Source organism: Balaenoptera ricei, chromosome 14 (genome assembly GCF_028023285.1).
Source record: "Balaenoptera ricei isolate mBalRic1 chromosome 14, mBalRic1.hap2, whole genome shotgun sequence".
In the NCBI taxonomy this organism is placed as follows: domain Eukaryota; kingdom Metazoa; phylum Chordata; class Mammalia; order Artiodactyla; family Balaenopteridae; genus Balaenoptera; species Balaenoptera ricei.
The window spans coordinates 91,812,112-92,100,469 of NC_082652.1; the positions used below are offsets into that span (position 1 = coordinate 91,812,112).

The 288,358-nt window shown below is 47.5% G+C and overlaps 2 protein-coding genes, 1 long non-coding RNA gene and 1 pseudogene across 14 annotated transcripts; 3 read left to right on the top strand and 1 right to left on the bottom strand.

Annotated features, from left to right (window-relative positions):
- Positions 1 to 3,713: 3,713 nt before the first annotated feature.
- Positions 3,714 to 3,813, top strand: LOC132348314 (U6 spliceosomal RNA; annotated as a pseudogene).
- Positions 3,814 to 10,652: 6,839 nt separating this feature from the next.
- ZNF236 (zinc finger protein 236) lies at positions 10,653 to 109,628 on the top strand. Of its 9 annotated transcripts, none has more exons than XM_059895609.1 (33): positions 10,655 to 10,810; positions 12,495 to 12,557; positions 26,998 to 27,140; positions 28,381 to 28,545; positions 37,836 to 38,014; positions 40,584 to 40,708; positions 41,011 to 41,183; positions 43,809 to 43,952; positions 46,698 to 46,901; positions 47,864 to 48,092; positions 55,164 to 55,436; positions 56,745 to 56,948; positions 66,189 to 66,330; positions 66,966 to 67,226; positions 69,839 to 70,083; positions 70,793 to 70,894; positions 71,405 to 71,556; positions 73,238 to 73,341; positions 74,735 to 74,886; positions 75,649 to 75,861; positions 77,489 to 77,771; positions 79,990 to 80,093; positions 81,856 to 82,221; positions 82,988 to 83,133; positions 83,225 to 83,465; positions 83,852 to 84,031; positions 86,791 to 86,946; positions 96,122 to 96,309; positions 100,531 to 100,659; positions 101,444 to 101,641; positions 103,786 to 103,915; positions 106,094 to 106,270; positions 107,085 to 109,628. In XM_059895609.1, exons 1-33 carry the CDS (start codon positions 10,756 to 10,758, stop codon positions 107,207 to 107,209), a joined length of 5,751 nt encoding a protein of 1,916 aa, XP_059751592.1. In that variant the 5' UTR covers positions 10,655 to 10,755; the 3' UTR covers positions 107,210 to 109,628. The 9 variants fall into 9 exon arrangements, with proteins under 9 accessions (XP_059751601.1, XP_059751592.1, XP_059751593.1 ...); XM_059895610.1 differs by having other exon boundaries at positions 101,474 to 101,641; XM_059895613.1 differs by having other exon boundaries at positions 27,094 to 27,140.
- Positions 109,629 to 115,108: 5,480 nt separating this feature from the next.
- LOC132348039 (uncharacterized) lies at positions 115,109 to 117,661 on the top strand. The gene is made up of 3 exons (XR_009497344.1): positions 115,109 to 115,685; positions 116,899 to 117,055; positions 117,149 to 117,661. It is a non-coding gene; the product is annotated as an uncharacterized LOC132348039 (long non-coding RNA).
- MBP (myelin basic protein) lies at positions 115,968 to 231,807 on the bottom strand. 4 transcript variants are annotated; one of them, XM_059895188.1, is made up of 10 exons: positions 204,156 to 204,232; positions 190,766 to 190,868; positions 176,637 to 176,724; positions 149,667 to 150,088; positions 142,969 to 143,046; positions 126,612 to 126,719; positions 125,305 to 125,340; positions 124,869 to 124,901; positions 121,571 to 121,690; positions 115,968 to 116,104 (listed from the first exon to the last, which is right to left on the bottom strand). In XM_059895188.1, exons 2-10 carry the CDS (start codon positions 190,835 to 190,837, stop codon positions 116,060 to 116,062), a joined length of 1,002 nt encoding a protein of 333 aa, XP_059751171.1. In that variant the 5' UTR covers positions 190,838 to 190,868; positions 204,156 to 204,232; the 3' UTR covers positions 115,968 to 116,059. The 4 variants fall into 4 exon arrangements, with proteins under 4 accessions (XP_059751171.1, XP_059751169.1, XP_059751168.1 ...); XM_059895186.1 differs by lacking the exons at positions 142,969 to 143,046; positions 190,766 to 190,868 and adding an exon at positions 231,674 to 231,807 and having other exon boundaries at positions 204,156 to 204,231; XM_059895185.1 differs by lacking the exon at positions 142,969 to 143,046.
- Between the last annotated feature and the right edge of the window lie 56,551 nt (positions 231,808 to 288,358).

Genomic DNA, 288,358 nt, shown 5'->3' on the forward strand with positions numbered 1-288,358 from the left:
TCATAGGCACTGGGGCTGGCTGTGTTTAGGGCTCAGGGCAAATGGGGTGGGATGTGCCCTCCCTTTAAACATGGCTGGTTCTGTGGGCCCGGCCTCCCAGGGAGGGGCGGCCACTGAGCCTCAGCGTGAAGCTGGGGTCTGAGTCTGCTAGTGAATCACGAGTACATTTTCGTTTTTCTTACAGCCCACAGTAACGCTCACACCTGTGATCAGCGGGCAAACAGGACACCCCGACCCCTGACCCCTGGAAGTGTCCTGCTCAAGGGCCACCGACTTTTAACTGTTATCCAACAGACTCTCCCTGGAAAAAAAAAAAAAGTGTTTGATGGTGTTTGGTTGAAATACAGAGCAGTCACAGAGTTAAAACTGCTCGGGACCTCAGAGAGACACTAGTTCAGCTTTCTCATTTTACGGTCTGAGACCTGGAACGGTAAGGCGATTTTCCTGGGCTCACACAGCCTGTCACCTCTGTTTTCTGTCAGCAACTCTGAGGAATCTCTGGGAGAAAATGTGTGGGAAGTTTTTAAGCCATAGTTCTTTCTTCCGGTGTCTTAGTCTCCTCACTGATGGCAAACCTGATTTTCCCGCTGTGCCAGCCCATCACTGCTGCTCATCAGGAACCACAGCCGCTTTCCTTATTGTCCAGGACACTCTCCCCCTGCACTCATCGTCTGCTTCCTTGCTTGAGTGGTGTTTGAATAACGTCGTTCCTTACTTCACGTCAGCTGACTGTGCTTTTTGAAATCATGCTCTTGGTAGCTCCCTAGTTTACCCCTAACCCACCCCCGGTCGCTTCCTTGCCTGCGCTCACACCATCCCGTCCGTGTGGGCCTGTGCCTGTTTTCTTGGGCTACTGAGTGCTTCTTGAGAAAGTCGTGAGACAGGCTGATCGGTGTTACTACGGTTCTAGCTTATACCTAGTAACCATTTTATTTATCTACTTATAAGTTATTATTTCTATTATCATGTTATTTCAATTATCTTAGGGGCCAAACTATACACCTAGTAACCAATTTATTTACTTATCATAAGTTATTATTTCTATTATATTATTTCAATTTTCTTAGGTGCCGAACTATACACCTAGTAACCATTTTATCTACTTATCATAAGTTATTATTATTTCTATTATCATAATATTTCGATTTTCTTAGGTGCCAAACTGAGTCGGTTTATTTCTGAAAGTACTCCAGGCAGTTTCAGCTTCAGGCAGATTTCAGAGTCTAGTTCAGTTTGGAATCTGTGAATTCAAGCAACTCTGGAGTGAACTCAGATTCCCACCCCCCAATCTCAGCTTCTCGAACGGCGAGGTATGTACTTAACTTGCTCATCTGGTGTGGGAAGGAGCACAGGGCTCTGGATACCTAGAGACCTGCTTTCCGATCTGAACTCCAAGACCTACTGTGTGACCTTAGGCAAGTTATTTAACCTCTTTCGACGGACTTTTGTAAAATGGGAGTCTACACTTCTATTCCTGGGACAACTGAAAGAGATTAAACGTGTAAATGTGCCTGGTGGCAAATTAACACCCAAATGTTTTGCTTCCATCTTCATTTTAACTTGAAAACTGGCTGCTGGTATTTAATTCTTGACAGATGAGAAACAAACAACAACAAATCAAAAAACCTAAACATTATTTCTATGACTTGAAAACTGTGCTAATGCTAAACTCTTCCATAAAATTCAAGAGGAAGGAATACCTCACAATTCAGTCTATGAGACCAGTATTACTCTGATAGTAAGACCAGAAAAACACATTACAAGGAAAACTACAGACTAATAACCCTCATGAACATAGATGTGAAAGTTCTTAACAAAATTTTAGCAAATCAAACATTCATTCATGATAGAAACTCTCACCATCTAGGGAAAGAAGGGAATGTCCTCAACTATAAAAAACCTATAGCAAAAATATAATTAATGGGGAAAGACTGAATTCTTTCTAATATGAAAGAGGAAAAAAAATTGCTATTATCGTGTCTATCCATTAGTACTAGAACTATTATTAGAGGTTCTAGCCAGTGCAACAAAGCAAGAAAAAGAAAAAAAGGTTCCATATTGGAAAATAAGTAAAATACTTAATTTGTAGAAATCATAATCATTTATTTTAAAAACCCTTGGGAATCTACAGAAAAAGCTAGACTGACTTATAAATAAGTTTAACAAGGTTTCTGGATAAAGAGACAATATTGAAAAATCAATTGAACAATCAAGTTGAAGCTAGATAAACAATATATTTAATAAAACCTCAAAAATACGAAATGGGAGGAATACATTTGACAAAAGATGGGCAAGGCTTGATCACTGGAAACTACAAATTGTAGCAAAGAGAAATTAATGAAGACTTGAACAAATAAAGATACCGTGGTCATAGATTGGAGGACTTAATATTGTTAAGGTGTGAATTTACTCCAAATCAATCTAAGGATTCAAAGTAATTCTACTCAAAAACTCAGATTTTTTAAAAAAAGAAATTAACAAGCTGATTTTAAAATTCAGGAAATGTCAAAATGACTTAGAATAGGCAAAACAGCTTTGCAAAAGAACAAATTTAGAGAACTTAACACTACTTGGTTTCAAGACTTATTATAAAGCTACAGTATTAAAGACAGTGTAGCGCTGGAGAAAAAATAAGCAAAAAAGTAATAGAACAGAGTTTAAAATAGACCAATACATATATGATCATTTAATTTTAAACAGTGTTGGCATGGCATTTCAATGGAGAAATGATAATCTTTTAAATAAAAGGTGCTGGAACAACTGGATAGTATATTGAAAAAAATAAAACTCAACCCTTACCTCATACCATATACAAAAATTAACTCAAGATGGAGAAAGACCTAAAAATAAGAGCTAAAACTTCCAGAAGAAAACATAGAAAATCTTAGTGACTTTGGCAAAGTTTCTTAAAAAGGATAAAAGTCATGGAACAATTGGTAGTTTGGACTTCAAAAAAATAAAAACTTATGCTATTCAAAAAACACTGTTAAATGGAAATAAAAAGGCAAGCCACATACTAGGAGAAAATATTGCAAAACATGTATCTGACAAATAAATTATATTTGGAATATTTAAAAAACTCTACAATTTAATAATAAGATGACAGTCCAATTAAACACGGGCAAAAGATTTGGACAGACAGTACCTCGAGGACAATACACGGACGGCAAGGAAGCAGATGACAACGCTCAACACCCTTGGTTATTAACAGAAAGGCAAGTCAACACCACAATGAGATACCGGTACACACCCAGCGGGAAGACTAAAAGTCAAAAGGCTGACCATTCCAGGTGGTGGGGAGGAAGTGACCCAACTGGAAGGTCATGCATTGTGGGTAGAAATGTAAGACAGTACAACCACTTTGGAAAACAGTTCAGTAGCTTCTAGAAAAAGATACTACCATATCACCCTGCCATGCCACTCCTAGGTATCTACCCAACAGAAAGGAAAGTATATGTCCATGCCGAGACTTGACACAAATGTTCATAGCAGTTTTATCTGCAATCAGGGCTGGTATGAGGGCAAGGCAAGTGGGCCATTTGCACAAACCTGACAGTGAGCACCTCCTTAAGTTTGCACACAAGGTGCCCTGCTTCTCTCACCCTAGTCCGGATCCTGTTTATAACAGTCAAAACCTGCAAACAATCTAAACCTCCATCTCAGGTGGGTGGTTAGAGAAGCCGTGGTCCCTCCACACACCGAAACACTATTCCGTGCTTATTTCAACAGCGCAAAAAATGGGACAATACAGAGAAGATGAGCATGGTCCCTACACGGGGACGACTGCAATTTTGTGAAGCATTCTGTATTTTTATAAAATAAATAAGTCCTAGGAATGTAACGTAACCATAGTTACTAACGGTAACTATAGTTAGTAATACTGTATTGTATATCTGAAAGTTGCTAAGAGAACAGATCTTAAAAGTTCTCAGCATGAGGAAAAAACTGTAACTGTGTGTGGTGACGGATGTTAACTAGACTTACTGTGATCATTTCACAATATTTACAATTATCAAATCATTATGTCGTACACCTGAAACTAATACAATGTTATATGTCAATCATATCTCAGAACAAAAGGAAAAGAAATAATATTCAGCAATAAAAATTAATCAATTATTGATTCATGCAACAACATGGATAAATTTCAAAACAATTATTCTGAGTGAAAAAAGTTAGACAAAAAGAATACATATTGTATGAATTCCATTTATACAAAATTTTAGAAAATGCAATTAATCTATAGTGACAAAAAGAAGATTAGTGGGTGCCAGGGAAATGAGGAGTAGGAAGTAGGGAGAAGGAAGGAATACAAAGGGGAATAAGGAAGTTTCAGGGGTGATGGGATATATTCACACCTTGTTTGTGCTGATGGTTTCACATCTGTATGTGTCAAACTTATTAAACTTCACTCTTTAGTATGTGCAGTTTATTCTATGTAAATTACATCTAAATAAAGCTGTAAAAAATAAAATGAGGCACAATAAAAACTTAAAGACATTAATCCTTATTGGATCCTGATTGGGAAAACAAATTTCAGGGACAATTGGGAGCATGTGAATATGGACTAGGTATTAACCATATTAGGAGATTATTGGTAATTTTTGTAGGTATAATAATGGTATTGTGGATATGTAAGAAAATTCCAGTATTCTTAGGAGATTCATGCTGAACTATTTAGGGGTAAAATGGGATGTCTACAACTTATTTAAAATAGTTTGGAAAAAAAGAAAGAAAAAAATAAATAGATAAAGCAAATATGGCAAAAATAGTAAAACGCTTGAATCTAGGTGTCAGTATACAGGTGTTCATTTGACTATTCTTTCAACTTTTTGAAAGGTTTGTTTGATAATTTTCTCATTAAAAAGTTGGAAAAATTTACCAAATGGATTTGAAAAAGAATCAAATTACAAGAGATACAACACAATATAACTGAATTATCAAACTCAATGAATAGGTTTAACTGAAGACATGGCAGAAGATAAAATTGGTGAACTGCAAAATAAATCTTAAAAAAGTATCCATAATGCACTACAGAGAGAAAAAAAGGCAGAAAATATGAAAGAAAAGTTAAGAAACATGGCAAATAAAATGAGAAGGCCTATCATAAATCTGGTTGGGATTCCAGGAGAAAGAGAAATTTCACTTATACTTTTCAATGAATTCTTGAAAGTGTAAATAAAAAGGATCCATACTTAGGCATACCATGATGAATCTGCAAGACACGAATGGCTGAGAGAGGCCTTAAAAACTTCCAGTGAAGATGATAACCTCCAAAGAAGAAAGACTGATAAGACTCTTCATCACCCATGACAGAAGCCAAGCTAAAAAAGGAACACTTTCAGTGGATTGAAAGAAAATGATTGTCAACCTAGAATTATTTAACCATAAAAAGTACTTTTAAGAATGAGGGCAAAATAAAGTAATTTTCAGGTGAACAAAAAATGAGAGTGTTTGGCACTAGTCATGCTTACTAAGTGAAGTTGTACAGTACGTGTATGAGACAGAGGGAAAGAAATAGCAGATGAAGGTCAGAGATCCAAGGAATGTGGAGGACAAAAAAATTGGAACATGTAGGTATATTTAGACAAATTAGACTAAATAAAATGATATAATAATATCTTCTGAAGCTTAAAAGTAGAATGAAAACACAGAACTACATGGTATATAAATTAGGAGAAGGGTAAAGATATTTATTAACATTCAACTTCTATAAGTATCATCTTGAAGTTTCTAGGGTTCCCTTACAGAATACAGCATATAACTTTCAAATTAGAAAGGGGAAAAAGTAGAACGAGAAAAAAATGTCAATCCAAAAGAAGGCAAGAAAGTAGAGAAAAGTAAACTTAGATGACGGAACAAATTGAAAGCATAAAATAAAATAATAGGCACAAATATTTTTCATACTGTATTTAAAAAATCAACACCAGAAGGCAAGTACAAGACTACTCATAGCAGCATGTTCATTTAAAAACAAAACCATATGACCCAGCAGTGCCACTCCTGGGCATATACCTGGAGAAAACCATAATTCAAAAAGACACATGCACCCCAATGTTCACTGCAGCACTATTTACAATAGCCAGGACATGGAAGCAACCTAAATGTCCATCGACCGAGGAATGGATAAAGAAGATGTGGTATATATATATATATACAATGGAATATTACTCAGCCATAAAAAAGAGCAAAATAATGCCATTTGCAGCAACATGGATGGACCTAGAGATTGCCATACTGAGTGAAGTAAGTCAGACACAGGAAGACAAATATCATGTTATATCAGTTACATGTGGAATCTAAAAAAAGGGCACAAATGAACTTATTTACAAAGCAGAAGTAGAGTCACAGATGTAGATAACAAACTTATGGTTACCAGGGGATGGGGGGGAGGGATAAATTGGGAGATTGGGACTGACATATACACACTACTATATAGATATAAAATAGATAACTAATAAGAACCTGCTGTATAGCACAGGGAACTCTACTCAATACTCTGTAATGGCCTATATGGGAAAAGAATCTAAAAAAGAGTGGATATATGTATAACTGATTCACTTTGCTGTACACCTGAAACTAACACAACATTGTAAATCAACTCTACTCCAGTAAGAATTAAAAACAAAACAGAACTTGACATAACCCAAAAGTCCACCATGGACTGAATGAATACCCTATGGCATAGTCTTACAATGAAACAGAACTTGACATAACCCAACAGTCCACCGTGGACTGAATGAATACCCTATGGCATAGTCTTACAATGAAACAGAACTTGACATAAACCAACAGTCCACCGTGGACTGAATGAATACCCTATGGCATAGTCTTACAATGAAACAGAACTTGACATAAACCAACAGTCCACCGTGGACTGAATGAATACCCTATGGCATAGTCTTACAATGAAACAGAACCTGACATAACCCAACAGTCCACCGTGGACTGAATGAATACCCTATGGCATAGTCTTACAATGAAACAGAACCTGACATAACCCAACAGTCCACCGTGGACTGAATGAATACCCTATGGCACAGTCTTACAATGAAATAGAACTTGACATAACCCAACAGTCCACCGTGGACTGAATGAATACCCTATGGCACAGTCTTACAATGAAATAGAACTTGACATAACCCAACAGTCCACCGTGGACTGAATGAATACCCTATGGCACAGTCTTACAATGAAACAGAACCTGACATAACCCAACAGTCCACCGTGGACTGAATGAATACCCTATGGCATAGTCTTACAATGAAATAGAACTTGACATAACCCAACAGTCCACCGTGGACTGAATGAATACCCTATGGCATAGTCTTACAATGAAATAGAACTTGACATAACCCAACAGTCCACCGTGGACTGAATGAATACCCTATGGCATAGTCTTACAATGAAATAGAACTTGACATAACCCAACAGTCCACCGTGGACTGAATGAATACCCTATGGCATAGTCTTACAATGAAATAGAACCTGACATAACCCAACAGTCCACCGTGGACTGAATGAATACCCTATGGCATAGTCTTACAATGAAACACAACAGTGGAAATAAATGAGCTGCAGCTACATGCATCAGCATCATTGAATCTCACAAACACAATACTGAGCAAAGAAGCAAGCAGCAGAATTTGGAAGAACTTTAAGAAAAAGTTCCAAAGCTGGGCCAACTGACGGAATACTTCATTTATTTAAAGACATCTAAATAGACTGTACAACCATAAAGGCAAGGGGATGATTATTATAGTATCAGGAGAGCAGGTATCTCTAGGGGGAGGACATTCTCAGTCAGGGTCACATACGGAGCTTCCGCGGTGTTGGTCCTGTTTTCTAGCCGTGCCCTGTGTGGTGATTCTGGGGAGGATATGTTTTATGCCCCCTTTTTAAATGTCTGATATAGTCATCAACTTCAAAATGAAAAGGAGGAAAAGAGCAGTCCTCCATGGAACCCCCTAACACACCCAGGAGGGTGAGTAGAGAAAACCAACCTCTATACAACCTACCAAGGCTGAATCATGAAGAAACAGAAAATTTGGATAAACCAATAACGAGTAAGGAGATTGAAACAGTAATCAAAAACCTCCCACCAAAGAAAAGCCCAAGACTAGATGGTTTCACCAGTAAATTCTACCAAACATTTAAAGAAGAATTAACACCAATCCTTCTCAAACCCTTTCAAAAACTGAAGAGAGGAACACTCCCAAACTCATTTTACAAGGCCAGAATTATCCTGATACCGAAGCCAGATAAAGACACAGCAAAAAAAGAAAACTGTAGGCCAATACCTCTCACGAACATGGATGCAAACATTTTCAACAAAATATCAGCAAACTGATTTCAACAGCACATTAAGAGGCTCATACACCATGATCAAGTAGAATTATTCCTGGGAAGCAATGAAAAACAATAAACGTGATATACCACATTAATAGAAAGATAGAAATCATATGTTCATTTCAACAGATGCACAAAATGCACTTCACAAAATTCAACATCCTTTCGTGATAGAAACTCTCAACAAATCGTGTAGAGAAAGAATGTACCTCAACATAATAAAGTCCATATATGACAAAACCACAGCTAACATCTTACTCATGGTGAAATGTTCAAAGCTTTCCCACTATGATTAGGTACAAGACAAGGGTGCCCACTCTCACCACTTCTATTCAGCATTGCACTGAAAAGTCCTAGAGAGAACAATTAGGCAAGAAAAAGAAATAAAAGTCATCCAAATCAGAAGGGAAGAAGTAAAAATGTCTCTGCAGATATGTGTAGGTATGCATGTATGGTGAAAAAATAATCCTATGGGGGTACAGTGGTAGAGGTGCAGCTCTCTTTCATGGATAAAGTGAGAATCTTGTAACTAGTCATGTCTACTTTTCTGCTTGGGCTAAGAAACCTGGAGTTTGATTTTCTATTTGCCTTTTATAAGGATTTTATTAGTTTGGATGCTTACTCACTTTTTCTATTTTTTCCATTGTCCTGATTTCCTCATGTATTTATTTTACCCTGATATAAATTGCTTCAAATCCTTTTCAGAAATAGGGTATACATTCACAAACACATCACCATCATCGAAACTGATTTATAAATGACCAAGGATTCTTATTATCTGCCTCCAATCTATTTTCTCAGCCTTACAAGGTACTCCAGCCCTAACATGCATATGGTAGTACTGTCATATTTTGTCTAAACTTAATGTAGACTTCTGCTTTGATGCAACTAGGAGCATGGGATTAACAGGTAAGCAGATTTGGTTTGGGTCTTGGATTTGCTTACAGGCTATGTAGCCTTAAGCAAATTACTTAACCTCTCTGAATCTCATTTGTAAAAGAGTACCTTGAAGGAATGTTGTACGGATTAGAAGTATTTTATGTAAGGCACTAAAACATACTAAGAAGTTAAAGAACAGGAAATGTTAACTGCTAAATCCCATTTGCCATTCACTGGCTGCCTGAGCTTGTTTAGTTTTTTCAGGAATTGGATGTATATAAAGCCCCTAACAGATAAGACTCTTCATTTTAGTTTTTCCTTCTTTACCCTGTTGCCTCCACGTAGAAAACCCTTTACCATCTGTTAGCACCCAACCACTTACTAAGTTTCAGTTAAGAGAGGGGTCTTTCGTATTTATTTTTCTAACTATAATTAATCTTGTCCTTCTCAAGGTTCTCTGTGGATTTTTTACTAGTTTTGTGTTTCTTGCCCCATGGTTCCAAGTTTTTCGGGGAGACAGATTGTCTAGTTAACCTTTGTATTCCCTCATAATACCCTGCGTGTAGTTGGTGGTCATTATTTATGGCTTTGCATTAATTTTTCTGAGGATACTAAGACGATGTTAGACTACTTGCTACTGGCTTTGCTTGACCTCACCTAACACTCTGCCGTCATGTTCCTGTTCGGGTTTTGGGCTAAGTCAGTATGGGCAACAACAACAAAAATAACAGACGGACACATGTGAAATTGTAAATTTTAATGCATTACATCAGAGGATAGGAACATAAGTGACTTCTGGGTGGGTCCTCCTCAGTCCAAGGTCGATGTTTTGGGTAAATTTAGGCTCCCAGTCTTTTTGCCCCTGTGGTTTTCACAGGGATGCTCTCAAAGGCCTTCCGGAAGCAACCCGGGGAGATGGAGCGCTCAGTTTTCCTGGAATTACACGAGCACATACACACACAGGACGCAGACTACGCAGGCGGCACAGGAAGGACCCGTGGCTGGGTTGTTTCTTTTACCTGCCTCCACCTAGAAAGCTCCTTCTCACCACCTCTGCCCGTTACAAGGACACCTTTCCTACTTACTCTCCCGACGGCCTTACCGGCTGCGTTGACTTCGGCTGCCCAACACCTCGGGAGGCCCCGCCGCTAGGTGACCGCGGCCGCTCGCTCTCCGTCCGCCCAGGCCCGAACGGCCGACCGCGCATGCGCACGGCGCCGCTCCCCGCCCCCACCGCGCGCCCGCGCCCAACGCCCCTAACACGGCCCGCCGGGCCATGGAACCCGCCGAAGTTGGCGCGGTTCGAGCTCTCCCGTTCGCTCGCTTGGGCGCCTTCCCCCCGTGAGGCCCGCGGGCGCTCGGCCGGGGCTCGGCGGCCGCCCGAGCCGCTCCGCCCGCCTCCGCCGCTCGGCCGGGTGCGCGCCGCGCCCCCGCGCCCGGTCCCCGCGCGTGCGCGCTCCGCCGAGTGTATGTGTGTGAGTGTGTGTGCGGCCGAGGGGTGGGCCGCCGCCGCCGCCGCCGCCGACGATGCCGCGGGGCCGCCCCCCGAAGCCCAAGGAGAGCAAGGCGCGCGGCGACACCGGTAAGCGGCCCCGGGCCGGCCGCGCTGTGCCGCTCCGCGCGAATATAGTCCCCTGATGCGGCGCGGGGGGGAGCCGGGAGCGGGCCGGGCCGGGGGCGGCGGAGCGGGCCTGGGTCGGGGGCCGGGGGCCAGGCCCGGGCCGGGGTGGGTGCCCCGCCGCCGCCACCGTCGCCGCCGCCCGACTGCCGGGTCTCAGGGTGCGGGCGGAATGATACCGGCGCGGCGCGGCCGGCCCCTCCGCCGGGCTGGGCCTACTTTCCTGGGCCGCGCGGGCGGGCGGCGGGGCCGGGGGCGAGGCGCGCGCCGCCGCCCTCCTCTCCTCTCTCCTCACTTCTCTCTTCTCCTCCCCCCCGTTCCTCCTCCCCCCTCCCCACCCCGTCCTCCTCCCCCGTCCTCGGCGTCTTCCTCCCGCTCCCCCGCCCGCCGCCCTCCCGGCCCGGCTGCCTCAGGTCGTGGGAGGCCTTTCTGACGAGAAGGCGCCGGCCCGGTGTGCGTCCCCGGGGGTGGCCCGCGGGGGGCTCGGGAGTGGGTCCCCCCGCGGTGACACGTGGGCCGAGACCGTGCGGGGCTCGCGTCCAGGTGCACCGTCTTCCGGGCCCGGGCTCGGTGGCCTAGCGTCACCCTCCCCTGAGGCTTGGGACCCAGGCGGGCGGGCGCCCCGGGTTTCGGAAGAGAAAGAGGTCGTGTCTGGAAAGGAAGGCCGTTGCGTCCGTTCCATTCTGCCGCTGCGGCGTTTGGGAAGAGAGGGGGAGAGACTAGGTGTCAGCTTAGCGGCGTTGTCAGTGCTCTGACTGCAGTTGCTGAAGTTCACGGGCATGGGAGCCGGGGTGCAGCGCCCGTGAGGTTCCGCGGAAGAGGTGTCGCTGGAGAAGAGTCCAGGTGTGCACGTTTGTAGTTGGCTCGTGGCTGCTCAGACTTCTCGTTGGTGGCTGATGGTGTCTGGAAGGAGGTCTTAAAGGCCTCGCTCCCTGATCGGGCCTTATTTTGGTCAGCGTTAATTTTTTTTTCGTCAGTATGATTTACGCAAAAAATAACGTAAAGTGCAGTGTCCCCCAGTTCTTAGTTACTTGGAAGAGGCTTAGGGTAGAGGAAGAACGTGAACTTTACATTGGACTACGGCTGGGACCTCTTCTTCCCCCCGTCTTTCCCGTCTGACCAAACGGCATCACCGTTCACCTGCTTTTTCAGGTCCCCAACTGAAAAATAATTCTTTCCCTTACTCCCCAAGGCGTTTCATAATTTTGTAGCTTCTCCCTCAGAGGCGTGTTTTCAGTCGGCCCTACTCCCTCCCCCTCCAGTGTGACTGCGAGGCGGGCCTCAGTGGGAGCCTGCCGACTGGTCTCCATCACCTGTCAGCCGGAGGCCTCTCTCAAATGTAAATAAGATGGCCACACCCCGGTCCGAACTGTCCGAAGGATCCTTCATCCCTTTAACTTACAGCCCCACTGCTTGCGGGATCCTGATTGATCTGGCCTTCGTCTGCCTCCTTTCTGTTTCCTGGCCCCCAGTCCTTTGTTCCTGGACGAGGCCACATTTGTTTCTGCCTCAGGGCCTTTGCTGTTCTCTATTCTGAGAATCCACCCCTCGCTCGTTCTGGGCTTCAGCTTCCTGAGAGAGGCCTCCTTGCTCTAGACCTTTCTGAACGTTGCCTTCCCTGCCTTACCCCAGTCATTCTCTACCACAGTGGTTCTCAGAGTTGGTTCATGGACCCCTGGGAGTTCTGGAGACAGTTTCAGGCATCTGCAAGGTAAATACTCTTGTAGTGATAGTAAGTCCGTTGGGCTTTTTCACTTGGTTCACAATTGCACTGATCATACACAGGCCATTAGGGGTGGAACTGCTGACTCTTCAGCAGGAGCCATGGTGGCGACGCCCAACCCTGTGGGGCTGCGCTGTGTTCGTGTATTTCACTCAAAACAACATATTGCAACAGAGAGAAAGCAGAAGCAGATACGAGCATCCACCTGTCTTCTGTTCAAGGAGACCTTGAACAGATGTACAAAAGTGAAAACTCCTCTTACTATTTTTTTGGAGAGTATGTTTTTCACAAAAATATGTATTTATGTTAACATGTAATAGATTTATTTCTCAGTGAATAAGTGTTTTGAAAGTTGCTCAGTTTTAATTTCTAACAGGGCAGTTGTCAGTAGGTCTAACCTGTAGAAAGTTAAGGTCTTGGGGTCCTCAGTGATGTTTAAGAATATAAAGGGGTTCTGAAACCAAAAGGTTTGGGGACTGTTGCTCTAACAGTTTACGATTTTGATGTTTCTCATAATCTGAAATTATTTTGTTTGTTTTTCTGTGTCACTCATTATGAATTTTATTCTAAGAAAAACGTGGAAGGTAGGAGGTGGGGATTTTTACACAACAGCTATATTTCCCCTGTATTTTTATAGGGGAAATGAGGCTCAGAGAGGTTAAGTGATAGGGAAGGTCTACCCAGCTAGTAAGTGTCAGAGTTGGATTTGAATCTACCTTTGAGTCCAAAGGGTCCATTGCGTTGCTCTGCCTTCATAACTATAAAGCCCTACATGTGGGTTAATTCATTTATTCAGCTAGCATTTTGAAGCACTTCTTGTCATAGGTGGGCACGGTGCTAGGGGCTGAGGGTGCAGGGTTTAAGAAGAGAGACGAGGTCTCTGCCTTGGGTCTCAGGACAGTGTGTGTCCTCTGACGGCAGGAACACTGTTTATGGCAGCAGATAACAGGCACTGGTGGTCTAGGCTTCCCAAGGAAAATGATGTCAAAACTGGAACCCCCAGAAATGAGGAGGAGGCCTGCTCAAAAACATTTCCTTTTTTGTTTTTAATGCAACTTAGCAAAGTGATTGTTATACATATACATATATTCTTTTCCATATTCTTTTCCATTATAGGTTATTATAAGATATCGAGTGGAGTTCCCTGTGCTATACAGTTAGGTCCTTGTTGTTTATCTGTTTTGTATATAGTAGTGTGAATATGTTAATCTCAAACTCCTAGTTTATCTCTCCCCCTCACCCCCAATCCCCTTTGGTAACCATAAGTTTGTTTTGTATGTATGTGAGTCTATTTCTGTTTTGTAAATGAGTTCATTTGCATCATTTTTTTTTTTAGATTCTACATATAGATGATATCATGTGATATTTGTCTTTCTCTAACTTAACTTCACTTAGTATGATAATCTCTTGGTGCATCCACGTTGCTGCAGATGGCATTCTTTCATTCTTTTTGTGTGTGTGTGTGTGGCTGAGTAATATTCCGTTGTATATATGCACTACATCTTCTTTATCCGTTCCTCTGTCGATGGACATTTAGGTTGCTTCCATGTCCTGGCTATCGTAAATAGAACTGCTGTGAACATTGGGGTGCATGTATCTTTTCGAATTAGAGTTTCTCTGGATACATGCCCAGAAGTGGGATTGCAGGATCATATAGCAACTCTATTTTTAGTTTTCTAAGAAACCTCCATACTGTTCTCCATAGGGGCTGTATCAATTTACATTCCCACCAGCAGTGCAGGAGGGTTCCCTTCTCTCCACACCCTCTCCAGCATCTGTTATTTGTAGACTTTTTGATGATGGCCGTTCTGACTGGTGTGAGGTGATACCTCATTGTAGTTTCGATTTGCATTTCTCTGATCATTAGCGATATTGAGCATCTTTTCATGTGCCTGTTGGCTGTCTCTGGGTCTTCTTTGGAGAAATGTCTATTTAGGTCTTCTGACCATTTTTTGATTGGGTTGTATGTTTTTTTGATATTAAGCTGTATGAGCTGTTTGTATATTTTGGAGATTAATCCCTTGTCAGTAGCATAAAAACGTTTCTTAAAGTAATAATTAGCTTTAGGACATAAGTAAAGAAGTAAGCCTCATCTATTACATAAATTGATGGGGGAATGTTTGTTGAGCACTTGCCTTTGTGCCTGGCACTGTCCTGGGAATATAAAGATGAGTGAGATAGGATTTTTTTTATCATTGTTATTTTAGTTTACTCTTAATAAGCCATAATGTGATCTTGCATGGAAACTACATTTTGGGATCTTGTATGGCTTCCGTTTTTCCAATAGAATGGTGCAAACCTTTTCTCCCTAGCTTGAACCTTTAGTTGGCCTCCTGCTAAGTTTCTGTTTTCTGTTGAAGGGATATTTGTAATACCTCATTTCCAGAGAGCTGAGACAGGCAGACCTTGAGCCAAACGAATAAACAATTCCTTTCTTGCTCAGATTACCAATTCAGGCCATTTTAGATTTTCTCCCATGAATTCAGGAGCTCTGTAATCTTCCTTCAAGGGGAGGAGACTGCTGGCATAGCTAACAGACGTGGAGCTTGAACTTCTTACAGGCCAGCAGGGGAAGTGCTCTGAGGCTTTAAGGGGACTCTGCTTCCCTGGTAAAACTAGGTGTCATTGGTGGGTAACGGTTAAGGAGAGATAAGATTCTGCTTAAAATAATTACTTTCTATCAATATCAGGTATTGAAGGATGAAAAGATTTCTTCAGAAAGGAGCAACCTGTACTCTCCATAATCGAACTTTTTAGGTAGACAGAAACTTGGAGTATTTAGTATTTTGAAGAAAGTGTGATTAGATAAGACACAAAATCTAAAGATTTTATGATCCTGGCATCAAGTAGTGAGTTAACATGGGTTCAAAATCTTGGTCTTTGACACAAACCTAGCCTGGGAAAACCATAGTAAACCTAATTCTTCGTTAGGTAGAGTCAATTCAGCAGTTTTAAAATGCTTAATGTATATTAGCGTTTTTACATTGTCTCCATACGCAAAGACAGTGCTCAAGGAATTAGCAATATTTTTCAAACTTCTTTTTTGTGGTAGAACTCTCTCACGTGAAATACCGCAGCAAGGCCTCGGGTGGTGGCGTTCACCCTTGGAGCGCGTTATGGGGTCATGTGGGGAGCTTTTAAAGCTCTCGATGACCGGGCCTCATCCAGTGACATCCGAGCCTCTGGGTGCATCACGGCTCTTAAAGCTCACAGGAGACTCCACTGTGTGGTCAAGGCTGAGGCCACTCTGCTCGGAAGGAGGGAGGGAGGGAGGCTGGGTGCCTTCCCTAGCACTTCTCTCAGCGAACGTGAAACCTGTTGCTTTTCTGGGTTAAGATGAAAAATGTATGTAATCTAATAAACTGCAGAAACAGACTGTGCTCTCTTAATACCTCAATTCTTTAACTGAATTCAAAACCTCAGACACTAATGCAAGCTAGCGAGGCGGTTAAAGGTAGTGGGTGATAGCAGTTAATAGCTGGCTCTGGGGTTTCGCAGAATTAGAGTCCCTGTTTCTTCCACAGGGGCAGGCTCCTACTTTGCTCCATTTAATTGTTGCCATAGCTAATGATTTTTTTTCAGGAGAAGCCAGAAATGTGTTTTTTGAAACCCCTTTATTATTGTATTTGGGTGCCTAATTTAATTGAATAGAACATCTATGTAGAAAAGTGTGTAGATTTTAAGTGAAAAGCTTCATGAATTTCCATATGTAGCCAGAACATTAGCAGTACCTTAAAAGTTCCCATCGTTCTATTACCTGCTCACCCCCACTGTCCTCTTTTGATACCGTAGGTTAGGTTTAGCTGTTTTTGAACTAAATTGAGTTCATAGTATGTACCCTTTTGTTTCTGGCTTCATTCATTCAGTATTTGTTTTTATGAGATTATCCTTGTTATTATATAGCAGAAATTTGTTCATTTTTCGTAGTTATATAGTATTCTGTTATATGAACATACTATCATTTAATTTATCCGTTCTACTATAGATATTTGGGTTGTTTCCAGTTTTGGGTTATTACAAATAAGTGCTGCTAGGAACTTTTATGCATTTCTGGGTCATGGTGGGCAATGGTGAGTGATTGTACCAGTTGACTCTCCCACCAGCAGGGGATTAACCTTCCATTTGCTCTGTAGTCTTTGTCTTTGCACTTGGCATTGTCTGTCCTTTTAATATCTTAGCCCTCCTGGTATGTGTAGTGTTATCTCATTTTGATTTTTAATTTGCAGTTCTGTGCTAATAAGGTTTTTATGTTTATTAACCATTTGTTCTCTTTCGTGAAGCTCTTGTTTAAGTCTTTTCCCATTTTCCTACTGAGTTGAATGTTTGTTTGTCTTTAGTTAGTAGACTTTTTAGAGCAGTTTTTAGGCTTGCTCAGAGTTCAGCCGGTAGTTTGGAGTTCCTGTATACTATGCTCCTTATTTTTCTCCTCACAGCCTCCCGTTATTAACATCTTGTTTTGGTGAATGAACCAATCTTGATTCATTATTATAAATAAAGTCTATAGTTTACATTAGGATTCACTGTCTTCATAGTTTTGCCTGCTCCAGAACGGCGTATAGTTGGAATCATATAGTATGTAGCCTTTTCAGACTGGCTTTTACTAAGCAGTGTGCATTTTAGATTTCTCCATGTCTCTTGATGCCTTGATATAGCTCATTTCTTTTTATTGCTGAATAATATTCATTATATGGACGTACCACAGTATATTTGTTTACATTTTGAAGGACATCTTGGTTGCTTCCAGTCTTTGGTAATTATGAATAAAATTGGTGTAAACATTCATGTGCAGGTTTTTGTGAGGGCATAAGATTTTAGCTCATTTGAGTAAATGCCAAGAAGCATGATTGCTAGATCAAATGGTAAGACTATAAACAGCTTTGTGAGAAATTGCCAAACTTCTCCACAGTGGCTGCACCATTTTGTGTTCTCACAAGCAATGAATGGGAGTTCCTGTTGTTCTACATCCTTGTCAGCATTTGGTATTGTTGATTATTTTGGATTTTTAGCCCTTCTAATAGGTGTGTGTTATTGGGTATCTCATTGTTTTAATTTGCATTTCCCTTATGACTTATGATATTGAGCATCTTTTCATATGCTTGTCATCTATATATTTTTGGTGAAGAGTTAACATGTATTTTTATTATTGATCCATAGGAGTTCTTTATGTATACTGCATATGAGTTCTTTGTACTTTCGTGTTCACTCTTTCAAGGCTAATCTTTTCATGAAAGAAGTTTTTAACCTTAATGTTGTCCAATTTATCAGTCCTTTCCTTTACGCATAGTACTTTTGGGACCTGTTTAAGGAATTTTTGACAATTATAATCATGAAGACATTTTCCTATGTTTTCATCTAGAAGCTTTATTGTTTTACTTCTCACCTTTAGATTGATACACCAACCGAAGTTGATTTTTGTTTATGGTGGAAAGGTCAAGACTTTTTACATGTGGATGTCTAATTAATCTGCCCTATTTATTGAAAAGATCATTCTTTGTTGTACTGTAGTATCACCTTTCTTGTAAATCAGGTGACTATGGAGGTGAAGAATTGTTTTTGCATTCAGTTCTCTTCCATTGTTTTTTGGTTTCTGCCTATTCAATTTCTTACTGTCTTAATTACTTTTAGTCCAAGTTTTGGTATCTGGTAGTGTAAATGTAAGTCCTCTACTTTGGTTTTCATTTTCATGGTTATCCTGATAATTTTTGGTATTTCTCAGTTTCATCTAGATTTTATTTTTTTAATTTTTTTAAATATGATTTGAGAGGTTTTAAAAAATATTTATTTATTTATTTAGGCTGTGCCGGGTCTTAGCTGCAGCATGCGGGATCTTTTAATTGCAGCATGCGGGCTTCTTAGTTGTGGCATGTGAACTCTTAGTTGCAGCATGCATGTGGGATCTAGTTCCCCGAGCAGCAATCGAACAAGGGCCCCCTGCGTTGGGAGCACGGAGTCTTACACACTGGACCACCTGGGAAGTCCCTCATCTAGATTTTAGAATCAGCTTGTCAGTTCCGTAATGATTAATGACACTGAGCATCTCTTCATGTACTTGTTGGCCATTTGTGTATCTTTGGAGAAATGTCTGTTCAAATCCTTTGTTCATTTTTTAATTGGGTTGTTTGTTTTTTGTGGCTTTTGTAAGAATTCTTTATATATTCTGGATACTAGGCCCTTATCAGATATATGACTTACAAATATTTTATCCCATTCTGTAGCTTGTCTTTTTACTTTCTTGATAGCATCCTTTGATGCACAAAGGTTTTAAATTTTGATGAAGTCCAATTTATCTACTTTTTCTTTGGTGTCATATTTAAGAAACTATCGCCACTCCACAGTCATTAAGCTTTTTCCTTTTGTCTTCTTCTGAGAGTTTTATAGCTTTAGTTCTTAAATTGATGTCTTTGATCCACTGTGAGCTATTTTTTGTGTGTGATGTGGAGTGAGGGTCCACCTTCATTCTTTTGCACGTGGATATCCACTTGTCCCCGAACCATTCGCTGAAGAGACTGCTCTTTCAGTGAATGGTCTTGGCCCCCTTGTTGAAAAATCAGTTCGCGATGGAAGTATGGGTTTGTTTCTGGACTCTCAGTTCTATTCCATTGGTCTGTATGTCTATCCATGTGCTAGTACCTCATACTAAATTTCACGTATACTTTATACTAAGACATTTTAAAATAAATACATAGCCAGTAAAATTGTGAGTTCTTCTTGTGCTGCCTAAAATCACCTCACAGACTGCTGGTGGTACACTTGTCACGCTTAGAAAACACTATCTCTGCACATTTTTAGGAAATATGTAATTGCTAATCATTGTGTAGCAAACCAAGGCCCTGATGCTCATTGTTGCATTTATTGAAAGTGCTTGGCAGAAAGCCTTTAGTGGGTGGGGTAAGAAGACGTGGAGTGAAGTACATAGGTATTGGGCAGAATGGTGAAATACAGAGATAGCTGCCTTTATTGTATTAATTTTCTGAAAATTATTATTTAGGGGAATGTCCAGTCTTTCTATCCCATGACTAAGACAGAGGTCTTAGTTTTAAGGAGATTATGCCTAAGTAAATATTAAGGCTATTTATTGTAGAAGGTAAAGCATGGTGTATGTCAGCCCTTTATGCCTTTATCACTCCGGGACGTCCCTGGGGTGCCACGGAGCTTGGAGGGTAACAGACATTGCAGGGATTGCAGTAGTGCTGGCTGGCTGGTATGGAACCCCGGTTTACCCTCTGGGGCAGGGGTAGCAGGCTTCTTCTGTAGGGCCAGATGGTAAATGTTTTAGACTTTGTGGGTGTTAAGGTCTCTGCTGTAACTCTGAATTGCTGTCGCAGCCCCAAAACTGCCACAGTAATACGTAAGCCAGAGAGCGTGGCTGTGTTCCATGAGACTCTGCTTACCAGAAAGGCTAGACCCTAGTTAGTTGACCCCAGTCTGGAAGAAAAAACAGGAATAAAAAGGAAAGCTGCATATTATAGCACTTTACTTTGGGGTAAGCCTTCTATTGATATATAACATACAGAGAAGAATAGAAATTATGTTCAGTTCAGTGAATTTTCACAGCAAGAACTTTCTCATATAATCAGCACCCAGCTTATATGAGTTATATTAATAATTCATATAAGTATTTATATAGTTTCTTAGATTAAGAAATGGGACGTTAACAGCACCCTAGAAATCCCCATTATGCTCCATCCAATCAGTACCCTCGTGAGACTAACCACTGTCCTGATATCTCACAGCCTAGATTAGTTTTGCCCATTTATTGAACTTTATAAGGTGAAATCATATGGAATGTTTTCTCATGTCTGACTTCTTTGGGTCAGTTTTCACTCTTTCTAGCAGTATATGAAACTTCCAGTCGCTCCATATCCTCATAAATCCTTGGTTTTGTCTGTCTTTAATTTTAACCATCCTCTTGGGTGTGCATTTTACCTCTTTAAAAAGTATTTTTCCTTTGGATCTTCACAACAACCCTGTTGAGTAGGCAACACGGAAATCACGCTCATCTTTGAACTGAGCGGTCATCTGGGTTGCAGAGACCCCCTCGCTAACCGTCGGCAGGACTGAGACCGCTCTTGAGACTTCACTGTCTCCCTGGTCTGTGACCTGTGACCCATATTTTAATCTGTAGATACCTCTGTATTCAGATACATACATTAATAATAGCATGTAAGGCGCATGCATATTTTATTGGAAATTGGGACTGCTTCTCGGAATGAACTCTCCACAGTTCTCCATGGCACTGTCTAGCTCTGCTTATCGCTGTTGCGGTGCCGCCATAAATTGTATGTTTGTGGAGATGAAAAACAGAATAGTGACAGCAAACAGATCAACAAGAAATTATCCTACATATGTATAGAAAATTAATTTTTTGCAGTGTCAAAAGAAGCATTATACTCAGCAATGCACTGCTGGATCATTCTCAGAAAAGCTCTGTTATGTTCAGACCTTGAGCCTAGAATTCTGTGTTTTAGCCAGAAGGTGAGGCTATAGATAACTAGGGTTTTACTTTGTTATAATTTTAACGTACTTAGTTTTGTTAAATTTGGATAATGTATGTGTAAGTCTGAATGTACATCTACATGAGTTTAAAGTCTTTCTTTAAAAATAAAAATTTATAGGTGATAAAAGCAAATATGTGAAAGAGGGTTGATATTCCTTTTAAAAATAATAAGAGAAAATACAGTCAACTGAGGCATGAAAAGAAGACGTCACACATACAGATACTGCCAGAACAGGCATTGAAAGCACATCTGAGTAAAGCTGGACTTGTTCCTGGGAAGCCTTGGCTGTAAGAATAGGAGCAACCTGGCCCTATTAGGGACTGTTCATGAGTTTCTGACCAACTATTTATCTTTAACTGTCACGGATATATTTCATATCGTTTACCATGGCACCAGTACCAGTGTTTTGTCTCATTGAAACTACTCATGGTTTTGACAACTAGGGACTGTGGCTTGGCTCTCAGTTGAATATATTTTACACTGAAAGAACATAAACAGGCTTAGGCTTACAATTGGTATGAGATGCTGTTGATAAAATCCAAGTTCATCTGCTGTTTTTGCACTAGGCACAAGGTAGAAAGTGGGGTCTCATCTCAGACACCATGACCTTAAGAGTCGTGGAAGCATGCTTAATTACAAGCTGAAAATTACTCCTAGTTCTGTCACTGGCTAATTGTGTGAGTTTTGACCAAGCAGCTTAACTTCTCTGGGGTCTTGTTTTCCTTAGCTATAAAACAAGGGTATGGACTATATAACTCACCTTTTCCCCCAAGTAAATTTTATTTCTTACTTTTTAATTTAAATCTTTTTGAATAGCTAATACATTATAATGTTTCAGAATTTAAAAATAAGGAAGTTCCATTTCCCAGCTCCATTCCCTAGTCAGATAGTTGCCTTTTATATGGGCAACTGATGCTATATTTTTTTTTCTGTAGTTTTACAGGGATATTTTATGCACATGTAAGCAAATGCACGGTATATCTCTGCCCCTTCCTTTCTTTTTTAAAGAAATGGTAGCATCTAGAACATACTGCTTTTTCCGTGGTCTGTATTTTGAGGATCACTTTTCCATATGAGTATATTTCATTTCCAAATGAGTACCTACTTAATGGTATAAATAAACGCATTTGAATAGATAACAGGTAAAATTCAAAAAGTACAAGGGTCTTTCCTGACACTACCCACCTCTCTCGGTGCAGCCACTTTTGAGTTGACATATGTTTGTTCTTTCCTAGAAGAAAGCAGATGCTTATGGCTGGTGCTGTTAACCCAGAGTATTTGGTTTTCTGAGAGAGATTCTACAAAGAAAATAACGTAGGTGCATTTCACCTGGCTCTTAGGAGCCACCAAATGGCTAAAGTATACAGTTGGCCCTTGAACAACACGGGTCTGAACCGCATGGGTCCACTTACACGTGGATTGTCTTCTGTAGTGAATACTACAGTACCACACATTTGTGGTGCGTTGGATCTGTAGATTCGGAGGAACTGTGGAGATGGACGGCCAACTGTAAGTTTCTTGGATTTTTGCCTGTTGGAGGATCTGTGCCCAACCCCTGCGGTGTTCAGGGGTCAACAGTATATGTACAAAATAAGAACAGTTAGTGCATATATAACAAGCTGGAAGAATATTAAAGCAAAGTTAGGTAATTTCGAGGTGGAGCGCATGAGTCAGTGAGGCTAAAAGTAGAAGTAGACATTCTGGTCTTGGAGCCTCAAACAGCTGGGAAGAGACCCAAAAAGTCATTAGCTTGTGTCTTATCTCCACATGTTTAGCAAATATTTGTTAGGCACACATTCTATGCCAGGCCTCATATGATGCTTTGGAGATACAGGGACAAAGCAGACATACAACATACAGAGAAGAATAGAAATTATGTTCAGTTCGGTGAATTTTCACAACGAGAACTTTCTCATATAATCATCACCCAGATTATATGGGTTATATTAATAATTCATATAATTATTTATATAATTTCTTAGATTAAGAAATGGGACGTTAACAGCAGCCTAGAAATCCCCATCATGCTCCATCCAATCAGCACCCTCGTGAGACTACCCACTGTCCTGATATCTAACAGCCTACATTAGTTTTGCCCATTTCACTTCAGAGTTTTACCTAAAAAAGCTCAGCTGTGCTAAAACCTGAATGTTGACAAGTGTGGGAGGAGCAGTAGAAAATGGGAGAAAAGAAAGTAGAAAGGAATTTAAAAAAAAGTAGAAATGAGGGGAAAGAATGGTGGAGATGAGGCAAGGTGGTACCGATTTGAAGTAGGGGGGATGACTGTCAGACTTCCCAGAGGCCTGCTTGGTGACTTCAGAGAGCATTGTGGTGTCAGAGGGTGACAGAGTGGGAGCAGGTGGTTGATGGTTACAGAGCTGGGTTCTTGGAGGAATGTAGGGAATGATGGACAGAGGGAAGTGAGGCTAGTGCCTGTTAAGGGCAGAGGATGGGGAGCGCAACTCTATTTTGGAACGATTTTTATTCAAAACAAAATAAAAACAGGTTAAAAGTTTGGGGTTTAGTTACTTTAGAAATTGAAAATGCCTCATCAGGATTTATGGGTAGCTGAGATCTTAAACGCACAGTGCTTAAGAGTTTCAGTCAAGAGATGCGAATTTGAGTTAAATCCCCGAATGCTATAAATTCAGTAGGTTTTGCTGGAACTTGGTGTCATATCGTAGGTATTTTGCGCAGAAGAAATGCACCTAGGTTCTTCCGACCTAGGGGATGTGGACAACCTTTGCCGTGCAGATAAGCTGGCCGGCCTGACCTGCTGGGCCCGTCTGGGAAGAGCAGTTTGAAAGCCAGCTCATCTGGTCCCCGCCGTTACATGCCAGGCCTGCCTGCGGGTAGTTCCCATGGGAGAGCGCGGTCTGGAGTGATGGGTAGGGTACTGAGTAGCAAGGACGAGCATTAAAGAGGTGGCCGTGCTCCGAGACGGTTGATAGGCTTTTGTCCCCATAGCACCAGGAAGCGTCATCTTGTTTGATCTGCACAACTCTGTGATAGGCTTTATCATTTTGGGGTGGTAGAGACACAACTATTATTGTATACTGTTTAGAATCTCTACGTAAAGAGTTAAACTGATTTTGAAACTGGTCTTCAAGTTTTTCTCAAGGAAGCAAAGGTGCTCAATTTCTGATCTTCGTAAACCGGTTATTGTTTAATTTTGATAGTGAAGTGGAGTTCCTGGTGGCAGGAAGGGTGAGCAGTTGCGGAGAGCGGTGGGCCCGTCTGTGTGAGGGGACGTGTGTATGGGGACAGTCTGGGTCCTGCCTGGGGTCCTACCTCCTGAGGCTTCCTTGCACCAGTGAGATCTCCTGACGATTCCTCCCCGTCCTCTCGGAGGGCAGAAGCACATAGGTGAAAAGTACTGTTCTGGATGAGCTGTTAGATTTGAGCCCTGCCAGATGCAGTGGCTCTGTGCTTACTCCCATTCTGTCTGGGGAAGCAGTAGGAATATGTGCGGCCCAGCGTCTCGTGTGACGTTGTAGCTGCCTCTTAAAAAGGCAGCCATACTCAGGAGGACTGATGTGAATTGATCACACCTTAACTTAGGTCCCTAGCCCCTTAGAGATCCGGGGGCCCTGTGGCTGCAGAGACCGCTCACCCCCGACAGTGGACACGTGCACACGCGTGTATGTTGACGTGTAGTTTTCTTGGCGTTGGTGGATCTCCTGAAGCCCATCCTAAAGATACGTGAATTTCATAGACCTCTTTCTGAACAAGTACTCTGGGGACCAGACATGAGAACGAACTTGAAGAGCTGGTGCATAATAGGGGTTGTTTTGAGGCCTAGGACTCTCCCAGAAAGGGTCAACTCTGAGCAGAAAGAAAGCCGAGTGTGGGGATAGCACCCCCCAGCCCTGGAGAAAGGCTTTGCTCTCTCAGTGCCGAGAGAAACAGCCGCGAAGCAAAGTGAAAGTCTAGAGATGCTGTGGACTTTAAAATTAGACTCAACGTGGAAACTAAAACATGTTTTGTTTTGTTTTTTTCCTTCCCAGTTACGCTGTAATTTGAATTGTTGTTGTTTTAAGTTTGTCATTGAACCAAATTAATATTACGTTATCAACAGCGGGAAGGGACCTACTGAAAAAGTCATTTTATTACATTTGGAGCTTTGTTAAAGAGCGAAGTCTTGCTGCTTAGGATAAAACTATTTTCTAGAAAAGTCTTAATTCATAAGCAAAATGACATCATTTTTCAGTTTTAAATGTACAATTTTTTATCTCAGGGGTTTATCTATCAATTGCAGTTAATTAAATCAAATTAATTCTCATTTTTAGGTAACATATTAAGTAGTTTCAACATAGAGGCTATGAAAACTGTTTCATCCTACATCCTGAAATAGCATTTTAATATTGCATTTTAGAAATTAAGTTGAGGGCCTCTTTTCTTATTGTATTCCGGCTTTAGGTTAAAACACTTACTACTGAGTTCTTAAAACACAGTTGTCAACAGATATTTTACTTGTGCCTTTAGTGTTTCTTCCCATAGTACAGACTTTTCCAAAGGGAATAATATATCAATTAATGTGGTCCCAGCAATCATTTTATTTGGCCCTGGGGAGTCATACAACATTTTGTTATTAGTTTGGTGTAGAGATTTTGAATGTATAGGCTTTGAATGTGGATAGAGTTAAGAATAAATAGAATAAAAATTATGTATATCTTTCCCTTAGTAGATCCACTTTGTTTCTGAATGAAGTTACAGTCTTTTGAATTACATCAGTATTTATCAAAACTGAAATTGCTTCACTGGAGGATCTGCCGGGAGGATTTTTTGGAGCTCTTGTCGGCTTTCTCCATCCCCTTCTGCTCTGTCTACAGCATGGTTTCACCCCACCTCCCATCGTTGGAATTTCACAGCTCTTGCTTTTAAGCAGATTCTGCTGTAGACCAGGAGGACTGTTAGCCAAATAGGGGACTGCAGGCCATTTGCTCAGAACAGGCATGTAAAGGTCTAGAGAAAATGCTGGAATGCTGTGTTCACCACATGGACGTTTGAGAAATAGAAGACATTCCTGAGTTTTATTGAGTCTTAAAATTAACCCCTCACCCTACTTCCAAATTTCTAATATTTTGGGGTCAAGCTGGATACAAAGAGTTGCACGTGACATATTTCTGTCTTTGTCTAGTTAATATGGATTGTATATTTGTGCCGAAATTTTAAGACTTAGAGTATTATTTTCAAGAGTTGAAGACGTTTAGGACGTCTTTATTTTATGACGTTCTTGGTAAATTTTTGTGATTATTGCATATTCTTGTTTGAAAATACTTTTAAGTTTATAGCCATTTACCTAAATGTAAGCACACTGTACACTAGAAAGCACACTGTAAAACTTGAGGATTGTTCAAAGCACTGCAATCCTTTACCTTCCTAAAACCATAACTGTGTGAGAGAACAAAAGTTTTTGCCTTTTTGACTTTATCTTGCTTTGCAGCAGTTTTCAGAGGTAGATTGAATTTGTGAATCAGCTTTTATATTTCTACTAGAGTTTTGTGTACTGAGTGATTTAAGAAACTGGGTTATTGATGAACGCTCAAAGTGACTTAGAGGAGAAGTGCCTCTGTGATTTGTTGTGGCTTAGAAATAGTACTGAGCAGGCAGGCAAGGTTAAGAAACACGATGGCTTTTGTGTGTCGTTGAGTGGGTATTAAGCCTCAGGAGTTTAGTTCCAGGTTTCTAACAGTCCTGTTCACAGGGGTTAGAACCCTGTAGCCCCATGTCTCAGTCATCTCAACGTTTCTCATTTCTAACTTAAAAACAGGTCCATTAAAAAAATTTAAGGTACCATTCATTTCATCTGAAATCTCTTATAAATCTGACATAATTTGGTTTCGAAACAATAACCAAATAATTTAGTTTCATTTATGTGCTGAGAATAACAACTGGTATTTATTGTTTATACTTATGCGATTTTATAGATGGAGTTTTAACATTGAATGCGGAGAACACTAATTATGCCTATCAAGTTCCAAACTTCCATAAATGTGAAATCTGTCTGCTATCTTTTCCAAAAGAGTCCCAGTTTCAACGCCACATGAGGGATCACGAGCGAAATGACAAGGTATGTATTCTAAAAAGGGATGTCAGAAATGTGAGCGTTGAAACTGGAGGAATTGTGAAAATCAACATGTAAACATTTTTCTTGTTCCTAAATTGTGGAACATTCCATATTATATAAATAAATATTTTGATGTTTTGTTTTTAGTTGTAGTTGTATTTCTACCCATCATTAGATAATGAGAGAAAGTGAGAACTAGTCTGGTGAATCTAATGAAGTTATTTATGAATGGACAAAGAAATAATCTTAAAATGTGACTTTGTTCAGTAGTTTCAATTTCCCTTATCTTGATGTGTTTTTCTCCAGCAGGGAGTGGTACCTTTAAGTGGTCTTGCATTTTAAGAAGGTATTTGAGATGTTTTAGATCTTATTTCCGCAGGGAGCAGCACCCCCTTAAATAGGTATTTGAACTCCCTTGCGGTGCCCCTGGTGGGGTATGTCAAGAGTGTTAGTGTCCTAACGGAATGAGCTGCCTGTTGGTTGGAAAGTGGCAGTTAAAACTACAGTGAAAAGAGTGATTGCCGACTTTTCTCTAGGTTAGGAGGATGTAAGCTAGTGAGCCATCTGAGACCAGAAAAACACCAGGGATCTCTTTTCTGGAGGACGGGATCTGACCAACTCCAGCCTTACTTTCGGCATGAATGATGCTGCTGTAACTATGATAACGTGGTACTGACACCAGTACCCACGGGCGTTACTCTCCCAAGCTGAAGAATCTGAAAACACTGACCCATTAGGGTCCTGATATTTACAAGAGAAATACCAGTGATTACTTTATCTTTCTACTAGTAAGTGGCAGAATACCTTCCATTTGGGGGAAATTTTAGATGGGGATAAGCAACTCTGTTAAAATCTAGTGAAAGTTTTCACAATTACTTAGTTTACTTGAAGTGATTTTGTTTACAGCAGTGGAGTTGTCATAAAAGAAGGGAAAAAATCCCACCCAGTGAGTTGAAGTGTCTCACTTTTATTTTCATAGCGGCTACATTCTGATACATTTATATGCAGCATTTCTAATTAGAAATATTTTCTATATAGATGTGGTGTCTCCTCATACTCCTTTGAGAAATTCTGTAAGGAGTTATACTGTGTGCGTTTTGGATTTATTGACTTCAGGTCCAGAAAGACTTCAGAAGTTCCTTAGAAAGCTTATCTGTGGATTATGGTGCTTGTTAATATTTGAATGACATTGATTGTGGAAAGATTGTGTTTCAGTGGCTTCTCGACTTTTTTCTCCACCTAGCCACATCGATGTGACCAGTGCCCCCAAACCTTTAATGTTGAGTTCAACTTGACACTTCACAAATGTACCCACAATGGGGAGGATCCCACCTGTCCCGTGTGTAACAAGAAATTCTCCAGAGTGGCTAGTCTCAAAGCACATGTTATGCTGCATGAGAAGGAAGAGGTAATTATTTCAGCCTATACTTTGTTCACTGATTTTTAAAATGCATCTGATCCTTAGTCAGGAGGATGTTAGGGTTAAACTAGTTTTAAAAAGCCTTTCGTATAGGTTTCAAGGAGTCAGTTATCATTAAATTTGCCTTGGCTAGTCTCCAGGTCACTGGTAAAGTGTTTATTTCGGGGTCATGTCAGCACCTTGGGGCAGAGACATTTTAGTGTGTAGTATATTTGGGGGATCAAAGTATGTCCACAGTGGCTGGCAGAGGTGCCCCCCACTCTTTTTTTCTTAATGAAAATTAACTTTTTTAGGATTCTGAGTGGCCAAGAGTAAATTTTCTGCCTCTGAAGATGGTAGAATCTCCTTGCTTGGCTCCTGGATTGTCTGACACGTGGGAATTTGGGAGAAGAGAGGAAATTCTTGATGACCCAAAACAGTTTATGCACCACAGTGAATAGTCCTGAAAGGGCCACAGGCCCAGTCTTGGGACAGAGTGAAGGATGACAGGGTCGCGCCGCTGGTGTGCACCAGAGAGGCCTGCCTGCTCTTGGGACGGGCGGGCCCACTGTGACGTATACACGGCTGTTGCTTAAAGTATTACCCCCCATTGTTACCATAGAAAGCTAGGGAAATGCAAAGGTAAAAAGCAGTCACCCAGGGATAATTACAGATAACTACTTGGTGTAGTTTCCTCCTGAGACAGAAAAACATACAGCATTTAAATTGCATATATAAAATTTGCATCCTGAAAATTGAGTTTATTATACTTTGTATATTGGTTTGTGTCCTCTTTTTATGTCTTTAATTTTTTATATAAAATAATTTATTTTTATCTTTTAAAATCTTATTGTATAAGTAATACATGTTTATTTTGGAAAAAGTTAGAAACTAAAGATTAACAAAAGTAACATAAAAGAACCAATAATCACACCAGTGGGAGAGAACGCATATGCAGTTGACCTTTGAACAACGCGGGTCTGAACTGTGCGGGTCCACTTAAACGTGGAGTTTTTCAGTCAGTATGTATGACAGTACTACATGGTGGGAAGTTGGCTGACTCCAGGGATGGGGAACCGTGGACGTGGAGGGCCACCCTGAAGTTATGCTCGGATTTTCAACTGCGCGGGGTCGGCGCTCTAGACCCTTGTGTTGTTCAAGGGTCAGCTGTGTAGTCTTTCAGGCTTTTTTTTTGGCTATACATATACTTTCCATAATAGTTTATATACCTAAGGATAGTTTTTTTAGTGCAAATACATACTGTTTTGTAACCCACTCTTTTCCTTTAATACATTGTGAATACATCTTTTCCTCTTTCACTTACTGAATCATGAGTGTTTTCCCCATGTCACTATTTTAAATTGCTTTGTTAAAGTCTTCAGCATCTGGATATAGCATCATGATACTTTTACCATTTCCTTTATTATTTAACCTTTAAGTTGTTTATACTTTTTCAGTATTATAAATAATACATCTTTGCATGTATCTTTAATTGTTTCATTAGGATAGATTCCTAGAGTTGGATTTACTGAATTAACAAGGCTTTTTCAAGTTCTTTATAGAATGCCATGCTATGTTTTCGAGAGCGCAAGCTGCTTTATACCTTCTCCTGCAGACTGCAGGCCTGCCTGTCTCACTCAGCTGTAGCGCTGTCCAGAAATGGCCATTGTTTTCGTATTAAAAGGCAGAAAGTGTCTAATTTTGGAATAAGTTCACACAGTGAGACTCAGACAGCAGAGAAGGGGTTAGAGTGAGACTTAAGTCTCCCTCAGGCCCGACTTTCAGTCCTCCTCCCGGGAGCTGCCTGCACAGCGGTCTCTTCTGCACCCCCCAGGGGCTTTCAGTGCGCGTACACATCTCTGCACCCCCAGTGATACCACCCAGTAGCAGTATTCTGTGCTTTTTCTTCAGTTGACTCTGTCTTAGTATGGTTCCAGCAGCCGCATGGTGTTACGCTGTATGCATTGTGTACACCTGTGTCATACTCGCCAGGTCTCTGTGTGGGTTGTTTCTGCCCTTTGTGTGTAGCCGCAGTGAGCAGTCTATTCATTGACAGGTTCTGGGTCTTGTGATTTGCTTAGAAATGCTTCCCAAGTGTACAATCACTATCTTTTAAAATCCCACCGTGTCTTCTAATGCAGGTCCACAAGGTGTAGGGTGCACCTGTATTTCAGAAATCCTGAGTTCACACTCATTCCTCCACCCCAGTCCCTCTGCACAGGGCGCCCACCTGCCCTGCAGTTCCTGGCTGTGTGTCCCTTCCTCCACGACGGGACGCGGCTCCCAGCAGCGCACACGTCCCTCCCCTCACGCGCTCGGTGGTCCTGTGTTAACACTGGAAGTTGTTTCACAGTTGCTTGGCCCAAACCACTGTATGTGAAGCGCGTTTTGGATTTGAAGTCAGTACAGGGTTATTGCATTCGTTTGCTTTCTCTTTTAGGCCCCCTTGCCATTCTTAAGATCTGCGGCCCTCAGATTACTGCCCTCAATTAGGGTCGGGCTCTACGACCAGCGACAGCCCCATGCAGGCAGAGTAGGGATTGAGGGCCGGGGAGTTAGTCTTTGAACATTAGGGTGGTAAGTAGTAGCTGTCAAAAAGATGCAAACAAGGGGCACTCAGGAGACTGGCTCCTTTCTGTAACCCCACCCCATTCCTGGGACCGCGTTCTTGGTTTCCAGTTTGACTTTGCTGTATTTCTCTTTGTAATGATAAACAAATGTTTGTATGTTTCTTATTTTACTTTTCTGGTTTATTATTAATGTGGACTTGAGAATTTTGCCTAATTAAAAATTAATTGGTATTTTAATTTTGATTGCATTAAATTTTCCGATTGTTAAAGGGGAGAATTGAACATGTTTAAAATATTGAATCTTTATTGTCAAAACATTCAGTAATGTTTTGTTCAGATGGGTTCAGCACATTATTTAAAGTTGTTCTTAAATGTTCTAACATTTTTTAAAAATATCATTTAACGGGTCTTTCAAATATGTATTATTTGTTATCTGTCTATAGGAAAGCAGTGCATTTTTGTATATTAGTTTTGTAGCCTGCTATTCTACCAGATTCTCTGAGTTTTCAGGTGTACAACCTCATCTACAAGTAATAATTAGGTGATGAGATTTTTGGTTTTGTTTTGTTTTCATCTAGTACATGGGGGGTTTTAAAGTAAACCAGATCTCACCCCTCGAATTTTCGAACAATTTTGAAATAGTTGCAGGCATCACGTTACTACTGCACCTCTAGATACTTCAGTTGTATCCCCTAAAAACAAAGACACTTTTCCTCATTATCACAAAACAGTTACCACACTCAAGAATTTAACATTGCTCTAATAATCCATCTTCAGACGTCTGCATTGGGAGGGGCAAGGACTGACTTCCTATGAGAGTAGGTGGAGAAGGGAGTTGTGAGCAGAAGAGATACCTCTGCCTTTGACCCTAGAAGAAAAGCATGAGGACAGGTTCAGGTGGACAGGGGACGCAGGTGTGACAGTGGGAGTCCAGGCCCTGCCTGCTGGCTTAGGGCAGCTTTCCCTTTCTTGGTTTGCAGCTTCCTTAGTCTCTGTGTCTCAGCAAGTTTTTCACTGAGCCAAACACTAAGAGTTCTTTTTCTGAAGTAGTTAAATCTAAGAGGTCCAATAAGTATTTATGTCTTAAGTAACTTAGTAGCCATTTGAAAAACTACCGTATGTAAATTAGGTACTGCGTAGCTTTTTAAACCCTGAAATTTCCTGTTTCACATTGATTTTCACTCATTCCCTGCTTTTTAACCACAGCAACTACTGCAAGCCAGCTTCACAACGTTACGATGTCATTGAAACTGAACGGTATTGAGCCAGTCGTCCATGGGACGGTTGTCGAGGGTCGTGTTTCTTCCCTTGAGGGCGTCTGCTGTCCCTTGGCCCCGGCGAGTTTGTCATGGTCACTGCCTCCTCCCTCTCGGGCTGGATTGGGGCTGCACAGCCTCATTTTTCTCTGTGAAATGGAGACGTTGCCTTGTCTTCACAGAAGAATGAGGTGGTTGGAGAGAGGCATGGGTATGGGAAGCCTGCTTTTGGGAAGTGGGAACAGAGCCTGACCAGGGACAGATATGTGGGTTGTGTTACGTGGGTTGTGTTACACGTACTACAGGGATCGTGGCTGCGAACGGATCTGTGTGTGTTGGGTGGGAGGGGAGCATGTGGCTTCCGCACAGCGCCCTTCAGCCCGGTAGGAGGTCAGATGGTTGTTTGCATCAAGGTTCTGGTTTACGAAGCGTGTGTGACGGGATAGTGAATGGGTCAGGTGTTGGCAGAGGGTTGAAATGATGTAACATGCGGTCTAGGCTGGATCAGCAAGGGGGTGAAGCCTGGTGTGTGTGTGTGTGTGTGTGTGTGTGTGTGTGTGTGTGTGTGTGTGTGTGTGAATCCTCTAGGGGGCTCACGGCGGCGGGTGGGGTGGGGGGAGGTGATTGAAGCGGTTCCACCTGTGCCGGCGCCCCGAGTGGACCCAGCCCTGGGGGTGATGGTATAGGGCGGGTGTGGAGCCGAGGCCCCGCACCTCTGCCAGCCTCACACCACCGATGCAGGCCACCGAAACTGCTGTGCTCCATCCTAATGCTTCTTCAGATACACCTTTAAAATTTTTCTCTACCTCCTCCATAACTGGAAAGAGAAATAATGGTAATTCATCATCTCCAGACGCTCTTAGGTTTTTATACATTATTTTCAAAACCTTCCCTTCATTCTATTTTCTCTTCCACACCCTTTGTCCAGATTCTTTTCCAGACTGTCCCCCCAGTGGAGCTCACAGTCTCTGATGTCTGCTTTTACCCCGTGTGCTTGTGTCGGTTTCTCGTTGCTGTGACGTCGTCTCCTGAGGTGGCAGCCCCGCCACACGCAGCAGCTGTGACGGCAGCTTGTGCAGCCTGGTCTCATCCGAATCCTCGTTGCGTTGGTGAAGCTCCAGCTGTCTTTGTCTTTCACTGTTGTAGGAACGTAAACAGTTCATAGTTTCTGATTCCAGATTTTTTTTTTTTCCCAAAAGGCCTTTGAGGAACGTAAACGGTTCATAGTTTCTGACGTCCAATTTTTTTTCCCCAAAAGGCCTTTGAGAAGCGTGTATTTTCTGAAACCAGTTGACTTTCATTTCTATTACTACTAACCTCTCTTCTATTTTCTCTCTTGGAATATAACAGATTCTCTCTTAGATCAATAAATAATCACAGGAGAGGAAAAGGGTTGGAATCGTCAGAAGAGAGGCTTTTGTGTAACTGTGGTTTGAAGCTGGGAATGGAAACTGTGAAAATGCTTTATCTTCTTGCCCTTGCGCCACTGTGCTGCCGGGGAGAAGGCTCTGGAAGTTGAGAAGTGATATTCAGTAACTTGACCTTAGTAACCCCATGCTGAACAGGAATTCAGGACTAGTGATTTCTCATGAGCAGAACAACAACAACAGAAAAGGTTTGCAGTGCTTATTTGTGATGTGAAAATGTGTTGGCAATATGTAAAAAATAGGGTGCTCTTTTTAAGAAAAAGGGTTGTGTTCGGGTACAGGTTCGGAGTTTTCCTCTCTCACCTAACAGTCTGGTGTTGTACAGTACAGAGCTGGTGGGGTGGCCGAGGTAGTCCAGGACCCCACATGCTCTGCTCTCTTTGAGTGTTTCTTGTACCATGTGGCTTACAGTGGAGGGAGGGAGGGAGGGAGGTGGCACGCCTGCTGTGGGAAGGCCAGGTCCAGAGGCGGAGGGTAACAAGTCAGGGTTTATCTCGTGATTGTAAGTCATTAGTGAAAGCCTGCTGCCATCCCGTCGAGTGGAAGGAGCATGGTCGCCACACAGGTGGTTAGCGTTAGGAAAGTCGGCACCCAGCCGCGTGCTCAGCTAAGAAACCCATTATTGTACAGAAGAAGAACAGATACCGGAACACAATTATCAGTCTTTTCCGTGTATGTTAAATAATGCATTTTAGCTACCTTTGCCTGTTTTGGATGTTTTTATTTCTTAGTTAATTGATTTGAATGTGGTATATTAGTATCGACTACAGGAATAATTCCTTGCATTTTAGCTACCTTTGCCTGTTTTGGATGTTTTTATTTCTTAGTTAATTGATTTGAATGTGGTATATTAGTATCGACTACAGGAATAATTCCTTACCTTTAGTTGCACTTAAAATGAACCGATAAGAATCCAGCTAAGATGAAGTAGACCCTTTGTGCCCCTCTTACAACTGAAAATACCTAGAGATCACACAGCCAAGAGATCTAGAGGCTCCTGAGGGTGGGAAGAAGGAGGCGGGCAGCTGAGGGCTTTCAGGACTTGAGGAACGTGTGGCAGTGAGCCCCCTGAGCTGCTGTTTTGCCTGCTGTCCATGTGGACAGGGCGCTGGAAGAGCCTGTAGCCTTCTGCCAGCAGGCATAGACGGAAACACGCCAGAAGGTTGGTTGCCAACAGCCCAAACTGGGAAGGGGTGGTCTCGCAAGAGAAAATCCTGTTGACGCTGCCAACCCTATTCCAGCCAAATACCCACTGACGAACTCGGCAGGGCTGAGGGGAGAGCGATCGTCCACCCCATCCGGCTCCCTGTCCCCTGGAAGCAGACGGCCCTCTGCTCCCCTGACCCCCGGGATTCAGTCGGGAGCTAATCTTGCATCCGTCTCCTGGCGGAAGGAGGGGGCACCCAGACCCCCCCTCCGATGGTGTTAGAGAGCCCGGCTGGACGCTGGCCTTCCGTCCTCTGCCGGGCAGAAGCAGGGCGTGTTCTGGTTCCCCGCCTGTGTAGTCTCTCCACCGGCAGCACCGAGACTCAGCCAGGTGATGCAGGATGGACCGGTCTGCACGGTGCTTCCCGCCCCCGTCACAGGGCAGAGGGGCCCTGTGAGGTGGCCCTCCACTCCCCAGCCCGTCCTGCCTCTGAACAGGGTGGCACCTGCCAAGAGAGGAGCCCAGTGGACTGTGGTGGAAACCAGTGCTGCCGGGGCTCAGAGGGGGGCGGTGTCCTGTGGGGTGGGCTAAGGTTTCTCTCCTGCACTGAGCGCCATTTTGAGGCAGGCTCCTGTAGGAAGGGAAGGATGGCTGCTGAGAAAAAGCCCAGGCAGGAGCAAGGACAGCACTTGGGCACTGGAGCCTGGGGGCTCTGAGAGAAGGAAGGGGGGTGCGGAGAAAGGTCGTGGGTGGCCCCGGGGGAGGGGAGGCAGGAAGGGCAAGTGTTACGGGCTGAGCAGCCTAAAGGCGGTTAGTATTTATCGTATTTTATCCTCTGTTTGACTTAAAAAAATTATTATGTCTTCAGCCTGATGGGGGCTGATAAGAATGCCATATGTTTCCCTGGATGATCTGCTGGCCACTTAGCGATCACTGGAATTCCCCCAGGACCGCCTGCTTCTGGGGCAGGCACTAGCCACTGCCTCTGCCTAGAGGGCCTGCCGGGAGCTCCGAGTGCGGGGAACGCAGTAAAGCGGACGCCCGCCAGCTGCCCACAGGCCTCGCAGTCCCCACTAAGACTTGCTCGAGGTGCCAGGTCCTGGGCAGGGAGGGAGGCCCATCCTGGCTCCTGGGTCTGGCTGGGTGTAACACAGCGGCAGCACGAAGCCTTCCATCATGAGGCCTGTTTCGGTTGTGGCCCAGCATGTACTTGATCCTGCTTTCGCCGTATGAGCAAATTGTACATAAACCAGAGTTTCCACTCAGAAAATTCTGATCAATTTCTGAGTAATATCCATGTAGATGTCTCCTGAAATATACTAATCTGCTCATTTGGTGAAAAAGTACCTGAAAAGAGGATGGGTCTGAGCCAAAGCAATGAGAGAATCACGGTGCGGGTGGGAGGGTAACAAGTCAGGGTTTATCTCGTGTGTAAGTCATTAGTGAAAGGAGAATACTTTGCTGTACAGATTCAGGGTGTGGATGTCCCCAGTGCCACACTCAAGACAGGCAGCAAATTTTGTTAGGTGGTTTTTAAATTTTTGACAGTTCCCAAGAAAGAGATCTCTTTATTATCAGCAAGACACTAACAAGATAGTAGTTCATTATTTCCTTAAATTATTATATAGTAACACTGATTTAAAGTTACTTCAGTTGACGTCACGATTGGATTGCTCAGAGTGTTCCATTCATCCTTGTCTTTTCTGCAAAGGGTGCTCTGAGTAGTATCCGTGAACAACCTCATGTCGATGCTCTTTCTGTGCATTTACGAGACTGCCAGGGGCAGTAATTAGAAGACAGTCTGATGGGAAGAAATAGCTATCTATTTTGTTGTTTGGAAAAATAGTTTATGCTCATTGACAGGTTACACTCATTCTTTTCCATGTTTGGATCATTTAAATAAATAATTGTATTATAGAAGGTCACATGAGTAAACTCATTGAACTTTGTACTGAGTCAGCAGTTCATTACTGAGTACTTCCTCTGTGCCAGGCACCGTTCAGCATCTTACATGCATCATTGTACTTAACTTTATAACAACCCTGTGAGGGCAGGCATTGCCGTCACCACTGTTTCACAGACTTTGAGCAGTCAGCACCCCCAGATACACACAGCTGGTGACTGGCAGCCTTCACGTGAACCAAGACCCAACTCCAGAACATCTGGACCCGTGCTATCCTAATTGAAATTTGAGTAATTTAAAATTTATAGTGGCTATATTTCCAAAAGTTAAAAGAAAACAGATGAAATACATTTTATTTTAATATATTTATGAAAATATATCCAAAATATTCTAATTCAAATGTTAACAGTTGAGCTATTTTATATTCTTCCTTTTTTTTTTTCAGTAAGTCTTTGAAATCCTGTGTGTATTTTATACTTATTCCATAGCTCTGTTCAGGTGCTCAGCCAGGCACTTCTGGACAGAGTCGCGGACTTTTCGTAATCGACTACCCATAAACCAGATTGAAAGAATGATAGGTGTTTCCATTTAAAAATTTACCAGCCGTCATTTTGTTTTAAGGTAGTCTATTAAACTGTCATCTTAATTTAAATTCTTTCCTGACCCTTTTGTGGTATTGAAGTCATTCTGCTTCTCTTTAAAGTTTTCACAGCATAGATGGACAAAATGCCGTTTACCCAGCAGCCAATTTGAAACAATTCGCTTTGCTCAGAAATTGTATTGTTCTCTCATCCTTTTCCCTATGTTTCTATCAGGAAAGAGATCATTTTTGTATGTTCATACGTGGACATGATGGTATATTTGTTGAGAGGTGAAATAGTGTTTGTTCCAGAGGAAAGCATACTTTGTGTATCAGCCATTTACAGCGTGAGTTCTTTCAAGAGGCGATGGCTCTGAAGTGTTGGCTGTGCTCATGGGCGGTCTTTCCCTTTGCAGAACCTCATCTGCTCTGAGTGTGGGGATGAGTTCACCCTGCAGAGCCAGCTGGCCGTCCACATGGAGGAGCACCGCCAGGAGCTGGCTGCGAGCCGGACTCACGCCTGCAAGGCCTGCGGGGAGGGGTTCGAGACGCCACCACAGCTGAAGGAGCACATGAAGACTCACTATAAAGTTAGGTGTGAGCCTTTGCTTGGGCTAGAAACAATTATACAGCACATTAAAAATGGGCCTGCTTTGCTATGATTGGTTGATCGGTTACATGTCTTGGCTGCTTTAGAAACAAGAACAGGGCAACTCATCTCACGTGGTGTCGGGATGTCTTTCATAGCATGTGTTATGTGTCGGGTCTACAGTAGGACAGGAAAGGTCGAAAATTTAAATGTCATACTGTGTGGGTAGACGTTTTTAGCTATATTAAAATGTTAAAAGGTGTAGAACAAAGTATTATTGGCAATACATTTTTATGGGCAGGTAACAAGGTGTGTAGAGTGGATTCACAAAGGCCACATTAGCACCCTTTTTACTGAATTGGTTTATTTATACTACCTATTTAGAACGCACATGTTTAAATAGTTACTGTGCTTAGTGTGTATATAAATATATAAGTAAAACTTCATTTAATCATTACAAACAACCCTTCAGGCCTGATACTTTTATGTCCCCATTTTGCAGATGAGAAAAGGTAGGCTAGAGAGACCAAGTAACTTTCCCAAGGTTTTACAGCCATAAGTCAAGTGTTAGGGATTTAATCCCTAATAGTCTGGCTTTAGTGCTCATAATATTAGCAACCACACCTATATTTACATACATATATACATTTATTCCTAGTAAAACTTAACATGGCTTCGAAATTTTGTATTTGACCTATTCCTGATTATATATTTTTTACTGCTATTTCCTTTTCTTAATGATATGAAATGCAGAGTTGTTCCTGGCCCTTTGTGCTAAGTTAGCTAATGGTGATGATCAGTGGTCACACTCGTTGAGCTGATCTCTACGACAAACTATAAAAGCCCGTATTGATTAACTTTTTAATGACAGTATCATCAGTTTAACTTGCCACCCTTCCAAGCTCCAATATTTAGGAGCTATCTGTGCTGTTTAACAACCAGCACCACCACAGCAAAAGGTCCCACACCAGTTAACAAAGCTTGTAAAGTGCCTGAATGCTTTGTAGTAGTTTTATGTATTCTCTTCGGCACTGTGTTTTGGAAGCGTGGACTGAACTTCTCCATATGATCAAAGTTCTCCTGTCTTTCCCACTCCCTTCATATTACTGGTTGTTGACTAATGTGGTTCCCCCCTGATGCTTCGTTATTTCGGAGATTTTTAAACTCCCAAAATATAATGCGTGTGTCCTATCACACTAGATTTTTATTTTGGTGACGTTCTAGCACAGGCACTGTTGATTGTCCCCAGAGGTCTTGGAGAGGCGACTGAAGGTACTTATGTGGCCACCGTGCGCTAGAGCGCGCTGGCTCCTGGGCCTGCCGGGGGCCAGGCCGGCCGCCTCCGTCTCGCGGAGCTGCCGTTTAGCAGGGGAGACAGACGGTGACCAAGCAAGCGGATTAGCCAGTGCGGGTTTCAGACAGCGGGCGTGTTGAGGAGGAAGTAAATTGGATTCACCTGGGGTGATGCTCCAGGGCTGGGGCAGTCGCTGAGGCGCCTGTCTGATGTAGGCCTTTCTGAGGAGGGCCGTCTGGAGTGGGACCCAGGTGAGGAGGAGGGGCAGGCGGGCCTGCAGGTCTGGGGAGGGGCGTTCCGGGCCTGGTGGGCGGGGTGGGGGGCACTTGCCACAGTCTGAGCCGCAGGGGGAGGCCGGTGTGATGGGAGCCGGCTGCGGGGTGGAGTGGAGCTCACGGGGCTGAGTGCGAGGCGGCAGGGTCTTGGAGCTGGAGGGCGCTGAGCCCATCCGGGAACGCGGGTGTTACCGCGAGGGCAGTGGGAAAGCTTGGGAGGGTTCTGCACACGGATCGGCTGCCCAGCCTTCGGGCCGCGGCCTGGCTGCCGTGTGGGTGAGGCTGGAGCAGGGAGACCCGCGGACCAGGGCCACGGACTGAGGGCGCCGCTCGAAGGCCACGCTGCTGGCTGCAGGGCGGAGAGGCGGGAGCTTCTCTGGAGGGGTGTTGGGGTGAGAGCGGCAGCTTTTGGAGACGGACTTGAAGTCGGGGTGAGGGAGAAGGAAGAATCCAGTGTAACTTCTAAGGTTTAAGCTTCACAGCTGGGAGCTGCCGCCTCCTGTTGTGGAAAGGAGCAGGCTGAGAATAAACAGGGTTTCATTTGGGACTTGCTAGGTTTGAGGCGCCAGGGAGCCTTCAGGAGATGTCAAGTAGAGAGTTAGGTGCCCAGGGCTGGTGCTCAGAGGAGGGATCTGAGTTGTTGGAGATGGAACTTTGGAGATCATCAGCATCCAGGAGGAGCCTGGAGCAGGCAGCACACACTCGTGTCGACGTAGAAATCACACCTGCACAGGTCTTTGTGTTTGATCATCACGGGGAAAGCTTTATCTAGAAGAGACATTCCGACTTGCCTCCTCCCCAACCAAAAAAATGAGTTTTATGATATTGATACACAAAACTAATACATGTATGTGTGTGTGTGTGTCCTACACACTTATATGTGATTGATTTCTCATTAAAGCACGTTCTGATGGCCAGTCGGCCACCGTTTCCCATAGGATTTTGATTTAGAAGTGGTGACACAAGGGGTTTGACTTACTGAGTATTTTCCCTCTATGCACACTAGGGTGTCAAGTACAAGGTCTTATAGTCGGAACATCGACAGGAGTGGATTCACGTATTCATGCCCACACTGTGGAAAGACGTTCCAAAAGCCAAGTCAGTTAACTCGGCATATTAGGATACACACAGGTACGAGATGCATTTACTTTTGGGTGATTTCCCGTGGGACCTTAAGGGAAGAAAAGGTGCTTTAGAGCCAGCTAGACCTGAAATTTAATCTTGCCTTTTCCGTAGTTTGCTGATAACCTTGGTGTTACTTGTGAGATTTTGAGTAGGTAGTGGGATGTGTGAGTCTGCAGCCACAGGGTAACGTTCTGCCTGGAGGGGTAGGTTTGGGGTCTTGAGTGTGGGTAACTTAAGTATTTTCTTTTAATCCATCAGATGCTCGCACGGTATGGAATGATATTTTGATCATTTTTCTCCCTCTCCAGGTGAAAGACCATTTAAATGTAGCGAATGTGGAAAAGCTTTTAACCAGAAGGGGGCGCTGCAAACTCACATGATTAAGCATACAGGTGAAAAACCCCACGCCTGTGCCTTTTGTCCTGCCGCTTTTTCTCAGAAAGGGAATCTCCAGTCACACGTGCAGAGAGTTCACTCAGAGGTAAGCGTCACACTTGGGGGTGTGGTCCTCACAGGTGTGCAGTACGTCACAGGCTGCACGGATGGCTCTTGAGTTAAGAGTGAACCTGAGAAATTCTCCATTTTAAATGTAGACGAAGAGTTTGTGCAGAGCAGACCCTGTTTAAAAAAATACATATATATGTATATGTACACATACGCACACAGACATACACACACATATACACATACACACAAGACATACACACACAGATATACACACACATATATACTCACAGATATACGCACATATATATACACACATACACGCACACACATATACGCATACACACACAGACATACACGCACACACATACACATACGCACACAGACATACACACATACGCACACACACATATACACGTACGCACACAGACATACACACATACACGCACACATATACACATGCGCACACAGACATACATACACGCACACACATATACACATACGCACACAGACATGCACACATACACATACGCACACAGACATACACACACACACATACACACGAGACATACACACATAGGCACACACAGATATACACACACATATACACACGTATACTCACAGATATACACACATATATATACACACATACACACACATATATGCACACACACATATATATACACACGTTTGAACCTTTCTGGCTTATTATACATGGGAGAAATATAAAATACTATTTTTGTCTTTTTACCAACAGTATTATAGCTCTGATGAGTAAATGTGTGGAAATAATCCTAATACCATTCTTATGGTCCATCAATCTGAGTGCTAGCCTGTGTTATCCCTTTAGTGAACCTGAAACACAGACACTTCCAAGTGTAAGAAATTGAAAGACAAGAAAGGAAATTGAGGAGAAAGTATTTTTCTGGCGCTAGTATTGCTGACCTTGCATATGGGCCCTTTCACATTTTCTATCGAGCAGAGTCCTGGTCAGTGTACTTCCCTCCACGCTGCATGTTAGCTAGCTATTTCAGCCAAACTGATGCTCCTAAGTTTTTTGTTGTCTCCAGGTAATACTGATTTGCAAACTCTGGAAGTATTTCTCTTAAACTGGTTCAGCTTTGCTCTTATTATTATTTTTTAAAATATTTATTTATTTATTTATTTTTGGCTGCGTCGGGCTCTTTGTTGCGGCGTGCAGGCTTCTCTCTGGTGGCCTGTGGGCCTCTCTCTAGTTGCGGCGTGTGGGCTCAGTAGCCCTGCGGCATGTGGAATCTTAGTTCCCTGACCAGGGATCGAACCCATGTCCCATGCATTGGAAGGCGGATTCTTAGCCACTGGACCACCAGGGAAGTCCCCACCTTTGCTCTTATTAATTGTCATGATTTGGTGTCTTATTTAGTCTAATTGTAGATTATGAAGAAATACTTAAGCAACACAAATACTTTTATCATGGATCATTTATTTTATATAACTACAATACTTTGGAGGATGAAAAGTATCACATTCCTAAAAGCATATGTATATCTTTTAATTTTTTCCTCGGAGTAAATCCTTAAGTAACGCTAAAATGAAGAAAACCCTACATACTTCATATAGTTTGTAAAGAGACTGAGAATTTCATATGCAATGAAGTTGCTTTTAAAGACTAAGTTTTATTATCTAAGACCCAGAGACACTAGGAAGAGCGTATACATATTCGTGAGGTTACCTTTCGATCTGAGAAGAATAAATTTGGGCCGTGTAAGTGACTCTTATGGAGCTCCCTCTGTGTAGGTGATTGCTGAGGAATAACAGTGTGTTTAAATGCACAGCACCTGGAAAATGGCACCTTAGAACAGTCCCAGGGCGTGCTCGTTGCTGCTCCCGGCTTTAGGAAACCCTTTCAGGGAAGGCCGGGGACTCGCCTGCCCCCAGCCTGGGGACACCCTGGGACCTGCGGTGGGACAGGAACAACCTCTAAAGAGTGTTTGTAACATTATCTAATCCTGTGATGAGTCTAAAGCTGTAAAGTTCATTGTTAACAAGGTGCTAGGTGGAATGGGAGGTCTTAGCCAAGTTCAGAGCCGGCTGGGCTTGTTGAGTAGTGCAGAGAGGATATTGCAGGTGCTTCCTCTGTGCCTGGGTGGCCCTGTCCGTGTTACTGCTCTGTAGTCCACTCTTGGCTCTGTCACGGTGTTAAAAAGTAGTCACTATAAAAAAAAAAAAAAAAAAGTAGTCCCTGCCGTGGACTATTGGAATTGGTGATGGAAAATGTATACATTGCGTGGCCATCCATCCTGACTTGTATGTTCAAGGCTCAGAGTAAAATTATATCTAACTGTCTGGCCTTCGTTATTGAACACTGTGCTTAACCGTTTAAGAAGTTGAGAACATGTCAGACATTTTTTTACTAGAGCACAATAACTGAAAACTATGATTTTTCACTTGAACCAGTTCTGATTTATAGAAAAGACTGAAATTTCAATTAATCTCATACTGGCAATATTGTTTAAAGAGTTGGGTCATTGATTCTAGACCTATCTAACTTATAAGAAAAGGTATGATAAAGGGTTAGATTATTTCTGTTATTTTAATTGAATGGTAAATTATGATTTGCCATAATTTAAATATTTTAATCTAACAATTGTAAAAACTTATTTTCTCTTTTTTCTTTTTTAAGGTCAAGAGTGGCCCTACCTATAATTGTACAGAATGTAGTTGTGTATTTAAAAGTTTAGGTAGCTTGAACACTCATATCAGCAAGATGCATATGGGTGGGCCACAGAATTCAACAAGTGCTGCAGAGACTGCTCACGTTTTAACGGTAAGCTTAGTATGCTGGTTGATAGAAGGTATTCTTTTACCAAAATCTGTCATCTTAATTGTGACCTTGAAAATTGAATATTATTTAGAATAGTATTTAGTACCGTAAAGGTGCTATGAAAGTTTCCTATATGGAAGTATGGTGCTACTTTTATTTGTTTGCTTAATGAGTGAAAGGAAATCAAATTTTTAAAAACTTTAGAATAATATTACGTGATTCAGATTTATGGACTGTCATCTGAACCGGTTAGAAATAAGACAATGTAATCATGTAATCATTAATTTATGAAATTGTAATTCCTACAGTGTTATTGATGATGATTATTGAATATTCTTTATCCTTATGTTATATTTTAAGAATCACTTCTCTCTTTAAAGTAATATTTCTCCAGGTCTAATGTGACAGTGATACTTTTTCCTGAGATCTTGGACTTTTGGGAAACTCAATTGTATTTTTCAGTACATGTATTTAAAATTGTATGACCCCCCAAACACACCCCCTTTTACTCCTTTTTTGTAGACTTTCATAGCTCAGCCTTGATCTGCTACTTCTACTACCCTCTCAATTGATCATAAATGGCAGCATCTAAGCATAGAGTTTGGTGTCCTAACCAACAGCAGAGACTTTGGACGTACAAGTCTCAGGAGTGTTGAAGTAGCTAATGAATGCCGTCTGCCGATAGTCTGTGTTAAGTCAGCAGCTGCCTCCTACCAAACTAGAAAATAGGCCTAGTTTGTATTTAGTTCCCAAGCATGAAGTTCACATTTAGTGTTTACTTTTTCTTTTCTTTTCTCACAATATTTGCAGCTTAAGATGATTCCTCAACTTACTCTTGATCAGGGAGGATGTTGTAAAGAAGTTCTAAAACTGGAGAAATAATTAGAGTCTAATAATTATGTCTTAAATTCTAGTTTGGACTGAGTATTTTTTAAATAAAATTTTCAATGTATAAATCAAGCAAATATTCATTTCCTTTGGCAGTATGCAAATCAAATATGTAGATGTAGTGAATTACTTGGAATGATAATGCAAATCATTTTTTAAATTTATAGTCTCAGTAAAAAAACTGAAAATGTAGTATAGGGGTTTGGAAACCTGGGATCCACGCCACCTTTTACCCTCATCTGCGTGTGTAAGAGCGCTCTGTGTCAGGTTACACGTACCATTTTTCAGGACTGTCTAGGGATCAGTGTTCAGCCTCCTGAACACTGTCTCTTATTTTTCCTCTCCCATTTTCTAAATCTTGACCTTTTTGCTTTACTTTGGAGGGTTTTTTTCAACTTTGTCTTATAATTCTTTCCTTGAATTTTTTTTAAGCTAGTAAGGTTTTTTAATTTCTGAGATCTTTCCATGTGATCTGATTGTTTCTTTTTCAAGATACTCTTTTCTGGTTTGATGTACTTTCCTTTGAAATCTAATCAGCATTTTCTTTTAAAAGTTCTCTTCTAGTCATTGAATTGTCTGTCTTGTGCATCTCCCCACTCCTCCTTCTTTCAGATGTCTTATAGTTCTTGATTGCCTGTATTTAAGAAGGGGGCATCAGGAAACCTGCCTCTGAACTTTTTATGCGTGAACAGAGCTGGTTGAACTCCAGGGTTACTTATAATTGGCCAGGGAACCAGCTCTTAAGATTGGGGTCCCTGGTGGCAGAATGTAAAAGATTTTTTGTTTAATCTACGGAACTAAGGGCCACAAAAGGTGCCCTAGCTCTCCCCAAATAGTTTTTTCATTTTTATCTCTTTTAGAGGCAATCCCCCATTTTTTTGCCTGAAGGTAAGTGCCTAATTGCCATCTGTTCTATGGAGGAAGACAGGGGATTCATTGTCAGTGTTAAGTATTTTAATTAATAGACTTTATTTTTTGGAGCAGTTTTAGGTTAATAGTAAAAGTGAGCGGAAAGTACAGAAAACTCCTGTAGACTCCTCTCCAGCAACTCACATAAGTTATTATCCCCATTATTGCACCTTGCATTGGTGTGGTGCATTTGTTACAACTGAGGGATGGGCACTGGTGCGTTATTATTAACTAAAGCCCGCAGTTTATGTCAGGGCTCACTCTCGGTGGGGCGTGTCCCGTCGGTTGGGCCGGTGTAGAACGCCCTGTTACCCACCATTACAGCATGGCACAGGGTAGTTCTCTGCCCCTGCCCTCTTCTGTGTATGCGTTTCACGTTCCTGGGTTTCTGAGGAATCAGATCAGCTCTCTCTTCACATGTTCTTGGCTGTAGCTTTACAGAGCATTTATTCCTCCAATGCCCCTGTTTTTCGGGAATTAAAAAAATTTTTTTAAACCACAGTGATTTCTTGCTTGTTTTCTATATTTTGCAACTCTTTTACTCCTTCATTTTAATGGACTAAGAGGGAGATGAGGTCTGTGCGCCTCACCCCATCTGGAAGGAATGGTCTCTGCCACCACTTACAGGACGTGAATTGTGCTAGAAACATTCATTGAGTATATTTTCTTAAGGGCCAGTTTTGTGTCTAACTTAAAAATCAGTGAGGCATTTTATTTAAAATTTATGTTTGGATATGTATCGCTGACTCACTCTGTTATACAGCAGAAACTAACACACCATTGTAAAGCAATTATACTCCAATAAAGATGTTAAAAAAAAATTTGGGATACTAATTTTGGGATTTTAATGCTCATAAGGGAGATATGCCTGTTTCTTTCCTTTTTTAAAAAAACTGGTGTACAAATTAACGTAATTGTTTATATTTTTAACGAAATGTTGCTGTGTTTCAGGCCACGCTGTTTCAGACTTTACCTCTTCAGCAGACGGAAGCCCAGGTCGCGTCTGCTCCGAGTCAGCAGAGTTCCCAGGCGGTGGCCGATGTCATCCAGCAGCTGCTGGAGCTGTCGGAGCCGGGGCCTGCGGGGCCCAGCCAGCCGCCTCAGGCAACCCAGCAGCTGAGCATCACGGTGGGGGTCAGCCAGGACATCCTGCAGGTGAGGCACACTTACCTGCTCCGGTCTGTGTTTCTCAGCGACTGGGTGTCATCACTGAACGCGACATATTCAGGTCTTGTCAAAGGAAAGCGATCTTCCTTAAAAATGTGTCGTAATTGAAAAAATTACATTGAAACAAAATATGCTTGTTTGATTACTTATGGACAGTGCAGTATTTGAAATGATTTATTACTCGCTAAATAAAAAGTTTAGCACTCTAATTTCTTCTCTGTAAGTGAATTTTCTTGAAAAGTGTAGGCTTTTCAGAACTTCCTTGTATCTATCCGTGTTGACAGAGGGTAAGGAATATTTCATCCTTTCCCGCCGCGCTCCTTGGAGATAGCACTGCCTGTCTTGACAGTGTGTGAGCGTCCCTGCTCGTGTGGCGCTGGAGCGCGCGGAGGGCAGAGGGCTCTTCTGAGTCTTCTTCCCAGCCCAGCTCCGTAGTCACCGCCTTCATTCCCAAGCAGAGACGGCCTTCTCTCTCCTCTCCCTCTGTTTACTTACTGACGTGAACCCTAACCTCTCCCCTCTACCTTTGTGGTGACAAGTTGGCCGGGGTGTGAAGAATCTCAGGTTGTCATGACGGCTGATGTCGTGAGGGTGACCCCGCTGTAGTTTCAACCAGTGATTCCTAAATGTGTTACAGACAACTAGAGTTGTCTGAGAGAAAATTGCTAAAAGGCAAGTGAATTAATTTCAGTGCCCTTGAATTTAGAACTGTAAATGCTTGCCACACCAGATTTTGGGTGGAGGTGAGATGTCAGATATCAGGAGGGGTGTTTCAGCCTCCAGGGGCTGGGCGTTTCGCTCAGAGATGGCTGCTTGGCGATGTAGCTCTTACGCCCAGTGGGGTGGAGTCAGAGTTCCGTAGGTCAAGCTTGGTCGCGTCTTTGTAATTGACTTTGGCGGGCAGGTGTGGGCATCGTGCCTCCTAACCTCCTAGTTCTGTTCTGTCTCAGCAAGCCTTAGAAAACAGTGGGCTGTCTTCAATTCCAGTTGCAGCGCATCCCAGCGACCCCAGCCACGCCAAGGCCGCGGCTGCTCAGGGCCAGGCTCCAGACGCTCCCAACGTTTCAAGGGAGCCAGCTGAGCCTACGGCCGCAGAGCGAGAAGAAGGACAGGAGACCACAGAGAAGCTGGATAAAAAGGAAAAAAAGATGATAAAGAAGAAATCGCCGTTCCTACCTGGTAATTTTAGTATGCTTTAAGGTTTAGACACTTTGGGTGGCCTATTGCTGCTTTTTAAGAAACACGCCCTCCTTTTTCCTTCTGAAGGTGGTATGTTTGTTGAAGGCTCTGATAGCGTCTACCTAATAGCATTTGTTTATCGTAAACTTCGTTAAACTTACCGACGTCCCTGTGTTTAGGGCCCCTCCTGACTCGTCCCGCCGCTGTCAGGCCCCTCGTCCCCTCCAGCCCTTCCCGCCAGTCTCTGCCCCTTCGTCCCCCAGTGCCGCCGCCTGATGCTTCTAAAGCCCCTCTGCTCGAAACCCTTGGCCCTTTCCTGCCACACCTGCTCCAGCACCTGCTCTGTTTCTCGGCCCACAAGCCCTCCGCAGCGTGCCCCAGCGTGCATTTCGGTCTTCCCTCCCGGGTGACCTGGGTGCAAGCTTCTGTTACGGTAAACTTGGATTCCTGCTGTTCTCTCAACGTTCTCACGTCTTCTGAATGGCACGGGTTTCCCCAGGCTTTTCTGCATCATGAATGTCTTCTTCCTCACCCTCCTCTCCTGTGCTCTGTGCAGACTCCGGGTGGTCATTTGAGGCCAGATCATGCCGCCTCCTCGTAGGAGCACAAGTCTCCCTCGTCTCAGTCCTACAGACTGGAATGTTTAGGACCCCCGCGGTCCCTCGTGTCACTTGTGGACAGCTAGAATACATTCCCTTCATTTCCGAACACCCCACGGTGCTCAGTATGGCCCATCGCACGGGAGCAGGCATTACTGCATCTTTCTTGAAGAAAATAGATTCCTGCCTTTTGGGAAGAGCATTCCTTTGAAAATATTTTCTCAGTGAATATAACTACTCTGCCCCTCCCAGATGTCTTGGGAGCAAGTGCTTTCTTTCTGGAGAGCATGGGGTAACCCTGTCATCTCTGTTAACACTTCTTTCTGAAAATGTATTTTCTCATTGTTAACGTACGCTTGTGAGATCCTCGTTTCTCAACCCACAGAACGTTGTGGCCCTACTCTCCTTTTTCTTTTGATCTGGCCCCTCCTCCCCAAGTGAAAAATAGGACGATGGAATCTAAGCAGTTTATTGTCTGGGTTTTCCTGGGCTCTAGAGAGGCAAGAAGGAAATAAAGGGCCATTGCCACATATTTTTAATAGCTATATGATAGCCTTGTAGGTTACACGTTAGCTGTGCATTCTTGAACGTCTCCTTTACGTGCCCCTGATAAACTGATGGAAACCCATAGTCCTTGCAAAACGTTTCGTACGAGTTAACTGCTAGTCGTCACGCTGAGCCTATGAACATGCTCTGATGTGGCTGCAGGCAACATACACGTCTTCAGGTGAAAGGCCAGACCTGGCTTCCTGAAAGTACCGAGGAAGGGAGACTTCATCCTGGGCCGTCCCGTATCTGTAGGTGTTAGAAACAGCTTTCTCTTTTGCACTGAGCAGTATTAGATGGAGATTTCAAAATGGAACTGCAGTTAACCTTATTGTACGTTGTTTTAATGTGGAGTGTTGTGTTCATCGAGTTTGTAAAGATTATGCAAATTAATTTTTGAAATACTTGAATAAATGAAGTACTTAGAGCACTTAGCAAGTTTATGTAGTTCTAGTAAATTTTAGATTAAATGTGATCCTTACTACAGGTTGGAGCCAGCTTTTTTTGTTTTAACCATCTCTCTGATATTGTGATGAGAAAATTATTATGGGGACATGTTTCTATATAAAGATATTCCTCTTGATTAAAACTTTATAGGGACCAGTATACGTTTAATGTAATGATTGTTTCTGAAAATACCTCTTCAGGGGTAGTTGATACCATCTGATACCCTAAGAAGACCCTGAGCAAACTATTCTTGTCTCGTAAGTCATAACATTTTCTTAACAGCTTAAAATTAACCTTAATTACATTTCCAAATTGAACTCTGCCATCTATAGCTATCACTATTTGATTTATTCAGTTTTGTGAGAGTGAATATTTTTAGTAGAATTTGCTTTGTTATTTTAAGAGGTATTTTGTGTATCAGTTAAACGTTTAGCAGATGCTTTTCTATTTATCATAAAACTTGTGACATATAAATCATTATGAAGCTGTAATAAAGTCAGTTAACCTTTAAAATGTCAGCTTCCTCATCTGTAAAAGGGGTAGATGAAAGGGATAGAATAAATGGAAGAGAACTGAATAGCGCCTGACACATACCAAGTGCGTAATGAATACGTATGTTTTTAAGTTATTTTAAAAGCAGGTGAAACTTGCTCATGCCCCACAATTCAAAAGGTACATGATGGGGTACAGTGGAAAGCGGGGAGTCCCCTCCCTGCTCATCTTGGTCCTCCATGCGCCCCTCCCTCAGGCAGCTGCCGTCACTGGGGTCTTCTGTGTCTTTTAAACGAGCTTAGGCATATTATTATACATTATATATTATTGTTTTTTAGCAGGATGTATGGCATACTGTACATATTATTTTGTGGTTCACTTTTTTCCACCTGATAGCTTGTTTTACAAGATGCCTGAATGGTATTCCCTTTTATGGGTAAATAATATTTAGGTATTTGCCAGTACCAATAATGCTGTCGTGGATACGTGTATATCTGTAGGGTGCATTTCTGGAAGTGTCAGAGCTCCCAGAGGGTAAGTTCTGTAAAGATTGTTTTAAAGTACTGATGTTGAAATAATTGCAGGCTTACCAGAAATGTTGTGGGAACAGTGAATACAGAGAATTGCCTTTTGCCTTCACCTAGATCCTCCAAGTGCTAAATGTTCTGCTGCATTCGTTTTCTCTTTACCTAGTAGTGTTTTGTGAGCTGTGTCTACGGCACGTATTCTTTTCTAATTTGTTTGGCTTTTGAGTTAAAAGGGAGAGGTATTTTCTTTTTTATAGCAGAAGGGGGAGAAATGTTTTGTTTTTATGTAGCCAAATTTGTCAGTGTTTTATGACTTTTGGACTCATGTAATACTTAGAATTCAACACTGACATTATGGAAAAAGTGCCTCTTTTATCTAACACTTATACTTCCGTTTTTTTATACATCATTACAAAACGATCACCATGATATGTCCAGTTACTATCTGTTTACTCTCATATTTTAAACCAAATCTTTGACTCAGTTTTATTTTTTGTTTCCAGATGGGCACCCAGCTGCCTAGACACCATTTATTGAATAAGTCACATATTCCCCGCTGGAAAGCAATGCTGCTTTTATCATATATTATACTCTCAAACCTGTATGGGTCTTTTCTGGACTTTATTCCAGTAATCTGTCTTTTTATTCATGTGTTGTGATACCAAATGGTTTTAGCTTTATCGTGTGTTTTGTAACTAAGATGCCTAGTCCTCTCTCACTACACTTTTCTTTAAAGTGTATTTTTTACTGTTTTCACATATTTGTTTTTTCATATGTACTTTAAAAGCGACTGCTAAACTTCCAAAACTAGTTCTAAAAGAATTCCTATTGGTATTTGTATATGAGTGATTTAATCAGAGAGAATTGATGCCTTTATAAATTTTTGTCTTTATACCAAAGAATAGGGTTAATAGGGTATTACATGAAATCATGTGTGTGAAACTTTTGAAAATTGTAAAGCGCTATAGAACTTAAAGAATCTTTCATTCAGTAAAAAGAATAACTTAAGAAAAAAGAATAGGGTATGCATTTCCATTTACTCAGATCTTTTCTTTTTTTTTCCCATATTTTAGTAGTATTTTAAAATCTTCTTCCGGATTTTGTTGGTAGGTATGAAGGATGTTGATTTTCACTTATTAAAATGTGGGCCTCTTTCTGAGTTTTAGTTTTTTAGGTGTATAATCATATCACTTGTAAACAATGATTTTACCTTTTCCTTTATAGTTATTACTGTGTATTTCTTTATCTTATCTAGTTACATTGGCTAGTATCACTCAGACATGATAAATTAATGGCAGTGTGGTAGTGGACATTTTCCTCACCTTAATAGGATTGCTTTTAGTATTTTCCTGTCAAGTCAAATGTTGTATTGATATGTTTTATTCACCTCCTCCTGTTTTTAGGCAGTTTTTTAAAACTTAAAACTAGACGTTGAATTTTAGTAAATGCCTTTTCGTCTTGAAGATGATTATGCATGTTTTTTCTTTTAAAATTTATTAATGTGTTTGAAGAGAAAAGCTGTTGCCCAGCACCAGGAAAGATTGCCATGTGGGAATGCAGAACTGGTTTTCCAGATCATTCAGTTTGTCAAAGGGTCAGAAATCTGGATTCAGTTTTCTTTTTCTAACACTGCCTGGGCCAAACAAAATATATGCAGGCCAGATTTAGAGACAGCTTCAGGTTGAAGCTTCCGCTTCAACTGCCCGTTTATATCTCTCTTCCAGTTCATTCCCAGAAATAATTAGAACCTGGTGACAGTTTTATGTCATCTTATGTAATTAAAGACATATTTTCATTTTTGTTTGAAAAACAAATCTGATTTGGGGAGATGATTTCCAAATTTTAGCTGATAGATATTATGGTTCTGTCGTATCTTTTTGTACATTGTTTTTCTGATTTGTCATGATAAGACCTTTAGGTAATTATTGCACTTTTTCTAAATTAATTTTTACCTATTAGTTTTAAGTAATCTTAAGTTTTAGACTTCCTTAGTATAAGCAATATCACCTAAAATAAATATCTTTCTCTCACTTTAAAAACCATTTCCTTTGTTTTCTACTCTTTTCCCCCCACCCACTGTGGTGTGTGTATGTTCCTCTCTTTGTTCTTGTTTTTAGAAAAATATTACTTTTCATTCTTTTACCTAACCTCTTTCTCTATGTTAATTAGTCCTATAAAGAGTGTTATATTCAGGAAAATACATTTTCTCTCCTTATGGATTCACTGGCACATAAGGAAAATTCCTTGTATTTACTGATAACAAAGAGAAGGAAACAAGAGCTTTTCTTTTCCCTAATAAAACTATGTCTGTAACGACACAGTTAAATAAAGAGTGAAATTTTTCTGATGAATTTCATCAGCATGGCCCAAATCTCTTTGATTTCAAGTGGATTCCTTACCTTATTTTAGGTGTCTGTTTAATTTCTGGTGAATACATCTAATTGAAGTTTAAAAAGCTGATTCTGCCACATTAGAAATTTGCCAATTTACATATTATTTTCCTAATTACATTTCCATAAATTCCACTTGCGACTTTTCTTCTGAGAGGAATAGCTTCAAACCTGGATCAAGGTTGAATAACAGTATTGGGATGGCCAAAAGTTTCATTTGGTTTTTTCCGTACGATGGCTCTAGTAGCACTTAGTTGTCTTTAACTTCATTCGAAACAATTTTGTTAGATTGTATGTGACAGCTGTCGTATCAGCGTGCATTTAAAAAAAGACTTAACCAAAACTGGTGAATTTTTGTGTAGCCATTTTAATATTGAAGAGAAGAAAAAAAAAGCAACGTTTTCAGCATATTACGCTTTATTATTTCAAGAAAGGTAAAGACGCAACCGAAACGCAAAATAAGATTTGTGCAGTGTATGGAGAAGGTGCTGTGACTGATCGAACATGTCAAAAGTGGTCTGTGAAGTTTCGTGCTGGAGATTTCTCGCTGGACGATGCTCCACGGTCGGGTAGACCACTTGAAGTCGATAGCGATCAAATCGAGACATTAATTGAGAGCAGTCAATGTTATACCACGCGGGAGATAGCCGACATACTCCAGATATCCAAATCAAGCGCTGAAAATCATTTGCACCAGGTTATGTTAATCGCTTTGATGTTTGGGTTCTATATGAGTTAAGTGAAAAAAACCTTGACCATGTTTCCGCATGCGATTCTCTACTTAAACGTAATGAAGAGAAAACGTTCCGTTTTTAAAACAAATTGTGACGGGCGATGAAAGGTGGATACTGTACAATAATGTGGAACGGAAGAGATCGTGGGGCAAGGGAAATGAACCACCACCAGCCACACCAAAGGGCGGTCTTCATCCAAAGAAGGTGATGTTGTGTATATGATGGGATTGGAAGGGAGTCCTCTATTACGAGCTCCTTCCGGAAAACCAAACAATTCCAACAAGTACTGCTCCCATTTAGACCAACTGAAAGGAGCACTCGACAAAAAGCATCCAGAACTAGTCAACGGAGAACGCATAGTCTTGCACCAGGGTAACGCAAGACCGCATGTTCCTTTGATGACCAGGCAAAAACTGTCACAGCTTGGCTGGGAAGTTCTGATTCATCCGCCATATTCACCAGCCGTTGCACCTTCAGGTTTCCATTTATTTTGGTCTTTACAAAATTCTTGTAATGGAAAATATTTCAATTCCCTGGAAGATTGTAAAAGGCACCTGCAACAGTTCTTTGCTCAAAAAGATAAAAAGTTTTAGGAAGATGGAATTATGAAGTTGCCTGAAAAATGGCAGAAGGTAGTGGAACAAAAGGGTGAATACGTTGTTCAATAAAGTTCTTGGTGAAAATGAAAAACGCATCTTTTATTTTTACTTAAAAACCAAAGGCACTTCTTGGCCAAACGCAATATTTAGCGTTGCAAAAGAATCTTCTGTATTTGATCATAAATCATGAACTCATTCATGATCAAATATGCTATTTCTTTGTTTTAACTATTTATCAGTTCCTTTCTATAGCATAAGAATTTACCATTTCCTCATTATTTTTATTTGCGTTTTTTTATTAGTGATAACAGATCAGCTCAGACAATACTTATTGTAACTTCATTCCTTCTTTTCATGTTCTTTGAGTTAATTTTGGAGTCATTTGATCACACCTACTGTTACTTACACTTATAGCAGACTAAGTCTGCCCTGCTAATTCTTGATTTATATCATAGTACCTGTCTAGTTAGCGTTCTTGTCTCTCTTAGGCTATGATTTGTGTTCATATGGGACTGTTAGGATTTTCTGCAAGATTCAATCATAGCCATCAGTCATTTCAGTTATGGAAATTTCAGCTTTTTCCACAGTTGATCATATAGCCTCTGCTGTGGCAAAAGGTCTATAGCTTTTTATAGGTATGGTGTGCTGTCTAAATTGAAGCCTAGAAGGACATTAATATTTGGTACAATGCGGTTTCGAGGCCAAGCTGGACCGTTCTTGTTGTAATCTTCCTCCAGGGTCGATCCGCGAGGAAAACGGTGTGCGATGGCACGTGTGTCCCTACTGCACCAAGGAGTTCCGCAAGCCCAGCGACCTGGTGCGCCACATCCGCATCCACACCCACGAGAAGCCCTTCAAGTGCCCACAGTGCTTCCGGGCCTTCGCCGTGAAGAGCACGCTGACGGCCCACGTCAAAACGCACACGGGCATCAAGGCGTTCAAGTGCCAGTGCTGCATGAAGAGCTTCTCCACCTCGGGAAGCCTCAAGGTGCACATTCGCCTGCACACAGGTACGGGGGGCCCTCCCGCCGCAGGTGGTTCACAGCGGGGTCTGCGGTCACGGCTGAGCCTGTGGAGCACTCGTTGCTCTTTATTTTAACGAGCGTGACAGTGACCTTCTGTGGACTGGGCACACGGTACACGCTGTTGAACAAGATCCACGTGACCTTGGTCCTCATGGCGCCGATGGCCTAAAGAGGGAGCGTTAAACTGTACCACTTACGAGTGAGGGCAGGAGTGCAGGGAGTGAGGAGGGAGACCGCTGTGGGTGACGGGATTCAGATGCAGCCCGGGAGGGCCTTCCCGAGGAGGAGGCCGGCATCGCCCCCGTGGGGCCTCTGGGTTTTAGCTGGCACACTTCAGGCTGGGAGTGTCTGTGCTGAGACCTTAATATCAATACCCACTCTACCTTTCAGATATTTTGTCATCAGTATTAAGGCACAAGAACTTTCATATTCAGGCTCCAGTTCTGTTTATAGCAGTTTTATTGAGATATAATTCACAAATCATAAAATTCACTCTTTCAAAGTGTGCAGTTCAGAATTGTGCAACCCATGCCACTATCTAATTTTCGAACATTTTTATCACCCCCAAAAGAAACCCTGCACCCATTAGCAGGAACTTCTCCTAACCCTTTGAGGTTCCTGGGCTGAGCTGAGCATGTGGATGAGTATTTGAAAAAGCTGAAATGAGACTTTTGATATATGCCTTTCTTTGGAATCTGCATTTTCATTTGCCAGTAAAATTGCAAGAAAAGGAAGTTTCCTTCAGAAAAGGGAAGTCATAGCAGAGGATTGTTAAGAGGATGTTATTACTGTCAGCAGCAGCAGCAGTGACATTATTATTTACAATCAAACAGCCACCATTTACTGCTCATTTACCAAATGCTGGGCACTGCTAAGTGCTATTCAAACACAAGTGTATAGAATCCCAGCAGCAAGCCTGGGGCCCCGTCGTTATTCCAGTTACAGACAGGATGATTTCAGAGAGGAGAGCAGCCTTACTCATGTTAGTGTCTTAAGGACTACTAGTTGTTTGAACATCGGTTTTACAATTTTAGGCTTTCTCCTGAAAATAGTAGATGCTCTTTTTTTTTACTTAAAATGCTCTTATTACCTGCCTTAACATCTGTAATGTGCACTGTATGCAAGCAAGGGAAAATAACTGTTAATTTATAATGTCCATGAAGTTATAAACATATGGCATGAAACAACAAATTGAGAATTCAGATCAGTATTAAAATACTAGAATTTTATGTTGACGTTAACTGAGATGTATTTCTTTGGAATACTTTTACAGTCTATTTTGTTTTTTATCAGGAGTCAGACCTTTTGCTTGTCCTCACTGTGACAAGAAATTTCGAACCTCAGGCCACAGGAAGACTCACATTGCTTCTCACTTTAAACACACGGAGTTAAGAAAGATGAGGCACCAGCGTAAACCTGCAAAGGTTCGTGTTGGCAAGGCGAACGTTCCAGTCCCCGATATTCCTTTGCAGGAGCCGATCCTCATAACAGACGTAGGTAAGATTGTCCTCCCTTGGTACTTCGCAAAGGGTGTATGAACATTATGGTTTGCGTAGTTAGATAGTTGTATGTGTGGTGCCAGTGGAGTTGTTGTTAAGCATTGTTTTGCTTTATGGGCCAGCAAGTTTCACAGTTAAATTAAGATCCTAGTTCTGGCTCAGCTGCTGCTCAGATTATGTTCTCGGCAAGAGGGAAGTGCTGTGTAAGTGAAGATGTTCATATGTGAGTCCTCACCGAGGAAGACTGTACCTCAGTGGACCTGTGGGGTGGGCGGGTGTCCTGAGTGGGGCACACAGTATGCTATGTCACTTACATGTTAGAAGCCCCGCGTGCTGTGTAACAGATCATTATCTGGGCTGCTTTAACCTTTGGATTAAAAGGTAAATCTGCCAGCTTTCAAGTTCTTTTTAGGCTTGGTGTTGTTATGATCAAGGTAAATTATGATTTTGTTAGCTAACTAAAAAGAAAACACTGTTTATGAGAATCTTCAGAAAAATGATTTTTGTAGGTCCTAAAATAAGATTAAAGGAAACTCATTAAGTTCTGTGCCAGAATTTACATTTTTATGCAGTTCTCCTGTACTTCATCGTCTTAGGCGAGATAATATAGTCTGTGAATGAAATTAATATCAAACAAAACATAATTTAATGTAAATAAAGCTTAAATGGTAAAAAAGAGAGATACTGTAGACTAATGTCAGCTAGAGTCCCCTAATAAGGTGATCAGTAGTCACGAGCTTTTATGTATCTAGGAGCGTAGCATCAAAATATATAAACCAAACACAGAAGAAAGGAGAAATATTCAAATTCTGAACCATAGTGAGAGACCCTCAATTAGATTGGTGTAAACACAGCGAGACTGAGGAGGGTTTGAAGCACACATATAAAAAGGGTGATTGAATGGCTTTAAAGCCTTGTACTCCAAAGTACACACTCTTTTAAATATGCATGAAATAGAAGTTGATCACATTCGAGGGTATAGAGAAATTTCAGATTTTCAAAAATAGGTACTGTGAAGAATACAGTCTTTGATTACAGTTCAATGAAAACATAAATTAATAGAAAATAGCTATCTAAAGTTTCATTATATGGAAAAGTAAGGCTCAAAACTGCAATTACATCCTAGAAATGGGAACATTTTTATAAACAGTTGGATGGACCAAAGCTATTACCAGAAAAGACTGATAACAGCTTTTAAGAAGTATTTCTTACTAAAAAATAAGAATGAAAAGAAATAAAATATATAACTAAAAAAGGTAGAAAAATAAAAAAGCAAGTAGCAAAAAGTAATAAGTATAATAATTTAAGATAGAAGACAAAATTCTAGTGAACATAATTTTACAATTTTTAAAAAGTTATCAGGGGCTTCCCTGGTGGCACAGTGGTTGAGAGTCTGCCTGCTAATGCAGGGGACACGGGCTCGAGCCCTGGTCTGGGAGGATCCCACATGCCTCGGAGCAACTAGGCCCGTGAGCCACAACTACTGAGCCTGCGCTTCTGGAGCCTGTGCTCCGCAGCAGGAGGGGCCGCGATGGTGGGAGGCCCGCGCACCGCGATGAAGAGTGGCCCCCGCTCGCCGCAACTAGAGAAAGCCCTCGCACGGAAACGAAGACCAAACATAGCCATAAATAAATAAATAAACTTATTAAAAAAAAAAAGTTAACAGTAAAATAGATAGCTTGACACATCTCTAGTAAACTAAAGACCGAGAAAATATCTGTAATATTAGGAATGAGAGTCAAGCTGTAAGCATAGATACAGATGAGATAAAAATTGTTTGCAGATACTCTACAACTTTTTGCTCATACACTTGCAAATTTAGATGAAATGGATTTTTTCTAGAAAAATGTACTTATCAGACTTAACTCTAGAAGAAACGGGAAAACCCCCAAAGACAACAAGTTCAAGAGCATACTCCCCAAATACCAGCCTGCAGTGATTTTACGCATGATTTCTGCTAAGCTTCCTAGGAGCTGTGATTCTTAGGGTGTTTAATTGTTTAGGGTATAGACACTGATCGGAACTCCCATGGTAGGTTAGAACACTCTGATGTCCTTGTGCCATTGTGGCAGCTCACAAAACAAAACAACAGACCAATTTCACTTAATGTCTCTAGGTTCTCAGTGATTTGTGTTATTCTTGAAATGCAAAAAAATCTCTGTAAGTTAGGACAGGCTAAAAACTTACTTAGCAGCCCTAGAATTATCCTTCATGCTTGAGGGTAACCCTCAAATTACCAGTTTTTTCAGGTTGCCATGACTCAGGTTACACGCCTGTGGGTTTCTTGCCCTTAAGTTTACAAATCCTTAGTTGAGTTGAACTGGAGCCCTGATTCTCCAGACTTTTTCCGAGGTTAAAATGGAGAACATTGTGCTTTTAGCTTCACAGACACCTGTATCTTAGACTAAATTAGTGGAAGCAGAATTCTCCTTTGTTCTAGGCTGAGTGGGACACATGGGGGAAGTGATTCATAGAGCTGGCTTCACATTGTAAAATGTAAAATATTTAAATATTTATTTTACACTTCGTCGTTATTTGTATTTGTGTCTGTCTCTTCTCTCAGAATCTGAGCTCCTTGGGGGCTATGTAGAAAAAATGTGACTGTAATTATGTTTGGGGGACAGATCTTGATAAAAACATGCCAGAGAGGGTTTAGCATAGATTGGTTACAATTATTTGACTTAACTGGGAGATGAGATGTTCCAGTCCAGTCTGGTTACTTGAAGCTCAGTACCTTTTACACTAATTACTGTCACTTAGGAAAGTATTGGAATGCATCAGAAAATACTACAGCAAGTAACTTAATCTCTGCGTATTAAGGGAGCATTGTTGGATGGAATAGTCCCATATAGTTGTGCAATTCTAAAAACTTCCAGAGCTGCGTGGGAACTTAAAAATAGTCTTTCCCAAACTTGCCTACATTCCTCACTCTTCATTTTTACAGATGTAAAAAGTGGGCCCTAGAGAGGGTTCTAACATTGCTTTTAGGTTCTACAACTAGAGCTCATGGTAGAACTAGAACCTGGGTCTTCAGACGTCTGGGTCAGGGTGTGGTCAGTAAAGTTCACTTCTCCCACACCCGTCAGCCTTGCGCCCCCGGCGCAGGAGTGTGGAGGAGCCACCAGGGGCCCAGGTGGCCACTGGATCTTGGCATCGAGCACCACTAGTCTTTACTGAACACAGATACCGTGTAGTAGTTCATTGCACTTGCAGCTGTTTTCACTAGACATGCGGTATACTGTACTCTAAATGCTTTCTCTTCTAAATTCAAGAACTAAGTTTAAATAAAACAGTGTGCAGACTGGGGAAGTATTGGAGTCAGGGTGATCGTAATATTTTGATCTGTAGCTGCTTCTGGATTTTCAAATCATATGTGTATATGACATATCTATGTTTTTAAAAAAGAAATCACTGTGTTTTCTATATATGACTGTGCATATGTGTGAGTGTGTGTAATGGTGTATGCTGCCACCATTTTTGCGGAGCATAGATGTTTGGAAAATATTTTCTTCGAAGTGAGCCAGGCTTTGGTTATCTATTATTTTTTTAATTTATTTATTTTAAATTAAAAGTGGGCTTTTGTTTTGTTTTTAATTAATTAATTAATTAGTTAATTATTTACTTACTTATTTGGTTGCACCGGGTCTTAGTTGCAGCAGGCGGGCTCCTTAGCTGTGGCTCATGGGCTCCTTAGTTGCAGCTCGCCAGCTCCTTAGTTGCAGCATGCAAACTCTTAGTTGCGGCATGCAGGATCTAGTTCCCTGACCAGGGATTGAACCCCGGGCCCCCTGCGTTGGGAGCGCAGAGCCTCGACCACTGCACCACCAGGGAAGTCCCTGGTTATCTATTATTTTAAACCTCAGCGCTGTAATGATTGATCTTCCAAGTTTATATTCATGTTTTAATCATATTGATATTAGTGCATTTATCTTGCTTTTTCTTTCACATATTTGTCTAACCTAGTATACCAAATTTATTTTATATGTTATGTGTGATATATAATATGTGTTATGTTTGTCATCATTTTGTTCTTTTGTGGTTTATGGTAGCTCTTGTAAGACTAAGTTGTATTTTCCCCAAGCACCATAACAAGATAAAACTTTTTCTTCTGTTAGTATAGAAGGAATTTTAGGAAGTTTTAAGGACATCTCTAGTTTGTTTTTGAGGCATATTAGCTGAAATTTATCCATGCCTTTCTTTAAGATTAGTAGTTTCCTTAAAATAAAATACACACATATATATATATATATATAAAGGGACTGATGGTCTAGTAGAAATGACATAATGAGGCCAAGACCTTAGGGGTTTTATGTATGTTTAATTCACCTTTAATTTTTTTCTTCAAAGATTACGACCTTATAATTAGCCTAGCTTTTTAACAGAACTTTGTAAAATTATTAGACGTGAAAAATAAAGCATCGGAAAAATGAAGCCTGTTATTTCACTTTCTGAGGAGCTCAAGGTGGGACCCCTACCCTCACCCCCAAAGATCGCAGAATCATCTGGGGTTCTGTTTAAAAATAACTATGCCTGGATGCTGCCCAGAGGCTGTACTTCTGTGTCTAGTGGGGAGACACTAAGGGAACAGCTGTATGTACTAGATTGTACTTCTGTGTCTAGCGGGGAGACACTAAGGGAACAGCTGTATGTACTAGGTTGTAATTCTGTGTCTAGCGGGGAGACACTAAGGGAACAGCTGTATGTACTAGATTGTACTTCTGTGTGTAGCGGGGAGACACTAAGGGAACAGCTGTATGTACTAGGTTGTAATTCTGTGTCTAGCGGGGAGACACTGAGGGAACAGCTGTATGTACTAGATTGTACTTCTGTGTCTAGCGGGGAGACACTGAGGGAACAGCTGTATGTACTAGATTGTAATTCTGTGTCTAGCGGGGAGACACTGAGGGAACAGCTGTATGTACTAGGTTGTAATTCTGTGTGTAGCGGGGAGACACTAAGGGAACAGCTGTATGTACTAGATTGCACTTCTGTGTCTAGCGGGGAGACACTAAGGGAACAGCTGTATGTACTAGGTTGTAATTCTGTGTCTAGCGGGGAGACACTAAGGGAACAGCTGTATGTACTAGGTTGTACTTCTGTGTCTAGCGGGGAGACACTAAGGGAACAGCTGTATGTACTAGGTTGTTTATTGCAGCCCTGCAGTAGTGTACAGTTAGCAACAGGCAGAATGTCCGCCAGAAGTGCATTAAGGGAACTGGGTATACTGGTACAGTGGAGTTCCTTGCCGGCATCCAAAGGGTGATGGGAATGATGTCATATATAATGACTTGGAGAGTTAAGTATATGTATGAAGTATGAACAGATAGTTCCAGAACAGTGTGTATGGTTGATCCCACTTATGTTTTCACATTACAGACTCTTTTGTTAGAGTGGATACTAAACTGTTCATTATGGTTGTCTCTGAGGGGTGTTACTGGGCACGTTCTTTTGTTTTTCTTTTTATGATCTTGTGAATTATTTGAGAAAGGGCCAGAGGACTTGCACAAGTGCATATTGGCAAGGGATTGGATAAAGGGATTCGGTTCGTGGAGGGCAGGTGGGACTGGGGAGGAAGCGAAGACAGACTGGGAGACAGAGATGGGCCGGGACAGGAGGCTAGAGCTCCTCAGATTCAGAATGGTCCTGAGGAGCCAGAGCTTCAAGGCAAGCCGTTCGACCACAGACCTGCTGTTTCGGAAAAGAAAGGAGTAACTAAACATTCTGTTTATGGGACCTGTTTATGATGGAGAACTTGTTTGCTGTGGAACATAGGTTCCAGAAGCCACAGGAGAAAGAGCTGGAAGAACAGTGAGGCTGGAGGGGGGACCCTGCACCAGAATGGGGGTGACTTGGAGAGGAGGGACGTCTGTGGGCCTGACAGGGCTCACAGCTTCAAGGCCTGGCACGGACAGTCAGTCTGAAGTCTCCCGGTAGATTCTGGCGTCAGGCTGCTTCAGCGCAGGCTGGAAGTCAGGGCCTGTTGTGGCAGACGGGCGGGGAGCTCTCCGAAGGTGCTAAATCGGGTGCAGCCTGGAGCCTTAGGGGTGCAGCCCGGAGCCTTAGGGGTGCAGCCCGGAGCCTTAGGGGTGCGGCCCGGAGCCTTAGGGGTGCGGCCCGGAGCCGTAGGGGTGCAGCCCGGCTCTGCCGTCTGACAAGCTTGGCGTCTGTGCTGCAGGCTAGGGAGGTGCTCACCCGGAGCCCCGCTTGCTAGCTGACCTCAGGCTGACCGGGAGGCAGTGAAGCCCTGCACAGCCGTGCCCCCAGCACCCAGCATGGCTTTTTTTTTTTTTTTGATGTGGGAAATGGCAAAAGCAATACTTTTGTTTTCTTATTTGTGAATATCTTATTTTTTTCCCTATGAAACAGATACAAGACAACTATAGGAGGGCTTTTTACTTTTTAAAAATTACCTTGTGAATTTCATTTACTTTACCTACTTTCACGAATTTATACAATTTATATAAATAATTTATATAACTAATTGCTTAAAATTATTTCACTTTCCTGTGTTGCTTTTTAATGTATATCTTGTCTGATGAAGTCTATAAAATTAATTTCTCACGTTTGTATATTTGTACAGTTCATTTTAATTGTGGGAGGAGAGTTTTAAATTTTTTTATTGGTGTTTTTCTTAGAAATCACTCATTCCGTTAAGTTCAGCAATGAACAAGAAAATGGCTTATCAGATATTACTTGGAGCTTACAGTTTTAATTAAGTGGTACTTTATGCTAATAGTTACTGAACCTGTTTGCATAAGATACCGGGGAACTGTGCCTAACAGTTGCTGTTATGTGTTGCCTGTGGACCTTCCTTGCAGCGCATTTGAGGTTCACAGTTTCACAAGCTTCACAGTGACCAGAGGCGCCACCCTTTTTGGCTGCCAGTTTGGAAAATACTCACTTGAGTTTTCTGTTCTCTTCATAGAATCTAGCATGATTCCCTGAAAGTAGATGTCCAATAAAGGTTGACCGTCAGACCGTGAATCAACGATCTTGGTTGGAATTTGTGCGTGCTTCTTTCCTTCCCTTCTTTCTCTGATTTTGTAAACACTGAGAACAGGATCATTAATATATTCGATCGTATCTACGTGTCCTACTTGGCCAGTGCTCCTTGGCTCAGGGGTACATCCGTGACCATGGGGCAGGCCCCAGGCTCCAGAAGCTCTAGCCCAGGGAGTGGGGAAAGAGAAAAGAGAACCAGCAGTGACAAGTGCTGGGACAGAAATGAGTCAGCGTGGAGGTGGGAAAGTGAGGCTCGTTAAGGATCACATCACGAAGCTGCCTGGGTAGGAGTTGGCGGTGGGTGTGGAGGGAGGTGGGGACCCGTGCCAGGAGGCCGAGCCGGGTGGTCGCAGTGGCCCCGTTCTCGGTGACAGACCACGGGAGGCGGTTGAGCAGATTGCCGTTAGGGTCCCAGCTCACTGTGGCAGGGACCTTCTTCTGTTGGTGATACGAGAAGGCAGAGCAGAACATTCAGGAGGCTGGTCTAGGTGCGTGTCTGACACAGAGCCACGCAGAAGAGTGAACGTGCGTCTGGGTTCGGGAATCAGCCCTTGTACGGCCATCTTGCCTCTGAGCACCAGGCGTGTCAGCCTGTCTGCAGCAGACTTAGCACGTGTGTCCTGGGGAAGGTGGTGGGGTGGACTGAAGGACTGAAGTTTTCTCTTCTTGAGCGCGAGAGAGGAGTTGTTGGGAAAAAGCAGGGCGATGCCGTGATGGGTAGAGCGATGCTGGAGCGCCCGGAGGGAAGATCTTTGCGTGGTTCCCACGCAGCTCCCCAGTCCTGAATCCTCGTGAAATGGGAGAAGGTTTGGCAGCTCATCGAGTGTGTGCCCTGTGGATTGTACACACATCACAAGGGAGGTTCTGTTATTTTTTTTAATTTTTTTATTTTTTGGCCGTGTCACACAACGTGTGGGATCTTAGCTCCCCAACCAGGATCAAACCTGTGCCCCCTGCCTTGGGAGGGCAGAGTCTTAACCACTGGACCGCCAGGGAAGTCCCACAAGGGAGGTTCTGAATTCTCTTTGAAAAGTAAATGAGCTTCTCATGCAGCATCGGGAAGTGCGGGTCCGTTCAGTTACGTCTCACGTGCGAGTGAAGCAATTTCTATTTCTATGTCGAATCCTCTCCAGCTTTGCCGTCTTTCCCCCCGTTGTTCGAGAATGGTAGCAGTGGAAATAGAAACGAGGAAACAAGTTTAAGAACACTGGAGAAGTGGGATCTCCAGGACTGGCAAATGGCAAACGTAACGAGCGGCTCCAAGAGTCTGAAATCCCTGGCCCCCGCATGACTAGGAGGATGGGGTTCCTTACGTACAGCTAGGAGAGTTGGGAGGAACAAGCAGGTTTTAGGGGACAGGATTGAGCCGTAACCCGCACTGTTAGGGACAGTCTGGACAGCAGTGTGTGAGGAGGTGCCTGTTGGTGATCATCGCAGGGAAGTGAATGGCACAGCCCAGGGAGCAGGGAGCATGGGCAGTCCAGAGTCTTGGCTGACAGCTGCGTTGTCTGGGAGAGAGAGGAGCAGCCCAGGTAGAACTGACAATGTGCATCTTCCTCTTGTTGTTCCAGGTGAACATTAAGTAATTCAGAGGGTTCAACTGTATGTTTGTCCTGAATTTCATAAATAATTCAATTGCTTGATCAAGACATACTTATTACACGGTCAACGTAAGGGCATTCTTTATTCATTGAAAGTATGTAAAACCTGAAATATTTAAGGTTGTAATTTTGCTGTTTACAGATTTTCTTTTAATAAAATTTCTATGAAAACCCTGACTTTCTTAGAACAAAAAATCATGTTGGAATCATTTCTGTCTTGAATTTGTTATAGTACCTAGGGTACAGTCTTCATACTGAACAAATAAGGGACTTAAAAACTCTGATTAACCTAAATGTTGATGTAGCTGTATAAATTGCATGCCAACAGATGCTCATATAGAAAGTTAAATGTAGAAATCCATGAAAAATTGGCTCTAGAACAAAGAGAAGTAATTGTGACAGTATAAATGTTCCTTATGTCGAAAAGAGTATCTATCTTATATTAACTCTATTAAGTGTTTCCTGATAGGTGTTCTTTAAATAGCGAGTTCCTAACACAAATTAAAATAGCAATTAGTCGCAACATTGGAATCTAGCTCTTCAGGATTTTTTATCTTCTGGGTAAAGCAGATGCCGTTTGACATTTATTAGTAGCATTGACAGTGAATTATTCCTGATTTTCTTTTGGTTTGTAGGTCTTATCCAGCCCATTCCAAGAAACCAGCTTTTTCAAAGTTATTTTAATAATAATTTTGTAAATGAAGCAGATAGACCATACAAGTGTTTTTACTGTCATCGTGCCTATAAAAAATCTTGCCATCTTAAACAACACATCAGGTAAGGTAACATAGATTCAGAGATGGAAATTTATAGTTACAGTGATTTAGTGATCTGGTGACTTGTGGAAATACTAAGAATGGTAGTGTTAGCTTTTGTTATTTAAAATGTCACTCTTGACCCCAGAATATTTACTGATAATTGATATTTTCATTCTTCAGTGTCTTGACCAAAATGTTTTACCCACAAACCGGCACTGAATTTTATTTACACTCCTATTATATTTCAGTATTTGCAATCTCTGGGACATGTCAGAGAAGTATGGGGTTTGTTTCATTAGGATTATGCTCTTTCACAGTTTTTCGGCTGTATTCATCAGGTGCTAGCAACAGTGAAAAGGAAGTATTGATAGAAACCTGATCACGAGAGACAGTGAGGGGTCATGAGAAGAGGACAGAACGTAGAAGAGGATGTGGGGTCTGGTTTTGTGTCGGTTGTATGCGAGCCCCAGGACTTCAGATGAGTCACCTGAGCGCTGAGTCTCAGGTCCCGTTGTGGGGACGTGAGAGCTGAGTCTCTGCTGCTGAGCTCAGCAAAGGGGTGGCCAAGGGAGAGAATTACTAGAGTGCGTGCTAAATTAGGAAGCAGTGTGAAAGCGTAAGACGCTTATTCATTACCATTTTTATTCTTTTTAGATCACATACAGGTGAAAAGCCTTTTAAATGTTCTCAGTGTGGAAGAGGCTTTGTTTCTGCAGGAGTGCTCAAAGCACACGTCCGAACGCACACTGGACTTAAATCTTTCAAGTGTCTGATATGTAATGGAGCTTTCACTACTGGTGGTAGCTTACGGCGACATATGGGCATCCATAACGACCTTCGTCCCTATATGTGTCCCTATTGCCAGAAAACATTTAAGACCTCACTAAATTGCAAAAAGCACATGAAAACCCATAGGTAGGTATAATTCTGATGGTCACTTTTTAACAATCCTTATAATTCCCAGATGATGGTGGGGAGCATTTTGAAGAAATAGTTGTCTTTGTTTCCTTTATTATTACTTCTAGCGGGAGGTGTATGAGCTAAAGAAACTTCTGTATCAGTGTTTAATGACCTATTGAGAGCCATAGACTAAAGCACATCATTTGTATTTTTAATGTAGTGTTGAAGTAGTCAGTGTTGGCCTAAATGCTTTCTAAACTCTCTTAAAACTGCTAATCAGTAGTAGATAAAATGCTAGATAGACAGTGTCTACTATAATGAGGTAATGAAGATTTCAAAAAAGAAAATCTTGGTCAACTCTGTGATCTCTAGGCATATCATTAGTGTTATCTGAATGGTAATTATTGTAGGTTGTTGACAGAAAGAAAATATGTTTTAGCTAACACATAAATCCATCATTAAAGCTAACTTAGATTTTTGCTTGCTTAGAGGGCTGCCTCATCTGTAAATGGAGGTGACCCAAAGAGCCCTTACAGAGACACATTTCTGACTGTGTCTGGAGCTTATTCAGTGGTGCTTCTGTGAAGCCACAGAATTCTGTATTGTAACGGAAAGCCTGGACAAGGTGACCATGACCACCTCCTAGGAGACTTTGAAAACAAGAGTTACCAGGCTTACCAGGAAAGAATATTAGCCTTCTGCCCTAGAATGTTTACTTTTGAGCCGTATTTTAACCCGGATGTCTGTGTCCAGGTATTACCTACCAAACAAAACTCCCAACTGTTAGAATAAGGTAACTCTGAGAAAGAGTGTTTTGGTTTTATCCCTCTGGATGCCAAAGCACACTTGACAGAATGGGCTGTCCTCGATTTTGGCATGGTTGATTGTGTAGCCGAGGAGTTTAAGTGCTTCTCGAGACCATCTAGGGAATATGAGATTGGTGGTGTCAGTTGGGGGACGCTTGCCAATCATATATCCAGTTATACTTGGCTGCATTTTATGGAGGAAGTTCTATGCTTCACACGCATTCAGGAACTGGGGAGTTCATGGGGGTGGAGACGCTCAGAGTGCATGCTCCTGCTCCCCGTAGCAGGATCGCCTAAGAGCGGTGCCCTGCTAAGAGAAGTGGGGCGTGGTCACGGCTTGCCCAGAGCATGGTGAATAGTGCCTCTTTCTGCAAGGCGCCTGGCTTTCACGGTGTACTTTTGTGGTAGTGTTGGGAGTACAGCTCACAGGCTCAGAGGCCAGTGGTGTGATTTCTGGGAGGAGGGTCAGCTGCTTTCAGCCAGGTCATCTCTGTCAGTGGGGTGTTGCCTTGGCCACTGCTTGTCCAGGGTTCCGCTGAGGGACGCGAGCCACGCTTACGCCAGGGGAGAGTGTGCGTGACTTTCAGGTGGCAGCGTAAGGACGGGTAGGTCTGTCATTGCAGAGTTGGGGGTTTATCTTACAGATGGCGTGTACTTTGAACCTGCCTGCAAGCAGGCAGCAGCTCCAGTCGTTTGATCCCTTTGTTTGAAGTCTTGGAAATTCCTAAAAGGCTATATACACTTACATTAAAAATAAAAAGTCTCTGTAGTAAGAGTTGTGAAAACACCCAGGCAAACGAACAGAAAACAAGGCTCCACCACTCACGACAGAGGGCACATTTCCTCTCCTTCGGGGTGGTGGAGGGGACCCCGTGAACCCATGGCACCACTGTACAGTCACCCTGTGGTGGAGGTGTGACAGTGCGTGTTCTTTCCTTTGCTGCTTTTCAGTACATTTTTGTTACCGCCCTCCTCAGTAAAAGTAGTTGAGAAGTGACTGTTTTTGATATCAGAAAATGAAGAGGAAAGGCTTTTGGAGCTCAGAATGGAATCCTGAATCGGCAGATTCACGTGATTCTGGCATCCAGCGTCGGGTAGAGCTTGTGTGAGTCTGACTGGAGTAGCCCCTTCATGGCTGAGATACTGCACAGCCTGTTAATCAGATCATTGTTTGACCTGGGGTTTTTTGTTTGTTTTTCCCCCAGTTTTTTTGATTCATTCACTGAATTCATTGTTCATTTTTCTCTTTGAAAGAGAAATTGTTGGCCTTGATGAACATATGCCGGGTATGTTTTGTACACGTGAAAGTAATATTAACAGGACTAATGATCTTGCAGAAAACCATCGCGGCCACATGCCTCGTGGTCCAGGTCCTGCAGCCTGTGGCCCACTGGCCAGTGAGCCGCGCACGGCCTGGCAGGCTGCAGGAGGGCCCCGTCTCTCCCGCGCGTGTGTGTAGCGCTGAAGGCAGCCTGTCAGGGCGCTGCCGCATCTCGTGCACTTCTTGTTTTGAACACCTCAGCTCATCGCAGAATTTGAATTGGGAGAGTTGAGCTTTGAAACGTGGCATCTTTTGTATCGTTCAGACTTTGAAAAATCCTTGTTGCCTTCAGGCCCCTATAGTCTGTGAAAGCGCTTAGCGATAAGGGCACGTGGGTTTTCTTTCAGATTATTTGTAGTATTTAGCTCTCAACTGGATTGCCGCCGCGACTTCAAAGTGAAACAGTTTAAAATGAAAACTGTCACTGAACAAATCGCACGTCGCGTGCCCGCGGTGTTTGACAGCAGCTGACGCTGCGGACTGTTGTCCATTTTTTGAAGATTTGAGCTTGCCCAGCAGCTCCGGCAGCACCAGCAGGCCTGCCCGCTAGACGACGGCGCCGTGGACCAGCAGGGCATGCACGTGCCCGCCCAGCTGCAGGTGGGGATTGAGAACGCCGCGCTGCAGCCGACCGCTGAGGCCGTGGCCGACAACCCCGGGGCCGTGCTGGACCTGGGGCCGCCTGCCGGCGTGGAGGCGGGGCTCGGCCAGCAGATGGCGGGTCAGCCTTTGGAAGCAGATGAAGGTGAGCGGTTCAGGGCTTTTAACTCTCAGGAGTTTTGCAGCCCTTCGTACTCCAGTCCCCGCTGGCCCTCTCGTCTCTGACCTTTTAAAGCGCAGTTTGTGCCGTGTGTCTGAGCGTGAGAGAGTCTGCGGTGCCTTTAGAATGGTAGAAACGGGACCTTTCGATACGCGCTGCTTGTCACCCACTTTCACCCCTGAGCCTACCGCGAGAGAGTCTTTGGTTTTCACTGAGCGCCCATCTGCGTGATCACGCGTGTCCTGGTGCGCGGCTCCCGGACTTGCCAGCGTGAGGCCGTGGGCTGGGTGCTGCTGGCTGCGGGAGCTGAGGCCCCTCGGCCAGCGCGCTGCCTCCTGCGGGGAGGCCTCGCTGCAGAAAGACGCCGGCTCACCGGGGGGACGGTGAGCTCAGTGACAGAGTCGGCTCAGGCTTCCGGCCTCCTGCGGGCCTGACAGACGGTTGGCTGGTCAGCTTGCTGTTTGCTTTATGGGCGTCCCAAGAAGTATTTGGTCTGTGAGCAGGGTTTTGTACTTTTTAACCCAACATATGTAAGTTTGTACCCTCTGTATGAATTGTCTTCCTACTGTCTTTTCCAAACAAGGAGGCTGCTTTTTGGAAACTCACCGAAGCATCCTTTTGGACAGGTTGGTAGATGTGGAGCGGCTTCCGGGTTTACGAATCTCCCGCCCTCGTCTGTGCTTCTTGTCTTCAGACAGGCTTGTGGTCCAGCAGCGCACCCTGGAGGGGCACGTGGGCCAGTACGAGCAGCAGGCCCCCCCGCCGCAGCCCTTCGAGCCAGCGGGCCTGTCACAGGGTCAGTGGCGGACTTCCCTGCGGCTCTCCAGTGAGCTGCGCCTGGTTGGGTTTAACCTCACAGCAACCTTGAGTGTTTGTTTTAGTGCTCTGCTCAAATTTATGACCAGTTATCGAACCAGATAACCTCTTGCGTGGGTAGCGTGTGTGTGTGTGTGTACACATGCACGCACACGCTATTTTGTAGTCTGTTCAGATTTTCCAGAAAGGGACTTTAATGACCATTCTACGCCTGGTTTCTAGCCAAGGAAAGGTAATTGAGTAGAAACTGGGACTTGTTTGTGGCTGGTGTGTCAGCCTGCCCTGCAAGGATGGGAGCTGAGCGTAGCCTCTTGCCTGTGAGCAGGTCACTTTAGAGCCTGCTGATAAAAACTAATAATCCTGATTCCCGTTCAGAAAGTAGACATGTTCCTTTAAATACCTTTATTTGTAAAACCAACCTTTTTTGGTTTTGTGTGTGTGTGCAACTTTAGTATTTTTTGTAGAACTCATGTCTTCTAATTTATTTCAGGTTTTACAGTGACTGATGCATACAATCAACAGACTCAGTTTCCACCCGTCCAACAGTTACAAGATTCTAGCACACTGGAGTCTCAAGCCCTGTCCACGAGCTTCCATCAGCAGAACTTACTTCCGGTTCCTAGCTCTGATACCATTAATGTAGTGAGTATTGCAGAAGTCTCATCATTGAGCAGATTCTATCTTATTCTTCACTGTAATTATTTAAAATTTGCTTACTTAAGAGGGCATGTTAACTTGTTGCAACTTTAAGATTGCTGCATCACCTGTGAAAACCTCAATGTTTATCAGATAGGGCTTCTGTTCCCTTAAAACATTTTCGTTTTAAGATTCCATTCCCATGATGTGGCTTTACCTTTTTGGTTAAATGTCAGGAAAGTCAGGAGAGTGTAACTGACTTCAGTAACATCTGAAGGATATCACATTGCTTTAGCGAGAAAACCTAAGCATTTTAATTTGTGGAATCTTAAAAGGAACGTGTTAGAATGAAAATATAATGAAGGCTGACATACTAAAGATACATATTTAAATGCATCATTTAAAATTTTCATCTCTCATTCAAGTTGGAGGCATTTAAGTTTTTGTTTTGGTATTGATTTTGCCATTTTTGGAAATCTTTCAGTAGTGGTGAAAATGATTGGCAAATCAATTGTTTTCTTTCTCTCTTTTTTTCAATATTTACTTTTTAAATTTTTTTTGGGCTGTGTTGGGTCCTCGTTGCTGCGTGTGGCCTTTCTCTGGTTGCGGCGAGAGGGGGCTACTCTTGGTTGAGGTGCACGGGCTTCTCATTGTGGTGGCTTCTCTTGTTGCGGAGCACGGGCTCTAGGCACGCGGGCTTCAGTAGTTGTGGCTCGCGGGCTCTAGGGCGCAGGCTCAGTAGTTGTGGCACACGGGGCTTAGTTGCTCCGCGGCATGTGCGATCCTCCTGGACCAGGGCTCGAACCCGTGTCCCCTGCGTTGGCAGGCAGAATTTTTAACCACTGCGCCACCAGGAAGTCCTTGTTTTCTCTCTTTAAAAGCCCCTGTGGGTAACTTTTGCCAAGTGGAGGACCTGGACCCTCCAGTGAAATTTTCAGAGCATGTTTTCCCAGCTCGAAGCTGCGTAATTGACAGTAGGCGCTGAATCTGGGTGGTGGGGGGCATGCCCCTCTGTGGCTTGCCTTCACTCGGCCCTCTGAGCAAGACTGCACACCCGCTCACTCGTGGCTTTTCGGGGCGGGTCCCGGAAGCCAGGGGAAACGCACGCACGCAGACAGGTTCTCCACTGTTCTGGCCCCTCCTGCGCCTGTCCCCCACGTCCTGAAGGTCAGCCTGCGCTCTGTCCGCTGAACATGGGTGTTTCCTGCAGATCTTTGCCCAGTCCCTGGGCTGCACCACCTGTGGCCGGAAAGTGTCGGGTTAAGGGGCTGCTGTCCCCAGGCCTGCTGCTCCTGGGCTGGGAACATGCTTTCTCCCCCCGTGATTTTGTGACAAGCGAGGGGACTTAGTATTTTAAGAAAGCAGGCCGTTTTGTTCACTCTCAGTAAGAGTAGAGCAGATGAAAGAGTAGTCTCTTAATATACATAAAAAATATGGAAAGATCAGTTTCATGCTTGGTTAAACTTCGTATTAAAGCAAGTTAATGGAAAATAAAATAAGTATTTCTTCAATAAAATTGGTATAGATGATTTTTGTTATTAATTTGGCCCAAATGATTGCAACGACCTAATTGAGGTTTCTCCCTTTTAAATCCACATTTATGAGTGTTCTTATCCTTAGTTGTTAGGTGTTTGTATTCATTCATAGATGTTCAAGCAGTCCGCTCTGTGCTTCTGCTACGTTTTAGGCAAGTCGTTTGATTCAGGAGTCATCCCAGCAGGAGCTGGAGCTGCAGGCGCCACGTCCCCCGTTCCTGGAGGACAGCGAGGAGCAGAGCCGGCGCTCCTACAGGTACGCACGCTCCTCCGGGTACGCACGCTCCTACAGATACACATGCTCCTCCAGGTACGCACGCTCCTACAGATAAACACGCTCCTCCAGGTACGCACGCTCCTACAGGTATGTGCGCTCCTCCGGGTACGCGCGCTCCTCCGGGTACGCACGCTCAGACCGCAGCCCGTCCTGCTGCTCCCAGCGCCCACCTGCACCATTCCTGCAGCTTCACAAAAGCTCTGGGAAACAGGGTCTATTGTCACCCCCGTTTTATAAAGAAAGTATCTGAGACCAAAGAGACTCACTTGCTAAAGCTTCTACAGCTGGTCAGTGACATGGGCGGGGTTTGGATGCAGCAGCCTGTGCCCGTAAACTACTCTGCTGTAGCTTTCTGTCCCCACTCTAGGCCACTGTTACCGTGTCTTCAGAGATAACTTGGATTTATATCGTGCCTTTTTGTCCAAGGCTCTTTGTGTGTTTCATATATAACCTCCTGTTACTTTAGTCACACTTCCATTTATTCACTTCCATTTATTCCATTATTCATACTTGTTGAATAATGTTTAACTTGGGATTTTGCATCGGTATTTTTAAGTGAGATTAGTATGATATTTTCTCATGATTCCTTTGTGACATCTGCTTGGGCGTTCCTGGACTTCTGGCCATTCATTCATTCATTCCCCATTCGTTCATTCAACATTTATTAAGAACTTGCTGCTGTGTGCTGAGCTGTGTGCTCTGTGTACCTTCCTGTCACAGATTAAAACCTAGAAATGGAAAAAATAGGGAAATAAAATGGAATAAGCTTTCAGAATTTTAAAAAATTTTTTAATAATATGTGAATAGGAATTTTGAAATTTATAATTGTTTCATCCTTAATTTTAATATATTTCATAGCAACTGAGAGGAAAATAACACTACATATTTATATATTATTCAAAATAGCTCTAGTAACATCTGTTTGGTAAAGTATTTTATCAACTAAAGAGTATACGAACTGACATTTCCAAGTGTCTAGACTCAGAGGTGATTCTGACCCTAATGCAGCGGAAGGGTTCGCAGCGTCTTATGACTTGGTAAAGAAAATAGCACATGATAAATTCCCTGTTATGTTTAAAGGAATAGTTCGTAGTTAATCAAATTTTATTTCTCCTGGAGGATTGCTATAGGTTTTACTAACTTTGAAATAATAAAATATGTTTAAGGGTACAGTCTGAGCAGAATTTGATCTAACAAGTTTTTCTTCCTAGTATTTCAGAGTTTTAAATGTTGGAGAGCATACCTGGTTTCTGTAACAGTTATGCCTGATTGTTTACTGATTGTTGGTGAAGAGTGTTTGCTTTTCTTCCCTTCTCAGGTGTTGCATTTGTGATCATGCTGTGAATTAACATGGTCTGTGTTGTGTGTATAGATGTGACTATTGCAACAAAGGCTTTAAGAAGTCCAGCCACTTGAAGCAGCACGTGCGGTCACACACCGGGGAGAAGCCCTACAAGTGCAAGCTCTGTGGACGTGGCTTCGTTTCCTCTGGGGTCCTCAAGTCCCACGAGAAGACACACACAGGTCATTGTCTGCCTCGCACTGGATGTAAACACAAGGAAAACCATACGTGATTCTAGAGCATATGAATTCTAGCGCATTTTCGTCACACCCCTCAGGGCCCCCAGCCCCAGGCAACCACTGACCTGTCTCCTGTCCATGTGGATTTGCCTGTTCCGGGCTCTTCCTGTAAACGGAACCATATGACACGGTGCCCTTTGTCACTGGCTTCCCTCACTCAGCAAGCACGTGTTCAGGGTCCACCCGCGTTGTGGCACGGGTCCCACTTATTTGTATAGCCGACTGGTAGTCCACTGTGTGGAGAGGCCGCGTTCTGCTTGTCCGCTGCTCAGCTGTTGGACAGCTGTGGTGTTGCCGTTTTTCGGCCGTCAGGAGTAATCTTGGCCATGAACGTTTTGTGCGTCTCTGTGTGGATGCAAGTTTTCGCTTCTCTGTTTAGGAGTGGACTTGCTTGGTCATACGCTAGCTGTTTAAACCTTGGGGTTTACCAAACCAGAGTGGCCTTTCCAGAGTGGCTGCACCATTTTCCTTGTCCACCAGCAGTGATTTCACATCTTGTCAGGGCTTAGTATGGTCTGTCTGCTTCATTATGACCGTCCGTCTTCTTAAAATAACCTCTTCTTGAAAGACCCTCAATTCCTAAAAATTGGGGACCACAGCAAGTACATGCTCTTCGGTTTTGCAGCTTGTTGAGCGCATCTTTGCTTTGATTGCGTACGGTTTTCAGGTAATGAACGTGTTCTGACCCCGTCTCTGCTGTCGCAGGAGAAAAGGCGTTCAGCTGCAGCGTCTGCAACGCTTCCTTCACAACCAACGGCAGCCTCACCAGGCACACGGCCACGCACATGAGCATGAAGCCCTACAAGTGTCCGTTTTGCGAGCAGGGTTTCCGAACCACAGTTCATTGTAAAAAGCACATGAAGAGGCACCAGACAGTCCCCTCGGCTGGGTCAGCACCGGGAGAGGCGGAAGGAGGAGGTGTGGTCCCTTTGTTGATTCAGGTTTATCATCAGCCGATGCTGAAACTTAGTGATTAACTCATTTCAGAGGTGATTTGTACCAGTATATTAACTTATTTCATTTTCTGATTATGAAAGCAATCATAATTTGCTCTTTGAAAGAAAGATTCAGGGAGGCACGAAGAGGAAAACTTCTTACCTCACTGGTCACCAGGCACCAAAATACCAGCATCCCCGCACAGGGCAGGCTGTCGCCCACGCACGCACGTACGCACGCGTAGGTGGACCTGAATTCCCTATTAGGAAATCACGTTAAATGCAGTGTTGTCGTCTATGGGTGTTTATTACAGGCGAATTTGAGATTAGTGAGCACGGATGTACATCAGTTCTAACAACTGCACGGAATTCCATTGTGTTTCATTACACAGTTTCCTGTTGCTGGACGCACAGTGGCTGCCCCGTGCTGCAGTGTAACAGGAAGAGCTGGCGGTCAGGGGGCTTTAACCCTCGACGCTGTGCTTATTCACCACGCACATTCTCATCTGATCGACACGAGATACCGTGAAGCTAACTTAAACGGTAGACGAGCTGATGGCCCCAGTTCCCACACCAAGTATAGTAATCCCAGGAGGATTATTTTGTGCTTATGCTTTTTGTACCTATGAGATGATTTCTTTTTAGCAAGTTCCAGAGTGAAATTACAGTGACAGAACGTGCACCTTGCATATTCTGACACATGGCGCCAGTGCACACACAGCGTTTTAAATTTTTTAAACGACCTTGTTCCATACGCAGCGTGAGTTATGCTGTTGATAGTTTACACGGTGTCCCGGGGCCTGGGCTCCTGTCTGTGCTGCGGCCAGCACTGTGCGCCTCAGGCCCTTGGCACTTGATGGTGGCAGAGTGAGCGTGCTGAGATGGGGGCGCGACTTGGAGGGCCATCCGTCACTTTTTAGTTCACTGTTTTGGTTCTGACCGCCGTCCATTTTGCTGTTTAGTGTTTCTGCTGTTTTTTAAAAAAATTTTTTAGCCATCTGTGGAATAATAAAGTCCCCCTGTCCCCCGTCCCCTGTCCCCAGCCAAACCTTTTTTTCCTTCTCAGTTACATTTTAACAGCAGCTTATTCTTTTTTTTAATGGATGTAAATATATCCTTACATTTCACTGAGAGAACACTTAAACATACGTTTTTTTAAGTGTTTTTTTTCCCTTTCAGTAAGTCTTTTTAATTGGTGGCTGTTGGCTAATTATCAGTTTGGTCTCTTCCTTTGGGCTGCTCATCTTCTTACGCTAATTCACTTTGCGCCCGTGTTGATAAGTGAACGTCTGTGTGTATGAGCACTGTTGACTCGTGCGGACACTGACCCTGTCGGAGCCCGCTGCCGGCCTGCTGGCAAGGCTGGCAGGAGACGGGCAGCCACGGCGTCTGCCCTTGTCGGTGACCCCTCCCTCGAGGCATGGCCTTTCCGCCCTGACCAGCTTCTCAACAGACAGTGGTGGGGAAAGACCCTTTACCATCCCAAATATAGCCTCACTGAGTTGCTAATTTTAACCTTACATATTTAAGTTAAATGTTTAGTTTTAGTTGTTCTGTTACAACTTAGTTTTTTTATTAGGATTTGATCCTTTTTCCTACATTTTGTTTAGAGATGGGTCTGGAGGAAGAGGAAGACAGTTCTGAAAGAAATGTGTCCAGAAAGGCTCGTCCCGAGGTCATCACCTTCACAGAGGAGGAGACGGCGCAGCTGGCCAAGATCCGGCCGCAGGAGAGTGCCACCGTGTCAGAGCAGGTGCTGGTGCAGTCGGCCGCCGAGAAGGACCGCATCAGCGAGATGAAGGACAGGCAGGCAGAGCTGGAGGCCGAGCCCAAGCACGCCAACTGCTGCTCCTACTGCCCCAAGAGCTTCAAGAAGCCCAGCGACCTGGTCAGGTGCGGTGCAGGCCCCGCGGCCCGGGTGGACGTGCGGGCTGGGCGCTCCTCTGCAGCCCCTGCTGCGCTGTCTGAACCTGGTGCCTCTAGAGCGGCTGCTGCCTTTCCTCAGTTCTGGTTTCAGGCCCGTGTGCGCTTTGAGGCTTCCTTGCGAGCTCATTCAGCACGTTAGCTAGAGGTTTGCTTGCTCTGTGGGTTGCTTGCGCTTATTTCTGTGTGACGGTGGTAGCAGTAGAAGAGAATTAAAGATCATTTCCTGAGGCAGACGCGGCGCTGAGCCCAGCCTGGCAGGCGCACAGAACAGCAGCGGGTGCCTGCCCGCCCCGCTGGGCGACCGGTCCGTATGGCGCGAGGCTCGCTCGCACGGGGCGGTGGCCCGAGCGCTGGGGGTCGAGGCCACGTCAGCCGCGAGGCGGTGATTGGCGTGCGGTCTGGCGGAGCGGCGGAGGGCAGCCGGCAGCCGGGCCCCAGGAAGGAAGGCCGCAGTGCAGCGCTCTCTTCAAGCGTTTGGAGGCTTCTCGTTCACGGTGCGGGGGGGCCGGGGCGGCGCTCGTCTTTAGCCTCAGGAGGTGGAGCTGCTGGGTGAGGGGTACAGGGTGACTGAAGGGAGGAGCCGTCGGGATTTCAGGGCGGGTAGTGATAGAGCCGGCGGCTTCGGAAAGCCAAACGGGCGTCTTCCTGCCCCTCTGTCGCACAGAGCCCTGCACGTGACGGGAGGGCAGGCGGGCCGCCGAGAAGCTGCTAGGCTGGAAGTGCCCGTCGCGTGAGCGCAGCCAGCATCCCCTGCCCTGTGTTCCTGCCGGCCGGGAAGGGACGTGTGCCAGCGAGAGAGGGACGGCTAGACGGGCGAGGGGCCGTGGGCACGGCAGGCCGAGCTGGGTCGCGGGGCCGAGACGGCGTCGTGTCCCGGTGGGTGGGGAGGAGGAACGAGCTACGAAGATGACGGCGTGACTCCGAGGCCGAGAGTGAGACGCTGGAACCTTCCGCTACGGAGAGGACCGGGCGGGGGCCACAGGGGAGCAGCGCGCTGGCTGTGGGGAGGGGCAGGGCCCCAGCGGGAGGCAGGGGTGCGAATCGTGGATGGGGGCGTCCTCTCGCCGCTGTGAAGGCCTGCAGCGCGTGGCCGGCGGGCGGTGCTGACGAGCAGCCAGCCGGGCCAGCAGGTGAGCCCCGGAGGCGGGACTGCTGGCGCCTGCACCCCCGTGAGGGGGCGAGGCGGCAGGTGCTCCTGGAAACCAGAAGCCTGCTGCGGCTGGCAGCCCACCTGCCTTCTCCTTCTGTCCTTCATTTAACAATCCTTCGAGGCTCAGCTGCCCCCACTGTGTGCTGGACAGGTGTCCTGGTGAAGCGAACCAGGCCCGAAAACAGCGGAGGAGGCAATGAAGGGAGAACTTTCCCCTCCCCAGAGACAAGCGCTATCAGCAGTTTCTTCTGTGTGTTTTTTCAGAAATGTCTACACATACGTCAGCATTAACTTCTGCAGTTCTGGTCTTGGTTTAATTTTTACATATCGTGGGGTCTCAGACAACTTTGTCAGTACCTGCCCACCTCTTTCATCCTTCATCGCGACGTCTTGTTCTGTCGTGTGGGCATCCCAGACCCCTGTTGATGACTGCCTAGTTTTCAGTGTGGAAGCACTAGGCCAGCCCCACTGTCCTGTGCTCTGTGTGCACCTGTGTGGGCGCCCGGGGTCAGTGCTGATGGACACACCCACTGGCCTCGAGGGCTGTGCCGCTTACATCCCCCAGCCTCTGAGCACCTGCTCCCAGGCCACCCAGCCGACGGTGGGTCATCATCAGACTGATAGGAAAGGGGTGGCTTGTCATTTTAACGTGCTCCTTTTAAATTCTGAGTCTAGGGAATACCTTTTCATGTGGCATTTGGGTGCGTGTGTTTCTTCTCTACGCTGCCTGTGTGTTGCCTGTTTTTCTACTGTGATATTTCTTGTCTTACTGCTGATTTGTAAGATTCTCTTTGGTTTTCAAGAAAGTTAGCCTTGTTTTCATTGGTCTTGCAGATTACTTTGTTGTCTTGTGGATTTGTTTATGGTATTATTTATATAGAGTGAAGCTTAAAAGTTTTGCTAAATTTATTCAGTACATAGTCACGCATAATTTTTATTTATATGGATAGCTATAAATTTTAAATCATGAAGTTGTTTGTAAATGCGTATAAAGTTAAAAAGAAAGACACTTAATTGCAAATGCTTTCTGGCTAGGCATGTTCGAATCCACACTGGAGAAAAGCCATATAAATGCGATGAATGTGGGAAGAGTTTCACTGTTAAATCTACCCTAGACTGCCACGTGAAGACTCACACAGGTAAGAACAAACACCTGCACTGTTGGTAGATGCCTTCCGACAGCACTTTATACTTGTTCCTCTGTATTTTGCACACATACTTTCAAGATGATAGGAAGCTTAAAAATCAGGAGCCACGAAGAAATGAATATAGAAGATTTGTGATTCCCAACATGGAGAAAGTGATCTCTGACACCAAAGGAAAGGATCTAGGTCTCAGATGTGGCGTTATAAGTTGTCTCACTCAGAGTTAAATACCTGTGTTAGAAAGATTAACTTTTAGTCTCATTCAGGCCAAAGATTCAGTTTGTTGAAATTTTGTGAAAACTGGGGATTTCCCAAATCTGATTACACTTACCGGGTAGCAATTCTGTTTCTGTGGGGGGAAAATCTGATAAAGGAGAACAATTAACGTCCAAATTTCATGGCCATTTTCTTCATCTAATGTGAGGAACTGAAGGTTAATCATCCTAAGTAAAACGTACTCAACCTTTGCTTCTTGATTCTGCACGGTGTGCCCTCGTGGGTGAGAAGGCGGGCCCTGGGCCTCTGCCCGGTTGGAGTCTGTCCTCACTTGTGAGCCACTTCTCTGACCCGCCCATCCCTCGTGTGGAAAATGGGGCTAACACGAGTACCCCCCCACCCCACTCCCCCCGCTGGGAGTTTAAATCGCCTAGAAAAGTAAAAGTAGCACCTGGTAAACACGGAGTAAATGTTAGCGTTGTTAGGACGTGTAGGATTATGATTATCAAACCAATTTACACTCTGAAGTTTTGGCCGTAAGCAGAATTGACCAAGGGAGTACAAGTGGAATTTCACACATAGGCGTAAAGCCCTGTGATTCTTTTCTGATGGGTTCGTGTGTGGAATTCAGTAAACAGATACACGAAGTCCTTCAGCTGCCTATTCTATGGACGGTTCTTCTGTTGTTTCCTTAGGATCTGTGCTTGACCCTCCCTGCAGCCCTGGGCGCTGCCGAGGGTCGGGAGGGACCCGCTTAGCAGCTTTGCGTCCCGGGTCTCGCGTGGTAGCTCACGTGGCAGGTGCCGGCGACACTCAGGACGCCTCCTGCGCACCAAGCCTCCGTGTCGGCTCCCGGGTGTCAGGACTAGGAAGAAAGTCTCTGGGAAGACACCTTCCAGGGCTCCCTCTCAGGTGACTTCTGAGGCCCCGAGCAGTGTGAGGGGAGCAGGCGCCGCCAGTCCCAGGGCGAGTCGCTGAGCCCGGCCCTGGGCACAGTCCGTGTTGGTTTCCGGGAGCAGGAGAGGGAGACAGGGACGGGCGGGCTCTCTCCTTGCAGAGGCTCCAGGGCAGGGTAGGGGTTCTGACGCCGCGCCCAGTCCCGCCTGCCTGGCCTTCTTCCCCCCGCGGCCCGTGTGTGTTAGAGGACTTGGCGCCCCAGGAGCTGGGCACGTGCGCCCAGAGCGCAGTCTGCCAGGCGGCGTCCACCTGTGCCGGCAGCTCGGGCTCCCCTTTGTCAGAGGAGAAGACCTGTGAGGCGTGAGCTCACGCTTCGTAAAATCAGGGAGGGAGCGGAGCCCGAGATGCAGGGCGGGCCCCCGCTTCCGGCAGGGCTCGCCGTGCCTCTGTGTCGTGGAAAGACTGAATTCGGATCCTCGACAGTGAACTTCGCTTACTTTTAAGTTTTCCAGCCACCGGCCCTCCGGAGCGAGGGGCCCCGGGGAGCGCGGGGGTCGGTGGACGCAGCGCGGTGGCAGCCAGGCCGATGGCCGACGGGGGCGAGCGCTCGGCCGGCCCGCTGACGCTCGGCTCCTTCTCCCAGGTCAGAAGCTCTTCAGCTGCCACGTCTGCAGCAACGCCTTCTCCACCAAGGGGAGCCTGAAGGTCCACATGCGTTTGCACACAGGAGCAAAGCCGTTCAAGTGTCCCCACTGTGAGCTGCGTTTCCGCACGTCTGGGCGGAGGAAGACTCACATGCAGTTTCACTACAAACCGGACCCCAAGAAAGCCAGGAAGCCCGGGCCCCGGGGGCCGCCGGAAGGGCCGCAGCCCGTGAGCGCGCCCCCTCCGCCCTCCTCCGACCCCAGCGTGTTCATCATGAACAGCCCCGTGCTGGCGGGGCAGCTGGACCAGAGTCTGCTGCAGCAGGGCCTGCTGGGCCAGGCCGTCCTTCCCGCCTCCGTGTCCGGTGAGTAGGGCTGACAGGCACCAGGGCTGTCGACGCCGGGATTTGGGGGGGGGGGGGGCGGGGGCGGCGCGACCTTCAGCCTCAGGACACTGCCCTTCCTGAGGGTTTCCCGCGGGGCCGCGGGAGGTTGAAGTCCTGACTTCCAGACGCAGCTGCCTTTCCGTTTCCCATTCTTTCTAACGTCACTTCTGCATTTCACGCTTCAGCTCTTTGTGTAGTTTGATGGGCTTAAACCTGTTTCCTTTTTAGTATTCTCACAAACTTAATAGCGAGACGTAATTTATAGCTACCCGTGAACCTTGTTTTTCATATACGAGAGTTATCCAATTGCTCTTGGGTCACACAGTATTTGAAAAGCATTAAATTTTAGTCAGTTGGGTTTTTTGTGCACTCACAAATAACGTAGCAACTGTTAATAGCTACTGGACATCTTAAGTGGCTTTCTTTCAGTTTCGTGACCCATGGCGCCATTAAAGCATAATAAGACAAAATAATAGCGTTGTTTTAAATCTTGGGCTACTCAGTGTGATCTCTTTGAGCCTAGTTTCCTGATGTGTTTAAAATGGATAATATTATTTTCTATTTCACAAGGTTTGTTTTGTGACGATTAAATTAGATATGTACGTGCCTGTGTAAAGTAAATATTAGTATTTGTTAGCTAGGTCATGTCGATATGTATTTAGAACTTCTGTATTTAGAAACCCAGTGCGTTTTTCCTGTTTGAGAAAGTGTCTGGTACGCAGTCATTCCTGTTCTTCCTCTGCAGCTGGTGGCGACTGGACAGTGTCTTTGACAGATGGAAGCCTGGCCACCCTCGAGGGCATACAGTTACAGCTGGCTGCTAACTTGGTTGCACCCAGCGTTCAAATCTCTGGGATCGACGCTTCCAGCATTAATAATATCACGCTACAGGTGCGACGCCCGCCAGGCTTTTCTGTGCTTTCAGGTGGTGTGAGTCACACTCAGCGTGACATTTCCATCACAACAATCTCTGTGCTTTCAGATTGACCCAAGCGTCCTGCAGCAGACGCTACAGCAGGGTAACCTGCTTGCTCCGCAGCCGACCTCGGAGCCCGGCCTGGCCCCGCAGCACAGCTCCCTTCAGACACCAGACAGTACGGTCCCGGCCAGTGTGGTCCTCCAGCCCATCTCAGGCCTGTCCTTGCAGCCCACGGTGACGTCTGCCAACCTGACCATAGGCCCGCTCTCGGAGCAGGATTCCGTGCTGACCACCAGCAGCAGTGGTAAGAGCTGCCGCTTCGGTTGAGTGTGACAGCTGGAGTTTTGGCTCGCTGCTGACAGTCACAGATTTGGTTTGGGGACACTGGGATGCTGTTTTTTTCTCTTCATAAAGCTTAACGAATAAATGTCCTAAGAATAAGCTTTTCTGATGATAAGTGATGTTTAGTCAGTATATGCACAGAGATTATTGCATTCATGGAACCGCATAAGGCTTTTTGTTTGTTTGTTTGTTTTTAAATCATTTTAGTTGAAGGAATTAGAGATGACACTGTATTTTAAATCCTTCTCTTTTTAAAGTAACAGTTGCACTAAAATATTTTAATATGAAAAAGGAGGAAATGATTATTTTTTTAAGCCCAGCTTTGTTCTGTTTTATAACGATGACCAGGGACGCAAGACCTCTCTCAGGTGATGACATCACAAGGCCTGGTGTCCACCTCCAGTGGCCCCCACGAGATCACCCTGACCATTAACAACTCGAGCCTGAGCCAGGTGCTGGCGCAGGCTGCTGGGCCCACCGCTGCGTCGTCCTCGGGGTCGCCGCAGGAAATTACCCTGACCATCTCCGGTTAGTCTTAAAATTTTTTAAATCCTTTCACCTGCAGTTTAGGTAACTCTTTTTTGTATCTTTTTCCTGCAAGACTGAGCTTTGCCTAAATCCAGTGCCTCAGGAAGTGTTTGTAATTTATGTGAGAAACTCCAGTTTAGTGAGAATGATATCCTGCAGTTCCCATCTGATACCAGGGATTAAACATGGTGGTTCCTCATGGCACGTCCAGTTTGAGCCAGTTAGCTTTGTCAAATATATTTTGTTTAGCCAAGAGTAGAAAACCATGGCTTCATAATTCTTACCATGCTCCTTTGAGCTAAAGGAGTTGAATTGGTATAAGTGGTTACACTAGGAGATTACAGATACCTACCCCCCTGACCTTTTCAGAATTCTTCTCAGATTATGTAGAAAATTATGGTAGAACATCGACAACTAGATAAGTGGGTGGAAGACACCCTTTGGCAGCCCAGGCCACCGAGGTTGGCGAGCTGATCCTCCGCGTGAGTCACCAGCTAATGTGTTCCCTGGTCCAGGCCTGTGATGCTCACGTCACTTCTTCCCCTTACAGAGCATTAATTCTCACAGTATGTTCTCATCTGAGTGAGCTTGGAGCATATTTCACAGGTGCGTTTTGCCCACGCGGCTCTTAGCTGTGAGCTCTTCATGTTAACTGAGTGGTTCTGAAATTCAGCGACAGTCTTTCTGACCCTGGCAGTGCACCAGGTCCTATTCTAGTGACTGACAAATAGTAACTCATTTAAGTCTCACAACAACCTTATGAGACTGTTGGTTTTTTAAAAAAAAAAAGAAAAGAAAAGAAAAACGTTTTGCTGGGGTCAAAATAACCTCCCTGGAGACACAGTATGGCGGCGGCTGGAACACTGGGCCGACAGCCGTGTGAGTGGTCAGTGTAGTTATTACCTCTGTTGCCTGAGATTTCTGCAAAAACCATGATTGGAAAAGAAAGAGGAGTTATTGAGAAGAAAACCAAAAGCTTTCTTTCTTAAGGGGTGTCTTTATTCCTTTCAATTTATGTGAGAAGTTTGAGGAACTATTCCTGGATGGAGCTTTGCTTCTCGATGACACGCAGTGGTTTTTAGATGCTAACAGGCAGCAGAAATTAACTTTGAATTTTATCTAATTCACTAACTTTCTTCTTTTTTATTTAATATATGTGTATTTATATATATATATACATATATATTTGAATTTTAATGTTGGAAACATGGAAGAGTTATTTTCAGAAAGCTGTTTTGTTGATCGAATTAACTTTTTTTGCATAATCTCAATATTTGAGGGGTTGTGCTAGTCCTATACAAAAAGCACATAATGTGGGATTCTTGTTTATAGTTCGGCAAATGTGTTTTTGTGTTTGTGGCTTGTACTTCTGTTTCTCCCATGTTTTCCTATTATCGGTCATTTAGTTATTTTATTGTTAATTTTTAGTGTATTAGGTGAATATAACTGCAATTAAAAAAAAAATAGCTTAAAAGGGTTATCCTAGGAGAAATCTTTGTCAGTTGATGAAATAAGGGTTGCCCAAACTCTGGGCTTAAGATTTCTTATTCCTTTACTTCTCATTATTGTGTGTAATGAGAATTGGCTGTGGGGACTCCTAACTCAACATTTTCTTATCCCATTCTGAGAAGTCTAGAAAAACTTTTAATTTGTGGTCACCTGTGGAAAGCATCTAGCTATGCTATAGAAATTTTCGGTTATTTTGTAGAATGCTCTTTTTTCCATGAATGCACAGAATTATAAATGCTTATGAATGCTAGAATGCAAATATTACTTCAATTAAGGTGTACAGACCTTTAGCAATTCATAAGCTGTTTGGGAAAAAAGTTAGACATTGGGTAAAAGGTGAGGAGAGTCCTCAGTCTCCCCCAGTTATCTTGTACAGTAAAAGTCCTCTTACCTGATGTCTTTAGTTATTAATAAAAAGCCACATCAAGCAGAGAGTCAGAAAAATGATGCCTACACGATTTTGAGCATTTATCCGCAGGTCTTTGAAAATGGGTCTGCTCTGCTGGTAGGAGTTCTGCACGTTTTATTTTGCCCACATTTCCACCCCTGTTGCACAGCCTCATTCCCCAGTTCTGTTTCTCTAGCGTGGCATGAGGGTGTTGGTGATTATGAAGCTGAGTGCAGCATCCTTTTGCCTTTTGGTTTTCATTGAAACAGCTCGGGTTTTTAATTTTCATGTTCCTCTGTTTCCATACTATCTGATTACATTGTACAATTATGCTGTAATGTAAAGGTTACAAGCTAATGAAGCTGACAGAAGCCCATGTCTCTCGGTGGGAGTACAGACATCACGGCGTGTTTGAGCCTGCTGTGCGCGTCCAGAGCGCCGTGGGGCAGTGACCCTCCCTCAGGAGACCTGTAGTGGCCACCGCTGCCGCAAGGGAGGCCTTGGTACCCTCCCTCGTGCCCCTCGATGCTGCAGCTGGGGGTCCACCATGTTTGGAAGTATTTCCAATTCGGTTTAAATTTAATTCAACAAAGTGTGTAGCTCTAAGTGCCTAAATGCTGGGTTAAAGTAGAACTCTTAAGAAGCACTTAAAAACTATTTTATAGCTTAAAAAGTGTGAACAAATAGTTTCCTTTTGGGAAATGTATTTCTTGGTCTTATTTTCATTTTTTTTTCTCTTTAAATAGTATTAAAAATGAAATAGCTTTCACTTTTAAAAGGATGTTATTATATGTTTAACATACTTGCCAGTATGTGAATTAACGTGTTACTTTCAGATATCACAGTATTAATTTCTGTTTAGGTCAAGATCTTATACAGCACAGTTCTAATGGAAGTAGTGAACTGAACGGAAGCATAAGATTATCAGCACCTGCAATCAATAATCAATCTACGGGTGCCACCTTGACCATAAGCAATGATCAACTTCTCTCACAGAGTGCAACATTAAACGCTTCAGGTATGCAGCTAATGATTGAGCCACGAGAGGCTTCATAACGTTTCATAGTTATAGGGCTCTGCACCTGGTCAGCGGAGAGAAGTCACCTGTCTTCTCGCGTGACGAGTGTGTCAACTGCATGTTCTAATACGTTTGATGTGATTCTGTGATGATTAGTGGCTTATGTATAATTCTAGGACACAGAGCTGTCTCGAGTGTTATTAACCTTTTAAGGTTGTTTCCACCTTCTAAAGAACAAAGGTAAATAATCTTATTCAAATATGCAAGGCATTGTGTATGTCTGCAAGTCACAAAGCTGTCCCCGTGTCACCCAGGCTGAAAGTGCCTCTGGCTCGTTACTTTGTGCCCTGCGGTGGGAATGTTTGGGCGCCAGCTGAATGTAGGATGGCAGAATTAAAAGAAGGCATCTTACTAAGGTTTTGAAATATAGGCTTTAATAAAAAATAAAAGTAAAAGAGCTCCAGTAAAATAAGTCACAGCTTCATAAGTAAACATTAACAGTTGAGCATGACATATCTGTTTTCCTTACCTTGTAGAGATTTCATTACTTTCTTAGCCCTTTTTATTTTCCAACTCTGTATATCATTTTTTGAGAAAAAGAATTTAATCTTTAGATAATGTTTGTACCCCCAGCTAGACTTTTTTTCGTGCTTAATTGAAATACTTTCTTATCCAGTAATTCTTCTATTCACAAAAGATTGTGGTGCATACTGTATGGTAAGAAGTATACTAAATCTGGGTGTGCAATGTTGAACAAGGCAACTACGGTCCCCTTGCATTTTGGATCCTAGAAGCGAATAGAGCAGACGTTTATTGAAGAACCCGTAAGTCAGTGTAGAATCATGGCAGTAGCGATACATAAAGGGGAGAAGGGCGTCCAGGGAGCACGTCTGCGGGGGGTGGGGGGGCTGACCCGGTGGGGGCGGCCTCCCGAGGCGGGAGCTCTGGCCGTGGGGGGTCGTTTCTCCCCCGCGAGCGCGGGCCCGATGGAGCTGCCGGTGCTGCAGGGTGGGGACTTGCTGAACTGGAGCAGGCGCTGAGCTGAGGCAGCGGCACACAGTCAGATTCCGCTCAGGGCCCTGAGGGACTTCCTGTCCGCCCCCTCCTCTGCTGAAGGGTACGCTGACACTCAGGTGGCCAAGAGCCTTGTTGGAATCTCGTGCTGGCGGATCTGGGCAGATCCACAATCTGGAGTTCTGGCCGATGATCGTTTCCACTGTACCACTGCTCTCCGTGTTTTCCTGTCTCTACTTTGGTCTTAACTCTGTCCCTCCTGCGTCGGTTTGCTTGTTTAATTTTGGGGCTCTAAGAAAATTGTATCCCAGAACTGAATTCTTTTACTTATTAATTTGAAATGAGAGTCTTTTTGTTTTGTTTGCAATTAAGGGGAACTTTGTTTTATATTCTAATTGGCTGTGAAAGCTAGTACTTTCAGATTATAATTTAGCCTGTAATAGGTAAGACATCTACAGTATATCATGTACTACTCAAGTTACATAGCAAACTTGTTTCTGCAGCTGTTTCCTGAAAGTCTTAGTTTGTATCTTTTTGTAAAGGACTAGACACTGCGTTCTTTCTTATCACCTCTAGGGTTCTGATCACCTCTGCCACCCTGCGTGGTGCGCGGTGCGTGGTGCGTGTTGCGACATGAAGATGTGTCTCTTGTGTTTGGCCCGAATGAGTGGTGTCACGCTCTGGTGGGGATCTCTGTCCTGGAATGTTGAGAGGTCAGGCTCTCCCCGCCTCCTGCTTCCCTGAGGAGTAAACTGGCTGTAGGTGGTGGAATCTTATGTCTCCTTGGAAGCCCTGCTTCATGTCTGTAGTGAGTCCTGGGCAAATTGATGGAAAGACAAGGAGAGTTTTAGGTGTTTCCCTTTAAATGGAGGGGTGTTTTGCACTACTTGGTGACCCTGGACGTTCGCTGGTACAGCAGATTACTTAAAGTTGATGATGTTCTGATCAGAATGGAGAAGGGGATGGAGGGAGAGCCCAGGAACGCAGAGGGCTCTGTTCTGGCCACCTGCATTTTGTAAAACCTCTCTCTTCTGTGAGTCAGACATTAGGTGTTCCACCTTGTACATCTGCCTCCACAGATACAGAGTGACGGTCTCACAGGCAGGGGAAGAGCGGTCAGTTGTGTACAGGGCTCCTGTATGCCATGCACTGATGTTTCTTTAAAAACAACACGCATGCCCCTTTCTTCTGATATAATTTTTTTTTCTCTTTAGACTTACTGTTGTAGAGCCAGCTGAGAACTTTTCTCTTCTTTTCTTTTTTGATGCCACTTTAGCTTAATTTGGTACCTTATTAAAAAAATTTTTTTTCAGGAGTTTGATGATATTAGAAAATAAAAGATGTGCTCAAGAACATTAAAGAACATGTGTTTAATAATGTAGTATCAGTTATTATAAATACAGGATTAATTTTATATAAGCAACTCAGTTGTATTACAATCTCAGACACCTTTGGGGTCTTTGAATAACCCTGAATATAGGAAACCGTTCTTCATACACTGAACCACTCAGTCCTTGACTCTAGGCAGATGTTTTTAGAGAGGTTTGCGTATTCCACTAGTGCTAGTTATAATTAAGTAGCTGATTTCATCTATATCCTATTGTCAAGAGATTGCATCTTAATGGGCAACATTTATCTTAGAATCAGTCAGCCCCAGGCTGAGCTTCAGGCCACACCAATAAGAACTGAAATTGAAATGACTTTGAGATTGAACATGACTCTTCTAAGATGAGCACCAAAATACAAACTTTCAGTGTCACCCGGTAAAAGCCATGTTGCAGGCCCTTGATCAGAGCATGGTGACTGTGCGCGTGGTTGTCGTCGTTAACTCTCTGTGTGAGCAGGATGTGGGGGGCTGCAGCTTCTAGGGCAGCTTTTGCGCTCTTTGCGCCTTAGTTGGAGGTAGGCTGTTACCATTTAGGGATTTACAAATAAATCGATGTGCCCCGATGAGTCAGAATTTCACATCCAGAACGAAAGCATGTGCTTTTGTTCAGGTGTGTGATATGGGTTTGAAGGCCATTTCCAGATCCGATCCAGGTAACACCCATGACAAAGGGCTTTCCTAGAAAATGGGCAAGTATGCTGTAAGTACCCTTTCAGAGGCAGAAAGTTATTATTAGTAGAGGCTTGAAATTTAGCACAGCTTTTTAAGGAATTTAACATTGTCTTTTTGTTCTTACCTGAGTCCCTCTGTTTTTTTGATTTTGGAATACTTTATTTATTTATTTATTTATTTATTTATTTATTTATTTATTTATTTTTAAACATCTTTATTGGAGTATAATTGCTTTACAATGGTGTGTTAGTTTCTGCTGTATAACAGAGTGAGTCAGCTATACATATACATACATCCCCATACCTCCTCCCTCTTGCGTCTCCCTCCCACCCTCCCTATCCCACCCCTCTAGGTGGTCACAAAGCACCAAGCTGATCTCCCTGTGCTATGCGGCTGCTTCCCACTAGCTATCTGTTTTACATTTGGTAGTGTGTATATGTCCATGCCACTCTCTCACTTCGTCCCAGCTTACCCTTCCCTCCTCCCCGTGTCCTCAGGTCCATTCTCTACATCTGCATCTTTATTCCTGTCCTGACCCTAGGTTCTTCAGAACCTTTTTTTTTTTTTTTTTAAGATTCCATATATATGTATTAGCATACGGTATTTTTTCTCTTTCTGACTTACTTCACTCTCTGTGACAGACAGAGGTCTGTCTGTGGATGTCTGGGTCCATCCACCTCACTACAAATAACTCAATTTCGTTTCTTTTTATGGCTGAGTAATATTCCATTATATATATGTGCCACATCTTCTTTATCCATTCATCTGTCGATGGACACTTAGGTTGCTTCCATGTCCTGGCTGTTGTAAATAGAGCTGCAGTGAACATTGTGGTACATGACTTTTTTTGAATTATGGTTTTCTCAGGGTATATGCCCAGTAGTGGGATTGCTGGGTCATGTGGTAGTTCTATTTTTATTTTTTTAAGGAACCTCCATACTGTTTGTAGATTTTTTCATGATGGCCATTCTGACTGGTGTAAGGTGATACCTCATTATAGTTTTGATTTGCATTTCTCTAATGATTAGTGATGTTGAGCATTCTTTCATGTGTTTGATAGCTGTCTGTATATCTTTGAAGAAATGTCTATTTAGGTCTTCTGCCCATTTTTTGGATTGGGTTGTTTGTTTTTTTGATATTGAGCTGCATGAGCTGCTTGTAAATTTTGGAGATTAGTCCTTTGTCAGTTGCTTCATTTGCAAATATTTTCTCCCATTCTGAGGGTTGTCTTTTCGTCTTGTTTATGGTTTCCTTTGCTGTGCAAAAGCTTTGAAGTTTCATTAGGTCCCATTTGTTTATTTTTGTTTTTATTTCCATTTCTCTAGGAGGTGGGTCAATAAGGATCTTGCTGTGATTTATGTCATAGAGTGTTCTGCCTAGGTTTTCCTCTAAGAGTTTTATAGTGTCTGGCCTTATGTTTAGGTCTTTAATCCATTTTGAGTTTATTTTTGTGTATGGTGTTAGGGAGTGTTCTAATTTCACTCTTTTACATGTAGCTGTCCAGTTTTCCCAGCACCACTTATTGAAGAGGCTGTCTTTTCTCCATTGTATATTCTTGCCTCCTTTATCAAAGGTAAAGTGACCATATGTGCGTGGGTTTATCTCTGGGCTTCCTATCCTGTTCCACTGATCTGTATTTCTGTTTTTGTGCCAGTGCCATACTGTCTTGATTACTGTAGCTTTGTAGTATATTCTGAAGTCAGGGAGCCTGATTCCTCTAGCTCCGTTTTTCTTTCTCAAGATTGCTTTGGCTCTTCGGGGTCTTTTGTGTTTCCATACAAATTGTGCAGTTTTTTGTTCTAGTTCTGTGAAAAATGCCATCGGTAGTTTGATAGGGATTGCGCTGAATCTGTAGATTGCTTTGGGTAGTATAGTCATTTTCACAATGTTGATTCTTCCCATCCAAGAACATGGTATATCTCTCCATCTGTTTGTATCATCCTTAATTTCTTTCATCAGTGTCTTATAGTTTTCTGCATACAGGTCTTTTGTCTCCTTGGGTAGGTTTATTCCTAGGTGTTTTATTCTTTTTGTGGCAGTGGTAAATGGGAGTGTTTCCTTAATTTCTCTTTCAGATTTTTCATCATTGGTGTGTAGGAATGCAAGAGATTTCTGTGCATTAAGTTTGCATCCTGCTACTTTACCAGATTCATTGATTAGCTCTAGGAGTTTTCTGGTAGCATCTTTAGGATTCTCTGTGTATAGTATCATGTCATCTGCAAACAGTGACAGCTTTACTTCTTCTTTTCCGATTTGGATTCTTTTTATTTCTTTTTCATCTCTGATGGCTGTGGCTAAAACTTCCAAAACTATGTTGAATAATAGTGGTGAGGGTGGACAACCTTGTCTTTTTCCTGATCTCAGTGGAGATGGTTTCAGTTTTTCACCATTAATAATGATGTTGGCTGTGGGTTTGTCATATACGGCCTTTATTATGTTGAGGTAAGTTCCCTCTATGCCTACTTTCTGGAGAGGTTTTATCATAAATGGGTGTTGAATTTTGTCGAAAGTTTTTTCTGCATCTATTGAGATGATCATATGGTTTTTCTCCTTCAATTTGTTAATATGGTGTATCACATTGATTGATTTGCGTATATTGAAGAATCCTTGCATTGCTGGGATGAACCCCACTTGATCATGGTGTATGATCCTTTTAGTGTGCTGTTGGATTCTGTTTGCTAGTATTTTATGGAGTATTTTTGCATCTATGTTCATCAGTGATATTGGCCTGTAGTTTTCTTTCTTTGTGACATCTTTGTCTGGTTTTGGTATCAGGGTGATGGTGGCCTCGTAGAATGAGTTTGGGAGTGTTCCTCCCTCTGCTATATTTTGGAAGAGTTTGAGAAGGATAGGTGTTAACTCTTCTCTAAATGTTTGGTAGAATTCGCCTGTGAAGCCATCTGGTCCTGGGCTTTTGTTTGCTGGAAGATTTTTAATCACAGTCTCAATTTCAATGCTTGTGATTGGTCTGTTTATATTTTCTATTTCTTCCTGGTTCAGTCTCGGAAGGTTGTGCTTTTCTAAGAATGTGTGCATTTCTTCCAGGTTGTCCATTTTATTGGCATAGAGTTGCTTGTAGTAATCTCTCATGATCCTTTGTTTTTCTGCAGTGTCAGTTGTTACTTCTCCTTTTTCTTTTCTAATTCTGTTGATTTGAGTCTTCTCCCTTTTTTTCTTGATGAGTCTGCCTAATGGTTTATCAATTTTGTTTATCTTCTCAAAGAATCAGCTTTTAGTTTTATTGATCTTTGCTATTGTTTCCTTGATTTCTTTTTCGTTTATTTCTGATCTAATCTTTATGATTTCTTTCCTTCTGCTAACTTTGGGGTTTTTTTGTTCGCCTTTCTCTAATTGCTTTAGGTGTAAGGTTAGGTTGTTTGTTTGAGATGTTTCTTGTTTCTTGAGGTAGGATTGTATTGCTACAGACTTCCCTCTTAGAACTGCTTTTGCTGCATCCCATAGGTTTTGGGTCGCCGTGTTTTCATTGTCATCTGAGTCCCTTTTTAAGATAATTTTGATGAATAAATTGAGTTCTGCTTTCAGTGAGAGAAAAGATCAATTTTTTGTTTGCTAGTTCTTTGTGAGGTTATTTTGGCCTCCATTTCTCCTAGATTTAAGTACAATCAATTACTTATTTCCCAACAGCTCAGAAATGTTAACGGTCCCCGCCTGTGGATGCACTTTAAAATCAGACGCTCTTCCCACTCTGCCTGGGGGTGAGGCCAGTGAGGGCATGTTTCCCGTTCCCGACTCCCTGCCTCCTCTCACCACTTTTTTGTTAATCTCAAGAAAAAAATGATCTCGCACCTTGTCAACTTGTTATGAAACCCTCCAAAATTATCATTAAGTTTTCTTAGAGGCTATGAAAACTTATCCCAACAAAGACTGAAAAAAGAGTGGGTTTGATGAAAGTACAGAACTTGTTAATCCTTTAAAGGTTACTCTTTTTGAGTTAGAGTCATGAAGTGAAGTAGGGCTTAGATGGCTGTGATGTGTCCTAGGGGAATAGAAGAAATAAGAAAAAATAAGTGGGAACTAAAAGTAAGAGTCTACAGTCTTTACTTCAGTATTGAATCTTAATTTTCCTGTTAAGAGTAGTTAATTTGAATTTTAAATTATGGTTTCTAGAGCTTTAAGCAAATACTTTCATATGGCTAAGAGCTCTATATTAAATATAATTACAGTTTTTAATTATTTTAATCATTTAATTGCATGCGTAAGAAAATTTTTAAACACAGGTTCTTTTCAACCATGTTGAGACTAGTTCTGCCTGAACTAGGATCATCCTTCTTGTGGGAAGTCTCTTGAATTAAGAACAGTATTAAAGGTTGCCTCACCACACTGTTTGAGTTGAAATATGAGCTCTGGCCTTCCGTGAAGTTGTTCAATCTTTTCTCTGAACTTTGTGTCAGGGTTCCCCTTAGTTAGTGAACTCGCAGGCTTCTGTTTTCTCTGCATTTCGTGTGCTGCACGTCCTGGAACCTTCCACTACCTTAACCATCCTCAGAACGTTGGACGTAGTTCACTGGTTGGAAGGGGAGAAGATCTGCGGCTCCTTAGTTGCAGGAGTTGTGCTGAGGTCTGGAGTCCTGGTGGCTACTCTGGGGTGAGCCCTGCCGGCTTGTGGCTGTGCTCTTTGCCAGCGTGGCCCTCACACCACCGTGCTTCTCTCAGCCCGGCGCCCTGCCGGCCGACCCCATCCTCTCCTTAGGGATTCTGATTGGACGGCAGCTCGTGTAGCTGCTCCTCGCCAGGTCCTGCAGGGTCCTTCTTGTTCATCTTCACACCTCCCGATAGAGTCACACCTGCATGCGTTTGCGAGAGTTCGGGTGTGTGGAGGGGATGCCTGGTGAGGAGGTGGCCCGGGTACCTCCGCAGATCCACACTCCCCTCCCGTCCTGGCGGCCGGGCACGCGCGCTGTGCAGACGCGAGCGAGGGGGGGCTGGCGAGGTTCTCGGGAGCCGCGTGGCTGCTTCAGAGCGGAGACTCCCAGCCTCCTAATGGTTGTACTGCTTTTGAAGGTTCCAGGTGTGTGCAGCACAGTGTGGGACTCCGGGAGTGTGGATCTGTGGAGGACGCCAGTTACAAGTAAGTAGCCTGGTTCCCTGTGCCCGACTCGGGCAGACCCAGGTCTCAGCAGAGGACCGCGGGAGTCTCGTGGTGTTTTGTGTTCAGACCTACTTAGGGACTAGTGTTCGGAATTTCTGCTTCAGGTGTCATCTTGGGGTCGCTAGCACCTGGCACGGTGGCTGACGCAAGTGGGTGATAAGTCACGTTTGCTAGATGAATGGAAGGACAGCTTGTGAGGATTGTGTGTGTGTGTGTGTGTGTGTGTGTGTGTACACGTGCATGTGCATGTGTGTTATGCTTACAAGTAAAAACTTAAAAAAATTGTGTTTTGTTGGTGCCCGCCACAGGACTTTGATAATACCATGCTAAGCCCATTTCGTTTGCCAGTAGGTGCATGAGTTTCAGTTTTGTGGAAGAGAAGGCCTTCCTTTCTTTGCCCAATCTGTCCCAGATGTCTTCCTTTCTGTTATATCATTAGCTACAAGGGGAAAATATTATAGTGTTTTGTTTTGTTCTCCAAAGAAAATTAAGGTGTCCTGCAGGATAAATTAGTATTTAAAGGATTGCATGAGGTTGATTTTGATTGCCTGTGTTTCAGAATAGGTGAGTGTAAGCAGAGTTGTCAGATGTTACGCTGTGGAGCTGGTCGTCGCTCAGTGGGTCCCGTTTCATTCCTCTCTCCAGGCTGGTCTCTGGTCCTGGATGAGGACAGTGTCCTGGAAATTCTTGTCTGAGTCTCCTTCTGCACTGGCAGCGGTGACTGGGCCTTAGGGTCACTTATTCACTCTCTTTTACGGCTTTTTCTCTGTTTACACTTCAGAAGCAGAGTACATTTACGTGTAAGGACATGTAGATATTTAAAAAGCCTTGCCATAACGTTGGAATCAAAGATACTGTGATTTCCTTGATGCACTTTCACAAGCTTAGGCAATGTGAATGCCGATTATGACAGATTTGTTCCTTTATGAAAACTGTCTTCCCATGCGAATAACATTGGACTTACCTACTTTCCCGTTTTGCCTTTTCTGTAGAACTTAATGCCACAGCTGGAAGCCTGCCTTTGACAACACCCATGTCCCCGTCTGCCACATCTGCCCAGAACCTGGTCATGTCCTCATCGGGAGTCGGGGGAGAGGCCAGCGTCACGCTGACCCTGGCTGACACTCAGGGTTTGCTCTCCGGGGGGCTGGACACGGTCACGCTCAACATCGCTTCTCAGGTGGGTTCCTGTGTTCCCCCTGCCCCACGGGGTCGTCCCGGGGAACTTTACTTATCACTTTCCTGAGTGTGTGTTCTGAATACGCTCTTTCAAAGCTGAAGTGTTTTTTTTTTTTGATTAAATTGAAAAAGTAATTGGTTAAATGCAAAGTGGGGAGTACAAGAAAATGCAGACAATACAGAAAAGCATTTTAAAAAAATCCACTACCCATACGGAACTCCACTTAACGTTTCTGAGTGTGTGTACCCTCCTAAACCTTTCTGTGTACAGATGCGTATTTTCTAACTTTTACAGAAATGAGCTCACGTGTATCTAGTGTAGTGTAAACTTTTCCCCCTCTCGTTAATTATATTGTGAATATCTTCCCATCAATGATTTTAGCAGTGCAGACATTTATAATGACTGTACCACCGTTCGTCTTATAGATGAGTTTACTGAGGGGCACTACGTTGCATCCAGGGTTTTGTTATTAGTAGGGTGGAAATTCGTATGCTCTTTATCACTTATGTCCTTAGATGAATCCCTGCAGTGGATGTGCTGGATAGAAGGGTGTACATTTTAGATAACGCTTTGAGCTTAAGATGCCGAAAAACCTTTCAGAGCTTAATTAGAAAACTCATGAGAAAGGATGATTAATTACAGTGACGAATCCGTCTAGTAAAGTGCTGTCAGAGTTTCGACAGCGGACCTGTCTGCTGATCCCTGTCTGTGCGTGTGCCCGGCTGTGCATGTGCCTGGCTGTGCGTGTCACCGGCTGTGCGTGTCTCGCTGTGCATGTCGCTGGCTGGGTGTGTGCCCGGCTGTGCGTGTCCCTGGCTGTGCATGTGCCCGGCTGTGCGTGTCGCTGGCTGTGCGTGTGCCTGGCTGTGCGTGTGTCTGGCTGTGCGTGTGCCCAGCTGTGCGTGTCCCTGGCTGTGCGTGTGCCCGGCTGTGCGTGTGTCTGGCTGTGCGTGTGCCCGGCTGTGCGTGTGTCTGGCTGTGCGTGTGCCCGGCTGTGCGTGTCACTGGCTGTGCCTGTGTCTGGCTGTGCGTGTGTCTGGCTGTGCGTGTGCCCAGCTGTGCGTGTGTCTGGCTGTGCGTGTGCCCGGCTGTGCGTGTCCCTGGCTGTGCATGTCACCGGCTGTGCGTGTGCCCAGCTGTGCGTGTCCCTGGCTGTGCATGTCGCCGGCTGTGCGTGTGCCCGGCTGTGCGTGTCCCTGGCTGTGCATGTCACCGGCTATGCGTGTGCCCGGCTGTGCGTGCCCCTGGCTGTGCCTGTGTCTGGCTGTGCGTGTCGCTGGCTGTGCCTGTGTCTCGCTGTGCGTGTCCCTGGCTGTGCGTGTCGCTGGCTGTGCGTGTGTCTCGCTGTGCGTGCCCCTGGCTGTGAAGAGGCAGGCTGGGCAGCGGAGTAGACGCTCACCTGCTCTCCTGGCTGGAGCTTCGTCTCCACTCTGGGCTCTCACTGTGCAGGGAAACGCTGACGGCTGTGGCATCCAGAGCAGGGTCTCTTCTGATCCTGCCACAGGTGCGTGCTGGCTGTTTTGACTGCGGGAAGATGGGTTAGCTCTTCTAGGTCCTCACTCTTTCCCTTTGTAGAACAGTGATGTGTCCTCTGCTTGCTCTGGGCTCACGCCCTGTGAGGTCCCCTGCAAGCATGCCCGGCCCTTTCCCCAGGGAACACGTGGGACACTGCACATGAGGGGCTTCTGTCCCGGCCGACCAGAACGCTCCCTCCCAGGCGATTTTGACTCTGCAGCCTGGGCCCCCTGAGCAGTTGAGGGGGAACCCTGCTCCTCTCAGCCAGTGCTCAGGGGTCTACAAAATTCTTGTGCACTTAGGGAATGAGAATTATTACAATTTCCACCTCAGTGTAAATGAAATATAGCGAAGAAACAGACTGCAAGTAATAATGCAAACCAAAAATAAGTGACTTCTAGATGATGCCATTTTAGCGGATTCAGGTCATCATTTCTGTAAGTATAGCTAATTGTTGAGCATTTATTTTATTAGGCACTTGATTTTTGAATCAGGGCATTTGCATTAAGAATACTTAATATTAGCCTTTGAAACACCAACCGTAAGCTAGTAAATCACATCGTATTCAGGATTTTTTTTAAATTAAGCTTTTTTATTTTGAGATAATTGTGGATTCTCAGGCAATGATAAGAAATGATACAGATCCCATGGACCCCCTACCCAGTTTCCCCAGTGGTAGCATCTTGTAAGACCAGGGCACCGCACCCTCCAGGTGTTGTCGTTGGCAGAGTCAGGACGCAGAACACGCCCATCCCCACAAGGATCCCTCGGGCTGCCCTTTTAGCCACATCTGCTTCCCCTTCCCCCGACAACTGCTGATCTCTTCTACAGTGTTGTCGTTTCAAAACAAAAAGGAATTGTAATTTCCCCTTGATAAACCTGTATGAGCTAAGAGTCTCAAATGTCTTAGCTTTAGTTGGGAATATATGAATTTATTGAGCCAGCACTGATTCAGTTGTATCAGAATTTCTGGCCAGCAGTTGTATTTGTTCTTGATTAATAAAATAAGGAAATGTGAATTTGTTAATTTTGATTGACAAATTTGATTAATTTTTCAAAATTGGGTACCAGTACTGGGTACCAACTGTCTAATCAGAGTGGGGGCCAAAGCCAGCCACAGACACATAAAAGTGCAACAGTAACTGCTATTTGAAGGTAGCAATATTCAACTAACTCCCCTATGTAAGGGGGGTAGTGGACATGATGCTTTATTAGGGTACATAGGAACTTTTCAATCCATCCCACGTTTGTGTAAGAAAATTGGACTGATGGATGGAGATACCTAAAATATTATTTCACTTTTTAAAAAATTGCCTGTGGAAAGTAAAGAATCTTAATTTAAGCTCTCTTTTTTCTAGACTCTAGATGACTTTGTAAATTTATTTTCTGCCCCATATACCCCATATTCTACGCTGTTGCCTTTGTTTCCCCATCTGCCTTGGGTAGTGTCTTTCCAGTCAGAAGCGCACCTGAAGTTCTCTGATGGAGGGAGTGTTCACAGTGCCATCTTGCCCTGTTTTTCATCTCCCCGCCTGCTCCTCAGCTCTTTGTCTTCCCTGTTGGAGCTCAGCTTGTGTCAGCCCCGTGAGGACATTAGGCCGCAGCCTTCACCTTCAGCTGCAGGGTCCCAACGGCATGGGCCATGTTCTTCATGGTCGTGTGACCCCTTACCCCTTTAGCATTGTGCATTGATGGGGAGTCTTCATGGTTTCGAGTGAGTGTTTTGATGATGTGTGAAATACGCTTAGAATCAGCTTCAAGTGTAGCAGTTCAAGTTGTATTCTTAGTACGGAGCCAGCATTTGCAGTACAGTGTTGGTTCCTTTAGGTTGAACCTGGTCTCTGCACTCACCCCCTGCATCACCCTCACCACATCCATTCTCTCTCTCTGTCTCAGATTCACAGTCAGTTGATAAAGGTGTGCTGGCGTGGCAATAAGACTCAAAGTAGTTTTGTATGGTATAGCAAAATTGTATGTCTGTTTTTAAACAAATGTTCTTTATATATATATTTTTTTACAAGGTTACTGAGATATAATTTATATATCGTAAAGTTCACCCATGTATTTAAAGTGTGCAATTTAATGGTCTTCAGTATATTTGCAGAGCTGTACAACCATCACCATATCTAATTTTAGAACAGTTCATCACCTGAGAAGAACCCTTGTCCCATTAGCAGTTAGCAGTCACTCCCCAAGTCCCTCCCTCGACCCCAGATCCACCCCAGCCCTGCAGGTCTCCCCCAGCCCCTGGCAACCCCTGATCCACTCTCTGTCTGTAGATTTGCCTATTCTGGGCGCTTCCCATAAATGGAGTCGTAAGACTCTGGTCCTTGCGACTGGCCTCCTGCACTGGCTTGCACACACTGTAGCCGTGTCGTCCTCATTCTGTTTTACTGATGAATACGCTTCCACTGTATAGCTGTACCACATTTTGTCTGTCCGTTCATCAGTTCATGGATATCGGGGTTCTCTGCCCGTTTGGGCTGTTGTGAATAGTGCTGCTGTGGACATTCCTGTACAAGGTTTCAAGTGGATGTAGGTTTTCGTTTCTCTGAGCGGAATTGCTGAGTCATATGGTGATTCTGTGGTTAGCGTTTGAGGACCAGCCAGCTTGTTTTCCGAAGTTACTGCACCATAAGAGATCTTTTAAATTACGACTGGATTTGATCATGTTACAACTTCTAAAGCAGTAATCACCTCTGCCAGGGTCAGCAGTTCCCAGCCTTGCTCACGGACCCCGCTCTCTCGGGCCCTGGGGGTGCGGGCTCGCCCCAGGTCATTCTGGTGAGCCCCACTCCACAGCCGTCGGCAGCCTGTGAAGAAATCACCTATCAGGTACTGCACACGTTTTACCCACAATCTCTCATAGTTTTCAAAAAACGTAGCTTCAGAAGGGATGGGTGGGGGGTCCTGGGGAGTCCTGCGTGGCCGGGCTCGGGGCCAGCCTGAGGAGGTGTGTCTCCCGAGGGAGACAGGTGCTGAGCAGGGAGGACCCGGGGGTGGGGGGCTAACACTGGCTCTCGTTTGTTCCATGATTTTCCAATAATGCGGAAATCTAGTTCTAAATTTATCACTATCTTCTTTATTTGCCCACTGATCAGATTGCACGTGGCCACTTACTTGCCTTTGTTCTTTTTGTAGGATTTCCTGTAATACCTTTGCTGATTCTTTCAAGTCTTGCTATACTGTTTCATAGTATACACATTCACGTGTGTGTACGTGACCTATTTGTCCTTTGACTAGTCCTTTTTCTTAAACACAGTTTGGCAGCGGGGGTGAGGGTGGACAGAACACTTAGTAAATGATAGAGTTCCACATACAAAGGCCTAAAAACTCCTGGAAGCTTTCAGAGCAGTGAAGATGCGGGGTGAGGACCTCGCCCACAGTGGCCACGGCAGTGACCTGGCGGCCGGGTCTGCGGCTGGGCTCCCAGCCTGGAACCTGCCCGGGCCGTGTGCTTGAGGCGCGCCTGAGCCGCCCGGTGCAGTGGCTCCCGCGGGAGGCCGAGAGGCCGGCCGCCTCCCACAGATGACAGCCGAGCTCGGGGGCTGGGTTCGGGGCGGGGTGCCTGTTCCCCTCGCGCCGGTCCCGTCAAGCCGGGATTTCTGACCCGCTCCAGGTGACGGACGTGTCTCCTAACCTGGTCCAGGGTGGGCAGCCCGAGAAGGAGGGCCGGCTGCACCAGTGCCTGGAGTGTGGCCGCACCTTCGCCTCGGCCGCCCTGCTGCTGCACCACAGCAAGGAGCTGCACGGCCGGGAGCGCATCCACGTCTGCCCCGTGTGCAGGAAGGCCTTCAAGCGCGCCACGCACCTCAAGGTACGCCGCCGCCGCCCTCCCGCCAGCGTCGCTGCTCTTCGCTTAAGGTCAGAGGCGCTGCACGGGCTTAGGACTCAGTGGGGTCAGGACTCTTCCTAGTGAGCGACACGGTTCCCATCTCTTTTCGAGGAAAGGCCCGTGGAGGTGAACATATTTACAGATCACCTTGAGATGCCGTTTCTCCCATCGCGGGGACACGTATGAGAGCTCTGTCGGCACCTATGAGCAGGGCTCTGCGGAAGCAGGAACTTCCGTGATGGCTGGCAAGGCTGCAGAATTGGTCTGGCGTCCTACAGGGGAATTAGGCGATACCTAACCAAGCGATAGCGGCTCCCACCGCGAGAGCCGGCACAAAGGCATATATGCCCGCCCAAGCTCAGGGTTAGGTCAGCGTTGTTCGTAGCTGCCAGTCATTGGAGGCAACCTGAGGGTCCCACTCTGGGACGTCCACACGGTAGAGGAAAGAATGAGGAAGGGTACTGTGATGTGACTTCCAGGACCACTGGTCAGGGGGAGTGTCCCGGCCTGTGACTTCTGGGCCAGAACCCCTCCTCTGCTGCTGCTTAGTTACCAAAAGCATGAGAATCCTGTGACGCCTGATTGCACAGTGAATCCCGCACTTGCTTTTTCAGGGCCTTTAGAGGAGGCAGGCAGTCAGTAAACTGAGTTTCTGTTCTCTAGGCTTACATCTGCCTGCACCTCTCACCTCTTTTTCTACTGTTTTCTGAGATGAGAAACCCCAGTATTAATGTGTTCTGAAAAGAGGACTCCGTGTTCGTTTTTAAAAGCAAAACACTGACTGTCAATTGGAGTCTTCTTGCAGAGGCTGCAGCCCGAGGTTGGCGAGGTTGGCGAGTGCTACTTATGACTGAGGGACCCCCAACCCCGTCCGACCTCTGTGTGAATTTGACTCTGTCGCTTAGAACCTCTGTGCTCCTGGTCAGGTCATGTAACATCTACAGCTTCAGTTTCCTACTTTATAAAATAAGGATGTTAATACTTAACATTTTATGGTTATTTTGAGGAATATAAAGTACTTAAGCACTGCACTTAGCTCTTAGTAGACAGTACAGAAATTATAACTATACTAATGTTACAACCTGATAGAGAATAAATCCTTTTAAAGAGGGAAAAGAATAAAAATGGTTAAAGAAAATTTAAGATGTTTAAAATCATATATGTTACTATATATGACGTAACTTTTCCATAAACATCTAAAGTGGTGTGTTATACAGTTTGAAATACTAAATCTGGCATTTTAATACCTATAAGTTACTTCATCTTGATGACCTTCAGAAATCTGGAATTTTTTAAAAATTACATTGTGCCAGAAAATAAGGAAGTCCCCATCACACCCACACGCAGTATATGACGGGATCGTGTCAGGGGGACACGGGGGCAACTGAAAGAGTTCCTAGGGGCCAAAGCTGGAACAGCCGGGGCGAGAAAACAAAGTAGACTTGGATTATAGCCCACAGTGCGAAACCTCCACGGGTCGTTACTGGTGGGAACGTGACCGACGGAGCACGCTAGTCTCCCGTGCGGAAGAATCCCGAGTAGCCCCTGTGGACGCTGCCCCCAAGAGGGGACGGCCCCGCTCCTTAGGGGCGAGCGGCAGCAAGGGCACGTGATGGGAGGGGGTAAAAATGGCCGCCCTTCCCTGGAGGAACCTGACAGACGCTAGCTGCGTGATCAGAGTCGGTGCCAGCAGTGATGGTATTGTGGGATGGAAACGGCACGGTACTCCCCATGGCCCACGGCCCACAGCCCTGGTCTGGTGATGAGGAAAACGTCAGACACCTCTCAGTTGAGGGACATCCTGCAGAATACCCACCCGGTCCTCTAACAAGTGTCATGGTGGCCGACAGGGAGGGAGGCCGAGACACCGCCCCGCCCAGATGCAGCCCAGGGGCTCGGGGGGAGCCTGGGTCTCCCTGGCAAGCCGCAGGCCCGGCCTCCCATCCACTGGGTACCACCTCCGACTCTGCTCCGGGAACGCCCACGAGGGTCCTGATTGGAGGCGAGCCTGTGGTCCTCCTCCCACTGACGGGCCTTTCTGCACTGGTTTTCCCTCTCCTGTTTCCAGTCTGTACGGTTCTGTCATGATCTTCAGTATTCTTCACGTGTGTGTTTGTCTTTACCAGGAGCACATGCAGACACATCAAGCCGGTCCTTCCTTGAGCTCTCAGAAGCCGAGGGTGTTCAGATGTGACACTTGTGAGAAGGCCTTTGCCAAACCAAGCCAGCTGGAGCGACACAGCCGCATCCACACAGGTGACCACGCAGCGGGACCCCGGTTTAGCGATCTTTGCCGCAAGCCGCTGGTTGGTGAGACGATGAGATGCAGTGCGTAGATATTCATTTATGACGCGGCACGTTACTTGTGAAGCAGGGGCTGCTTGTTCAGTTTTTTCCTAATCATGCGTCAGTTTATCACGCAGCCAACTTCTTCAGGCACAAGCTGTTGTGTTGGCGTGGCGAGCGCAGGAAAGAGAGGCTCTCGGGCCAGCGCACCTTCCCGGCCCGTCTCCCTCGCGTATCTTCAGAGCCTTCTCTCCTGGCTTTTCTGTCACCGCCTGTCTGTCAAGTTCGCCTTAGGGAAGACGACAACACGAAGGGGCAGGCCCCGCCCCTCTCTGCCTCCTGGCCCGCCTCGGACAGCCCGCCTCTGTGCCCTCTGACGTGCGCGCACCGCCTCTCGTGGCCTCGGCTGCTCCCGCGGGGACCGTGGCACCCGCGCCCCGCCTCGGGGTCCCCCGCGGCCCCCGGGCTTCCTCCTCCCTCTGCCCCTCCGTCTCCTTGGGACCACGGGCTCGGCCTCCCACCCTCGCTGGGCTTCCCTGCGCCCCTCCAGGCCTCTGTTCACCCTGCAGCCGGGCCAGAGCCCTCGGAGGCTCCCCCTGAGCACCCCCGGCAGAGCCCGCCAGGCCTCCCTGAGCCCCCGAGGTCCCCCGGCCACGGGCAGGTCTCTCCCCCCATCCAGCTCTCTGTCTGGCGCCCACCCTTTTCCCGGTGCTCCCTGGCGGGTCATCGTCTTCCCAGCCCTTCTGTCCCTTTGCCGGCCGTCTCTGACCCACCTTCACACGGACGCCTCCTCCCGAGAGGCCCTGCCCCGCTGGTGCCCCGGCTGGCGTGAGGGCCTCCTGTGTGGTCAGCAGGTGCCCAGCAGCCCTTCCCGGCCCGCGGGCCGTGCGTGCTCAGGGATGCCCCTTGCCTGTCAGTGCAGACCCGGTGCCCACCGGGTGTCCAGCAAGTAGCTCTTGAGTGAAAAACAGCCGTGCTGTTCCTTCATAATGCATTCATTCAGAAGCATAATTAAGAGAAATGACTGTTTGCCGTTTTTAATAGCATAGATGCACGTGAAGGGTTTGGCATGTGTGTAAAGTGGGCACCTTGTGGCTGTCACTGGGGCCACGTCCCTGCTCACGTGGGTGCCCCATCCTCACTCCGGCTCCTGATGTCTTCAGCTTCCCTTTCTGTCTCCAGAGAATCCCAGCTTCTAAGGGCGATGTGATTAGAGTGGGCCCGCAGGGTAATCTCCCTTTTGGTCACCCCCAGTCATCTGACTAGCGACCTGGTTCCTCTGTGGCCGTTCTTTTTTCTCAGGCATGACGTCATCATAGTCCCAGCCCCAGGGTTCAGGGCAGGAGACCTTGGGGGGCCATTTTTAGGACTCTGCCTGCCCTAGGCGAGCTGCAGGAAGACCTCCTTTGTCGTCGGCTGTGGAGGGACACCTGGGGGCTGAGGACCAGGTGCTCCCGGGGCAGCCCTGGGGGTGCTGGCACATGACCCCAAGAGGCAGCCAGGCAGAGCAGTGGGAAAGAACCTTCTAGGCCAAGGGGAGAGGCTGCGCCAGGCCCTGGGGCAGGAAGGGACCCGGTCCCTGGGACTTGGAAGTGGGTGCGTGACAGCGAGGGGTGGCAGGACTGCCAGGGCCGCAGGGGGTGGCAGCAGAGAGAGACGCCGCGTGGGGAGGGCCGGGCTCGCAGCGTGGCCGTAGGGCGGGCACTCACCTGGGCAGGCTCCCGGCAGAAGCCACGCTTGGCAACTTTTCCCTCCATTTGTCAGTTTCCACATCAGCTTGAAAGCAGTTCAGTACCATTTGAAACATACTGTGTAAATCATGCTTTTAGTCAATTGGATTTGATCTTCCCGTGTCCTTAATGTGTTTTTGCTTTTCTGCTCAAAATGGATTAGAAACGTTTTGTTTGAGCCACATGTGCTCTACCTTTATTTCTGGGTGCTTCTAGGACTTTCCGTAGCTTTTGATCACGGTGCCTTTCGTGGCTCCCCATGGAGTGGCCTTGCTGGAACCCTGCGCGTTAGCATCCTGAGCGAGGAACGTCCTCAGCCTGTTGTTGAACTCGCCTCCCTTCTCCGGAGTTACTGTGTGCTGTGTGTGCTCGTCGAGCGCCGTCTGTCAGGGACGCTGACCGTGCTGTCTGTCCCCAGGGGAGCGGCCGTTCCACTGCACCCTCTGCGAGAAGGCCTTCAACCAGAAGAGCGCGCTGCAGGTGCACATGAAGAAGCACACGGGGGAGCGGCCCTACCGGTGCAACTACTGCGTCATGGGCTTCACGCAGAAGAGCAACATGAAGCTGCACATGAAGCGGGCCCACAGCTACGCGGGTGAGGTGTCCTGGGCGCCCGGCGCGCGGCGCTCTGTGTGCTGCGCCCCGCGGGGTTTACCCCGCGTCCCCGCCTCAGGCTCAGGCTCAGGGTCCGGGCCGGGCGAGTCTGTGCCCTCTGGCTCCGCAGCCGGGCCTCCGTGTCCCCGAGCTGAGTCCCCGGCATTGGTGCCGGCAGGGCGGGGTCGTCCCCTGTCCGCCTTGTGTCCCGTGTTGTCCAGGAATGCCCGCGCCCTTTAGGGAGACAGGCAGGGGCGGGGGGCTTGGCGGGGGGCAGGGAACGCAGCCCGCGGAGTGTCTCCGACAAGTCAGGGAGGGTTACAGCCTGCGTCTCGGGCTCACTCTGCTGCTCTAGGTGCTGTGACCACGAGGGGAGTTGGACGGCCTGAGCGTGGCGGGAGTGGTACCCAGGGCTTTACGGGAGCCACGGGGGTAGGACCCTTCGTGTTGCGCAGTTTTTGAGGAAGAGGAAGTTCTAACATCTACACGCTAGTGCTTTGTGCTTTACTTTCTGTTAGAAAAATTGTGCCTGTCGTTATCACTAGTATTAATTAGTAATCGCTCATCAAGGATGTCATATTAACATAGCCTTTATGAGCACAGGGAACAAGCGCTGTGTGCGTTCATATTCAAGTAACAGTAATTGTCGTCACCGACGGAATTATGAAACCTGCAGCTCAGATGGCTCTTTTTTCACCAGGAAGGAAAACAAATCAACTTAGGAATTTCTTGTCTCCGTTTAAGTTGTCCTTATTTAAATGTGAATCATTTTGTGCGAGTGAATGTCTGGGACTCTTTCTTTATCACCATGGCAGGAAACTTGCAGGAGCCCGGCGGCGCCCAGGAGCACGGAGGGGAGGTGCTGAGCCGTGTTCTCCACCTGGACGAGGTGGTGCCTGAACCCGCGAGCGAGTGGCAGACCCTGGCCAACGTGTTCTGACGCAGCCCGACCCTGAGGACGTTTCCAGAGCGAAGTGTGGAGAAGAACAAAGCACTTGGGATTTCTGTTTTGAAGCCTCAAGTGTTAAAAATGTTACCACAGTAGCTATAAAATTTTTAGCTATAAAATTATCTAAAGAATCATTGACTTTCAGAGACTTCAGGAAGAAAGCTGGGAAAGATGGAAGCACGTTGCTGTCGTTTCATCTGCAAATCACTGAACTCAGGTACTACATCAGCAGTCTCACCTACTCCGTGGCCAGTGCGTCTAGTTAAAAAGAAATTAACTGGATCTTACTCTCATTGTAGTGTGATTTCTTTGTATTAGCAAAGACACAAGTTAACGTGGAAAAACCCAGATAGGTTTTCCTTCATGCTTTCTGTTATAAGAAGCATAGCTCATGAAGCAAACATAAGATAGGTGCATGAAGTTCGGAAAAAATGTTACAACACGCAGGGAAGTTTTTTCCATCTTCTTCTCTGTGAATTTTGAAATTAGTAGAAATTGACTCTAACTTTTAGTCTACCATAAGTTAATATAACTAGTACCTTGAGAGATGGCTGGACCAGTTCTCTCTCCATTACAAATATCTAATCATTAGTGACAGGAATGCAGCGTCGGGGGCGTACACCCGGGGAGTAGAGCAAGCCTGACACACGGGTGAGGATCCAGCTGTCCGCGCGGGCTGATGCCACTCGCGCTGCCCGAGCTGATAACTCGGGTACACGGGTCGGCTACCACAGAAAGCACAAGCCATGCGCTGCAGGTCAGAAATCACAGAATGGTCTCCTGGGAACAAAGGGACTGCAGCCCTGTCCGCCTCAGTAATTAAGAGCGTATTTGTACTTTGAGGGTAAGAACCTGTACGAGCCCCATGGTTTTCTCTTCGTGCATAAGCAGGTGTATTTTTTATTTCAGGGAATTCTTTAGTATCATCAATGGTGCCACGTTGAACATGTCCCAAACCAAATCCTTCCCCGCCCTGGGGCAGAGTGTGTGTCGTTCCCACAGCATTCCAAAGATGGAAACTTCTTTACTTCATGTGAATCTCTCCTTTGAAATTATTTATATGTTCTATATATAAATACATATGTACATATACAGATATATGGGCCTCTGTGTGGCCGAACAGTATATTTTGTAAATAAGCACTAGTCCCAGTTAGAGAGAGAGCAACAGAGTTTTTACCTCCCAACGAGCACTTCAGATCAGTATTGTATTCGTTTTATTAATAAATGGATATCCTTGTCATTGTGACATAAAGCTGGGGTTGGTTTTTTGTTTTTGTTTTTCCTGAAAAATAATCGCCTTTATTTTCTCTCTCATTGCCTCGCTGGTTTCAGAAGAGAGCAGTTTTATTATATAAATATTGTGTGGACTTTGTATATTAAGAGAGGAGCTCATTTCAGATTCCTGAAGAAAGAGACATTTCACTGTTATTTTTTGAAGGGGCATCTTTTGATTTTTTGTTGTTGTTCACGCTTCTGGCATATGTATATAAGTAATATTGATAGTGATATAAAACCTTTTGTTATGTGAAAATATTTAAGTCAGAAAACTGTTAAATAATATTACTTTTTTTTTTTCAAACTGCTTTATGTATTGTATATTTTTTTAAGGGAGGAAAAAAAAAAAAAAAAGCCTTATTTGACTTATTCTTGTGATGCTGGACTTGTATATCCTGAGGTTTTTCTTGGATGTCAGTGTGTATACCTGGCTGCAGTCTGTTATTCAGAATAATTGTAATTGCGCCAGAGTTTAAAGGTTCTGCTTTTAATGCACTTTTCTTTTATAATTTTGTATTAAACTATTTTAGAAATGTTGATTAATTTTGGTGAACAAATATCTCCAAAGTTGAAATGATTGAAATCTTAAAAATTTTGTTCTTGCTAGGTTATTTATTTTGGTTTCAGCATTAAATGTCATCTCAGGTCAGTCTCTAAAAGGGGTTTGTTTAATTCCTAATTGTATAGAAAGCATAGTTCAGTGAATTGTATTGGTGCACTGCCCAAGTAAGGCCTTACCAGGTGAATCTAAAGCCTACTTTTATTTTGGTTAAAGAAAAAAAAAAAAATCTATCAATAATTCGTTTTGTGAGTTTTCTCAGTTTATTATCAGGCAAACACAAGACATTAATGTATTCTTTTGATTTACTTCCTAATTATAAAAGCTGCTTCTTTGCAAGACATTCCTTGAAAAATAAGGTTTTGTAAAGACATAATATCACTTGAACTTTTTGGTGGAGTGGAGTACAGGTTGATCTTTATACTTTACTGGTTGATAAAAAGTCTTCTGACAAGAGATTTCTAGTCTCCTGCATAACCAGGGTTTTGAGGATAGATAATTGTATTTTTTAAAATATCTCATCATAGCGTATCTGCTTTGGAAATAACAATAAATAAAAAATGAAGTTAGGAAATGTGATTAATTTTTTTTCTTTTAAAATATTTAATATAAAATAGTTTGGCACATGAATTCCTTTCAAGCTCAGGTAGGTACGTTTTTACAGAAAAGAACTTTAATGATATTTTCCTGTACCTCTGCACTTGATGAACGCTACCCTTGCAAGGTTTATTTGCAGATCTTCAAACTAAAAATCAGGATATGGTGTGATGACAGGCAGGCCGTCCGTGTTAGGTAGCAGTGTCTGTTGTTTTCACTGTTGCCCATATTCAGCGGTATCCTGGTCATTTAAGCGCCTTTAGAAAGGGCATGACTGTCTTTAACTGTCTTCTGTGGTAAAGTAACGGTGAAGCTCTTAAGTAAGCGGAAGGAATGTGTTCCCTTCCCACCGATGATACTGAACTGGAAACTGGGATGTGGCTCTCAGGGCGCTGGGGAGCAGGAGGGAGCTGCACAAGTGGCCGAGTCTGCGTAAGATCGGCGGTAGGTGCAAATGGAAACACCTTTGCAGAAATGTGCACTCCCACGCCCTGCCCCAGGCTCTCCTTGTCCCTCTTAAAGGCAGGCGTGTGGTTGGAGGGTCCTGCAAGAATGGGGCTCAGCCTGTCAGTTCATCAGGAAGTCCCTCAAACGTCTCCTTGTCCTCTGACAGCACGCTACTGACAGAACGAGGAGAATCGGTCCTCAAGTGAGTAGTTCCCATCCTTCCGTCAAGTTTCCATCTCATCCAGTGTCAGCATTGAACTAGCGAGTGTTTCTCCAGAACAGTATTCTGTAATTCCTGCCCATTGCCGTTTGTGAGCTTGAGTTTTACAAGAACACCAGTATTTATGCGTAAGAGGTGCGTGCATTAGTACAGGGGCGGAACTCGGAAAAGGAGGTGGGTTTTTGTTCTTCCCACGGAGTTTCCTCTTTGCAGAAGAATATTGATAACTCATGAAGATGCACATTTTTAACATTAAAAGATCCTCACTCAGATTTATCTAAATATGAAATAGCTAAGGTGATTTTTATTTTTTCCTGGGCTTTGCTCAGAGAATGGTAAGAAGTTTGCAGTTCTTATTGCTTGTTTGTAGGAAGAATATTGCTCTATTAATATTTAGAATACGGCAGGTGGGGGGAAGGAGGCTGTTCTTTCAGAAATGATCAGATTGTGGCCCATTTGTTTCCTCTGCTGTGGATTGCAACTATTTAAAATGGCCCAGCCGAGTTTTTCCAGAATGCGTGGCTTTTTGGTGGTGTAAGATTGCTGCTGATATTTAAACACAGTCAAGGGCATGAGTTTACGGTGCGTCTTGGGCTTGGGCAGAGCTGGGGAGTCAGGCCTTGGGGCCTCAGGTCAGATCAGCCAGGGCGCTGACGGGCCGCCTGTCTTTGGGCAGCTCGGTTCACTTCTCTGGTCTGTAAAATTAGTTGATTAGATGTCTTCCGTCCCAGCTCGAGGACCTATTCTTAGCCAGTGTGCTGTGGTGTATCGGGAGGTAGTTCTCCAGGGGTCTGTCTCATTTCTGCAAGTCTTAGGGGTAAAGCACTGGCCACTTCTGCCCCACGATCTCTTCAAGGCAGTTTGAAGAGAATACGACCTCGGGAGAGAGGACGTCTTCCTCCAGAGCCAAACGATGCTTTTCTTACTGACCCGTGTAATCAAGGTATGTCTCACCGAGGCAAAGGTCAGGCCGGCTTGCTGTGTGTTTATTGGAGACTCGGGTTCCCAAAGCCCTGCTTCCTCTCCCAGGACACGACACCCTGCGTGCAGGCATCACCTGGCCCGCTTTGGGCTGCGTGTGGAGGTCGGGGCCTGGGGTGTCCACACAGACGCCGGAACTCTGGTGCCTCCTCCTGCTGTGAGTTGCCAACCCCTGCTCTCTGGCCCGGGAGCCTCGGTCTCCTGCCGGCGCCCGGGAAGCTGGCGGGTCTTCTTCTAAGCCGGCAGGTGGGGAGAACTTCCCACGTTTCGCAGTTGGCAGTGTGTTCCCGGCTCAGCGTACTCTATGAATGGAAAATTTTTCTTACACGTGTCAATGATTAATTTATTCTGCATCATCCACAGTGTTGTCCCTGTCACTGAGGATGCGTTACTGTCACACAGCGCCTTTAAAGTGCTAAACCCCTCTGCTCTCTAAGGAAGAAGTAGAAAACGGGGCAGCACACGGCCCCACCGTCTCCTTTCTGCCAGTAAGCAGGGGCTTCCCTGATTTTTAAATTCTTGACCGACCAGAAGAGATGGTTCTGTGCCACTAGTTCAGTATCAGAACAGAGAAATTGCAGGTCACCCTGCTAACTGGCTTCAGGGGAAGAAGTTCTTACGGGTTCACGCGAAGTAGCTCATCTTGATGTTATCTCGGCCAGAGGCGGACAGCAGCTGGCCCTCTGCCCCCTCGTCACCACGCAGTTTTCTAGGTTCTCTCTGAATTCTCTTTCTCAGGTTTAGTAGTCCGAAATCTTTATCCTTCTTGTGTAAACTCTTCGAAGCAGTTTCAGATTTACAGAAAAGTTGCGAGAGTGGCACAAAGAAACCTTCATATACTCTTCGCCAAAGACCCCTTTCCAGTGCTGCCGAACGTGGGAAGGATAAGATCTTTACGCAGCAGACCCGGCGCAGGGTCGTGCCGGCACCTCCACCCTCTTCACCCGGGACGCCCCTCCCCATGTCCCCGTGGCTCCCGTTACCCTGGCGTCTGGGAGCCGGTTCAGCAGCCGCCCCCGCCCTGGCCCCGCCCTGCCGTGCCTTCCGGTGGTTCTTTCACGGTGGGGGGGGGGGGAAGTCGAGCTGAGAAGAGGCTGTGAGAGGAGGACCTGTCACCCTTCCCCCTGGGGACAAAGTCAAGATTGTCTGGGAGGCAAGCAAGAGCCCGACTGAAATCAGCATGTTTCTCGAAAGTTAGGTGGTTGATTCTGCTTCCAGGGCAAATGCCGTCAAAGGACGTTGCTCCAGGGTCGTGCACTGGAGTGAACACCCCGCAGTGGTTACCCGTCCCTCGGCTTCACCGGGCTGTGATTGCTCACCTCCTCCTTACGCCGCTTTGCTTAGGATTCCCTGACTATTTGCTATTTACAAGAGAAAAATCGCCACAGAAAATGCACTGAGATGCTTCACTTCGTGTTACGTTTTGGGGGAAAGAAGGAAGCATACTCACTGCAGAGTCCTGTGGTTTAATTAAAACTCTTGCCACGTGGGGGTCTAGGACATATTTGTCGCTGCACGAGAAACACACACCTGCTGTGGATTGACTGGTGTCCCTTCCTACACAAATCCATCTGTTGGAGCCTTCACTCCCAACGCGACAGGACTCCTAGGAGCTAATTGGGGTTTAAGGGCGGTCATGAGGGTGAGGACTGGTGCCCTCGTAAGGAGAGACACCAGCACAGTGTGTCACGTGCCCAGAGGAGAGGCCGCGGGGACCCAGCAGGCAGGCGGCATCTGGAGGGTGGCCCAAGGAGAGCGGCCTCCCCAGAATCCCCCTGCCAGCACCTTGGCCGTGGGCTTCCAGCCTCCAGAACCCCGAGCAAAGAAAATATCTATTGTTTCAGCCCCCCAGCCGGTGGTATAGTGTTACGACAGCCCTAATAGACTTAATTAAAGGCTTGGCTCTCTCGTTTTCAGTTGCTACAAGAAGGCTTTTCTTTCCCTATTTCAGTGTTTTCCTCAGGCCCCAGTTCTCTTTCCTCCCAAAATCCCAATTCCAATTTACAGCCTGCACACGAGTTATAAAGCCAGCCCCATGGATTGAGCCGATATCCTCTCCGCTAACCTCTGACCTGCTCCCGACCTCGACCCTCCCTCCAGAGGTTGTTCCCGCCGGGCTGGGCACCCTGGACCAGCTCCTCGGACCATCCTCCGCCCGGATGGACAGCAGGCCACATACGGTTCTCGGTCTGGACTGAGTGGCATGGAGGCGGCTGTGCAGATTGATACGATATCTTGGAAAGCGTGATCACTGTGGTTTCCTGTCCTGGTGGGAAGAGCCTTTCTTGGTTCAGTAGACCCTCCCGATACCTCTAGACCCTGCGAGCGATGGTCCTCGGGGTGAGCACAGTGAGATGAGGAAGAGTGTCCCGGCTGGGGTTCCAGCACCCCCTTCTCTTGGAGCTCCGCCTGGTAAACTAATTTCCTTCAACTTGAGGGGGGGGTAATGCAGACCGGTTTGGATAAATGCTCAGTGAGAACACCCCTTCCGTGGTTCATTTCCTATTTTGCGTCGTTTTATTTTAGTATCACATTATCATGGTAAACGCTGTGTTATTCTAGGACACCCCTTGGTTTACCATTTAATGCATTTTCTATATATGTAACACTAAAATAGACTTGCCAACTGGAAGAGCAGAATTGAAAAGATGTGATGTCTTTGCATGCTTTTCCAAATTCCTCGGTCTGAAGGGGTTTGGGGGTTGGCATGGCTTGGAGTCTATCTACCCCGTGGATGGGGCCTCAGGCTACCGGGCGGGGGGGGGGGGCTTTTATTGTCGGATTGGAAGTGCGTGGCACGCTTGAGCCTGGGTGCTCCCCGAGGATGGCCGGTGTCACCCCACAATCGACGGGGAGGGCGCTTCCCTTGCTGGGATTTGTGAGTTTCTCAGGGCTGCTCCTGAGACGGAAGGGAACCAGTGGTTTGTTAAAAGCAAAACAAAAGATTTCCATTTACCTTTTTGAAAGATGATTCTTGTAACCAAAAGCAACTATACATAAAATTTCCAGTATCACTTAATCTTTGTCATCGTCTCTGCGTGGCAAAAAGTCATTTTTCAAAGATTCTTCAGTTCAAGTTAACGGGGACTGGTATGCTGGTAAGATAGTGAAATGTAAATATACTCTAAAGGATTGTTTAAAGGTAAATTAAAAATTATTTTCCTTGTGAGTCAGAGACTCAGTGCCCTAACAGCGGCCTCTACTCCACTTTCTCTTATTGATACACAAACCATCTGATGGTAACTCACCTCCTCAAACAGGTGCCGAGAGGCAGCTCTGTCCTGTGACAGTAAGACGCCTACTCCCATCAGCTCTGAGTTTTGCTCTACGTGGGCTCGCATTCCACAGACCAGAATAAAAGCCAAAGAAGACGGCCATGCAAGTATCATTGAAAGTGTATTATTTTATTTCAATGTTCAAGAACAGTGCTTACTTTCCACGAGACCCGGGGTCACAGCTCTTGCTGTTGGGTGTAGCCACGAATGGAGGTCACTCAGTCAACAGCTCAAAGATGCAGTGTGTGTGTGTGTGTGTGTGTGTGTGTGTGTGTGTGTGTGTCGAGCAGTTTGGAGGTTTTGTTTCGGAAATTTTCTTTCTTTTTTTTTTTTCTTATCCTCTCATCATTGAGGCTATATATTAATAGACATTATATTAAACCCACACGAAACATTCAGAATTAGAAGCGGATTAAAGAATCGCGTTTGGGCGTTACGCTGACTAGTCCTCATCTCCGTCCTAGGGGGGCTGACGCCAGTGTGCGGGGCTCCTTGGAGGGCTTGTGGGAGAGATGCTCAACTCAAAAGGCGGGAATCAGTAGGTTACGGGGGGCGGGGGGAGCGCAGGAGATGTCAGCTCGCGTTAGGAAAGAGCGGGATTGGAGGACCTCTGCCCATCCCCACGTGCTCGGCCGGCGATTCCGGAAAGGCCAGCGTACTCGTCGTCAGTGGGTTTCCGGGAGGAAGCGGGCGGGACGGTTACGTTTCCGCCGGGGGTGGGGTGGGGGGGTTAGTGTTTGCCGTGTGCACCGCCGTGCTGAGCTAAGCCACCTGTCACCTTCGCGCTCACGGTGACCAGCCTGCCACCGCGAGGCTCCCCGGAAACTCCTGCCACCGCTCCGAGCTGCGCCACCTCCCGGCCGGCCGCCGGGCTCGGGTGGAAACAGGTCGTGGCGAGGCCGCTCTGCTGCCCGCCGAGCGTGTGCCGTCGCCGCCCGGTTTCCCAGAAGAGCCCGGCCCGACTCTGCCCCCGCGCGCCCTCTCCGCCCGCGCCGATCCGGCTCATCCGGGTGTGTGAGCCGCGGCCACCACGCGGGACAGTCCCCGCTGCCCGCCCACCTGTCACGTACCAAAGCGCCCGCCGCCAAGCCGCTCCGCGCCCAGCCGATCGGTTAGAAGGGGAAGGGCTTCGGGGGGCGAGCAGCGGAGGCCGGGAAAGAAACCAAAGGAAGCTCGGAGCCGCACGGTCTGCGCGCCCCGCGCGGTGGTCCCCAGGGCCGCGCCCCGGGCCATCGCGGGACGGGGGGCGGCGACGGGGTAGGGTCGCCGGCCCCGGCGCTCGGGGGACGTCACTGATCTCCAAGGGCGAGGGGACAGCGGGGCGGCCGGCCAGAAGCCGGCGGGCCGCGCGCGGGGCCTGCTGTGCGCTGTCGCCAGGGTTAGGGGGCAGTGGCTACGCTCGGGATCTGCGGCTCGCGGTTAACTTCCAGGCAGTTGTGTTAAGAAGCTGGGGACGGACGGGATTCCGGGACACGGGGCAGGGCTTCAGCGTCTCGCCATTGGGGACCCCGAACGGCCGTCTCGTCCTCCCTGAGAAAAGGAAACAGAGGGTTAGGAGGGCCGGCGCCGCCCGGCCGCCCCGCTTCCTTGCGGTCACCGGGTCGCCAGCCACGGGGCCTCTTTCCTCTGGGTCTGTTTCTGGAGATGATGTCGCACGGGGCAAGTCTTTGACCCCATGCCTCCAGCATCCTTTAGCCCGTCGGACCTCCGAGTGCCACAGGGCAAATAGGACGCAGAGAGTTGGGGTCTCGTCTGAGAACGTTGCATTTTCTGGGCGTGAAAATCTCAGCTGATATAGTCCCAGCTTCCGAAGGAGCTCGTTTCCTCGGCTGCGATCCCGGGGACCGGGGGCAGCGGCCCGTGAACGGCGACAGGGACAAGCCCCTCTGTGGGAGCTGAGGTGCTGCCGTGACGGGCGCACGCTTGCTTGAGCCGCCAGGGAGGGGCCGCTGCTCAGCTGGTCTCCCCAGGGACAGTCCCCTCCCATGAGCCCTCTTCTGCGTCACCAAGAAACCCAGCCTCCCGGAGGGGCCGGCCACTAACTCCGACCTCAGGGTCTTAAAACATGTGAATTGACATGTTTTCTGGACAAATACAATTTGCAATAAAAAACAAAAAAACAAGAGTTGGCAGTCGTGGAGGTGGAGACGGCTGGGCGGGGACAACTGCGTCCAGGGAGCGTGGCCGGGCATCGGCTCTGAGAAGGTGGCACTTGTCACCCCAGATGTCACTTAGATTAACTCGGAAAAGGGCGCTTTTTTTTTTTTTTCGCCTTTGAATTTTCATTCAAATTTTAGTCTCTTTGGATTTCCCTTTTCTCTTAGGTTATGGATGAAAAATTGATCTCTCAAAGATTCCCTTGAGACTGTGAGCCCCCAGAGAGCAAGATGGACATGAAATACCCTGTTGACCAGATGACAGACGGGCACCGATTGACCTGACCTCGTCCACGCCTCCGTCCCTCACGTTACCAGAAATAAGGTGACGGAAGCACGAGGGCCCCAGATCCTTATAATTAACGCAGTCAGCCAGAGAGATGGTAGTTCTGATTTCTTGGGGTTTTGCTTTTTCCAGAAACATCCCTATGTTGCTGAACAACTCACCGGAGGAATTTTATTTTCACAAGCGAGAAGGTTTGTGGAATTCTAGCCTCTGAAGGTATGAGGAATCACCCAGAGACGCTCCCTCCCAGGGAAGGGGCTTTGTCACCTCTGCCTCAGGGCCACCCTCCTCAGCAGGGACTCGGGTGCGGTCCCGTGTGAGCCCGGCTCAGCTTTGCGTGCTCGGTCCTCAGAGCCGCTGCCAGAGAAGCCCTGATCCAGTCTGCCCTGGCCCACCTTGCCCTGAATTTCCCACAGATTAACCTGTTAGGGCTCCCTCGAAAGTGTGAATTATTCCTGCGCAGGAGCAGAACCACGGCCCCATCTGACAAAGTACACCTGTGCTGAGACGGATTCAGTTCCCCACACCCTGGGCCAGACAGTTCACGGGAGACGCCACTGAATGTCCTCAGGGCTCCTTGTGAAATGAAAAATGGCAAATTTGGGGGTTTTATTTTCTATCATTGTGCCTACAATTTATTGAGCGTCTCCCGCGAGCTAAATCCGTGACATCTGCTTCCTCTTGTGAACAAGCAAGCCAGCCTGGAGGAAGGCGGCGTTAGCATCCCCCTTGCCTGGTCGAAGGAGCCGAAGCTCAGAGAGGTTGCATGATTTCCCCAAAGTCAGCCAGCCAAAGGCGTTAGAACCCCTGATGAGGAGGGAAATCGTCCTAACTGCAGACGTCTGGGTTCAGCCCTGGGACATTCTTGTTCAGAAGACTGGGGGGACCCAGACATGGTCTGGGCATTGCAGGCAACCTCCCGGCCAGGCTTGGGTCACTGGTGGAAATCCTGCAGTTCCGGGTTTAGACCCAGAGCTCCTCCGAGGTCTGCATCCTTGCCATCTCGCTGCTACGTTTCAGAATCGAGACACGTATATCGTGATGGTCTCTGTTGCTTGGACGTTTGAGGTAGAATTTATTTCCTTATCAGATTTGCCTCAGAATTGACATTTTGAAGAGTGGGTCCTGCCTATGTTTTTTTTGTTTGTTTGTTTGTTTTTGTGTTTGTGTTTTTTGGCTGCGTTGGGTCTTCATTGCTCCGTGGGCTTTCTCTAGTTGCGGTGAGCGGGGGCTACTCTTCGTTGTGGTGCGCGGGCTTCTCGCTGCGGTGGCTTCTCTTGTTGCGGAGCACGGGCTCTAGGCGCGAGGGCTTCAGTAGTTGTGGCTCGTGGGCTCTAGAACACAGGCTTAGTAGTTGTGGCGCACGGGCTTAGTTGCTCCATGGCATATGGGATCTTCCCGGACCGGGAATCGAATCCGTGTCCCCTGCATTGGCAGGCGGATTCTTAACCACTGCGCCACCAGGGAAGTCCCTGCATTTTATCTGACATTAACCAACTTAGCCATGGTTTACTCACCACTCACGTCACGTATTTAAGGTTTTTCTTGAGGAGACTAAGGCTCCTCAAAGCTGAGTCCTGCTTCACATCACCCACAAGTGTCCAGCATCTTCCAGAATCTGGGTCATGGGGTCCATCTGTGCCGTGTGTATATCCCGACCGCCAGATACACCACACATGGGACTCGATATTGAATCTTTAAAGATTAGGTGACCAATCAATGAGTCTTTGGGTTCCTGACCAAATCTTTCCACCATAAATTGTAGAATCTCGACGTTTTAATGAACCAAGTTGGAAGCCCACTTCTGCAGGTCAGAGGTCAGAGGTGATTCAGGTTGAGGAGCCGTTGTGCTTTGCTGGTGGTGACTGAGCCCTTGAGACGGGGCACACGGGGCTGTCAGATCTCCTGGTGACACGACCACGCCACGTACCGCGGGACCTTCTCATGTTAAATCACATTGTGACCTGCTGTGACCCCAGCAGGTGTTCCCCAGGAGATGCTCCCATTCTCATCCGAGCCCACGAACACCTGGGACAGGAGTCCGAGGAAACTCCCGCCTCCCCCAGGTGGCTGCCGGACTGAGGACACGCAGGGAGGAAGCCGCCACACGGGATGAGAATCGGGCTGCGTTTGCCTGCGATGCTGACACCATGATGCTCGAGGACGCAGGACGGTCCAAGTCCGGGGACCGAGCATCTGGCTCCCCTCCTGCGGCCGGATCACGGCTTTCCTTTACCCGCAGCGAGCATCCGGCGGTGCTGAGCGCATCGTGGGTGTCATGTGCTTACAACGCCGCGCCTGTCATAACAGATGGGCTCTGCCTTTTCCTCACTGGCGTCCGTCTTCCGTATGACGTTTCTTCCAGCTGGAAGAGGAGTTGACTGGACCCTCTTAGCGGTCAGGGCTTTGGTCGTAGTTGGATGTCGGCAGGGAAGTGATGGCCTGTTTGGATGAAGAGTCAGCGGAAGTGGCGGCTGGGCTGTTACTCTGACGAGAAAACACGGGACCCGAACACGGTGATGTTTGTCCCTGCCCAGCTGCCCTGTGAACACGGTTCTGTGCCAGGGATGGCAGGTGCCCTCCTGGAGCTTCAAATCTGTGTGGACACGGCCCCAGCGGCACGGTAGGCTCGCCGTGGCTCCACGGGGTCATCCCAACTCCCGAACCCCTTCCAGCTCTAAGCCTGAAAAGCTGACACGTGGCTGGAACCTGGGCTCAGCCGTCAAAGCCCTGGATGGGCAGCCGCGGAAATGCACACGGTCTTCCTTGCTCTCCGGTCCAGGAAGTGCAAAATCCGGTCCCGTTTTTGCTAGTTTCTGCCAGATGGTCTTTCAACATTAGAACACGAGTCACACCATGTCACTAGATCCCGGGGACCTCCCCATTCAGGGCCAAGGTAAGAGCGCTCAGGAGGGTCCCAGGACCCTCTGTGGGGGGAACCCCTTACCCCTCCGACCATTTACTCGGTGCCGCGGCCGCGGCCGCCTCCCTCCTCCGGGACCCGGCCAGGCCTCCCCGTGCTCCGTCAGCGGTCTGCCGGGAGCCCTGTCCCCGCGCCAGGCCAGCCCCTCCGCCCCTTCGCGTCCCTGCGCCCGCCACCCGCTCCGCCGGGCCGTGTCTGGCGCCCCGCCTGGAATCCCGGTGGCCTGGAGGACACAGAGGGGCACGTTCGCGCTCAGCCCATCCCGCCTCCCCCCCAGCAGGCACCGTGCGTTTTCTGTCGCCCGCCCGTCAGGACGACACGGCTCCTTCACGAGGCGGCGGCCTGCGCGTAAGGCTTCGCCCGCACGTGACACCGCACGGAGCGGGCGCTCAGCAAAGCCGGGGGCAGAACCCGCGGGACCACAGGGCTGCCGCCCGAGGGCCCCCGGCGCCCCCCCGGAGCAAGCCCGTCACTGTGTCAGTCCCGAGACCTCCGCCACCGCCGCGAAGCCCCTTCCCGCGGCTCTCGGGGCCCCAAGCCTCAGGCGGTGGCGGCACGTTTCCGAGGATGCGCCCCGTGCCCCGGGGTCTGTGACCTTCCTGCGAGGAGCCGTCAGCGGGCCCGGGACGCTTCTGCGACCGGCAGAGAGCGAGCGATCGGGGGCCACACGCGCCCCTCCTGCCACCTGGAAGTCGCCTCGGGCTTAGTCATGGCCTGGGAGGGGCAGAAGCGGGTCGCTCCGAACGGCGGCCCGAGGAGGGGACCCCGCGGAGCCCGCTGCCCTCAGCCCCTCTCTCGAGGCCCTTCCGGCTCCGGGCTGCCCGGCTTCCTCACGGGTGAGCTTGGGCTCGGTCAGAAGGCAGCCCTGCACGTGGGCGCCCCGACCTCCCCCGGGAGGGAGCTGCGGCCTCGCGTCTCCGAGGGGGAGGCTCTGAGAGGCCTGGGGGGAAGGGCCACTGCCGGCCCCCCTCCGAGTCCAGAACCTTCCCTTCCCTCTTCCGTGCGGCTCCGGCCCGGGGTGATGGCACCCGTCCCCTGTCAGAGCCCCTCCTGAGATGTCGGGCGCTCCGAGCGAGGCCGTCTTGTCACCAGCGGGGGGGCCGGGCAGAGGGCGTTGTACCCGCCCCACCGTCACAGCGGCTCCGGCCACGTGTCCATCACCCCGTCGTCCGGAGGACAAGCCGAGCCTCAGGGAGCCCGGGGGCCCAGGTCACTCACTGACGGACGGGGACCTGGGTCCGTGTTAACCGCTGGGACGGGTGTCCGTGGTCCCCGGGGCCTCTCGCCCATCCAGCCGTCGTCCCCTCGTGTCCCCTTGGCTGCTGCCAGCTCCCTCAGGGACGGAGGTGCTGCTGTCTGGCCAGGACGCCGCCTGACCCTCCAGGCCCCGTGCCTCCCGGGCCCGGCTGTAACCACGGCGACCCCGTCTTCCGCAAGCTCCCCGAGGGGCCCCGGCCTGGCGCCCAGCGCCGCACCTGTCCAGGCGGGCCCTGGAGAAGCGCCTGCCCGGGCAGGGATGGCACGTGGGGCGCTGACTGTGGAGAAGCGGTGCGGCGACGGGCCAGAGGCCGGCAGTCCCAGCCCTGTCCCCGAACCCGCCCCGCGCCGCCCGCCTTGAGAAGGTACCTTACCAGCTTGAAGATTCTGGAAAGCGTGCCCTGGGTGTCGTGCCCCTTGAGGCCCTTGTGAGCCGATTTGTAGTCGGAAGCTCTGCCCCCGTAACCGAATCCCGGCTTCTGGCCCTCGGCTCCCTGCAAGAGAGGACGGCCGCTCTCAGTCCGTCCGTCCGGCCTGGGCGGCACAGACCCTTCCCGTCTGCTTCCCTGGAGGCGTCGGCAGCCTTCAGACTTTGTGAAATTTGGGGGCTCCTACCTTTCTAACGTGCAAAGGCAAAATTCCCAATTCTCCAGCCTGGAGGAGCCTCTCCAGGACGACCAGGACCAGCTCCCCTGGCCGCGGCCTGGGTGCCCTGAGTGTGGATGGTGAACTGGGACCAGGGTCCTTCCCGGGGCTCTGGGCTGGGAGCTGGTCACCGTAGAGGGGAGAGGGCGGGTCCCGGCTGGGAAGCCCTGTCCCCCAGGCCGTGCACCTGGGCACAACCCCAGAGCCAGCCACCTGGACGGGTCTCAGCAACCCCACGCCCTGGCTGTGTGACCTTGGGCAAGTGTCGGAACCTCTCTGAGCTTCGGTTTTCTCTTCTATAAAATGGGGATAATGGATGCTCTGCTCTGAGAATGGAGCCTGCGGCTCTGAACTTTCGAGCTTGCTGTTGTTATGGGAAGGGGGCTTCCCCCGGCAGCCCCCAGCCCAGTCTCCAGCTGCCCCGGGAGCCCCTCTCACTTCAGGGAAGATGGAGAAAGTTGTCTTCGTGACACGTAGCAATGACAAGTGATTACTGAAAGGCAAGGATATGTGTGTCTCTAGGACCAGTCTGCATTCTAATACGCTTTAGCTTCAAAGGGAAACTTCCACTGTGAACACAAGAAAGGAGTGGGGGAAACTCTGGTGCTCAGACACAAGGAATGTTAGCCTTTGGGGGTAACGGGTGTCCAGCCAGGGGTGCGACATTCCTCGGGGGGCGAACCACACATCGTGTCTGCGTCACGGATCTTATGCAACGGACAGGCTCTGAGGTCTCACTTCACGTTTCGCCAACAAGAAGTAGGAAGCTCTCTGTCTGGCCTCTCCTGAGAATCCTATACACAAAATAAAACCGTCTCCTGATCCAGACGCCAGAACCCTTTGCCTCAGGCTGCAGCGCTTTCCAGTTTCATGAGAGTGCCTTAGGGCTGGAAGGAGCTTGGGAAACCATGGGATCTCTCCCTCTGCTTTAGGCTCCAGAAGCTTCCAGAAGCTTCCACATTCCTCCAGTCCACCGCTCTCATGTCTGGACTGAAGCTGGACCAGGGCCATCTGTCCAGGCACACTCCCTGCCCTGCACCCCCAAGCTACTTCTCTTCAGCCCAGGTTTGGGAACAGACATTGGCCACTCAGCTACTTTCATGTGAAGGTTTGGTGTCAAGGGTTATCAAGTGTGCAAGGGACAGGGGCAGTGAAGATCCAAGACCATATATGAGAGGAGCCCAGAACTGCCCTTGAATCCCAGAGGTTTCCATGGACACGCTTGCTCCATCGTGGTCCAGGGTCGGGGGATGGTTAAAGAGGACTGAGCCAAAGGACAGACACAAGAGTTGTAGAGATCCACGCTTTCCCATGCAAGTGCTAAATCATTCTCTTACTCTGTTGTTTTCTCCAAAAATAAAGAGCTTCTGAGAATTAAATTCAAGGATTGGTTTTCAGATTAATAATCTGCTTAAATTTTCTCCTTTCAAACTCTTGGTCACTTATATCTTTGGACAACCTAGAATTTACCAAAAAACATGCAACATAGTTTAGAAAAATGGTGGGACTTTCAGGAACTCCAAACGGGAAGACAGTTGTGTGGCTCTAGGAAACCGACAAACCAGCTCACGGAATACGGAGCAGGATTTTACTTTGGAAAAAAAGAGAAAATTGACAGACATTAGTGGGACCAAAAACAGAGACGTGAGAGGCATGCAAAGGCCGTGCTGTTAGCTGCCGGGCTGAAGTGGCCTTTAAACGACTGGAAGAAACATGGTCTTTTCCCCTCCCATCACTCCACGTTCGCCGATGGCTTCACCCTGGTTCACACCTAGAAGGTTAGGAGGCAGCTCAAGAGGTTACTAAAATCAGATTTCTGGGTCAAAAATGGATCTCATTCTTCAACATCATCTTTGTCTCCTGCTGGCACAGAAAGTCAATCATTAATTGTCCCTGAGGGCTGGCCCGTGTCGATTCCCTACGTTATTGTCACCTTTCGGCAAATTCATTAGATCAGGAAAACGCTCACGCGTATTTGTATAAAATGTTCCAGCAAATATCTCAGTTCATACTTCAACGTAATGACGTGTTGGGGCAGTTTATGGAAGCCTTCCCTGCCTTTTCTCTGAGGGTGGCTCCCCCCCTCCTTCCTCCCTCCCTCCCTTCCTTCCTTCCTTCCTTCCTTTCTAAAGTCATTCATTCATTTCTATGATGCTTATTAATTGGGTATCAAGGATATGTATGCTCTGCCCTAGAGATATATTGTGTCTCCAAGAATATTGGAGGATGTGTTTCTAAGGATACTGTGTCTCCAAAACAGACACAATTCCTGGCCTATAGGTTAGTGGTTCTCTTTTTATTCTGGAAATTTTATAAAGTAAGAACTCTATCTAATATTTGCTAGTAAGTATGGTCGATAGATTTAGTTAAAATACAGATAGGCATTTAAAGTTGGCTCAGACACCAAATTTTACTAGGAAGTGAACAAATCAGCCATTTAAAATCTTCATGGGTTAAACGAAGATTTTAATCTTCTTTAAAATCTTCTCAGAAACTCCTAAAAAGGTTTTCCTGGATGGCTTGATATCCAAGCTTTAGTTATGACTAAATCAAAACCCAAGCCAAATTCTTTTGGATCACTTAGGTTATAAACTGAATGACTGAATTTAGCATCTTTTTGTCTCGTTAGCAGAATCATTTTTTCTCCACAAAATGTCAACATCTGGCAGGGGAGGGAGTGCTGGCTATTTGGACAGGTCCACACGCGGACTGCAGGGACCCATTTTTCCTCATCTGCCGTTTTGGAAGGAAATCAGGAATTTTCTCATACATGGAGTCGCTCCTTCCCTGGGGAGGAGCCCAGGGGAGTCTCCTAGGAGCCCTTTGGTGCCTGGGCCCTGGGTCATGGAAACAGGAGCGTGAACCCAGCTGGAAGGAAGGACCGGCTGCGGCGGAAGCAGCGGGGGACAAGCTGGGTGGGATGGGAAGGAAGGTGGGCCCAGAGAGCAACTGAAACAGAGCAGAACAGAACAGCTGAGTGGCCGTGAGGAAGGAGAGGCAACGGGTGGACGTGCATTTGTCACCTACCCAGCTAAATCTGCTGAGGGACAGTCCTCGCCCCTGTGTGAGGAAAAGAAAAAGAGGGACATGGTGATCAGTGTGGGAAAAACGTTCTCTCCACCAAACAGGAAACACAGTCAGGACAACACAGTGCTGAGATGGCAAACAGACTTCGGCACACGCGCCCTATCCTGTGGTTGGCCGTGGCCCCCGGGAGCTGCCCAGGGAGGATTTCAGATTGGGGTTGAGAGGGAAGGGAGCTGGGATGGCGAGCGCTGTCTGCGCGGCAGCAGGCGGGAAGGGGTGTCACGCACGTCTCAGCCTGTCCTACGTGGGCTCCACGCGGCAAGACATTTTGGGATGAAGTCAGGGAGCTCTGAGTCCAGCCCTCTTTTTGATCCGTTTGGGGATTTCAGGGAAGGGCTGTAAAGTGATGATGACTCAACACATTCGCAGGTCTTACCTTTCCTTGTGATGGAGGAGGTGTGCGAGGCGTCACCTGCAAAGACACAGGAGAATGGTGAGCGGCGTGGGGTCCCTCCGTCACAGCAGCCCTGACCCTCCTCATGAGAGCCTCCTGGTGTCACCATGTCACCTCCTGTTGTCACCGAGCTTGTTGCTAGTTCCCCGCTAGCTCCTGCTTGCTGGGAGGGTCTAGTATCTATTGGTATAAGAAGCCACCCACTCAGTCTCTGCCCGGCGTCCCCGTTCTGTTTTAGTTGAGAGAGGAATATACGATTTGAGAATTTGAAAGTATCCAGTGCTACCTAGATCTTCCAGAGCACACAGAAAGTGTTTGAGAGGATGGGAAACACACCAAAGGCTCTGCAGCCGCAGAGGCGATTCCTCTTGGCGTGTGCTCCCGTGACACACCCCCTGTCGCAGGTGATGGAGACGGTGAATGTCACCACCATCCTTTCTGGGGTGGGCAGTCAAGGGCCCCTGGTATTCGAGCCTCAGAAGGGACACCCTCAGGTGTGCGACTCCTAAAGCTCCCTAATCAACATGAAAATACCATCTTAGATGTCTGCTGCACAGAAAGTTTATAATTAGAGCCTGTGGTTTTGCTTTTGTTTTTAAGATTTTATTTTTTAGAGCAGTTTTAGGCTTCTAGAAAAATTGCACAGCAATTGCAGGGAGTTCTCACGACCCCTCTGCCCTGAGCCCAGCACCCCAGGCTTTCGTGTGGTCCACTTGTGACAACTGAGCCAATGTCAATACATTAACCAAAGTGTGTGGACTCCGTGTTGTACATTCCGTGGATTTTGACAGATGTGTGAGGTGTCTCCGCCGTCACGGGATCATTCGGAGGAGACTCGCTGCCCCCGAATCCCGGGCACTCCTAGTCTATTCATCCCTCCTGCCCCCACACCCCTGATCTTCTTACCGTCTCCAGAGTTTTGCAAAGCTTGTATTCTTGAACTAAGCATCTCCTACTAGCTTAGTCTCAAAAGGAGTGAGTTCTTTGGTAGAACACAAAGTTTTAACACAAAGTTAAGCTGCAGATGCAGCTCAGACCTTGGGACCCGGTGCTGGCCCTGGGCTCCCGAGGCCAACCTCACCCTGAGGAAGTGGGAGGCGTCACCTGGGGATATACTCAGACCCCCCCCATCATGGATTACAGCTGTGTCACATGGAGATATACTCAGACCCCTTGCGGATCAGAGCTCAGAGTCACCTGGGGACACACTCGGGCCCGCGTGGACTGGGGCAGGGCCGGGCGCCCCTCACCCCTCTAATCCCCCCCCCCCACCCGTGGCTGCCACTCACGATGTTCTTGAAGAAGTGCACTACGGGGTTTTCGTCTTGGGGCCGGCCGTGCTGCGCCTTCGGGGGCAGGGAGCCGTAGTGGGTGGCTCTGGCCGCGTGGTGTCCGTCCTGAAAGACAGGGCGCGTGGTCTCAGGGCAGGCCGGACCCTCTGCCGTCTGGGAGGCTGCCTCCCTCTGCTCGTCTGTGGATCCGGACGCTTTTGGAGACCTCATGCTAGGAAGCGCTGACGTCACAGGAGGCCGCCCGGCGGGTGGGGTCTGGGCGGTGCTGTCCCCACAGGTCCCTCCTCGGCTGACCTCCTGGCCACTGCAGACGCCCCCTCGGGAGCCCTCCCGACGGGAAGGCCAAGCTCCGGAGGGAGCACCGCCAGCCCCCCGGACGCGGCTCCACCTTCAGAAGCGCCGACAGAGCCTGCGAGCCGGTGGCCCCAGGAGGAGGGGGCCTCGCCCGGAGCCCTGGCAGAGAGGACGGTGCTCGTGCACAGCCCCTGCTACGGGAGTGTGGGAGGTCGTGAGCATGAGGGGGTCGGGAAACGTCTGGAGGGTCAGCGGAATCTCCTGAAAGCCCGTCAGGTAAATGCGCCAAGCCTCGTGCACACCTCCCCCATCACCGGCTCGGTGCTTGTGGTTTGGAAGGACCCTTCCCGTTCAGAAGACACTGTTGCCACCGAAAAGTCTAAATTGGGCTTCTCGGGAATTTAATGCATTTAATGGGCTTAGTTTCACTGGTGATACCTGCACCCCTGACTGGTTGTCACTGGAGTAACAAGTGCATCGTCCCCGGCACTAGTTATAGATACATTGCACCTGGTTCTAGTTATAGGTACATTGTCCTTGGTACTAGTTACAGGTGCATGGTCCCCGGTACTAGTTACAGGTGCATTGTCCCCGGCACTAGTTATAGGTACATTGTACCTGGTATTAATTATAGGTGCATTCTCCTTGGTACTAGGGACAGCTACATTGTCCTTGGTACTAGTTACAGGTGCATTGTCCCCAGCAGCAGTTATAGGTGCATTGTCCCTGGCACTAGTTATAGGTACATTGTACCTGGTATTAATTATAGGTGCATTCTCCTCGGTACTAGGGACAGGTGCGTGGTCCCCGGTACTAGTTACAGGTGCATTGTCCCCAGTAGTAATTACAGGTGCATTATCTCTGGTACTAGTTACAGGTGCATTATCTCTGGTACTAGTTACAGGTGCATTGTCCCCAGTACTAGTTACAGGTGCATTGTCCTTGGTATTAGTTACAGGTGCATTGTCCCCAGTAGTAGTTACAGGTGCATTATCTCTGGTACTAGTTACTGTTAATGTCTATGACTGTCCCCAGCTGACAGGTCCTCCTACCCCCATCCACCAGGGCTGAAGCCCTGCAGTCACCCTGGCCTCTTTCTCTGCTCTATTTCCCCCACTGACTCGGTTCACAAACCTTGTAGGTTTTTCTTTAAAATATTCCTTGCATTTGTCCTCTCCCCACATTGACATTAAGGCCAAGGCTGGGGTAGCCCTGTTCGGGCCCCTCCCTTTCCAGCCCAGACGGGTTTGCAAAGGATGCTCTCCTCCTCTCCTTCCCCACAGCCGTTCCCTGCGCCTGCTTCACAAACTGAACATCTTTTCTCCAGCCGGGGGGCCCCCGAGACCTGGCACCATACGGCATGGCCAGGTTTTCTCCACTTGCTGAGACCTCGTCTTGGCTCTGAGTAGACCAGCCACCTCGATGTCCTTTGACATCCTCCAGGCCTCCTGCTTCCCTGTGACTTTTCATGCCCTGCTCAGCCTTCGAGCTCGAAGTCCATCCTTCTGTGGGTCCTGACTGGAGCCAAGGCCCCCTCCCACTTCCCTGTGGCTCCCTGCCCCTCCCAGGCTTCCCCCCGCTGCCCGACACCCACCCTCTCGATGCCCCGGCCGCGCGTTCTGCTGTCTGCAGTGCCCTTCCTGCGGCCTCTGCTGGACACGGCTTTCTCAGCTCACCTGGGCCGGCTCGGCACGTGATCTGTTTTCCGTGTGGCACGGTCACAGCCTCCCTCTCCTGCGCCGGGCCGGGGACCTCACAGGATTCTGGCTCCCCACAGAGGAAGCCCGGGGGACTGAGTTATGATGTGGGCACGATGGCGTGGGCAGAAGCGGACGCCATGCGCACTTGAACTTGAAGATGTCACCCTCAAGGGGAAGCGCTGGAGTGTTTCCGGAACTGGTGACCCCCCCCCTCCCCCATCCTTCTTACTCTTATTCCCTCTGCTGGGGTTGCCAGAACATAAATAATCTGGTTCTCCTTGTGCTATGTTGTCTCTCAGCCAGCGCCTTTCTGAGCTCACAGACCAATCAGATTCGGTCACTGCTGGCCCACCTTACACATTCTTCTCCAATAAAAGAGAGTATAAAATTAAGAATGATAAAAGAAAACAGATGAGCTAGGAAACTGTTTAAATTACTTATTTTAAGAAAAATATCGTTGTGTCTAATGTATCTGCCAAGTGAAGTTATTTATTAGATACCACCCTAATGGCCAAAAATAATTAAAGCAGCTCAGAACTTAGTACAATTTGCCCTGACTTTGGTTTGTTTTTGTTTTTGTTTTTTGGCCGCGCTGCACGGCATGTGGGATCTTAGTTCTCTGACCAGGGATTGAACCCACGCCCCCTGCAGGGGAAGCGCAGAGTCTTAACCACTGGACCACTGGAGAAGTCCCTTTACTTTTGTTTTTATACACCATTTTTCTGCAGGCTGTGTTGGATTTTGAGTCACAGAAACATCGTGCACTTTGATTCACCCATTCTGTGATTAAACTAGAAAGGTTTCTTAAACTTTACAAAAAGGTTTTTAAATAAATGAACGTTCAGTCCTATATGCAGGTCTGATATTATTAAAACTTATTTATGCTGTGACATAGTTAATGAAGTATTGTGTAGATAATAATAACGTTTCACATGTTTATCATGTGTACCAGCTTTGAACGCTAAACGAAAGAGCATATATTTTGGTGATTTTTATAATGAATACATTGGTCGCCAATCTTTTGAGGGAAGAGTAATTTAAATCTTTTAAGGAACACATGAAGTTGGTAAGTTGTGTTCTACCTCTCAGAATCTGGGGTCAGAACGGTTCATGAAAAAGTCAATTAGTGTCTTTATGGCGCTTGGCACAGAACTAAGCATGCAATGAGCATTAACTGTTGAATTAACGCATCGACAGTTTAGATCACTTTTAATACAGAGCCCAACACATGCAATAGATCTTAAGTAAATAGAACAATCATCATGGAATCCTTTTGTAACATACGCATTGAAGAGTGACTGAACTAGGACCCTGACTTGGAATTTTGGCTATAAGTTGTCACAGATAATTTAATGTAGAGTTATAGCTATATTGTTATAGTTGTAATGGTCTGTTGCTGGAAGAACATTTAGTCAATCATATTTCTATATATTAGCAATGAACAGTTAAAAAAACCCAAATTTAAAAGCACTACCATATATAATAGCATCAGAGAAACAAAATATTAGTTATAAACTTAGCAAAGCGTGTATAGGATCTTTATGCTAAAAACTAGAAAATGCTGGTGGAAGAAAATCGAAGAAGACTTAAGTGGAGAGACATACTATCTTCATGTGTCAGAAGACCATGAATAGTAAAGATGGCAATTCTTCCCAAACTGATCTACAGATGTAATGCTCCGCCACTCAGAATCCTAGCAGGATTTTGTTTAGATATAGAAAAACTAACCTTGAAACTATATGTAACCAAAATAGCCAAACAACTGTGAAAAAGAAGAATAAAATCAGAGGAACCGCATCACTTGATTTAAAGATTTCCTACGTAGCTATAGGCAGTGTCGTACTGGAGGAGGGGTAGACACATAGCTCGATGGAACACAGTAGAGTCAAAAAATAGACCCACACAAATAGGACCAGGTGATTTTTGACAAAGGTGCAAAGACAATTCAATGGAGAAAGCATAGCCTTTTCAACATATGGAAGTGGAACCACTGGACATCCATATCCAAAAACATGAACCTCAATCCAAAGTCACACCCTATACAAAAATTAACCCCAAATGGATCATGGATCTCTATCTACACTGTAAAAGTATAGCGTTTTAGAAGAAAACAGGAGAAAATAGAAGAAAACGTTCATGACGTGAGGGTAGCCAATAAGTTTATAGACCTGACACCAAAAGCATGATCCATAAAAGAAAGAAAATTGATAAAATGAACCTGATCAATATTTAACACTTTTGTTTTGCAAAAGACACTTGAAGAGAATGAAAAGACAAACTACAGATGGAGAAAATATTTCCAATCATATATATGACAAAAGACTTGAAACCACAAGTCCTTCTTGTAAAGAACTCTCAAAAATCAATGGTAAGAAAACAAACAACCAGGTTAAAAAATTGGACAAAACACTTGACTAAACACTTCACTGCAGAGGATGAGCAGAACGCAAATAAGCCCATGAAAAGACGCCCAGCATCATTAGCTCTTAGTAAGATGCAAATCAAAGCATCAGGAGACACCACTACAGCCCTATTAGAATGGCTAAAATAAAGGATACTGACAACACTAAGTGCTGACTAGGACGCAATGCAACTGGAACTCTCACGCTTTGCTGCTGGGGATGCAAAATGGTACCCTCACTCTGGAAAACAATTTGACAGTTATTATAAAGCTAACCATGTATCAATACTTACCACATGACCCAGCAATCCCACTTCCTGCTTTGAATGATAAAAGAAAAACGACATAGTTTTGGAAGTGATTTTTGTAATGAATATATTGGTCTCCAGTCTTTTGATGGAAATAATTTGAATCTTAAATGAAAGCTTATGATCACACAAAAACCTGTACGTGGATGTTTATAGCAGCTCAATTCGTAACCACCAACTCTGCAAACAACCCAAATGTTCGTCACTGAGTGAAAGGGATAAACAGACTGTGGTACGTCCGTGCAACAGAATACTATGCAGTAGTAAAAAGGAGCAACAACTCAGAGCCATCTCCCAGGCATTGTACTGAGTGAAAGAAGCCATTCCAAAAAGATTTCATACAGTATGATCTCATACACGTGACTTTCTTCAAAAGAGTACACTACAGGGAGGGTGACCAGAGCAGTGGTTGTCAGGGGTCAGGAATGGGGGAGGGAAGGGTGTGGTGTGAAGTGGGAGGGAGGTTTTGGGGTGATGTACCCTCATTGTGGTGGCAGCCACATGAAACTACACGTGTGTTAAAATTCACAGACGTGTACACCAGAAACAACCCAATTTTACTGTATGTTAATTTATAAAATAAAATAAGTCCGTTTAACACGGTCTGTCATTATTTGGCCCAAAGTTGGTGATGGCAACATTATGTCGTTCTGTGAATTTCCCGGTTGGAGTTCTCCGCGTAGGGGAGTCTGGCCTTCTCCCTACATCCATCTTACGTCTCCAGGTCTCCAGCTAGATTTTAAGTTTTTGGAGGAAAAAAGAAAAACTTCTACTTGATTCCCCAAAGCTTCTGGCAGTTTGGCTCAGCAAATAGAAGTGGACAAAGGAACAAAGAAACCCTCTTTCTACTGGGACCTCCTGGAAAGAGCAAGCCTCTGGGGGCTGGAGGGCTCTGGTCCTGACACAAAATCCCCTGCGAACCGAGCACGCCAAGCGCTGGGGCTTCTGTTTCCTCACATGTGAAAGCACGGGGTTGAAACAAGAGACTCGCTGAGAGAATTTTTAGCTCTCAACTTTTACTAAGAGGCCACCTCTGAGTAGCAGCCAAGGAAAGAAAAATAATTCTCCAGCGAGGTTTACGTATTAGGGCGTTTCCTAAGACTCTAGGGCTGCTGCTTAATCTGTTTGTTTATGCATCACTGAAAAGTTCTGTGGTGAGCACAGGAAGAAGAGCTGAGAAACGCGCCTCGGTTGCCATGGTGATGACGCCTTTACACAGTGGCAGGGGAGGGGAGTGCTGCATCTGTCACCCTTAATTTTTTTTTATTGTGGTAAAACATACGTAACGTGAAATCTACCATCTTGCCGTCGTTCAGTGCGCAGTTCAGTGGCCTTAAGTACATTCACAATGTTGTGTATCCATTACACCATCCACCTCCAGAACTTTTCCATCTTCCCAAACTGAGACTTGTACCCAGTAGACACAAGCTCCCCATCCTCTGCCGCGGCCCCTGGAAAGCCCCATCCTACTCTCTCTATGAATGTGACGGCTCAGGGGACCCCATACAAGTGGAATCACACAGTGTTTGTCCGGTGGCAACCGGCTTCTTTCACTGGTGTAACGTCCTCAGGGTTCAGCCAGGCTGTCGCTTGGGTGAGAGTTTCCTTCCTGTTAAGGCCGGCTCACACCCCATTGCCTGTGGAAGCCACGTTTTGTTCACCCATGCATCCACGGATGGACACTTGGGTCGTTTCCACCCTTTGGCGCTTGTGCTGAGTCACGTGCTCTGACTCGGACCCTGTGATGCTGATGTGGTCCGGCCTCCGACAGGTGGCTGCGGGGATGCCGGCTCCCAGCTTCCTCCCCCACAGCCTGAAGAGCATCCTTTATGCTTTGAAGGAGCCTGGTTGGGGTGGGGGTGGGGGGGTGTCGTGACTCTGAGGCCATATCGAAGGCCGGCCTGCGCTGAGGAAAGGGGTCCACGCCCACCTCGAGGGGCGCCGGGCGGGCGGGGAGGCTCCGGCCGCGCAGGGCACCTCTGCTGTCGCCGCTCAGTTCACGGGCGGAGCAGGGCCAGCCTTTGCCTCCCGGGCAGCGGTGGGAGCCCCTGGCAGGAGCGGCAGGGTACTTAAAAACAGTGCGTTTTGGCTTATTTGTTATATTTCACAATTTGTAGGCAGTGGGTACTTACTTCCATGCCTCACTGTAAACAAGGGGGTCCGTTTCTGTCCTGGAGGAAACAGTCTGGGGAGGGAAGGGGCCGCAGGGGATGGGGGATGACGGCGGGGTCGTCTGGGTGCGAAGGTGACCCCAGTGGGGGGAGGACAGGGGCGCGGGTGAGGCTGCCGACACCCCCGGAGCCGCGGCCAGTCCCCTGCCTGCATCTCCTCCCTCCACCCCTGGGTCCCCGGCCTCTGCCCCCGGAACCTGGGACACACAAGTTTCCCTTTAAGGAGCCCCCTGGACTCGGCTCCCGAACTCAGGAAGGTCAGTGATTCTCCGATGCAGCCTTTCTTGTCTGTGTCCAGAAAGGATAGAAGAGCCAGAACTGTTCACATCTTACAGTTATTTGCCAGGAATGGTGTCTCTTTGTCCGTGTCTATCCTGATCCAAGTAGCTCATCTATTTGTAAGTGATTAAAAGGCGAAGGAGGAATTCGAAGGTCAGTCCTACCGGAAAATCCGAACCCGACACCCCAAAGCCGGGGCGGGGCGGGTAGCGGCCACCCCTCTGAGCGTGAGCAATCAGAAAAGGAAACGGGGCCGCAGACAGGGCCCCCGCCCCACGTGCCGGTCTACACCTGAGGTTAGGACGTCAACACGCTCTCTCCAAAATACGTGGAGCTGAATATTTGGGACAAGTGAAATTAGAAAATTAGTCCAGTTTTTAAAAAATGAAAACTCAGGTTGTTTGGAAAAATAGTGCTTATTACATAGGGATTTCAAATAACAAGAAGTTTGTAGAAGAAATCCTACCTCTTAGGGGTGACTTGGTTCACACTCTGATGAACCACATGGAGACCTCATTGTCTGCACACGTGAACACGTGAGTCGTGTAGGGGCCTCGGCACGTGATCACAGCACGCACAGGGTTACGTGGCACTGACGTGTTACTCTTTTTTGGCATCATGATTAACAAAACAACAATAAACTTCTTGGTGGCAAATAAAATAACATTATGCTAAAAAATTTAAACACTGCGGGAGGAAAGCCATGGGATAAAGGACAACCATTTCATGAATTTTTAACATAAACTGCTTTTCTCCATTAGCCTGTTTCATTGTACTGGTTTTGAAAAATTAATTTTCCCTCCACTTGTGATAATGTCCTTCACCAGTAGGGGGGGCTCGTGCACTTGGCTTCCCGGCTGCTTTCCAGTCCCGTCTCCAGATAGCGGGAAGGGTTTTTTAACTGTTTTTCCAATTTGCTGAAGAGCTGGGAGTCCTTAAACTTGCAAGTAATAGCAGGGGATTAGTTTTCGCCTGACACATCTGAAGATCAGTGGTCATCAGATTGGGTAAAGATTCATTCCCTTGACTCCAGCGGCTGTCTTCTGAAAATAGGGATGAGATATATGCCAGCATCATCATTTGCATTTGCATTTGATTAGAAACAAATGGATACAGTCAGTCCCTCTCAGAAGAAAACGCTGCCTCTTGAAAAAATTAGTATTCACTGTGTCTAGGGTTTTGTGCTTAGGGGGAAAAAAAAAAGGAGTTCTAGCGTTTATTTCTTGTCTGTGAGAGGAATTTAAACTCTTTCCTGAATCCACCATCAGAATGCCAGTGATGGAAATCAGAGCGAATCCATGGCTCTGGGACGCTTCCCCCCCTCTGCGTCCACCCCTCCCGGGCTCTGCACCTGAGAGGCACCGGTGTGCTGCCTGTTGGACCCTACGAGCCCAGGCGGTCTCCCCTCTCTCTGCCCAGGCTTTAGTTTGCTTGCCTCTCTCCTCCGGATGAATGACATCGGATGAGTGCAAAGGAGGGACCAGGAGAATAACATCATTAGATACACAAGCGTAAGGAAAAGCATCTGAGGACCGCCCAGGTGTAGACTCATGGCTTATAGTAGCTACACAGGAGACGACGAGCCTGTTATAGGACCAGCTCTCTCCCTGGTACTTTAAAACCCGGTGTGACGATTTGAGGTTCGTTACAAGATGAGAACGTCTTTTAAATATCGTAACTGTGTTCTGGCTTCCCTCAGATCGCAAGCATTAACAGGAAGCATGTTCTCTTCCTGCGCTCTTACTCTGTCTTATTGTGTGCTAGTCTGGGAGAAACTGGTCCTTTAAAGACAATGTGTGTCTGATAACTAGTGTTGGTAATATCTGCTCCATCTTTCCTATGTGATGTGAGCAGACACGAGCTCTGCGTGGAGCTGCTATTTGGAAACTGCTGCCCTTTTTAAACTTGAAATCGAGCATTTTCACGGAGGTGACTGACGCAGGTGCCCTCATGCCAGGGCACCTCAACCCACCATCCGTCGGGGTCTGTGGCTACGGGTACCTCCGAGGTGCCCCGGGTCTGGCCCATCAGCAAACTCCTAACCCTGTGAAGGGAAACCTGAGGCGGCCAAGGCCCTGTGCAGCCCGCCTCACTCAGTGAGAGGTCCTGGTGCCGTGTCAGAATGACACAGCCGCAGTGGCCTCTCTGTGGATCTGTCTCAAATATGTCCAGATGGTCATCCACTGGCTAAAAGCAGTGACCATTTTCTTACTGGCACTTTCTTAGTCAAGTCAATCATACAAGTTCCAGGAACGCACGTTTCTCCCTGTGTCCCTAGAAGGATCCAATATAAAAAAAGGAGCAAAGAAATTGGTTCTACCTGCTTTGAAAACACGGGGCGGACGCATTATTATTTTCACCCCGGCTGGTCATAGACCAAAAATGTTGCTCTGTGTGGCCACCTTATTTTGCAGATGTGGAAGTGGATACTCAAAGGGGTTAAGTGAAGGGCCTGCGGTCTCCTTTCAGCCCCAGCTCCATGTTTTAATCTGCTGCGCCATCCGAGATCCCTGTGGATTCCACGTGCACGAGAAGCAATGTCCCAAACCGAACAGTAGCAGCAGGTGGAGAAATCACGGGCCAGCCACGTGACCAAAGGGAAGGGAGAGGAACTTTTCCAAGTTTGCAGACTTACCTCCTGTTAAGCTGTGAAGGTGTGGTGCGCTAGAAACAAAAATGTGCTCAGATATAAGAAAAACAAATTAGTGTCTCTCGGTGGCATCAATCAGAGATGTCGGTTAATATCTAGAGAACTGGGAAAGCTGTAATCACTGCTCTACTAGAAAACGAGTTCCTACTTATGTTGGTAAATACTGGTAACGGGATACGACAAATGCGCGGCACATCTAGTGAGAGAGATGAGATTTTTCAGGTTCATTGTTATTTGGAAGGATGCAGTTCTACGTAATTAAAACTGGGGCTCGATCAGCTCCCTCTTTCAATGGAAAAGTTATGCCTCAATCCAAGTGGACTGTACTGTCTGCAACGTTCTATTTTGTTCGTGTGGTTAAAAGCATCCAACTAACCAGCCATCCAACGAACAAACATCTTTGATACTTAATCCTTCAATTTACAGGTTGAACACGACAGAATTGTGCACATATCCACCAAGTGGCATTAAGGATACACGCCTTTAGTAGATGGTTTCACCAGTGGTCCAGAGACACGGGGAGCAGAGGAACTTGCATTCTCCTTTCTTCCGCCGGAGAAATCTTTGATTTTGTGGCACCCTCAAGAAACCCAGATCCAGGCAGCTAAGCGGTTCATCTCTTTAACCTGTTTGGAACCACAGACTATAACGGTGTCACTGTTTTTCTGAACTGCCGACAATAAGGGAGAACAACAGAGTAAGACTTGGGATCAATAAAATGATTTTTTTTCTTGTGAAAGTGCTAAGAAAACCAAATATGCTTCTTCCGTACTGTTTTCTTTATATTTAAGAACCACGACACGTAGTTCACTATGAAACGGATATACTTTTTCTGCCTTTTCCCTCTTGCTTCACACTTCTTTCGATGGTTTATAAAACTCCTTCACCGCCCTCAGAAATCTTGTTTCGGTGATTTGTCCTCCTTAAGGACTTCCTGAAGGAGGCAGCAGCATATCTTGTGCTGAATGACTCTTGTCCGTGGCTGCCCTGTTTGTCTGCCCTTCTACCTCTCTGTAGCCCTTTGGAAGGACGGGCTGTGGCAGCTTTATGCCCCTGTGGCGACTGGCCCAGGTGCTGAGCTAGTTGCCAGTAAAATAAGTACTCTGGACTAGAGCATGTGACCCAAAGGTCACAGGCCTGTAGAAGACGTGACACATCTGGCTGGAAACTCTTCAAGCTATGAGTTTCCCCCTTTCAGAGCTGGTCTTGATGAACATGGCGTGTTTTAATCCCCACACCCTGACCGCACGATGCTCTCTGGCCGTTCCCAGAAATCACTGGATCACGAGGTTATCTTGGGCCTTTTGGGCGCGCTCCTAGTTTTGTGGATACATGTTTTTCAGAGGAAGCAATTGCTCCATTTCTGGTCAAACAGCTTCTAATACGCCTCAAGAGAGAGCATTAGATTTTTTCTGGCAAGGTCAAGGCATTTAGATTTTGCAGTCGGGAGAGAATTCTTTGCCGTCTGAATGACCTACGCAGTTTTGCCCTACGTTTTTGCCCTTGGCAAGTTTAAGAATATGTTTGTTCCTGAATCATTGACTCGAAGGAGTTTAATTAAAGCCGTGGGCTTTTTCTTTCTTTAGAGAAAGCCGTGCAGTATCAGCAGCGGGCTTTTCTCAGTTACGGGAGAGATTCACAGGCAGACCTTCGATGAGGTGGAGATGTTCGGTGGCCTGCTGCCTGTTCTGGTGACACGTTTCTTCTCAGATACTGGCAAGTGAGAAGGCCGGCGGGGCGCGGTCTGTGCGGAGGTGTGGGTCGTCCCTGGTCCTCCGCTCAGCTGGGGCTGTTGCCTGGCCCGTGATTAGAGGGGCCGGTTTCCAAGCTGGAGAGTTTACCCTCTTAGCAGCCTGTGAAGCCGAAGGCGGCGGGCTGCGGGAAGCACGGCAGCTTCTGGTTTCCTCTGTGATGTTTCACCGGAAACGAGGACACCGAAGCCCCCGCCGCCTCTGCGCCGATGGCTTTGCCTCCACGGGACGGCCGTCCACAGACCGGGCTCAGAGGCCTCCTGGCAAGGACAGAACGAAAGCTGGGATGTGGTCATGAGGTCACCCTGGACACCGGCACACAGGAAGTCGGGGTCACGTGTCACAGCCGGCGCGTCCGCTCGTTCAGGGAGCGTGTGGTGGCTGCGTGGCCCGAGGGGGGCGCACCTCGGGCGGGGCTCCGAGGCCCGGCCTCCGCTCGCGGGCCAGGATGGTGGAGGAGGAGGCGGCGCGGTGACAGGGGCCCGGCCAGAGCTGGCAGCTGCCGCCACGTCGGCGAGGACGCCGCCGACCGTTGTGTTTTCCACCCACAGCTCCGTCTTCTCGTCCAGACGGGATGCGCGGCCGCCCCGGGCCGTCCGCCAGGGACGTGAGGCTCCCTCTGCGGTGCCCCGACCACCCGCGCTTGTCCCATGGGCAGCTCCTCCCTCCTCGTCTCGGGCAGCCCGGGAGAGCTCACAGCCGGAGGCCTGGGCTCGTCGTCCCCGCAGGGCAGGCTCACCGCCGTTTCCCGAACTCAGGCCGGCCGGGCTGGCGCTGAGAGCGACGCTCTTGAACGTGGGCGTGGACGCCTCCCGTGTCTCCTTCCACAACGGCGGGAGGACAGGCTAGATGTCGGCCTTAACCGCTCCGGCTCTTTTCCTTGCGCCCAGGCACCCATGTTTAAAGACCTCAATGTGTGGAAAGTACGCAGAAGACTTCCCAGCATAAACATCGAACTATCAGCTCAGCAGAGGCGTAAACCAAACGATCGCCCGGAAGCCTTTGCTTGGCTTAGAATTCAGTAGTCTCCTTGCGCAGAATGACAGCCAGTGGTTTAAGGGATGCAGAGTCTGGAAGATTATTTTGGAAGAAAAGCCAAGTTGCAACAGGCTTTCCTGCAAGTGAAGGCCGCGGGCCCGGGCGCAGCTGCACTGGGGGGCAGCCCGTCGCGGGGGTGGTGGGGGGAGTAGACCACAGTCCCCCAGGAGAGGCCCGGCCCCAGGACGACCAGTCGGCCTCCGCCCAGGTGGGCAGGGCCCCACTTGCTGTGCTCTGGGTCCCCATGGCCAGACCTCCAGGGCCCATCAAATCCATCCAGCTCTGGTCAGAGCCATTTGCTTGGGCATCGTGAAGAAATCGATTGAGAAAACCTGACGGCTAAATACGAGGGAAGCCTCTGGAAGGCTTTCCATGTGAGTGATGCCTGGGGTCTGGGGGCCGTGCTTCCCGGGAGCAGAACAAGAGCCCATAAGCCTAAGGCACGGAGTCACCCCGAGCACCTCGGGGCTGGCGGGGCTGGGCTTACGAGAGGCCCCTGGAGACCTGAGGAAATAACCATGGAGTCTTAGTCTTCAGAAAGATGTTTCCAGTCACCGACTCTGACCCCTTTGCCTTCTGGGTGAGGAAACTGAGGCCTGAGAGCAGGAACCCAGGAGGTGACAGCCAGAGCTGGGGCGGCCTCTCAGGGTCCCTGCGGGAAGCGGGCCTGACGCGCCCTCGATGCGCCGGCGGCTTCCGGATGTTTCTCTCCCTCAGCACGGGGGCCCGGGGTGTCGGCAGGGCAGGCGGTTATTTCTGCTGTCGTGTGCTTTTCAGGCCAGGAAAGGAGGCTCAGAGCAGACACACGGAGGCTGAGCAGTGAATGAGACCTACCACGCGGGCTTCCGTCCTTACCCTGTGCTCCTCCAGGGGCTAGGAGTCCGACTCCTTAACCCCCAAGCATCCTGGGGACGGTTGGTTGGGGGGGTCACAGCGGGCAGGCGGCTCTGGGCGAACCTCTGGGCACCTCCCGGGCCGGGCGTCCAGGCAGTGTCCTCTCCAGGCCGCGAGGACCGGTTCCCGGGGTCTGTGGGACGCAGGCAGAGGGGCTTAAGGAAGCCAGTGAGAGCAGCTGACGGCCGTGGGGACAAGGGCTTCCCCCTCTGTTCTTCCTGCATCTCCAGGGCCCAGATGTGCAGGTGGGGTTACTCGGGTGAGGCACTTGCTCCGCGCTCCCCGCCCTGGGCACCTCTTCAGCTCCTTCCGTCGCAGGTGCCAGGCGCTCTGGGTCACGCAGCTTCCAGAGGCCCAGCCGTGCGGAGCCAGGGTGACACGGTGGAGAAACCAGAGGAAAGGCTCTGCCTGTCTCCCCACGGAGCTGTCTTCCCTGTTGTATATTTGCTCCTTGATTCTGCCTTGGAATTCGTGCTTTCCCAACTTGCTTTTGGGTCCTCAAATATTATTTCATGCGTGGCCTTGGGCTTCCCACCTTCCATGGTCCTCTTCCAGCCCTCAAGGTCAGCCCTGTGTCAGAATCAAGAGAAGTGTTCAGGCTCCTGGAATCAAGGGACTCCTCGCAGGGGACCCAGTCCTGGAAGCGCAGCCACAGTGCTGAGCCCACTCGTTCCTTGGCGTGTAGTAGGTGGGGCTTTCTCACTCTTCCTGGTGTGTTTGTTCAGAGACAGACAGACAGAGAGAAGGAGGTCCGGGTGCAGGACGCCAGCCTGACATTACTCACCGACTTTAGGTTTCTGAACCGCAGGGGAAGGAGGAAGCTTTCGGTCCCGAGCCGCCCGGTGGTCCCGCACCGCCATCCCCAGCCCCTGCGCCATCCCTTCGGCCGTGGCCTCACGCCACAGCTCCTGTCCCCTCCGCAAGCCTACTCCACGTGCCCTTTGTCGTATTTTGAAACCACTTCGTGCCACCTGGCCCTTCAGTGCTTTCCCGTGTCCGGGGCCGTTAACGCTCCGAGAAACCTAAGCTCTTTCTTGAAATACTGAAGAATCCAGCGCGCTGGAGGAAGACAGAGTGAACAAACGGCAAAGGCAAAGGCCCGTAACTGGAGGCCGCAGACGCCCGGCCCCCATGCTGCGTCCCTGGGGCTGCTGTGTGGGACTCGTGCATTTCTGGCCAGGTTTGTACACGTGGGCACAGAGGTCGGTCTGGGATGAAGCTGTGGAGGGCAGGGCTGCTGCTCTTTTTCCGCCAACGGAGGAAAATCATTCTGCTGTAAGTTTCTTAGCATCCCCAAATGCCACAGCCCTGGCCCCGGCCCTCCCCGCTCTGCACCGCATCTGGGATTTCTGGCAATGTCTCTGCCTCTCGGTGGAGCGGGCCTGCTTTCTGATGGCGATGTGTCCCGTGGAGGAGAGGACGGGGGTCCCGGTGGCTTCAGGGCGCAGGGAGCATGTGGGTCCCCGTCGGGGCCTCTGCCCTCCCCGCCTGCCCGCCCGCATCCCCGCTGCCAGGAAACAGCGAGCGTCCGCCCCGGCTCTCCGCACTCGGCCTGGGAGCCCAGGGCCCCCCAGAAGGCCTCTGGGGCCCAGCCCTGGCTTCCTCGAGGCTGAGTCTGGACCAGGCCAAGGCCCAAGGGCCCCAGAGGTTATGCGCCTCCAGGGAGACGGGGACCTCTCGACCTTCCCGGGGTGGGGTGGTGTTTGCTTTGAGAAGGAGCCACCGAGGGGCCCTCTGCACCGGTGAGCACGACGGTCACAACTGAAACACGATTCCGGCGGCAGCACCCCTCCAGCCCCCCTGCAGCTGTCACCTGGAGATGCGCCCCTGCCCACCCCAGGGGGCTTGACGGCAAGTCCCTCCCGGCAGCCAGCGGCCCGGGCACCGCTCCCGTGGCCGGGTCCTACGGCGGGGTCAGGCCCTGGGCTCTGCGGCCGCTCTGCCAGCCTCCCCGGACCGACGTGCGGGAGCCGACCCTTTACGTCGTATGGATCCACTCCTCCCCTGGGACCAGCCGGTCCCGCGGCCCCCTGCGGTCACACCGTCCCGTGCGGGGCGGAGGGCTCCGCGGCGGGTCTCAGCTGCGGGCACAGCTCCCGGCTGCCTGGGTCCTGCTCCCCCGGCCCCCTCTGCTTCGTTTGAAGAGGAAGATCCAAAGCGAGACTCCTGGGGCCCCATCCTCACCCTCGGGGCTCAGTCGGAACTAGCTTTCCTGTCGCGTGCCACGTGGTTTCAACCTCCTGCGCTTTCCCAGGTTGGAAAGGCCGGTCGATGCCCGGGCACAGCGCCGGCTGGGGTCCGAGAGCACAAGTCTAGGCGGGGCCGTGCCCCCCGCGAGCTGAGTCTGACCCGGGCCGATCGCGCGCCTCCCCCGGGGGGGGGGGGGGGGGGGCCCAGCCCGCCGTCCACGTGGTCGTCCCTACGGTCCCTACGAGCTCCGAGGGGCAGCCGGGAAGGAGGTCCTGCCCCGGGGAGCTCAGCTGGGCTGGCGCCTGGACGAGCTCACTCACCTCGTACTCGGCGAGCGCTCCGTGTCCCGTAGGCGCCGGTCCTCCGAGGAGCCGGGACCACAGGCGGGCCAAGGCCATGGCTGCCGGCCACCTCGGGGGCCGGGCTCGCTCCGGGAGCTTGTCCTCACCCTGGGCCCACCTCCGTCTGGGCGGGGCCCCCAGTCGTGGCCGCACATCCCTCGCGAGGACCCCCCCCCTTCCGTCTTTGCACGTTTTCCTTTGCTCGCTTCCCCTCAGGAGCTGCCCTGGTCAGTCCGACAAACGTGACCTTCCAAGGCTGCCGGGCTGGGGGCGAGGCCCCGGCAGCGCCTGCGCCGTCCCCGCCGTCTGGCCTGGCCGCCGGGGGGCGCCGTCTTACCTGGCACACGTTGCACAGCCCGGGCGGGCTGCGGGCATGACGGGGCAGGGGGTTCCTGCTCTGCCTGAGCCACGCGACCTGCCAGAGGGACAGAGCGGCCACTGAGTCCACGTCCTCCAGCGGCCGAGCTCCTGGCGCCGGGGACGAGGGGCGGGCGAGCGGAGGGGGAGGATTAGAGGATGCGGCACGTGAGGGGGACGGAGGATGGACCAGCCGATGGCCGGGGCTGGGCGACACGGGGAGGGAAGATGGCAGGGGACAGCCCCTGAGGGCCTGGGGGCAGAAGGAAGGACGACAGAGAGAAAGGAACAAGCAGAAAGGTTTAGGGAACAGTTATTTCCCGGAGTCTATTCTGGGGGCCTGTAGCTCATCATGTGACCAAATTTCCTTAAAAATGTCGCCGGCACCAGACATGTAAGATTTCCAAGACAGCTTCACGTGACGAGCTGACAGGGCTTTTCCGACTCTGTAATGGAATAGATTTTATTTTATTTTTCTTTTAGAGCAAGCGTGTTCGCTTCCGCTCTGGATTTACAAGTAGGAGTCTTTCCTGCTCTGTGGGGTTAACTGTGGCTCTCACAGTTGGGTCCTCTCAGTTTGCTCCAGGGTGAAAGGGAATCAATTCAGGAGCAACGGAGCGTTCAGAAGTCATGCTAGCCGACCACTTGGAGTTATACGTTCTCACGGCTATTCTTCTTTGCTGTTGGTGACATTTAGGAGCGTAATATTAATAGGGACTTGAAACTCCTTCATGAGCTGCGAATGAACCTGAACTCTATTGTTATAAGTCTTCCTAAACAGTATTTGATCCTAACTGAGCGCGCTTTCCCTGTTCTATCGGCTACGAGACAGTTTCTGCCGAATCAACCAACGTTGAGGGATGTGGTGGAGAGAATATTATTACAGGACCAAGGTAAGGGGCCTGCAAGAAGTTCCTCTCTTTTGACCTGCCATAGCAAAATGGCAAGAGAGAAAGAGAGAAAGAGGGGGAGGGAGAGACAGAGAGCCTCGTAGGGGTCAAGAGATGAAATCAGTGTAATAGGTTTCAAGAGATGTCTTATATTGGCTACAGATGAAATGGATTTTTAAAAACCAGGTTAACAGTTGGTTATGCACGGAAATAGGCAGTAGTTATGACACAGGAAAATATCAACGCATTCTAGAAATATTACTGCAAAGTGAACACACTAGGGTTTCCAGAGGCAGGTCCGTGGCGAGCGTGTACTTAGCTGTGCACCTCACAATCACTTTTCTCCGCGTGGGAGAGGCTATTTCTATACTAGCAAGAAGTACTGGCGACTTTAATGCATGGTATTGGGTACTTAAATAAGACCCCTGAGTACTTATTTAGAAGCACACCTCAGTGGATAAGCCTGTGGATTCTCTGCCTTGATGAGGCCAGGCTGTCCCCGCTGAGGGTGAAAACCCTCAAAAATGGCCTGTGGTCCATGCCTACACTTGGTCCAAAGGCAAAGAAGAATTTTCTAGTCCTCTATTTAAGACCACATCCCTTCTTCATGAAGAGGTCAATCTCTCTGCGACATTTTCAGGCGGCTCTGGGGGCTGCTGTTAAGGCCCCTCTATGGCCACCCCGCTTCCTGGGCGCTGGCCACGCAGCCTGGGGCAGGGATGGCCCACGGCTCTGAGATGGGGTGGCCCCCTGGGCGACAGACTGGCCCACGGATGCCTCCCTGACGGCTTGCCCCTCCTGCGGCGGCAGGAGGAGGGAAGACAGCTCTCTCCGTCTGTGTGAGAGCAGAGGAAGGTTCTCCACCTCGCGTCCAGACGTGCTCAGGATCTAAAGGGAGAGCGTCTCCAGCAGCAGGAGTGGGGCACCAGCAGGGCGGGAGGAGAAAAGGCAGGAAGGCCTCTTCCGGAAGTCGTGTGTCACCCTCTCCGCCTTTAACTGTTTCTCATGGAGCAGGATGACTTCCGAGTGCTTAAGAGTGTGGTGATGTCCATAATGGAAAAACTCTAAGATAACCTATCAAACCAGAGTGTGAGAAGAGATTTCTCCAGTTCTGGAATGCTAAATCCATACTTAGTGATTTCCACGAGAGATCGAGGGAGTGTTTTTTCCCCCTAATGATGAGATATTCCCTCAGATGTCAAGCTAAGCTCTCCATCAACCGGTAAGAACGGCCTGTTCCTTCTACCAAAAGGAACATTAACAATGATGGAAAGCAACAACATAAAATGGAGGTGAGTTTAACAGGAGATGAGTTAGGACAGGGTCTGATGGCAGGATATGGGCACAGACGAATGCAAGACAGATCAAAATTAATTCCATGCCTTTGCGCTTATTTCTAGTTTACCAGCGACCCCAAACTTACCCTCAATTTCACAAACTAACTGTCATCCTTAAAAGAGCCAGCCTCCCTCTACGTTCAGGTTCTCCGCTGTTTCTTCTGCCCCCTGGTATGTACCCTCCCAGGGAGCCCAGGCGGGGGCCGTCTTTCCTGTGCTCAATCACTCGGTAAATGCTATTGAGGGTCCCGTGTCCCAGACACAGGGGAGAATACAGTCATTTCCCCCAACGTGTACAGGACGGTGCTTTGAGAGAAACACTAAAAACCTGAGGCAGAACGAGAACAGTCCTAACAGAAAGACCGGGATACTGAACTGCCAGTGGAGAGAAAAGAACAGAACGTCTGTGTGTAAAGCAGAGGCGTGAAAACTGTGTGCAGAAGGGGGGTGCTTGGGCCCCCAGACTCACCTGTTGGTTGGTTGCTGTGTCAGAAGGTCATGAAAATACCAGTTACACCGTGTGCCTAGTAAAGGGAGGGTCACCAAAAAAGACAACTTAAAAAAATCACATGCAATTAGTCTGTTAAAATGTTTAATAGGTGCATAAAAAGGAAGAAATATATAAAAAGCAAAAGGTCATCACAAAATCAAATCAGAATACAATCACCAGAAGGCAATCGGCATTAAATACATCAACATAATCTACAAACGTTTCACTCAGAGGACGCAGCAGAATCGCTGCCAACACAGGGGCATACCATTCTGATTTATCTCTCGCCTGGTTAAAGACAGCGGAGGAGTGAGACCTCAGGAGGACACAGCACAGCGCTGGGAGCCGATCAATAATTGATCCACAATTGATCAGGGGAATGATACTTCAGAAGGAATTCCTGTAGGAAGTCTCAAAAAGTGTTTGTTTGGGTGCAGAAACACATGTGCTCAGCATACAGGGATTTTTCTCTAGAAAGATGTCTGGCCAAATCTCTTGGCAAACTGATGTACTGAGCGGCTGGGGCGTGGCCACGTAGACTCACGTTAGCTGAGATCCATGTTACGTGCATCGCTGCATCGTGAGCGGACACACTCTCGGCTGAAATGAGCGAGTGCAGCTCCACCGGCCCCCGACTTCAGGGCTAGACTCACACGGGGTGGGGTACCCTGCTCAGACACTGCCTGCCGTGTCCTTCATGTCACCTCCAACTGTCACCCTCCCCAGGGGATTACAGAATACATCTCTAACATTAGGGTGCCATGTTAACGGTGAGGAGTTAAATTACTGTAGAACTAAAACGTGTTAAATGAAATTGAAATGCAGTGGAAAAAAAGGCAGGAAACAGAACATTGTGATTAATTTGCAAGACTGCTTATACCCCAGGGCACTGAATGACAGCAAGCGTTCTTATCCCACACAATCAAGACTAGCGGCAGGGAAGTCATGCTGGATGCTGAGGACAGATGGACGCTGAGAGCAGCATGTTGTAAATGCAGCTCTGACTGTAGTCAACAGAGGAAAACAGGTACAACCACCAGTACAGAAACTTGCTCTGAAACACCTGTAGGAAAGTAGACTGATGCGGAGGACGGTGAGACAGGCCTGTCCCCTTGCGTCCCTACTGGGGGTTGTCTGGGTGTCACATCACTGTGGCCACCCTGGCTATTGTCCAAGCTAACAGGTCACGATGTTGTGGTTAAGCCTGAGGGTACAGCGCTGGCCCTGGAGCGGCGGGTCTGACGGGTGGGTAGGTGGGGCAGCTTAGGGGACCCCCTCCACCTGCTAAAACTGACCAAACGCAGTGGCATCTCCGTCCTGACCACCCGCCCATTCCTCACAGGGCCCCAGGTTCCAGGGACTTGGAAACCTGCTTCTTAAAGGCAACAACTCCGCCTGTCTTTCTTCCTGCCACAAAGGCGCGTGGTCTCGTGAATGCACTTTTCATTTATGGCTCTCGAAAGAATATGCCGCCTCAAGGAATTTGTGTGCCCTTTGCTCGAATGTCAACTCCCGGCCGCACAGAGGGTGGGTGTGTTGGTGCATTCCCAGGGCAGCGGGCACGCGCTGCTCACCCAGGGGCCACCCCACGTGCCCTCGGAGGAGGGGGGCAGGCGACAAACAGCCCCTTTTCTGGGAGCCAAGGGCTCCCATCAGTTTCACACGCTTCACCCCACAGGACCTGTCTAGCACCTAATACAATGAGGGCTCTCCTGATTTATAAACAGAGCAAAGCGAAAATAAGATCAAAAGCAAAAAATAAGCCCACGCCAATAAACACCCCAGGCTTCTAGGCCATTGCGGTGTGTCACTGGGTGTAGAGTGTATTATGCTTACACCTCCAGAGTTTAAAAGTGAACAAAGAATCCACAGTAAGATAGGTGAGCTGAGCAAGATTGCCAGTAAGGCCCGCTGCATATTCTCAGCAAAGATACTCGACAGGAATGTATCCCTAGCCTGTGTCTGTAATAAGCAACTACGGATATGATTTTGCATTCGAACTCTAATGGATTTCTTTGGCATCAAAGGGCAAGGCTGCTCATTCGAAAATCTTCTTTACTCAACATCCAGTAGTGAACAGAATTGATACTTCAGAAGTTCTAAATCAATTATTTAAACATTGTTTTTATGTTTAAAAATCCTGTGAAAATGTTTTGATTTCTCTGAATCCTTGATAACCTAGCAAGACTAGTTTGTGAAGTGGATGGCTACTTCTGAGGCTGGAATCTTTTCTTTGAAAATGCTGAAGAATATCAGACTTGATGCAATCAAGGCTGTACTTTTACATAAAGGAAGAAAAACATGTATGTCTAATATATATTCATTTTGAGATGAGGTCACAACAATTGACATAAACGCTTTCACGATTTTATTTTAACTTAACCCATTACCACCGAAATGAAGCTTGTTTTGTAATATATGCTATGCAGCTGCTTAATCTCTTCTGCACAGTTTAAATATATTTTTTCCTGTTCTTTGGGTTAAGCAGAATAGTTTAAGGTTTCAAAACTGTCGACGCTGCATGCATACGGGGTGCTTTGCATAATAGCAAGACTCGATTAGTCAGTCAAGGTCTGGTGTGGTTTGATAGCTGTGCTTGATAAAGCATCTCGGATTGAAATCAGCATTAGAAATAGGTCAGAAGACCCACATCTCAGGGTGAGGGAAGACTGCCCCAAAGTACAGGACACTGAAGAAACCAATCAGAAAATGAATTCTATAAGCACAAAAGGTACATGGAGTTTATTCACAGGAAGTCCTGCCAAGTGTCACGTGACAGATCTCAGCTCCCAGCAGGTCCCCGAAAGCTCAACGCTCCTTAACACCACACAAAAGGCGCAGCTGACACCTGTGTTTATCTCCAACAATTTCAGGATCGTCAATAATTTTAAGAACTGTAGTTAGAGACTAAAGCAAATTCGAGAAACTCCTGAACTCCCAGTGCCCCGGTGTTGATGACGCTATAGGACCACGATGGCAAGGGCCTCAGCTCCACACTCGACTCAGAGCCCCTTACAACTTCCCAAAGGCCTTTCAGGATAAGCACAGGGCACAGCCAGAAGCAAGGCTGCATCTTAGGTGTTTTGTGAGCACACCCAATAAACCAGGGGCTTTTCTGAAAAACCTCAGTCCTTCCAAAATCACCCGGCTATCCAACGCTCTAAAAATCAGGCGCCGCGCATGCGATGTATTTGCTATCGGAATGCCACTTGGGGGTTAGCTTTTCAATGAAGCATCAGCACAGATGATCTATTCACAATCTAGTCCAGAAGCCACTTTCACAAACCGGACCACAATAGGAGCAATTTTCTCCTGTGATACATTTTTATCCACAGAACATTTAAATAATGAAACTTCACAAATTCTACATTCAAATGAATGGAGTAACAAACGAATACAGTCTTGATTCACAGACACACTCATTTAATCCCTCACACTCATTTATTTCCCTAAACAACTCAGACAAAAGAGAACGTCTGCTCGAGGCGAATTTAAATTTCGAGTTTGTTCAAAAGTCCTCAATCACATCCTTGTTGCAAAGCAACACGAAGCTAGCGGCGCTGAGTCCGGGAAAACGTTGGCAACAGCCCAGCGTGGAGCCCCGAAGCGTGGGCGGCAGAAGCCACGTCAGCCCTAAAGCCCCCAAGCATAAGACACAAAAGACCACAGTGCCCACATCCACACCACCCAGGAGATGTGAACTCGGAACGTTCTCCGTTCCTGGACCACATCCTGACCGCATCCCTGGTGAGCAGGGGAGAGAGCGTGAAGTATCGAAAGCAGTGACCCAGGCCCCTCCCAGGAGCCCGTAAGCGTCTCCAGCAAGGACAACACGTCTCCCCAGACAGCACAGAGGCTGTACTCCCTCTAACGGCTGAGTTCACCTGCGGATTCCCTTCCTTTTCCGCTTACACCACCTGGGAGGCACGACCTGCACGCGCCTCTACTCCTCAGAGCTCACCTTGCCCGAGCCCCGCTTGGGTGCACCCCTGTCCGCGCCAAAGAAGCGGCCGAGGGAGTCGAGGATGCCCGTGTCCCTGTGTCTGGGGAGGAAGCCGTGCCTGGCGTGGTCCATGGTGCTCGCCGAGGCCAGGTACTTGGATCTCTGGGAGGGTCTCTTCTGAGCCGCCATCACATCCAGGCCCTCGGGAGCAGCCGCGCTGTCTTCTTGGATGGTCTGGAGCTCGTCTGACTCTGAGGGCCGGTCTTTGAAGGTGTTGTCCTCCCTCCCTGGGGCATCTCGGGAAAAGAGGCGGATCAAATGGGGGCGGCCCCCGGGGTCAGCTGGGCTGGCATCCGGCCAGGCATTCTTCGGGCCCGCTGTGCACTTGGAGTCTGTCACCGCTGTGTCCTGCAAGGGGGTCCCATTGTTCCGGTCCACATCTGCAAACAACAGTGAGATATGAATACGGCTGTGCAAAGCGGGGTGGGGACAATGCCGCTTTCTTCCCGGGCTGGGCGACCCGCCGTCTCCCAGCAAATCCACAGGGTGCGCAGGCGCCAGGGAGCTCCATGCGGCCCCGGACTGCCTTGGGCAGGACCCATCCGGCCTGAGCACCCTGGCGGCGGCTCTGTGTCTCAGAGGCCCGGGGAATTGTCTCAGGTGCTCCAGATCCGGCACGGGGCCTTCCCGAGCAAACAGGGCCGCCGGGCACACAACCTCCCCTCGGTGCTGCCACTCCTGCCCTGGGGGGGGGGCTCCAGGGTTGCAGGTGCCTCGATGGCATGTTTATCATCTAAGAGGCTACTGGTGCCTAAGCAAAGCGTGTTGGGAGCACTTATTTGACAAAAGGTACTTTTAGCATTCTTGGTAAAAGTGGAACTGCCCACACCTTTTGCAATTCATGCCTTACAGACATGGGACACTTAGAATTCTTTAGTCCCCAGCGTCCACAAGAGGCCTCTTGCATGAGAGAGAGCTGCTTGTTCACGACATTTTGGTTTGGCTTCTCCTCTGTAAGCAGCAACAATCAGAAAGTTTAAGTGGAAACGGGGTAGTTCATGTGGCACACCATCCTCCCTTAGCTTTTTACAAAAATACACAGTATTTCTCTCGAGAATGACAATACCTCCATCTTGCTCTCAGTTACCACAGGTGGGTATAAATGAATGTCATGTAGTTAGGTTCTTCTCCAAAGTTTATTACTTTTCTACGGCAAATGTGGCTTTACTCACACTATCCATCCATCAAACTGCCTAGAAATCTATTTACTAGCATTTACCAACAGCATCCGACCACCCATCCACCCATCCATCTATCCACTGTCCAACCATCCATCCATTATCCACCCGTCCATTCACCATCCACCCATCCATCCACTTATCCACCCGTCCATCCACTATCCAACCATCCATCCACTTATCCACCCGTCCATCTACGTATCCACCCATCCATCCACAATCCAACCATCCATCCACTTATCCACCCGTCCGTCCGCCCACCCAGCCACCCATCCTTACCAAGCACCTAGCAAGCGTAATGTCCCCTGCACTAGGCGAACAAGATGTGGTCCTTGTCGCCTGAACACAGATGAAAATGAACGTTACGGGTTGAATAATGTCCCCGCAGATGGTGTGTCCACATCCTAATCCCCAGTACCTGTGGATGTGAACTTATTTGAGGGTTAGGTCTTTCGCAGATGTAATCCAGTTAAGATGAGGTCTCACTAGAGTAGAGTGGGCCCCGACCCAATGACCAGTGTCCCTGTGAGAAGAGGGGGATTTGGATGCAGACACACACACACAGAGGCCACGTGGCATGGAAGCAGACCGTGGCCTGGTTTGTCTACAAGACAGCGTTGCCGGGAACACGGGGAGGCGGGTGACCCGGGGCAGACCCTCCCCCCGAGTCTTGGGGAGCGCGCTGCCCTGCCCACACCTGGGTGCCCACAGCTGGGTGTAGATTCCTGGCCTCCGGACCCGAGAGGGTAGACATCCCTATTGTTTTCGGCCACCCCGTTTGTGGTAATTCGTGCGGCTGCTGCAGGAAACAGATGCAATGTGTAATTTCATGTTGAGTAACGACATGAAAGGAAACAGCAGGATAAGGGGCGTCAGGAAGGCCCCCTGAGGGGACCCCTGGATGACACGGGAGTGTGGGCCGAGGGCGGGGTGGCCGGGGTGGGGGGACGTACTTCTGCAGAGAAGGACGCCCAGGACAGCGTCCTCGGGAAGGAGCTTGGCTTGTTCACCGGGGAGAAGCAGGAAGGCCTGGAGCCCGAGGGTGCAAGGCTTAAGGTGCTGGCCGGTGAGCGGGAGGAGGGGGTTGATGGGGAAGGGGGGGGAGGGGATGATGGAGGAAAGGGGAGGGGGGAGGGTGGAGGGAAGAGGTGAGAGGAGGATGATTCAGGCCAGCCAGAGACAGGCCAGCCAGGCTGCGCAGGGTTTCAAGGGCTGAGGCAAAGGGTTTTCTTCGCGGAAAGTGCCCAGAGACAGCCAAGGAATGGGGTGCGGGTGGGACCAGACTTCAAGGGAGGAGAAGGCTCAGCCTGCAGGTGAGCACAGGTGCGGGTGAGCACAGGTGGGAGGGGCTATGGTCAAGGGAGAGATAGGGTGCAGGACCAAGGTCATGTCCTTGGGGTGCCAGGAAGGAACGGCACATGGCTGGGGGATGACTGCAAGGAGGGTCTTTCCTTTTGTTATATGTACGCGGGGGAGTTTTTACATCTACAACCCCTACTTCCACAAATATATAAATAACAAAAACCGAGTGATTCCACACTCCTTGAACAAAATCACAGGGGTCAAGAGACTGTCCCATGGGTGACACTCATTGTGCAGTCAGTATACTGACTTATGTTTCCAAAGCTGTAGATTTTTGCAGGGATGCAATCCTAATTTATAGGTTGCAACAGAAAGAGTCTGATTTTCAAGCTGTGCTTTAGATTCTGTGGCTGATATAAATTAACGCAAATGTAAAGGGGAAACAGGCACTATATTGTACATGATTAAATGCATTAACGAAACACAAGCGCCTCTGAATACTAATATTTTTACAACAGTTGGCTTTTGTGTCTCTGAATATGGGTATTTGTGAGGCACAGAGAAGGGCGTTTGTGTCCTGAAAGTAGCTTCTCCCAGGACGCAAGGAGCACAGGGAGAAGCTAAAATCTGTGGCTCTGCAGCATTTTGGGTAAGGACAAGGGCAGTTTCAATTTGTCAATTAATAACAGCTTTAATCGAATTAAAGCCCAGGGCAGAGTTCTTCTTTAGACTCTGTCTGGAGCAAAGCCTCTAGTGCACAATGTGAGGGGCACACGTCTGGCTCTACCCAAACATGCACTTATAATTCTCTCTCTATTATTGTACCAATTCTACAGGAAATTGCACAAAAATGTCTTAAAAAACCCCACCTCCATCTAATGGCTAAAATGACCCCAGGAAACTTAGGGAAACGCACTGGACTTCTGGGGGTGGTGATATTAAAATCACGAATTGCTCCCGGGACCGTCTCTGAGAAGCAGAGGACGTCACCGGCTGGAGGGTGGCTTCTGGGGTACAGAGACCCCCCCCCCCCCCCCGCAGAGCAGGATGGCGACCTTGGGGCAGTGTTTACTCTTTAGAGCAACTCACAGGTGTCACCACCCGAGGGAGGCTCCAGCCCAAGGTCTCGGCAGCACCACCTGGGCCTGTGGGTCCTCAGCGTCCCACCTGCCCAGAGTCAGGGCCTGCAGGGCGTCCCCGAGAAGGGCCCTGGAGGCTGAGCTTGACCCCCGTGCTCCGCAGCAAGGGCCCCGAGCCGCCTTTGGTATCTGCGGTCCTCAGTGGGGAGGGGGGGCCATGCGCTGGCCTCCGGCACCTCGAGCCCGCTTCAGCAGCACACGCAGGGATCAGGCGTGCTGGGTGCCCCCCAGGGCCACCCCTCCGGTAAACGCAGTGTCCGGTCACAGCCCGGGGGCAAAGCCGAGCGCTCGCTGGATGCTCTGTGCGTTACCAGCAACCCCGCGAGGCAGGTCGTTTTACGAGCCCTTTTACTCATGTGAGGCAGAGAAAAGTGAAACAGGATTCGACGGAGGCGGTGATGTTCATTCTGGGTCCCCAGCTGCCGTCTACGTTCTGCCGACTGCAGACCATCCCCAGCTATGGGCGCCCCGCAAGCCTGCGCCAGCCCCCGCTGGCTTGAACTGGCACTAGGTTTTGCCTCTCAGGGTCACATTGAACTGCAGATGACCGATGGCTAAAACGTTTCTGTTTAACAGAGAGGGACTGACCGGGAAAGATGGAGGGACATCCTAGAGCGCTGCCGTCCTGAGCCAGGAGCCCAGCCTGGGCCCCACCTGCAAGACACAAGGCTCTGCAGGCCCCCAGCGCTCTGCAGGGCCCTGATCGCCCACCTCCCACGACCTGCACGCATTAAGCATCTGCTCACAGTTGACCACATCCGCTGTCCTTGGCAGAATATGTTAATGACTGTTAAACACCCAAAAAGGCTGAGTTGAGGAATCCTGAAAATCATTATTTTCTATGATTCCATATCATTTTCGCTATAACCAGAAAACGACACACATCACATATTCATATAAGATCATCTCAAAGAAATTGTGATGATGAAGTGAATCTTGTTCTATATTTAAATATGACTGTTTTTACCTAGACTGTCTTATGCTTTTTTCCATCACAGCCATGGAAATCATATTCCATCACCAACTTTCATCAAAACCTCATGTGTGAGTGCCTGCGTGTGTGTGTGCAAACATGAGAACACACACAGATGCCAAGGCACACCCCAGACCCAAATAGTCAGAAACCAGAGGATGGCCCCCCTTTCTGCATTTTTTTTTTTAAACAGGCCGGGGTGGAGTGGGCAGTGAGTTATTCATTCTCCCAGTAACTTGGCTTTTGCCCTTTAACCGAGCATTGTACGCGGTCAGTGACACCTCCTGTTCACCCAAGCTCAGAGCACGTGATTATCAGGGAAGTTCAGTGTCAAAGATGCTGATGACCTGGAGCCCGTGGTGGTGTCGGGTGTTTCCCACCCTCGGTGTCCTGTGGGCCTGAGTGCTCTTGTCAGGAGGCCGCGCCCGCGGGGAGAGGACTTGTCCCGCTGGAACTCAGGGCTTTTCCCGGCTTTGAGCTGACCCGGGCGGGCAGCTCTGTTCCCACCACCATGGGAACATCCTGAGTCTATCAGGTGAGGTCAGCGTGAGCACGGGCTGCGGCTTCACCTTCTGAGTTTGCCCGTTTCTCCAAATGCCACAGGCTCTCAGGTCAACAGGAATAGAAAGGATGTACTCAGTTTCTCAGAGCAGGACCGTATCGCTCATCAAACCAGAATAACACATAATACAGAAATCCCCTCTGTGAGTGCGTCAGCCTATTAAAGTTAACGACAAAATGAAAACCTTCTATCGGTAAGATATAAGTCATAGTGTTCTTCCTTTCACTACAATTAATTTAATGTTTCTTCCTATGATTAGAGAGGGATCGATCATAAAGGATCATCCTTCCATAACGGTTCATCCAACTGTAATTCCATCAGGGAAGTTTAATAAGATTTCATCTTCACGGCTGATCAGATTGGAAACAATAAAAATGATCATCACTCACCACCCAGTCAGAGGTTTTGCCAATAACAAACTTTAAAAATGTGTGGTAGAGGCTTAGCCCACTGCAAATCATAACTGTTGGTTTGTTTTATTTACAAGCATCATTCCCATCTCAACAGGAGGTTCCCAGACTTCACAGACCAGTAAAATAGCAAAAATTAGGGATGAGGTCTTCATACTGGCATATCCAGAACTTCGAGAAGCTTCTATTTTATTTACAGCTAAGCTATAAAGAGAAAACAAGTAACTACCATGTACTAGCCTATATTTCACTAAAGAAAGAAAGGGAATTTGGGTATTAAAAGAACAGGAAAGGCATCATCTCAGAATAAAGGGCCGTGCCACGTCTTCTGGTCACTTTTTGACCCAAGAGGCTGCATCTGTCCACACACGCCTCACAGGCCCACCTCGAGTGGAGGCTCTGGGTCCAGCGCTGCTGGTGGCCTCCTGGGCGGGGCAGGGCTGGGACACACCAGGAAGTCCCAGGGTTCCAACAGACTCTCCCTGACCCGTGCAAAAGTCACAAAACCCGAACACCATGTTGCCTTCACTGAACCCCTCAGAGCTTCTCACTCTGCCACCAACCTCTAACAGCCTCCCACAGGGGGGCTTTTAGTATATACTGTACATATATACTTCTCTTTTCCCCCGCATGACATCCATTCAGATATTTTGATAGAAAATAAAATCTGTTTCTTCATTTTGAGGGATCAGACTCACTGGTTGTACCTACATTTTTTTTTTGCTTGGTTTTAAAAACAATTGTTTTTGGTGGCCTATCTAATTAGGTTTGTAGCCCAGACTATAATTTTAGTTGACTATTTTAAATTACAGAAAAAAAAAAAACACCCAGAAACTAAAGTCACAATTGAACTGATTTGCTAGGTCTGTCCCCCATCACAGGGATTTTTCCTGGCTCAAAACCATGGATTTCCAGTTTACTGTCTCTGCCACTTCTTCCTGGTGGGTGTGACATACACAGTGTACCCGGCTACAATCTCCTATGGATGCCCCATGGAAGCCCACCCCAAGCGCTTCCTGGTTACCTTTTATAGGGCCTGAAGTAGAGACGATTGTCTAAGGAACTGCTGGGCTTCGTAAAGTTCACGTCCAGGCTGCTGGCACCAGGGCTCCTAGAAGCTCAGGCGGTGCTCCGGAGGCCCATCGAGGTCACCGGGACCCCGCCGTCCCAGTTCTTTCCCTGCCGTAACGTCGTGTGGTACCCGAGGCAGAAACTACCCGGAGCCTGAGCATCCCAGCGACCTCGCATGGAATGGGGTGGTCACCTTCCTGGGTGGGGAGGGCACTGAGCCACGGTGGGGACGGGGCTCTGGGGCACTTGCGCACTTTCCGCTAGACGCACAGGGGCAGAAGTCAGAGCGGCTGTGAGCCCCGCACAGTTTCCTCCTAAAGTGATTCGCAACCTGGTTTCCCAGCTTATAGTCGCTTGAGGAAGTATTATCCAAAAAGAAATCCATAAGCCCGAAAGCACCAAAGGTGCTACTTTCATAACTGTTCATAGGAATCCTTAGTTTCTAAGGGACAGATGGAAGGAACTATCGCTGTGGAATCCACAAAATGGAGGAAATCTTCAGTTTTTTGGTCTTCGATTTGCTGTTTTTAAACTCATGCTTTATAACTTATATTGTTCTTCCATATTTTTTCCATCAGATGTCATCTTAAAGATCATTGAGACCATTGACACCATTGTAAAATGTAGATTAGCACGACTGACACTATTGCAGGCCCTCTCTCACTGGGACAAGTTGACCTGGCAAATGTGTGACCCCAAGGTCAAGCCCTTCAGGGCGGGTGACCTGAATCAGAAGGGGAGAGGAAATCTGAAGTCACACGGCCTTCTTTAGAGTCAAGAAGAACTTAAGGGATACAGAGATGGTTGTAAGAACTAAAGAAAAGTTATCCAATACTTCAGCCCTTTGCAGAAGAGGTCTTATTTCCCAAAAACCAAGAGAAGGTGATTGGGTTTACTACAGCTCAGGAAAAATGAGGCAGAAGCTCAGAACTCGAAACTGAAATAGACAACACAACTGTCCTCAAGTGGCCTTTGTAAATTTCGATTCTCAGTTGGCTTCTGTGGTGGGGAGATGGTTTGGATCTGCTGTTGCAGGATTCTTCCCCGAGGCAGCTTTGCGGACAAGCAGTAACTCCGCAGAGCCTCCTGCTGACCCTCGCCTGCCCTGGCCGTCCCCTCCTGGCCCATCAGTGACCACGCAGAACCTTGGCCTCCTTCTGCAGAAACAGGCTCCAGCTCCACCCACCCCCGCCCGACCGCCCGCCAAGCAGAGATTCTGCAGCAGGGAAGCTACAGAAAAAGGAGGTAAGACATCGTTTCATCTGGTAGCCCTGAGTCCTGGCCGGGATTCTCATTTTTGGGTGATGGTATGAAATAGGTCGAGTTTCCACGTTACTTTTCTCTGGGCCTGCTGATACATGTTACCTGACAGAAGAACATCTTGTGCCATCTCACGTGACCATCCACATAAGAAAGCACCGTGCCTGTCCCGTCTGTGGACCGTCAGCCCCTCTCCATCCTGGGGGTGGAGGCGCCGCACCGGCCGCCGGGCACGGGGTCTGCTGGGCTCGGATTGAACACGCATCCAGCGCCCTTCTTCCTGAAGCAGCGTGCCCGGAAAGGCCAGGCTTCGGCCGCGGGGAGCAGCCCGCAGGCTCTGCAGCGCCTGTGCTTCACGGGGCTGCCTCACACAGACGGCCACAAACCGGGCTGTGAGCTCAGGGCCTTGCACAGAACCTCACGTTAAAGCGATGGGGACAAGCGTGCGGTCCGGGGCGGGGGGGGGGGGGGGGGCAGGAGGGAGCCGCTCCTTACAAGCACCCGCTGCCCCTGGCCGGCCGACCCTCTGCGCAGGAGGGGCGCCGGGTGGGGTACGTGCGCGTCTCTGATGTGACCGGGCCCCTCTCTGCAGAGGAGCTGGCCACGCCCCTGGGCCCGTGGAGCCCTGGAATTTGCCAGTGTGGGCCAGGGGGAAGAGGACCCTCCTTGTTTGTGGAATACTTCTGTTCCTGGCACGCTGCACTCAGGGTCACCAGGGAGGGCGAAGGAACAAAAAGGCCCATGGTTGTGGCCTGTGGATTTGCTCCGGCAGAAATTCTGCATCTATGAGAGGTATGCGGCCGCCCGCAGGCTGCCTGCAGAGATTTCTTTAAAACTTCGCCACAAACGAATCTTACCAACCCACCCATCTCACACGAATGCCTCCTTTGTGGACCCAGAACATATAGTTTTTATTTGCTCTAAATAGCTGGCCCCTCAAACCCTCCCACAGCGGGGATGGGGTCACGGGCAAGGCAGCCCCGCGCGGAGCTGGAGCAGGACGGGGGGCTCCCCCCTGAGTCTGCACCTTCTCCATCGCACGACAGTGGTGACAGGCCGAACGCCCGGCTTCCCAAACCCAGCTGGTGTCAAGATGGTGAGACTCCAAAGAGCCCGGTATTCACACGGTTCTGTTCCCTGGGCAGCCTCTGGGATTCTCACAGTAACTCTGCAGAGACTCGTGGAGGCTGCAGGATGCCCCGAGAAGGTGGCACCACAGGCGCCACTACCAACTGCTTTCCAGTGGGGAGCAAGTAAGCTAAAACAGGTACTCCTACCTCTAGGCCAATTTTACACAGTGGTGTAACGTTAAACTGAATTTGGATGACAGGACCAGAGTGTGCTGTAGTCAAACCCAGCAGACCTTGATTTGGTCCTACCACCTACTATGTGACCTTGACCACATGATCTAATCTCTCAATGCCTTGGGTGCCTCATGGGCAAGACTGAACGAATATGTGGAGCTCCCTCAGGTCACCGTTCTGACGAGCACTTGAGGTGCACGTAATAAAATGTTCTTAGCACCGGTGCACAGTGAACACTCAGTGGGGGCTTTTGTTATTGTTGCTATTATTATGATATTTATAAAACTAGTTTGGGAATACCTTGTGTAAGAACCCATACATTTTTCGTCCACCCATCCAACCACCTACCCACCCATCCATCCATCAGCCCACCCATCAGCCCTTCCATCCATCCATCCACCCATCCATCCACCCACCCACCCATCCAGCCATCCACCTGTCAATCCAACCAACCATCCATCCATCTATCCACCCGTCCATCTATCCATCCACTCACCCATCAGCCCACCCATCCATCCATCCACCTGTCCATCCATCCATCCATCCACCCGTCCATCTATCCATCCACTCCCCCATCAGCCCACCCATCCATCCATCCACCTGTCCATCCATCCATCCATCCATCCATCCATCCATCCATCCATCCATCCATCCATTCAATATTCATTTCATGCCTGTGTAGGCAGAACTGTAAGAATGGGTCCCAATAACCCTCACCCCTTGTACAATTCCTGCTTCTCTCAGTGTGTGGAACCTGTGAATATGATGAGGTATCACTTGTGATCATGTTATGTCTTATGGCAAAAGGGAGACTCTCTGGGACTGTCTCATCAACCACAGGAGCCTCTGGAAGGCACAGTTTTCTCCAGCTGGTAGCAGAAGCCGAGGTCAGGGAGACTGTCACCCAGGTATGAGACGGATGGGGAGCGAGCTGCTGGCTGTAGAAACGGAAGGACCACGCGCAGGGTCTGGAGACGGGCCTCCAGGAGCTGAGGGGACGGCACGGTCCATGGCTCACAATGCAAAAACTAATCGATACATTTGCTATCGGGCGTTTTAGTAAATGAGAACGTTATTTTTAGATCTTTTCTTGGGCACAGTTGCAGATCTGTCCTGCAGCGCTGTCTGTCCCTGGAAGCCGCAGGAACAATGGTGTCAAATGTCTAGCGGCAGAGATGGGGGCGCTTCACACAATGTCTGCTTTTCACCAGCGGCCTCCCAGCACTGAGAAAGTGCCCACGCAGTGCCAGTACCAGCTAGTGTCAGCTACTGCTCTTTCTTAAGGATAAAAATAACTTGAAAACTCTGCAAGTGAAGAAATATTCAGTGAAATACTTTAAAAAAAACCTCAGGCAGTAAAACATGATTTTTCAGCTTAAGAAAAGGTGATGTAACAATTAGATAAATGGAAATAAGGGAAACATTCCAAGATATCAACTATAAAAATGTTCTCAGGTAAACTCTCTTTATCTGCTGTTTTGACTGTTCCCAGATATATATGGCTTTAGTCAAGCGCATGCTAATATTTTCATGCTTTTTTTGGTTTGTTTATTTTCTTTTTTAGAAATAGTTTTGAGACCATTTATCATGATCATAAATCAGACACCATTTACATTTTATAAGGTATCCGACTGAAGAAATGGAAAATATTCCCTATCTTCTCATGCAGTAGAGGCAGACACCTTAAAAGACTGATTTATGAAAATTCTAACTTAAACACAATGGGTGCCTCCCTCTAATAATCTATTTTTATGTTTTGCTGCATGAACCTTGAATAATTAGATAATTTCATAAGGAAACTATCAAACGTAGAAAGTCAGCATTTCCACATCATGAAAATAAATCCATACACACATGCATGGATGTGTGAGTATTACAAAGTTCTCCAAAGCTGAAGAAAATTTGATCTCCTTGAGTCTCACTGTAACATTTTACATTTTTATCCCAGAGACAATTTGGCATCGTTTGCTACAAGTCCTGGTTTACTTCCGAGGGACCCTGGTTTGAGGAATCTGAAGGATGCGATTGCGCAGCGTAACCTGCCAGGTGCTGGAGCAGGTCCTGGGCCCTGAGGCGGTGTCGCTGCCTTGCTCACCTGTGATCACTCGAGACCAGCATCGCTCACAGCAGGGCTGGAGCAGGTGGCAAAGTCCCTTCTGGCCTGAAGGTCTACACATGTCGAAATGCAGGGCGTGAAATGTCGTCCTTAGAAAGTGGTTGCTCGGGGACAAAGCTTTTAATCCCTGCGAATGCTCTGTGCATTGTGGTGCGCCGAGCTATCGCTCAGCTCAGTGCCGTGGTGTGAGGGGTATTAGTTCATCCCAGGGCTTTCCAAGAGCACCCAGAGCAGAGTGAGAAGGGATGTCGGTCCCGCGGAGGCTGATCTGTCCACATGTGTCTAAACCCTGTGTTAACGTGTGCCACCCTGATGCCCAGGCATTTGGGGCGGGAATCTCCCAGGTCAGCCAGCCCAGCTTCCAAGGGCTCCCAGGTCCGGATCCGGATCTCAGTCACTCTACCTGACCTTTCCTGACCCCAACTCCTGCTACCGTCGTGGCAGCCCGCTCGCATCAGGTGCATCCGTATTTCTGAATCTTTGACTCTGCTGTTCTTCCCCTCTGCCCTCCTGGCCAGGCAAACCCCCCCTCCTTCAGGATGTGAATCCCCTCCCTGGACGCTGGCAGCCGGGGCTGATCTTTAGATGCCCCCTGTACTTGCTATTCCACCCAGTTTCAAGTCGAGGTGACGGAAGGGTTTCAGGGTCTTAACGTTGATGACCCGCCCGTGACCTCCTCGGGACAAGGTGCCTCCCCCCGGGCCCTGTGGACGCTGAGCTGGACCAGCACCTCGCTGAGCTGGGCCGACGCCCACGCAGACCAGCAGGAGGGCAGCTGAACGAGGCAGGGAGGGAGGGAGGGAAGGTCCCGGACGGTGGTTCTGTGTGGCCTGAGAGCACGGGGGCTTGGCCACGACCCGGGGAAACGTCTGGAGAGGCAAGTGTGGGAGCCGGGGCTGACCCTGCCATCCCAGCTCCTCCACGCCTGCGAGCCCCGTCTCGGACCTGCTGCATCCCGAGGGCCGTCCTCTCAGAGCCTCGAGGACAGAGGCTCCGTCCGCCGTGCTCAGGACCCTCGGTGCCTGCCCGCTGCTGACGGGCCGAGGGCGAAACTCGCACTGCGGGCAAACTCCCCTTTGACTGCTTTCCAAGTGTCGGCTCCGCCCGCTCTCCTGCAGCCCTGCCGCTCAGCGCCCAGCCCTCCGGCCCAGGGACCCCGCACGGCCGCACGGCCTCCCGGCCCCAGGCAGCCCCGCGGGGACACGCGGTAACGGCCGCGCTGGTCTGACATTCTAGGGGCGGCTCAGCGGCCACGTGCCCCAGGCCCCCTGGAGCCTCCGTAGAGGCCGGGCCCTGCTCAGGACTGTCCCTGGCCAGTGGCCTCCGCACCGCCGGGCTGTGCTCACCTTCCCACCCAGTCTGCAGCAGACTGTCCCCAGTCTGTCCCCACCGAGGGGGTCCTTGTTCATTTACACCTTAGGGCACCCAGGGATTATGTGCTGTGTGAACAGACAAAACCAGATCTGTAACGCTAAAATCAAGTTAAAAAGGAGAAGAAGAACATTTGTTAAAAACAATTGTGATTTTTTTCTTTTTCAATAAATTTACTTCTAGGAAATGGAAATGTCTGTTTCCTTAACCACGATGGTTAGGATGGTTGTAAGCCTTTTTGGTTGTTGTCATCTTTGTGTGTGTGTGTGTGTGCGTGCGTGTGTGTGTGTGTGTGTGTGTGTGTGCAGGCACTCCCATGGTTAAAGACTGCCCTTGGTAACAAGATACCTCCGGATAGATGGATCAGTGGATGAATATGATCTTGATATATTATGATTGAGGTTTGCTTTCTAAGTAGTCAGGTCATGCGTCTGGAGTTAATCTGCTTATTCTTTCCCATTAGAAAAGGAACATTGCGTTGGCTGGAGAAGGCGGATGACAGATAGTAACAAAGCAGCCTTTGAGAACGGCAAATGGACAGAGGGCACTGCCCTGGCCTCCCTAATCTCGACGTAAATATCACAGACCACGGATAATGCCACAGTGATTACGAATCAGCACCATCGCTTGAGGACAGACGCCCAGCAGAGACATTTAAATGACAGGTTTCCTAACAGAAAGCGCCTGCACCATCACCGCCGACCTCCGGTCCGGGGTCAGTTCTGCAAACCACCGCAGGTTAGAATGTTACCCACAAGGGCTGGGATCATTGGTGATAAACAATCACAAAATCCCACAGTTTTCAGAACGTTCCATCTCCTGTAGCAAAGACATTTCCAAAGTTAAAAAATTACTATTATGAATCTAACCTCTTTTTCTTTCTATAAGAAAAAGTGCTACTTAGTAGTGAGATTGCTTGAATAATGACAAGTAGGCGACACACAGGAAGAAGAACCACGCCTCCCACACGACTGTGAGACATGAAATCGACCACACATTGGTTCTGAGGCAGCATTTCTCAGGACACACGGGGCAGGAAGGCACCATTTGAAAAATTCAGCTGCGGAGTTGAAGCACGGGTCAGTGGCCAGCCTGTGACTAGATGTGACGTCTGTGTCAGGGACACACAGGAGGGAGGGCATTTCACTGACGTAAGCTATTAACTGAATGTACGAAATACTTAATGATCTACACATTCAAATTGCTGGACCACATTGCAGGTTAACTACAGATAACAGTGTGTGTGTGTATCTGTTAAATATCACACTTCTATTTAGTGGTAACGTGGAAACCCAGGGTCCCTTCGTGTCTTAGGAGCATCAGAGATGTCTGCTAGTGAGGCTGGCATGACGGCTCTCCGGGGACATTCGCAGAGATGGACACGTACTTCCGCACAAGCAAAAACAGCCGACTCTGCCAGAGCACTTCAGATCACCGCCCCCCTTTCTCCGCAACTTTGAGCGCGTCCTGCTCTGCAAACGTCCCACATCCTGAGGAAAAGGCTCAGGATGGAACACGTGTTCAGAGGAACACGTGCTGGGCCTGGAGGGTCATCCCGTCAAACCCTGGCCTCTGAGCTCTCCCTACAAGCCACGGTCCCCCGGGTACCAGGAGGCCGGGCAGAGCGGCTGGGGCAGGCCGACCCTCCACACGTTCCCCCGAGACTTTCCATGACCATCGGTTTTGTTCTGTGGCTCATCCCAGTCTCGGGGCCTCTCTTTAGAATTCCCACCTTTCCTTCAGCTTAGGGAGAGGCAGCTTCTGGAAGATGGGAGTCGGGGGAGGGTTGCTTCAGTGCAGGTTAAGTACGGGCTTGGGGACATGAACTCTCAAGGTGGGTCAGTGGACTCCGGTTTGATTGCTAATCCAGACCATAACGGTCTGCAGAGGCAGGAAAAGAAATCTCCGACGCAGCGAAAGGCCAAGGGTCTCGCGTGCCTCAGCCACCAGCAAGGCTGACTGCGTCGTGGATTAAGTGAATCAGGCACTAGGATGGATTTCAGCTCCGGGGGGTGATGTTTACTAAACACCCAACTGCAAAGGACAGACATAAAAATGAAGGTCTAAGCAAACAGCCCTGCCCTCTGGAGCTCAACGTAACAGACAAAATAATGCCAGCCTGGCAGGCGTCTGCCCCCCGAAGCCCTGAGCACCAGCCTCCTGGTGGCACCACTCGCAGTGGCCAGGACGCGGAAGCAACGCAAACGGCCAACAGTCGTTGGGTGGACAAGCAAAAGGCGGGCCACCTTAGGAAGGAATGAAGCACTGACACACGCACACCACACAACTTGGATGGACCTCGAAAATGCGGTGCTCGGTGAAAGAAGCCAGCCACCAAAGGCCACCTGTCACGTGTGGAGTCAGCAAATCCACAGGCAGAGCATGGGTTCGTGGTCGCCGGGGGCGGAGGGGGGTGGGCTGGAGGGCAGAGAAGGACCACTAACGGGACAAGTTTTCTTCTTAGGGTGAAAAAATGTTCTAAAGTTAGATTACAGTGAGGGTCGCACAACTCTATGAAAATACTAAAAATCATTCATCTGTACACTTAAAACGGGGGGAACTTGATGGTATGTAAATTATACCTCAAAAAAGGTGTTAAAAATAAAAGCAATTAAGGAAGCCTTCATTTTACTCATTTGTTGCTTCAACAGAGCTTTTCAACCAAACAGAAATCAGAAGATGCGAGGGGATGCATTCAATCATATTTTTAAGGCAACTGGGAGAAGCAAAGAGACGTTTAATATTTAATGCCAAGTGCCAGAGAATTAATGTATCTATGATGATTACATATCTATCAGAACATCTCAGTGAATAATGTATATACGATGCCATAAAGGAATTAGGTCTATCACTCTTCAGAGGAAAATTCTGTGCAAAAACTGCAATTATAGTGCTGATGAAAACAATGAACTGAAAAAGGTGCCTCTTCTCTCTTTAAGCCCCTTTGACTCTGCACGTGGACCAGTGGCCCTTCCACGCATGTCAACTCCCCTGGGGGGACATGCTACTTGCCTAAGAAGCTGATGCAAGGTTCCCTCGACGCTCTCTGGTTTCACAGTGTCGCTCACCTGGAAGGGTCCCTTGTGCGTCCTGCCTCCACAGTCGGGGGCTGACACATCAGTAAAGGAAAGACAGGGACAGAACCCTCAGAAGCTTTGATTCCTGGTTAAGGAAGTCGGGGTGCGACACAGAGGCTCCACGCCAAGCGGAAGAAGACGGAAAGGAGGAAAAGTGAGCTTCATCCTTACAGACTCTTGTGTGAGGTCTTTTACTGGTACTTGTCTCTACTGGACCTCCTGCGCCCGCCCCCCGCCCCGGCCCCCCATCGCTGCATCACAGGTATCACAATCCCCATTTTACAGCTGTAAATACCGAGGGTCAGCGAGGTCAAAACAAGACCCACACATTTACTAAGCAGTAGATTCAGGATGCGAACCCAGGTCAAGAGTCATGTCCGCGAGGGCAGGGTTTTCTGCTTTGCTCACTGCTGCACCCCTGCACTGAGACCACGCCTGGCGCATAGAAATGGCTCAGTAAATATTTGTGGAATGAGTAATTCTTATTTCAAAATAAGAAAACAATCCCTGTGCCATGCATTACGGAGATTGAGGGTTTAAGAGTCTGGTGTCTGTTCAAACCCTAACAAAGCAAAGGCTGGTTTTATTTTCTGTCTCTTGACGTTCCTACAAGTTTAGAGGAAAAACCACCTGAGGTGGCTCAGTGGGGCCTGGGATGTGCTAGAGTTACTGTCACTGGTTAACTAGCGACCAAAGGACGCTCTCTTGTGTAGCCATGGAAATGAGTGCTGTTTTGCCCTCTTGCTAAGTGCAGGGTTTGTCCTTGTTGACGTTCTTTAGTGGAGTGACAGCAGCAACGACACAAGTGACAGACTTTGATAAGCAGTGTCTCCATCTTCCAGCTCCTCTCTTGGCCTCCAGAAGTTACACATCCCCAAGGCACTCCTGTCCCAGGGAGATACTTCCAAACTTGGGAGTTACTCACTGCCATGGATCTGGGACAGAAGATTCGTCTCCTGCCTCAAGCATTGCGCTGAAGAGAGAAGCAGTCGCAAAAATATAAGAGATTTGAAAACTGTAGATGATATTTTATAATTTTGAAGACACTGGCTTTCTGAAGCACAACGATGGCATTCTCTTTATTTTTTATTACATGTCAGCTTGCACACTATCCCCTCTCTGAGCTTTGCTGAGTATTAGTCTCTGTTCAGAGGCAGCTGTCTGGGTCCTGGAACCCGGCTGCACATACACCTCCCGGCTACTTCTGAATAAATGCTCCTATTTGAATGGCTTAGAAGTTCCAGCGCAGGAAGAACTTATGCCAGTTCTGCACCGTATTTCAAGGGATGTCTCTGTGAGTGTGTCAGAGTGCAGCTGGTCACCCCAGGCGCCTAATCCTTTAAAGGGAAAGTATGGAACCCAAAGTGCTCCCGGGGTCGGGTCACACCCTTCACTGCCCAGGGGCCTGGGGCCACCTTTGACCCCGAGGCTCAGAGTCAGACCCACGCATCCCTCCCTCCCCGAACTGGTTTTGAAACTTTCCTTTTTGTTCTCCCGCTGCCCCCAGCCTGGCGTCCCACCCCTCATCATCTCAGGGGTTCACTTCTTTAATTCAATGTCACCGAAGGTGAGTGAGAACGACGTTGAGGACTGGACAGCAGCCCCGAAACCGCGAGGCAGACCCCTGGGGACCAGAGGAGCCAGGACCGGAAACTGCGGCCCAAGAGAGACACACTGGCAGGATCTCCAAGTCCCCCCGGAAGGCGCCGCCCCGTCCTTTACAGGCATCTCAGCAAGCACAGTAATGCTACACTCCCCGCTCCCTGAAGTCCACCCTCGGGAGACGGCTCCCGGGATCTTCCTGAAGGTACCCAGCCCTCCCATCTTTAGTTACAAACAAACAACTGCCCGCGAGGAAACTGCCAGGAAGATTCTGCCAACAACACCCAGCCGGGCGCAGCTGCCCCGACCTTCCTCACGCGCAAGTGAAGATGTGTGGTCCCCACGGTCCCCACGGTCCCCACCCGGCGAGCCTGCAGCCGAGCAGCGCGCCCACCCCGGGGCCCGGACGTGGGGCCGCCCCTCCCTCCCTCCGGCCCTACCTTCCCCTGTGTGCGTGTGTGAGAGTGTGCCTGACCGAGTGTGTGAGTGTGTGCGTTAGCATGAGCGTGAGACAGGGAGAGTGTTTATGGGAATGAGTGTGAGTGGACGTGCATGTGAGTCAAACTCCGTTTCTCTGTGGCTGGAACTGCACTTGCTTCCCAGAAAGACAGACCGTCCACGAGGCCTACCCTAGAGGCCGTACGGCACCGGGGCAGCTGCTGTGCCAGCGCGCCATCACAGGTTATCCATCACCTGGAGGCAAGGCTCCTGTCGCCCTGTCCCCCCACCTGCGGCAAATCAGATGCTGGTACACAGTTGCCTTCCAGTTACGGGACCTCCGCTTATAACCCTGGGCCACAGCGTCTTTGGTTCTTATCAAAGATTCCAGAGAGAGAAAGGAAACATTAAGACACGATTTTTTGAAGCAACTTAAATACAAAATTTCAGCTAGAGGCAATTTTCAAGTTAATTAAGATAGTGTATAAAATACAACTATCCGGGTAGGGCCCTGGCTGTTAGAGAGACAGGAAAGAAGGCAGAAGGAGTACCTTCTTAATGTAAATTTCATATAACTTGGAAAATGATTATATTGTAGCCGTGAAATAAAAACGGCCTGGATGCAAAAAGTCTACTAACAAAACATTCCAATATTCATGTGCCTAAATCACAGCAATTTACCTAGAGCTCACTTGCTGGGGAATGACAGGAACACCTCTGACTGCCTGTCACCTCTCTAATGACAACATGAAAGCTGCCAAGCTGAGTCATATCCAGGGTCTACGGTACAAGCCCACCTGCCACTGTCGCCGCAGCTCAGGTACGGCTAGGTCACCTGCAGGAACAGGTGTGGGGCTGCATCTCCATCCCTGGATCTGGACTCATACAGGGAGGGTGACCCAGGACAAGGAGCCTGGGCCGAACCCAGGGCCGATTTCCCCTTAACCCTTCAGGTGCCGAGGCACAGGGCGGCCACCACGGTCCCCTCACCCCTGGGAGACAGAGGTGAGCAGTGACGGCCAGTGACAGCCCTCCCGATCTGTCACACCTAACATCCCCGGGGCAGACCGCACGTGGCCAGCAGGACTCAGTCATGCGGGTGTGGACGGGGCAGGGCCAGTTTTGGTTCGATGGGTAAGGGCTGGGGGAGGTGAGGGAGCGGCTTGCGTTTGGCCTGCGGCGCCCGTAGGACCAGAGCGCGGCAAGATGCCTCACGCGCCTTTCGGAAGACGTTCTTTCTTCAGTTAGACAGTGTTCATAGTAATGGCCTTGGTGGGAACGAGGGAAGGTGAGGCTCACCCATCAAAGCTTCGTGAAGGACGCAGGCGCCCCTCTCCCATTGAAGTAAGTACAAGCAAGGCCACGGCCATCTCCTGAACTGGCCAAAGGCGGAGGAGGAGGGTCCGGCTGGGAAAGGTGCCCTCGACCTGCTCTGCCCTCGAGGCGGACTGTCCTCGGGTTTGCCGGGGCCACTGGCCGGGGACTCGGAGGTGACAGCGCCCCGGCCACACGCCAGCTCCTAGGGCCACGTTACAAATTCAGGCTGGCTTGAGGTGGAAATTGGAAACAGTCACTTTTCCTGATGGAAGCCAATATGGGTGCTTTCAAGCTGGGGACCCAAGACCCAGCAGGCTCGCCTGTGGCAGTGGGTGAGGGCAAGGGTCCACGGGCAGGGCCACGGTGGTTCCGAGTCCCCGGGTCCCGGCTGGGACACGGTGCCTTCTGCTGGCCAAGCCCATCACAGCTGCAGTTTGTGCCATCCTACGGCCTGTATTCCCCTTTTGTTCTGGAAATGGTTCTGTTGCCCTATTGTGACTCTGCTGGCCTCAAGTGACTCTCGGCAGCACATTCTATTTTGAAGGCCAGGACCAGTGGGGGAAGCGCCTGGACGGCCAGCTGTGGCCTCTGCGACTCCGATCGCCGGCGCCGGCTGATGCCCTCCCAGCTCGCCGTGCACTGGGAGCCTCACTCCCTTGCGAACCACAGCCCTCATCCCGGTCTTGGCGCTGCGGGTGCCCAGGGGACATGCTCAGCCATGCCAGGAGACACCAGGCAGCAACTGGACCCCGGGCTCCTCCCACCCGCCTGGCCCTCTTCCGTACACCTCTCGCTCAGCAGCGGCCCAGAGGCAGAACTTCTCAGGAAGAAAGAGCTCAGGCCTGAGGTCACACGATCTGGGGGGCACTTCTGGTGAAAATCAGCAGTTTGCAAAGGTGTCTTAGTGAGAGGAGGGGACGGGCTGCAGGTGGAGGTGGCGTCCCACCCAACCCGCCGTCATCGGCAGATGTTGACAAGCTCCTACGAGGGCCTTGGCTCGGGGCAGTCGGGGGGCAGACAACACACAAGCTGCAGACACCCGTTCGAGAGCCGCAGCAGGTGCTGGAGCTGAGGCCGCCTCCACTCCCCTCCTCTCGGTCCCTGGCAGCCAGACTGGGTCATGCGATGGGGTCCCGTGACTACTTCTGGCCCATGGAACCTCAGCGGATGTGATGGACGCTGTCCCCCTCAGGGGACGTGCCTCTGGCTCCCCGCCCCACAGATGGAAGCAGCCCGGGCCTCCGAGTCACTGCCGACAGGGGGCCTCCTGCCTGTCCTTGCTGGGCCGGGACGCGGGTGAAGTTACGACATGGAGCTCCGAGGCCTGGGAGCTCGTTTGGGAGGTCGGCACAGCCTAACTGTCCTAATGCAGCTCTCTTCTAAGTGGGCTGGTCATGCGGGTGCAGCATCCCAGGAGGAGGGTGCAGCCCGTGCAAAGGCCCTGCGCTCCAGGAACAGCAAGCAGGCGGGGGAGGAGACAAGGGAGGGTGCGAGGTGCCGTCGGAGGGGTGCCGGCCCGCAGGGCCCTACAGACCGCGGGGAGGGCGGGAGGGCTCTGAGCAGGGGCGTTGAGAACAGACGGTGGGCGTGCGCGCGGCAGGATGGAAGCCAGGGCTCCTGAGGGAATCCAGGTGAGCCCTGATGGTGGCTTGGACCACATGACGTGGAAGGTGCCGGGTCAGTGTCCGCTCAGTGAGGTGGGCTTGTTCAGGTGCTGGGACACGAGGGACCAGAGCACCGCACTGGCAACACACCCCATCGCGGGAAAGGGCCAGGAGACGTTAGCGCTCAGATTCCTGAGACGTCGGTGAGTTTTCACTGGGCCCTTCCCTTCTGCCGTTTCCCTCTGATGATCTATTTCATCTTCAGGAAAATGAGGCTCAGAGCTGAAAACCCAGAGAAAGAGGAAACCAGCGCGCAGGTACGCACATTTAATCTAAACATTGTACGTACCATCGAATACCACATATGTACGTGGACTATTAACGGTCACCGGGGGCTTCACTTGAGAGGCCGGGCCCTTGGGAGAAGGCAGCAATCCGGGCAGGCACCCCCCGCCCCCGGCCGCGATGGAGGGGCTGAGGGCCACGCCGCCTGCCCGCGCTCTGCACCTGCCCTGCTCACCCGCACCGCCGCCCCCTGCACGGTGCAACTCCGATGCTCCCTCACGACAGCCCGGAGCTCAGCGGTACTGGGATCCCCATCCACACAGGGGAACCGGAAGCGCAGAGAGAAAGGCTGAGGACCCGGCCCGGAGGTCTGGGTCCACGCTCCCAGCTACTAGATGGTACGGCCTCACTCGAGAAACAAGATAATCCTGGACGCCAAGACATCTGTCCGGCAGCTCCTGCCGCCGCAGAGGCTGCCGAGTAGAGCCGACGTTCCGCTGGCCGTGGACACGCCTCGGCGCACCGCGGGAGCATCACCTGAGCACCGCTGGGAGCAGGGGGGCTTCGGCCGGAAATACACACACTGAGAGCGGGAAGAGTGCGCCCCCGGAGGGCTGCGCGGGAACTACAACCAGGCAGCGCAGATAGGCAAACGCGTACTTGAAAGACACAAAGCGTCGTTCATTTTCACTCAAATGCGCAGAGAGATAATAACGTGTTACGATGTTCCACTGTTTTAACCTATCTGTCAAATGAGAGGCGTCTCTGTTCCCCAAGGGCCATCCAGGACAAGCCACTGTTTTCCTGGTGGGGCTCAGAGCAGGGCCAGGGACCCTGGGCGGCAACCTTGCCTTTGTGTCCCCAGGCCTCTGTCTTCACTGTCCTGGCGGTCAGACCCTCATCGACACAATGACCAGGCGGATAAGATGGATTCTAATATTCCTTCAAGTTCTCAACTTCTGGTTTTGATTCTATGATTTTTATCCACCCCAAAGACGCCCTTATACAGTATCGATTCTATCACTTGTCTAGATAAGAATAGAAGACCTCAGGCAACAGCTGAATCACAATTAGCAATACATTAAGGCTACCATCAAATATTCTCAGGAAAAAGGCTGTGCAATGATCATTTCTGAAGGGCATTGATTATATCTGGGGAGGGACAGTTAAACAGGAGTTTGCAGGGCAGGACAGAGTGGGTCCCTCGCCTACGTTCGTTACTGAGTTGAGATAGAATTTTACATCAGTAATGACTGCTACTTACTGATTTTGTAACTTAATCCAATAATCAGAATATATTAAATAAAATATTACCTAAAATAGCATCTCAAAAAGATTTCCTTGTGGAAGGTTCTTGGAAACAAGCAAACAAAAAATGCAACTTTCTTTCTTTTTAAACGCTACGTGAAAATTCTCAGGGAAAAGATCTGTCTGTGGCAGAGTATCTTCCAAACTTGGCCGAGCATTATCTCAGGCCACACACGTTCTCACAGGTCCTCCCCATCATGAGGGGCACCCACTTCTCCTCCCTGGAGGCTGAGCTGCCTCGGGGTGTGGCGGGAATGATACACCAGGTCACAGGTAGAGACACGAGCCTTGAATGGGCTCCAAGCTGCAAGGAAGCTCATTCAGTTTATTTCCATTTGCATATGAAACGAATCACCAATATGCCCTAAAAACACCTTGAGGTCCTTGACGACCACGTGATCATCTGTGATAAAAATTTAAACAAGAAAACATTCTGACAGTGTGTTAACTACAGCTTTGCTTCCTTTGAGGAGCACATGCGGGCAGCTGTCTGATAACAACAGCTGTCACCGTGGCAGACGGGAGTGACACACAGGTGTCAGCTTGTTTATTTCTCACCGGCAGCTCTGTTATCACCCCTACGTGCTGGTGAGGAAACCAAGACACAGAAAGATGAGGGAGTACATTGCCCCAAACCACAGAGCTAAATCATGGGGGTAGGGGGAGGCTACGTCCTGCGTAAGAGGAAAAGCTGACAAGGTCTCACTTTCCATCGGGCAGCTGGGAAACTACAGGTTAAATAAGTTCAACACAGCAACTGCTGTACAGTCAACAAATGTACGTGCGGCCTTACTTCATCTCCGCTTTACGTGTTTTTGTATTTTGTTTCTTTTTCTTATTGCAAGTTAACTCAAGCCTCGTGAAATAAAGACACACACATATGCATTCATATATATATACTTCTATCCACTTAAAAATATAATAATATAATCATTAATAATATATAATATTATATACTTTATAATTATATAGTTAGACATACACGCAAATGTTTCTAATATGAATGCTTTCCCCCTAAACATTAAACATCGACAATTCTCCCTCCATTATCTGAGCAGTGAACTAGTGACTTTCACAGGATTTTGCCCTTCCCTGCGACGCGCACGTGGCTTAGCTGTGTAAAGTGCTCTGACCCGACGCGCGGCCGCTTCTCACAATCCTATGACCCTGTGGAGCTGCACCAGCGTTCACCCAACGTGACAGGCACTCAGCCCTCCGCTCTGACTTCTGAGATGAGGGTCGCATCTGGAAGGATCCACAGCTGCTCTGGAAAGAGCAGGGGTGCCCTCTCTTGGAGACCTCGCTCCTTCGTGGGTACAGTTAGGGAGACCTAGGGCTTTTGCTCCCCTCGGCTGAATTACCTGCCCCTGCTTTAGCCCCCTGCTTTAGCTCTGGGGGAGGGGGAGGGGGCTGGCGGTGAAGGCCCACCTTCCTTCCTACCTGGGTTTCAAATGGCAGGGCTAGCTTGTGCCATGTGTGTGGCTGTGAGGTTCCAGAAAAAGCTCAGCAACTGTCCCACCGCAAAACACCCTGGTTCCCCGAAGCCCAGACAGCACGCGGTTCTTGTAGGGCTCCCGAGCCCTAAGATGTTTCCTTCCTCTTTGGGTGACCAGGCAAAACTCCCCAAGTGTAACGCCCCAGAGTCAGAGGAGAAATTACAGGAGGAGATTTACAAGTGCGCTCCAATGAGTTATTACTTAGATCTAAATCCTTCAGTGAAACTTTCCCAGAGAACGAAAAAGTAAATAGAACTCTTAAGCGCGTTGCCAAGTCAGTCCTAAGGCGTTCACCACACACGGAGGAAGCTCCCCTGGTTTAAGTTATGCAACTCATGCATCAGGCACGTGAGCCAGTGACTCAGGCACCTGTGCGGGGCTCAGCGCCGCCCACAGAGCCTCTGGACTCTCCAGAACAGTCCCCAGTCGGGACGCCTTGCAGGACTCTCGCAAAGCTGGCCTTCCCCACCTCCACCGAGACCCTGAGTACGAGTGTCCTGAAGACGTGGGTTAGGGGAAGGCTAATGGCCCTCCCCACATCCCTCACCTGCCCCCAATTCTGCTGACACATGGACAGAATGATGACCAGGAGCCTGACGAGTATCGTTAAGTGCCTGCTGGTGACTCGTGGTTCATGGAACATCGCGAAAGCGTCGTTTCCTCTTAGATTCGGGGAATTTCTGTCTAGTCAGGGAAAGACCTTTTTGTAAAGTGGGAGGGAGCCGCTGATTTCACGTCGAGTGACATTTGTACAACACTTCAGGATTTAAAAGGAAATCGTACATATTTCCTCCGAAAGTAGATTGTCAAGATGGAGAGCCAAGATTATTTCAGCCTCTTTTCCCCTCATCACTCTGCACCTTTAGACTGGGGTGGCGTTGGACCCCAGGAAAGCGTTAGGAGTGGGAGACTATGAAGTTCAAAAGCAGACGCCTGACGGCTCTGCAGGGCCCAGGTCCGTGTGACTCAGGACGGCAGAGCACAGAGCAGTGGAGCCCAGGAGGTGTCCCGGGTCACCCTCACTCGTGGTCACGCTTCCCCCTGCTGTGACTCAGCGGCACCAGCTGCAATGCCCTGAAGGTGACGATTAGGGAACCACTCCCTAATCGCGCTGATGGGCTGAGAGCTTGGCCTGGGAGCGGTACCGCCAATCAGCAGATATTCCAGCCTGTCTTAGCGTCCAAGGCACCGCAAAGTCACAGTAGACAAGACAGGCAGAAGCTGGCTTGTGGCATTATTCTTCCCAGTAAAAGGCAAATCTAACTTTGTGACAGGACTGAAACATCTGCATTTCCATTGGCTTTCACATTCAACTCCAGATAATACAAAAATTCTCCAAATTGAGTATGCATTTGAGAAGGTTAAAGAGGGCTGCCTTTAAAAGTTCTTCAGGAATTACACCATGTTTATAACTTAAGGAAAAGGCTTATTATAGATCTTTTTCATGCTATGTCATACAGGTACTATATACATGCAATATAATCGTGTTGTGTGTGTGTGTGTGTGTGTGTGTGTGTGTATCTGACAGTAAAAGACTGGCTGACGTTGTTTCGAATAATCCTAAAAGTGGTAGACCTGGGTAATGATAAATATGATGCTTGCTTTAAAAATAAGTAAGCTTAGCCAAAAAAAAATTCTAAAACTTACTCTTATTCATATATAGAACCTAACTATGGACATTTCTACTTTGTCATTCTCTTTTATGTGTTTATACACATATGTAGTTGGAATACAGGGCTAAAGACACCTTTATCTTAGAGGTTTACAGGCAGATTTAGCGTTAAAGTCACTGACAGACGTGCCTCCCTCTATAGTCCAAAGGCCACACGCTACTCTCCAAGCCAGGATGCCATCCTCTACTCCTTCCTCTGCCCCTAAGGAGTGGAAACCCCACTACCTAGAGGCGTTGGACTGTGTTCAGGTCCAAAAAATCCCTATGGAAATCATCGTGAAGCAGGTAGAATCCGGGAGAGAGTAACTGATTTCCTGTCTGATTTCCATCTAACTAATCCTCAGTGTTTTGTCTTTGGGCCTTGGGGTTACGTTGATTTTCATGGAAGCTTATGACACTGAAAAAGTGGGCAGCGGTACTTCTGTAATTATGTGTTCTGCTCAAGAAGGAAGGAATTATAGAGAAGGAAAGCATTTTTCAAAAAGAGCAGGTAAATCAGGAACAAAGAAAATTGGGATGGATTTTCCTGTCTGGCAAGGGAAGCGTAAAGAAACCCTTTCCAGAAATAAGCAGAGACCAGGCCAGGAATACGGTGGGGAGGCCTTGTTCCTTGAGTGTCAGACCTGCAGGCTGGGCTGACTGTGGCCAAGGCTTATCTTAGCAGCGAGAAAACCGGGCCCTCTAGTTTTGATAAATGAGACCTCAGGGTCTGGCGTTCGGTCCTCACACTCCAGGAATACGAATACGTGGAGAAAAGAGCGATGCCCACGGGCAGGTCTGCTCATGTTCCAGTTTGGCCTGTGACGCTGGGCAAGTAATCCAGGGTCACTGTCACGCGGCAGAGGTGGACCCAACAGCGTTAATACAGGAATGGGTGGGCACCTGCCCGTTCACTCCTGGGGTGAGAGGCAACCTCTATCTCTAGGATGATGAAAAAGTAAACTTTTACAGAAAACACATTTCCCAACACCTCCTGAGTCACTCTTCGTAGTTAAAATAAACACCACCGTATCCAGGCTCTGGGACTATTTCCCGTCCTTGTTAGCTATTTTTTTTACCAGAACTGCTTGGCCTCCCAATGCCCACACCCAATTGATCAAGTAGATGATTAGAGACATAGCATATAGCAAGGGAAAATCTGGGAAATGTCTGGTGTCTGTGGGTACAAAAAGGCATGCGAAACAAAACCAAAAGCAAAAACAAGATGAGGACGGCTACCATGGGCGGCCAGGGCGGTCCCATCGGGGAGAACGAATGGACGTTCCCAGAAGGCCGATGGAGCGGGCTTGGCCTCCAGGTTTCTACAGAGGCTGCATTTCTAATAATGAGAACAGATTCACGGATACTCACGTAATTAAAAAAATTAAGACCTTCTCCAAATGAGAATGTGTTTGCGCACGATTCTCATACGAAAGCACATCTTCTAATTTTTATATTACGTACCAAACACGTCATTGTCTTCTGAGGTCTCCCGGGAAAGGTCACGAAGGTTTCTCTTTTTTTCAGATTCTCCTCTGTTAGTTTCACCATCCTGGAAAAAACAACACAAAACAACCCTTCCTTAAGATATAGTGTTTTATCAACAGGAAGCTTTAATGCGTTCTTCTCTTGATACATTTTGGAGCCAATAAACACATTTTCATGTCTGTCTTCAAGGTATGAGATGGAATCTCAATTCAAGGTGTGTGTTCTGTGGAGGATTCTGAATTCTGGCTCGTTTTCTCTGCCTGAGCACGCAAGCATTCTCTTGCTCCAGTGGATATACTTTCATACAAAAGAAATTGAAGTTATTAAACTAAACGAGCTAAACATCATCCCATGTATTTCAGGAGCCTGTCCACTTGGTCGCTGTTTCGGGCTGTGAGTTTAAAGCGCGGGATGAAACTGACACCAAACCTGACTCCCCTGAATTCCAACTTTGCTCAGTGGCAGCCGGGCAGGACAGCCCTGGGGGAGAGCCCCTTGCAGGGGCAGGAATGATGCAAACGTCCTCGGCCCAGCTGGCCAGCTGAGGGAAGTGGCAGGCGCCACGTGGGCTGGGCCGGGCCACAGGCCTGGGCTTGGGCACCCACCTCCGCCCTCGTTCCTCTGGGAATCTGCACCCTCAGAGGTGAGCTTTCTTCACTCCCCTCCCACCCGACTCCCTTCTGCTTTTTTATGGAACCCCAGGGTGCTATTTGAGTTTAAAATTTTAAGTGCACAGAGTAGATACGGTTCAGTTTCTACTCGAAATCAAGTTTATTTAATTATTTTCATACGGAACGCTTGCACTTGACATCAAATTCAGAGGGCGCTGCGAGGGTCATGGTGACAAGGGCAGGATCCTCGGGTACCTCCCGGCCGCCCACCTCCCCTGTGGATGTGCTTCCAGCTTCTGTCTTCCTCCAAAACAGTCTGGGCACAGTTAAGCCATGGCACAAGTTCACTCCCTTCTTCCTCCTTTTTACCTTTACGTAAATGCCATCACACTCTGGACGCTGCTCTGCTTCTTGCTTTGTCACTTAAGCAGGAGTCCTGGAGATCGTGTCCCCCAGGACACGCAGCACTGCCCACGCTGCCCTGGTCGGCAGGGACCTGGCACCTCTCTCCATCTCTCTTGCCGGGTGACCAGCCTCTCTCTGGGGACACTGCACCCTGCTGCGTCGTCTTCAGTTATGCCCAATGCTGCCTTAAGCCTTGCTCGCCTACCCAACGTTGTACAAGATACATTTCTGGAGGTTGAACGAGTCACACCATAATCTTTTAAAGACAGTGCCTAACTTGGCCAGATGCACAAGAGGGTCCGCCGCTTCGTACTCTGGTCTCCACGCTTACTTCGCATCACTTTTTTCCAGACCAATCTCTCTGTCTGGACCACACCCTACCTCCTGACCTTGTGGGGGGGTGGTCCAGGCAGAGAGGTCAGAGCCTCTGGGAACTTTGACCTCACCCAGCCCCCACCCCCACCTCAGTGGCTTCCCTGCCCCCAGCCCCCTTCCTGTCCCCCCAGCCATAGATCTGAGCTGGTCTCTACTGCAGACACCATCACAAACGCCCCGTCTGTTTATTTCTCTGTCTCTCCACCACACTGTAAACTTCTTGAGAACGGGGGCCTTGCCTGATAAATCTTTCTAGCCCCAAACCGGGCACAGTGCCTGGTATCTAGCAAGTGCTGGAGAGAAAACTTCAATTTTATGGTGTTTAAGAATAGTTTAAAATAGATAACTTCTGTTTCAGCAGAGGGAGCCAAAGGTGGTGTAGTATGTATTTTTTCATGTCTACCTATTTATTTTTAGAGGAGAGTAAAACTTGGAAGAGAAGGAATTTCTTGGTAGATTCTTTCATCATCATAAATTCCTTATCATATGTGTTTGTTTCACATCTCCCTTCTAGGCTGGTGTCAGTAGCATATCCTTCACTAACTACAAAATAATAAGCTTTATTGGAGAAGTAATTAATTAAATACAATTTAGCTGCCATTGTAAATCGTTGTGGATATGTTTTTCCACATTTTAAAATCAGGATGCTCCTTACAAATCATCAGCATCTTCCAACTAGAACTGACAGTGTTTTCTCTCTCGGTGGTTAGTGAAACAGCGTGGAGTGTCAGGGATGATGGTGCTTCAGGTTCAGAGGAAAAGCTAGGTCTTTAAAGCAAATCGCTTTGCTTTCATGAGTGGAGGCACACAGCGTGGTCACACAACCTCCCCATCTCCACTGCTGAGGCTGGAATGGCATCACGGCGAAGAGACATCCTGCGTCTCACATCGCCGTGGCACTGGGACGTAGGAAAGTGCAACAGGTGATCGAGAGCCACATCCTTAAACTCTTCCAGAGCAACCTGGTGCCCGCCAGCCCCGAGTGAACGCCGTCTGCCAGGGACTCAGATGCTCGGGGAACAAAATGGTCGACCCAGAGCTGGGGGAACCCAGAACCGGCTTCAAAGGCAGCTCCTGGACAGACGGTGGGAGGGGGCCCTTTCCAAGAGGAACCAATAAACCTTCTGTGAAGAACTTGAAAAAGAAAAACAAAGGCTGGAATGGCATCGTGGCGAAGAGGCATCTTGCGTCTTACGCCCACGCCTTACACAGCCTTCTGGGCTGAGGCAACAGAACATCCGCACGTTAAAGTGGCCACAGGGCTTCCCTGGTGGCGCAGTGGTTGAGAATCTGCCTGCCAATGCGGGGGACACGGGTTCGAGCCCTGGTCTGGGAAGATCCCACATGCCGCGGAGCAACTGGGCCCGTGCGCCACAACTACTGAGCCTGCGCGTCTGGAGCCTGTGCTCCGCAACAAGAGAGGCCGCGACAGTGAGAGGCCCGCGCACCGCGATGAAGAGTGGCCCCTGCTCGCCGCAACTATAGAAAGCCCTCGCACAGAAACGAAGACCCAACACAGCCAAAAATAATAAATAAATTAATTAATTAATTAATTAATTAAAAGATAAATAAAGAAAGAAAGTGGCCACAGATGCAGCCCCGAGTGGTGATACAGGCAGGACCACGAACCCCCACCTCCTCCCATCTTCTCCCTTCTCAGTCAAGCCTCTAGCTGAGTAAACCTCTCTCCTCCACATCATGGTGCACGAGGCTATGGGGAAAGTACCTGTTGCCCTGGGATATTTACAGACTAATTTCTGTCCAAATACAAAGCTTGTGTCTGAGACCTGATACTGTTGCTATTCCACAAATATAAAAAACATCCTTGGGCCTCCCTGGTGGTGCAGTGGTTAAGAATCCGCCTGCCAATGCAGGGGACACGGGTTCGAGCCCTGGTCCGGGAAGATCCCACATGCCGCGGAGCAACTAAGCCTGTGTGCCACAACTACTGAGCCTGCCCTCTAGAGCCCGCGAGCCACAACTACTGAGCCCACGTACCACAGTTACTGAAGCCTGCACACCTACAGCCCGTGCTCCGCAACATGAGAAGCCACCGCAATGGGAAGCCCGCGCACCACAACAAAGAGTAGCCCCCGCTCGCTGCAACTAGAGAAAGCCCGTGTGCAGCAACGAAGACCCAACGCAGCCAAAAATAAATAAATTAATTTTTTAAAATCCTCATAAATAACACATTTTCAATATGTAAAATGTCCAAAAGCAACACAAACAAAATCAAGGTGATGTGTGTCCAATGTAATGGAATTTTCATGATAAAGAAATAAGAGCGTCCTGTAAGTTATAAAACGCAATAAAATCCTCAGACATACAAGACAGTCAGGCCTATGACCTGGACCTTCCCTGAGTGTCCTTGTCCCAGTGCGTTCTGATTCTTAAATTGTGTCTGTGACTGTAAGTATCTGAGTGCATTTCAAGCTGTTATGATTTCTTCATAATATCTGTGCCCATAAACAAGAAGACAACCCTCAGAATGGGAGAAAATATTTGCAAATGAAGCAACTGACAAAGGACTAATCTCCAAAACTTACAAGCAGCTCATGCCGCTCAAGAGCACAAAAACAAACAACCCAATCCAAAAATGGGCAGAGACCTAAATAGACATTTCTCCAAAGAAGATATACAGATTGCCAACAAAAACATGAAAGGATGCTCAACATCACTAATCATTAGAGAAATGCAAATCAAAACTACAATGAGGTATCACCTCACACCGGTCAGAATGGCCATCATCAAAAAATCTACAAACAGCAAGTGCTGGAGAGGGTGTGGAGAAAAGGGAACCCTCTTGCACTGCTGGTGGGAATGTAAATTGATACAGCCACTATGGAGAACAGTATGGAGGTTCCTTAAAAAACTAAAAATAGAACTACCATACGACCCAGCAATCCCACTACTGGACATATACCCTGAGAAAACCATAATTCAAAAAGAGTCATGTACCACAATGTTCATTGCAGCTCTATTTACAATAGCCAGGACATGGAAGCAACCTAAATGCCCATCGACAGACGAATGGATAAAGAAGATGTGGCACATATATACAATGGAATATTACTCAGCCATAAAAAGAAACGAAACTGAGTTATTTGTAGTGAGGTGGATGGACCTAGAGACTGTCATACAGAGTGAAGTAAGTCAGAAAGAGGAAAACAAATACCGTATGCTAACACATATATATGGAATCTAAAAAAAAAAAAAAAAGGTTCTGAAGAAGCTAGGGGCAGGACAGGAATAAAGACGCAGACCTAGAGAATGGACTTGGGGACAGGGAGGGGGAAGGGTAAGCTGGGACGAAGTGAGAGAGTGGCATGGACATATATACACTACCACATGTAAAACAGATAGCTAGTGGGAAGCAGCTGCATAGCACAGGGAGATCAGCTCGGTGCTTTGTGACCACCTAGCGGGGTGGGATAGGGAGGGTGGGAGGGAGACGCAAGAGGGAGGAGATATGGAGGTATATGTATATGTATAGCTGCTTCACTTTGTTATACAGCAGAAACTAACACACCATTGTAAAGCAATTATACTCCAATAAAGATGTTAAAAAAATATTTGTGCCTGTTTTCCTTTCCATCAGCCTAAATATGTAAGAATCCACTTACTTCTCCCTATGAATTTTAGAGGTAAATACAACAAGCAAAACTCCCATAATTATTGATGTAGACTTTAAAATACTTCTACGTGAGATTCATTATCCAGCAACATTGGCAGAATATTAACTCTGATTTAAGCAATTTGCTGTACTTTCTAACCATCTTGCCCAAACCTCTGGCAACAGACCCCATCATTCAGGTGCTTCACTGCCATTTTTAGAGATTTTCTTCTACTTGGTACAGCTATTTACACACACACACACACGAGTATAGAGGAAAATATGATTTTAATCAGCCTTGTCTTTTTAAAACACTGAAGGTCTCAAGGTAGCAATTTTAGGAGGAATGAATGGCCCAGAGGATAAGTTCCTAATCGTTGTAGAAACTTCTGAAAAATAACAAGAAAGCTCTGGGAGAGGAAAAGAAAACACCGCAGTCACATTTTTAAAAAGTTAAAAAATTTTCAAAAGTTCTGATTCAAACTAGAAAACACATATCAGGAGAGGAAGGGTGTGAAACATTTAACAAGTGACATTCTAAACTGAAAAACCAGTTTCATGTTAGTATTTGAGACATGGTCCACCACAGGTTGCTTAACAAAAAAAGAAGAAGTGAGAATTGATTTTGAGAAGTTTGCCATACCTTAAAAAAAAGACATTTCATGAGATGCCATAAAACTTGAGTGGGACATCATGGGTTTAGACGCAGGGACAGCCTTATCTGGTTCTATTTCCTTAATTGTATTCCCATTCACTCATTAATTCCCATGCGGACCTTGTAGTAGGAGCCAAGGCTGCAGAGAGAAATGCGACGTGGGGCCTCCTCGGGATGTTCACATGCCGTAAACAAAATGGACGTTTCAGAAAGAAAATCAGAGAACCATCAAGCCAACCCCTATCAGATCAGTGCCATTTAAACTAGTACTGGGTGAGCCAGCCTACTGAGCCGGCATCACACTTACTTCTTCTGAGACACCCTAGGAAAAAAGTACGTAGTGATTCACCGTTTTTAATTCTTAGGATGTTTAGCAAGATAAGTTGCATTGGTCACGGCCCTCCGTCCTCCCACACTGTGCTCCTTCTGCATCTGATGCTTGACTGATGTCATCTTAAAGAGGAAAGAAGAAACCCAGCAGAGATCTCATTACGGCTTCACCAGTGACACCTTCATCCATCACACTCCTCATCCACGTTTCCGCCTCACGGGCTTGCTTTACAGAACACAGGCTGGTCAGATGCTTTGGGTACCGGTCACCGTCTGGCCTTATAACCCTCATCTAAGTGCCACGTAAGTCTGTCTGCTGTTTCTCAGGGCACCACACATATCTTTGACCTGAGCTCACCGTGGAGGGGATGTTACTAAAAGACAAATATTTATTTTCCTTTCTCTTCTGCCATATTCACGTAGCTGATAGATTTAATCCACCTAGAAATTCGCTGAAAATGGTTTGGGGGCATAGGATCAGCCACATACATAGTGTGCCGCACCAAATTGTTATTTGCACAGAAGCTTAAGAACTGGGTCTCTGAGGCCCATTTCCTGGACTTGACTCCAGGTGCCCCACCTGCTAGCTGGGTAACTTTGGGAAAACAATTGAAGTTTCCTCTACTTCGTTTGCTTAAGTGTGAAATGAGCGTCATAACTCAGAGGTTCTTGCTGTCTGATTAGGAAATTCCTGTGAATTGAGGATATTTTTAAGATTCTGGTTTCATCAGAGGAAAGGTAGAGAAGCCTTCCCATAACGCTGGGGAGATAATTCCAAGAAGAAACAGAAGGAGCGATGGCAACAAGCGAGCATCTTTGGACAGCTTTTGCGGACTCGCTGCTCTGATACACGCTTTGTGACACAATCCTTCTTCCCACTCATTTCTCCCTGGAGGTGTCAAGCCGGGGACTGAAGCAGAGGGTGGACGGCAGCTGCAGAGTCGGAAGGCAGAAGGTCCCCGATGGGAATCCTGACGGGTTGACTCGCATCCAGGGTGCTGGAATGTCGCCCGTCTCCGGGGTGGTCGCCCCCTCAGCTCCCGGTCCTGCCCATGACTCCCGGGAGCTAGCATGGGCTCCGCCACTGGGGTCGCCGGGACACCCCGGTCCAGCGTCTTCCCAGGAAGGAGATAAGCCAGCGGGAGCCAAGACCTGAGGTGTGGGCAGCTGGGGTGGAGGCCGGGATGCTCTCCAGGCAGTTCCTCGCTCTGGGAACACTTTGTGCTTTCAAGGAAAATTGTAGAATCTCTCTAAGGGAAACTCTCTCTCTTTTTGTTTTAAGAAGCGAATCATTCCTTTCACACTCAGAATAAATCCAGACCCCATATGGGCTGGCTGTACGTGTTTGGCTTAAATTCCTACAGCACTGCTCTCTAATCACATCTCAGAGATCTCAGCTGCCACCGGAGGGGGAGAGGGAAGCAATGAGACCGTCCCGGCCAACAGCCCATCAGCCCAGGGCGGTGCGAGTGCTTCAGGGACCAGTACGCATGCGGGGAGGGTCGAATCTACTGGTATTTTCTGTGGCTGAAGAAATTCTCCTGCGTGTTCTTGTTATTTAAATCTGGTGATAAACTTTGTTTGAAACTGTTAAAGTACTGAAGTATCAACACCAGAAAAAATCGTGTGTGTGTGTGTATGTGTTTATGTGTATACGTGTGTACGTCTATGAGTGTGTGTGCCTGTGTGTATGCATGTGTAAGTGTGTATTGTTTGTACAAAGTAATAAGAAGTATATGAAAATAGTTCTTATTACTTTGTACTTACTATTCAGCATTTTTGGTTTATTTCTTAAAATAAACAAGGATCACAGTCTTGCTCTTGGCTGGATTTGGACAAGTAACAGACGATACTAGCAAAACAGTGAAAGCTTACAGGATCAATGTAAAGAATATGAAGAAAAATGACAATCAGACTCATATAAACTGACTCATCTCAATGGCATGTCCCTTTTTGTGCAGCGTCAGAACAGGATGGAGATATTCAGGCAAAAGTGTGACCTTAGCCCATCTAGACCAGGGCTTCTCAATGCTACATTATTGGTATTTTGGGCTGGATAAGCCTTGTTGTGGGGTAGAGGCTGTCCTGCGTGTCATGGGATGTTTAGCTCCCTCTTTGTCCTCTACCCAGGAGATGCTAGTAGCCCCTGCAGTTGTGACAAGAAATGTCTCTAGACATTGACAAATGTCTGGAGGATGGGGGGGGGGGGTCCCCTGGTTGAGAGCCACTGGTCTAGACAAAGAGAAGCAACAGAGAGGGGGTGAAAATCGTGAATCTGTTCACAAACATATAGGACGGTGATGAGTTTTTCATGAAGACATTTTGTGAGTCATCAAAACTCCACTTCTAAAGAATAATTTGAAAGCAGGGACCACATGACAAGGATTAGAGAATGACTGAGAATTAGATTTAATTTAGTCATTAAAGCAAGTGCTGCCTAGGCAACGGTTTCTTAGATGTGACACCAAAAGCACAAGCAGCAAAAGAAATAATGGATAAACTGGACTTTGTCAAAATTTGAAACTTCTGGGCTGCAAACGGTATGATCAAGAAAGTGAAATGACAACCCAGAGAATAGGAGAAAATATTTGCAAATCATTTATCTGATAAGGGTCTAGTGTCCAGAATACATAAAGAGCTCCTACAACTAAACAACAAAAAGACAAATCACCCAATTAAAATAATTGGCCAAGGATCTGAATAGGCACTTCTAGAAAGAAGGCATATGAATGGCCAATAAGCCCAGAAAAAGATGCTCATCAACATTATCCACTAAGGAAATGCAAATCAAAACCCACAAGACACTGCTGGATAAAATAAAAAAACTGATAACAAGAATCGTTGGGAGGACATGGAAGCCCTCGTACGCTGTAGTGAAATGGTGCAGCCGCTGCGGAAGAGACTCTGATGGCCCCTCAGAAACAGAGTCGCCATTTGACCCTGCAGATGCAGCCTCGGTACATACCCAAGAGAAGTGAAAACATATGTCCGTGCAAAAACTCATACACAAATGTTCATAGCAGCATGATCTGTGATACCAACAGGTGGAAACAACCCAAATGTCCACCAACTAATGAACAGGTAAGTAAAACATGGCATTTTCCTACCATGGAATATTATTCAGCAGTAGAAAGTAATGAAGTATTGACATATTCTACAACACGGGTGAACCTTGAAAACATTATGTAAGTGAAAGAAGCCAGACACACACACACACACACACACACACACACCTGTTGTATGATTGCATATTTAAGAAATGTCCAGAATAGACAAATCTGTAGAGACTGAAAGTAATTAGTGGTGGTCTGGGGTTGCAGGTAGGGTGGGGTGGGAGGATGGCTAGAATGATTAACCTGAATAGATTTATGACTAAAGGCACTGAAAATGCTTCCCACTCAGCATTGTGGACTCCAGAGGAAAAGAGCCATGATGTTACAACTCTCAATGAGATGAGATTTCAAATCCAGGACTCCTTTTCTAGATTTGTCTGGAAAACATAGGAAGCATTTTTGATGATATGAGTATAAGAAAATCCAGGATTTTTTAAAATTCAGAAGTTATATAAGACAAACGAAAACATATGTCCACACAAAAACTTGTCTATGAGTTTTTGTTTATAGCAGAGTTCTTTATAATAGCTAAAAGGCGGAAACAACCCAACTGCCCGTCAACGGATGAATGGATACACAAAATGTGGTATATCCATACAAAGAGATATTATTGACCTTAAAAAAGAATGAAGCACTGACACAGGCTACAACATGGATGACAATTGAAAACATTATACTACGTGAAAGAAGCCAGACAGAAAAGACCACATATTACATGATTACATTCATACAGAATGTCCGGAATAGGGAAATCTAGAGACAGAAAGTCGATTAGTGGTTGCTTAGGGCTGCGGGCTGGGAGGCTGGTCCCGGGGGGGCGCGGGTGACAGCAGAAGAGTGCAGTTCCTTTGTGAGGTGATGAAAATGTTCTAAAATTGATTATTGTGATGGTTCCACGTATCTATGACTAAATTAAAAAAGCACCAAATTGTACATGTTAAACAGGTAAATTGTATGGCATGTGAATCACATCTCAATAAAGGTATTTTAAAAAACATAAATGCTTCATTTGCAGGTAGTTAAAATGAAACGTTGTAGCATCACTAAAGGAAGTTTAGAACTACCTGCTTGAGGTGCTTGTGAAGCCCTTATCTTGGATTAGGAAATGGTCATTTTACTACTTAGTTTAAAAGCCACACTCTCTGCAAGACCATTTGGTAGCGTAATTAAGATTGCAGTGTTCTTTAAATAATGAATGCAAAGAAGGGAGCTCAGGACTTTATTTTCAACACTAGTCAGAGCAAAATAAGTATTAACTAGTGTCACAGTAAAACTGTTTATTGAGACCTGTTACGTAACTGGACGTTCTAACATCTATTTTAGGAACACAAATATCCTGCTATTTATTCCTGGAAGTTACTGCTCCATCAGCTGTTTAAGTAGAACGAGAAGGATGGTGACCAAGGAAGGGCATGGGGTGGTGGGAGAGAGGGAGGTGGGCTTTGTTCCGTGTATCTCTTTTACTAAAAAGAGTCTGATGGTCCTGTGAATGGAAAGTTTAAATAAAATGCACTTAAAGCTAATTCACAGAAGGGCATTCGTTCAGTTCAAAAAGATATTCTACATTACTGAAAACAGAAGAAGGCAGTGGAAAACTCTGCTTTTCTTAATTTGAAAGTAAATGCATTTCCTTTAGTTTTATAGAATGAAAACCTCTCCTACTTAATTTCCCTGAACACATCACCCTATGCCTACACATGGGTATTTAACTGCTTCCTGTGATGCAGACACGGTAGAAGTGGCAAAAGTCTAGTAATGGAAGATGAATCTTTGCTCAAAGGAAAAACACGTTGATATATCAGAGTCTGACCATTTTTCTGAATATATACCTCAGCTCTGCCAATCTCTTCAACCACCTCCGTTTCCTGTTTCACTGTAAAATGGGCATAATGATACCGTCTATCTCACGGGGTTATTCTGAACGCGAAATGGGTCCATACGTGTAGTGATTGTAACAGTGTCTGACCCTCAGCTAGCACCGTCAGTGCCGGACATCATCACGATTTATTTTACTCTTGATGCATCTTCTGATCACTTTCCACATTTTAGTAAAGGTGGAAATAAAATCTTCTTAAGTAAAAATCAGGTTTTAAGGTGCATGTCAATGCAATCAGGTTGAGAAGTGAAAGAAAAAGAGATTTCGCAGCGAACTCTGATTGTACCTGAGTTCTGGTTCCCTTGCTCGAAAGGAACAAACTCATTTTGCAAAATGGAACTGTCACTTGCCTCTGCAGGTGCTTTTCTTCGTAGCTGAGTTCTGTACCTGTGACCACCTAGGCGAATCACCGAAACAGAAACCTGCTCGGACTCGTTCCAGGAGCTAGAGAAACAGTCAGGCCAAAGCTGGTTTCCACCCGTTCAAGGTTGGGAACTTGATTAAGAGACCAAGCGCATCTCAAGAATATCATACACACAGCGCTGATAGATGCCGACCACCAAGACCAATAAGATCAATTCCTCAAAAGTGTGCGTGCGACATTCTCTGCAAATGCACATTCAGGGGAAATTTGGTTCTTCAGGCCACAGACCTTCTCTTGCTCCATAATTGACAATATAATCAAGTCAGGGTATAGTTAGGAGAAGATACAAAAAATATTTTGAAAAACCTCTTTATGGAAGGTCAGGTGGCAACTAAATTGTCCAGGAAAATGCAGATCAAATGGGTTTCTCTGTATATTAATGAAACCATCCTTTTATTAAGTACCATAGGAATTGTGACCTAAAACAATCATGTCTCCTAATGTTTTAGAGCATGCTTATATGCTCAAGAACAAAATCATAAAATCAAAGGTCGATTTTCTCTTAAACACTGAAAGAAAGGCGAGAAAGGCAAAAGATACAATGTTCCTAAGCAGAGTAAGTAACTAAATATTTTGTATTCCAATAATGAAATGAGAGGAATCTCTTATTAAGAATGGCTCACCAAAAAGCAGCATTATAAACTCCTGGACTATATTCTATAAATACCACGTCATATTTCACCTTGAAAAACACTGCCATAAACCTCTTTTAAAAAGACTTAAAATTGTCACAAAGTAGAATAGAATAAAAAAAAGATTTTCTGTGGGACGCTGCCCACCAGCAGCTGGAAGAGGCAGGAAGGACTCCTCCCTGGAGCCTTCAGAGGGAGCACGGCCCAGCCGACACCTTGATTTTAGACATCTGGCCTCCAGAACGGTGAGAAAATGAGTTTCTGTTGCTTTAAGCCACCCCGTGTGTGATGATTTGTCACGGCAACCACGGGAAGCTAGGACGATGCTCCTGGAAGCTGCACTATCTTTCAGGCTGGAAGGTACCACCCCACCGTGCCTCTCAGGAATACTTTCCTTGGGGCACGGATGCAGCTTGGAGGGTCTGGCTGTAGCATCTGCCTGAAACACCTACGGCAGGTGACTACAGGACCGCTCCAGGCCCTCATCCCTTCGCGCCGGACCCTGGACACCTCCGCCTGCAGGGCAACGTGATTCCCCAGGTGTGGGGGACAGCTGCTTATTAGCTGGGTCTCTGGCGTCCACCCTACAGCCAGGTATTTCCTTCCAGACACAACAGCACGGCCGGCATGCTTCCAAACCTCGGCAGGCTTTCCTGAATACGAGCTGCAACTCTCCTGCAGCAGTTGAACACGAGGCAGTGTGTCCGGGGGGCCGTAGTGCTGTCCCACTGTCTCTCACCTCACGGGACGCTGCGGTGGCAGCTGGCCAAGAGGCCTTCGCCATTGCCAAGGAGGCTGCAGACATGGGGTCAGATCTTAAAGCTTGGCCTGCGCTTGCCTGAGGCTGAGATGAACCACTTCTCTCCTTTTCCAAAGAAAACCACCATTTATCAGAGCAGGCATCCCCTGCCACCCTCAGCAATGGTCCCCTCTCCAGAGTACCATTTGCATCAGCTGACGAACACGCTCTTAAAACTCCAACGTCAAAAGCAAAACGGCCCCGATTGGCTTCCATGCCCTTGCCAGCTGCGCCCTGGGTCTGGCTCCTCTTCTCCGCACAGCTTCTCAAGGAGGTTTCTGGGCCACTGTTGCCAGTCTCCTTCCCCAATACTAATCGGGTCTCACTGCCACCATGCCACCAAAGCATCTCTGGCCCCGGGCAGCAGGGACCCCGGGCTGCTTCATCCAATGGTCGACGCTCCATCCTTTTCTGACCTGGACTCAGTGCTATTTGACCCGTGAAATGCTTCTAGCACTCCCTGCCGGACCCAACAACTCATGTCCATCCCCCCACCTCGTGGCTGCCCCATCCTGGTTTCCCTTGCGGGGGCCGCTCACCCTCCTGGTCCCAAACGTTGAAGTCCAGGGCTCAGCCTGGGGTTCCTCTCTAAACCCGTCTCCTTAGTTGATCTGAGAGTTATGAATCCTGGACGTCTCTGCCCACGCTTTTTGCAAGGTGAGCACCTAAGGGGCACCTCAAGCTCGCGGCGATTTTTCACCTGTTTGTTTCGCTAACCTACCCTGCCCACGCTTCCTCACCTGTGCACAGGTGTACCCCCGACGCCCAGGCCCCAACCCTTCATCCCCTTCTCTCTCTGACGCCCAGTTCATCGGCAAATCCTAGCAGCTCTCGCTTCAAAGGTAACTGGAACGTGACCATTTCTCAAGGCATCTACCTTCGCCCCCGGCCGGGCACCATCATCTCTCAGAAGGACAGCTCCGGGGGCTTCCTGACAGCCAGCTAGGCCCTCCGTGATCTAGGCCTTTCCCTGCCTACCTGGCCTCCTATCTTACCCCCTCCAGCCCTGCCTCTCCCGATGCTGGCTGGCTCGGTCTCTGCACGTGCGATATCCTCCACCTGGAACATCTGTCCCCAGAGAGCCGCGTGGCTCCCACCTTCCACCTTCCCGGCCTTTGCTCTATGTCGCCCCATCACGGTGGCTCTCCGGCAGCCCTCACCCCTGCCCTCCTTAGCCGCCAACCCCACATATTTCTTCTGAGCCCTAACACCATCTGAAGTACCTAATTCACATGTTGATGTGTTTATTATCTGTCTCCCCAGTTACAATACCTGCCGGTGTGGGCAGTCACTGCCGCGGGGCCCTGGTGAGCAGATACGACCGATGGGACCTGCTTTCGACATTCTAGATACTTTCCTGGTTCCTGGGAGGCACCTGCGTTCCAGAAAAGGAAGTGCAACGGAATGTGACTTTACATTAATAAGTTGCCTCCTGACACCTTTTATTTATTTTTTTAACATCTTTATTGGAGTGTAATTGCTTTACAGTGTTGTGTTAGTTGCTGCTGTATAGCAATTTGAATCAGTTATATGTATATACATATATCCCCATATCTCCCCCTTCTTGGGTCTCCCTCCCACCCTCCCTATCCCGCCCCTCTAGGTGCTCACAAAGCACCGAGCTGATCTCCCTGTGCTATGCGGCTGCTTCCCACTAGCTATCTATTTTACATTTGGTAGCTGACACCTTTTATTTTTACTTAATCAAAAGGAGGCAATTTGGGGGGATGTATTTGAAGAAGTTTCCTTCCCTACAGGTATTTCCAGCAGAAGTAACCAGCCCCAGCATGGTGTGAAGTTCACTACCAAGATCAACTTGGACGCCGTGCCCTGAGCAGATGCCACATAAGCTGACCCTGGGGTGATGGCACCCACTGGCTGTGCAGTGTCCAGTGGCCCTGGGACATGTGGGTGCCAGTGGGTCAGTCTCCGTTCCCACAGGGTTTGCATTCCAGGGTGAGGAGGCAAAACCAGCCAGAGAAGGAAAATGAACCCAATGGTTTGGGTGGGACGACAGCTCGAGGAGAGTAAGGTGAGCCGCTGGAAGAGAGGGGCCGGGCGGCGAGGGCAGAGGGCAGGGGGGCAGGGCGGCAGGTACGGGTGGCAGAGGCCAGGCCCCCCAGATGCGGAGACAGCACGCGGCTTTGCCAGCAAGGACACGTCTCCGACTGATTCCTGAAAGAGGCAAATTCCCACCCAAACAGTCGAAACCAACATTTAAGCTCGCCTTTTACTTTTAAATTTCAAGATGTTGGTATTTTGTTAAGCGACTTAATGCAGCTCTGAAACAGTAGAGTGTGAATGCACGCACGTCTGTGAATAACCCAGGCTGCAGTCTTCCTCACTCGCCACGGGTAATTAAGGTAACTACCAAATTGCCTTATCTATTTACTGACGGCTTGTGTTTGGTTACATATGACTTGTGCTAAAGCATAATTTAGGGCGTATTGAACAACAGAGTCTGTTTTGCAAGTATCAAAAGCCACAGAAACAATATTGAATTTTATCGAGGCTTTTGTTTAACTGTATGATAATCAAATTAATGTGGGTACCAAATCTCAATTAGGAGAGTGGTGTGTTAGAATCATCCAAGTGCAGAGCGTGGGCTGAGCCTGAGAACGTGTCCACACAGCTGCCGATGGGCACTTTGCAGTGCTGGAGGCTGGCGGGTGAGAAAAATGCCACACACTCAAACACACACACACACTGACAAACACAGAAAGATAACTTTTCACAAATGTATTCCAGCCTATAAAATCTCTCACTTACAAATTTAAAGTTTTAAAACCATATTGCCTTAGGACTCCCCTGGTGGCACAATGGTTAAAAATCCGCCTGCCAATGCAAGGGACACGGGTTCGAGCCCTGGTCCGGGAAGATCGCACATGCCGCGGGGCAACTAAGCCGGTGCACCACAACTACTGAGCCTGTGCTCTAGAGCCCGCGAGCCACACCTACTGAGTCCGTGTGCCACAACTACCAAAGACCACGTGCCTAGAGCCTGTGCTCCGCAACAAGAAAAGCCACAGCAATGAGAAGCCTGCACACCGCAACGAAGAGAAGCCCCCGCTTGCTGCAACTAGAGAAAGCCTGTGCGCAGCAACAAAGACCCAACGCAGCCAAAAATAAATAATAAATAAATAAATAAATAAAAGCAATCATTTAAAAAAAAGTTAACCAAGAAAACCATATTGCCTTAGTAATGAGTGAGAAAAGACAGGAAGCATCATTCTGAAACCTGGATTTTTAGGTTTTGTTTCATTTAAAACATTGTAAGAGGGTTTGATTTAAATATTTTAAAAGTTCTTCCTTAATAACAAAACAAACACAGAGTTTTCATACGCGGTGACACGCTTTTCACTCTCAGAGTCTGAAATAAACTTGTCTTCAAAGATAAAATTACATGGTGGCCTTTCTGAAATTACCTGGCAGGGGATGAGAAATGGCTGGGAGCCTTCATGGGCACACCAAGCGGCGAGCCCTAAAACGACTGGAGCTTAAAACAATCTGCCACCTAAGCCCTTTCCCCAGCCCGTCAACCTGAACCACCTACGGGAAGGCACTACTTTCCACTCCCAGCAAATCTAACTCATCCACCCCCTGGAAAGGAGAGTTTCCATCTAAACACTTTCATTCGAGTCAGTAGGAATTCAAGAATACATATCTGCTGTGCCATCCTTGGAATCATGTTCTCAATCAAATATAAACCCCAAACGGAGCCTGAAAACTATTTCACGTAAAGCGTATCCATCGTGAGCTCAAATACTTCCCCAGCTTAAAAAAAACCTATTCACTGAAGTCAGCGCTGCCTCTGCTTGTTCTGTGCTGCGCATCTGATGACAGGCCAACATTTCTGGCCTCCCTTCCCCCGTCCTGTCAGCTCTCATAAATGATTTAGCGTTACAGACGCGGGGACAGAGGAATTAGGGGCTATGACAGGGTGAGGGAAGGAATGCGGAAGGAACGCTTTATGAGTCCAGCTGAAAACAAGACGATCAACGGGTGTGTTCCAGGGTCACCGGATTCCACGTGATCAGCTGCCCGGGGCCCAAGAACATGACGTAAGGATAGAAGCCTCGTGTGTGGGTGGCTTGAATATCCAAGAGCCGTCCCCTCGGGGGCACGGTCCACTGTTGCTGTAGTTTTACCCAGAGAATGATTTTATTGTCACGTCATTTATAAAGTTAATGACCAGTGTTAAACATATCACTTCTATTGAACGACTTTCGTGGCCCAAAGTCAGCTGCTTGCAAGGTTGGTCACGGTTTCTGATAAAAACTAAGTTTGCGAACTAACTCCCAACCCTAATAAACCCTATAATAAATAGGGTGAAAGGACACAGAAGTTGCACATCTCACGGGAGTCCGAGGCCCCTGGGGTTTTCAAGCCCTCAACCCTAAGTCGGAGGCCTCGAGGTCCCCGCAGACTGACTGCTGGGGCCCTTCCCTTAGCAGCTGAGCCGGGAGGGGCCCCCAAGCAGGGGTCCACGAGGCCATCCCTAGGATGGGGAGGGGCTGGGCCTGGGCCAGGGACGGGGCGGAGTGAAGCCGGGCCTGGAGGCAGCGGGCAAGTTCATAAATCACGTGCTGCTGTGTGGCCTGCCCGCTGGATTTATGCTGCCTGGGGCACCGCTTCATAATCGCCCCATTATTTTTATTGAGGGTTGTTGAGGGGCCGGGGTCTGCTGGCTAATTACACCCCTGTCTTTACTACTCACTCACATGTGTGTCTGTGAGGCCTGTTGCCACCTGACTGACAAAGGTGTGAGTGTCCTCAGTTTACCAGAGGAAGCAAAATGCCCACTCTCGGTCCTTAGAAATCAGAATCAAGCTAGGGTCGTGCTTTCCGTGCAGAACCGTGATGAGAGACTTTGTCTTTAGTACCTTCCAAGAGCAAATCAGTGCTGACTCAGCACATTCGAGAACCTGCTGTAAAGGTAGACTTAGTGAGACCGTGCTTGCCTGCGGGTGAGAAATGCTGCCATCTCCAACACGGTAATCTTCACCATCCCCCGGGGGCACCGCAGCCATCCCTCGGGGCACAGACAGCCCCCCTTCAGAGGCGGCCCTGGGTTCTTAAATACAAACGCGATTTCACAAACCAACCCGGAATGAGATGTTTCATTTTATATTCTCGTGGCTCCTTCTCAAGTCAGGGACAGATCCCACGTTGGTTTCTCCATGACTGTAATCAGAAGGTTACTGATTCTGGGAAGCCTCTTTAAAAGGATGCATTTTCTACACTGTTTTATTTCTCTTTTTAGAAGCTCACTGAAATTCTTCTGGAGGCACTAAGCAAGTCAGGTGGGTAGGCGTCTGTGTGTGCATGACACTCAGAAGCAGTTAAGATAAATGCATGCTGTTTGCAACGCGCGTTTCCCAACCCTGCAGCAGGTGGCCCCCTTCGGAGGGAGCCGTAAGTAAGCAACGGGCCGTGAGACCCTCCCAGCCAAGGGAGGTGAGTGAGGGCAAGACCTGCTCCACCTGCTGGAGCTCACGGCTCACAGCGCTGTCCTCTGCAGTTGCTGGTATTTATAAGGGTGTGTTTCCAGAGGATTTTACCTTCTGAACTCAATGCTCACTTTTGTACGCAATCATATGACTTTGAGAAAGACCCAGTTTTTGTCCTTAACAAGAATTGGAGCTGATGCCTATCAGGCAGGGTTCTGGGGACCCTAGAACTAGGAGGACACACCAAGCACCCAGTGGAACTGCACTGCGCCTCAAAACACACGGCTATTTAAATCTAAAGTTTAAGGATTTGGTTCTTCTCTTGTACCAGTCACATTAGCCACGTGTGTCACGTGACCGCCCTCTTGGGCGGCAGGGGCACAGGGCAGAAGGTCCTGCGGGACGGCGCTGCAGCAGGGCGTCCGCAGTGCGTAACGGACGCGTGGCAGCTATTGGTACAGCGCACCATCTGCCTATCGGAAGGCGGCTCAATGCTGTGCAGTTGAGGTGAAGGGGAGTTCTTTATGGGTGTGTGCGAGAGACAGAGACGGAGATACAAATAGAGACGGAGGGAGAGACAGACAGACAGAGAAAGGACTCTGCAACTGTTGAAGACAGATACAAGGGAAAGTCCGCCTGCACCTCGCGATCTAAGGCCTTACTAGATGCTGACTAGGTCTTTCCATGTATCCGACTAGATTGGTGAGTGTCTGCAGGGAAATACCTTCTACTTTTCAGCCCCCCGAAACTTTGAAACGTTTATTATTTGATTAACTTAAGTACCTGAGTTCTCAACAAAAATTGTTCGTGGAAGCGGCCTAAGAAAATGGAATGACACATGTATGGGTCTAACAGTTGCCAACACACTGCAAAATCAAATCAGAAACGTTAACTTTCCAGGTGGAGTCCCTGCTCGAAGACACGGCAGCCCCATCAGGTGGGTCTGGGCGACTGGACGGAAGTGAGTTTCTTGGCAAACCCGCTTCCCATTCTGCGAAGTAGCCGTGGTGACGGCGGTCGGTTCTAACAAGGAACTGCAGGAGGAAGCGTGATGTGGGGCGAAAGCAACGCTGGATTTGGGGTTTGAAGGGTCCACCTGTGCCGTTCGCAGCGCGGGGCGTGTGGACGACACCCTGCCCTGGCCTGGGGCCCACAGGTGAAGGCCGCCAGCAGCCAGCCGGCCTGGAGCCGGTGGTGTCGGGGGCGCCCTGGACACCCGGACGGGCTGTGCAGTTAGGGTCCCCCAAACAGCAGCACTGGGGGCGGCGGGGGACAAGGGCACAATATTCACGAGCAGCCCTCACAGCACTTAATTTCCCCGTGGGAGGACAGAGGATGGCACGGAGCTGGCCGTGGTAGGAAGATTCCTCCTTCCCGAGGCTGGCGTGAAAAGCACGGGGCCTCCTGAACGAGGGAGACTGCTGACAACATACCACACTTGGGGCAACAGGACGCTGGATTACGGTTCTGCAGAGGAGTGAACCCCCGGGGGGAAAATGTCAGCCTGTCCCACAGCTGGGACGTCAGACGTTTTGAAGGAAACGTATTTTCCCGTCAAATCTACATTTTCCATCTCCATGCTGGTGGCCAGGGCTGAGCTACTGAGTGCCTCTGTGTATATGTGCAAACTACACCTCTCATGCCTCAGAGCATTGCCGGTACAGCTTCCCAGGGGCTCATCAGACAGCGGGGTCTGTGATGAGTAAACACGAGAACGGCTTCCCCGGGGCGTGATTATCCCCGGAGACGCGGCCAGCACACACTGGGCTTTGAAGAACAGCTCAGAGAGCAAACCGATTTAATCGGAAACACAAAGCAGACCAACAGGTTACTCCCTGCTGCAAAATCAGACACGAGTCTAAATTCTGCAATTGCTCTCAGACCTTGTTTTTCAGTGTGGTATCTTTTTTCTTAAGCTGATTAAATAGAAAACTCCAGAAACATGGCTGGGCGCCTTTGGAGAAACTTTGTGAGCCAGATACCACTGCCAAGAAAAGTACAGAGATCCCACAGGTGAAAAGCAGACTTTCAAAATTATTACTGTTAGATTTTCGAAAATTGCAATAGATCATCCCTTGATTTCACTCATTTTGGAAAATCTGTGGGGATGCCAATATAAACTACTCTTTGTTTCTTATGTTTCCTGGTAGTAATGCTTCTGACTAGCAATGGCCTCACTAGTTTCGTACGAAAACTTCTTGAAGTTCATTCCCGTGTGGACTGAGGTCAGTGCTCAAACAAGAAAATTAAACAAAGCTGAAGAATTCAGGTGAGAAGAAATAGTTCAGGGACGCTGGAAACCCCACTCGCTCAAGGTCAGGAGGAAATTTGGAAGCAGGAGAGGCAGAGTCCCCAGGGACCAGCCCTCTTCCAGAACCTTCCACTGACCCCTGCCAGGCAGCACTAGTAAGCCCCAGGTGACAGGTGTTGAGGTGGATTCTGAAGGTCCTGGTCTGTAGGTGCTGGGAGCCCCGGTTCTCCACACTTGACACTTGGGCGGGGCCTGAGCGTCCGGCGGGGCAGCCGTCAGCTCTGCCCACCTCGGACCCCTCTCTCTCCCTGAACCCCTCCCATCTGTGGCCCTCCCGAGTTTCCTCTTACCTCTCTGATATCCGTCTCTGCTGCGGGGTCTTTTTCCTCTGCACAACAAAAAATGGCACGAAAGCTCTTTCCCGCAGGACATTCGTTGCTGCTCTGGGAGACGTCGTCAGAAATCACGGTGTTTAGGGCACCCACGGGTTCAAGAGGGAAGCAGCTTACAATTGCTGAGCATAGGCGACAGGCCTGGGGCCAGGGCCGTCCTGCCGAGCCAAAGTTATCTCTACGTAGCCAGAAAGTATTCTGACTTGTGCCAGTAAGTTCCAAGGCCGTCCAGCATGGTGTCAGAAATGGAAACACCAATGGAATGTCTAAGGGGCCACTGGCCCTCCCCTCAGTGACGCAAATTCATCAAAAAGGATGCCTCTTCCCAGCAATCACTGTGAGGGGGACACTTTGATTGACAGGCAGAGTCAGGCTGCGGAAATGGTGGGGCTGGTACCTGGGGGACTCAGAATCCACAGCCTTTGGAGGGGCCGAAACTGGGAGAGATTTGCAGAAAGGGGTTGTATCATGGGTGCCCCAGGTCAAATCCTGTTTACAGTATTGAAACATTTTGCCCGTGTTTCCCTGATCCCGAGGACACAGGGAGGGACCGCTCCTGGTCTTTCCCTCTGCTCCTTGCAGCCTCTTCTCCACGCTGGTTAAAGACCATCAGGCAGGCCAGGGCCCCCCGGTCCCCACGGTTTCCCTCCTGTATCCCGTCACTGCGCTGGGCACAGGGTCAGAATTCTGCTGGTCTCTCCAATCAGACTGGGAGCTACTCTGACAGAAGACGCATGACCTCTTCTCTTAAAACAACAGCAAGAATAAGAACATTAGGAACGGAAGCAGCAAGAGCACACGGGACTTGCTGGGTACCAGGCATGGCTCTGTGTGTTACATCCTTCGGCTCACGTAATGTTCACCCTCTTCTCATCTCCGTAGCCAACGAGGGAACCGAAGCCCAGGGGCGTGAAGTAACCGCCCCAGGTCACCTGACAGCTGGTGGGGAAGCCAGGCTTTCGTCACCGAGTCCAGCCCAGTCCTACGCAGGGGAGGTGCTTAATAAAAGTCTGCACCTGCCTATGGATGGGTGAATGGATGTAGGAATAAGTAAAGATTTGAGACACTTTCAGTCCTAAACAGCTAACTTACTTGTGAACTCTGAAGGGACAGAGTGCACACACGAGTTAGAACAGCCTGCCTCTTCTTAGAGAAAACTGGGGGCAACTCAAAGTGACGAGTGTCCTGACGTGTCTGTGGGAGCACCACGAAGCACCTGGTGTGGAGTTCGGGGCTGACTCCCAGGTCGGACCCTGCAAGGTGCCCCAGAGGCTTGGGGGTGATTCAGGGGAGGGCAGAGGAAGCCGCGAGACCAGAAGGCACTCCCGATGCCCTAAACGGTCTCTGGATTTGGGCAGATTTAAGAAGGACGCTCCTGCTTTCTCCTTTGCACCGGACTTTCACTCATCACTGCCCTTGCTCTGCGGTTACTGGTCCAGCCAGGGTACAGAGGGCAGCCGTTCATCCACACCCCTCCCTCCCCCTCCTGCTTCTCCTCCTCAACCCCAGCTCGCTCCATCCGAGGGCAAAATCAGACCCATCATCATCTCTCAACGGACAATACTGGTCATTCACAATTTCTCCTTCCTCTTCATCGGGCGATGGAGGAGAGGCACGGTGGGTGGGTGGGGGGGTGGCGTGACCTGGATGGAGGACACCACGAAGGTGTCCTGGGACACTGCCCGGCGAGGCAGCAGGGCCCACAGGGATGGGCCTGGCTTTGGAGCCTGCTGTCCGGTCTGGAGCTGCCAGCCACATGTGGCCACTGAGGGCCAGAAAAGTGGCCAGGCCACATTGGGATGTAAGGTAACTATACTCCCGAGTTTGAAGATTCACTGAGACAAAAAAGAATTGTAAAATACTTCACTGATAGTTGTTATATGCTGACATGATATTTGGAGTATATTAAGTTAAAGAAAATATATGAAGATTAATTTCTTCCTGTCTCTTTACTTTTTTATGTGGCTACTAGAAAATTTAAACGTCCACCTGCGGCTCTCCTTCCATTTCTGCTGCTCGGTGCCGACCTAGAGGGACACAGAGCTGCCCTAAAGCCTAGCTCCTCCTTTCACTACCCACGTGGCCTTGGGCCAACCACGCAGGCCACTCTGAGAGTCCATCACGGGGAAAATGAAGATGATATTCAGAGGGTCAGGGCGTGGAGAAGGGCTGAACGCATGAGTGCAGCCAGCACATGGAGGACACAATCTCAAGGCTGCTATGCCATGTGGACAGATGGTCAGGGGCAATAGATGGGCATGGAAGGTTCTGGACAAGCCCCACATCCTAAGGGGCAGTGGGGGTGTTGGCTTATGGATCTGGGGCCTGAAAGGTTAAGGGGTCTGTGAGGGAGGTGTTAACAGGAGAGAAGCAAATGCCGAAATCTCATGATGGGGAGAGGCCAGGGCAATGGCAGTGCCCACTGAGGGTGAGGGTCAGACTCTGGTGGCGATCACCAGGCAGGGCTGGGGACACTCCTCTCTCTGGCCTCTCAAACCTCCCAGTCACTTCTCGGCTGCATCCACGGACACTGTGGACTGACTCGTGTTCCCCAAAGAGCCACGTGTCGAAGTCCTAGCCCTCCAGGAATTCAGAATATGGCTGCATTTGAAGGTGGGGTCTTCACAGAGGTGATTAAGGTAAAATGAGGTCACTAGGATGGGCCCTAATCCTATAGGACTGGTATCCTTATAAGAGGAGATCAGGACACAGACACACACAGAGGGATGACCACTTGAAGACACAGGGAGAAGACGGCCGTCTACACACCAAGGAGCGAGGCCTCAGGAGGACCCAGCCCTGCCTGCCGACACCTGGACCTCAGGTTCCAGCCTCTAGGACTGAGAATACACGAATACACGTCTCTCGTTCAGCCCCCGGGTCTGTGGTGCTTTGTCACAGCAGCCCTGGCAACTACACAGCCACGGCGCAGATGCCTGGAGCACGGCGGGCGCTAATAGCAGCTGGGGTGTCCAACAGAGAATCACCAGAAAACCCCAACAAGCAAACCCATAGGTCAGAGACTGCCAACAGTCAGAGCAACGCTGAACGAGACAGAAGCCCAGCAGAGCCTCAGTAAAGGGTGTGGGCACCGTCCTAAGTCCCAGTCGGTTCTCCTGAGGAAGAAGGGCTCCAGCTCCACTCCTGCGCAGACCTGGAAATGAACCCTCCCCTCCAGGAGCCAGAGGGGCCAAGCGTGTCACCCACCTGCGCGGGGTCCCCGGGCTCCCAGGGCTGCCCGGGCACAGCCTGCCCAAGGGCGGGGGCTCTATTTGAGAACCATGTGTCCCGGGGACGTGGCAGCTGGGACGCGCCCTTCCCCGGTTCTGCCAAAGGACCACTGTGAAAATGCACTGCCTGACAAGGAGCTGGTAAGTTAGTGAGCGGGGCTTTCTGGAAACAAATCCACCAGGACGCTCAGAAAAGCAGGGAATCGGGGGCCAGCAGGGACTTCTTTGTGTCCGAGGATGAGAACTTCCCTGAATGCCACTGGTCCCCCTTGTGAATGGGCCTCCCTGACCTCCACCATCCACACCCTGCTCTCTGGCGGGGCCCCGAGGACGCGCTCGCAGCTGCATCGCTGCCTGGACGTGAGTCTGTCCACGTTAACACGCAAGGCTGGAACAGGGACAGAGAAATGCCAGAGCTGTCCCTTCCACCACAGGCTCCTTGCTACATCGTGACACGTCTTCTTCGGGAGGAGAGGGAAGCCAGTGAGAGAACTGGGGGGCATCACGGGGAGGAGCCTGGGAGCAGGAGGCTGTGTGCTCCTGGCCGCCGCGGCTCCTTCCCCGGCCGGGCCGAGCGGGGCGGGGGAGAGGGCGGCAGAGCAGGGGGTCACGACACAGGACCACTGCCTCCTCACGTCCTCCGCAGGCCTGCGGGTCCCAGGAAGGCAGCGGGCGAGGGCGTGAGGACACGGGGCTGATGGGGGACGCGAGGGGGGAGCAGAGGAGGGGTCTGGGCCCCTGTGCAGTACGGGGCGGGCCGCAAAGAGGCCAGAGCTGGGGAGATGAGTGGGGTGACCGCTCCCTGCAGCCCCCCGCCTGTTAGCAGGTCAACAATCAGCCCCCGGACACAGGCAAAAGCTTTCTGTCCATTCCCTCGTAAGTGAAAAACAAGCTTCCCAGAATGACTACAGAAACATGCAGGCTGATAAACAGCAGGGCACGAGCTCATGTGATTTTTTCTATCCTGGTTTAAGCTGATACGCCACGCTAACACCACAAAGCAGGGGTTCCCCAACCCCCCGGGCCGCAGACCGGTACCGGTTCGTGCAGCCTGTTAGGAAACGGCCGCACAGCAGGAGGCGAGCGGGGGAGAGCGAGCGAAGCTTCATCTGCGTCTCCCCGTTGCTCTCCATCACTCGCATCACCGCCTGACCCCGCCCATTCCCACCCCACCTGCCACCTCCGTGGAAAAACCGTCTTCCACGAAACCGGTCCCTGGGGCCAAAAATGTTGGGGACCGCTGCCCCAGAACACTCCCTCCACAAGGCCTCAGATATTTTCTGTCAAGTGACAAACAATTAAAAGAAGAGAGCTGTTACTTGCAACAACTCCCTACAGGACCCTACAGGAACCAGTGGCCTTAAACGCCCAATTTCAAAAACAATCATCAGAATGTTAAAAATTAGCTTTCAGAAGACAGAAGCGTCACTATGGCTGTGCCACTGCTCAGGAATCTGACGCTGGTAAAAGTAAACCAGTGAGACTATGTCTTGGTGCTTTACAATGTCCAACAACAGGAAAGACACTGCAAGCCGCAGAGAGGCTTTCAGAAGCAGACTTGCAAATCAGTCACTTAAATCAGCAGCGCCTTAAAATACCGCGTGCTCACAGGATGGGGCTCTCTGAGAAGAGCTGATCTCCACTTTCACTCTCAGCTGAGACTCTGTCCTCCTGGTGCAGATGCCACCAGGCCCACGGTCTGTATCGTAACTGAACACGTTCACAGCTCAGAGTTACTAGTGCCTTCACAGGGAGATTACCAGTAACACAGTTCACGCGCGAGGTATAGAAAACACCGCGTGATTCCCCATTCAACATTCACCAGGCCACTTTACATACTTAGAAAATTGGTCCTCCTTTCAACAAGGAGAGGAGAATTCCAAATCAATAATAACGTTATAAAAAGGTAAACCCCTTCTAGTTGACCTTGGGCCTGACATCATTAGGAAAGAAACTTCATAACATTGTTTTAGATAAAACAATGTTTTCTCTCAAGCGTTTAAAACACTTTATAAGATATGAACAAAAACAGTATGTAATCACTGATTTACGTGAATGGCTTGAAAGCAAATTATGGAAAATTACCCACCTGGCTGATATGGAAATTGAGTCCAAGTACAGATCAGAGAAGGACCCATGGCTGCAAAGTTCATTATTATTAAATAAAACCCGTAGCACAGAACCTCAGCAAAGAGGTCTTGGGGCTCAAATGTAATGTAATTCAACCTGGTGGACATTTATGAAGCACTTCTGTGTGCGTGTGGGCTGGTGGAGGTCCATCCTCAGCATTGTGACATTCTGATGAACTGTCATTTGTCTTGAGTTAAAGAACCAAAGAACTGGAATAATTAACCTTTCCCCCCTACAAATTAGGGTGGATTCACAGTTCTGCGCACAACATCAGGCCTATTTCCTCATAATCTGAAATGATTCTTCGGTGGGCAGAGAATGAGGCCAGCAGGTGCCCTGGTGACAGGGTCATCGGTTTGAGCGGCTCAGGGGGAAACAGGCTGAGAACCACTTTCCCAGTCACTCTGGGGGAGTCAAAGGTGATGCAGAGAATCATCATCGAACAGGGGAAGCTGATGTCTGTGGAATACGGTGGAAAGGGGCGAATGCGAGGCTAGAAATACATAGAAGATTCATTCTAAGTCACTGGAGGGATTTGGATGATTTTTTTTTTAAATTTTTTGCTTTATTTATTTATTTTTTTAATTTTATTTATTTATTTATTTATTTATTTATTTATTTACGTATTTATGGCTGTGTTGGGTCTTCGTTTCTGTGCGAGGGCTTCCTCTAGTTGCGGCAAGTGAGGGCCACTCTTCATCGCGGTGCGCGGGCCCCTCACTATCACGGCCTCTCTTGTTGCGGAGCACAGGCTCCAGACGCGCAGGCTCAGTAGTTGTGGCTCACGGGCCTAGTCGCTCCGCGGCATGTGGGATCTTCCCAGACCAGGGCTCGAACCCGTATCCCCTGCATTGGCAGGCAGATTCTCAACCACTGCGCCACCAGGGAAGCCCTCGGACGATTTTTATTTGCATTTTTCCTGTTTGCTCTCCGGTATCTTCCAAACTCCCTGTGATGAGGGTGGGGGAAGGGATGTCGGGCCGGATGGCACCGGAAAGGCCAGTCACAGTGAGATCGTAGTGGGCCTGGAGTCCTGGCCGAGGAATTCGGGTCTTGGCCTGTGTGCTGAGGACTAGCGTTCTAAGCCTTAGAAGTTTCTAAGGTAGGAGGGTAACAAGCCAATGGTTTTAGCGGAAACCTCTGGCAGCCAGAGGGTACCTGAGGCGGGTTTGTGCGTTTGCAGGATTTTTGAGCCAGCTCACTTCTTACCTTATTTCCCTTCTCGGCACCTAAGTCTCGCTTCCCTGCGTGGTTCCCCATCCTGAGCCGTGGAGGTCTTCAGATGCTGAAAGACAAAGAGAGGCCGTTAGCCTTGAAACTGGTCCTTTCAGAGTTTTCTACGCTATTTTTCAATCAGCACAATCCCGTTCCACGTGCTATACCCATTTCTGAGAAAAGAAAACGAAAGCCCCCAAACTCAAGAGGCCCCCAAAGTCTCAAGAGTGAGTGTCACTGTCCTCTGAGTCCTGGCAAAAAGCTAGAAAGCGGGACGGCTGCCCAAACCCGGATTCTGTCCAGTGACAAACACGGTTCAGTGTGTTTCCTCATCCATAAAGAAGATGAGCTCATCTCCAGAGATCTCACAGACTGTGCACAAGTCCAGATGGACAGACGGAGGTACACCTCATGTTCAGTAACGAGAGGAACAGAGATGCAGAAAAGTGCCGATGCTCCTAAACATAAAAATAAGCTTGATGCTTCAGGAATCGTGTGAGCACAGAAACAGCAAGACCCGACCAAGGGCTGCTTATCGGACAAGCATCCCAAGAATCTGCAGAATTTGTAAGGAAGATAAAGTTGGATTAAAAAAAAGCACATGTTCCTCATTTGTATTTTGTAACCCAAACTTTAGCAGCAAATTTATTTCTTTTTCCTCCAGAAAGGCACAAAACTGAAGAATTTAGCCAAACTCATTCCACACAGATTCCCTCATCCCACACACACCCCTGGACCTGCATGAACCACGAGGACCCTTGCACCACCACCGTACACTTGTCAGCTGGCTGCAGGTGACCTGTCTTTAAGGGCCGTTGCAAAATTCAATCATCCACGATGTATCCTTTTCAAAGAACATGTGAGTAGTACCTCCCTGCTGAACAGGGAGTGGCTCTCCTTGAAAGGTAACGAAATGAATTGTCTTCTAAAAATGGGAAGGATTTCTAAAATATTACACATGCCTGACGAAAGGCAAGTTTTGTTTCCCCAAAGGGACTCTTTTGCAAAAAAGGAATTGCCCAGTATCTGAATTTTCCCAAAGTCTCCCATATCACTGGGTGACTCCTCGGTGACTACAAAGGATACCCATGCCCTTCCCCAGGCAAATTGGTGAGAAAGGGAGTGATGGCGTCTTATAGCATCACCTCCTAGTGTGTGGGGTACAGTGAGTTGTTACCTGGTGGAGACCAAGCACCTGAGGAGTGGAAACCCTTTCCCGCCTTCGTATTTTGTAAATGGAGACTGGAGCAGAGCCCCACGCAGAGGGAGATGTTAAAAACTGCTGTACTTCAAATGACTTGGATCAAAGTGGGGATTATGTGCTCTGGTGAATCAAAGACATGGTTCTAGTGGTGATAAAAACACTGCTGACTTAGAAGAATCACATGAATACACCATGTATCATGACATGAAGGTGAAAAAACCAATATTTTAAAACGTATGCTTTTACATGGTGACTATAGTTAACGATACTGTTTGCATACAGGCAGACCTTGTTTTATTGTGCTTTGCTTTATTGCTCTTTGTGGATATTGCATATTTTATAAATTGAAGGTTTGTGGAAACCCTGCATTGTCAGGTGATGGTTAGGATTTTTTAGCAATGAAGCATTTTAAATTAAAAAATAAAATCTATGCTTAAAAAAAAAATAACATGTATGCTTTTAAAAATGCAAGTCGACCTTTGCAGATAATTTCAGTATTCAATGCGATTCTATCAACCACCTTCACAATTTACTTATATGGGACCACCCCCAAAAAAACCTCTGTGGGGTAACCTCACTGGGAAAATGGAGGTTTTGGGGCACATATGGTAGTTTACTTGATAAGAATGGGCACAAAAAGGGAAAGAGGGGACTCGTTTTTGTCCTCTTGGGGCCTGACCTGCAGTTAGAGAACGTGACTGCGCGTTCTCTGTGCAGGACGACGGTCTGAACTCCGGGAGTAGAGGGGGTCATTCAGAACTGCGATCTCTCTGTGATCCCATGCGGGGTTCTGAGTAAGTACTGATAACTTGCACTGCGTATGTAATACTCAGAGTAACAATGCATCAAACATCCCTGTTTAAGAAATAAGAATTGGTGTATTTGAGTGGGGAAAGATAAATTAGGAGGTTGGGATTAGCATATACACAGTGCTATATCTAAAACAGACAACCAACAAGGACGTACTGTATAGCACAGGGAACTCTACTCAATATTTTGGGATCACCTCTAAGGGAAAAGAATCTGGAAAAAAATATATGTACATATGAAACTGAATCACTGTGCTGTACATCTGAAACTAACACAACATTGTAAATCAACCATACTCCAATAAAAAAATATATATAAATAAAATAAAAGTTACCTCCAAAAAAAAAAAAAAAAGAATTGGTGTATTTGAAACTAAACACAGACAAAAATAGATAACTTCTTCTCAAGTTGACAGCTTGGACTCTTGGGGTTTTCCAGCCCCGACATAGAGAAGCGCACGCTACCGTCTCTGTTCTCACCTGGACAGCATCTCAAGCCCAGCATCCCTCACCTCCTCCCGTTTCCATCTTTCCCTCACCCTCCTCAGTCACCTCCCCTCCAGGTATTAGGCAAATCCCAACACAATGGTCCCTCCTTCCAGAAAACAAATCTCTAAGGATTTAACCTAAATCAAAATAGTGTGGGACGTGTGAATATTCGGGGGGTTGCTTGTGGACAAAAGGAGAGCTGATTTTGGAGCAAGGGCTTTGAGGCACAGCTGATCTAATCACAAGATGCTTGCACTGCTCCTTGGAGAGGGGACGCGTCTTCCAAGCCAGTGTGCTCTGATCAGAACTTTATCACGCCTCAAAGCGCAACTTTAGGGTATACTTGGGAAGACTGTTCATGAACTATTTTAATCACTATTAAAAAAAAACTCAAGACTACTGGACACAGAATAGATTGAAATAACAAAAGTCCGGGTCAGACTTTTGAGTGTGTACAGACTTTTTTTCCCTCCTGTCTCAGATTAACAGAAGGAGAATTTATTTTATATGTGTCATTTCGAGTAGGCAGATTCTAGCCTTAAATGCACGATTTGCGCACCCGCAGGAAAAGAAAGACAAGAAATACAAAGTGACAATTCTCAGCTTAGGGCCCCTCATTAGAGGGATCATCAGTACTTGAGGTGTATGGCATAGTCCTGTGGTGAAAATGATGGGCAGTGGACTTGTTTTGGGGTAACTCTGCCCCACTCCGCCGTGGAGAGACGGGAGGGTTGGGTTACAGAAGGCTGCCCTGGCAGCTGACCTCCATAATAAGCTGAAAAGAACCATCTGCAGACAGAAGAGCTGGACGTTTGGAGGTCATCTTTATTTCATTTCATTTTTCGCAATTAATCAAATAGAGAGAGCAAGAGGAAAATTCATGTGGAATGCTCCTGGAACTCAGGCTGACTCTGAAGCATCTCCAGGTTATTAAGAAGCTTTTGGTGAAATAATAAGACAGGAGATTGGTGGGAGGGGAAGTGGAGGGCCAGGGCTGGGAGCCTTTAGGATAGACTTTAGGTTATATTGGGCCTGCCCCATACTCCTTAGGTTGAAATTCAATCCCAGATGTGATTTCGAAACAGCCACTGGGATTACTGAAAATTTCCATAATGTTTTCAGGACCATCCATACTTTGTGTTATTGGCGGGGGGTGGGGCGGGAGGGCAGTAAAAATTAAGCACGTGAGTGCAAGTTAGTAACCCAGATTCACTGGAACGCAATCCAGTCTCAACAGCTGCTTGGATCTGTTTTCAACAATGTGCCCCTAATGCAGCTAAGACCACTCGTATCACTTTGGTGGACACTGTGAAGGAGTCACAGATAAAACCCACGTTGGGTGGAAAGGTGTGTGAATGGGGACGCTGAAATGCCGGGGGCATGGAGGTAAAAACACCTTGCTCTGAGCATTTTAACCACCTGCTTTCTACTGGAAGTCCTGACTTCTGGAGTGAACACGGCAGATGAGACCTTGGTCCCAATCCAGGCTCCTGCGGGGTGACCTGGGGCAAGTCACTCCACTTCTCTGACCCTCAGTTTCCTGTCGAGCGGAAGCAATAAAATCTCCTTCACTGTGCTGCAGTGAGAATGAAGTAGGGGCTGGTCAGGGCTGGGGTCAGGGTTGGGGGGGGTCAGGGTTGGGGTCAAGGTTGGGGTCAGGGTTGGGGGTCAGGGTTAGGGTCAGGGTTGGGGTCAAGGTCGGGGTCAGGGTTGGGGTCAAGGTTGGGGTCAGGGTGAGCTCTAGGGCTGACGGCTCCTGCCTTTCTCGTCCCTTGCCCTGGGTCCCCAGGGTGGGTGGTGATCAGCTGAGAAAACATCTTCTAGCCATCTAGCTATCTATGATTGCACGCCTATTGCAGAGACCTTTATGTGGGTTCCCCCATGTGTGGACATCCACTCTTAAACTCCCAGGTCAAGAGAGGAGAAAGGGGTGAGAACACCGGTGCCCGAGAAGCCCAGAGGTGACGTCCTACACGCACCCATAAGCAACGCTCCTGCTCTATCAGAGACGGCCCACACAGGAAGCAGCGTGACTTCTCCTGTTTCCAGACTAGAGTGGGTGGGGTGGGCGGCGAGAAGGGAAAAGTGAGGCGGAGACTCGAGACCCGGAGGGGGCTGCAGACACTAACAGGCCAAGCTGGCTATTCCTCCAGTACCTTCGGGTGCATTTCCACAGGCAACGCGATTATCGTGAAATCTGTCTCAGTAGGTTTACTGTGGGAGAGAGAAGGCCTCAGTTCAAGTCTCCCTAGATAGCTGCTCAATAGCTGTGGCCCCCAGAGCATCCTACCGCCTCCCCAAACCCTCGGAAACGGGAGGGGATCACCGTGGGCAGTGCTGACCTCTGGGCTGGGAGGAGCGTCAGGGCGGTAACCCGCGTGGTCACACACTTGGTCACACGCGTGACGCGGCGGGGTTCATCATGGTGTCTGCACTCACTGTACGTTTGGGCTCGTTAGGAACCAACCTGTGTGGTTGTATTTATGCCCATGTTATAGGAAACGGTCACAGGTATACTATTCTCACAGACTTACAGTTCTTTAGGCTTTGGTTTCAGAAGATTCTGTAGATTGTACAAGAGTTTTGTTTTGTTTTTTTTCCTGCTCAGCGTCCATGTTCCTAAAAGCAACCCTAAAATTAATGTTTTTATGGAGATACAGGGTTAGTTTTACAGTGATTTGCTTTATCCCTTGAGTTATGGCATTATAGGAATAACCCTGTATGCTTTATTCCCATTTTACAGTTGAGAAAGTAAAGTTTAGAAGACTCATCTAGCTATGAATATAACACCGTCTCTAGGAATATATCATAGGTAAAAATAGGGATCAGCTGGACGTTGTTTACATTATGAATATGTCTTACGTGGAAAAAAGTGTTCCGGTAGGTCTAAGATGTCACCCATTTCTAGATTATTAATCAACATGATAAAGAGAAGGCTTTGCTCTAACAAGCAGCCTTGAGAAAATAGCTGAATTACAATAACTTATTCTTCATAAACACCGGTACGCGGATACACAAGTTTAATAAGGAAAATGACAGCGACTTTCTTAATTTCCTGCCTAATGTCTTGCCATAACAGCGGGTGAAAAGTGTATGCAAGGAATTATTTGGGTTTTAATTCCATGCCTGCCAATTACTATTTACTGAAGAGCTTAGAAATTTAGTTCTCTGAGCTTCTGACTGCTCATCTGTAAAATCAGATGATGATACCTGCAGTGCATTCATTCATATTGAGGCATTCAATAAGGTAACAGACTCGAAATCCCCTGGCCCCTGACAACCCATCGACAACATAAGGGCCTTCTCTTCCCTTCCTTAGAGAATGGCTTGTATGTTACGTAAGGCACCAACTGCAGAATGAGACGAATAAGGGGTTAATTATGATCCCCAAGGGCTAATCATCTACAGATATCTTAACTGTCAAAGTTCAACTTTCTTGTAATAAAAATGTTCAATTAATATATTGCTTCATGATCAGTAGAGAGCCAGAGGGCAATCTGTCTTTCTCATCTGTCTCGGGTGCAATTTTTCACGTACAGCAGCTTAGAGTAATTTTTTTCTCTGTCCTGTTTGCACTTGTGTACGTGTGAATATTGACAGTACAAACACCAGCGGGGTGGCATCTGTGGGGAGGGGCTGAGAAGGATCCAGGGGCTGAGGTCACCCTGGGTCACAGAGGCGGGTCAGGTGAGAAACCGCAGGAGCACTGAGCCCAAGGTTAGTGTTTTAACATCTACGCACTTAATCCACATACAGTCATCCCAGCCAGGAGGTGGATTAATGTGTACTTTTGGCAGCAGAATTAAAATTCTGCTACTACCAGGGTGGTAACTTTTGCTTCTCTGCTTTCGCAAATCACTAAAGCAATGTTTTCAAAATTCCATGTACTTTGCCATTAACCCTCGTAGCTTTTTACCAGGCTTTAAAGGTAAATGAACTTTACTGTTACACTTTGTACTTAACCCCTTAGCTGGACCCAAATGGCTCTCAGCCTCTAGTTACTGGTGAATTACATGCTGAAGGGGCTTCGTGCGTCCTTGGGGATGAAATATACCAACTGCCAGCATCCGCTGAGGAGACACCAGGCACTTAGGAGCATGGTTTATGTTTGGAGGTGGCCTAACCATACCTTCTAGAAGAATGAACGGTAAGACAGAGACGCTTGTGGATTTGCACCAGTCAGAAAGGGCCGCTTTAACCTCTGAGCTGAGGGGAACCTGGAGAATTTGACTGATCGAGGGAATGAGACAGGGTGTCCCCGGAATGGAATAACTGAACAAGGTAATGAAACAGGAGACGGTGAACATTCCAAAGGGGCACCCTCATTTCCTCCCTGGGAGCCACTAAATGCGAGACAGAATGAACCTGCTGCTGAGCTGCTGAAAGGCACTACCTCCCCAACCCCCAGACCAGCCAGGGAACCCACAGCTGGCAGCTGATCGCTTCCTCCGGGCCGCCCTTCCGTGCCGGGCATGGTTTGTCACGGGGTGTGGGCCCTGCCCATCCTCCCCGCAGAGACCAGACTGATGCCACCAGCCCTAAAAGGTGGGCGGGGGTAGCACAGAGCTGGAAGGACGGACAGTGTGACTCTGCTTCTTTGACCTTTAAACAAAACCCAGAGAGCAAATGTGAAAGAGCAGGGAACTCGCATATAAAATAAAACAAGGACCTGAGAGAGAAGTATGAGACTAAATGAAAGACTTTCATCCCTTCAGCATCCGCCAGGGCCCAAGCGTTTACGCCTGGTTTCTGTAAACAATCATTTTTATTTCTCAGGTCAAAAACATTCTTGTAACACTCTGTGTTCAGAACGTAGTAAACAGCTACCAACATCACCGAAACCACCACCCCCCAAATAAACACACACACACACACACACTCGTGTGCACAAGACAAAAAGAAAGACCATTCTACGACTGGAACAGGGGGTGGGAAGCTTAAGAAGTCACACCGAGGTTCAGGAACGCCTGTGACAGCTGACCTCGGAGACGCTCAGGCTCTCCCCACACTCCCGCCCGCCCTCTGGCTTACAGCACACAGACCCCCCCACGTCACACGTCCCAGTTCACCGGTCGGTCGATATGGCAAACTCGACATTGAACCTGAAGAAAGAGTCTGCTTTCCCATCCCACCCAATGCACCTCACAGACCTTATCACAACTCTCTGAAAGCAAACCATCCCTTCCCCATGTGAGGACACAGTGCAGAGATGCTGGCTGCGATCCAGGAACTGGGTTCCCACCAGACACTGAATCTGCCGGCACCTGACCTCGGACTCGCACCTCCAGGACGGTGAGAAATGAATGTCTGCCTTTTACAAGCCCCCAGTCTGTGGTTTTCTGCTACAGCAGCCTGAGTCTGGACTAAGACAGCTCATAATGTGCTGAGAAGGACGGGGTAAAAGTTCACTTCAGAAGCCTATGTCTATCCTAGAAAAAGCTTCTCCAAGACAGTGAGGTGGGATCTGGCCCCCCAACAGTCCTCAGGACCCCACACTGCGCTGGTGTCCTGACGGCGTTTACGAACAGACCCAAACACCCAATCTGGACTCACGCGGAAAGCGTCAGAAGAAATCAGCCTCTAGATTTGGAGGGGACGGGAATTTTTGCTTTGGGTTATCACATAATATTCATAAGCTAGCTATCACCATCCTTTGTTTTCCCCAGGCTTATCAGATTTACAGTGCAGAAGAGCACTGACTTAAAGTTATCAAAAATCATTTAGAAAGAAAATTACAGAACTGCAGACGGATGGAGTTGGTTGGAGTCTGACTGTGGTCCCTTGAGCCTGGTCCTTGGGGCATCAGCTGGCTTTGTAGATAAAGCCATTACCAAAATGGGCAGCAAATGAATGACGTTCTGGAGTTCCGGCTCTTGGTGTTGCTATAACATCACCCCTCTCAATTACAACAAAGCGTTTTCTTGAAGGCAAAAAGAAGCAGATCAAACAGTAGTTCATTAATGCTTAAGTCAGATTAACTTTTAGAATTTCTCGTTAATACAGTCACACAAGTCTACAATTAGGTAGCATGTTTAGCTTTTCATAGCTCTTGAAAGGAGAGAGGAAGTTCTCCGTGTAAAAACAGAATGAGCCGGGGAGCTGGGATGCTGGCTAACCGCGGCCCGCCAGGCCTGCAGTCACACGGAGACAGCCTTCCTGACGCTCGGACGCAGGGCACCCCCTTCCCTCGCCAGGTGGGCCACCTGGAAAGAGCCCAGTCCTGGTGGCCTAATTCAGTCATGGGCATGAAGGCCGGGTCCCACTGGCCACACCCTGCACACGCCGCCCACCGGGGGGCCCAGCAGGTGGGGGTTTCGGAGAGAAAGTCCCAGAGCTCGGGTCCCAGAGGTGCCCAGGGCATGCCCCTTCTTGTCGTCTCTCTCCCGCTTGCTCTGAGGTTTTGGCCAATGTTAATTCCAGGAGGGGTTGTGAAAATGACTGGTTAATATTTTATTAACCGCCTGCAATGGGGGTCACGTGTGCCCACAACCAGGACGCTGCCGCTGGTAGCAGAGGAAACGTGAGCATCGTGGGCCTTGCTCAAGGCCAGAGCCAGTGATCAAAGGGCAGAAGGCGTGCTGAGCTCTGTGTATTTTAATCCACCTCCAGAGCTGCTCACACGTTCCCTGGCGTCAGGCATGCCGGCTCCTGGGAGCTGCGCATGGGGAAGGAACACGTTGACTCAGACTACAGGTTTGCATGTGGCCTGCGGCCAAAAGAGCTACAGCCTGAGTCTTGACTAAAATGATCCCGAGCTTCCTGAAAACACAGAGGACATCTGACTCCTGGAATGGTTGACCTCAACTCTCCAACTTCAAATCACCACGGGAAAGGGGCCATCTCCCATCTGGCACCATTTTCCCAGGTGACCTCCTTCCAGAACCTTCCGGGTGCTGATCAGGGAAAAGAACGCATGCGTGGTCATCACCCCCATCACGGTGCCCCGAGGCACGGGGCTCAGAGCTGATCTAACGGGTGCTGCATCGTCACATGGGCGTGTGACATTGTAGAAGATGCAGGATGGGAGCAGGTGACAATTACAGTTAAAGCAAAGGGAGGGAGACACGTCCCAAGAGAGCACCACTCGATGGAAAGGGCGCGACTGGAGGCCTCAGAGGGCGGCCAGTGTGACGGTCCTTCCTCCGCGCCAGGCGGGACGTGACCTTTTCAGAAGTCCAGCCTCCTAGCCCGCTGCCCCCAGGCTGAGGTGGGTGCTGTTAGGATGCTCCTCGTTTTACAGTCAGTGAAACTCGGGAGGTTCAGAAAGACCGGGTAACACAAGTTCACAGTCACTGGTTCAAGGTCGGCCATGAGCTGACCTGGTGACTTGGGCAGGGCACTTAACTTCTCCAGAAAAAGGACTCTGGATGCATTCAGTCTTGGATTTATTAAAGGAACAGAGCTGCATGGAAAGGATAGAGGGGCAGCAGCTTCTTTATATCACACCTTTTTGTTTGTTTTTTAAAAATTATTTATTTATTTATTTTTGGCTGTGTTGTGTCTTCGTTTCTGTGCGAGGGCTTTCTCTAGTTGCGGCGAGCGGGGGCCACTCTTCATCGCGGTGCGCAGGCCTCTCACTATCGCGGCCTCTCTTGTTGCGGAGCACAGACTCCAGACGCGCAGGCTCAGTAGTTGTGGCTCACGGGCCCAGCCGCTCCGCGGCATGTGGGATCTTCCCAGACCAGGGCTCGAACCCGTGTCCCCTGCATTGGCAGGCGGATTCTCAACCACTGCGCCACCAGGGAAGCCCTATATCACACGATTTAATGTGCTTTCTGACGATTCGAAAGACACTAGTGACAACTTGGACGGAGTCTTTGAGCCTCATTCCCTCTGACGTGGAAACCACCGCAGAGCAACAGTAAACAATGGTGCCTTATAGGAGTACATCATAACAGTAAATCTCTTTTAAATAGGTAAATAACAAACATCTACAGAGCACAGCATGTGTGATGAACATGGGGCTGCCAACAAGCTTGCAGTCTGACCCTGAACTTTTCACCTGCTTTCTGCACACTTTTTAGTTTCTAAGTGGTACCTTTAAGGCCTAAAAAAGATCAGTATCCTTTCAGAAGGCAATGCTTTATTGCCACAAGGTGGAGGCCTTATGATTTTATTTCTCCATCAAAATCAAGATTATCCAGAATGCCTTTTACAGGAAATAAATGAAAAATGAAAACATCTGGCAGAGAATGTTCACAATATTGTGCTTATCTGATAAACTGTGACCACGCTGAAACTATAATAAAGTGTCTTAATCACGCATATTCCCCCCCAAAGCATGGAATTTGTGGATAAATAACTTCTTATTTGATGCTTAGGGGTGGTAACATTAAAAGACAGTGCAGGACCGACTTAAAGGACCAAAAAGGGTGATGGAAGTGGGGCATTGGGGGCGGGAAGGCTGAGTCCTGGTCTCACCTGCCACAGGCAGCCGGGCGGCCCTGGACAGGTCACGGGCTCTGCTGTCCTTCTGGGGAAGCGAGGGGCCTGGAGCGGGGCCGGGGGTGGCTGCACTAACTCCTACAGGGATGGTGTGGGTGCCTCACACCTGTAACCCCGGGAGTTTAAGAGAAGCTGCCGTACCGTGTCAGACACGCAGACATCCGGGTTCCCGAAGCTGGGGGCCGGGGCCAAGCAAGACGGGACCAGACTCATTACCTGATGCAGTGAGCACAGGGGAGGAGCTGGGTTCCAGCACGCACAATGTGCACAGATGCAGCCACACACACACACACACACACACACACACACACACACCTCTTCTGCGTCCCTGTGGCGCCAGAAGAACAACGAGAAGTCTCCTCCGGGAGAGAATCCTCCTCTAAGCTAACACCCCTCTGCCCCCCATCCTTCTCGGAGGGGGCAGGGGGTAAGGACCGTCAGAGCAGGTTGGTCCCCAGAGGTCCGTCCTCAGGGGGAGCACATGTCACCAGCGTACACTGGGTCAGGAGAGGCCCCCGAAGTGGGGAGAGCAGAATCCACAGGGCACGCTGCCTGCCTGGGGCCCCTGGCCGTGCGGTCCTGCTCTGTCCCCACCACCGAGAGGAGGGAGGGTTGGGAGGGGACCTGCAGGAACTCAGGGAAGTTGTCTGGCTCACCCCAGCCTCCCCCTCGACCCTGCAGGGTCTCTCCTGCAGCCCTGAGACCACTGCTCCCTCCCCGGGCAGGGCTGGACCCTCGCTGAGCCCGGGTCCTGAGCCACCCTCTCCGCAATCCCCCTCCCCCCCCTGCTGGAACTGTCGTCCCATGGAGCAAGCTGGGGATGAAGGCACTACAGGTGGGACCCGTGACTTGTCCACCGCTGTGTCCCCAGCACCCACCCCACTGACTGGTGCACAGTAGGTGCTCAGTAAACACCTGTGAAGTGAATGGGAGAAGCAGAATAAAGCCCTGAAGTTGTTCCCTCCACCCCAAACCACGTGCGCCCAGACACACACGCACACGCACGGAGCACACGTGGGGTTTGAGACCACCAGACCGACCCCTGGATCGAGGCGCCCCCCTCTGGCCAGAGCCAGGTATGCACCAGGGAGGTGGCGTGGCCGTGAGGACCCGTGTGGCCGGAGGGCGCAGCCTAGGCCTCCAAGAGGAGCGCTCAGGGGCCATGGGGGCTGAGGGCCTCTCTAGGGACAGGGTCCCCTGGGAACAGAAGCCCTTGCGCAGAAGGAACCAAGGACACCACAAAAGGGAGGCGCGGGCGGCACCCCTGCCCGCTGCCCCCAAGGGTGGGTGCAGAGCTCGGAGGGCGGCGGGCATGGCGGGTGCCCCGTCGTCCTTCACTTTGGGCTGAAGCCTCCAAAGCCGGGAGCCCAGGGGAGCAGCAGGCAGACCGGAGGGTGGGAGGCCCGAGCGCCAGACACCAGAACGCGGCCCTCAGGAGGCTGGACCTGCAGCCTTCGTTGCACGTGGCCCCCTCCAAGGGCACCCGCCGTTAAGGGCAAATGCAGACCCTCCCCGGGCGGCCAGGGGATCCGTCGTGAAGGCAGGAAGACCTGTGATCAAACAAGCAAGGATCTGCGCTCAGCACGTGAGTGACCAGTTACAACAAGCCTGAGTTAAAATACGTGGAAACAAGGCACCCACAGATGCCTGGGGCAGCGGGGGAGGGCGCTTCTTAATGAATTAGATACCTTTTCAAAGTGCTGATTTCGAATTACACTCTGATGTAAGCTGCGTCCAAAGGTTGGAATAGAAACCTCTGAACCCAGGGCAGCATCTGGTGCAGCGCCTGGCCTTTCGGTGACCTGGTTACCAGACAGGTTAGCTGTGCAGACAGGCTACGGGCGCGGGGTCTCCACAGACAGCCGGGCCCACGCTGTGCACAGACCTCAGCCTGGTGTTGTTTTCTTTCTTTCATAAAGCCCACGGGCACCAACTTGGGTCCGCGCTTCACCTGCTTTGAGGGATGAATGAACACCCCCTGCCTCCTTCCTCTCTGCGTTTCTATACCTCCCTCCCCGGGGTCTCCATCACGTACCCTAGAACACCTGTAACTAGTCACCACACCCACACCAGCTCTGTGCAGAAAACTCCAGAGAGAGTGGCTGGGAAGGTTAACCTAAGAAAAGGACAGGGAAATAGTGGGATTTGAACCACCCTTCAGAGCCCCATTGGATTATGGGCATTACGGTAACTAAGGGCAGCTCCACAGAAAGAGGTCAGGAGCAAACTCTGGATTGAGTCCAGGGCACATTTTTCAAACTCTTCTTCAGCACAAGTCATGAAAGCAAATGAAGTTAAGTCTCAGAGATTTCGGACTCTGTGATGATTGTACCACATGAGCCCACACAGAAATGACACCTGGGACCTTTTCTACCTTCATGAACAAATGTGGTTTTTAAAAAAAGGGTGTGGGGGCTTCCCTGCTGGCGCAGTGGTTGAGAATCTGCCTGCTAATGCAGGGGACACGGGTTCGAGCCGTGGTCTGGGAAGATCCCACATGCCGCGGAGCAACTGGGCCCGTGAGCCACAGTTACTGAGCCTGCGCGTCTGGAGCCTGTGAGCCACAACTACTGAGCCCATGCGCCACAACTACTGAAGCCCACGCACTGAGAGCCCATGCTCGGCAACAAGAGAAGCCACCGCGATGAGAAGCCCGCGCACCGCAACGAAGAGTAGCCCCCGCTCGCAGCAACAAAGACCCAATACAGCCAAAAGTAAATAAAATTTAAAAAAAAAAAGGGTGTGAAAATTTGTCCAGGTTTTAATCTATCTTCACATTAAAATTCACTTTAATTTCCCATCCCACATTTTATTTTGGTGTTGCTAATCCTATGTAAAAAATATCTGTGTAAATAGTGTTAGGACTATTACGAAATGTGGCTTTAAACACGACATTTCACTGCCTTTTCAGAAAGGCTGTCTGCCAGGTCAGCACCTCTGTGCCCTCCGTCCTTTCACATAACAATTTCCAAACAACGTCTGAAATGAACAAGGCTAGCTTCCCCCCCCCCCCCCCCCCCCCCCCCCCCGAGCCACACAGCATGAGGGATCTTAGTTCCCCAACCAGGGAACAAACTCAGGCTCCTTGAAGTGGAAGGGCGGAGTCTTAACCACTGGACTGCCAAGGAAATCCCAGGCTAGCTTTTAATATCTGATTTAAAGCCTTCTCTCTTCAAAAATAAGCCTTGACATACAGAGATAATGATGGAATAAAAGATCATTGTCTGCCTTTTAAAAGGGACAGCACCTTCCCTAGAGCTGTATAAAATGATGCATCGAAGGTAGAGATGCATTAGGCCTGACTCTGAAATATAATTTAGCCTCTTTCTATTTCTAGGAAGACAACGGCAGCTGGGGATTCCACTTCATACATACATCCCTGGTCTCAGCTAGCCCAAGGCTATCACGTTTTCAGACATCCGAAAGAACCAGAATAAAAAGAACCAAAGCACACCCTGCCCTCCTACCACACCAAGAGAAACCTAGCTCCTAAAACATGAGAGTCATTTTTGTTTATTTTATTAAGTTCCTGCTTTATCTGGTCTTGTAAGGCAACACAGCGAGCTGAATAAATCATGTCCCATGTTCTCCTGGTTGCTGAAGAACAGACTTGGGCAAATGACTTCGGCAAAATTCAGGCTCTCATGTGCGTCAGCTGGATGGTGATGATCAGGGTCAGTGGAAGCAGCCATCTGGGGGTGCAACAAACACCACCCCTGAGCACCACGCAGAGGACGTGAGGCGAGGAAAACTTATTTACCTGTCCCGGAACGTAAGTGCGGAATGGAACATCTAACCCCTTATAAACTAAACGTGATCAGAACCAGAGAACAGAGCTACTGCTGTGAAAAGCCATGTGGGGAAGGTGCGCATCCTGGAAACAGGGTGAGGGAACAGCCCTGAAGGAGCCGTCCATCCTAACCCTAACCCCAGCCAGGAATTCCGGGAAGAGCCCAGAGAATTCCCAGACAGGCCGCAGGGGAGGCACGGGGCTGCTGCGGGGATTAGAAGCAGCTACTGAGTCCCCTGCCCTCCGCCAGCACAGCCCCCTCATCGGGAAACCTGAGTTTTGTTTATACTTCTTGCAGTGTGTTCAGCAAATGCTGGGCCTTGGGAAACCTATCTGTGGATCCCTGAGCTCCCTAATAATACTATACAGCACTTTCAGGGCCCCAGACGCGTCTGTTTCATGTGGGTGCATTGGAAAGGAACGGTGTGGCCTTCTGCCCATCCTAGAGAATGAGAGAATTTTAAAGAATCAATTGTGCGTTTGCTCTATTTGGGAAGCCTGCCACACAGCTCTGTATTTTTTGCTTTCAAAGCAAGTTTAGCAAAAATGTTAGGTTCCAACTAACCAAGAAACCAGGATGGAGATGATGCGTATCCCTAAATATTCCTTGTCAGATACGCTAGCGCTCACAGGCAGGAAAGAGAATGTCATCCTCTAAATGGAGTATCAAAAACAAACGATAATACAGAGTGAAGTAAGTCAGAAAGAGAAAAACAAATACCATATGCTAACACATATATATGGGATCTAAAAAAAAAAAAAAAAAAAAGGTTCTGAAGAACCTAGGGGCAGGACAGGAATAAAGACACAGATGTAGAGAATGGACTTGAGGACACAGGGAGGGGGAAGGGTAAGCTGGGAGGAAGTGAGAGAGTGGCATGGACATATATACACTACCAAATGTAAAATAGCTAGCTAGTGGGAAGCAGCCGCATAGCACAGGGAGATCAGCTCGGTGCTTTGTGACCACCTAGAGGGGTGGGATAGGGAGGGTGGGAGGGAGACGCAAGAGGGAGGGGATATGGGGATATATGTATATGTATAGCTGATTCACTTTGCTATACAGCAGAAACTAACACACCATTGTAAAGCAATTATACTCCAATAAAGATGTTAAAAAAAAAATCCGCCTGCCAAATGCAGGGGACACGGGTTCGAGCCCTGGTCCGGGAAGATCCCACATGTCGCGGAGCAACTAAGCCCGTGCACCACAACTACTGAGCCTGTGCTCTAGAGCCCGCGAGCCACAACTACTGAGACCGCGAGTGACAACTACTGAAGCCTGCGCGCCTAGAGCCCGTGCTCCGCAACAAGAGAAGCCGCCGTAACGAGAAGCCCACGCACTGCAATGAAGAGTAGCCCCCGCTTGCTGCAACTAGAGAAAGCCCGTGCGCAGCAACGAAGACCCAATGCAGCCAAACATAAAAATTAATTAATTAATTAAAAAATAAAAATAATAAAAATAATAAGAACATATCATCAGTATAGAACGTTATTTTCCATGAGTCATTCTTCAAACATAAAGTCAGTTTATGAGTGAAATATAATTTCTTGATCGTGTTAAAGTGGATGTTTGTGAGCACGTGCAGGTGCCTTCAGGTAAATCTGTGTCACCAAGACACACGTCGGGCACCCCTCACCCATTTCTGTCTTTCACTGAGCAGTGGTCCTCATCACTTGGAGCTCATTAGATTACACATTCGTGGGCCTGGGCCCCGAGGTTGTGGGGTGGTGTTCAGAGCCCCGGGCCTAGGACTCTGCATTTAATGAGAATTCTGGACAACATGCATGCAGGTGGCTGGCAGACCACCGGGGGATCGTTGGGCGTCATCCTAGTCCAGAGCCCCGTGGAAGGCTCGGAGCCAGGCGCTGGCCACGGCAGACGCTTTGCTGGGGCGCTGGGTATCTTGCCCCCCAGCCAATCCCGGCCCTGCAGCCATCTACACTGATTCGGGCAGGTATCCAATCAGACTCCGGATGGAGGTGAGCGCCATCTGAGCTTTCCTTCCTCTCTGGTTAGTCTGGCGGCTGGCGTAGGCGAGGCCGTGCATCTGCCCATCTTTACTGGAGGAACGTTCTTGCACCTGGCTTTTTGCTCCTGCCCGCAGGGCTGCGGCGACAGGGGCTGCTAACTGCAGGGGCGGCTCGGATGTGGCCTGGGGGGAGATCCTCTGCCGCCTGACACCCCGGAAGGCGGGGCCGACACTTGCGGGCGCTGCTATCAGTGGTGAACAAGGCCAGCACGAGCCCTCTCTTTACTCGAAACATCGAGGATGGGGCCACCAGGCTCCCCACCCTCTGGCAAAATTCAAACCCTCACCTGCTTCCACCCTCCTGCCCCCAGGTCCCATGAAACAAAGGGAAATCTGACTGCAGGAGTCACTCTCTGAAATGAACATTTCAGAAAACCAAATGACAGTGAGGCGTGTCACCCCAGTGGCTCTGCCTGCCCTTCCAGCCATGACTCATAGGAAGTCTCACTCCAGCCGGGGAGCTGCTGGTCATGGGGCCGGGCAGACCCCGGGGGCCCCCGAGCTGAGCTGCCGCCCTCACCAGCTGGGACCCTGGGCTGCCCCGGAACCCTCAGCACTCAGATGTCGCCTGCAGGGCGCAGGGCGCGGCCTGGCACTCCCTGGGGGCCGCTCAGAGCTGCCGTCAGGGTGGTCAGCACTGAATGTTGGCCACCGATCAAAGCAAAACCTGATGCAAACTGCAACCAAGTCAACTCACCTTCCGAAGAAGCGCCAGCGCCAGTCTCTGTTTTCTAGATGGTTTTAACAGTGGGGAGGTATAAACCGAACCCAAGCCTAATTACTATGTAATCAGAATCAGCATGATGTTAAAAACCAGTGTGTCCCGTAAAACACACTGAATGGCTCTTGCGACCCCTTTTGCATTTCAAAATTTACAACACATACCAAGGGGAACAACTGCCAAGGGGCTCTGAGCAGAAACTCACTTCCTGTAAAAAGCTGCGGTTTGGGGCCTCGGAGAAGCTCCCTCACGCTCTGGAGGGCGTCACCCCCCTCGTCACCAGCTATCAGCCACTGACCCCTTTTCAAAACCAGCATCAGTTTTGATGTGCGGCATCACATCACCACTAAGAGAAACGCCGTTCTTGTTATCTTTTCATACCAATTCTTTCCTTTAAAAAGGAGCTCGTTTTAAAACAAAAGCCCCTGGGCTTCCCTGGTGGCGCAGTGGTTAAGAATCCGCCTGCCAATGCAGGGGACACGGGTTCGAGCCCTGGTCCGGGAAGATCCCACATGCCGCGGAGCAACGAAGCCCGTGCGCCACAACTACTGAGCCTGCGCTCTAGAGCCCGTGAGCCACGACTACTGAGCCCGTGCGCCCCAACTACTGAAGCCCGTGCGCCTAGAGCCCGTGCTCCGCAACAAGAGAAGCCACCGCAATGAGAAGCCCGCGCACCGCAACAAAGAGTAGCCCCCGCTCGCCGCAACTAGAGAAAGCCCGCGCTCAGCAACGAGGACCCAGTGCAGCCAAAAATAAAAAAATAAATAATAATTTAAAAAAGCCCCTGGTTTCTGATTGGTCCCCAGCAGTCGTGACCAGCTTGGGGACAAGGCCTGGGGCTGGCTGGGGCCCAACGCCCCTCCCAGCCGTGGGACACTGACTTGAGACAGTGCAGTCTGACACAGGTGTAGGGACGACTGGATTTGGAAATGTGCTCTGAGAGCTCAGGAGCACGGGGCGAGCGTCGCTGGCCGTCACACGTGTCGCTGGACAGAGCAGAGGACGCCCTGGGCTTCACACGACCCCCCAGATCTGCTGAGCGCCGAGCACTCGCGTTTCCTCGCCTGCAACAGGGTGAGGATGTCGCTCGATTCAGAGGGTTGCTGGGGAACAGACCTGACCCGGCCCCCCAGCGCGGGGGCAGGAGGGCCTCCACCTTCTGGGCAGACCGTCTCACCCCAGGACGCTGACAGGGCCTGTCCAGACATCATCACTGCATTTATGCTGTGTCCTTTTAGAAAATGAGTCTGTCTGGAAACAGACTCACAGACAGAAAACAAACTTACGGTTACCAAAGGGGAAAGAGGGTGGGGAGATAAGTTAGGAGTTTAGGACGAGCAGATACACACGACTATATCTAAAACAGGTAAACAACAGGGCCCTACTGTGCAGCACAGGGAACTCTACTCAATATTTTTTAATAACCTATAAGGGAAAAGAATCTGAAAAAGAATATGTCTATATCTGCATAACTGAATCACTTTGCTGTACACCAGAAACTAACACAACACTGTAAATCAACCCTACTTCAATTTTAAAAAAAGAAAGAAACTGAAAACCATAAAAAGAGAAAGAAAGAAAATAAATCTGTCTGAGTGGCGGGAGAGATTAGTTAGGCTTCTTAGTGGGTTTTAGATACGTCATTATATACATATATATATATATGCATGTTTGAAACGACAGATATCACATGGAAATGAACTCTTGGGTTGAGAAGTTCAGAGGATTAAACCTCAGGCATAATTGCATTCGGCGAAGGAGGGGGAGTTCTTACCGCACAAGATGCTGCCCTAACATGCAGGGCTGCCAACCCCACACCAGCCGTCACGTGCGGACTCCAGCCATGAGCACGTGGGGGGTGTGTGTGTGTGTGTGTGTGTGTGAGTGTGTCGGGGTGACCACCTTCCAGGCCCTCAGCTGCCTCTGGGACCCGTCTTCCCACGCTCTGTATGTTAGTCTCTAATATAGAACGAAGCATGAAATTTGGTTAATCACTTACTGTGAATAAAACCTCATTTTCCTTCTCTTATCTTGGAAAAAGGGTCAGCTGAATGTTAATCCCCTCACTCTTAAAGAAAGTGAAATAATTCTACAGGAAATCAGTTACAGACCCTTCCTCGGCCACCTCAGCGTCCTTGCACTTGCCTGTGGCCAGTGGCCCCTGTAGACCAGTCGCCGGCCCGCAGACATTGGTGCCGACACGGCGAGTCTGGAGGGGGTGAGTGGAAGGGAGCAGAGGCGCCCTGGGCCGGGGAGGCGGTCCGTTGCCCGTGGGAGGGGGACCTGCGGACTTGCGGACGCGTCCGGGGCCAGCTCTCCCACCGGGCGGAGGAGCGAGAAGGGAGGCCCTGGTTGGCTGATCTCTATTTAAAACATGCTGGACGGTACTTAGAGGCCAAACTTATGCACATGAGGGACTCAGGAAAAATTCAGGCAGCAAAGAAGGAAAACCAGCTGGGTCCCAGTGCGCTAGTTCCCCCTCACGTCCTTCATGTTTACGCAGATGTAAATGGTTCTTAAAAGAAAGACAGCGGATCGCAAGTTGAATTCACAGGCTGAGTGGAGGCCAGGCGCGGCGCCCACCTTCCCCCCCCGCCCCCCGAAATCTCAGCCCTTGGCTGGTTCACAGGGCACAGCCCTTCTTCTAAGATCACCCTACTTAACTCCACTTCTAGTTTTCCTTGTTTGTACCCTGTTTACAAATGATAATGGGGACAAGGGAAGTTCCCCAACTCTCTTTTTCTTTGCTCTTGCTTTTACCTAATTTTAGTAACTTCACCCCAACCTACTTCCAGGTTCTTCTTTGAGGCTATTAATCTTCCCAGCTTTTCCATCATTTCATCTTCTTTAGTGTCATCCCCCCAAACTTGGCATTGGCTTCTTTACTGTTAACATAAGTGATTAATTATTACAAAGAAAAGGTACAGAAAAAAATACACAACTGGCTTACCTTTTCCCTCAAAAAAAGTGACACATTCCTTTCTTTGTCTAAAATCTCAAAATGTTTCAGAAATAAAACAAATTCCCTTCCCTTCATACAAACCCATCCTTCCCTGGACACAGGTAAGCAGCTTCCTGAGGTTGATGCATAGCCCAATTTGCGTGATTTCTGTATTTATTTCATCTCTGTGTGATCACAACAGGTAGTGTGTTCTTTTGTGTATTTAAAATTTTTCAATAAATAGAATGATACTGTATTTATTCATCTGTAACTTGGCTGCTTTCCATTCAATGTTATTGCTTTGATTTTGACCTGTATTGAGACCTGACCCAACACCACAAGGAGCCTGGCAGAGGTACACCTTGAACCTCAGCCCTCTTTCTGGGAACCATCAACCAGCCAACCCCTTCCACATTTTGTTCACTTTTTGACCTGATCTTGGACACACAAAATCTCGATTCAATAAACATTTAAACCATTTGAAAAAAACACGTGGGCACGGTTAAAATAGTGCTGAGAGGGAAATTTATAGGACTAAAATGCTGACATTGAAAACAGGAAAGGTACTCAAATCAATAATCTAAGTTCTAACTGATGAAACTAGAAAACCAAACCAAACAAAAAAACCTAAATATATCCAAAGAAAGTAGAAGGAAGGAAATAGTAAAGATAAGAACAGAAACCAATGAAACCAAAAACAGGAAAACAATAGAGAAAAATCAATTAAACAAAGAGCTAGTTCTTTGAAAAAAAAATCAATAAAATGGATCATGCTCTAGCAAGATTCTCACATAAAAGGAGAGAAGACAGAAATCATCACTATCAGGAATAAAACTAGGGATATCGCTACAGATCCTGTGGCATTACAAGGATAATAAAGGATTCTGTGAACACAGTACACTCATAAATTCTACAGTTTACAAGAAATGAACCAATTCTTCAAAACCCACAAACTACCAAAATTCAACCAAGATGAAATATATAACTTGAATAATCTTACAACTATTAATGAAACTGTATGTGTAATTAGAAAATGCCCCTCCAAAGATTTCCAAAGAAATCTCCAGTCCCAGATGGTTTCACTGGAAATTTCTACCAAACATTTAAAGAAGAATTAATGTCATTTGTACATAAACCCTTTCAGAAATTAGAACAGGAGGGAGCACTTCCCAGCTCATTTTTATGGGGCTCATATTACCCTGATATCAAAACCAGCAAAGACTGTACAAAGAATGAAAACTTCAGACCAATCTCTCTCATGAACTTAGAAGCAAAAATCCTCAACAAAATACTAGCAAAGTGAATCCAGCAACATATAAAAAAATTATACACATGACCAAGTGGAATTTATTTCAGACATGCAAGGGTGGTTCAACACCGACTTGAACATTAATCAATATAATCCATCATACTAACAGGTTAAAGAGGAAAAATCACGGGAGCCTGTCAACTGACTGAAAGAATATTTGACAAAATCCAACACCCATTCATGACAAAACCTCTCAGCAAGTTAGGAACAGAGGGGAACTACCTCAATGTCACGAGGAACTTCTACAAAAACCCTATAGCTACATCATATTTAGTGGTGAAAAAGTGAATGCTTTACCCCTTTGATCAGGAACAAGGCAAGGATGTCCACTCCTGCAACTCTTATTCAACAGAGCTCTGGAAGTTCCAGTGCAACAGACCAAGAAAAAGAAATTATAAAGGATAGAGATTGGAAAGGAAGCAATAACACTTCCCCATTTACAGGTAACATGACGGTCTGCATGGATATCACAAGGAATCTACCCCCAAAATCTAGGCTTAGTGAGGGAGTTAGGCAAGGTCGCAGGACACAAGGTCAGCACACAAGAATCATCCACATTTGTGTAAACTAACAACACACATGTAGAAACTGAAGTTAAAAACATGACACTATTTAAAAATAACTCAAAAAAAGAGAAATATTTAGGTATACTCTTAAAAAAACCCCACAGATTCAGAATCCATACGCTGAAAATTACAAAACACTGATGAAAGAAACAAAAGCACATCTAAATAAACAGAGACAACCTGTGATCACAGCGTGGAAGACTCCACACGGTAAAACTGTTAATTCTCCCCAAGTCCATCTATAGATTTGATGAAATTCCTATAAAAATTCCACCAAGGGTTTTGTAGACACAAACAAACTTATTCTAAAACGTTTGGAACGGTGCAGGAGACAGCACAGCTAACAGGATTTTGATAAAGAAAGAAGAAGGACTCATGCTACCTGATGGTAAGGTTCACCCTCCAGCCGCAGAAATCAGCACAGTGTGGTCCTGGTGCAGCAACAGACACCCCGATCAAGGGCACAGATCAGGGAAACCAGAAATAGACCCACACAAACACGGGGACACGAGTTTTGACAAAGATGCAAAAGCAATTCCATGGAGGAAGGATCATCTTTTCAACAAACAGTCCTGGAGCAATTCGACATTCCTAGGTAGGAACAAAAACCAAACAAAACCAAAACCCTCCACCTAAACCTCACTCCTTATACAAAATTAACTGGAAATGGACAACAGACTTCAGTGTAAAATGTAGAACTATAAAACTGTAGGGAAAAAAAAGGAGAAAATCTTCCAGACTCAGGCTAGGTGACGGGTTCTTGCATTTCACACCCAAATCACAATTCATAAAAGGAGAAAATTAATAAACTGGATCTCATCGAAATGAAAAACTTTCTTCCTGCAAAAGACTCTGTGGAGAGGATGAAGTCAAGCTAAACTGACAGAATAACTGCAAACCAAAACTAGGAGCCGTATTTAGAACATACAAGGAACTAACGTGACCGAACAACCCAATCAGAAAAAGGGCAAAGACGAGAACAGGCTGCTAGTTGAGAGGACGTGCAGATGGCAGACGCACACATGGAAAGACTACTGGCATCATTATCTGTGAGGGAAACGCAGACTAAAATCACAGTGAAGTATCGCCGCCCACCTGTTAGAGGCGCAAATAAAAAATAGTGACAGTGCCAAAGGCTGTCGTGGAGATCCTGCATCACTCACACCTGGCTGGTAGGATGTAAAACGGTGCAGTCATTCTGGAAAAGAGGAGGGCAGTTTCTTATGAAATGGAATACGTGTTTGCTATTTGACTCAGCAATGGCACTCTTGCTCGGGCATTTATCCCAGAGAAATGAAAACTGTGTTCACACAAAAACCTGTACATGGACGATCATAGCAGCTTTACTCAAATAGTCCCAAACTGGAAACCCTCAAAGGGCAAATGCTTAAAACCAAACAACTACAGGAGCGGGGTGGGCACCCATTCCTCGGAATACTACTCATCAACAAAAAAAGAACAAGCTATCGGTACACTCAACGACTTGGAGAGATCTCAAGAGAATTGCAGTCAGTGAAAAAAGCCAATCAAAAAAGTTTGCATGACTCTACTTAAATAGCATTCTCGAAATGATGAAATTACAGAAAATGGGGAACAGATTAGTAGTTGCCAAGGGCATAGGGAGGGGGAAGGGGGAAGTTGGCTGTGGCCATAAAGGGCAGCCCGAGGGAATTTGTGACGGAGCTGTCCTACCTGAGGTGGGTGGTCACACGATTGTACATGTGTGATAAAATTACAGAGAACTACACACAGACACACACACGTAAACTAGCGAAATCTGACATCTCAACACAGCTGACAGATTGTACCAATGTTGATCTCCTGGATGTGATATTGTCTATAGTTTTGCAAGATGTTATGAAGCATATATGGATCTCTATTATTTCTCACAATTGCATGTGAATCTACAATTATCTCAAAATAAAAAGTTTTTAAAAATTGCTTCCATGAGCAACCTTTGTATGTGCCCTATGCACTCAGACCAGGTTCTCCCTAGAGGGTGCACTTCGGAGTGAAATCACGAGGTCATAGGGAATGTCTGTCATCAGCTTTTCTGGATTCTTCTCTAAAGTGTCTGTTTTCATTTACACTCCTACTCACAATAATGTGAGTTCTCACTTCTCTACATCTTCCTCAATACTTGGTATAGTCAGAATTTAAAATTTTTACCAGTATGATGGCTATGAAAAATGATCCCATTGATGTGATGTTTGATTCCCTGAGAACCAGTGGGTTGAACACCTTTTCATATTTTACTAGCCCGTCTGGGTTTTCTCTTCTGACCAGCCTGTTCAGTCACATCTTTCTCTGCTGGGCAGTTTGTTTTATATCGCTGGATTTTAGAATGTTTGATACATTCCAGATACCTCACCTAAGTCTGTTTATCCTCGTTCTCTAGACAGCCATCTGTTTTTTTTAATAACAGAGCCTCACACTTACTCAGTGGTGTTCACAGAGTCCAGATCCGTATTTATGAATTTTTAGCAATTATTGACTCTGAGACATTGCTAAAAGCTTCCGAATACGCACTGTTGCCTATTCCTGGTTGCAGCGTGACCTCTGGATGTGGCCTCAGCTCATGCCTGAGAGCTCCAGCCTCCTGTCTGGTCGGCCTCTCCAGCCCCAAATCCTTGCGATAAGTCACTCATGTGCCTCTCCCATCGATTCCGTTTCTCTGGCTGAAGCCTGACGGCTACACGTGTAGGTGGAGTTTGAATTCTGCTCATCTCTGCTGAGTGGGACCACCAGGGTCTCCCTGTGTATAATTACTGTTGCTTTAAACTCACCTCCTGGGGCTTCCCTGGTGGTGCAGTGGTTGAGAATCTGCCTGCCAATGCAGGGGACACGGGTTCGAGCCCTGGTCTGGGAAGATCCCACATGCCGCGGAGCAACTGGGCCCGTGAGCCACAACTACTGAGCCCGCGCGTCTGGAGCCTGTGCTCCGCAACAAGAGAGCCCGCGACAGTGAGAGGCCCGCGCACCACAATGAAGAGTGGCCCCCGCTCGCCGCAACTAGAGAAAGCCCTCGCACAGAAACGAAGACCCAACACAGCCATAAATAAATAAATTAATTAAACTCACCTCCTGGGGCCCCAAACTCAGGCTGATTTAAGCTTCCTTCAGTGGCTCTAACGGACCAATAGAAGTGTCTTACTGCTTAATGACTACTTACTAAAAAGCGTACTGAGGAATTAGAGAACCGTCTTTCCTTCTTTACTGTCAACTTTACTGAGGAAGTGAAGGAAAAGATGACTAACAGAGACCTGACAGTGGCCTTCGAGGCCAATCATCCTGAAGAGGAAGCATATTTTGTTGGGCGTGGCCGCTCATCAGCGGTGGAATTTTAACAGACAGAGAAGTGGAAGGTAGCCCTGTGGGTTTTGCAAGGTGTCCTAGTTGCCCTGCAGGGCAGCAACAAAGGGCTGGTGGCAGGTTCCCAGAACTGAGTCCTGGGCGCCCTGGGTGTCTCCATGCCTTGGTTTCCTAGGCAGTAAAAATGAGGGTACTGATAGGGTAGTTATATCAAATGAGGGCATCCCAGGGCATGCTGCCTATCAGTGAGGTGATATATTGCTCTAACAAGACAGCCTGGCAATTTGCAAGTGGTCAAAAATGCTACCTGGACACCTGGGTGGAAAAGGCACAGAGACAGTGGCTGATACTGTGTCAAATTTTTAAAGAATCTAAAGAGAAACTAAAAGTCAAACAACAAAGGGTTTCTAAAGTGGATTTGAACCAAACAGCTTTTGTTTAACCCTGAGTTAATAAAGGGAGTCATTTCAGAACAGTTAAACCCTTGGGAGTGACTGTTAGCCAACACTTTACAATAATTTTGAACTGGATTCCCTCCCTTCAGGTGTTGGTTTATCCCACTTAAAAAAAAATACGACGACTGATGGGCACTTCTCCTGGGTTGGGAGAAACGCAGCTGTGAGGCTGCGGCCCACTTGCTGGTCCTTTGGGCCCATCCCTCCCTGAAGAGCTTCTCTGTCCCAGGCTCCCGCTGGCTCTGCACCTGGGTCACCACGTCCCAGGAGGCCCCCAGCACTCAGAGGTGGTCCGGCCAGGACTGAGCCTGATTCAGGGGCGTCCCAGACTTGTCCGCCACTCTGTAAACTATCTCCCTGAGCGGGGGGGCTAAAGTCTTCTCCAAAACCCACAGGTCTTAAATAGATCGCACCCTAGAGCTCCCTCCCTCTGAAAATCTCTCTCTAGGCCAGGTGTGGGTATCCGTGGCGAGAACGGCCAGCGGCCCCCCTGCACCGTGTTTACACCTCTCCCGGCACATCCCGGCTGTGGCCCGTGCCTTCCACGGCTGCAGAGGCAAACTGAACAGGCGTTGTCGATTCTCACGTTGTAGCATTTGGAAAACAGAGAACCAGGAACCAGAAAGCGCCAATTTCCTGCCAGACCCCTACTGAGATCACCAAAGAAACGCAAACGTTTTTCCCAGCCCCACTCTGCCTTCTGAAACGAGGTAAAAGGAGACGCTAAAAGAAACGAGGCAGTGCCACCAGCAGCCCAAAGGACCCAGAGCCACTGAATGTCAGGGAATCGTGCAGATCACAGGGCACCCTAAGGGCCACCCAACCCGGCGCCGGGCCCAGGGGGCTTCGCGCCCGGGGGCGCCAGGCGCGCAGGTGGGCGCAGGTGGGCGCAGGCGGCGCGGCCGGAGCCGGGACGGGCCCCCGGAAGGCGGAAGCCCGGAGAGTCGCCTGTCGCCGCCCTCGGCGCTCAAAAGGAAACTGGTTTTCGGCTCGTGGTGGGGGGGGGGGTTGGGGGACGGCAGGAGTCGTCCGCTCGGCTCCAGGTGTGTCATTAAGAAGCACTTTACGCTGGTGGGGACCCCCGCCTGCCCGAAAGCTCGCCACCAGCGCGCGTTGGTGCGGCCAACCGGCGGCGGTCGGGGCGGCCTCCTTGACCTCTGTCACCTCTCACCCGAAACTCTACCCTCACCCTCTCCCACGCTCTGCCCGCGACCCCGGCCGCCGGGCCCGGCCGAGCCCACACCTGGACACCCGTTGGGGACAGCCCCGCCGCTCTGGATCGGCGTCTACACCCGCGCCCACCCCTCGCAGGGCGGCCGCCCGGCTGCCACCTGCCGCCACCTGCGCCGCCGCCCGGGGGAGCCCCGCGCCCAGGTCCCCGCGGTCCCCGCTCCGAGGACGCAAAGGGGCCCTCCCGCCCCCGGCGAGGGTCACCCACCGCGCTGCGCTCGCCGCTCCCAGGCCGAGGGCGCCGCGGGGTCCAGGCCGCCTCCTCGCCGCCCGGGCCCCAAGCGCGCGGGGTCCCGGGGCGCCGGCGCCGCCTTCCGGGTCGGGGACGCGGGCCGCCGGGGCGGCAGGCTCGTCCTCGCTGGCGCGCGGCGACGACTGACGGCGGCGGCTCCGAGCGCCGGGCGCGCCCGCCGCCCCGCCCCCGGCCCCCGGGCTTCCTGCGAGCCAGGTAAACACGGCCGGGCCGCGCCGGGCCGAGCCGCCCCACCTGCTGCCCGCCGGCCGGGACCACCTCCGGGCGGCTCCGCCACGCGGGCTGGCGGCACTCAGGGGCCCCTCGCGGGGGCAGCCCCTGGAGGCGGGCGCGGACTCCGGCCGGGGCTGAACTGCGGCTCTTCGAGCCTCTGCTCGCGGCCGAGCCTCCGAAGCACCCGGCCCGAGCGCGCGGGGAGGGAGCCCTGAGAGCAGCTGCTCCACACCCCGCTCCACGGCCGCCGGCGCCGGCGCCCCCAGCGACGCCTGGCCCCTGGAGAACGCCCGGGGAGCCCGCGTCCAGCCCAGCACCCGGACAGGTGCTCCGCCGGAGGACACAGGCTTCCCCGAGGAGGCCGGCGAAGAGCGCTCGCAAAACAGACCAGAAGACGCGCTTTTGCAGGGGCGGCCCTGGGGCCTGCGGCCTGAAGCACCTATTGGCTTGTGGTCGGTGTCATCCTCTTGGTCCAAAGGAAGCCTCTTGTTTGGACCTTAGTCACCTGCACACAGTCCGGTGGTCCTTTTCCCTGCATTCTCACCCTCCTCCTGATGGTGGAAAAGTAGGAGGTTGAGGGGAGACACAGACCCTGGCGTCCCCCCACCCCCCGGCTTAGATTCCAGGTCGGGGAATTGAATCTGACGCTTTCCCGGAGCCCGCGGGGACCCACACTGGTTATTAGGGGGAGGGGAAGTCTGGTGCTTGGTGACACTCAGCCCTGGTCCCCCCGGGCCGGCCAGAAGGGCCCCAGCTCCCAGTGTGGTTTCAGGGCTGTCTTCCCCAAGCAGCCGCCCTCACAGGCCGGGCGTCTAGCAACCACGTTCCAATGCTGGAGATTCTAAGAGAGATGTGTCCATCGTCCCAGAAATATTTGATGCTTTCCTCAGAAAAGGTTGGCCTGGGGGTTTCAGGAGCTAGAGAGGGGAGGTCAGCAGGGCGGCGGAGCACGGATGCTGGCCGTGCCGAAGACGAAGCTTGCCTGTTTCCCAGTTCTCTGTCCAAGCCTTCAGCCCACTTGCAGCAGAGGGTGGACGGGCGGTGGGGGGTGGTGTGGTGTGGGGTGGGGGGTGGACGGGGGGCGGGTAAGGGAGCCAGAGGAGCCCAGGGGTGTGCGGGGCAGTGACTCTGACGCGGGACGCTTCCAGGTCCCTGACTCAAGTCACTCTTCCCCCCGCACCCCGATATTTCTTAACGCTCAGGCCATAGTGGGTTCCATCTGGATGCCGGTTTTAGGATCACAAACCACTACTTCTCCCCCCAGATGCCTCCTTGCTTCTTCCTGGGGTGACTGGGATTTGGGAAGAAGGGCTCCTGCCCTGCAGACGTCAGTGAAGACTGGGTACTGGGGAGTCCAGGCCACAGGGAAGCAGCAGGGTTTGTCCCGCTTCGTGCTGTGTAGAAACCTCGCATATGCCAACAGCCGTCTCTGCAAATGTCAGGCTTGCCAAGCTCCAGTTAAATGCTTTTTAAAGTATTTATAAGATCCCACCATGCCTATATTTGGGGGATGTAATGCCCCCAAATGCATGGGAACTTCAAGGAAAATGTATGTGAGGGAATAAGGAACACGATTTAAGAAAGTGACGGATGGACTTCCCTGGTGGCACAGTGGTTAAGAATCCGCCTGCCAACGCAGGGGGCACGGGTTCGAGCCCTGGTCTCGGAAGATCCCACATGCTGCGGAGCAACTGAGCCCGTGCGCCGCAACTACTGAGCCTGCGCTCCAGAGCCCGCGAGCCACAACTACTGAGCCCGCATGCTGCAACTACTGAAGCCTATGCACCTAGAGCCCGTGCTCTGCAACAAGAGAAACCACTGCAATGAGAAGCCTGCGCACCGCAACGAAGAGTAGCCCCCGCTAGCCGCAACTAAAGAAAGCCCGCGCGCAGCAACAAAGACCCACCCAGCCAAAAATAAATAAATAAATTTATATAAAAAATAAAAATAAAAAAAATGAAGTGACGGGTGGGCATTTGGAAGGTCCCTCATGCCAGGGAAAGGACCCAGGGAGGAGGAAAGGCGGGTGCTTCCCTTTGAGGGGTGTCACGCTTCACATGAAGATGGCCTTGCATCTTTGAGCACAATGACAGAGATTGACTTTATTCGTTTCAATAAAATTGAAATGGGTCTTTTGACAGGTAAAAGGTAAATGATCCAAACTTCATTGTCTCTGATATTTCTAAGAAAATCATATGGCCATTCCCTCCATCTCTTACTGCTTTTCACATAATGAGGGCAGCAGCCTTCAGCATTTCATGTCGTAGCAGGGAGCACAAAGTTTCATGCATGGTACACTTTCAGTTCATTTTTGTTCAGTCCTATTAAACTGCATATTACCCAAACTGAAGGAAGAAAGGAAACTAAATAATTTCCAGGAGACCATACTACGTGCATTTTGAGTTTTTAAAAAATTTTCTTCATCAACAGATTTACCTTTGTAGTTATATTTTTGCTTACAAAAGCCCTGAAATCACTTTCATCTCTGGTTTGTAATTAACAGTTTGCTGGTGATATCCACAAAGTCGATAATCCTCTTAAATTCCAGTCAATAACTGGACAGGTTCTGCTGTGGTCATGATTGCAAGAAAATTAGGTGCATGAACTCCACAAAGTGCAACATAAAAAATTAAACAAGGAAAGCGTTTGAGGGAGGCTTCTAGACTACAACCAGACACACTCACCCACATTCACACACAACCACACACACACATAAGCCACTTGTCACTTCACTTCTTTTTATCCAGGAAAAAAAGGAAAGGAAAGGAGATTTGTACAACTTTGGTTGTGTGGGAAAAAACAAACTTTCACACATTTTCTACCCTCAATTTTTTGACATTGCTGTTATACAAACTGTTTTACAAAGGGTACACACACACATATAGTATTTTTCTTTAACTATAGCTCCCTAATTTTATTAATAAAAATAAAAGCAAACAGCTTTCCATAAGATCCAAGTCACTCTTGAACTACAGAAGTAGATTCTGGATTCAGTGTATTTTTAAAGGAACTGTGTACACATTCAATAGATATCATCCTCCCACTCTAATTGCTTCTAGAATTTCTTTTTCCAGGGAGCTCTCGGCCATGAATGGCTTGTTGTCAACATGCCTGGTGAGCTCTGGGGCTCATCTGCGCTGACAAGCAGAGGCTTTACGATCCTGGGTGTCGTGTGGCAGGTGTAGCTTCCACACGTGGCCCCGACGCCATCCCAATCCCACAAATCCCTCGTTCTTCTTCCTCTGTGACTTCGAGGCCGGTGCCATGGAGGAGGAGGAGGTGCGTCTCTGCCCTTGAATCTGGGTGCATCCCTGTGACGGCCCCGGCCGTGGAGTCAGGCCCTGGATTTCTGGGGCGAGGTCACGGCAATGCCGAGCACGTCTGCTTTCCCCTCCAGGGCCGGCGCCCTCGGAACCCAGCCACTGCCCTCTGAGGACGGCCTGTGCCAGCCCAGGAGACACCAGCGGCCTTCAGAAGGGACCCCGCCTGAGTCGCCGTGGCCTCTGGGTCCCCCCAGCTGAGCTCCCAGGCCTCACGGAGCAGGAATTGTCCATCCTTCCTGTGTGCTCCCCGCACTCCTGCCCCCCGAATCTGCGAGCACGGTGACACGGCTGCTTTGCTCCAGCAGGTCTGGGGTCGTCACTGTGCCTCAGTGGTGCCTGGAAGGCTTCCCAGAATGACAGATGGAAGGTGGGGTCCCGGGACGTTGAGGGCTGAGGCCTGGGCACCGCCGCCCGGGCAGCCTCTGAAGGGAGGACAGTGTCTTACTCAGCGACATTTCATTCCTTCGCTCACTTTTACTTATCAGAACTACTGACGACGCACCTAAATCAGCTGCATCCTTAAAGCCGGACTGATCGAGGGGGGTCCCGGGAGGCTCTCTGGAGGGAGGGGCCCGATCGTGGGCAGGACCTGGCCGGATGGAGCGGTGAGGGAGGCGTAGCCGGGAGGGGGCAGCGTGTGCCGAGGAGGCGCCTGTGTGACAGGAGATGGAGCCACCCGGGGCACCGTGGACACAACACGGGACACACCGGAGCCGATGCTGCCGCAGCAGGGCCCGCGCTGGGAGGGCGTGTGGTGCCCACTGGCCCCGGCGTGCCCTCGCCCGCTGCCCAGGCCTCGGCCTGCTCACCTCCGCCACCGGCCCTCTTCTGCGCCGGTGAAGAAACCTTGTTCCGACTGAGAACAACTCACTGGCGTGGGTTGAATTATGTCCCCAGAAGGCTGTGTCCCTGCCCCACCAGGTGCCTGGGAGTGGGACCTTTTTCGGAAGCAGGGTCTTTGCGGGTGTGGTCAAGTTGACATGAGGTCGTTAGGGTGGCCCTGCTCCAAAGCCCCAGGTGTCCTCGCACGAGACAGACAGGAGAAGCGGGTGGAGGGGGGAGCAGGGACCCGAGCGACGGGGCCACAGGCCGAGGAGCCTGGGCCCCCGGGGCCCGGAGGAGGCGGGGAGGACCCGGCCCTGGGGACTCGGGAGGGAGCGCGCCCGCTCCTGCATTCCGGACTTCAGCGCCAGGACAGCGACAGAGGCTCTTTCCGTTGTTCTGAGCCACAGGTTTGTGGCACTTTGATACGGCTGCCCCTGGAAGCAAACTCATGGAGTCACAGAAGGAAAAACAGAGGACCAGCCGTTCGCGAAAAGAAACCTGGCGTGAACGGGGACGGGACAATGCGGTGACAGAAACGGTGGGGCGTGGGATGAAGGAGGGAAGAGGAGGCCAGAGGGAGGCACCCTGGGGCCTGATGGCGGGGCACCCAGGGTCTCAGGCCCGCTTCGATCTGGGACCCCGGCCCCCGAGAGCCCCGCCCCAGGCCCCGGCTGCCTTCCCCACCTGCGGTCCTCCGGGCTCACGCGGGCGGGCTGCAGCCTCAGGCCCCCAAGGCTGGGCCAGCACCGGAGCAGCTACCTGGGCACCTGGAAGCCCCCGCGGGCGGGGGGCAGGGAGCCAGCCTGAGGTCGGAGAGGACCCGAGGGTCTCCCTGCTGTGCCCCTTGGGGGGCGGGCCGAGGGGGAAGGGGGCAGGCAGGGGCACCAGCCCGAGCGAGCACGGAGCTGCGGGTTTCAGGAGTGTGACCTTGTGGAGGGGCTGCGAGGCCAGGCTGTCCTGGAACAAAGGCTTGAGGCCGAGGGAGCTTCAGGACGGTCACTCCACAGCTCTGGGGGGTGGATTCACAGGAGAGATTAGGGCGGAGAGAACCCTCAGGAGCAGAATAGTGGCCATAAAAATGAGCTGACTCTGCTGGAGGCGTCACCTGCTTCCAGCAACACTGAGGCAACTCCCTGCATCAGCCCTGGGTCCTCACGGCACCTCTGGGATGAGACCCCCGATTCCCGTGGTTCCCAGGTCCGCGGCTGCCCGCGGCACCAGCTGAAGGGGACGCTGCTCGGGGACCTGCGTCTCTGTTGTCAGGAGCACCTGCCCGTCAAGCCCTGGGAAGGGGCCTGGCTGGTGGACCTGTGGCACATACCTGCTGCCTTCGTCGGAAGGGCTGGGGTCAGAATTCGGAGGCTGGCGGACCGGTTGCAGAGCTCACGTGCTTCCCTCTTTGCTAAAGGCAGAGAGCAGGGAGTCCCCACTGGACGGGGAGGTGGGGAGGGGGGCTGAGGAAGAGGGAGAGGTCTCGGTGACACTCAGGCCCCTGGCAGGATGGCTGGGGATGCTGGCCGAGGTGGGGAGTATCGGATGAGGAGCAGGTCTGATGGAGACACGGGCGAGGGTGGTTCTTGAAGGGCAGGCCGGATGCCGGGGTCCTGGTGCCTCAGATAACACACCCAAGTTCTCGCGCTCCCAGGGCACGTGGGGTGTCACCTTACACACATTCTCAGCCAGGCTCACAGCCCTCTGTCTCCCAGCGGCTGGCCGTGGGCACTCTGTGAAGCCCCCTCTGCAGTGCCAGGCCCCCCATGGGCTGGGACACGTCTCCTTGGGGTCCCGACGTCCCGGTGACTGCCCCACTGCTGTGTGTGCTGGGGGTGGGGCGGGGCACACGCAACAGAAAGACCACAGGAGGGAGGGCCTGCCCCTGTGTCAGTTAGTAACAAACAGCCAGTGGGAGCAGGAATGGGAGGACACAGCAAGTGCCAATAAGGGGGCAACAGGGGGTGGGGGACTCAGGGGACCGGGATAGGAAGTGCTGGATGGGGGGACAGATTCTTTCAATTCAAATGGAAGGGAGTGAGGGAGCACATCTCCGGGTGTGGGGGTGGGGGAGTGCATTCTGGGACACATCAGTGGTAAGTGCAAAGGCCCCGGGGTGGCAGGTGCAAACGCCCCGGGGTGGCAGGTGCAAATGCCCTGGGGTGGCAGGTGCAGACGCCCTGGGGTGGCAGGTGCAGACGCCCTGGGGTGGCAGGGATGCCTGCGTATTCAGAGAACCGTGGGAGCCACCATGCTGGAGGGAGCATGTTAAGAGGCAGGTCGGATATTCGGGGCGGGGGTCACACAGAGGGCCTTGCCGTCCACGGCAGCTGCTCTGGGTCTTGCTTGGAGGGGGCTGAAGTTTGGGGATAGACTGGAGCAGGGAGAAGCAGAAGCAGGAAGTCAGTTAGAACCTGCTGCAGTGGTCCAGGGTGGAGGTGGAGCAGGTGCTGGGGGTTCGTACAGGTAAGAGCCAGGGTGGGCTGACAGATTACAGGCAGGGCGAGGGCAAGGGAGGAGGGTCAGAATGGCCCGGGCTTGGTCTGAGCAGTTGCAGGATGATGTCGCCACCAGCGAGGGGGTCAGGAGCTCTCTTTCGCTCGTGCCTCTTAGGTGACCAAGGGAGATGGGGTGCGTGTTTGATTCAGAGGTCCTGATGGGAGCTACAGTTTGGGGGAGTTGTCTCTTATGTAGGCACCTCGTGAGTCTGGAGACCGGCTGAGGTCACTTGGGGAGTGAATCAGCTGGAGAATAGAGGATCCGACGGCTCATCCCAACACTGAAGACCAGGCAGGTGGGGGACCGGCCGGGGGGCGGGAAGGACGTGCGGAAGGGGCCTCTGGAGGAGACATGGCCAGGGGCTGACGGGGTGACGAGTTTTTGTGCGTGGTCGCTGTACCTTCCCCAGACCGGGGTGGGGGGCGGCGGGGGGGGGGGGGGGACATCCTGACTGGAGTGGGGTGGCATCCCCTGCCCCAGGGAGTTTTTGTAAAGGGAGGAAAGAAAGGGTTGTATTTTAGGATGAGAGAAAGGACAGCATGTTTGAACACTGGTCGGAATCTTCCAGACAGAAGGATCCCCTGTTCCCTGTGTTCACGTTTGAAAGTGCTTCTTAAAGATAGTGTCTAAAATTAACACCTGCCCTTTAACCTTCTTTTTTGCTTGTGGGCACAAGGGTGCCTCCAAGTTTGCTGGGGTACAAAGCCTATAAAATTTGGGAGCCCTTTTTAAGAAACAGAACCCAGGACTATGAATGCGCAGTGAGGTCCAGGTGTGGGAGGGACCTTGACTTTTAAGCTCCATCAGCCTCTGACAGCTCTGTGGTCCTGGCAGGTAAAGCACTGATGAAAAATCTAGGGCCCGAAACCCTCCTGTTGCTCCCTCCTTTGCCGCACGTGTATGTCTCTCCCTGGACCCAGTGTCCAGTGTTCCTGTGACCTCACTCCTTACAGACCAAGTGACGTGGGACTAAGGGTTACGTGACACTTTACAAATCCCGTCAGCCTTCAGGGAACACCGCCACTTCCAAGTATGCTTTATAAATCGCTCACCACCACCAGTTATGGGAAAAGGATTCTGTATTTGAAATTTCTGGCCAAGTCATGCAAGATAAGTGGATCCCAGGAGTTTTTACTGAATGAGGGTTCTTTCTGGCTTTCAACTCTGCCACCTGTTAAAGTATTTGATGCGAATTGGTGAAAGTGGAAGAGAACAGACCGGTTCAGGGAATCTGCATATCTGTGTTACTGCTTCTGGGACTGAACATTTAAATATAACTGTTCTCATGGCAACCAGAAGCTACAACTTCAGAGTTTCGTTTGGTTAGGGAAATAGAATTTGCTTCTGTGTTTGCAGAAGTACCCGCAGCCAGGCTGTTAAAATAAATGTAAATGAGCATGGATTATATGGTATAATCAGTGACTTTTATCTCTCAGTGGCACAATATATGAGCAGGTTTGCATAACTGTTACCGAGTCCAAGTTCGCCGCACGACAGGCCAATGAATCGGAGACGAGGTGTTGAGGCCAGGAATACGCCTTTGTTGAGGCCAGGAATACGACTTTATTCAGAAAGCAGGCAGACCGAGAAGATGGCAGACTAGTGTCTCTGAAAAACCGTCTTATGGGGGTCTGGGTGCCGGTTTCTTTTATAGAATCAGAGAGGGAAGTACAGTAAAAAGAGAGAATAGAGAGGGAGAGACAGGGAGGAAGTAAAGTAAAAGGGCCACCAGTCTTGCAAAACATCTCCTGGAATGGCCAGCCTCAGGGAAGGGATGTGTTAATTTCTTCTTTCTTTCAGCCATTCACAGGTGGGTGGGGTTCCCTGAGGCAGGCCATTATGTATGATTATAATAAAAAAAAGCAACGAAAAGCAAAGGCTAAAGTCAAAGAAACAGATCCAACCTGGAGTCAAAATTGGCTCTTTCCTGTTACACCGCAGCCATTGTTCAAGTGTCAACACACACCTGGAGGAACTTAGCCATACGTTTACCTTTAAAATGTCAAGGATGGCCCCTCACTGCCCTGTCTTCAACTCAGCCAAGTCCATCTTTAAAAGACTGTGCATAATAAACATCCCACTCCTGGACCAAATTAGTTACTAGATGCAAGTACAAGAAAACCAGCGTAAGCGGTGACTTAAGCAATAAAAGGATTCCACTGCATATGTTACTAGGAAGTTCAAAGGGAAAGGCAGCTTCAGGTATGGCTTGTTCTGGCAGCTCAAATGACCTGGTAAGGGTCCCCTTCACTCTCTCCGCTTTGCAGCTCTGCTACCTCAGGGCAATTTCATCCTTGGCAGGATTCTCTCATTTCGCCGAGGGCTGATGGCAACTCATGCTTCTCATTTAGATTCAATCTTCAAACAAAAGCCTGGGGCTTTAGTCCAGTGGGGCCAGCCGAGGTTGTGTGATCATCTCTGGGACAATGAAGAGTATCAGAACAGATGGAATCACTCTGGTTAGTTTGGGAAGGAGCTTCTAGCCCTACCAGCAGCAGGGAGCAACTTCGAAGATGGAGCTCACGTTTACACGTGGACACTCATGTGAGAATGATTTTTGTCACTGTGACATACGGAATAGAGGTTTATCATAGGGAAAGCATGGACACAGGAGCCAGACAGCCTGGCTTTAACCTTGGCACTGCACCTTACCAGCTCTGTGACCCTGGTGAGTTGTTTAACCTCTATAGGCCTCACTTTCTCCATTTGTGAAATGGTGATAGTAATACTTCCTTATCCCAGAATTGTCCTGAGGGTTAAATGAGGTAGTGTGTGGGAGATGCTTCAACAGGGCCCGCTACCTAGTAAAGACTAGGTATGTGTTTGCTCTGTGTCTATGTATTTTTCATATGTAAAAGGAGGTAAATACTATTAGTTTAAAGGGCATGGGATAATCACCAGCAGGGAAACAGATAATAGCCAAATAGAGGCCTTAAGGGAAGGGCCTCGTTAACCATGAATAAACATGAGTAGTAAAGACAGTAGCTACTTCTTATTACCTAGGGTGCCTGTAAATGAGCACCAGAACAGCTTTAAAGAGTTTATTCTCTAAAGCAGGTGGAACATTCTGCTTGAAACACTGCATACTATCTGCACATGAATTCAGAGCTGATGACATTTGAAATTACATGGATTTCAAGCGAAAGAAAAGGGTTCGCTGTTTCCAGAGTTCCGGGAGCTTGCTCTCTGGGTCAGAACCACGTGATGAGTACAAATTCTTCCCTAAGCTGAGTCAGGGCCTCTGCTGGGCTGACAGCGGCCCTCTGCCAGGTCATGGGCAGGTGGCTGATGTCACCTGCGGATGGAAGAGGAGAAGGAGGTCACAGTTCTCCTTCCCTTTTCCCGCACAGGCCAGCGCCAAGGTCACACAACGTGAAAGGTCGGTAGGACAAGGCCACTTACTGCTTAAAAAGAAGCTACATCTTTAACACTTAGTGGAGAAATTAAGCTGGCTCTACCCTGCCTTTTCAAATATTTTCTGGTCCCTTTTCCTCTCTCTCTCTTTCTCCATGCATCTCTCTCTGTACCTGTATAGCTGTGCATATAGCTACCCACCCTACAAACGGGCCTGAGTGCGGAGGCCACGGGTGGAACAGGTGGTGGTTGTTTGGTGCTGGCAATGTCACCCCAGGCTGTCAGCTTAGGAGGAAGCGCCCTCCCCATCCTGAAGAGGTCAGAAGATAGTTACCCGCAGACTAGGAGCAGCTTTAGAAGCGGAGAAGAGAAGCTTAGGCACGTCCGAGGGAACGTCCCAGCCTAGCCCGTGCTCCTCCCCAGGCGTCCAGGGCCGACCCCGCCGCTCATGCCCTGACCCCCGACCGGGACGGGGGGACCTTGGCCTGAGAGTGGTTGGTAAGGCCGGTAACCTACCCATGACTGATTAGAACTGATTAACTTCGGATGACTCTTAAACACTGTATTACTCAACACGACCTATTCATTGTTGAAAGTTAGAAAGTGCAGAAAAACATTTAAAAAAAATAAAAACGTTGTGTGGAAATATGTATGGAAATATGTTATATAAATGTTTCAGACATTATATGAAATTTCTAAAAATCTTATATTTGTATTTGTATGGAAATATGTATGGAAATATGTTAATATAAATGTTTCAGACATTACATGAAATTTCTAAAAATCTTATATGTTCTGGTATAATGTTATAAGTAATAATCCTAGTTATTACTTTAAAATGTATATCTCAGAAATAACTAATTTTCTTGTCAACTGCATTATTATGAACTTTCATCAAATCTTTAACAGTGGTCATTTTTAAGTCTTTTGCCATTTACAGACAGTTCTGGGTGTACTCTGATGCTTTTGCAAGTATGTTCCTATAAAAGGGTTTCATCTTCAAGAAATTCATGGAAAAGACTCTGACAAGTACAGGTTTCTGGTAACTGACTGTACTGCTGAACTGAATGAATAAGCATTTTCAGAACTCTAATGAAAAACTGATGAACTCATAAAAGTGCTAACAAAAGATCAAGATGAAAAAAAAAAATCAATTACATGGGACTGAGTGAACTGATGAGGATGAGTATAATTTTTGTGACTTTCTGTCTGAATTAAAAAAAAAAAAAATCCCACAAGGACTCAGAGGCAAAGAATATACAAATCAATTTTCACTGCAAAGTAAAGGAGCTGTTACAGTGGAGGATTGCTGGACTGAATGTCAATATTATGACATAGTATGAGTGTGTTTCATGTTTGGTAATTGCAATCATTGTTGCTTTTGTTGTGGTCATCCATGTACAATGCTTGGTGTCAGTCTATTTATCTCTTGTAAAAATAAAATACAGTGTGTGTGTGTGAAAAAAAAAAAACGTTTTCATTTCTCAGATTATACTACTATAATTACTGAGAAGTAATTACTTGGACATGGTGTGCATTTTCCCTTTCAGACATTTTTACTCTCTATTTATAAAATTGCAATGGTGCTATAACTATTACTTTGTAAGCTGCTTTTTCCACTTAGCAGAGTATCATAAACTTGTCTCTCTGTGTCAGTAGATGCAAGCATGCTCACTGCTCACGTGTTCCTCGGGGACTGACTGGGGGCCTTGCTGTGAACTTAGTTTCTTTCTTTTTTTTTTTAATATATCTTTTATTTATTTATTTATTTTTTTATGGCTGCGTTGGGTCTTCGTCGCTGCGCATGGGCTTTCTCTAGTTGTGGCTCGCGGGCTCTAGAGCGCAGGCTCAGTTGTTGTGGCGCACGGGCTTAGTTGCTCTGCGGCATGTGGCATCTTCCCGGACCAGGGCTCGAACCTGTGTCCCCTGCATTGGCAGGCGGATTCTTAACCGCCTGGACTTAGTTTCTTATATGTGAGTCTATGACTGAAAAGTCCCCGGGCCTTTCATATGAGTCAGTCCCTCTTTACTCCGTCTGCTTTCCAAGATGTCACCAGGGTAGCTGGTTTTGCTAGAGTAACACCTTAGAGCCAACAGAATAAAGACCTGTACGCGAAGCGCAGACCCTCCTCAGGCGTCCATGGGGAGCAAAGTGGTCTCGGGACACGAGACTCCCTTACACAGAAGGCTTCGAGTGGATCGGTTAGGTGTCCGGGAAGAGCTCGGATGGGCATTGGGGTATTGAACCTGAGAGGGTGTAACGGGGAGGATGCCGGCCTGCAATCTGGTCCTGCTTTGACTCCTCTGATTTACCAAGTCCTGATGGATGAGTCACATGCTCTCTTTAGGGCACAACGTCCTCATCTGTAAAGTAAAATTACAAGATGTTGTGAGTAGTAAGCAAGAAAACGGGTGTGAAAGCAGAACAAAAAATTTGAAGAACCAATGGAATCATGGCATCCTTGTTGATACACAATAATAACAAAAAGTGTGGAGTTGTGTTGATTAATCTACCCAAGAGTCCCGGATGAAAGGCTCACTCTGAAAAGAGGCAAGTGCACTCATGGTGATTTTGGTAATAATCATAGAATGAATATTGCTAGAATGATCAACTAGCTTGAATTTGATATCAGTGGGCTCAGAGCAAGCTAAAGTCACACATTCTATTAGAATACACACGCCCCCAGCTTTGAGCAAAGCCAGCAAAAGTCCAGATTTACCAAGAGAATTTTAAAAAATGACTCTTTTGAAATGAAAGGTCTCTTCATTCATTCTAAGTGAATTATTTATAGCTCCAGCCTGGCTTTGTAAAATCATGGATACCATGGATTTAAGCCCAGAGATCACAGTATCTTGTAACATGTCACACGGTAGGAGGTTAGGAAGGTGAGAACTCTGTGAGGTGTAAGAGGCTGATGGAGAAACCACTTGTCAGATCTGTTGGTTTATCTTTATGAGACTATCTGGTGCCTCCATCTTCTAGAAAATGGAAGGTTAATCTCCTTGGAGACGATCCACAATTCCCCCTTTTCATTTAAAATGTTTACAGGCATTATTAGCTAAAGAGAAGTTATTGGCAGAGGGTAAACTATTTAAGCAGAGCTCTTCCAAAGAGTAAATGAGGCTGTTTCACTGGCGCATCTGAATTTAACTCCTATGATCTGGATCGGGAAATGAGACAAATAGGTAATAATCAAGGTGGCAGAAAAGCGTAATTCAAGCTGATGAAGTATTAGGCACGTATTCCCCCTCTCCTTGGAAACATCAAGGAAAGCATATAAAGATTAACCTGGCGCCTTTGTGATGTGTTTGTAGTATGTAAATTCCATTTGCGTGGCTCTAACTTCTCCAGCTAAAGCACACAGCACCAATAACAGTGAATCAGATCTTTCGAGATCATCCTGGAAATGGCAAAGGATCATTTAGAAGCTGTCCTTCTTCTTCTGGCCACTTGAGTCACTCAGGCAATTTGTTTACGAGTCTGGGATCATGGCTTGAAAAAGCTGATTTAATGCAGTAAATAATCTATTCACTAAGATGATATATCTAAATATATTCACAGAGCTCTTATCCTTGCAAAAACTATCAGATGTGGCATGTAAATTAATCAGTATGATAGCATGGGAAGGTGTATTAGTCAGGGTTCTCCAGAGCAACAGAACCAATAGGAGAAGGAGATATTTATCTATCGGCTGATCCATCCGTCACCGATAAAGAGATTTCCTTCAAGGACTGGGTCACAAGATGGTGGGGACCGCTAAGTCTCCAGGTCAGCAGGCTGGAGCCGAGGCTGAGGTCTCAAGGCAGAATTCCTTTTTCTCCAGTAAACCTCAGTTTTTGATCCAAAGGCTTCTTTCTAACTGATCGGATGAGTTCCACCCATATCATCAAGGGTAATCTCCTTAAAGTCAACTGACTGAAGATATTAATCATGTCCACACAATATCTTTACAGCAACATCTAGGTTGGTGTTTGATGGAAAAACTGGACACTCTAGCCTAGCCAAGGAGACATGTATTTACCCATTATGGAAGCACTGACTATGTCTCAGAAGAAAATGTGAGGATTTGTGCAGACTTGACTAACACGGATTTCCTAAAGTCATTGACTAAAGTTATCCATGGTCCCTTTTTCCTTACAGCTTTTAGAGTCATAGTGGAATTTAATGCTTAACTTCTGTTGCCGGGGGAAAAACGTACAAATGTTAAAATGTATTTTTCCTTTGTCTCTGACTCTCTATGAAGTTTAAGGAAATAATTGCCTTTAGGATAGACATCTGGATGCTTTTAAAAAATAGCATTTGGAAAAGCTGAAAGATAAAGTACCTGAAGAGGCCTCTAAGATGTGTATGCCTGACACACTGGAGCGGGATGGGTTTTTTGTGCTAATGTGTGCCTCAGGACTTCTTTAAAATGCCAGATTATTCTTTTCTTGGAGGGATGCAATCCCTTCTCTGTTGACTATTATAAAAAATATAGATAAAAGCAAAATTTCAAACGCTGTTCTACAAAAATTATTTAATCATCTCTGGCCTACTGTGGAAATTCATTTGAGATGTGTGTTGATGGGTAGCTCTGCGGCCCTGCTTTGGCAGATGCAATAATGGCCAGCTTTATGAGAAATTCAGTTTATTCATCTGTGCGATATATACTTTCTTGACAACCAGTGTACAGCCAAGGTCAACCTTTTATGAAGGCAGAATATGGTTTGAACTAGGAGGCACTGAAAGGTCCGTGCCTGCCTTCCCAATCATATCAATTTTCTACTGGCTGATGATGGAAATGCCAACATTCTAACGTTTTAACTCTATTTTAAAGTTTTGATTCATGGTAAAATGCAAATACCACTGGGAGAGGTAAATGAAATGGAAACTCTCAACCATTTTCATTTTGGATGACTGGGTTTCGGATCTTCCCTGATCTGATTTCACGAGGATGGAGGAAAGATGGGGACGTGAACCGGCTCTTGGTGAGTGTGTAGGCACGGAGACAGGCTTGACGTGAGATCATTGTGCTACCCGCTATCTTTTCCTCTACTCCCAGTTACATCCAGAACAGACCTGACAGCAAATGTTTTTAAAAATGTAAAAATGTAAAAACAAAAGGAAGTATTTCAGTATAAGTTATACGACGTTAAAGTGCTAACGGTTCAAAGTGTAACTACAGGATGTAGAAAGGTCTGGAGATTGAGGGAGGGTATGGAGGGGGGCAGGGGGAATATCATGAAATAAGGCTGGATAGGTAAGGAGAGGGAAGAGCATTAAAGTTTAGGGCTCTGAGATTTACACTGAGGATAACCGCCAGCTATCGAAAGCTACAGGTGAGGCAGTATCAGATCATATTTGCAGGAAAATACGTAATACCTTTTAAATATTTACATAAATGATTGACACAAACATCAATTTCTGGAATAACCCTTCTGGATACCTTGGTCTTACCAGGCTGCCTGATGCGGAGTGAAAGAAAAGAGAGACCCATTTTCAAGAAATATCCACTTCCCAGAGGTCCAGCTGTATTACAGACTTTGTTTCTAGGTAATTCCTTTGTGTCTGCTCAGAAAATCCAGTTTTACTTGAGCTGATTTGAGTGGCTTTCTAATTCTTGCACCCCCAGCAATCCTTAATTAGTCAGAAAATGCCCGGAGAACGATTGCATGTGAAATAAGGAAATTAAAAAAATGAAGAATGGGAAAGTATTTACATAACCAGGACCACCATAAGGTTGCATTATTATTTGGAATTTTTTGTTAGTCTTATTTATTGATTGATATGTCTCTTTCTTCATTGTCATTTTTAAGAGAGTAGATAGAGTATTAATTTCGTGTAGCACTTTGCAAACACTCCATAAGTGCCGTTGAATGAAATAACAGAACATATTTGAGTTACATTTTAGTAATTTTATATTTGGAAAGTGATTTGTAAGAATGTGTTGCCTACAGTACTGAATTTGGAATACAGACAGAAAAATCATGAAAAGTTGGAATCTCACAGAAATAGGAGCATATCGTAAAAGACTTCTGAATCTTTGAGTATAATTTACAAAGCATGAAATCATGTTTAGTGGTTATAAGTTTTAATCTTTTTGAGGTTCAGTCTATTATCATGAGAAATAAACTGAAAGCTATTACCATGGTCATTTAGTCTATTGACGACTGGAAGCTAAACAAACAATGGAAAAACTGACTTTCTCCATGTCAATTATTTATGTATTCATACTGGGGGCGTGTTGGGGGGCAGATTAAAGAAGTAACACGAGCAGTTGAAAAATTTAAAGTAAACACTACAGATGCCACCTTTGCAGTCGCTCAGGGAGATTATGTACAATATTCGAAAAGTTGTGTCATTTTTCAAAGTACTTTCGTAACAACTCGTTATTTGGAAAGGCTGCCTAAAATAAGGTCTGAGTCATAGGATATAAGGCCCTCGAGGAGCACGTTAGCAAAGAGTGCGGCTGCCAATAGCTCAGTATTCACGGGCGCTCAGATGCCGAAGCACTATTTCTCATTATCCATTCTCAGCCTTAAGTGCCCCCAGGGCAGCCGCATTATCAGTTTCTGACATATCCTCCCAGAAATATATATGCCATGACTGTGTGTTTGCTTCTGTATGCATTATTTATATACAATGACATCATGTATATATTATATCTATATATCATGCATAAATACATTTCCCTTAACACCTATGGCATTACAAAAAGCTTATATCCATGGCATAAAGTTTATAAACTGCTTCACACATTGCTTTTTTTCACACTTAGAAAATATATTAGTGCTTGAGGAATATACTCCTTTCACAACATCCACATAAAATTTTATTTTATGAATGTGGCATAATTTATTTATCAGTCCCACAGTGAGAGGCATGCAGGTTATTTCCAATCTTTTATAACAAATAAAGCTGAAATACCTTACACCCATGTCATTGACACACATGGAAATGTATCTGTGGGGTAGTTGCTGGGTCAAAGATCAGCGCTGGAGGAGGTCATCAGGTCACGGAGAGGACATGACTGCAGGTTGACCTGCCCGCCGGCCCCAGGCGATCCAAGGCTCCTCCCTCCTCCTCACCCCTCCCCTGTCCTCGGGATGTGGGTTCTGGCCACCGCGCCCACCGTGGGGACCACTTTCAGGGATGCAGCTTTGGAGAGTGATGTGGTACTGAGATCACCCCCGCCTCCACCACCCACCCAGGCCGGGCCTGGACCTTGCTGAGGCCTCTGGGTGAACTTAGACTCTGCGGGGAGGTGGGGTGCGGAGACCAGCCTTGTAAGTTCCTTGCTTCTTACACCTGCCGCCTACGGCCTGGGGCGCCGGCGTCTTTCCTCAGTGTCTCCCTGCCCTCCGTGTCCGGGCCGGTTTGCAAAACAACAGTACCTACATTATATGGATAAATATTGCCGAGTTGCTGGCTTAAGACGCCATCCCACTGTGTCATCAGCCTTCTGATGTGCTGACCTGAGAGGTGAAAGCAAGTTCCCAGCGCACTTTTCATCACGTGTGAGTTGAGCTTCTTTTCACACTATTAATGCTTTTCACGTGAATTATCTGTTCGTGGCCTTTAACCACGTTTTTCTATGAGTTTATTGGCCTTTTTCTTAATGCTTTCTAGAAATTCTACATGAGGGAAATCAGCTACGTGTGATATGAGTTGGAAAAAAACCGGTTCTTTTTATCTTGTTGGGGGGTTTACTCTTTTTAAACATATTCATTCGTTGTGATGTCTAATCTCTGACTGTCCTTGGAAGCGCACGTCTTGGTCTTTTGAGGGACGGGTAAGACTGACGGAACGTCAATGCCGCTCTCAGTGAAAAACGACGTGACTCTTCCGTTAGCTGTTTTCGAAGGTAATTCCAAAAGAGGAGCTTCAGAATGTTTGGAGCCGTGTTCCAAGCACGTTCACTTCTCAAGGTTTGTGTAACTTCCCAAGGTGACAGTTATGAAAGGTGACACTTTTGTAGGTATAAACTCCATCCCGTTTGTTAAAAAAATATTCTCCTGATTTTAGAGTCACCCCAAAGCTCAGCAGGATACTGAATACTTGTTCTCTTTTGGATATTTGGTGTGCAAAGATTTCGCTCAACCTGTAGGTTGTGTTTTCATCCTCTGGATAGGGCCTTTTGCAGGGCAAAAGTTTTCAACTTCGGTGAAATTGCCAATCTATCACATTTTCCTTTTATGAATGATGCTTTTCGTATCAGTCTGCGAACTCTTTGCTTAACCCTAGATGCCAAAGGTTTTCTTTCATTTTTTCCCTAAAAGTTGTATAATTGTATGTTTAAATCGGTGATCCAGGCAGGGGTGGGTGGTCGTTACCAGCTAAGGGTAGGAATGTCTGGGCTCCTACCTGACTTCCTTGACAACATCCCAGACAGGGTGTTGGGCCTTTGTCCCAGCCTGTGCGGGGGACATCTTGGTCCCCTACTTAGCCTTTGCCTGCATGGTTGTGAGGGGGGCGGGTGGAGGACACCATTTTCTCTGGCTTTTAGTTGGACTGGAGCAGCTGTCTGTTGTCTGAAAGTTTTCTGCTTGCTTGGCTGCCCCTTGCCAGCCTTTGACCAGACAGAGCAGGCTTCCGCTGTTGTTGTTTTTTCTGTCTGCTTCCGTTGCCATTTCTCAGTTGTAGCTTCTTCAGTTCAAAGACAGGGACACATGTGGCCGAAAGGGAACCCTGGGGCTCACACCGCATTATTCCTTGGTTCCTGACCAGTCTTCCTCTTCTCTCCTCCACTCCGAACCTTTTTGTTTTTGTTGTGTATATTCCATCCAGGATTTTTTTTTTTAAATTTATTTATTATTTATTTTTGGCTGTGTTGGGTCTTCGTTTCTGTGCGAGGGCTTTCTCTAGTTGCGGCGAGCGGGGGCCACTCTTCATCGCGGTGCGCGGGCCTCTCACTATCGCGGCCTCTCTTGTTGCGGAGCACGGGCTCCAGACGCGCGGGCTCAGTAGTTGTGGCGCACGGGCTTAGTTGCTCCGCGGCATGTGGGATCCTCACAGACCAGGGCTCGAACCCGTGTCCCCTGCATTGGCAGGCAGACCCTCAACCACTGCACCACCAGGGAAGCCCCATCCAGGATTTTTATTTGTACTTCTCTGGGGGTATAGGGAGACATACTACTCCATTTTCCTGGAAGAGGAAGTGGACATAATATTTTAAAATTAAAATACTCTTCAAAACAGAAGTGTTTTATGATTTTTACCTGTTTTTCAAGTTGTGCCAGTTTCCACATCTACTTTCTAAATTTAGGAACATTTGAGACTCAGCAGGAGCTCTGTGAAATCCGAACCCAAGGCCTTTCCAGTCCTTTTGGTGCGTTTGCTTCCTGAATGCCCAGGCATATCCAGCTTTACCCCTGGGAATAACCTCCCTAATGACCTTTTTTCAGATTCTCAAAAGCTCTGGCTACCTGGGAAACACGTATCCCATAGTTATTGTCTGTTACCCAGGACTCTTCAAATGAAACAAGAAGGCAAGGGGTTTGAAAAAGACTGATCACTGGTGCTTCTGCCTATTTGACCCATACTTAACCCTTTGCTGGCAGCTGGGTTTACTCCTGTCCTCCAGTGAGGATTCCTGAATTTTTAAGGAAGCACCACTGTGATGTGGAGACATCTGTAGACAGTCTTTGATTCTGTATTTTTACATTCTCTCAAAATCGTGATTAATAAGGACATACAAACTGTCTGTCCTCACACCTTTACATCCTATAGTGAAGGATAACACTGAGAGTAGGGTTGTAGAAAACTGAATGGTAAATGTGAATGAAACTGATCAATGCAGCTCAGTACTGCAGGTGGGGATCTGTCACAGCATCTAGACAAGAGGCAAGAATTCTGAGCTCTCATTTTGCTACTTTGTAACTTGGATACATTGTAGTCACCTGTTTCTAACTTATTTCCTCTGTCGCTTAGAAGTAAGGTGATGATATTCACAGCTTAATTATATGACTCCTCAAGCAAAGATTTTTGGAAGTTCATTTATTTTAAGTGGTCCCAGCCATTAGCTGGTAAAGTTAAGGCCTTAAAAGTCACTTAATTTTTTTCTAGACCTCAATTTCCCATCATTTAAATGGTAGGTTGAACTTGATTTTCTCTCTGCAAGGTCCTTCCCAGCTCTGAATTCTCATGAGTTTACAGTTCCGAAGAAAGCAGTGTTTAAATGCAAGGCATTGTGATTACCACTTTCTTTTTTTGTTGTTTAATTATGGCTGTGTGAGAAAATGCTTCCTCTTCTCAGGCAAGCCTTCTTAAAATGCAAATTTAAATGTTACAAAATTACTTTCTTTAATCCTATGACTCCTTACAAAGTAAGAAATCGGGAGGATTATGAATCATATTATGGATTTTTGGGTGCATTTTTAGCAAGTCCTTTGCTCAGAAATAATCCTATTGATAGAAAGTAAGTCCCATCCAAACATGACAGAAAGTAGTGCATTCAGATAACGTATTGTGTGACTACATTTCGGCCAGAATAAGTGGTTAAAAAGTGAAGGATATAAATAGTATAAACTTGAAAAACTGTGAAAGTCATGGCACAAGGCCAATTTTTATTTTCATGAGACTAGACAAAATATATTTATAAATATTTATAAATATTGCTATTGGCGAAAAACTTGTTAAATTTCTTTGCAAATAAATATTCGAAATATATAAAGAGAGTAGAGCATCCCACTTTCTAGACTTTGGAAGGCTGAGGGAAAAACTGATTTACCAATAATTATGTAAAATTGATAATGACAGGAGATTTTATGCCCATCTTGGAACCAAAACTGGTCTTGTTGAAATTGACCCTGTGCAACTCCCGGGTACAAATCCTTTCCCTGTCCCCCGTTTCTTGTTTGTAGGAAATAGGCTTCATTCAGCCTCCAGAGGCCTTCCCTGAGTTCCAAAAGGCAGAGTCAAACAGTTGCTGATCAGGGAAGGGAGGGGATGCAGAAAGAAAGGAGGAGCAGTCAAGAAAAAGTAGTGCTGCCTTGGGGCAGGGTCCTGGTTCCACGTGAAGGAATGTACACAACAATATCTCTGAGTTCTTCTGCAGGAACTGAGGCTCCCACCCAGGTGGAGGAAGGTAACTTCAGGCTGAGCACAGGATTCCTGGAGCTCCGCCCTGTGACCTCACCACCAGCCAATCAGAAGAAAGTCACACACCCTGCACAGCCCTCACCCCAAATTTTGCCTATAAAAACTTCTCCCTTGCAAAACCATCAGGGAGTCAGGTGTTTTCCAGCACAAGCCACCCATTCTCCTTGCTTGGCCCTGCAATAAACCTTTCTCTGCTCCAAACTCTGCTGCTGTGATTCGTTTGGCCTCACTGTGTGTGGGGTGCATGAACGAGTTCTGCAGCAAAATCAGCAAAGACCCCCTCAGCTCCATGTCTAGTCTTCACTTCCCTGAACTACAGTTAGCAGGTGGCAGATTTGATTGTTGCACCTGTTGTGAAATAAAATTTGTATTTTATGGTAGGACGAGAAAAAATATAAGCATAAAAATGTTCTCTGCCCTTTGATCTCCTCTCTCCCCTCTACTGTGCATTGTGTATCTGCATTGTGCATTGACCAGACCTCCCCCATCAGCAGAAATACCTGCTCAACTGTAAAGAACAACATTCTCCCAGCATCAACAAGATGACTCCTTAAAAGATAACGGTCCTTCTTATTGGGTCATTTGTAGAGACGTGGATGGGTCTAGAGACTGTCATATAGAGTGAAGTAAGTCAGAAAGAGAAAAACAAATATCATATGTTAATGCGTATATGTGGAACCTAGAAAAATGGTACAGGTGAACCAGTTTGCAGGGCAGAAATAGAGACACAGATGTAGAGAACAAACATATGGACACCAAGGGTGGAAAGTGGTGGGGGGGTGATGGTGGTGGTGGGATGAATTGGGAGATTGGGATCGACATATAAACACTGATGTGTATAAAATAGATAACTAATAAGAACCTGATGTATATAAAAAAAAAAAAAGATAACGTTCCTTCTTGACCTTGCAAGGGGTCATGATGACCCACCCCTTTGTACTTGCAGATCTGGATTGTGTAAACTCTCAATAATACGTCATTTAACATACAGCCTCTGTCTTGAAAAATGTAAGTGTGTTTTGACTTCTCATGGGCAGAGCAGTTCTCAGAGCTTTTGGAGATGCTGTTCCCTGGTTATAATACTCGGTTTGGCTTGAATAAAATTTTCCATTTCTTTCATAGATTGATTAATTTTTCATCCACACACCCTGATTGAATTGTTTTCTTCACTTTGATGATGTTGAACTTCATCTGAGCCCTGTTCTTCCAGATGGTGGTGATGCACTCTGGGAAATGGCTGAGAACATTTTCTGAGATGAGACCAAACTCCACCTTCCCCAAGGATTCTCTCCTTTCAAGAAACTCCAGGTTTCCTCCCTCTTGCTTGAAACCTTCTTCATTAGTGCACTTCTCTCTATCACAACGGCCTGAATAAAATCGTCTACTCAATTGTCTGGTGCATTTTTGTCTTTCACAGCTGGTGTCGTGAATCGGATGGGTTGGACCTTGCCTTGGGATCTGCGTTTTCTCCATCTGGGTAACAAGGCTCTCGGGCCCTCTGTGCTTTGTTCCTGCTGAGACACCTAGTGATGGTGAGTTTTACTCTTGGTCCTGTGCTCGGGACACTTGTTCATCGATAGCCTGGTGTGGGTTTGAGTTTGGTTCTTTTGCGCACTTGATTGATTGTGGATGCTGAATTCTTTTGGTTCTGTGGTCTAACCACTTGGTGATCTCTTTGCGTATTCGGTGCTCAAATTAAGAATTAAGAATTTCATGCCCAATGGGAAGTGGTAAATTTTGTGTTTTCTGTGTTTATGCTTGATCCATGGCTGCGGTTTTAGAGTTAAAACTGTCAGCCTTCTCTCTGTGTCTATAGACTTATATGTCTAATTCAGAAAGGCCTTTATTTTTTATTGTGTAAGTATTGGTATTTTCCTACCTACTGTGGGTATTGCCAAATTAGATTATAAAGTCTCTTAATGAAGCTCTATCCTGATTAGTTTGCAGATAAATAAAAGCACTTATATAAATTCAATTCAATTTTTTAAATTCCTAGGAATTAAATAAATTGAACCTGTAATGCTTTCAATGTGAAAAAAGTTATTCTTTTGGAAAATAATTTGAACATGTTTTAAGAATTCAAGCTCACATAATTTAGATAGGTCTTTGGCAAACAAGACTAGTTTAACACTAGTTTGTTTACTAGTGTTAATAAAAACAAACCGTGTGTTCTCTGAGTTACCAATGTTAAGTAAATATATATTGATTCTACTTGGGTATATTCTTCCTAAACCTACACAGGACTTATTGAATAAGCTCGCATTGCTTCTAAGGTTATGAAAAATGCAAAATTACACTTAACCAGAATTGAATAATTATTCTGACAAACTTTATTTCAATAGCAATTACGTTAACTTGAAGATAATGTCCTGAATTTTTTGTAACTTAAAAACCTAGAACTGATATTAAATTGAGTTAACAGACATTCTTTCTTTATTTATTTAATGAGAACTACTTTATTTATTTTTTAATTAATTAATTAATTAATTAATTTATTTATTTTTGGCTGCATTGGGTCTTCATTGCTGCGCGCGGGTTTTCTCTAGTTGTGGCAAGCAGGGGCTACTCTTCGTTGCGGTGCACAAAGGGGCTTCTCAATGCAGTGGCTTCTCTTGTTGTGGAGCACGGGCTCTAGGCGCGCCGGCTTCAGTAGTTGTGGTACACGGGCCCAGTAGTTGTGGCTCACGAGCTCTAGAGCACAGGCTCAGTAGTTGTGGCGCACGGGCTTAGTTGCTCCGTGGCATGTGGGATCTTCCTGGACCAGGGCTCGAACCTGTGACCCCTGCATTGGCAGACGGATTCTTAACCACTGTGCCACCAGGGAAATCCTGAAATGAAATATTTAAATAACATTTATTTCTCCCTGCCTGACACCTCTAGAATTCTGAAACTCCTCTTGAGTCTTCTTATTTCACGGCAATATAGTTATTTTCACAGGCTCAAAAGTGTCTGATCTCCTTGTTAAGAGGACATAATTAGAAACACTGGTTATGCGATCAAGACTTGGCCTGGAATGTCGTATTTGAGAATGATGCTCGTTGAGTGACTTTTAAGGAGCTCCGGGTGACTTTATGGAGCTGGTGCTTACAAACTCCTTTAGGAAAACCTGTCTGGTTCTTGGCTTCCGGGGCTCCTAGCCTTACAAGTGAGTAAGGGTGGTCACTTCTTGACAGACTCAGGAATCTTAGGATCTTTTGGAGACCTCCAGAAAAGAGAGATTCACCCAACTCTACACATACTGCAGGTTAAATAGGATGTCAAGTTCTTGTCTTGTCTTCTTTGTCTTAAGAGGATTTTATAATCCAATCTGAGATTCCTTATGAAAACTTTAAGCAAAGCAGTCTTAAGAAGACCTATGGTAAATTACCATTTTTGCAACACCTACATAAAAAATTAAGCCAAGTCCAATGAGACTAGTCTTAATTTGTGAACAGGAAGAGTCTTTCTTTGAGATTGCTTTCGATCAAAAAGGCTGGAGAGAGAAACTTTGTGTTTCAGTGGAAAATTGTGCATCATCGATAGCACACCCTTCTGAGTCATCAGATTCCAGCTTTGTTCATTGTCTTTACACCATTTCACATTTTTATAAATTGCAGGTAACTGATGGATATGCAAACTCTTTTTTTTTTTTTCTTTGTGGCCGCGCTACGTGGTTTGCGGGATCTTAGTTCCCTGACAGGGGATTGAACCCGTGCCCCCTGCAGTGGAAGCACAGAGTCCTAACCACTGGACTGCCAGGGAAGTCCCTGCAAACTCTTTCTTTCAGCTTGCCTTTCAGCTGAGTCTCCACAGGATCTGAAGAAGCGCTGAGAGCTAAGACCCGATGACCTGAGACGAACTCAAGGGACTTAGCCTGCTGTGCTGCTGGCCATCACTGGTGGGAAGTCTCGCCTGACAAGTCGCTGAATGGTCACTAAGGTAGTTCGGTGGGAAGCCCAGACCATGCATGCCCTCAGTGCGAGTGGTGACCAAGACCATGGATGACATCACCGAGAATATGGACATTTTGGCTTCAAGAAACTCAGTCAGTGCTGCTGATTGAATGAAGCTTTCGCGAGCATCCGTGAGTGAATGGTAGAATGAGTGACTTCCTGTAGGCAGGTGACACAGGGCAAGGGCTTCTGTCTGGTTCCTGGATTATACACCTGGTACCTGGAACAGCATCTGGCACATGGCAGTCACTCAATAAATAATGGTTGAATGAAGGATTGTCAATACAACAAAATGAATCATTTTTGATAGTCTGCCTGCTGGAACTTTTATTACCAAGTGAAAGAAACTCAACTGGAACGAGATAAATGAAAAGGAGATTTAATGAAGCAATGAAATTTAATGAAATAATGAAATAATACAAGGATAAATCTTTGCCATGGAACCCAGTGCAGCTGTAAGAAGGGTGAGGATGCAGATAGACCTCAGGCTCACCTGGGTCAGGAATTCGAGTGCTGTCGGACTCTCTCCCTCTGCTGCATCGTATGGGCTCCCGCTTCACTCTGGCCCCAGCTTTCTTCACTGGCTTCTGAGTTCCCTAGATTTTTGTTGCATGGCTAGTCAACAAAGAGAAGGCTCTTCCTACTTCACAGCCCGAGCCTAGATATTCCAGGGAATGGAGTCCCCTTTTACTAGCCAGGTTAGACACTAAAAACAAGGCATATAAACCACAGGCAGATCTTCTCAAAGTCACTGCTGGTGAGTGGTAAGTAATTTCATACGGCAACTCACGTCTTTAGAAATCTGGGGATTGCTCTTCTTGGTGGTGTCAACTCAAAAAACCAACAATCAATCCATAATAAGGAATAGAAAAGGGTTTTAATCAAGCCAGCCTGAGAATTACAGCCTGGGAGGCGGCCTCTCAGTAGCTCTGAGGACCGCTCACTGAAGCGTGGATTTCACCCAGTCTTACACCTTATCAGAACAAAGAACGTCAAACACGGCAGGGATGCATCCTTCAAGGGTGCAAAAGAGACAGATGTAGTATGTATACAGCAAGCCAGCAGCAGGACGCCGGTGTCTGGGAAGGGAATCTTGTCTTTGGGGCAGAAGTGTGAACGTGGGTGCCGCAGGAAGGGAGTTAATTGCCCTTATATTGGACATCTTTTCCCTAATGGTTAAGGCAGATGTGCTGTGTGCATTTGACAGGCCCCGAGTCAGGCTGCTTGAGTTCACACAAAGCACAGCCTGAACCACGTATAAGCCAAAAGGACGTCCCCATAGCCCAACATGTGCACACTTTCTCCATCAGTGGCACAAGGAGAAGTCACATTACCCAGAACAGGCTGCTCTGTGGGGACTCTCCTGAAGTTTTCCCTCTTCTGGATGAGACAGGGATGATATTTGTTTGGAAAGACTTTCTGGCCAAAACGAACGCTGTCGTGCTCTATGGGCGTATGACCGGCGTATGGGGACTCAAGTAGAATTTGTTCAAGCATCGGGACAGAGCCCAAGGAAAACCCTATCTGTGCTTGCAGACGCCCCTGTGGCCTACCTTATAGTTTACGTGTATTTTATTGGGATATAATTTTTATGCTGTAAGAGTCTTGCTTTTGAAGTATACAGTTCAACGATTTTTAATATATTTACCACCACTGTAATCCAATTTTAGAACATTTTCATTTTCCTAGGAAATAAAACCGTACCTATTAGCAATCACTCCCTATCTTCCCTCCCACCCCCAGCCCTAGGCAACCACTGATCTACTTTCTATCTCTGCGTATTTGCCTGTTCTGGACATTTCATATAAATGGAATCATACAATCTGCGATCTTTTGTGACTGGTTTCTTTCACTTAGCGTAATATTTTTGAAGTTCATTCCCCTTGTAGCATGAATTGGTACTTCATTCCTTTCTATTGCCCAACAGAATTCCACTGTATGGATAGACTACCTTTTTAAAAATACATTCCTCAGTGGATGGACCTCTGGGTTATTTAACTTAATTGTATTTTTGGGAGGTTTACTAATTAATTTCATTTTTTCACTAAAATGGCATTTATCTCAAAACAAGTTACTGCCTTTTTAGTAGTCAGATGTTTTACAGTTTGACCTAATTTAGATTTACCTTGAAAATAATTCTTTCAAGGTTCTTTTTTCAATGTTGTCTCACCTCTGAAGCACTAACAACAATTTTAGACAGAAGAGGGAAAAGGTGAAAATTTTATTTTATCATTGTTTCTACATTAAAATGTTTGTTTTGCTATCTTAGTATACACTTGTTTTACTGTGAGCCATCTGAAAATATATTTTTTTTCTTGAAGAGGAGATACATAAATAAGTAAAGATAGACCATTTTTCAAAATGGGGAGTCATCCTTTTTGTGCTGTGCCCTAGTTTAGAGAATATGAATAGATTTTGTTTCAGGGGTATTTTGTGCCAATGTTTGAGCATCAAGACTTTAGATGTTTTGGGGTTTGTACAAAATGTTTGCATTTCTAAAGCAAAATAGTACAATTTAATACTTTTCTAAGAACTTCATTTATCAGTGAGCTAATTGCTAGCGTTGTATAATGGTTTGTCTCAGAGTGTAGATTCACCCTATAAATGTCTGGAAGAAATATTTTGAAAATATGCTGACTTAATTGCTTCCACGCAATTTTCCCTTAACATCATTATACGGAGAGGCAGAGACAGAAATTGGCATTTATGCATGAATACCCATTTACAGTTTCTCGTTTTGTGCATAATAATACAGGCCGTGATGTATTTTCTTGAACCTTAACAAGCCATACATTTATAAAGAAGAATTTTCTCAAATGCATAGTTACATTCACTATTTCTGCTTAGCTGAAGCCTACCCAAGCAATATTTAAAGCAGTGCCCATATTTTTCATCCATGGGAAACAAATGAAAACACTCTCCTTAGTGACATAAGGTTCTAATGATTATCTTCATTTTTCCCAATTTGACTGTTCACTCCCTGAGGGCAGCAGAGACTATGTGTTGAATCCCGGTTTCAGCACAGTGTAGAGAGGACCGTGGCTTGTGGGTGAATTTATGAACAGTCCCCGGAAGACAGGTCAAGAGGCAGGTGAGAACAGCAGCGCCCACTGTGTTTACAGAGGAAATCGTTAAGGCCCTCCTTGTACTCAGCTGACGAAAACCTTGGCAAAGTTAACCCTGTCTCACTTTTCTAAGATTCATTTTTATCATTTTAATGATAATCCTTTAGATATTTGGTTTTGGGTTTTTTTTTAATTAAAAAAATGATGCCTTCCATAGCGGTTCAAACTCCTACCTTTGGGGTGGAATATTGACATTTTTATCTTAGTACTACTTCCAATGTATACCTAGAATGGACAGATTACCATCGGATCGATTTCTTCACAATATTACTGGCTAATGCCTTACAATATAATTGGCTAAACATCTTACATTTATCAAACACCTGTTCTGGATGCGGTGCTGTTCTATCTGCTGGATCAGTGCGGACTAGCAATTACACGGGGTCCCACACAGGCGAGGCTGTCCAGACACTCAGCCTGGAGTTCAGTGAGTAGGCACCTTAGGTGGTGTCACACGTCAGGGGAGGCTGCAGAGGGAGGGCACCTGTGGAGAGCAGGGTGACCCTAAAACAGGTGTCTCACCTGGGTTCTGTCCATATCGGGGCCGGATCCTTCTCCACGTGGGGCTGTCCCGTCCACCGCAGGGGGTACCTGGCCCCCAGCCCCTCGACGTCAGGAGCACGCTCCCCAGTCATGACACCCACACATGGCTCCAGACATCACAAAATGTCCTTTGGGGTAAGTTTCCCCCAGTTGAGGACCCCTGTCCAGAAACAACCCTGGACGTGTTGCCATGTGGTGTCACCGCTTCCTGTGGATCTGGTGCTATGAGAAAGGAATCTTCTACATGGACAAAGAGGTGACCGAGGCCAGGGAGTGACCCACAACCCACAAGGGCTTGTCTGTTATACTGAGGAGCCCAATCTACTGCTCACCGAGTGCACAGCTCAGAAGCCAAAGGGGACCAAGCTGCCATCTGTGGGATTAAGATCAGAGGTCTGTAGTCAGAGTCTTCCAAGCTGGTGATGTGTTGTCGCCACGGCAACTCTGCTCGAGGGCCCTTTAGACGGAAGTGGAGGACTCCTGCTGCCGAAGGAATCCGGGGTCTGGCGGTAGCTGGTGGGCCAGCCTCTCCCGGAGAAATAGGGTTCTAAGCAGATGAGAAAGTTGCTTGCTGAACGTTCAACCAGACCAAGGCAGGCAGACGACTTTGAGGGAAAATCGTGTCATGACAGGTCAGCCTTTATCTGTAGAGTCCACATATTCTGCTTTAAGGGTAAATTCATCACAATTATCTTACAAATGGGCCACTTAACTTCTTTTAGCCTATAAATTGGACTTAATCATACTTGGTTCACACGGTTGTGATGGGAAACTAATGAGGTAATGCACATGGTTCTCAACAAATATCAACTTTATTAAAATAATGAATATCAATAATGGAAATAATGGATTAATACTATGTTATTATTAATAATAACAGTAATGACATTCCCTTGCAAATTAGATAGGAATGTAATAGCATGTCTGTTTACTATGGGGAAACTGAGGCTCAGAGAGTTAAATACTTTGCTTGAGTTCACCTGAATGGTCACCGTCTGGACTTGAATCTGTGTCTTCTGAGTCTAAGCTAGGGCTCTTTCTCTGGCATCACTCTGAACTTGATACAAAGAAGTATTCATATGAGTAAATTGGAGCAGTGGTTCCCTACGTGGGGAGTCCTGGATGCTTGTTAAGAGTGGATGTTTCGGGCTTCCCTGGTGGCGCAGTGGTTAAGAATCCGCCTGCCAATGCAGGGGACACGGGTTCGAGCCCTGGTCTGGGAAGATCCCACATGCCGCGGAGCAACTAAGCCCGTGTGCCACAACTACTGAGCCTGTGCTCTAGAGCCCGTGAGCCACAACTACTGAGCCTGCGTGCCACAAATGCTGAGCCCGCACGCCTAGAGCCCGTGCCCTGCAACAAGAGAAGCCACGGCAATGAGAAGCCTGCGCACCACAACGAAGAGTAGCCCCCGCTCGCCACAACTAGAGAAAGCCCGTGTGCAGCAACGAAGACCCAACGCAGCCAAAAATAAATAAATAAAGAAATAAGTAAAAAAAAAAAAAAAAAAAAGAGTGGCTGTTTCTCAGCCTCTCCAGACCTGGGGGACCAGAGCCTCTGGGGGTGCGGCCTGAGTCTGTGGTGTCAATGCTCCTGCTGTAATTCTTATCCAGCCAGCCTGGCAAAGGAGGCTGGTGTTTGCAAGCCTGGACCTCCCACCCCACAGCACTTGGCTGGGCACAGATGCTCCCAGTCCTTACCAGGGCTTTTCTCTCTACCGCTTCTAATTTGTATATCTTCTGCTTGTTAATAATTTGCCTTTCCCAGTTATTTGACTCTGGAGTAGAATTCTTGAATGATTTTCGGTGTGTTTAGGAATCCATGCTGATGGATGTGGGGATGAGGGAGAGAGAGAAATGCAAACATTTCTGAATGTTTTTTCGTCTAATTAGAGCAGCACACCTCTTTAATTCTCGTCCAGGTGTACTCATCTTCATAAAAGGAATCGTGAGATGTGAGCTTTGATCAGAGGGCTCCAATTCTCAAGTAGGAGGATGTTAGCTGCAAGCCCACTTCGAAGAAGCCTCTTGTTCAGGATTTTAGTTTTTATTTATTTATTTAATTTATTTTTTATTTTTGGCTGCGTTGGGTCTTCGTTGCGGTGCGCGGGCTCCTCATTGCAGTGGCTTCTCTTGTTGCGGAGCACGGGCTCTAGGTGCGTGAGCTTTAGTAGTTGCGGCACGCGGGCTCAGTAGTCATGGCTCGCGGGCTCTAGAGTGTAGGCTCAGTAGTTGTGGCACACGGGCTCAGCAGTTGTGGCACACCGGCTCAGTTGCTCCGCGGCATGTGGGATCTTCCCGGACCAGGGCTCGAACCCATGTCCCCTGCACTGGCAGGCGGATTCTTAACCACTGAGCCACTAGGGAAGCCCCTAGTTAAGGATTTTAGATATAATTGTTTGATTATCTTTCATTTAAGTTGTCTTTGAGTAGTCCATTGTCTCTGGGCAACGTATTAGATTCTTGTAACCCATCTCTTCTGTGACAGCTGATTTCTATGAAACCATGACAGCTGCTTAGGCGGTGGGTACTTTGCACGAGTACCACAGCTCAGGGATTGTACTCTTGATTGCCGAAGTGCTTTAGCTCACTTCACATCTCTGCTGGTTGCATTTATAGTAGAGATCAGCAAGGTTTAGTAATTATCCTAAATCTATGTGGCCTATCATTTATTAGTCTATTTATTTTAATTATAGTGCTCTATGTGTGTGGTTGTTAGAAAGTCCTCATTTTCAGCTTGAAAGTGATAGGACATGAGAGGAACAAGCTTGTAAGCCCCCAGTGAGGCTATCGGCTTCCCCTCTTCAGAGTGGGCATCAGTAGCGATGGTTATTAGTGGCTACTATCAGCTCCATCCTGGCTGGACACCACAGAGGAGGGTTCTGTTAATGAAATTCACAATTTGTAAAACACCCCTGAGTCATCCATAGTGAGCTAACTGTGGGAGCTGATTGACCAGCTAGGAAGTTATTGCGATCAAGACCAGGAATGTTGGCGGCTTGGCCTGGGAGGTTCACGAGGGACCCAGAGATATTCACATCATCCCAAGGTAGGGTACTAAGACTGGAAATCAAAGCTAAACACTTTCCAGAAAAAGCCAGTTATGAGTCTAGTTATTGTCTATCATTAATTACTTGCACAAAAGGCAATAATTGCTAAGGTACTTTATTGCCTATTTGGAGCTAAATGTACCAAAAGGGAGATGCTTAACAGATGACAAAGTGAAGAAATTCCTGGCTTTTGAATCTGTGTAGATATATTGGGATGGAACAAACACCACACGAGCTCTGCACATCATAAAATGACACGCCGGTATATCAGTTATAAGAACCACGGTATCTATAAAACAAGGTGTGTGCAAACAGCGGTCTCTTCTGATTTCCCAGGACTCCAGACATTCTTCAACTACCCCCACGGCCATAACTTCACAACAAGTAGACTACTCATAATAAGTTTTGGAGGATATTTTCCTATCAAAAAGCCTATGTTCTTAACGAGCCATTGTGCCTAATGTGAGAATCTTTAGCTCTTCATTCTTGTCTGTATGTCCACCAACATGAAAATGAAAGTCCTGATGCTCTGAACCGTCTCTCACTGCAGGTACCAAATTGTGATGAATTATCTCTGCAGAATGTTGTGATATCTTACTTGCTCGCTAGACTGCACAGGGTACCAGTTGGCCCGTCATAGTTGGTGTGGATAAAGGTAGCTAGTAGGCAAAATGAGAGAGGAATTCAGATCTTACGTGTAAGTTAACCATCCACAATTGCACTTGTAAGTGGGCAGCAGTAACTCTGCAGGTACAAAAGTCCAGATGGCAGTCATCACTTCTCCTGCCCAGACAGGCAGCACACCCGAAAATCGTTACCTCGTATACCAACCGTCTCTAGCAGCATGGAATCCACTGCAGTGTTTAAAAAAATGACAACAAAGAACGTCTTACACACTGAGCTGCTTGGTGTAACAGAGCAAGGCCTTCTCATGGGTAGGGACAGAAATCCATTTCAAGCTACTTGATAGTAGCGTAGACCTCAAAATGTGCTTAGTCCATTAATTCCATCACAAACTTGACCGTCGTAGGTTCTTTCTCAATTCCCTGCAAAATGTAAATCCTTCCATAGGATTGGGTCTGACGTGGGACTAAACGATTCTAAGTCGAATTTGAGGAATCTATAAGCAAAACCATTATGCAGTCATGCCCAAAACTCACTGATCACAAAAAATCAGCAAGTTACACGAGAACCTGAAGATTATTCGGGAAACCGGCAATAGATAGCTCCAGAAAATAATAATAACGATAGACACAAAGTAAGAAAAACACTATTAATAATTAAATAGCAACAATAGTTATTATTATTCAAAAATCCACTAACTAGTTTCCTATTTCTCAATATGTCGTTTCATGCTCAATGTTAAAATCCAGGCCTGTTGGTCTGTTAAAGAGATAATGTTCCACTAATGAGGTAATATTCCACTGTCTTGGTCAAGACCACACGGGGATTTGTGAGATGAACTAAAATGAATTTCAGCTGTTTCTCCATCTCATCTTGGCTCACTTTTTTTTTTTTTTGGCCTCGCTGTGCGGCTTGTGGGATCTTAGTTCCCCGACCAGGGATCAAATCCGTGCCCCCTGGGGTGGAAGTGCAGAGTCCCAACCACTGGGCCGCCAGGGAAGCCCTCTTAGCACATTTATATCGTATACATGCACGTTTGCCAAGAACGCTGTTGCCATCAGCAGCTTTCCTCTAAGGCCAATCTACATGTCATGGAAACTTCCAAAGATCCCGCAATGAGGAAGAGAATCATTCTATTCTGGCTGGACACTGGCTGCAGTAGAGGCATCTGGTTTGTTTAGATCACAGTGTAATGAAAGGGATACTTAACCTTGAGAGGGAATGGAGGAGGTGCTGTCGTGTGAGCTGACGATTAGGGCAGTAGCTTAATATTAATCTTCTTTCCATTATTTGAGTTTCTGCAGCTGCTTCCCTTAGAATTTGTGCTGAGGCGAGAGAGACTAGTAATTTCTCAACAATAAATGACTGTCTTGTGAAGACAACCTTGCATGTATATATTATTTGACAGTATTAAATATTATTTGTTGTTATATATTATTTGATGGTGGTTTTCAACTCCTGTATACAGTTTTTGAAGGCAAGACCCCCTAAATATATATAATAGCATATTATATATAATGTATGTAAATTATACAAATTATTGCAACTCCTCTTAAAGATATTTCTTACAATAATCTACGGCATTGAATGCTTCTAAGTGAATAGACTTTTATAAGCTAAAAATAATCATGTTCAATGAGTGTTTTCTTTAAAACGTGTAACCGATATCCTGCTGCAGGTGGTGACTTCGTTGTTTTGGCCTTTGGCAGCCAGCAGGATTCTCAGGATCCTGGGCTAGTGACCCAGCTCCTCTGTGCCAGATTCCTCCTTTGAAGAGGAGAACGTCAACTCAGGTTCTCACTAAGACCCTCTCTACCATGTATGGAGTGACTCTACCATGTACTTGTTGATTGATTAGCTGATTAATCAGGTTCAAGGGAAACACTTGTTAGTTACATTGTTCAATTAGTGGACATTAATACTACTTATATGAAATTACCACCCAATGTTCCCTGTCTCCAGTCTCTTTTGAATTCTTAAAATTTTCTTCTTTGGAACATAAAATGTGCTTGCTCTTTTAGGATTATAATTCTCTCCTTGACTTCTACTCATAAAAAATTATTGAAAGAAGTCTTAGGAACTGTGCCGTTTTTTCAAATACTTCTGGAAAAGTGCAAGCGCTCTGTAGATGGTAATGCATCAGCCTAATTACAATCCAGTAAAGGACAGTAGTTGCATGATAAATAATGTGCCTCCCCTGTTTTGACTGAGATTTGATTGTGTTGCATTGATTCAGTTAAGACGTCTGCCTGATCCCACAGACCACACGTCTACGTGAAATGAGGTGGTGAGGGCTCAGGAGTCCAGCTCCAAAGCAGTAGGACCAGCAAAGGCAGCAGGGGAGGGTCAGTTGCTGTCTTCCTGCAGCAGGTAGATTTCATCTGTGCGTTCCGAGGTCACATTCCCATGACCAAGACAGTTCTACCAGCAGGGCTGAGGGGACACGGCGGCTGGATGTTGGTGCACGTGGGGCTCGTGTTTGCTGGGCTTTCTGCCAGTCTTCGTGACCACAGTACCTTAGTCTAGGATTGTAAAAATTAAGTGAAACCATTCCTTGTGGACATTGTTCTAGCTCCACCCTCAAAGTATCTTAGTTACCCATTTAACAGGTTCTGAGTTTCTTTTACTCAGCTAGCTTCATGCTTTGCAAATTCGTTTTGATCATGCTTTAGCTTAGCTTTCTAAAGATTGATGAGGACCCCCTTTTTTGCTGCAGTGAGGCTGCTCGATCTGCCCAGTTGTTTTAAGGGCTTAGAAAGTCTCTTTCTGAGGGATATTCTCTTTCTGTCCAGTTTCTTGTCAATATAAACAACGAATTGACATCTCGTACAACTGTCTTTGTTTTTAGCTATGTCATTGCTATGGGAGAGATTCTAAGAGATTTTTGGGTTGAAGAGTTTGTGTATTTTTGTTAAACATCTGTTGTCACATTGTTTTTGAAAAGAGCTACAAAGCTTCATGTTTCCTTTATAGCATGTGAGGATAATCCTTTCCAGAATAGGAGTTTTCTGAAGTCAGAACCTAAACGACCTGCTGACCTCTCCATTGCCGGATTTTCCTCCTTCTGGCCTTAGCGACAATGCTTTTGTTCGCGGCATTGAGACTCTTCATGCCTCCCCAGGGGAAGGACGGCGGAACAACATAAAATTCCTTCCCCGATGGTGAAAACATGTTTATTTCATCTTGCCTTTGCCTGATCTCTTAATCCTCCTTTCCCCGGGAGCAGGCTGGGAACAGACTGATGGTGGGCTGCTAATCAGCTTTGTTTCATTCTGGCAGAGCTACTGACTAAACTCATGAACCCAGATCTCATCCTTCACCACGAGGCACTCATTTCAACTCACTTATGAAAGTTTAACACGGGTTTGAAGCCTGTCTTCTGTAGACCAGAGAAGTCAGGCAGCACAGTCCGACTCTGCAGCTTTAGACTTTGGAAATGAGATATATGATGTGACTCTCACTTCAGCCGCTTCCTGTCATCTCGGGTTAAAGGTTTTGCAGGTATCTTAGATCTCCATTTCCAAAGTGACCCTCAAGATTTGAAAGTGAGTGAAATAAAAGAAAAATCTACATGAGTTCTTTAGTCTAACGGCACAAAATCAGGAAGAACAGATTTAAAAATTCTGTGGATGGTTAGCCGTATCAATCTCTCTTTGAAATACTGTAGCAGATGAAGCCTGTAATAAGCAAGAGAATCTGAAAAGTTCTGTTCATTCTGTCGACCTCCCTGGTGGTCCAGTGGCTAAGACTCTACGCTCCCAGTGCAGCGGGCCTGGGTTCAATCCCTGGTCAGGGAAGGAGATCCTGCATGCTGCAACTAAAAAAGGCTCTGTGTGCCGCAATGAAGACCTGGCATGGCCAAATAAGTAAATGAATAAATATTTAAAAAAAGAAAAAGCCCGATGTTAAAAGGAAAGCAAAACAAAGTGCCTTCGCAAAGAACAGTAAAGGAAACTCCTCTGGTGGCCCAGTGCTTAATATTCTGTGCTCCCAATGCAGGGGGTCTTGTGTTCGATCCCTGGTCAGGGAACTAGATCCCACGTGCCTGCCGCAACTAAAAAAGCTGCTGCATGCTGCAACGAAGATCCCGTGTGCCGCAACTAAGACCTGGCAGAGCCAAAATAAATAAATAAAAAAAAAAAAAAAAAAAAAAAAAAAAGAACAGTAAAGGATTGAGCCAACAGCTGAAGAAAAAAATCTAAACCTTAGTTATTATTTTATAACCTAGGATGGGCGGGAAGATGCTCCAGGAAAAGTAGTATTTGAAGCAGAGCCAGGAGGAATGGCGGGAGGCTGTTTAGTGGAGGGGGGGGTCAGGCGGGGGCATCCTAGGCCAACAGCAGCCCAGCCAAGGGCTTGGGGGTGAAAGAGCAGGTCCAGGGAAGCGTAAGGTACTGGGGCTCCCAGGCGCACAGTAGGCTTGCAGACAGGCAAAGCCTGGCAACGGATAAATCCTGGGGAAGCAGTGCACTCACTCATCCGTCCAGCTACCCACTCCTCCAACAGGCATTTACATATGGCTACCTGTGCAGAAACCCCTGCTAAGTGCTGAGGACACAAAGGTGACAGCGAGAGCACACGCAAGCCTGACATCTCTCTAGATGGGGGCGTGGGCGCTGGAGGCAGAAAGGCTGGCGGAGAGCCGTGCCAACAAATACGAAACTGTGATGACGTCAGGATGGGGGCTTACAGCCGCTAAGGGACTGGAAATGCACATCAGAGGCACCGGGAGCTGATGGCGGGTTTTACACCGTGAAATAAACTTGGGGTTCTACAGAAATTTCTTTGGCTGCTGTTTATAGGTTGGGCAGGACTGCAGGCAGGGTGACGAAGTCAGGTCATTACAGTAGCCTCCCCTTATCCACAGGGGATACGTTCCAAGACCCCCAGTGGGTGCCTGAAACCGTGGATACTACCACACCCTGCATACACTGTGTTTTTCCCCCCGTACTAATGGGTGTAGACAGTGTGGATTAGCTGCACAAAGAGATGATTCACGTCCTGGGCGGGACGGAGTGGGACAGCTGGCGATGTCGCGACGCTACTCAGAACGGTCGGCAATTTAAAAGTTATGAATTGTTTATTTCTGGAATTCTCCATGTGATATTTTCAGATCTTGGCTGACTGAGGGTAACTGGAACAGTGGAAAGGGAAACCGTGGATAAGGGAGCCGGGAGGGGGGGGCTACAGTATAATAGGCTGGCAAGTGCTGATGTGAGCCTGAAAACTGGCACAGCGCAAAGATGGAGAGGAGCAGGAAAATGCAAGCGATGGGAATGCGGGTGGGTGGACAAAGGACAGTGAGAAACCAGGTGAGAGGCTGCAGGAAAGGGAGCTCCACGCTCTCTTATTTGGTGTAGCTGATCGTGTGGTTGCCGAAGAAGGGGATTTGGGACCTGCAAGATCACAGCTCCGTGGCCCCCCTGAGTGGCCTGGGTCATCTCTGGGTTCCTTCTGAACCTTGTACCCTGTGCCCACCTGCCAGAAAACCTACAAAACTTGATTACACACGTTCCTTTACATATTCATATCCTTCTAGTGAATGGAGAGTACCAGCCCTGTCCTCACTGGCTTTGTGTCCCTAGCAAAGAGTACATAATGAATAAATATTAAATAAATTAACAAATTGCTTACCAAATCTCATTTTGAATGAACTTTTGATATGTTTTTGAGTTCCTTAGAAATCTATGAATTTCTTTGACAGTATAATTTATTTTCTTTGATAAACAACACATAGTTAGATCTGTTTTTTCTTAACCCACTCTGACAATCCCTTTTAATTGGTATATTCAGACAATTCACATTTAAAGTGATTATTGATATAGTTAGATTAGTATCCACCAGGTTTGCAATTGCTTTTATTCATTGCATTTTTTCTTCACTTCTTTTCCCCGGTCTCTTTTTCTACTTTCACTTGTTTTATTTTTTATTTTTAAATTTTTAAGTTTTTGGCCATACCACATGGCTTGCAGATCTCAGTTCCCTGACCAGGGATTGAACCCACGTCCTTGGCAGTGAGAGTGCAGAGTCCTAACCACTGGACTGCCAGGGAATTCCCCCCCCCCCTTTTTTTTTACCTTCCCTTGTTTTAAATGAGCATTTTATATGAATCCATTTATGTCCTTTCTTAGCATATCAAATACATTCCTTTAAGAGTTTTTCTTTTTTAGTTGCTTTCCTAAAGTTTGCAGCGTTTTTAACTACTCTAAGCCCATCTTCAAATAACAGGTGTAATGCAGATTCCTTGTGTCAGAGTAGTCTCAGTCTTCCCTCCCATCCCTGTGACTTGCTGTCACTTATTTCACCTGTCTGTATGTTGTAATCACCCAATACAGTGTTGCTTTTATTATTTTAAATCAGCATTTATCTTTTAAATCAACTGAGAATAGGGAAAATAAAAGATTTTATTTTATCTTCATTTATTCTTTCTCTCATGCTCCAACTTTTTTTTTTTTGATATGTGTGTGTGTATTTCTGACCTGTATCATTTCCTTCTACCTAAAGAACTTCTTTTAACTTCTTGCAGGACAGGTCACTGGGAACAAGTTCCCTCCATTTTTATTTGTCTTAGAAAGTCCTTATTTCTCCTTCATTTTGGGAGGATACTTTTTCTGGATATAGAATTCTAGGTTGGTAGGTTTTGTTTCTTTTCTTAAAGATTTAAAATATTTCATTCCACTTCTCTCTCTGCACGGTTCCTGACAAGAATTCTGCTGTAATTCTTTTTTTTTTTTTTAACCGATGTTGACTTATTATTACAAAAACACTACATGTCCATTGCAGAAAAATAAAAATGATACAGATCAATAATGAAGAGAATTAAAAAGTCCCATAACCTTAACACCCATTACAAAGTGGCCATTGTAAATATCTTTCTAGATCTTTTCTGTATGTCTATCTACATCTATAGATATGATTTTATATATATAGTCTTCTAATGAATGTGTGTGTTTTTTTAAATAGATCTTTATTGGAGTATAACTGCTTCACAATACTGTGTTAGTTACTGTTGCACAACAAAGCGAATCAGCCATATGCATACATATATCCCCATATCCCCTCCCTCTTGAGCCTCCCTCCCATCCTCCCTATCCCACCCCTCTAGGTCATCTCAAAGCACCAAGTTGATCTCCCTGTGCTATGCAGCTACTTCCCACCAGCCAACTATTTTGCATTCAGTAGTGTATATATGTTGATGCTACTCTCACTTCGCCCCAGCTTCCCCCTCCCACCCCATGTCCTCAAGTCCATTTTATATGTCTACCTCTTTATTCCTGCCCTGCAACTAGGTTCATCAGTGCCATTTTTTTTTTTTTTTTTAGATTCCATATATATGCGTTAGCATATGGTATTTGTTTTTCTCTTTCTGACTTACTTCACTCTGTATGACAGACTCTAGGTCCGTCCACCTCACTACAAATAACTTAATTCCGTTTCTTTTTATGGCTGAGTTATACTCCATTGTATATATGTGCCACATCTTCTTTATCCATTCATCTGTCTATGGACATTTAGGTTGCTTCCATGACCTTGCTAGTGTAAACAGTGCTGCAATGAACATTGGGGTGCATGTGTCTTTTTGAATTACGGTTTTCTCAGGGTATATGCCCAGTAGTAGGATTGCTGGGTCATATGGTAGTTCTATTTTTAGTTTTCTAAGGAACCTCCATACTGTTTTCCATAGTGGTTGTATCAATTTACATTCCTACCAGCAGTGTAGGAGGGTTCCCTTTTCACCACACCCTTCCCAGCATTTATTGTTTCTAGCTTTTTTGATAATGGCCGTTCTGACCAGCGTGAGGTGATACCTTATTGTAGTTTTGATTTGCATTTCTCTAATAATTAGTGATGTTGAGCATCTTTTCATGTGCCTCTTGGCCATCTGTATGTCTTCCTTGGTGAAATGTCTATTTAGGTCTTCCACCCATTTTCTAACTGGATTGTTTGTTTTTTTGATATTGGGATTGTGGGATTGTGTTCCTGTCTTACTGGTTGTTTGGCCTTAGGCTTCCAACACTGGAGTTTGTAGGCTGTTGGGTAGAGCTGGGTCTTGGTGCTGAGATGAGGACCTCCATGAGACCTCACTCTGATGAATATTCCCTGGGGTCTGAGGTTCACTGTTAGTCCAGTGGTTCGGACTCGGAGCTCCCACCGCAGGAGCTTCTGCCCGACCCCGGACTCGCGAACCAAGATCCTGCAAGCTGCGTGGGGCGGCAAAAGAAAAAGAACAATAACAAAGTAACAAATAAAATTAGACTAGGAAACTAACAGATATGTTAGAAAGAATGTAAAAATTAAAATATAGATGAATCAACAGCCAGAAGGTACATTAGTACCACAGTAGTAAAAAAGAGGAGGAGAGAAAAGAAAAAAAACAAAAACAAAAGAAGGGGGGAAGGCCTTGGCTGTTGGGGGCGGGGCCTAAGGAAGGGTGAGGTTTGGGTGGTGGGCGGGGCCAATGCTCAGGACCCACAGGTCTGGAAAAGGCCCTGGGGGCTGTGGGGGGTGGGGCTTGGGCTCAAGGAACAGAAGGGGCCCAGGCGTGACCCCCACCCCGGTCTCAGAGGGCAGGGGACCTCACCTGGGAGGTCAGCATGCTTCCTGGGCTCCAGTGGGCGGGGCAATCGCCCTCCTCTCCTGCTCCTCCCACAGGGCCCCTCCCATCTGCCTCTCCTGATCTCCCCGGCCTCAGGGGCCCCATCCTGTCTGGCCTCCACTTCTCCTCCCCCCTCAGTCCTCCTACGTCCTACCGGTTCACTCTGGGCTTCCTCCCGTCTCCTTGGGCGTCAGAGTTCCCCCCCAGCGGCCGGCAGCCTCCCTAGTTGTGGGGCGACGCCAACTCCTTGTCTTCCCACACCGCCATCTTGACTCCGCCTCCCTGCTGTATTTCTTATCTCAGTTTCTCTATACATGAGATACATAAGACAGTTTTTCCTCTGGCTTATTTCAAGATTGTCTCCTTTAAAAATAATATGCCTAAGTGTAGGGGTGTGTGTGTGTGTGTGTGTGTGTGTGTGTGTGTGTGTGTCCTGCTTGGTATTCTCTGTGTTCCCTGGATCTTCAGTTCGGTGTTTGTAATTAATGTTGGGAACTTCATAAACATGGAGTTTGTCAGCAGTTTGAACAACTGTTGCTAATGAGCTGGCACCAGCTGTAGCAGCCCATGGCCCTCAAAGTCCTCTATTCTCATCTATTCATCCCTCCAACCCCACCCCCAGCCCCAACTTTGGCAACCACTGGTCTTCTCACTCTGTCCACATTTCCTTTTCTGGAATGTCATATAGTTGAAATCATACAATATGTAGGCTTCGTGGATGGGCTTCTTCCACTTAGTGATGTGCATCTAAGTTTCCTCTTCATGGCTTGATAGCTCATTTGTTTCTATCACTGAATAATATTCCATTCTCTGGATGGACCACAGTTTATCCATTCACCTACTGAAGGGCATCTTGGTTGCTTCCAGCTTTTGGTGCTCAGTACTAAAGCTGCTATGAACAACCACTTATACAGCACTTTACAGAGGACCCTCATTCTTATTACCTTAGTGGTTACTTGAAGAATTTGAAGAATTAATTTGGAGAAAAATTTGAAGGTTAATTTGAAGAATTAATCACGTGACTTTCTTCCAGGAATACAGAGTCATGGGTGAAGCTTAGAGTAAACCAGGTCTTCTGATCCCCCCCCCAACCAAATTATAAAAATATAAAATAAAATTTGGGAGTGGGGTATGTACACATGATTATGGACACATAATTAATAGGCAGAAAGATGACATAATTGAGATATTATGTGTAACTTTTAGCAGTTCAATCCATTCACAAGATTAATTCCCCCCATTTTTATACTTTCTTTTTGAACCAAATCTCTAATCACGTTTCTTTTGAAAATATTTATTTTATAACTTTTAGTTCCTAAAATTAAAGTTTCTCATTCTAGGATTTCTTATAGGATACATTTCATTTTGCTCTAGAGGCAGAGTTGAAGCTACTGGACTTTAACTCTTAAAGAAATTAACAAGAGAATTCAGAAGTTGGACTTGATGAGATTCTGCGGGCCCCTCCCGTCCTTGTTTACTGACTAAGGCGTAGGCTTTGTGCGGACCGGGTGGGGCGTGGGAACCCCAGCGGATGGTGGAACCACGTGGCCATGGAGCAAGGGCGCCTCTCAGAACCATCAGTCAGGCTGATGTGCCCCGATTACCAGCATGTTTCAATACCGTAGATTCTCCAACACTTTCTCTCTCTGCATGTTCTACCAAATCGGATATTTTAAAGCATTAAGTCTATATTGGCACATTCAACCACATGTTCAGCTCATTAGGTTGTTTGGGATTTTAGGTATTACTCACCCAGAAAAGGAAGGAGGTCATGGTGAATTAGTCATGCCATCTTAGCCTTTGCCTTTAATATGATTCAGAAACAGACAAAAATACGTAGTGTCCGTGGGAACAGGGGAGCAATGCTTCTTCTTTCCTTTGGTTCCTTTTCTATGCCATGCTTTTTCTTTAGCCCACGTATCATAGAATTGGCATGAAAGTTTATAGGTTTAAACCAGGGCTTTTCAACCGTGGCATTATTGATATTTGGGCTAGATAATCCTTTGTGGGGCTGCAGGGAGAGTCTGTGCCCTGTGGGGTGTTTAGCTGCACCCTTGACTCTATATAGGAGATGCCGCTAGCCTCCCTTCCCCTGCAGTGTCCCCTGGGAGGACAAAACCAGCCCCAGTTGAGAACCACTGGTCTGAATATCTTCCCAGCAGTTTTGGAAAGAAAAATTAATCATCAGCTCTTCCCAACTAGGTGTTTCTTAAGATCCCCAAACAAGGCACATGGAGTCTCTGTAATGGGAACCTACTGTGTGTGTTACCCTACAGCCAATGCCATTTCTGCACTGGTGAAACTTCTTCTCCGGTTAAATCTTCTGAGAATGTATTTTCTATCTTTTGGAAAGTGGGAGAGGGATAGTTATTACCTGAGAGCTTTAGGAGTGGATGGGGACCTATCTCAACCCTATGTCCTACCTGGCAACCAACCACACTCCGAATTCTGAGTCTTTCTAAGGGTACCTCTCTGCAGACACTTGGTTCTTTTCTTTCTCTGTCTCCCAAATCTTCTACCGTTTCTGCACCCATGGTCTGTCTTCATATTTTGTCATTTGCAAGTACGGATGTCCCTAGTTTTGTTAAAAGTGGAGTTTGGGTTTATTTTCTTGCTTTTATTCTACGGGGAAATTTTATGAAAAGTCAGAAATGTGTTTATTTGCCAAACTAAATCGGGAAGGGGCTGGTACATTTTCACTGATGAAGTCAAAGAACCAAATCCAAGAAAGGAGAAAACAGCAAGCATCACAAGACATGATTACTTGAGCCCAGAGCCCCTTTCAGCTGGCTAAGTATGCTTCCAAAGTCATACTTGCTTGTGCTTCCAAAAGAGTTTCTTATCATTTTAAAATGGAATCTCTGTTCTTAATTGGTTGAACTTAATTTTTGTTTGCTTGTTCAGAAGGTGCCTTTCCCAAATGGGAATCACTTAGTGAAATTCATTTTTTTTTATTATTTACTTATTTACTTTTTTTGGCTGCATTGGGTCTTCGTTGCTGGGTGCGTGCTTTCTCTAGTTGCGGCAAGCTTGGGCTACTCTTCATTGCGGTGCGTGGGCTTCTCACTGCGGTGGCTCCTCTTGTTGCAGGGCATGGGCTCTAGGAGCAAGGGCTTCAGTAGTTGTGGCACGCGGACTCAGTAGTTGTGGCTCATGGGCCCTAGAGCGCAGGCTCAGTAGTTGTGGCGCACGGGCTTAGTTGCTCCACAGCATGTGGGATCTTCCCGGATCAGGGATTGAATCCGTGTCCCCTGCATTGGCAGGTGGATTCCTAGCCACTGTGCCACCAGGGAAGTCCCTAGTGAAATTCTTAAAGCTGTAAATATTGTTTCTTTTATTTTTAATTGAGGTATAGCTGATTTACAATATTATATAAATTTCAGGTATACAACAGTGATTCACAGTCTTTGAAATTTATATTCCATTTATTGTTATTAAAACTATTGGCTCTATTCCCTGTGCTGTACAATAGAAACATTGTTTCTTGATACCATTTGTTCGAATCACAGAATCACAACGTCAGTTTATTATATTTGGAAGAAAGGGTTCCGTGGCTTATTGATGCGTGTTATACTTGTGCCTGCAAGGAGAGAAGTGTCAGGTCTGGAGCAGTGCTGGTCGACATGAAGGTGACATCATGGGTACGAGTGACCCACATCCCAGGACCACCCGAGAGCCTGGCTCTGCTCACTTCCCAGAGCCCAGGACTCTCTTGGGAGAGCAGAGTCGGTACGAACCCCTGGCAGATGTTCTGAGTGCCGAGTGGAGAAGATTCCCCACTTGCTGAAGCCCTTGACGGTGGTTATGCTGACATCCTTCTAGGGCCGCCCACCGCCTCTGGCTCATCTTGGTTTGTGGTCTGCTGATTGTTCTTCATCATCTGAGTTGCTGTTATCCTGACTCTTCGTGTGATGGGTGATTAGGGATCAAAGCTGGGACATTTGGGTCTTGCGTTAGGAGACTCATGTCCTAGTCAATCTTCCCTTGTAGCAGGCGGTCCCTCCTTGGGGTGGAGTGTTCCCGCTGGTCTGGTGGCACCGCGGGGTCATCGTGGGAACACATGGATGGGCTGCAGGCCCCTGGGGAGGAAGCTCATCCTCCCTGGACCCGACCCCTCTCATGCCTTCTCAGTGTGGGTGCTCTCGCCCCTCGGCCTCCTTGCCTCCCGACCAGCATGTAAGCTCCGCTCCCCGGGGCCTGCGGACATCAGGGAAGGGGAGCAAGCAGGCAGGGGGCCCAGCAGCCCACGTCCCACCACCTCCGCTGCCTGCTGATTCCCAGAGCGGGGGCGGGGGCTGCCTACTCAGCCTCCCCTGGATTTGTTTTTAATACCGTGAAAGAAGCTGAATCCCCATCCCTGGAAGGCCTCTGGTCCAGCGGTGGGGTCTGCATCCGAGGCAACAGGAGACATTCTCCCTGGAACCGGGATGTCTTCGCGATGAATCAGAAGGAAGGGTGTGCTCTCTTGCTCCCTGGGGCCTTTCCTCTCAGCTTCTTTTTGTGACTCTGAGGCCTGTGGTCCTTGGTATCTGGCTCCGTAACTACTGACATTAGTACAAAAGAGAACTTAAAGGTATTCTGAGCCTAGGGTGGGCCTCGCCTGTCCTTGGCCGTGGCATTAGTGGGAAGTGGGTCCCTGTTTGCTGTCCTGTAGGGGTTATTGCAGGACACAGCTAAGAAGCACACAACCTCCATCAGCTTCAATCTTCAACACACAAAGTACTCATGTGGGGAGTTCTGAACAACGGTGTTCATTTTCCTTCCTTGTAGTTTGACTTACAATCCAAGGAGTAGAAAATGGCTGTGATTATTAATTTTATACGTCAGCTTGGCTGAGCCAAGGGATGGATGTCCAGACGTCTGGTTAAACATTATTTCTGGGCGTGTGTGTGATGGTGTTTCTGGAGAGATTAGCATTTGAAATAGTGGACGGGGCAGTGCAGTTGGCCCTGCCTGGCGTGGGCAGGCCTCGTCCGGTCTGCTGAGAGCTTGCCTAGGACAAAAGGCGGAGGGAGGGTGGATTTGCTCTGCCCGACTGGCTGAGCTGGGATGTTGGTTTCCTCCTGCCCTCAGGTCTCCAGCTCCCTGGCCTTCAAACTCTGCCACCGGCTCTGCTGGGCCCCCAGCTTGCATAATAGATAGTGTGACCTGATGCCTTATCATAAGCCTTTTTATAAACACACACACACACGCACGCACACATGCACGCATGTGCATCTCCTATTGGTTGTTTCTCTGGAAAACCCTAATACAATGGTTAAAAATGAGAAGGTTTATCCTTGGGATGGAGGACCTTCACTGAAGGCGGACATCCCGCCTGAATGCTGTAGAGAGATCACTCTTGCTTTGCCACGGCTGCATCTTCCAGGTTCCGTTCTTCCTTGAAGATTCCATATTAAAACTAAGAAAGAGATAAATATCCTGGACGGCGTTGCCCACATGGAGAATCTAGGGGGAGAATAAGACTTAAACATTTCCAATGGAAAAATTGTTTAGCTACACAACATCCCAAATACACTTGCCATTAGGCCAGGAGAATATTGTGTATTACAAACTAATTTTGCACATGACATTTCAAAGATATCATTTTAACTTAATTTAAACACATTCTGTTGTGATTCTCTACATATGGCTTGTGAAAAAAAAATTCAATTATGGCAGCTAGACAAATTAAAATTTTTCTGGATGCACCCTGCAACCTTTGCTTCCTTGTTTCCTGAGAATGCCAAAGAGTCTTGCTTGATCTCTTAGAAAGCAGAGGCCAGTATATGCAATCATTTTGGAGGGTCTGAAATAATTTTCCTGTCCCTGTGAATTTCTGTTGAACCATCTCTTGAGCCGTGAAGTCACCTCTGTAACAGCCCTAGATCAGTTTGGGTGCTGCCGTGGCCCTAACTGCCCCTGTAGGTTAACTATGTTGCCATCAAGTGGTGACAAGAAGACATAGTTAATTGATCTGAACTATTTAGTTGAGTTGAATACTAGAAATCGTTATCAATCTCGAAGCCCTTTATTAAGAAATTCACATGTTTGTTTAAAATTTGAACTCTAACTGTATATGTCACATCTTTCACACATCAAATAAGAAATCAAATACGAAAAAATAGTCCCCTTTTCAAGCCTGTCAAATCTGTATCGAAATCTTGCAGAAGTTGACTTTATTCTACTTCGTTTTCTAGCTTATTGGCTTAGTCTGTGCTTTCTTCGCTCAGGGGCTGTACTTCCTCTGCTTCTGGCTGTTTGCTTGGCCTTAGCTCATTCATCGGCTGGCTAAGTATTTTGCCCTACTTGGGGGATATCTTCCTTGTTTGTCAGTATTTGTTTTACTCAAGTTTTTGGTACATTTTGGAGGTTGGGTGCAGGGAGAGAAACCAGGAGGAAAGGTGCCCAAAGCTCAAGTTTAATTTAGGTCAAAGACAAGGAGGCTCTTCTGTTTTTCCCCATCTCCTTAAAAGAGCCTTCCTTTCTTTCCTGAGTATGACCTACCTTTCGAAGATTCGATGGTCTGCCTTCAAGCTATTTTCAAGTTCACCCTTCAAACTAACTGGAAAATTAGTGTTTTTTATTAAGGCAGTAGAAAATCAGACTGAATTTTTAAGTACTTAAAATGGAGTTGTTTCCATTGTCCATTTAAATATTAAAGTATGATAAAAATAAGCACAGTCATGGTGGAGAAAAGTCCAGAAACTTAAAGGTGGGGATGGATGTTCCTGGCCTGGGAACTCACTCTCCTGTATCTCCCCTAGGCTCGTCCCCGCCAGCCGTTCTGTGTATGTTTCAAACATCTCCAGTTATTCTCGAAGATATTTATATAATAATTCCTTCTAACCTCCTTTTTTCTTTAAACCAAGGCATCATATTATGTGCCCTCTCCTGCAACTTGGTTTCTTACCGTATTTCTTGGAAAACTTTGCATGCTGTTATTATAATTCTACTTCACTCTGTTGTAATTAAAAATATTTGGTCAAAGTAAATTTGCACCTGGTCACAAATAACACAGTACAAAAAGGCTTAAGACAAAGTGTCACAATCATACTGCATCTCCCCCATTCACTAGCTTTGAACTACCATTTCCAGTTCTATTGGAAAGTACCCCCATGCATTAGACAACATATTTACATGTAGTTTTTATTTGTAGCATCAGACAACATTACCAACTCCCTGGTATGAAAGATTAATATTTGGCTCACTTACACTCTCTTTATCCTAATACTTGATTACACTTCTTCCCTAAGATTTTAACATTAAAAAAATATATATTTTTTTATAAATTTATTTATCTATTTTTGGCTGCGTTGGGTCTTCGTTGCTGCTCATAGGCTTTCTCTAGTTGTGGCGAGCAGGGGTTACTCTTTGTTACAGTGCGTGGGCTTCTCATTGCGGGGGCTTCTCTCATTGCAGAGCATGGGCTCTAGGCATGCAGGCTTCTGTAGTTGTGGCTTGTGGGCTCAGTAGTCGTGGCTCACGGGCTCTAGAGCACAGGCTCAGTAGTTGTGGCCCAGGGACTCTAGAGCGCAGGCTTCAGTAGTTGTGGCACATGGGCTCAGTAGTTGTGGCACATGGGCTTAGTTGTTCCACGGCATGTGGGATCTTCCTGGACCAGGACTCGAACCCATGTCCCCTGCACTGGCAGGCGGATTCTTAACCACTGCGCCACCAGGGAAGTCCCAACATAAAATATTTTTAAACTATTATTTCATGTCCAACCATTTTTTAAGTAACAGCTTTATTGAGGTATAATTGGTGCACCATAAAATGTACCTTTTTAAAGGTTACAGTTCAGTGGTGCACTCACAGAGTTGAGCAACCATCACCACTATCTAGTTCCAGAACTTTCTCTTTATGCCAGAAATAAACTCTGTATCCCCTTGCCCTTCCTCTGGCAACCACTAATCTGCTTTCTGTCTTTATGAATTTGCTTACTCTGGACATTGAATATGAATTGAATCATACAATATGTGGTCTTTGTGACTGATAGCTTTTACGGCATAATGCTTTCAAGCTTCATCCACTGTGTAGCATAATTAGTACTTCATTCCTTGTTTTTCTCAGCTTCTTGATAATTTTTTTTAGTGCTTCAATCCTTTTTATGGCCAAATAATATTCCATTTAATGGATATACCAATTTTTTTTATTCATTCATCAGTTGACACTTGTTTTTGTTCCCCCCCATTTTGGGTATTTTGAATAAGGCTAGTATGAATATTCACGTACAAGTTTATTTTTTTTTGTGGATATAGGTTTTTCAATTCTTTGGGTATATACCTAGAAGTAGAATTGCTAGCTTTTATGGAAACTCTATATTTAATTTTTTGAGTTAAACTCAAATTGCCAAAACTGTTTGAAAAACTGCTAAACTCTTTTCCAAAGTGGCTGCACCATTGTCATTCCCACCAGCCATGTGTGAGGGTTAGAGATCCTCCCCATCCTTGTTAGCACTTATTGTCTGTCTTTTTTTTTTAATAGCCATCCTAGTGTGTGAAGTGGTGTCTCCTTATGGGTCTGATTTGCATTTCTCTGAGAGCTAATGATATTGAGTTTCTTTCCATGTTATTGTTAGCCATTTGCATATTTTCTTTGGAGAAATGTCTGTTTAGATCTTTGCCCATTTTTAAAAACAAATTTTTTTAAATTGAAGTATGATTGATTTACATAGCCACTGTTTTTTATTTATTTATTTATTGGCTGCACCCTGCGGCATGTGGGATCTTAGTTCCCCAATCAGGGATTGAACCCATGCCCCCTGCACTGGGAGTGTGGAGTCTTATCCACTGGACCACCAGGGAAGTCCCCTTTTGCCCTTTTTTTTTAAAAAGAGATTTCCTTTTTTTAAAATTTAATTAATTAATTAATTTTTGGCTGCGTTGGGTCTTCGTTGCTGCACGCGGGCTTTCTCTAGTTGCGGCAAGCAGGGGCTGCTTGCGGTGCGCGGGCTTCTCATTGCGGTGGCTTCTCTTGTTGTGGAGCACGGGCTCTAGGCGCTTGGGCTTCAATAGTTGTGGCACTCTGGCTCAGTAGTTGTGGTGCACGTGCTTAGTTGCTCCATGGCATGTGGGATCTTCCCTGACCAGGGCTCGAACCCATGTCCCCTGCATTGGCAGGCAGATTCTTCACCACTGCACCACTAGGGAAGTCCCCCCCTTTGCCCATTTTTGAATTGAGTTGTCATTTCCCTGCTGAGTTGTAAGAGTTCTTTGTATCTTCTGGATATTCGGCCTTCATCAGGTATATGATTTGTAAATATTTTCTACCATTCTATGGCTTGTCTTTTAACTTTCTTGGTGTTGTGTTTTAAAGCACAAAAGTTTTAAATTTTTTTTTTTTTAATTAATTAATTTATTTATTTATTTATTTATTTTTGGCTGTGTTGGGTCTCCGTCTCTGTGCGAGGGCTTTCTCCAGTCGCGGCAAGCGGGGGCCACTCTTCATCGCGGTGCGCAGGCCTCTCACTATCGTGGCCTCCCCTGTTGCAGAGCACAGGCTCCAGACGCGCAGGCTCAGTAGTTGTGGCTCACGGGCCCAGTTGCTCCACGGCATGTGGGATCCTCCCAGACCAGGGCTCGAACCTGCGTCCCCTGCATTAGCAGGCAGACCCTCAACCACTGCGCCACCAGGGAAGCCCAAAAGTTTTAAATTTTGATGAAGTCCAATTTATCTATTTTTTTCTTTGGTTGCTTGTGCTTTTGGTGTCATATCTAAGAAACCATTGACTAATCATGCAGATTTATGCCTGTGTTTTTCTCTAAGAGTTGTATAGTTTTAGCTCCTACATTTTGGTCTTAGTTCCATTTGAGTTAATTTCTGTATATGGTGTGAGGCAAGGGTCCAATTTCGTTCTTTTGTAGGTGTCCCAGCACTTTTTGTTGAATAGACTGTTCTTTCCCCATTGAATCGTCTAGACACACTTGTTGTAAATCAATGGACCATAAATGTAAGGGTTTATTTCTGGACTCTCAATTCTATTCTATTGATCTGTCTGTCTATTCTTATGCCATTTTCACTCAACAATGTGTATGGGAGATAATTCGTATATCAGGACATGAAGACCTTCTTCATTCTCTTCTGTTGCTGCTATAGCATGAGTTGAAATTTACTGAATGTATATGATTTTAACTTGGCCCATTTTTTTTCATTGACAATAAATTGTTTACAATCTTTTTGCTGAAATTATTATACATGCACCTTTTAAATTGTGTATGTGCCCATATACCTCTAAGATAAAAGTCTCTTAAGTAGAATTGCTTATCTAACTAAGCTAACAAATGGCTTTGGCTGTTTTCTAGAGAGCTGGTGTGGACCTGTACGGCATTGTGTGAATTTGTCTCCAAATGAGCAGATGAATAACATACTGTATTTTCTTAACTCTTTCCAAAGTGAGATCTTTTCATAAAAGGAATACATTTCTTTTTGGTCCCTGTTCACATCACATGGCGGAGGCGGGCTGTGTGTACAGCGGTCTGTCTAAATCCAAGTTTATGTTTGATTTTTTCTCTTATGGACTGAAATGTGTCCTTTCCTAGTAACCTAATTTCCTTTCTTTCCCCATAAGTGAACGAGTGCAGTACCAGACCGATGAAAACTCCCAGGATTCTCCTCCAGGCTTTAACGATTCACCCATAAAACGCTCACTGCTGCTCACACCTCGCAGTTGACCATCTGTGTCACCATCTTCCCCCTCATCCCAACAGGCTGAGCGCTTGACATGGTTTCTCTTATTTGCTTCTCATAGCCTTCTTCCAATTCTGGTGCTATTCTCATCACCAGTGCACAGATGAGGACACAAGAGCTTGGTGAGGCTCCGAATGTGTCAAAAAAGCAAACGGGCAGATCTGGTTTGTCTGATTCCAGAGTGCAGACGGATGACCACTGCTCTCTGACGCCAGGGCTTTGGAGCTGCTCTACGGTCTGCAGTCCTCCTTCGGGGCCGTGGTTAGCCTGTGTCCCCCTGGCGCTGGGCCCATCCAGTGCACTGCCTCATCTCTTTCTTCCATAACCTTATACACTCGCCTTCCTTGTCTGCTCATTAAAGCACAAGTTGTGACAATTTTGCAAGTTAAGTTAATTTCTCTTGAGAGAAATATTCAAAATTCAGTTCATCTCTAAGTATTTGCAAGCGAATCTCAGTAAAATCTCCAAGTTCATTTAGGTCCTGTCGGCTCTTTATGCAGCTTGTGAATTAGCTGTCCCCTTGGAGCAGTTTTCCTTCCTTTTGCTTATTATCTTCAGCTCATTAGCTTAACGCTCACCCCAGCCATCTGCGGTCAGGAAGGAAAGTAAGTAAATTCGAATAAATCTTGGTTCCCTCTTAACTCCTGGTTGGAGTTCTTAAAGGGGTTACAGAAAGAGAAAAAAAATGTCCTTCTTAGGGACTGATTGTAGGAATCCTGTAGTGTTTTTTGAAATTTTTCGACAAAGATATCAAAAGGAATAATATCACCCAAGTCTATGTACAGAACAGGGCAGTGAGCCCAGGAGCAAGACAGGATCTGCCCAGAACAAATGAAGCTGTGAACACAGAGGGAATCAGGAGAGGCTTGGTTTTAAAATTCGCTGTACAAAGTTTCTGAAATATCAAATAGCCTTCTTAAACTGGTGGGAAGAAAACAGACAGCAAAATCAGTTAGGAGAAAAGAGAGAATTCTTCCAAGGCAGGAAGCATGTATGATAAGTTTGTGCGGATTTATGGCAGAACAGATCCTTTGAAAGTGTATTAACGAAACTGATATAACCTATGAGTTCGAAACATATGAAACTGCCAATATTCTACCATTTTTGAATGAAAAAAATTACACTTTTAAATGGTTTGATCTAACGCTTCTTTAGAGTCTGGTACAAAAAGGGCCACATTAAAAAAGTAGTTTCTTGAGCCCCAGCGACTTCAGTGATCAGAATGTCAAGGTGTTTGTGCCCCTGAAGCTTCGTTTGCCTGTTAACTCTGACGCCTACGTGCTCCACGGTCCAGAGGAGGTAGTTATACTTCCAAAGGCTTCTGCCAAAGTTGGAAGCTGTATGATCTGCCCAGCGATGGCTCTGGCGTGGACGGCCAAGCCTCTGTTATGACCACAGTGTGGTGGTCTGTACGATGCTGCTCTGACACCTGCCCAAACCACAGCAGTGCTCCCTGCCGGCCTCTCAGGGCCAAAGCTCTCTAGCTTACATGAATGACACACTTGGCCATTCTTCCCAGAGTGCACCAGCCCCACCGCCAGACCCCCGTGTTGGACTGGAGAGCCTCCCGGTCACATGTCTGCCATTGTAGCCTCCCCCACGACCCCTTCCTCTGAGCTGTCTCCAGGTAACAGTGGTGAGGTCCTGTCTGTAGCCCTGTTGTACTTTCCTCTAGACAGATCTCTGTGAATGCTGGCTTTCAAACACATAAGGATAGGAGGACTTTTGTGATAGTAATACCTGGTCTCAAGACACTAACTAAGACATGGTGACATTGGTGAAGGGTAGTCATACAGATCAGTGGGACAGAAAAGAGTTCAGAAAAAGACCATATATGGTTAATTGGTTTTTGGCAAAGTACCAAGCTAATTCAATATAGAGGAGATAGACTTTTCAACAAATGGTGCTGGCTTAATTGGGCATCTCTATGTGAAAAATAAACCCCAGCCTATATCTTGCACATATATATACAAAAACTAACTTGAGGTGGACCGTAAACCTTAATGTAAAACCTAAGACTAAAAAAAGTTCTGAAAGAAAACATAAGAGAAAATCTTTGTGACCTTTTGACAAGGGAGTCATTCCTAGATAAGATGCAATAAACACAAACTATAAAAGAAAAGAATTGATAAATTGAATAAATGTCATCAAAAGTTAAAAACTTACGATCTTCAAGGACTTTCCTGGTGGCGCAGTGGTTAAGAATCTGTCTGCCAATGCAGGGGACATGGGTTCAAGCCCTAGTCCGGGAAGATCCCACATGCCGCGGAGCAACTAAGCCCGTGCGCCACAACTACTGAGTCCATGTGCCACAACTACTGAAGCCCGTGTGCCAAAAGCCCATGCTCCTCAACAAGAGAAGCCACCACAATGAGAAGCCTGCACACTGCAATGAAGAGTAGCCCCTGCTCGCCACAGCTAGAGAAAGCCCACGTGCAGCAACGAAGACCCAACGCAGCCAAAAATAAATAAATAATTTTATTAAAACAAACAAACAGCCTAGTAATCAGAATGTATAAAGAATGCCCACAACTCAAAAATATGAAAACAGGACAGGGGGAAAGATTTGGACACTTGATCAAGAAAAACTATGACGACAAAGAAGCACGTGAAAAGAGGCTCAAAGTCTTTAGTTATTAGAGAAATTAAAGTTAAAGCCAAATGAATATAACACTGCACGTCAATGAGAACGTCTTAAAAATTTATACAAAAACCCTGACAATACTGTCGACAAGGATGTGGCACAACAGGATCTCTCGCACGTGTTGGCGAGCAGCCACTCTGGGACACAGCCGGGCGGCTTCTTACAAAGTTAAACATGTGCTGACCACTCAACCATCAAGACAAGTCCCGGGTATTCACCTAGGATGAGTGGAAACATGTCCACACAAAGACCCACAGATCAATGTCTATAGCAGCTTTATCCACATAGGCCCAGACTGGAATATCCCAACTGTCCATGAGCCTGTGAAGAGATAAAGTGAGGTTTATTTACACAACAAAACACGGCTCTGCAGGAAAAGGAACGGGCTCCTGATATGTGCAACCACGTGGGTGAACCTCAGAATCATTGTGTGAAGTGAAAGAAGCTCGACTCAAAGGCTCTATATTGTGTGATTCCATTTATGTGACCTTCTGGAAAGACCGAACTATACGATTGGAATCAGATTAGGGCGGGCCAAGAGCTGGGCGTGCTGGGAGTGGTCGACTGCGTGGGGGAGAAGGGGGCGTTTGGGGTGATGGAAATTGTCTCTCTCTTAAATGTGGTAGTGCTTTCACGACTGTATCTCTTCGGTCAAAGCTCATAGAACTGGACACTTAAAAAGCGTGAATTTTTCATCCATACGCCAATAAAACTTTTTAAAAAAGTTGAATTTTACCGTAAGTAATTATTTCCAATAACTCTGAATGAAAAAAAGAGAAACAAGTGGAAAAACGGAAGGGATCTATTTCTTGATTTCTTTCTTCCCTTCCAGCGAACTTACCCACCTCTCCCCCAGCTGTCGGCTTTGCGTAGTAAGTGACGTTGGGGGACCCTGGAGACCTGTGATTTCCTTCCCTCAAGCCAGTGGTTACTGACGCCACCGTTTCAATGTTTGTTAGTACAAGCCACTGAAGGTTTTCCCAGAGAAGAGCCCTCAACCACACAGCCTGTGCACGAATAATCATTTAAACACTCAGGCCGTCTGGCCCCAGGGCACTGCCCAGGGCCACAGGTGACTTCCTTCCAGCTGAGAGACGTGGGGTCTTCTCCCAGGTGCCTTACAAAGGGGTCAAAATTTAGTGTGCGCCCGGACGCAAGAGGCCAGGAGGCACTGCCCACAGAGCGAAGATCGGCTTCCAGGTGGCCTGCCATGTCTTGGAATGGTCTCGTTCGGGATCCTGTTACTTTAGAAATTTCAGAAAGTGTGCAAAACTTAACTCAGAGAGGACTGAAGTTTTCTCTCCCCCTTCTTGGGTGCTGAGGAGTGTATAGGCTTTCCAAACAAGCAACCTGTTTTTAGAAGGATATCCAGGAGAACTCAATGCGATAATTAAAATAGGCCTGGTGGGATCTTTGTGGGATTCTGTTGACACTGAAAGGTTCTTCACGGACTTGAATTCCCTCCTTCCTTCCTCGTTTCATTCAGTGTCTATTGCACGAGTGCCAGACACCCTGTAAGGGCTGGAGACACAGCGCTGCGCAAGTTACAAATGCTTCCCTCCAGGCCCAGAGGTGCATTCAGCCCAACAAATATGCAGGGAATCTGGGGTGACCGGCTCTGTGACAGGAAAGTGGAGACAGTGATGGGCTTCACGGTTCAGCATGCCAACACGGCCACGCCCCTCGCCATCCTGAATACTTCAGGCGGAGAGACTTGCAGAAACGGCAGAAGCAGGACGGCCTCCCCGGCCCCCTGCTGCGCCCACCCCTCTTCCCTGCGAGCGGCCCTAAAAGGCTCCTGGGAGAGGTACCCGCCTCCCGATGCCCGGAGGACACGAGCGAGCAGATTCCCAGCCCACAGGCCTTGCTGAGTCCCCCCTGGTCAGTCCACCTCCTCTCACCCCTCCCCTGCCCGGTTCCCCCACGACGTCCACCCCGCCGCCACCCCTGACACCCAGCACTCAGGTCCTCCCTGCCTTGTGAGGCTCCCGTGGCAGGTAGGACTTACGGTTTGTTTTTCTTTCTTTATTTCTCTCTGTATTATTTTTTTAAATATTTTTATTGGAGGATGGTTGATTTACAATGTTGTGTTAGTTTCAGGTGTACAGCAAAGTGATAAACTTATCCTAAAGGTTACTGTTTTCTCCTGTTATGTGTCTTTGCCAGTTTAATTT

Coding starts and splice junctions, on each gene's coding strand:
- MBP (XM_059895188.1), bottom strand. CDS start 190,837: ATGTCGAAAGCAGGTCCCATCGGTCGTATCTGCTCACCAGGGCCCCGC. Junction 121,691..124,868: donor CCCTCAGCAGATTTAGCTGG/GTAGGTGACAAA, acceptor CCTCTCTTGCAG/GGAGCCGAGGGCCAGAAGCC. Junction 116,105..121,570: donor TTTCCAGAATCTTCAAGCTG/GTAAGGTACCTT, acceptor TCCTTTTCTCAG/GGAGGACGAGACGGCCGTTC.
- ZNF236 (XM_059895609.1), top strand. CDS start 10,756: ATGCCGCGGGGCCGCCCCCCGAAGCCCAAGGAGAGCAAGGCGCGCGGC. Junction 55,437..56,744: donor GCACATTCGCCTGCACACAG/GTACGGGGGGCC, acceptor GTTTTTTATCAG/GAGTCAGACCTTTTGCTTGT. Junction 75,862..77,488: donor GGGAGAGGCGGAAGGAGGAG/GTGTGGTCCCTT, acceptor CATTTTGTTTAG/AGATGGGTCTGGAGGAAGAG.